Raw genomic sequence first — 230485 nt, forward strand, 5'->3', positions numbered from 1 at the left:
GATAAAATGACAGTTTGGTCCAGATAAAATGACAGTTTGTACTCGTATACCAGCCGTCAACAAAAATGGGCGTTCTAGGTCAATAATCGCAAGGCAAACACTTAAAACCACGTTTAGCGCACACCGCCAATGTACTACAAAAAAGGTATATGAAGTACGAAAATAGGACTTAATCACGCAAAGAGAAGCAGTAACAGTTTATATACATGTTGGAAAGACGCAAGGAATGTTCTAGACGAATGAGTTAAATCAAATCGTGTACCATGCTAGTATATAATATGTAAAATATGTACCTCTGATTTGATTACCGCCTTGATTGCAACTGTGCAAACATCTTATTTGTCGATCTAATTCAACAGGATAATGATACAGCCCCTAGCCCCGGGTTTAGCGGAATTAGACACAATCATGGAGCAGAGCGCCAGAGATTCTGGCCGCTCTGTCCATATTCACTTACAAGACAATTATACTTATTGTAAAACTTGGAGTGAAGGCGTTTGAAAGAACAACTTTCACACACTAGATTTTGCAGCAATAACTTATGGCGTTGATTGAATCGTCACATAACACACAGAATGTAAGAAATGGAACAAGGCCATACAAGGCAACAGATGCAGGACCTTTCGGTATATTGCTGTCCAAGTAAAGATAATTTACAACGTCAAATATGAAACTATCCCTCTTGCTGTAAAGACTAGAGAGAGGAAACCGCTTTGGACTTTGTACAAATATATGTTCAGATAAGATGTACCATCTGGAGAGTATGTAGTTTCCTTTAAATTCAGTGAAAATGCATGCATATGTTTAACAGCCTTTGCTGTATATGAATTGCATAAAGCTAGCAGACCAATACACCGTTTAGTGAATTAGAAAGACACTTGCACAGAGAAAGAACAGAACAGATTCATTATCGCTTGAATGAAGATGAAATTTGACCTGAATATGCGAAAAAAGACTCGCCTGAGATTCCTGAGGTGGCCGTATAAAAATTGAATAAAGCTAGCAGATCAATATACCGTTTAGTGAATTTGAATGAAACCGGCACAACAAAAAAACAGTACAAGTTTATTATTGTAGGAATGAAGATGGAATTTGGCTTTGAAAATGCGGACACAGGACTCGCCAGATATTCGAGGCTTCAAGGTGGCTGATCTCCATCACGTAGGCAACACAACACAACAGATTTCCTCCCACGCAATATCAGATCTTCCTGTGACCTAACTGGTCATCGTTCAGCCTACCTCAAGGAGTGTGTGACAGTACTTGGTGCACCCACTGCAGCCTGTATTCAATCTCATTAAACACAATACAGGTGAGGGATGTCGCACAGCTACGTCTGGTGACAAACTTGGAGCAAGTACCAAGAAAGAGAACCTTGGTGTGATGGTCATAATAGTAGTTTGAGATAGAGGCAGGCTTAAGCGTTGCCATCATCACACATACAATGCGCTGGGTGGTATGGGTGGTCATTGTCAACATTATCAGTCGTCAACGGAACAAATCCTGCAAACATGTACATTTTAGTTTTTTATATTGAGAACAGAGATGCATTTGCTCCTGTTTGTTTAGAATGGACAGATGAGAACCCATGGGGGAAGATGGGATTGTTGGAGTGTAATGTTTGACGGATTCACCACATTAGGGTCATAACCTGCAATGTGTCCCATTTAACGGATCTATGCGTTGAAACAGACATTCGTATACCAACCGTCAACCAATAAGGACGTTCCAGGTCAATAATCACAAGGTCAATTCCCAAAACGACGCATAACACAAAGCATACATGCACTGAAAAAGTAAATAATGTACGAAAACAGGACGGAATCATACAAGGAGACACCGATTGCATGACAATCACATTGTAGGAGAAGAAAGTGGTCCAAACAGGTTGAAGTGGTCACTCAGCATCTCGAAAGAATTCTTGCTAACTCGGCCTGTAGATCGGACAACCGTACTAATGTGAGCGGCAAAATTCACAACGAATTTGGATGACAGACCCGACAGTGTCATCGTTATGTTTGATGACTAGGCGAGGACTACAGGTGACACGCCCAACAGTGCCATGGTTATGTTTGATGACTAGGCGAGGACTACAGGCAACACACCCGACAGTGCCATGGTTATGTTTGATGACTAGGCGAGGATTACGGGTTGCACGCCCGAGAGAGTCATGGTTATGTTTGATGACTAGGAGAGGACTACGGGTGCTACACCCGACAGTGTCATGGTTATGTTTGATGACTAGGCGAGGACTACGGGTGCTACACCCGACAGTGTCATGGTTATGTTTGATGACTAGGAGAGGACTACGGGTGCTACACCCGACAGTGTCATGGTTATGTTTGATGACTAGGCGAGGACTACGGGTGCTACACCCGACAGTGTCATGGTTATGTTTGATGACTAGGCGAGGACTCCGGGTGGCACGACCGACAGTGTCATGGTTATTTATGATGACTAGGCGAGGACTACCGGTGCTACGCCCGACAGTGTCATGGATGTGTATGATGACTAGGCGAGGACTAAAGGGGACACGCCCGACAGCGTCATGGTTATGCATGATGACTAGGCGAGGATTACGGGTGGCAAACCCGACAGTGTCATGGTTATGTTTGATGACTAGGCGAGGATTACGGGTGGCACACCCGACAGTGTCATGGTTATGTTTGATGACTAGGCGAGGATTACGGGTGGCACACCCGACAGTGCCATGGTTATGTTTGATGACTAGGCGAGGATCACGGGTTGCACGCCCGACAGTGTCATGGTTATTTATGATGACTAAACGAGGACTGCGGGTGCTACAGCCGACAGTGTCATGGTTATTTATGATGACTAGACGAGGACTACGGGTGCTACACCCAACAGTGTCATGGTTATGTTTGATAACTAGGCGAGGATTATGGGTTGCACGCCCGGGAGTGTCATGAATGTGTATGATGACTAGGAGAGGACTACGGGTGGCACGCCTAAGAGTGTCATGGATGTGTATGATGACCAGACGAGGACTCCGGGTGACACGCCCCACAGTGTCATGGATGTGTATGATGACTAGGCGAGGATTACGGGTGACACGGCCGACAGTGTCATGGTTATGTTTGATGACTAGGCGAGGATTACGTGTGACACGCCCCACAGTGTCATGGATGTGTATGATGACTAGGCGAGGATTACGGGTGACACGCCCCAGAGTGTCATGAATGTGTATGATGACTAGGAGAGGACTACGGGTGGCACGCCCAAGAGTGTCATGGATGTGTATGATGACTAGGCGAGGACTCCGGGTGACACGCCCCAGAGTGTCATGGATGTGTATGATGACTAGGCGAGGATTACGGGTGACACGGCCGACAGTGTCATGGTTATGTTTGATGACTAGGCAAGGATTACGGGTGGCACGCCCAAGAGTGTCATGGATGTGTATGATGACTAGGCGAGGATTACGGGTTGCACGCCCAACAGTGTCATGGATGTGTGTGACAACACATCATTTTTATTTATTTTAGACCAGTGACGTCTAATACATTGCGATGAACATCACTACATTTTTATCTAATTTTTATTTAATTCTGCTTAAGCCATGATACTAAGGGCGTGTAAATTGCTACTATTTATGCATTTACATGAACAGTTAGAATAAAACCCTGACAGAGGTAAATTAACAAGAGGGTGTATTTCACCGGTTACGTGTGACCTTTTTCCAGTTATAACACTATCCTCACTTCTCTGGCATTACTCTCTATGTTGTCCGTCTGTAATTATATTGTATTCCTGCATAAACCAGGATTCTGCTGGAGGACTAAGCACCCCTTAGGCCTGATCCATTTGTATTGTTTTAATACTATTGTAAGTTAAATATGATTACAACACAGCATTTTGAGTAATTCTAGACAAGTGATACCTAATAAATTGCAATTAGCATCACTGTATTTTTTCACCTAATTCTGCTTAAGCCATGGTGTTTGGGACGTGTAAATTACTACTTTTTATACATTTACATGTTAGAGTAAACAGTTAGAATAAAACCATGACTGAGGCAAATTAACAAGAGGACGTATTTCACCGGCTACGTGTGACTATTTGCCAGTTATCACACTGTTGTCCCTGCTCAGGTTTTACTCTCTACGCTGCGCGTCTTTAATTATATTTTGAAGACTATACGAGGACTACGGATGGGAGGCCTGGCAGCAAAATGGATGTGCATGATGACTGGACGAGGACTAAAGGTGCCAGGCGCTCTGGACAGAACGTCATAGAGGAGGAGAGTGGAAGTGTGGGTCGCATGTAAATAGCTTCCCGCCTTAGGTAGGAAGGTTTCATCTCTTTATCCTGCTCTAAGAAATGTCAATATCAGCTTCGGTTGATTCGGTGAGAAACCTTGTCGTCTCTGTCGTAATCCGAAGTCGATGGCGGTAAGTTTCATAATGAAAAGGTGTGCCTGAGGCTCGCGTGTTCGTCGTGAAGGTGGTACCTCACAAACAACTCTGGTTTAGCTTGGCCAGGTCAGGTTTGGTAAAATCGTGAGATGAAAGATCAAATTACAGCCCAGCCGGGAATCCACAACGAAGCGAGCTTCCACTGACTGTGGTGAGAAGATCCTCCCAAAACTAGATTTTCTTTGTTTTATAAATAATAATAATCAACTTTTCACAATCCACGGTCTACCACCAGAACTAAAACTGGCAAGTATCGCACATGATTTTCTCATTTGCAAATTCAGAAAAAATGAATAATTGAATGAAGAATGTACCCCAGGTTCTCCCCTAAGACATCAACTCCCACTAAGGTAACCCAACGACTAAAACACCTCATTATAAAAGGGTAGCAACAGTCAATTCAATGATTGCCTAAACCCACAATAAATTTCAAACCAACTCACTTCGAAATTCTCCAATGGAATGCTCGTAGCATTCATAACAATGGAGACAATTTAAAAGTAATGACTTCTGCAATAAATTCCGACATTAATAGTATCCAAGAGACATTCCTCAAGCCGATGAACAAATCCAAAAGCAAATTCCAAACATCAAGTTATAACTCATACCGCTGTGACAGATTACAAACTTGGTTCTGGCGTTGGAAGATGTCATTGGGGCAGAATTTTCTAGATTCTAGATCACATTTTTTTCCGAGGGAACTGGTGCCGTAAAGAAAAGACTCCAGTCACAGAGCTTAACTCGTTCAGTAAAATGGATGAAGCCTGTCAACCTTTCTTCTCATATACACTTGTCGCAAGTGTGACGGGCAAATGTTTCCAGTACTCTGGTTTTTCATTGACGGCGTCCGGCATAAGTGACGCCACGTCAGTGACAGAGAAGGAAGTAAGGAACTTTCAACATTGCTCTTTCTGTTTCTGCACACATTTCATTGTTCCTTATCTCAATTGTTATTTCTGAATCACAAATGTCATAGTCAAAAAATTACGTTCTGGAATCTATTTGCATTCATAGAAATATAAATTTTCTAACATAAAACTAACGTAAATAGGCAAAGCGCATGGTAAATCAAAAACAAATTACCAGTAAAAAGTGTATTAATAGCAGCACTGGTTTGATGGGCCACGGCATCCGGAAGAGAAGATGCCCTAAAACCAGTATTTCGACAATTAATGCTTAAACAGTAGCAAGTTACACGCTCCTGACACCATGCAGAAAACATGCAGTGCACCGGTCTAGAATAATTCAGAGCTCCTAAATCACATGTGGGAAAGTTCGTCAGTAACTGGCCAGTGGTCGGTAGTTTTACCATGGAGCACTCTGGTTTTCTACACCCATAAAACTAACCGCCATCGCACCTGTGGAAAAGTTTTGAATATGGCAACAATAAAAAAAATTGATTTATAAATGTCGCAGTCAACATATGCTCCAACTGTCAAAAAGATTGTTCTATATTACATATGTCATAGTAATCAGTAAATTGCATGAAAAATGTGCCCACATGCATTATTAGAAATGGGCTGGAAAATGAACTCAAACAATATTTCTAGCCCAATATTTGACTTTCCAGAATCTCATATAAAAGGCAATACTCACTGAACACACTATTTTAGCAACAACAGTGCAAGAAAATATGCACAGTATAGTCACCAACAGTGACCTCGATTCCATTAACTGTCAAATTGATCAACTGTCACGTTTATGTCAGCTTTCAACCCTATCATCGAGGTTGATCAGAAATATACAGACCTCAGAGACGAGATCAAAGTAGGAAAACGACAAACGAAGCAGCTCTAGAATCAATGGCCAAACCACAAAACGCAATTATGTCGATCAACGATGTTATCTGGGAAGCCTTGGTATCATGGACATTCATATGTACAAATCCATAAATGACATTTAGATATACATATAAGATAAAAGTGTAAAATGTAGCAAATGCTCAAAGATAGGACATTTTATTAAATGTTGTATTTGATAGGGGGTTTTGCCTGCCTGTGGACAGTTTTCATTCTAGGTCGGGCATAAAAAAGGTAGAAATCTGTAACCAAGAGAAAGGTAAAAGACACACAAATGAAAACATGGAACAAGCAAATGTTGAAGCAACTGTGAACAAAAAACATCCATTAAACCAAAAGGAAAATCAAGCCAGGCTTTGGTAGATACAGGGGGTTCGATGTCGGTTCTTTCGGGGAAAAAGATATTGATATGGGCTTTAACCAAACTAACTACAAAAACTCTACCGTACAATGAAATAGCAGTTGTAGTTGGTCCAATAAAAATAATAATAATAACAATACCAATACCAATAATAATAATAATAATAACAATACCAATAACAATGCCGTGTTAATGTATTACTGTTATAACTTTAAATGATCAGTCAATTTACTAAATATATGTGGGAAGGTCTGTAGCAACCTGAGGATGGTCGTGGGTTTTCCATTCGGGGTCTGTCCGATTTTCTCCCATCATAAAGCTAGCCGCCGTCGTATCAGTGAAATATTGTTGAGTACGGCATAAAACACCAACCATTTAAATAAATTAACAATTCACTAAATAGAAAAAATTCTCACCATCGACTGATCAGGCCAACATAAAAGTGACCGAGACATTACATAATTCCTACATCAAATAGGATTATCTTTAATGTCACTTCATTTATGGAAAGGTTTTAAATATTTTTTCGCAGAATTATTTAACGTCATTTGGATCAACGTAGCATCCCACTCAGATTTTTTCAGATGTCAACCACAATGTTGTACTCGACCTTACTCGATCCCATAAACCTACTCTCAGGCAGGTATAAATCTGATATATCCACACTATAGAGTAAGCTGCAAACTGGTTGATATATTTATTTATTTGATTGGTACTCAACATTATTTCACATATACGATGCCGATCAGCTTTATGATGGTAGAAAACCGGGCACAGCCCGAAGGTTGATACAGGTCTTTCCCCCGTGTGATTGGAGAGGAAGCCAGCAGGAGCTAGACTTTACCTCGTGGCAACTGAATTGGTGAGAGGCTCTTATGTCCCTGGTCGATATAAATCTGGTGTACTCGCACCACAGAATAAGGCTATTCCATCACTGTTCATACCACCGCCTGTTCAAGGTATATATTGTTCTGCCATGGTTTTGCTTTCACCAATTCATGTACACTACCTGGGGCGCACCCGCCAAAAATGAGCAACATGCGTATTATCATTTTCCCTCTTTTATGGATTTGGGCCAAAGATTCTAAAAATGTACATCGAGTATAAATATAGGCTTCAAAACAAGACATTCGTATACCAGACGTCAATCAAAAGAGTCACAAACACCATTCCAAACACAGTGTTCAACACAAACCACCAAAGAACAAAGAAAGTATACTCAACAAAAATATAAACCCACAAACCAAAAATGTTATTTTAAAATGACATTTCATGCAACATGCCCTGAGATTTATTTATTTGTATGCTGATTGATTTGTTTTCCCCAAATCAAGTAGCCCAATTTCAAATAACACAGGATGGTGAGCGACATGAAGGATGACAATATGGTAGTCAGTCAGCCTGACCAGTACAAGGACACTCCTTACAGTTAGGACAACAGAAGGGCAACCAAAAATGGTCCATGTTACCAAAAGACTGGCAGCACTGTAAACCGTCCACATCGCCGACGACCACGTTTGACCATGCACCCTCAGGATCATCAAATGCAAGTCCAGCCCTCCGAGATATGCTCCAATGGATGACACGAAATGCTGATGCACAACATGCGGATTTCAGCACAGACAGCCCAGATCTCATCAGGTTGTGCTGATGGCAGACTCCGTGTATAGCGCCGTGTTGGGCATCGCTAAGCTAACGCCATTGTCCAGCGAGGGTGGCACACGGCGGTGCTTGTGTTATGGTGTGAACAGGGATATGCCATGGACAGCACACTCGTCTCCATTCCATCGATGGCAACTTAATTGGGCAATGGTGCAGAAACGAAATCCTATTGCCGTGCCCTTTGTGCGCCTCCATCATGTGACATTCCATCATGACAATGCTCACCCTAATATCGCCAGGTTCTCCTGGATGATATTTACTTTTTTTGAGTGAATATAAAGTAGGAAATTATGACGAATTCATGCAAAAAGCTGAAAGTTTTGTGAAAGTTTCAAAATCATATACCATGCTAGTTTACAAGTTGTCGATGATCAAAGTATGTATAGCAATTGCGCCTTGATTGTATATCCAGCCTGGTAATTCAACACGACGAACATACAGCCCGTGGTCCCAGATGAATTCGAATCAGACGGTTATGATTGAGTGAGTGCTTGGAGTTCAACAATTTTTCAGTCATATGACGACGAAGGAATCCTTAGGGTGTGTATGTAATATGCCTCCTTGTCGCAGGACGGATTTCCACCGCTCTTTTATCTAGTGCTGCTTCACTGAGACGCCTTACCGAAGGCAAGTAAGCCGCCCCGCCCGAGCCATTATACTGATACGAGTCAACCAGTAGTTGCACTATCCCCTTCATGCTGAACGCCAAGAGCAGCTTCCTCTTTTAAAGTCGTAGGTGTGACTCGATCCAGGATGACAGCTATGAAGTAGAGCGAGTCTCAACACTAGTGAGATTTATTTCGAAGAGCGAGGGAATGAGTGCTTGGGGTTTAACGTCGTACTCAACAATTTTTCTGTCATATGACGACGAAGGAATCCTTAGGGTGTGTATGTAATGTGCCTCCTTGTCGTAGGACGAATTTCCACCGCTCTTTTATCTAGTGCTGCTTCACTGATACGACTTACCGAAGGCAAGTAATTGCCCCGCCCATTATACTGATACGGGTCAACCAGTCGTTACACTATCCCCTTCATGCTGAACGCCAAGCGAAGAAGCTGGAGCGACCTCTTTTAAAATCTTAGGTGTGACTCGACCCAGGATGACAGTTATGAAGTTGAGCGAGTCCCAGCACTGGTCAGATTTATTTAGAAGAGAATTTTACTCATTGTAAAACTAAAGAAAGTTAGCGTGAAAGAATTTAACTCGAATACCTTTTGGCGTTTAATTGGAATACCTTTTTCCTCTTCTGAAATGGTTGTCATAGTCACAATGGATAGGATCTAATAAAATGCTATATATGCAGAACTCTCCGCGATACTGCCATCCACGTAAGAATAATTTACAATGTTAAAACTGAAACTGTCTCTCTGGTCGTTAAGTCGGCCTGATCTGACAAATTGCTGGCAGTTATGAGCAAATCACGGAGTATTTCTGACAGAAATGACATGTATGCAAAGTCATCGCCATAATAGTGTTTCAATTGCAACGTGGTACATTCGGGTTATTTTCTGCTTTGGAGGAGCAAGCGACCAATTGACAAAAACGAAATAATTAACTATATGCATACTGATCGCCTAAGAAAATGACAAAAGAGTTCGCATAATCATACATGAAACACATGCTCCTCGCATACAGATCTGCGCAGACCAGCACAAGAGACATATTCAAGGAGAGATATGGACAGATACAGTACAGGACCTACAGTATCCGTGTGAACAGATATGAAGGACGAGTATAAAGGCTACACATTAAGCCACAGCGACATGATAGAAAATAGTTTCAAACGAGGCTGTGGACGGGAGTGTATACCAACATAAAGACATTCTGCGATACACATTAAAACCAAATGTTTTCTTATATAATACTATGTTATATATAAGACATACATGTTGGGTCTGCTCCTCTGGACCTATAGTGATACTGAAAACCCGAGCAAACATAACCAGTGGTCAACTATCACTATCCATATCCTCTCCGCCCGTACACAGGAAGGTCTCTGAGCAACTTGCGGGCGGTCGTGGGTTTCCCGCCACCATAATGCTGGCCGTTGTCGTATCAGTGAAATATTTTAGAGTGCGGCGTAAAACACCAATCAAATAAATAAATCACTCCCCATCTTGCTGTTTAAGAGCAATAGGCCAAGTACTTGACAACTCGGTGGCATTATGATGTAACAGTGTGGGGCTGTCCGGTGTTGATATGTTTTTAATCTCATTTGCATAAAGAAGACAGATAATGTATTGGACTTGAGAGATATACCAAGAAGAGGTACAGGTAATTGACCACATTTTTGATGAGAGTTTTTAAAGGACTGGATTAGAAGTCGCTTCCCACTTTTGCAAGGTGAAATTAGTACTTTCAGGACATGATTTATTTATTTTTAGGAAGACCAGTATACTAGGTTTGGGTTGTAAAAGCATATCAACTGGGCTGTACAGACTATAAATCCCTTTGTTGCAAGTAATATCGAAATGTTTAGAACCACTGTTTATTCATCATCTGAGCGTCCGTTTCGGGAGCGGTAGATCCAAGGTCAATCCTGGGTCGAGTCACACCTAAGACCTTAAAACAGGAAGTTGTAACTTCCTTGCTTGGCGTTCAGCATGAAGGGGATAGTGCAACAACTGGTTGACCCGTATCGGTATAATGGCTCGGGCGGGGCGGCTTACTTGCCTTAGGTAAACCGTCTTATTGAAGCAGCACTAGATAAAAGAGTGGTGGAAGTCCATCCTACAAAAATGAGGCACATTACATGCACTCTAAGGATTCCTTCGTCGTCATATAACTGAAAAATTGTTAAGTACGACGTTAAACCTCAAACACTCACTCACTCGATCTTTATTCACGCTTTAGAAGGGTAAGATTAATTTTTATAGAACTGCCAAACCAGTGGAACACTGTTTTATGGATAAATGTATTACAATTCATCCACAGAATACAAACACCTGTTATACATTTGATATTTAAATGGATAGATTTTAAGGTGTTGAGTAAAAAAAGTTATATATGAAGCATTACAGCTCCGAAAATTTTATTCATTTGGAAATATATAAAATCACATTGAATAATACTAGTATCGTTCGATGACAATATCGGTAAGTCTCTAAAGTTTCGCGGAAAATATGTAGGAAATAGGACGTAGGTAGCTAACTTCAGTCCGGTCATTATCTACTTAGGAATGCAAGCGGACAAAACTGTAGGTTATCTTTATACAATTATCTCCTTTAGAACGTTAGAAGTGAATCCTGTCAGGCTCCTAACCTACCATCAGGTCTCTGCTTCCAAGCCATCAACTTCCGTCTCCCCCCGTGGGGTTTCCGGGGAGATAAGAATAGAACCTCAGCCCTCTAGGCAAGCTTGTCGTAAGAGTCGACTAACCTAGAGCTCTCCTGTGTGAGCCCGGTGATTATAATAGGCTCACATCTTCTCGGTTGTGTGAGAGGCAACCGGGGAGCGACCTGTTTGCCGTGGGTTGCGATCCGTAATCTCCGAGGACGGGATCCTGGTGGCTGAGGGCGGGTTGGTCTTGCGAGATCCTCACGCCCAACACGTCACTTTGGCCCTTACTTGGAGAGAGACGGGACGTCGGATGGGCCCGGTCCGATCAATCGGCTTGGTCATGTCTTGCCTCTGCGTTGTCCCAGAATTTCTCCATAACACCACTCAATAAAGAATAAATGTTATTTCTGAAATTTCGTTTGCGGGACTACGCTTTGAAGCGGTGGCTCATGGGTCAATCGAGTAGATTGAATTTAACCTTTGGTATAAATCAATCTGTTCAAGTATACCTCATATGGAATTCCTTGATGTCTTCCCTGCCGGGTATTCCAGGTTCAGGCATCGCCCTTGTTGGCACTCCGTGGTGGGTGGGGAACATATGGGGTGAATTTTTAATACATATATAATGAGTTCCATAAACAACTCTCTAATGGTTCAAATATATCTATCCGAACTTCCTCCCAGGACATTTCAGGTGCTGATAAAAAGAGGAAATTGGAAGTTTTATCTGATTCGCTTGATAATAAACAGGACAATTGGCCGGCTTTTATCGTTCTCTCCACTAGGAGTGAACAGAAGCCGGCCTTAAAAATTCATCCTTTTCTTCTAAAAAGGGCTTTAGAAGGCGCAGCAGGTACTTTAAAAACTGTGAAAAAACTACAATCCGGGGACATTCTCATCGAATGTTTCCGGAAACAACAATCCAAAAATTTGTTATCTCTGAAGAAAATCTCTGATATATCTGTTTATACATCCCCTCACAATTCCCTGAACAGCTGTCAGGGAATAATACGTGATAGGGATGGTGATATCATTGATTTATCCGAAGAAGAAATTTGTTCTGAATTGAAACCACAGGGTGTTGCCAGAGTGAAGCGTTTCACAACAAAAAAAGCTGGCAACATCATCAAATTAAATACATACCTTTTGACCTTCAACAGTACGTCTCTACCATCCTGTATCTACATTGGCCCGTATAGGGTTAATGTCGATTTATATATCCCTAACCCTACACGGTGTTTTACTTGCCACAAATTTGGCCACGGCAAGGGCCAATGCAAAAATAAACTTGTTTGTTTCAGATGTGGCAGCGAAGGTCATGATGGTTTCGACTGTAGCAGCACAGCAAAGTGCTGCAATTGCAGTGGAGATCACATGGCCTCCTCTAGAGACTGTCCGCTTTTCCTTAAGGAAAAACAAATAATAAATTTAAAAACAGAAAACAATATCTCTTATCAGGAGGCCCGCAAATTGGCCTCCCTTTCTAATAATTTCCCGCAGCCTTCGTTTGCCAATGTGGTCAAGCGGGTAGCATCTGTTGCTACCCAAACTTCACTGACTTGGCCCATTGGAAACGACAAACCTAGTTCTATAGTCTTAGAGCCTTCTGCTCAACCTGCCCGTAATTCCTGTTCAACCCAGACCAATACAGTAAATCAAAAAACCCCAGTAAATAACACACAACAAACTGATAGACCTGAACCTAATCAAACCAAAAACAAAGCTGCCAAAAGTAAATCTGAAAATCAATCTCATAATGAAAATCATAAACCTAGTGGTCCCACGGAACGTCCCTCTAAGGCCACTAGGGACCCTGTCCAAACTTTTAATAGGTTTGGATCGTTGGAGGACGTTGCTCCTTCAACATCAGATGCGGATGTGATGGATACATCACCCGCACCAGGGGGATCTTCCAGCCGATCTCCACGGAAGGGTCGTCCGCGGTCCAAACACAAAGACAAATCCCCCATACGCCTCCCTCCATAATGTCTTCTTTAGACAAAATTATACAGTGGAATTGTCGAGGCCTTAAGGTAAATTTTATTGAGAAAACACAACTTGTTCAGTCATTAAATCCTATTGCCCTTTGTCTTCAGGAAACTCACCTGAAGACATCTGACAAAGATAAATTTTCTCTTAAAAATTATTCATTATACAGCACTTACTCAAATGAAGAAGAGCGAGCTGCAGGCGGCTCTTCGATCTTCATAAATAACAACATTATACACAGCCCTGTTGCTCTGCATACAGAGCTTCAGGCTGTGGCCGTGCGTGTTTCATTGTCTGAAACAATCACGTTATGTTCAGTGTATATTCCTCCTAACATTTCTTTGTCAGCTTTACAGTTACATAATCTAATAGAACAATTGCCAAAACCGTTTATAATACTGGGTGATTTTAATTCCCATAACCCCCTATGGGGCAGTAATACCATAAATAATAAGGGCAAGATAGCCGAAGACTTCTTATCGAAGAAGGAACTGTGTTATTTCAATGATGGTTCTAATACCTATTTACATCTGGGTAATGGCACTTATTCTGCTATCGATCTCACTATCGCGGATCCATCACTTCTCCTGGATTTTTCTTGGAAGGTGTATGATGATCTTTGTGGTAGTGACCATTTTCCTATTATCCTAGAGCATCTCACGTCTAATTCTTTAGAACGTATAACTAGGTGGAAGTTCGATAAGGCAGACTGGATGGCATTTGAGATGTTCTGTGAGGCTGACATCACTCCAGAGAATCTCAATGCTGCAGAAGATCCTCTTTTAAAGTTTAATGAACTTATATTAACAGCAGCTGATAGAACCATACCTAAGACCTCAACAAATCCAAAATCCAAAAGAAAACCCTGGTACGACGATGACTGTCGCAAAGCCATAAAGGATCGCAAAAAGGCCGAGCGCAGATTTAATCATTGTCCCGATAATAATAATTTAAACCAGGTCCGTACATTCGGAGCTAAGGCTCGCCGATTAATTAAGTCTAAGAGACGTTCTTGTTGGCGGAACTTTGTTTCAGGCATGACGTCAAAAACACCCATGCGTAAGGTCTGGAACATGGTTCAGAAGCTTAAGGGCAAAAGCAACAAAGCCAAAATTCAGCATTTAAAAGATGGCGATACCCTATTAACATCGCCATCTGAAATAGCGAATAAACTAGCTGAAACAATATCTCAGAAATCTTCTTCTGAGAATTACACTTCTGAGTTTCGACGTATTAAAAAACATAAGGAGAAAACTAAATTACCTTTTTCTTCTAAGAATTTAGAAGATTATAATCGTCGTTTTTCAATTGAGGAACTTAAAACTTCTCTTAAAAAGGCACACGATACTGCGTGTGGCCCTGATAATATATATTATAAGCTTCTGAATCATTTACCATCTGAGCCACTTGAGACTCTCTTAGATTTACTTAATGACATTTGGAAAACTGGTAATTTTCCGCCGACTTGGAGGGAGGTGTGTATTATCCCAGTCCCTAAACCGGGTAAGGATCATACTGATCCAAATAATTACTGTCCCATAGCTCTTACCAGCTGCGTCTGTAAGACTATGGAACGGATGATAAATGATAGGCTATCTAATATACAATGTGTTTTCATCAAGGTCGATCTACTTTAGATCACCTTGTCCGTTTCGAAACTTTTATTCGTGACGGTTTTATTAATAATGAACATGTGGTGTCGATATTTTTTGACCTTGAAAAGGCCTACGACACCACATGGAAATATGGTATTTTAAAGGACCTTTCTGATATGGGTCTTAAAGGCCGCTTACCATCATTTATATCCGAATTTCTATCTGATCGTCAGTTTAAGGTACGGGTGGGGTCCACTCTTTCTGATTCGCATGAGCAGGAGATGGTTGTTCCCCAGGGCAGTATTCTTTCGCCAACACTGTTCAGCATAAAAATTAATAGCTTAGCTAAAACGTTGACATCTGGCACTGAGGGTTCTTTATACGTAGATGATTTTCTCATATGCTACCGTGCTAAAATATGAATAACATCGAGCGGCAACTGCAGCTTTGTCTCAACAAGATTGAGAAATGGGCAGTTGCCAACGGTTTTAGATTTTCTACATCTAAAACCGTCGGTATGCATTTCTGTAATAAACGGAAACTTCATCTAGACCCTGAGCTTAAATTTTGTGGAGAACCAGTGAAGATTGTTGGGGAAAATAAATTTTTAGGGGTTATATTTGATAAAAAATTATCCTTTATACCTCATATAAAAATGCTTAAAGCTAAATGTACAAAGGCTCTCGATATAATTAAGGTCGTGTCTAGTACCGATTGGGGTGCTGACCGATCAGTTTTACTTAATTTATATCGTTCTCTGGTGAGGTCTAAATTGGACTATGGGTCCATCATTTATGGTTCTCCAAGGAAATCCTATCTTAAAATGTTGGATCCCGTCCATCACCAAGGTTTGAGGCTCAGCCTTGGTGCATTTAGAACTTCACCAGTAGAAAGTTTATACGTCGAAGCTAATGAGCCTTCTTTACATCTCAGGCGTATAAAACTATGCCTTCAATATACTACAAAGCTTAAAGCACACCTAACAAACCCTGCTTATGACTGTGTTTTCAATCCGTTATATGTAGACAAATATAACAAATGTCCTAATAAGATTCCTTCGTTCGGTCTTCGTGTTCGGGACCATGTTGTGGAGAGCTGACATCGAGCTTGAGAATATAGCTCCGGTTTCTTTACCGGAGTCTCCTCCCTGGCTTCTCTCACAACCTAAATTGATATTTGATCTACGTAAACATAACGAAAGAAATACGAATCCTCTAATAATTCAGCAAAGTTTTTCTGAGATAAAGGCTAATTATCCAGATTATAAATTTATATATACTGACGGGTCGAAGGATGGGGAGAAGGTTGCGGCTGCGGCTGTCTTAGAACAGCGGGTCACTTCTCTTCGTCTTCCATCCTCATCTTCAATCTTTTCTGCAGAGGCCAGAGCTATACTTCTGGCTTTGTCATATGTTTCTGCTGGGCATGCCCAGAGGGCTGTGATCTGCACGGACTCGCTCTCTTGCCTTTTGGCAATTCAGAATAATAAATTTAAAAATCCTTCCATCCTTGAGATATTAGCCGTACATAAAAATCTAATTAAAAGAGGTAAAGATATTGTATTCTGTTGGATACCAAGTCACATTGGTATCCATGGAAACACAGTTGTGGACAGGGAGGCGAAAGCTGCCCTTAATAAACCCATATCGAAGATGAAAATTTGTTACACTGATTTTAGATCTCATATTCTTAAATATATTCGTCGCCTTTGGCAGGGTGAATGGGATTTGCAGATCCACAACAAACTGCATGCTATTCATCCTGTCATTGGCAATAATTCTTATACTCTTAATAGGTCTCGTAGGGACCAAGTAGTTCTAACAAGGTGCCGTATTGGGCATTCTAGTCTAACACACAATTTTATCCTAGATGGGAGCAGTGCTCCTGAGTGTGTTGGTTGTAATGCCCAGTACGGCATGAAACATATTCTCGTTGACTGTGTGGACTTTGCTCATATTAGGCAAAGATTCTACACAGTCAGCTCTATATTTGATTTATTTGACAGTGTCGCTGGCGATACTGTCATTAATTACTTAAAACATATTGGATTATATCATCAGATATAATGTCATTTTTATTTCACATAGATATTTCTAGTTCATATATACATATTAAAATTTCAAAAGCTTTGTGGTTTTCAAGTTTTTAAAGAGCTTTGATTGTTTTACCTAGTTTTAAACATGTCTGTCATTTTTCATTTGTTTTGTATGTTCATACTTCAGTCTTGAAAACCATATACTGATTCCTGGTTTTAAACATGTTCTCGCCACGATATGGCTGAAATATTGCCGATGTGGCGTAAAGCCATAATCATTCATTCATTCATTCAACTTCCGTCTCAAGGCGCCCTAAATGTTAAATGCCTATTTTTTTTTTGAAATGTTAACATTTTAGACAAAAAATTTAAGGGGTGATTATTTGGACACGGTGTTTATGTTGCGATATTGATGTGACCCTTTCTCGGGTAATTGAACAAATGCTTGGATGTATTTTATATATAGGAGTCTCTCACCAATGCGGTCGCTGTGAGTCCACCTCATGCTCGCTTCCTCACCGGCCGTAAGTGGGAAGGTCTGCAGCAACCTGCGGATAGTCGTGGGTTTCGCCCCATCATAATGCTGGCCGCTGTGGTATAAGTGAGATATTCTTGAGTACGACGCAGAAAACCAATCAATCAAATCCACCAGATCTAGTGTACTGTGAACGTTTAGACGGAGGAGTGGGGGGGGGGGGGGGATTTTTCCATTGACAGTTTCCCCCAATGTGACATTCAAATCAAAATGCATGGCTTAAGTGCAGTCTAAATAGACATGTGTATACAAGCCGTCAATAATGTATCGCCAGGACATAGCTGAAATGCTGCCGATGTGGCGTTAAGCTATAAACATTTATTCATTCCTAACAATGTATCGCCAGGACATGGCTGAAACGCTGCCGATGTGGCGTTAAGCTATAAACATTCTTTCATTCTTAATGTCTTACAAAAACCAAAGTAGTTTTATATGATAACGTAAAAACGCCTGCAAGGAATGTTCTAGATGGATGAATTGAATCAGTATCCTATTTGTGTACCATCCTATTTCACAAGTTGTCCTTAATTAAAATATGTATGCCATGCAGCAGAGCTTTGCAGCTGCTCGTATACCCAACGTGACGATCTGATTCAACACGATGAGGTGCGGCGAGTTTTGTATGAAGAAACAATCGGTCGTGTCTCGTGTACACCTAAAGATCCTCAGTTCTCCTTGTAGGTGCACTGAGTACACAAAGTAACCACAGCAAACTAATAAAGCGTATCAGTCATGTGGCAGTTCGTGTCTAATTTCGACATCATTACGTCACAACAAACCAGAAAGCAGGACTGGAGACACATTACGCCTAATGCTTAGATATTTTAGTACCTACCCTGCAGCTACACTTTTATCTCAAACCACAGTTATTCTCGTACATCTTTTACTTCATGCGTCATCAGCTGTCTCTAGGCTTTAGACATATCAGCGTTGTTGGTTATCATCACGCATACACTGTGGTCACACCGTCCCGCATGCATTGCAGTCACACCGTCACACATGAATTGCAGTCACATCGTCACGCATACACTGCAGTCACACCGTCACACATGCGTTGCAGTCACATCGTCACGCATACACTGCAGACACACCGTCACGCATACACTGAAGTCTCACCGTCACGTATACGTTGTACTCACTTATACATTGTAGTCAGAACGTCACGTATGTTGTCACAAGCGTATTGTCTTCACCACTGTGTTGAGGTCACCAGTGTATTGTCTTCAATACAACAATACAGTGAACACAGTGTATTGTCGTCACCAGCGTGTGTTGTCGTCATCAGTGTATTGTGAGGAGTTCACTGTCGTCACCAGTGTATTTTCGTCACCAGTGTGTATTGCCGTCACGAGAGCATTGTCAGGAGTTTATTGTCATCACCATTGTATTTTCGTCAGCAGTGTATTTTCGTCAGCAGTGTATTTTCGTCAGTGTATTGTCGTCAGCACTGTATTGTCGTCACCAATGTGTTGCCGTCAACATTGTACTGTGAGGAGTGCATTGCCGTCACCAGTGTATTGTCAGGGGTTCGTTGCCGTCACTACTATATTGTGGTGGCCAGTGTATTGTCTTTACCACTGTATTGTGGTCACCAGTGTATTATCACTAGCGTATTGCCGTCACCAGTGTGTTGTCATTAGTGCATTGTCGTCACAAGTGTATTGTTAGGAGTGCATTGCCGTCACCAGTGTATTGTCAGGAGTGCATTGCCGCCACCAGTATATTGTCATCACCAACGTATTTTCGTGCACCAGTGTATTGTCGTCACTACTGTATTGCCGTCACCACTGTATTGCCGTCAACATTGTATTGTTAGGAGTACATTGCCGTCAGCAGTGTATTGTCACTAACGTATAGCCATCACCAGTGTAGTGTCAGGAATTCATTGTCGTCACCAGTGTATTGTCACGAGTTCCTTGTCGTCACCAGTGTATTTTCTTCACCACTGTACTGTCGTCACCAGTGTTTTGTCAAAAGAGCATTGCCGTCACCAGTGTATTGTCATTAGTGCATTGTCGTCACCAGTGTATTGCCGCCATAAGTGTATTATCAGGAGTTCCTTGCCGTCACCAGTGTATTGTCGTCACCAGTGTATTGCCGTCACAAGTATATTGTCAGGAGTTTATTGCCGTCACCAATGTATTGTGAGGAGTGCATTGTCGGCAATAGCGTATTGTCGTCACCAGTGTATTTTCGTCACCAGAACATTATCTCAAAGTCATAAAGCTAAACAACAAATCATTTGTTACGTGATTGTGGGCGTTTATTTCAGAAAATGAAAACAGGTGCACTTACGCAGTTTTGTCCCTGACAATTTTTACGTTTAGGTTTGGCTGTTGACCACAATTCTTGGGAAGTGCATTATGGAATGTGCACTGATACACACAGAGCTATGTACATCAGAAATGCGTGGTTTATTGCAGAAATAAACACTGCTGATATGGTCCAAGAAAACAATACATGTAGCTACATGAATGGTAATGTTTGTCATGGTGTGTCCGATGACAGCTTCATTTCTTCTTTTTTTTCCTTTATGTAATCGACCTGTGAGTGAAAATCATCTGAATTCGTGGATATAGAAAAAATAAACAAGTTATCCTTACTTTGTCAATTAAAAAAAGTTTGATTTCCTCCAAGACCTTGGATTTAATATCAATGATAGACATTCGGTACGTTGTTCGGTACGCCACATTACAGTTCAGAACAAAATATTTACTTTATTCCTTTTTCGTTTAAGGATCACATTGTGTTCTGTCAAATATCACTTGTATAATACCGAATAAATGTTCAAGGATAAGGAAACATAAAAATCATGCCAAAGTCAGATGATTGAGCTTCAAACTTATTTCCAAATATGGTCTTCAATATTTTCTAGAATTTTTTCCTATAAGAGGGTATTTAAACATACTTTTGTATGGTGGGTATTTCGGATCACCTTTTGGTATTTATGGTTGTTGCATACCAGTGTTTTAAATAATAATGTGATGCATTTCTAGTAATTTTTTTTTAATGTATGTAAATTTGTTGTTTACATCCAAACATTTGAATTAAATCTAAATTATGATAATATTTATGAATATATCAAAACATAAATATGATTGAAATCCAGGCTGAACACATTTGTTTGCTGAAAAGACTAAACTCTAGTGCAAATATATTTATTAAACATGTGTTACATTCTTTTGTATAACATTATTACACAAAGACTATATACACCAAAAGGTGGTCCCAAACAGGCACCATGCAAACATTATTTTGAAGTGTTTTTCTCTTTAAAGAAAAATCGAAAGAAAAATATTAAAGAGCACACATATGAATATTTCGCGTTCTTTCATCTGAACTTTATGTATTCTTTTATTTCTCTACCTTTAAAGTCAGTCCAATGTGACAGAAGCACATCTGTAAAAATAACTGTGGTTAGTTTTGTAAAATGTCCCTTGTACAAAAATAAATGGTGTCAATTATATGAATCGTGGTTAGCTTTACATAATGTACAACCTGTGGTACAGACTGTGGTAACCAGTCAGGTCACATCTTTATCACCCCCTATAAATAATCCTAAGAGTAAGCAGAAGAACAATGTCCTGCACCAAATAGTATTTTGTCAGAAGCCAGCTCTATGGTACAGGGCAAAGCTTCCATGTAGATAACATTGTACCTATTTTTGTAATTTGAACAATTGGATGAATTGACATCATGTCCTGTGGCTGCTTAAAAATTATTTCCAGGCTTGATGTAATAGAGCATTTAATGTGAGTATAGCCATTGTATAGATATGCTATTTTTTATTTTCCTATTATTATATTTTTATCGGTTTTACTCCAGGAGTCGTCAGTTACATCAGTGAAAGTCCATCACAGAGGCGTGGTGACAATGGTGTTAGTTGGGAATATACAATACATTTCATATACACCTATCTACCGACCTTTCTATCAGCAATATCATTTTATACATACGCACAGATCTAGTTTAAAAATTTCAGATTTGTTGAATTTGGCCAATAATTTGAAAAAATGTTGTCCGTAATGCAAGTAAAAAGACTTGAGTAGTTAAAATATGGCTACGTCATGCTCGTCTAACAGTTATGGTACAGAAATATTTCCAGCCCAAATAGAACACGACAAAGAAAATCCATTTTGTCAAGCTTTTTTGATAGTGAAAGTGATTCAGACGTTACGAAAGATAAATTTCTGAACACATTACAAGTATGTTAAGAATACTTTTAAGAGAAACGTTACCAAGGCACAAATATAACACACAACACACTTGGACATCTGCATGCTATGGTAACAGTGCTCCAATTGAAATGTAGATATGAACTGTACTTAAAACAATCAAGGTATAAAACTATGTTTTTGTGGAATATTATGCTTACACTGAATTAGAAAAGAACTGTTACGTGAACACTGTAAAGTACGAGCACACCTGTAAATGAGTTACATCTCTCACCAGTACGATTTTTAAATACAGGACCTACCCTTACATCATTTTCGTAAAACGGGTTTCAAGGATAGAAACAAAACAATGAAGTGTCTTGTAACCAATTCTTAAAACAGTTTGAGCAGAAACCTTAACATTTGTGACAAGCGTATTTGTTGGTCGCAGTGCCACAGAGTAATCTGAATGGTCTACACTAGTAAAAACACCAAGATACCAAGTAACTCCAGGACACTCAGAGACAGCCTCAAAGGATTTTGTCCACTCGGGACAGGTTTTGCTTTGCAGTGGTCTTTATTTTCACCTACGCACGAGGCATAGGCCATCACGTGAGCTATATAATTCTGCTCCTGGACTCCGTGGAAAAGATGTGCCATTGGCCCCGTAGCATAGACAGCCACATCCTCCGCTCCATGGGTTTCCCATTTCATCGGCACGGCGCTCTGTTGTATGTAGTCAATGTCGTCTGCAACAAAAACATCGACACCTGAATGAGGATTTAGCGATATATAAGCACTTGGTATTGTATCCAATCAATTAGTGAACAGTTTTAGCCATTACATCGGAAGAAATCTGCTGTCAATTTGATTTATTTATTTGATCGGTGTTTTACGCCGTACTCAAGAAACCTGGCAGAGCCCGGGGGAAACCCACGACCACCCACAGGTTCTGGCAGACCTTCCCACTTACGGCCAAATCTGCTGTCAAAGAGACACAGCTATAATGTTCTGGATCTGGACAGACTTGACACTGGACACACATTATGCGTGGTGACTACTGAAAGCATAACTTTAACACAGATACGCAGAGTTCACTGTAAATTGCATAACAGTCAATTAGAAGCGGTAGCGGACTTGGACACTGCCACAACACGTCTGTGTTGTATCTAGTGATAAACTGAACTCAGATACAGAAAGCATTCATTATTAATACTGCTATAGTTGGTAGTAATAAACAGGTGACGATGATACGTTTCTTCAAAATTTTATTCCGTATGCCCTGCATGGGCTATAGTTTCCTCTCCTATAGTCTATTCAGTACCAAAGGAAACGCAATTTCGAAAGAATTGAATGTCATTATAGTTCATGCGTGTTGGTGACCGTACTAAACATTTACACAACGCGCATGCAAGTTATACTGAGAAGACTTTTCACGATGAAGGGTATCTCCTTTGACGGAATTTGGGCCACTGACGGCTCTTTTAATGTACGTATATTTGAAAAGCCACTTTTGTGCTCTCAAATTGACAGTTTCGTCGAATAAATAAGTGATTAAAGGAAAACTCATATTTTTTGATTTCATTTTGAAAACTGGGCAAGGTGGAGTGGCTTTTCATCTGCTGTTCTGTATATTTGACTATACACATGTACGTTATTCTTGTTTGTATATTGTTTTTTTGTGTTTTGTTGCTAATCTAAGAATCAGGCTGTGCCTAGCTAAGTACATTAACCTCGCGGGTCTTCCTCACGGATCTTTTACGTCGAGCTCATGAATAATCCTTTTGTAGGCCTATCGTTGCCTCCAGGTTAAAAAGTAAAGCTAACTTGAAACACAAACATACCTCACCACGTACCAAACACACCTCACCACGTACAAAACACACCTCACTAAGTACTAAACACACCTCACCACGTACCAAACACACCTCACCACGTACAAAAAAAAATCGCTTGATTTAAGGCCGCATCAAGCGACCTTACAGGGCAAAGGTCAGAGATCTGCACTGAAACCGTCTTGGTTTCTTAGTCAACGAATGCCTGGGATTTTCATGTCACAAATTATTCTATTAGATATTGAAACATAGAATTTAAAGAACTGGCATTACTGGATATTATTTAAAACTCCCCCACCCTCCCGTCTTCCACGCTGCACCTGCCAGATCAGTAAACCTGTCCCACACTTACGTATGTCGACTCCAGTCAGGTTCTCCCTGGGGTGGGTTGCATTGTGGCCGGGCCCATTGCCGTAGAGAAGGGTAGTAGCAGGTTTGTTATCACTTGGAGGTTCGTCAGGCTGATTCCCGAAGTAATCGGTTAGTCCTTTAAAGGTGAAGTCAGTTCATGTACACATTTACTTTGTTCCATATGTGTTCAATTTCATGCTTAATAAGGACAATTTCACTTTTCTTCACCAACGAACGTTACTCACCAATGCAACATACTGAACTGTCATTCTCTTAATGACAGCATATATCGGCACTCATACATGAAATTCTGTCGTTTCAGATCAGGTTATAGGAGCGGACTAAATGACCAGGGCGGAAACCTTCGGCCACCACTGAACACAGAGAGTATTTCTGATGGCATACTAACAATGCAAATAGCTGTATCAGTGGCTCCTGTGAACTCTCTGTTATATTTTGTCAGTGGGAATGAATGAGTATATGAGTTTTCTTAATGTCATATTAGTCAAATTTCAGCCATAGGGTAGTATGAATCTAGATTCCTGACAAATACTTTTTATTTATAGGTCTTTGGCCTAACTGATCTGCTACCAACATTTCTTCACTGGAATTTGGTTTAAACAGGTACTAAAGAACTTTTCACCTATGCATGAAGGAAACCACAACAGCCGAAGTAAATCATTGCCCTTCGCCTGGGACCTCACAAACTTTCCGACTATAAGCCGCGGCATAACGATCGAGAAATGGATTCGAACCTGCGATTTCATTGGCCTATCGGTTGCGATGAGATCTACCCTTTAGCTGACTGACCAATCAACTTAAGAGTATGATAAACTCACCTAATATGTCATTGCCACGTGATGGGTATCCACCAATCACAAACACGTGAGAGTGATCGGCCGTGACGACGATGAGGGTGTCTTTCTCATTGGTCATATTAAACGCGGTCTCCACAGTTGTGTCAAACGCCACCACTTCGTGAAGTGCTCGCTTCCCCTTGCTGTCATGGTGGGCGTGGTCGATTCTCCCACCTAATGATAGAGAATTGTCGCATAAGTTCAATCACTGTTTCTACTGGTGCGAAAAAAATTTTTCATTTCTAACTGCTCTTTAACGTTATACTAACACAACGTTTCGCTTTATGCGTTGTATTAAGCTAACGACCGTTAGCAAACTGACATGTGCCACATTGGCGGAAGGATAGTTGCCTCCACTGAACTTCATATCAGGTAACACGTGAGAGAATGGTCAATGGAAAACCAGGGAAATAGGCAAATCCTGGAAATTTCTTTTGGCCTTCATAATAAATGTAGCACAATTGTGATATTTCATACCGAGCATTCAACAAATAATCTGGAAGGTACGATCTCACCAGTTATTCATTTATCTGATTAGTGTTATACGTCCTACTCAGTGATATTTCACTTACACAACGGCAGCTACTATTATGCTAGGAAGAAACCGGACATAGCCCGGAGAAAACTCACGAACGTCCGCGGGTATACCTCACCGATAAGATCATTGGCATATAACAGACACTATTCACTGTGTATGGCAGGACTGTTTGTTTTACACACATTCTTGTACAAAGTATTTATTTACTTTGTTAACGCCATACTCAAGAATTTCCACTTATACGTTGGCGCTTAGTATTATGGCCGAAGAGAACCGGGGTACCCGGGGAAAACCAATGACCTTTGGTGAGTTTAATAACGAACTTCCCACGTGTGACGTGCTGACATGCGCACCATATTCGTGGAAGACAAATAATCTTCAACGAGTGCTACACTGCGCAAACGGCCACTTAAGCGTCGTCGACCGGTTAATGTCACCAAAGTCCCACAAACAGCGAGGGGTCACGTTTCTACAAAGGGTCCAAGGTCGGGTTCGAACCAGCACCTTGTGTGTCCTAGAGAACATTTAACCACGAGACCAACTCCCGCCTCGAAAGCAAGATGCCTATAAAATCTTCATATGTATGCTGGTGGTTATCTGTACCACCGGGGTTTCAAGAATCAGTGCCACAGGAATATACACCGTAGTGTAAAAAATTTATTTTCGCCAACCAAATAAAATTTTCTCGTACCTGTACTATTTGTAGTGTTAATGCGACTCTAAAGCTTAAAAGTTATGATGCTATCCCTTTTTTTATTTATTTAATATTTGATTTGTGCTTTACGCCGTCCTCAGGACTATTTCACTTATACATCGGCGGCCAGCAGGTTTGAGGAAACTGGACAGACCCTGAGGGAACACGTTTTATAAAGGAACTTTATTACCGACTTTGAGCGGTAACACAGACGATGCTTTTACTGAAAGGTGATTATATGAGCTATTCTAAAATATCTAAACAATTCTAATGGATATGAGATGATCGAATTCAGTGAGAAAACCTCCCCCCAGGCTTTCTAGGATACACATTTCCAGTTCCACTTTTCATTTTGCATTTTCCTGATATAACTTCATTATATATATTGATTTATTTATTTGGTGTTTTACGCCCTACTCAAGAATATTTCACTTATACGACGTATAAGCATTATGGTAGGTGGAAACCAGGCAGAGCCCGGGGGAAACCCACGACCGTACGTGGAAAGGTCTGTCAGTATCCTGCGGATGGTCGTGGGTTTCCCCACGAGAGGAAGCCAGCATGAGCTGGGAGAGGAAGCCAGCATGAGCTGGACTTGAACTCGGGCTAATCAACTGAGCCACTGCGGCCCCTATTTATAATGATATTTACGATACTAATAACGATTAGGTACACCCGTTGAACACATTTCCAAATGGTTTCCTCGTCAGTAAGAGTTTGGCGGCGGCAACATGTGCAGTACATTGCCTGTTAAACTGGTTGTTCATATACCATAGTGCCGATCGAGAAGTAGGAGTAGTCCACACGAACGTTTCTGAGATAGGCCTGTAAATGTCTTTGTTTTGTTCTGACATTAAGCAGACTACAGGTAAGAGCTACAAGGCTCAATGACCTTTCAAAGGAGAGCCAAATTATACAGTCCCAAGCACGTTGTAATCAAAACAGTTGCACCAAGATTGCACGGAAAACAGCAACAAGGTGAAATATCCAACGCTTCGTTAAGACTGCACCATGTTGCTGCATACGACACCAAGAGCTGAGGTCATAGTCTAAATACTGCCCACATGTTACAAAACAGTTATATTGTCACTTTGCACGCTTTTACCTTCAACTAGCAAAAAATAGCCTTTAGTGTTTTTCCGTAGGACTTTGATAGCCAGTTCTGTCATTTCCGCTAAAGAAGGTTGCCCGGAGTCACTCTTGTCTCTCTCGAGCTCATAAGGCATGTGACTCGTTGCAAATAACCCTAAAAAAGGAAGAAACCATTTAAATTATCAGTGCGCAGTTTCACAAACATGTCGTACATGTACGATAATCGCAAATACAGGACAATGGTACGGTAATAGTGACGTAAAAACAATCGTACGACAATGCGGATGGTCGTGGGTTTCCCCCGGGCTCTGCCCGGTTTCCTCCATCCATAATGCTGCAATAAGTGAAATATGCATAAGTACGGCGTAAAAACACCAACCAAATAAATAAATAAATATCGTACGACACATGTACGATTAAAATGCCGTACTCCTCTTTGTGAAAGAGGGCTCAAGGGCGGAGATCGGTAGTCCTTGAGCAAATGAGCGATACACGTGCGTTCCATGACAACGTTATGTCTTTACTGGTAGTCGCTGGAAGTTGTGCGCATCCTAATTCTACGTGGACGTCGTGCAACAGTTTCAGATCCCGATAAATGCGCCCGACACTTCGGTATTAAAGTGCTAATCCAGCAAATTTAGATGCAAATTTAGATCTCTTTAAAGAAAGAGAGTGAGATTTATGGTTCTCAACGTGAACAGGTTAAAAACTTGATTTTGTCTAATTTCCTCTATAATTTCCGTAGGTACTTGTGAATGACGTACAGGTAGCATGTAGACATCTGTCATCGTTAGGTTTATTATAAGCAGTGGAAACAATGTAAATTTTGTGCTGAAAAAAACGACCGTTTGCAGTAAATTTTTCAACGTTAAGACCAATTCTTGGGAAATGTGTTACCTACGATGGTTATCCGTCAAAAACCATATAATTAAAGACATACAGCATGGAGAGCAAGGCCAGAGCAAACGACGACAGTGTGGTAGCTGGCAAAAAGTCATACGTAACCGGTGAAATATTACAACTTGTCAATTTACCTCAGTGAGGGTTTTATTCTAACTGTTCATGTAAATGCATAAATAGTAGCAATTTACACGTCCTCTAGAAACATGGCGTAAGCAGAATTGCGTAAAAAATTGCAGTGATGTTAACTGCAATTCATTACACGTTACTGGTCTATAATTACTCAAAATGCTGTGTTGTCGTTACATTTAACATACAATAATACAAGGCCCATGCAAGCCTCAGAAAAAGAGGATATTATTCATAGATATTGCCCTAGTGAAGAAATCCAACTACAAAAAACATTGCCCACCTATATGATGAGAATGACCATAAAATTGACTTGACACTAAAGAGTTATGCGACGGTTGGCCTATACAACCCTATGTATGGCCTGAAAGACTATAGATATTTTTTTTATTAATATATACTTCTCACTAAGCTATTGCAGTATGTTTGAAAACGAAATGTAGGCTGACGAAATCTAAGCATGAACCGGTAGCTGTCTTTTTGCGCTGATTTAACTTGATCTTACTCACTGCTATATTAGCACGCAATCATTAAGTAAGCAAATGAAATAAACACATAAAAATGCGTCCATCAACGCGGAAAATAATACAGCTTCAGGCTTAGCATTAGGAGACTGTCCAGTAAAATAAGCACACGCGCACAAAATTTGCATCGGAATTTCCTTGTACCCAGCGTGCCTAAATAACTGATTTAACGAGAAATGGGCACGTGATGAGCACATGCTGAGCATGTACCGATCATGTGCTGAGGAGCAGACAACTTGCACCACTACCTCGCCATGTCCTCTTGTCTTTATTCTTTACTAGCGTGTTTTTTACTTTGTACAAATATTTGCAATAAATCTTAGCGGCTAACGGTATTGTTCTCTTCTACGTAAGCTGAAAACAAAGGAGACATTGCTGAATATACACACCTAATAAATACTGGACGTTTTGAATGTCTGTATTCAATACATCTGTTTTGTTGTAGAGCACTTTATGGTTAAGACTGCGGTTTTCTTTGTCTTGAATCCATTCCTGTAAAGAAACCATGAAGGGAGTCTGATATTAGCCATGACAAGTATATTAAAGAACTGATTCACCAGTGCTACAGTAACTCACCGATCATACATTTAACATGAACAGGTATTAAACCGTAAATAACATAAATACAAAATTGATATGAAAGAATTCATTTGAAAATGACAAACTAAACACAAAAATAGATAATAATACCATTTCATAGAGAGAAACTGCTTCGTGAGCAGAACAAAACATGTACCAGGTTAATGATTTCTATCACATGCATATGACAAACACATCTCAATCCTTTACCTAACGGCAAAATATACCTATCAACACAACATTACAGCCGGCCATAAGTGGGAAGGTCTGACAGGAACATCCGGATGGCTGTGGGTTTCCTCCCACCATAATCCTGGCCGTATAAGTGAAATATTCTTGAGTACGGCGTTAAACACCAATCAAATAAATAAATAAACAACATTACAACATGTGTACCAACAGAATATTTACGTGTTTGTTTGTATTCTTTAAACCCGACAAGCAATGTATGCGAAGCAACAAATCCACACTATAAAAACAAATGTCTCATAACTTAAATTATCTCGCTTTCCTCTTTAACACTCAACCTTGTTCCGCTTGATTTCCCCTCGCTCATCTTGTTCTGATGTACCATCATTACCTCATCCTGTTCAGCTCTCCTCTCACTACCCCACCTTATTCAGATGTACCCTCAGTACCCCCACTCTATTCACCTCTCCCCTCACTACCACCCCCCACCTTATTCAGCTGTAATCTCATTAATTCACCTTATTCAGATGTAACCTCATTACCCCACCTTATTCAGATGTACCCTCACTACCTCATCCTGTTCAGCTCTCCCATCATTACCCCCTTATTCAGATGTACCTTCACTACCCCCCTAATTTAAATGTACCCTCACTACCCCCTTATTCAGATGTACCCTCATTACCTCATCCTGTTCAGCTCTCCCTCACGCCCCTCTTATTCAGATGTACCCTCACTACCCCCTTATTCAGATGTACCCTCACTACCCCCTTATTCAGATGTACCCTCATTACTCCCCTTATTCAGATGTACCCTCACTACCCCCTTATTCAGATGTACCCTCATTACTCCCCTTATTCAGATGTACCCTCACTACCCCACCTTATTCAGTTTTACCCCACCCTAATCAACTCTCCCCTCACTACCCCACCCTGTTCAGTTGTACCCTCACTACACCACCTCATTCAGTTTTAACCTCACTACCCCACCCTAATCAACTCTCCCCTCACTACCCCACCCTGTTCAGATGTACCCTCACTAATCCACCTTATTCAGCTGTACTCTCACGTTGATGATCAGCTTCCTCCTCCTTTCCCAAACTACCTCACGTTGATCAGCTTTCTCTAAAGTTCCCAAATTACTGCACGTTGATCAGATCCTTCTGGTTTCTCCTTAGTAACCCACTTCTTTTCTGGCTTTCCCCTTACTAATTCACCTTGATCTTATCTATCTGGCTTTCCTCTTACTAACCCACCTTGATCATATTCACCTGGTTTTCCCCTTATTACTACACATTGATCATTACCTCTTTGCCTTCCCTTTACCTTTATTAGATTCCTTCCGTCCCTTCTATTCTTATCCTGGTCATTCGTCCCCGTTACTGGATCCGGTTCCGTCAGTGGGATGAACGTTCGCCTTCCACCTCCGAGTATAACCTGAGAAAAAGAGTTTGTAATGTTTATCAAATGTTACCAAAACAAAAACGTTTATCAGATGTTAACAAAACGGAAATTCGGATTTCTCGTGTAAGCTGAAGACACAGAAGAAAAACACAAATATGTTTTGAAAATAACCTGTACAGTTACTTAAGATCATATTCCAGAGTGAAAGAAACCTGATCTTTCATTTTGTATTACAGGAACAAAACAACATTTTTGCTTGAACAGATTCAATCATATACCTTGATCTAAATCGTTTATTTAATTCGCATGCTGCATAAATTTTATTTAAGACACGAGATATAATCTTAACAGGAAAATACATCTGGTTGGGCAAACTCAGGCCAGCTTGCCGGGTTTACATCTATCATAGGTACCTGCATGGGTTCTAGATACACTCTAATACTTATGTGGTAAATTCAGCAAGTGAGATATTAGAATAGATCATGTTATGGACAACATAGTAGTAATAACAGCATATTTTGTTAGAATAAGCCTGTCACGTATACCAAAATACTTTGTAACAATAATCTACTCAGTCTTCACACAGAAAACATAGTACTTTGTCAGTATAAAAAATTGGTTTTTGGAGATTGTTTATTGCCATGACTAAGGCCATGTTTTACGAGGCCTATATTGACCTCAAAAACAATGTATGTTCACCGTGTACAACCAAATTGTCCACCTATCACGTATTCGTTGTTTCGAGTAACAATACATCGTTCACGAACTCTCTCTGATCCTTGGGATGTGCGTGGACAATATTTAAACCAATATATACACGTAATACTTTAGACGATAATACATTCAACACTAGCAAGTTTATATATCCAAATGTCTCAGATCGAGTAAACAAGTGGGGTGTGATTTAACATGTTTTGTGCAATGATGTTAAATTTTATTACCCCAAACTCTCATAACTGTTCTCATAACTGTTCGAACCAAACCATTTCACGGTGGTATCTGAACAACACAGTACGGCACGTATGCTTGGGTGAGTAAGCGAGCGCTTGGGGTTTAACGCCGTACTTAACAATTTTTCAGTCATAAGGAGTCTTTAGAGTGTATGTAATGTGCCTCCTTGTTACAGGACGGATTTCCACCGCTCTTTTATCTGGTGCTGCTTAACTGAGACGACTTACCAAAGTCAAGTAAGCCGCCCCGCCAGAGGCCTTATACTGACACGGGTCAAACAGTCGTTGCACTCTCACTTCAATGCTGAACGCCAAGTTCACGTGCGCTTATAATTCAAAGTACAATGAGTTTAGAGTAATAAACTTGTCTCCACAGAACATAGTTCTAATATAAGGCTTTGATAATCGGGGGTAATAAGTAAACAGATCTCCATGTACCAATATTTAATGGTGGTGTAGGCCTATATAAAGCATATTGGGAAAGGTGAGGTACATGAAAGACGCTTTCAGAGCCTTTTTCATCGTGCCCCAGTCTACACAAAGCAAAACCCAAATAGCCGGTTTGCGCCTCTTGGAGTCGACTGATAGTAAAATGATACCACTTAAGGTAGCCACCCGACCGGACCAAAATGCTTGCCATCTGATATACAAACATTTTGTGAGTGCTACCGCACATGTTGATAGATGGCACCCATATCAAGATCACCTGAATCAGTCTGCATAGGCCTGAAGGTATCATTTTCACTAGGTAACAGACTTAATCATCTTAAGCTTCTGTCTTGCTCAAGCTGATCAGTGTGTAACGCCGTGCTCTAAAATATTTCACTTATACGACAGCGGCCAGCATTATGGTGGGTAGAGCCCGGGTAAACCCACGACCATCCGCAGGTTGCTTTAAGATCCTCCCACTTACGGCCGGACTGCAACAAAGTCTTGAGTATGCTATTAATCACCAATCAAATAAAAATATATTATTCAGTAATCACCTGGGCACATTCTAAAACTTGATAATATTTGTTATTGTCAGTGAATACCTGTATATCTTTGTTATCTGATATCAGCTGATCGGTGATATCCTTACACCCTCCCTGCACACCGTCCATGTCCGCATCTCCCTCCCAGTCTCTCTCCGAGCTGTGGGCGTAGGAAGCCGCCGGGGTGGCGTGGGACAGTCGGGTATTGGTCACAATACCCACTGATTTGCCTGAAATTTAAAAATGTTATACTTAGTTTGGGTTCTTAATAGGTGTTTATAACGCAGTTTCTCTTATGCAACATAGTTTGGTTTGGAAACCGTAGGGCTGGGAAGGAAACCACTGCAGGTAAATGAATGAATGTATGCATGTATGTATTATTTTATGTACAATGTATGCGAGCGTGTGTGTGTGTGTGTGTGTGTGTGTGTGCGTGTGTGTGCGTGTGTGTGGTGTGTATGTGCGGGTGTGTGTATGCATGTATGTATGTATATGTATATATGTATGTATGTATGTATGTATGTATGTATATATGCGGGAAGGTTCGTGTGTGCGTGCGGGTGTGTGGCTGGTCCATCGGTGTAAAAAGGGATGGTAGTTTACTAAAGGGCTGGATGGGTGCATGGTTTTCCTGGTTGGGTACAACTGATAATTGAATACATACAGTAAGCAGACATATGAGTTTCTCAAAAACGCCTGTCCTAAAGGCACGTTCCAGTTTATTAAATATCCAACCTTCCTTGAGCGACCATTTCAGTATGGAGTCCACTTCTTTCCCCTTCTGTTGGGCGCAGTTCGTTCTGCTGGCCCTGTAATCCACACCGACCGTTCCTGCATTAGCCTTTATTCCGCACAGGAAGGCGGTGGCCGTCCCAGCAGAGTCCGACGTCTGACGATCCACATTGTATGTCTACAACGATTACTGTTTATTTATTTATTTATTTATTTATTTATTTAGCTGGTGTTAAACACAGATGTTTTCTTTTTCAACTATACGACAGTTGTCATATAATTACGGGTGGATGAAACTGAAGTATTCAAAGTAAATAATGCCTGACAAGTACCTGACAACTCCCTGCTTTCAGGTCGCAGCCTGAACAGAAAGATCTGGACTTAGGCCTGCAGCTTCATTTGATCACGGTTAAAATGTGAGCCATTTTGACAAGTTCCTATATGAAAAAAAGCCATTCTGACAAATTCCTGTCTTACAACAAGCCATTCTGGCAAGTTCCCACAAGTTCTGACAAGGCCAGATACTGAAAGGAATCGCCAACTTAATTTCTTCACTAATGAAAAAAAGACAACATAAAATAAAGCTATTCTCAATAAGCAACTACCGGAACGGTTTACAAATTACCTTCACTTTTTACATTTACAAAAGACTTTTCTTGAACAGAATTATTAATAAATGTATTTAAATACTTTAATTTTGAGTTCAGCCTGTTAGTGATAGTAAAAATATATGATAGTCGACAAATGGTCGCACGTAATCGGCGAAACTCGGCCTCAATTTACATAATGCTGGCCACCGTCGTATAAGTAAAATATTCCTCAGTACCGCGTAAAACACCATTCAAATAAATAAACAAAATAAGTCAATTTACAAAATGCACTTTACAAGAATTTCCCGATGATAGATATGGTCAGTGTGACATCACCGACGCCCACAATATGGGAAGGGTCCATAAATACCATGTGATAATTTCAACATTTAAATACATTTAGTTTTCTGTTTCTAAAACGACTTTTTATTCGTACATGTTGATAGATGGCACTGATATCAAGGTCACTCGAATCAATCTGCACTGGCGTGTGTGCATCATAATCAATCAGTAAGAAACATTTGTAAACTTATTCTACTTAAGCCTTTTTCCCGCCCAAGTTGATTAGCCTGTAGAAATGAGATGCAACAGTTTGCATTCAGCTCTCACTGAACTCATCACCGACCTTTATCAGAGCACTGTGGGGAAACTTGTCGAAGGTTAAGTCTTCCTCCTCACCGGACATGCCCTTCAACTGCCCCTTGAGAATCCGCCCAGCGGTCACTGACGGCAGGCCCATTCCGTCACCCAGGAAAAATATGACGTTCTTAGCCACGTTCGTATTGGCACGCATATTTACAGCGGCTTTTAACCGTCTTTGTGCCCCTTCATTCCAGTACTGGGCATCTGAAAGTGAAATGTCAAAACAACTGATTTGACTGAATTACATTATTTTGTCAGTGCTTAACTAGATAATCATAAATGCCTTAATCAGACGTTCATGCTTGCTTTAAACTAATGTTAATGCTTGATTTAATCAAATGTTCATACTTGCTTTAACCATATGTTCAAGTTTACTTTAAGCTAATGTTCATGCTTACTTTAACTAAGTGCTCATCCTTGCTTTATCCAAATGTTTATGCTTGCCTTAACCAAATGTTTATTTTTACTTTAGCCAAATGTTCATGCTTGCCTTAACAAAATGTTCATCCATGTTTTAGCCAAATGTTCATGCTTGCTTTAACCAAATGTTCATCCATGTTTTAGCCAAATGTTCATGCTTGCTTTAACCAAATGTTTATCCTTGCTTGCTTTAACAAAATGTTTATGCTTGCTTTAAGCAAGGAGCCATCCATGATTTAGTCAAATGTTCATGCACACCGTGTTTGTTCCAAACGGTAAAATAACTTATTCTCAAATATGACTGAAGAAAACGCGTAATTTTCCAAAAGTGCACTACACTTCAGAGTATAATAGTTCAGATAAAAATTCAGGAGGTTTAGCATGCAAATTAACAGCCTGTGGCCCTCTTGAAAATGACGTAATTTTGGCCACTTTCACAGATTTAGATAAAACACTGATGTGTACCGGTTGGTATATTCCTTGTCTAGCACAGATAGTTTTCAACTAACGACCAAGACCTGTCAAAATTGTTTTATTTATTTACCACGAGAGCTTCGTTTATGTATTATAAGTAGATGAATTCCTCATCCACGAAGTAAGTTTAACCCATCGCAGCTTACTCATACACGACAAGGAAACTCTCCATTGAAGGAAAGGTATTTATTTTCCATTTCTGTTGCACTTTTCTGTCAAGTCGCCAAACTGGTTGCCCTGTGGTCCACACTGATACGTTAGCGTGTGGTATAACACGGGGTCGGAGGCACAAAGTGTCAGTGTAAACTCAATCCGGTGTTAATCTAGACCCTATATAAGAAACAACTTATCCATGAAAGAAACGATTTGCTATAGTAGGTCAGTAACTATTCTTGACATTTTGAATTGATATTTATTCAGTAAAGCACCATAAATGACCGAGTACTTCAAAAGTCTGCAGGTCAGCTTGTATAACATGAAACTAAATTTTGCTATTAGCTACATTCAACTAGTCACAGTCATACCCTCTTCAACGGAAGGAGCAATTTTTTCCATGAAGCTCTGAATGACTACCCCTAAAGGGTTACACTATATTTTATACATGCACATGTACACAGTACATAGATATTGCCTGACTATTTATTCCCCACGTACGGAATATTTCGCTTATACAACGGCACCACATTTATGGATGAAAGAAACCAAACTCCAGGAGTAAATCAGAGTCCAAATGGGGAACGGGTGATGCGGAGATGGTAGAAGAGGGGTAGAGAGTAGTTTGGTATAAACAGGGGCGGAGAAGACGTCAGGAACTGGAAGATGGAGATCGGAATGGTTGTAAGAGGGATGGGAAGGAGGTCGGGGTGGTTGCAAGAGGGATAGGAAGGAGTTCGGGCTGGTTGTAAGAGGGATGGGAAGGAGGTCAGAGTGGTTACAAGAGGGATAGAGAGGTCAGGCTGGTTGTAAGATGGATAGGAAGAAGTCCGGGTGGTTGTAAGAGGGTTGGGAAGGAGGTCAGGGGAGTTGTAAGAGGAATGGGAAGGAGGTTGGGGTGGGTGTAAGGGGGATGGGAATGAGGTCAGGGTGGTTGTGATGGGAAGTTCTGGGTGGGTGTAACAGGGATGGGGAGGAGGTAGGGGTGGTCGTAAGTTTGATAGGGAGAAGGTCGCGAAGGTGGTCATGGTGGTTGTAAGACGGATGGGGAGGAGGTCAGGGTGGTTGTAAGATGGAATGGAAGAAGGTCGGGGTGGTTATAAGATGGAATGGAAGAAGATCGGGGTGGTTGTAAGAGGGATGTGAAGGAGGTCAGGTTGTAAGTGCGATGGGATGGAGTTCGGCCTGGTTGTAAGAGAATAGGAAAGAAGGTCGGGGTGGCTGTAAGGGGTATGGGAAGAAAGTTGGGGTGGTTGTAAGAGGTATGGGAAGAAAGTTGGGGTGGTTATAAAAAGAATGGAAAGGATATCACGGGGTTGTAAGATGGATGGGAAGGAGGTCAGGGTGGTTGTAAGATGGATGGGGAGGAGGTCGGGGTGGTTGTAAGTGCGATGGGATGGAGTTCGGCCTGGTTGTAAGAGGATAGGAAAGAAGGTCGGGGTGGCTGTAAGAGGTATGGGAAGAAAGTTGGGGTGGCTGTAAGAGGTATGGGAAGAAAGTTGGGGTGGTTGTAAGAGGTATGGGAAGAAAGCTGGGGTGGTTGTAAAAAGGATGGAAAGGAGGTCAGGGGTTTGTAAGAGGTATGTGAAGGAGGTTGGGGTGGGTGTAAGGGGGATGGGAATGAGGTCAGGGTGGTTGTGATGGGAAGTTCTGGGTGGGTGTAACAGGGATGGGGAGGAGGTAGGGGTGGTCGTAAGTTTGATAGGGAGAAGGTCGCGAAGGTGGTCATGGTGGTTGTAAGACGGATGGGGAGGAGGTCAGGGTGGTTGTAAGAAGGTCGGGGTGGTTGGGAGAGGGGTGAGCAGGAGTTCGGCCTGGTTGTACGAGGAATGGGGAGGAGGTCGGGGGGTTGTAAGAGGGATAGAGAGGAGGTTGGGGTGGTTGTAAGATGGATAGGAAGAAGGTCGGGGTGGTTTTAAAAGGTATGGGAAGGAGGTCAGGGGGATGTAAGAAGAATAGGAGGGAGTTTGGGGTGGTTGTAAGAGGAGTTGGAAATAGGTCGGTGTGGCACAAAGAGGATAGGAGGTCTGTAGGAGGTGGACAGCGGAGGTGTGCAGATTGGATTTCCAGGAGGAGGTGAGTAAAGGCGGAAAGGAGACTACGGTTTTCATCTACATTTGACAGTGTACAAACGCATGTGAGTGAGCAACTCTGTCCCCTCTTACAATCAGCCATTCACTATGACAACGTCAGATGAAAGAATACTCAACTCATGCTTGACAACTCGTTTAAAGACTCTAGAAAAGATAAAGTAAATTCTATTACCTTCCTAAAGCCCTTTAAATACAAACTATGATCTATTCTTCGTGACCTGAGGAAAATTCGCTCAACTGCGTTCATGTCTCACGTGTATATATATACAAGAGCTATTTGACCTATATAACCGCTCAGATCTATTTCTGTGCGAATATGTGCAGTATCATGCTAGACACTGTAAAAATACTCCCTAAACCCGGCGTGAGTTAATTAATCTCCATAAACGGAAGAATATGCACACCGCAAGTAGTCACTATTGCAGTGTGGCCTAGAGAGCCGGGGAGAGGGGGGGGGGGGGGGGTTGGATTATGTCGGCCCTTGCACCCGGACCAGTGAAGGAAGGGGTGTATAAATAAATATAAATCACATTTTAAAAAAGACACAACACGTATTAATGAAATGCCCGTCGGACTTTCTTGGTATTTATCAGAATCGACTGTTACAACATTTTGTTTAGATATATAATCACACTGCTATTTCAATGGTCACAGATATTTTAATAACGATAAAAGCGTTACTGAAATTTGTTATCTGAAAGTTTTGTGATTTGGATCATTGTGCGATGTAACCCAACATAGATCTCAGTAAAAATCATGTATATGCCTACATCTTGAAGGCTCCCTAAACTTTTATATGTCAAAATTGATCCACCAACATAACTTAGTACATTGCCCGCTTTATGTCATTGCATGTTCTCAGCATAACAATACAACAAGCAAACAAATATTTTACGAACAGATCCAAGAATGCATGTTGTCTAGCACAAAGCACATTAGGATATCTAGTTTAGTCTGTATCATGCCGAATAAAATTTTTTGCTTTTTTTTTGACTGAAGAAAATGTGATGAAGAATTCAAATAAATGGATAAATTCTACCATATACTCTTTGCTATACCCACACATTCAGATATCGGTAGAATTGGCAGAAAAGCGGTTAAGCCTTTTAAAAGCGCTGTTCACCCACGTAATAATTTCTAGTATTTATTTATTTATTTGATTGGTGTTTTACGCCGTACTCAGGAATATTTCACTTATACGACGGCGGCCAGCATTATGGTGGGAGGAAAGCGGGCAGAGCCCGGGGAAAACCCACGACCATCCACAGGTTCCTGTCAGACCTTCCCACTTACGATAATTCCTAATAAATGCAATTATTTCGATCGCAAATGGCGATAAGTCACGTTATAGAAAACTGCTTATTCTGTAAAACCGCAAAATTACTGGAAATATAAGCCTGATTATGTATTGTCATACAGACAACTAAAAACTATGCGTAAAAATAATTTCACTTATTTTTTCACATTTTTTAAAGAGTGTATGAAGGCATTTAGATATTTAAAAACTCTGGTGGGCTCTATGAGCCATATTGATGGTATCTAGAAACTCTGAGGTCACATCACCTTTTTTCCAGATGTTCACCATAAGGAAAGAATTTTTAAGAACATTATTTCCGTAATATTTTACTCTTGGGTAAAAAGGGTTTTTCAAAGATTCAGTGTCGTGATTGAAAAATGTTCCTGTAACGTCATAGTTCATAACCTTTGATGATATGGTCCATAAAGCCCACCTCAGAATTCGCATAAGTGAAATATTCTTCAGTATGGCGTAAAACACCAATGACATAAATAAATATTAAGATATTAATACTTTATTATTTAATCTGGTCTTGCAGTGGAACTGTAGGCTTGGTGCCCACTTACTGTTTTAATCCACCGCAACGCTGCATATCAGGACCAGTCATGTACGTTATTGTTAGAATTGTATGTCTGTAAACCTTGTTAAAACTTGTTTGTTACTATGCTGTATGTTTTTGTATAAAAATGTACTGTCACTTGTCAAGTAAACCCAGAGCCCCGGAACCACCGACTCTACGATACAATTGTGCCATAGCTGAAGTTACACCAGCTAGTGTGAATCTGATTACAATTTGTGACCGGCATCACAATACATTGCCTGCGTTCATACATATCGGGTTAAGGGACATAATATAGTGTTTTTCAAAACAATAAACACACAAAATATCTGTTTAAAGTATAAAGACATTTGCCTTGTTGTTATGGACACGACATAGGCAGAACGAGTACAGCCTTGCACCAATAATAGTTACTTTGCGAAGCATTACTCATGCTTTTGACAGGTGTCTCCCTGTATTAATGTACACCCTCCCAAGTGTGTCGCGTACATAATCTTCATTAGATGAATGATACGATACAGTTGATGTTGTCGGTTTGCTTGGTTGCCAAAACACACATATCCTCATTTCATGGATCACCTGCGATTCTGATAGCAAATGGCCTATCAGTTTGCCTCTGTTTGGGTTTTGTTCTGTTTATGAAAAGCCTAAAGAAAAGCAACCTATACACACATGTAATTTATTACATGTACTCAAAATATTGTATTGTCAGTTAAATACTGACAATATACAGTGTATGTGAAGTTGTACATTGGTATTCTAAGGTAGTCAGAGGGCAAGTGTCCTCTGGTTAAGTCTTTTATTACATTTTTATCCAAGTAACATACTGACTAACTTCATAAGATCTTTAATCTCCCACGCGCTTTACCCGGCATTAGATTTTTATGTTACATTCTGTACATGATTATTAACGATTTGAAATTGTAATCCATTTGTAAACAGACCCACCTTTTGGATTTGCTGCTGAAAGTTTTAAATCAAGGCTTTACTTTCAAACGCCTTCACTGAAACTTTCTTAAATTTCGTCAAACATGCCAGCCATTATCAAATATCAAATAATCTTAGTGTGGAAGATCTAAGGTGCTGTGCTTTCTAAGTGTGTATCTAATTTCGCTAAACCCGGGGCTAGGGGCTGCATAAACAGCGCAGTTTTGATACCACCTCTTTCTATATATTCATTTATTTATTTATTTGAATGATGATGTACGCCGTACAATATTTCACTTATATGACGGCGGCCAGCATTATGGTGGCGGAAACCGGGCAGAACCCGGGGGAACCCACGACCATCGGCAGGTTGCTGTCTATATATGAACAGTTACAATAAAAACATGATGTGGAACGTGAGGAGAAGCTTGTGTTCTGCTTGGGCTATGGCAGTCAGGATGAAAAGGGTCAGAACGTGTGGAACGCGACAATAAAGGTAGTGGCCTGTCGGAGCTATGGGTGTAAGAAAGACATGGGTCAGAAAGTGTGGGACGTGACGAGAATGTTGTGGGCAGCTGGAGCAATGGGTGTGAGGAAGGCATGGATCAGAAGGTGTGGAACGTGAGGAAAGGCATGGATCAGAAGGTGTGGAACGTGAGGAGAAGGTTGTGGCCTGCCAGAGTAATGAGTGTGAGAAAGGCATGGGTCAGAAGGTGTTTAACATGACGAGAAGTGGCCTGCTGGAGCTATGGTTGTGAGAAAGGCAGGGGTCTGAAGGTGTGGAACTTGACGAGAAGGTAGTTGCCTGTCCGGTGTAAGGAAGGCATGGGTCAGAAAGTGTGGAACGTGACGAGCAGTTTATGGACTGTTGGAGCAATGAGTGTGGAGGAGGCAAGGGTCAGAAGGTGAGGAACGTGAGGAGAGGGCTGTGGCCTGTTGGAGCTATGGGTGTGAGGAAGGCAAGGGTCGGAAGGTGTGGAACGTGAGGAGAGGGTTGTGAACTCGCGGAGAAATACCGAACAGGATAGTTAACAGGTAAAACGGAGAAGTAGCACCTATGGTCATGATACAGAAGACGGACAGTTTGGAGCATCAGTTAAAAGCTATTCTTAAGCGACTGTTTACGACATCTTTGGAAGATGGTTTAATGTAGATTAGCTGATTAAGCCAATGAAATGCTGGTTCACCGTGGGAGTATTTTTGATTATTTACTAGATGCGGTTCGGTTGTGATTTGATCACTCTTATTTATCTACCAGTGCTAGGACTTGCATTGATTTAGAGGCAAAGGAAAAACTACCGATTAGTATGGTTAAGATGAAAGACACTCTGTCCATGAAAATATCTTTTATGATTTTTTTCTTTTTTCCGCCTAGTAATATGCATTTGAAAATTTAGATTCTATGGTGGCCTCTTCTACCCATCTTTGAACCAGTGATCTCACAGTTTTTGTCCCTCACACGCACTCAGACTGCTCGATTTCATCACTCAAAATACAGTATAGATCTATGACTGCATTCGCCGAATGTACTGACGAACTATTTTAAGCCAAAAATATGGACGTCACGCCATTGATACCCACTGGGTCACTACAGACCACTGAAAAATCTCGTCTTAAAACCGTTTCACTTGGTTGGGAAAATTTTTTTAAAAATCGAACTATATTTATGGCCAGTATTTAATGAACTGTAATCCGATATATTCTTGATTTTAGTGCTTTTTTTGCCTTTAAGATTAATTCTTGGCATCATCCAACAAAATAAAATAAAGATTGTGTTATTTGCCTTGATTCACATATGATCAGAGCATATTTGTTTGTGTCATTCTTCCAGTTGAATAGAACAATGAATTCTTCGGTCAAATTGGAGATATCAAATCTTTTTGATTGGTCAAATTTTTGACACCTTATCTTTAAAAATAGACCCGTTTGTGACAAGCTAACAAGGGATATTCGTTCAACAGGAGCGTTTGGCATAGCTATTACGAATTACTGCATATTTTTGTGTTAGGTTAAAATTCGATCTCTGTGTGAAAATATCAAGTGTTAGTGAAATGAGATAAGACAACAAAGGGTCAGTGGATGCCCAGCAGTACTTGAGGTACACAGTCAACTCAGTGTGCTAACATTTTCTTACTTAACTTACTGAATCGCATCCCACGGAGGTAAGGTTAGTGTCACCTTTGGTACCTAAGCATTGTTGAAGTACAGAAAGAGTCAACAAAAGAAGTACATACATCTTTCAAAGCCTGCGTTACAAAATACTATAACAATTTGTAAACAGTGTGGCGTAATGACTGATAAGACAGTCAGAGGTATATGAATCGTATGTCAAACTGCTGTCCACATTTCAACATACATGGGAATAAATTGTGGCATTTCTTCACGTTAGTTCTCGTCATTCACTGGCGAGACATAAAAAAGGATTGTGTAGTGGACAAAGGCAGTATATAGGGGTCAAGATACGCATGTAAAGAATCCCAGAGGCCAAGTTGTACTCTTGTACCAATCAAATGCTGATATGAATACTTAATGTGGGAACACGAATATTTCTACTGTCCTCTCTCCGTAACCCGGAAAGGAGAGTACAAAGGTGAATACGTACTACGATAAACTACATTATAAAACATGCCAGGTTGCAGTTAAAACCAGAATAAAGAGGTGGCTTATATAAATATCGGCACCATTCACAGACAGACATATATGCCATATTATAAGTAAGTGTAATGTTAAGTTTGTTGTGAACTGGCCGTCGTTATGCTGGATAAATTCTACGTCTTACATGAGAAGTCGAGAAGGCCCCCCGGGTTTAACGCATTCAGCTATTTCGTCGTGCTTACCGCAAATGGCTCCTTCATAGCGATTTACGCAAATGGCTCCTTTATAGTGTTTCACGCAAATGGTTCCTTCATAGTGCTTAACGCAAATAGCTCATTCATAGTGCTTAACGCAAATGGTCCCTTCATAGTGCTTAACGTAAAATAGCTCCTTCATAGTACTTAACTCAAATGGCTCTTTCATAGTGTTTAACGCAAATGGCCCCTTAATAGTGATAACGCAAAGGGCTCCTTCGTAGTATTTAACGCAAATGGCCCCTTAATAGTGATAACGTAAAGGGCTCCTTCGTAGTACTTAACGCAAATGGCTCCTTCATAGTGCTTAACGTAAATTGCTCCTTCATAGTGCTAACGCAAAGGACTCCTTCGTAGTACTTAACGCAAAGGGCTCCTTCACAGTGCTTAACTCAATTGGCTCCTTTACAGTACTTAACGCCAATAGGCATAGCGCTTGACGCAAATGGCTCCTTCAGGGCGCTTAGCGCAAATGGCTCCTTCATAGTGCTTCACGTAAATGATTCCTTCATAGTGCTTCACGGAAAAGTCTCCTTCATAGTGCATGTTGAGAAATCAAAAGTATCTCTCCATGTGCCAAACGCAGACTGACCCGAGATTCAGCATAAGATTGCACCAGTCACTATGGCCAACAAAATAAAACATGAAGCAGACACTTGCTCGCAATAAATTATGATATAGTATGAAAAGTACTGGACAACCTTTGCTCACCTTGTATATTTTGTCTTCACGGCGTTGAACACCGGATAAATGAACAAATACCTCAATTACAGATAAGACTGAACTTATATGCGACACCACTGGGCAGCCATAAATCACAAACATCAAACGGAGACCATAACTCATATGAAAGCGTATGACTATCATATCTTCTATAATCGACTATACTCTATAACACTCTGGGAGTTAGGAAAAAATCTATTTTGTTATTCAAACCCGACGATTCCAATGTTATTTTTATACATATGCTCTTGTGCACAGGTACTGCAAACTGATTATTCAAACTAACAGCATGGAGAGCAAAAACCAGATCAACGACGACGGTGTGATAGCTGGCAAATGATCACATGTAACCGGTGAAATACCGCCTCTTGTCAACTTACCTCAATTAAGGTGCTTAAGCAGTGGCAATAGAGACACTCACTGACATTACATGAGGTAGGACATACATCAAGCATGCATTACTGCCGTGAGTCGGGGAGATTTTGTTACAAATATCTTACCAAAAGATATTAAGGTTTGAAGGAAGCAATAGACTGACGAAGGCAAATGGATTTGATAGTCTTTACAGTTTATTAAGGCCAATTAAGATCTTTGTTAGAAATGTCCTGCCAGGGGATATTAAGGTTTGAAAGAAGCGAAATAGAGATCAAGCTGGCGATATCCAACATCATCTACCTTGATTTACTGAGCTATGTTAACTCATCAAGCCCTGAACTTTCCTTTATAAATATGCATAATCCATGGTCCAATCAGATTCCATCTTAGTTGTTGACACTGACAGGAGCTCAAAACAATATGGGGCGTGGCCGTAGTGAGAAGTATGTGGTGTATGGAATAAATTTATTTCATACTAAAGGTGGACGTGTTACCGCAAATAATAACCCCAGGCTAGGGTAACCCTGTTGTTATGAGCTCCTTCTCTGATGTTCATTGTAGAAAAATTGCTTCGTCATTGAAATTACCTCACTTTACCATGTGACACCACCATCAAGGTTAAATTTCCCGGGGACTGTCATTTTGAAGCAAACAGGCTTGACAGCAATTAGTGCAGAAACAACAACAACATAGGCTGCATCGATCGGTCTCTTTCGCTGTCACCGTTATAGCCTGATGGTGCAGTGACTTTCCGCTGCCTGTTCGTTTCAATAAAAGCACATCGATCACCGTTCTAGCACTGCTTATTGCTTGTTTTGTAATGAGTCAAGGAACAAATCGTATCCGAACGTACCTCGTGCATTTGCTTCGAAACAAGGAAATACACACTTAGAAGACACGATCAATGATTGGCTCAAAATGCCATGGCGGCAGTACGCGGGCCGCAATATCACTGGCCGTCGAATGAGTGCTTTTCTGAAGACTTTTATATGTACAGCAAAGCAAGGGTGATCAAAAAGCCTGTAACGAGTATCAACCTTGCTGACAGGAAAATGGATGGAGATAAACTTTGAAGTTTATTAAAGTCAGTTAAGCTTATCAACTTATCATCTTTCCTCGGGCGCCCAGTATCTATAGTATCCCTAGGCAGATTTTACCGGCTGTGACAGCGACATGTTCTCGCAGTATTACCTCTTGAAATGCTTTTTATATCTTCACATGAACCGCATGAACGTCTTACTTGTTTCGTAAGTGTTTGAACATTCGGGTGCATTAGTGTTAGCGTGTCAACGCGGTGCATTGGGCCCAATATTATTTATTGATCCGACTGGAATTTACAACATCCTATGTCCAATAACCAATGTCTAGTCCATTATATAAAAGTCCATTTACTGTGGGTCATCGTTGATAGAGGTTCGGCGGATATCGGAGCTAATAACCCCTACCGTGGAGGTGGTGGTGGCGGTGGGGGGGAGTTGATTTGCAGTGGCGTTTTTTTTCCAGGCCAAAGGGCCGATGCGCGCCAGTGTTATGTTTGTAATGTTTGTAATGGGTCATTACTTACTATGATAGCCATCACTTAATGTAGTCATATAATCCACGTATACAAGAGGGACAGGCATATGAATTAAAGAGATTGTCGGGAAAGGTGGGCGTAAGAACCTACAAGGCGTTATAACATATATGGAACACAGAATATAGTATAGAAAGAGCTGAACAGCTGATAAAGATAATACAGAGGCAAAACAGTAAAGGCGTCAGCTCATATCAGTTCCATATGGGTAAAAACAAGAACAACCACCATAGAGTAGATAGAGTAGTCCAAACATGATAACACTAATAAATGTACCTTCATATTATTATTAATACTTCGGCAAATGCATCTACACAATCATATGTTATATTCTGTATACTACTGATTATTAAAAGCGACGACATCTCCTAAGAAAATTGGCCAGAGCCTGGAAAGTCTTATTTCGGTTCGTTTTAGGATTTAAAACAGATGCTAAGGTAAAATGCCGAAGGCCAATGAAGCGTAAGTCCGGTAAAGAATACGACGAGCTTTAGAGTGCCGGCTACACGTAAATACAAAATATCATCGTTAACTAGGCATATATCACATAACCCAGATGGATGCAGATTCATTCTAAATAAATAGGCATTTGTAGGTGTCCATGTCCAGAAATAAGGCGAAAAACTAGTGTTTCATCTCGTCGAGAACGTAATGATAATGGCGAATTTAGCAAAACAGAACGATTATACTCATGAAAAAAAAACCCTTATCAGATTCGTTCCACTGCTGCTGCCAAATATCCACAAACTTAGGTGTAACATAACTCATAATTTCATTTATGTTTAAGGGCACATGAAAGGATATATACTATCCAAAAAAAGAAACGCATAACCCGGTTTTTTGCGGAAGTGATGCAGTCTTTTCAATTATGCATAACTAAATAAGAATTGCTATTCTGCAAATATTTTTTTACACAGATTAAGGAAGGGTCCATATCTAGACAACAAGGCCATCAACTTGAGGTAAGACACTCACAATGAGTCTCCCACTTGAGTGGAATGTCAGTATCTGTTGTGACCACCACGGGCACGAATAACAGTTCTGACACGCCTTGTCATGGACTGGATGAGACGCTGGATAGAGGCCTGGGGAATGTTCTGTCACTCCTCCTGCAAACATGCAACTTGCTCTTGAAGCGTTTGGGGTTGAGGTTGACGTTGGCGTAGACGTCGATCAAGTTCATCCCACAGATGCTCAATTGGGTTAAGATCCGGGGAACGGGACGGCCAGGGTAGCACATTTACATTGTTTTCGGCGAGGAAGCCCCTTGTGACACGTGCCGTGTGCGGTCTGGCGTTGTCCTGCTGGAACAACTCCCGCTGAACGTCAATGACAGGTAAGAGGTGTGGCTGCAGGATGGTGTCTCGGTAGCGTACGGCCGTAAGATTTCCCTGAACGTGGACAAGATTTGTACGACCAGTATACGATATTGCTGCCCACATAATCACACTCCCTCCATCAAATCTGTCCACTTGGCGTACGCAGTTAGGGGCATAACGTTCGTGAGCACGTCTGTAAGCCCGGTTTCTACCATCACGTCTCTGCAATAGGAATCTGGACTCATCACTGAACCAAATGCGTCGCCAGTTGCGTAGATTCCATGCAGTCACGTTGTTACACCATCGGAGGCGATTGGCGCGATGGTGAGGACGCAGCACGATCCCAACATAGGGCCTCCTGGCTCTCAGTCCATGTTCCCTCAGCCTGTTCCGCACTGTCTGACCTGATATCCTCCTCAGTCCCGGTATGCTGGCTGCTGTGCTTTCAGATGTAGCACAACGGTCACGTAAATGGAGGACCCTTATGTAGCGATCTTGGGCTGCTGTAGTGACACGTGGTCGACCTGAACGCCGACGGTCATTTGTTGTCCCAGTATTGTTGTAGCGGGCAGCAAGCCGTGAAATCGTGCTCTGGCTGACGTGTAGACGCCTAGAAATGGACGATTGGGACTCTCCAGCTTGAAGTCTTCCAATGGCAATATTTCTTGTGACAGTGTCAAGACGTGGCATGTTGAATCAGCTTGAAAACACCACTTGAAAGACGCCGATTTCCGGCCCGAAGTTGCGGTTTTATAGTCACACACTGCATGCTTTCCATGCGTAAGTTCGGCGTGTAAGACTGCACGTGATGCAGTGTGGTGCTGTATTTTTTACTTCTTCCAAAAACGGCCTCCAAACTCAACATTTTCAACCAAGAAATGTTTTGAGGAATAAAATGTGTGCTAACTGTGACTATTAACAATATTAAAACACATTTTGCTCATGAAATGAAGACAAAATCTATTTATTTCATTTTAAAATAAAACAAAACACCTATGCGTTTCTTTTTTTGGATAGTATATCAAAAAAGGATAAAGCTTTCTTCGCCAGGGAGTCTGCCATCTCGTTCCCAACAATACCGACATGAGCTGGCACCCAATCAAAACTACTGTGGAGTGGATGAACCTTTGGCTATAAATACGCCCCATCTTGATGCCTTGTGGGGTGCACGTGATGCCGAACGGCAGAAGGTAGGTTGACCATGGTTATAATTACCTCCTCCGTGTTTACCTTTATTAGTATGAGTAAACATAGAGGTTCTGAAGAAAGCCCCTGGGTCTTGAGAATAGAGAAGCTTTAACATCTGGATTCCGGTCGCCTATATACCTCATTAGTTCATTGGAGGGAATATATAGCTTGTACATATGGGACTGTTATACGCAAACCAAAAACTGATGTTAACTGTTTTGAAAGCGTTTTAGGTATCTTCCTGGCGTTTTGAATTCTTGACAATTAACGTACAATTCCAATGGCCTGTCTGTATAAAGAATAATGAAACGTACCATACTTTCTTCTAGTGTTTACTAGTTTTCTAGTGTTTTCTAAGGCTATCAAAGGAAGGGACATTCACTACTGACAAGCTGGTTATAAAACGCATCTTGTGTGTCACAAAAACTAAGGGCTGTATTAAATATCTGTAGACTTTCTAGAGAAACAATGATATGTTCTCCAGGAAGTTGCACGAGACATATTTAACTATGAATGGCATCTTAATCTGTTGATTTATAGAAATGAGAGATAAAATTCAGGAAATGAAGCAATATTTATTATTGGAGTTAAACGCTGTACACAACAGTTTTTTACTTCACGCATGTAGGAACAGCAATGCACTGAGTAATACTCATTCAGCTAAATATTAATCGTCAACTGTACTTCCATTCCAGAGACAGAAAAACAAAAGAAATTTTTCTAAATCTTGCTACATTGCAGTCTAGACACAACAGCCGAGAAATTTAATTACAACAAATAAAAACCAGCAATACCTTGAGCTGTTGCAATGTTAAAATGTAAACACCAAACAAATGCTAGCAAAGTTTTGAGAAGCCATAAGAGAATCTGGAGATATATATATATATATATATATATATATATATCTCCAGATTAAGGATATATATATATATATATATATATATATATATATATATATATATATATATATCCTTACTCCGGTATGCCCCAGCATGCATCAGGGTCAGTATATTTCTCATCTCAGTGCATGGTGCTGAGAAGCCTTTCCATCTCGTGTTAAAAACAACGTAGCAGAGAATAAAACTGTAACTTACTCTCCACCACTGGAGGGTTGCCGATTCTGGCTGCTAGCACAGTGGAGCAGCAGAGGACAAACAGGAACACCAAAGTCTTGAATGCCTTACATGTAGCAGAATCCATGACAACACATCCAAACTCCTCAGCTGGGTAGGTCTAGTGACTGACTCGTGCTTTTTCGCGTTTTCAGTTCGACTATCGAATTTAGGTCACCTCAGGTACGTAGCATTTCGCGATCCTTTATCCTCAAGTAAAAGTATGTCCACCTCTTTCATGCACTCTGCGTATGTCGAGATTTACATGTTCGTCTATCCTTGGTAAAGTGACGTGTGCAAAGGCAGGTCCACACGTTTTCATACCGGTACATCTAACAAGCAGTGTGTTACATACATGTAGGATGGACCAGTGCGGTCTTCACGACCGACACAGCGTGTACCACAGGATTGGTGTTAAATACACATTTCCGACTTATCAACAGACCCGTAAACACGAGCGGCATATGTACTAAGCACGCTTGATGAGCGAGTTGCATGCAGGTCACCGACTGAGAGCAGGTGTTTTATTTGTGTCGTAAATGCCTACCCAACAAACAACAGATATGTGTGCAATAGTAGGACTGTATACTATGTGATTTGTAACGCCATCCACATTGCTTCAACACGTTTTAGTGTTACATGCATGCCTGTATAATGCGGTTACCTTTATGTTGACTATATGGCAGCATAGTCTAAAGTTATGTCATGAGGTCAAATTCCTTATACGTCACCTGTCCTCTTCGCGGATCTATCAGGAACAGGTTTACAAACTCATCTACGCATTTTCTAACTAAACTGAAAAAAACACTGTAATTGAAATAGATAATTACTTTTTGTATTTTTTTACACTCGTATATACAAACGGCGCTTAAGTAGTACAATTGGGATGGAAAAAACCAGAGTGCCTGGTGTAAACCAACTACCTTTGGCAAGCTACATGTATACTGGCGAATTTGTCCACGTGTCAGATTGGTGGAAGGCAAGCGATCTCCTTCGTCAAGCGGTGTCGTCATCAAGCGCTGTGCTTCATAACTATGTTTAATTCCATTTAGCCCGGGCTACGAATGTATATTCATCATGTTGAAACAGATCGCCACGTTCGATATAAGAACAGATGCAATCAAAGCTCAACTGAGATAAATATTTTGTTATCGACAACTGATATTTTAGCATAATACACGATTTGAATAATGATTTCACTCAGACGCCTAGAACATACCTTGCGTCTTTCCAACGTGATTGAAAACTGTTGGCTGCTTCTCTTTGCTTGAGTCCGCCCTATTTTCGTACTTTATGTACTTTGTTAGATCTTTGGTGGACTTGGAACCTCCAGCTTTGTTGACGGCTGGTATACAAATGTCTGCTTCGACGCATAGGTTCAGAGAACTTCGCGTAAGACTTCACAGAATGACCGTCGACCGCTTATTGTCTCGAGGCCCCAAGAAACTGTCCTATATACACGCATACATATCTCGTGTGAGCTAGCCATTTAAAGGCAAGCACCTTAAATATGGCCACAGCCCGCCTTCGAATCTATGCGTCGAAACGGACATCAACAATCAGGTCAATAAACGCAAGGGCAACGTCCATAACGATATATAACACAAACCACCATAGAACTAAGAAAGTATATAAAGTACGAAAATAGGACGGAATCATGCGAAGAAAAGCAGTCAACAGTTTCAATGATGTTGGAAAGACGCAAGGTATGTTCTAGGCGACACCTTCGGTGTGATAAAAGTTCTGATTTAATACTCGCACAACCAGTTTCCAAACAGTTCAATACAAACCATCAAAGAACTAAGAAAGTATACATAAGGTTAAACATTACAAGATTGATTCATGCAGGCGGAAGCAGCCAACAATTTTCATTGATGACAGATCATCACGATGTATCTGAAATATTACCAATAATATGGCACTAACCATAATCATTCATTCATTCATTCAGTGAAAGACGTGAATAAAACACATATTTTTTCTTCTTTTCTTTTTCTTTTTCTTTTCTTTCTCCTTTCAGTGTAGTAATGTACATCATGCATAACAAGCAACCATTACAAGGATGATCGGGGATTGCCCCGGACTCTGCCCTGTTTCCTCCCACCACAATGCTGACCGCCGTCGTGTTAGTGTAATATCCTTACATACGGCGTAAAACACCTATCAAATAAATAAATAAATATATCATGCATTTCTGCTACTTTTAAAGCATGGCATTTTAGCAAAACAACTCATTCAAGTGTAATATTATGTAAATATCATAATCAGTATGCTACCATTTAATGCAGATACCTGACAGTTTTACATCATGAAGCAAGTCTTCATTTTACTGCCCAAGTCTCACGTGAAGACTGGTAGAATCCAGTCTAACCTTATATTACTATTCCTAAATATACTGTAGTAATACGGGGAAAGGTCTGTCAGCAACCTGCGGATGGTCGTGGGTTTCCGCCCAGCTCTGCCCGGTTTCCTCCCACTATAATGCTGGCCGTTGTCGAATAAGTAAAATATTCTTGAGTACGGCGTAAAAAAACACAAATTAAATAAATACATTTACTGTAGTACTTTTACAAGATTGTGAGGTTCGCAATTCTGTATAATCCTCAAGAGTATGAAACAAATTATTTCATGGATTAACTGGGTAAAACGTACTGCAAAACCCAACAATTTAAATTATTTATTTGTTTATTTATTTAATTGGTGTTTTACGCCGTACTCAAGAATATTTCACTTATGCGACGACGGCCAGCATTATGGAGGGAGGAAACCAGGCATAGCCCGGTGGAAATCCACGACCATTTGCAGGTTGCTGTAAGACCTTCGCACGTACCCAACACTTTCACGAAGATATAATTAGATCTACTATACGGTATAACTATAAATAGACATACAACTGTATATTTTATCACATAACTTGGTTACGTACATGTTAGAGGAATATTTCCAAAGGCGAAATAAATAGGTGAAACTTTTCACGGGGTTATTTCATTGGGGGAATTTTATAGGGGGAAATGTCCACAGGGGGGGAATGTATACTGAGGGAAATGCCCATAGAGGGAAATGTCTGTAGCTTTGCGGACGGGGGTGGGAGGTGGTGTGGGGGGTAGGAGTTATTGGGGGAATTGTCCGTAGGGAAAATGTTGTGAGTGAGTTAGAGCAAGAAATGTCCATGGGACGGGGTGGGGGGGGGGGGGGGCATGGGGGAATTTTATTGGCGCAATGGTCCATAGGGAAAATGTCGTGGAGAAATTATACATAAGAGGAAATATATATATATATATATAGAGGCAATATATAGAGGAAATGTCCTTAGGGAGAAATGTCTTAGGAAGGGACATGCCCATAGAGTAAATATCCATACAGAGGCGACTGTCCTATGGGGAAATGTCCATAGAGCAAATATCCATATAGAGGCGACTGTCCTATGGGGAAATATCCATAGAGTAAATATCCATACAGAGGCGACTGTCGTAGGGGGAAATGTCCGTAGAGGGAATGTCTAGTAGCGGGAATGTTCTAGAGGAATGTCCTGGGGGAACGTTAATAGCTGAAAATGTCACTTTGCTTTTATTGATTTATTTATTTATTTGATTGATTGCTGTTTTACGCCGTGATAAAGAATATTTCACTTACACGACGAAGGCAGGCAATATTATTTATTTATTCCAGAATAATTTACTTATACAGCGGTACAGTTGGATGAAAGAATCGTGCATACTTCTTCTCGATTCCAATAAACAAATATCGGAGAATACCAGCTTCCGTGTTTGGATAACAATCATAGGAGTGGCTTGGGACGTCCGTATGACTGGATACAAATGCTGCAAGAAAAAATGAATGAGTTCAAACCATGGTCACGGCAGTATTAAACACACGTATATAAAGTTGGGTCGACACTTTGATAATAGAATATATTGTCTTTTCTAGCTAACTATTTACAATAGCACGTGATGAAAGATTTTCGCCACTTTTTCAGAAAATATTCCCAAATAGATGCTGTCAAAGAGCTGCAACTAAAAAAAAACGATAACACTTCTTAAACTACGTACTTTTGTTGATATTTCTTGATAGATCATTCAAGCAAAAATAAAAAAAAAGATTCATTCATTCAAGCTTTCAGTCTTTCTTTGTTTCTTTTGCACAGTTCCATCAAGTGGAGTAGCTCCATTAACCTGTTGACCTCTGCAGTTCTGTTGAGGCATACTTTTGATATGAGACTGGATTATTCAAGGGAAGCTAGACCTCGCGACAGTCCACAGCACCCACTCATGGAGAGTTGTGTCCCTTGTACTGCTCCAATTTTATGAATTTCAGCTGGTTTGGCAACATAAAAATGCACTTTCAGAAGCGAATAAAGGCCTTCATATGATACTTTTCATGCAAACACTTACATAAGTCATAAATGGCCCTATTTACAGTTGAAACATGTGTCAGGTGAATAGCGCTGCACTTCTTGTGGAACACAGGTGCCTTTCAGTACGATATATTAGCGATGCACACACCAAAAATCGGATGCAGTTAAACAAAGCTTACGTAGGCCTGCAACTTGTTCGTACCTTAGTCATCTCATCGAGAACATTAGTGTTCCCGTCCTGTGTTTATTTTCTACAACTTTCCGCACTCTTTTTAAATTAACGGTCCATCCTATGGTATAGAAATTTGGTACATGTAAACCTGTTCTTCTTCATCATGACGAATTACAGCTTACATTCAAGTTTTCCCGTATAATCTCTACCAAGTCAAACAAGTCTATCAAATTTTGGACCATGACAGTTTTCAAAAGGGTTTGTCAAATGAATCCAAGTATGTGACTTCACCATGATCAAGTCAGCACAGATCAAGCTCGAGTTTCGCGATGTGTCGTTCATTTCTTGGCCTGTTTGTCCTGTTACACACTTGACAGTTTCCCGGAGTTTTTCAAAACATTAAAAAAAAAACATATTTTCAATTACTTGAAACGTGGAACATCGGCTTCACAGGGATAAGTTACAGTTCAGTTTCGAGTTTCATTCATTTTCAACCAAATTATGACCGTTCTTGTTTTTTCGTGTTTTTTTTTTTTTGTATTCATTTATTTATTTGATTGGTGTTTCACGCCGTGCGAATATTTCACGTATACGACAAGGCCCAGCACGTATTACCATAATCGATCTGCAACGTCCATTTTAGTTCATGGCTTGTACACTACCCTAATTCTTCTAATTTTTGGGACAGACAGGCCTATTAGTATAGCTGAAAGCAGAATATTACATTTCTTTCCCAGGGTTTTTGGAAAAGTAAAGATATGAGTATGTGTTCATTAGATGGTCTAACTGTGTGAGAGTAAAGAAACTAAGTATTCCTGTTACAGTTACGTGTATATACATTACAGGGTAATGCCTGTTTCGACGCATAGATTTATATCCATCACGTCCGGACCAAAAGAGCAGATCACGCATGTCAAACTTGGCACTATTAGCTACGATTAAGCAGCTCTCCAAGTCGTCCTGTGTGGGTCGGTCAAATTGGGAATATTTTACACGAGCAATTCACTTAGCGAGGGACCTGAGAATAAGACCACACAAACTCAGTATAGGCCCCTATAGGCGATGTCGACGCGAGGGCGAATGCGCTCTCCAGGGGAATTCCATATATGGGAAAAGAGCATGTCAATGTAATCTCTTCAGAGCGAAGCCAGAAGTCGATGCTATCATAGGGTGGTATATTTAACCATTTATTTGATTGGTGTTTTACGCCGTACTCAAGAATATTTCACTTATACGACGACGACCAGCATTATGGTCGATGGATATAGATGATGTAATGCAGGCTGTAGAAATACACATTCCGCAATACTCTGAATATGTAGCCAGACTAACATATGCACAAATTCGCGATCAGTGCGACGTACATGTACGCAAAAAACTCCATGTTGTCTTGCACTCAAACCTTTTATCTTAAGCGAATGACTCGAGTTAAAAATACAGTGTCTCAAATTTGCCTGACCGACAGACAGACGTGTGTGAATGACTTGAGCTGGTGCAGTCGCAGATAAAATATATATCCACTTAGCCCCTGCTTTATTATCTTTCTGTAACAAGTTTACAAACAGTTGCTAAGGCTTATCATTAACTGTCACAGAAGGTCTTTTCATACTCATTCATTAAGTACCATTTTTCAACCGAATAAATTCACTGACCAAGTATGATCCTTCATCGAAGACGTCGTTGTTACACTGTGTTTTAATTGTCATTGAGGGCGCCCTTTTAGGAGAGTCAGTGAAACCCTTTTTCATCTGAGTCACTGAGGGCCTGCATTAACTGCGCGCGAGGTCCTTTATTAACTGAGTTAATGAGGGCTTTTCCCAAATTCAGCTAGCATGAGCCTGAGTTAAAGTCTCTCTCTTGTGCCTTTTGTAATGTTATCAACAAATGCAAAATTGACAATTTCACTCAAAACTTTGTATGAATTGTTGACATATTTATTGCTCTAAGAAAATCGACAAAGATTGCGGGCGATTGTTAATGAGTTTATGTACATGGTTTGAAGAACATGGTTGTTTGCTATGAACCTAGAATTACTTACAAAATGTACATATTGACATGGATATAATTCATAAAATAATCAAAGTTACATAAACATAGGTTATTTCGTGCCAACATGTGAACACATAGGCTTAGAAGTTTGTGTAACAGAAAAATACTTGTTTTGACAACTCGCGGCATGAGCTTACAAAATTTAAAGGTAACTACGTGCAGCGTCAATAATAGTACATTCAAACTGAAACAAATTACCAATAAAACAGCATAGATTATCACAAACAACTTAATGTGATACTGTCCTTGTCCACATTATACAGAAATCCACAACCATGGATTATGTATTAACTAGTTATTAACTAGTTCTTAAAAAAAAAAAAAAACAATAAAATACTTTCTACAAAGTACTTATTTTCAGATATGTGAACAAATATCTGACAGCTGGAAGAACCAACAGAATCTGTTTCTATCAAGAACAAATGCTTCAAATGTAATGGGTTTCAGGGTAACACATTCCTTAGTATTTTGTGCAAACTATAGAGTTCTTCCTATTCTGACCATAATGAAACACCAGCAACAGTGGGCAAAACTAAACTGCACTCATAACAACTATAGAGCCTGGGGGCTGTTTCTCAAATCAGTCATAACATTACGCTGGTCGCAAGTGCCAAGGCAGTATACCTCGTTATGGTGATCAGGCCGGAGTAACGTTACGATCTCTTTAAGAAACAGCGCTGGATATTCCTAACTTGTCAAACTGGTATACTGAGTAATTTACACACTCCAAAAAAAAAAAAAAAAACAGACTACAAATTTTAATTCCTTGAAGATTTTATAAAGCAGACTATTTCTGGTCACTTTTTCGTATCAGAAACGATTGTTTCCCTCCAAATGTTTTTTCAGTAACTTTTGCAATCCTTGTTTCAGACATACATTTTACAAATCCTTAAGGTGGAGAAAGTGGATACCTGATCTTTCTGAGAGACCAAAATGGCCATAGATAATTGTTTGATTTCAACCAGTCAGGAATTCTGGCCAGCTAGATTGGTACCTGAATTTTGACTCGTCAGGTCACCAAACAGGTAAGAATAGTGCTGTATTCTGGATTATGATGTGAAACAGCCTGAGAGTTTCATGCTTTGTAAGGCTGTTTCAGTCTTGATAGCTCACAATATCATCAGCATTTCTGAGCAATCAGTACCTTGAAGGGATATTAAATTCTACCAGCACAGGTAACAATCATGCCCCGGGCAGCAGTGATACATGGGAGCAAAGAGGAAGGAGTCCGTGGGACATCATCATATCCTGTATAGCATGGTAAAATTTTTGATGTTAACACTGTGGCTGAGATAGCAGACAGGACCGACTGCATGTCTACAGCCATCTAAACTTTCTCTTACTTATATGTGGCTAAAGGTAAATGCTAAATTGTATTTATTGGTGCATTTAAAACCTCAAATCTACGAATAGCTTGCCTAGAATTCTTTAACATAAAAATTATGGACAGACCTTTTTTCTCCTCGTGAAATGATACGACAATGACTCACTAGATTCTAGAAGGGATAAGTTAAATAAGCACATTATAGAACACAATCAGAACATGAAAACTTCCAAAGCATCGACTTTATGTTAAAAATAAAACAAAAACAGTTTGCATTAAAATTTTTGTTTCCTTGCATAGCTTTTGAAAATCGGTAAAACTATATGTAAGTGACCGTGAACAAAAATTTCTAAAAAATATTCTGTAAAACCAGGGAGTTATTACAACTTGATGCATAAAGATCATATTTCTTTTGTACAAATAAGAACATATGTTTTAATGATGTTTTGTACACGGGATGAAAATGACTGATAACTGAGGATGAAGATGAAACTTGCCTTCCGTACATGAAGCATCTTCTTTACATATATTTCAGGTTCTAGTATGAGTAATTCACTCTTAAGGTTTTCAAAGTACAAACTGGAGAATAATATCAAACGCAAGAAAATTCACGGGCTGAGCACTATTCATTCACACTCAAGCCATCACAGTGAGAGAATGGTTAAAATACAGTACGAAAGAAACAAAGATAAAAGCCCATAAGCCATACAAACCATAGAAAACCATCATTAAAAGGTTTAAGCAAAACCACAGAATGTAAGAGTTATATTTTATCCTTACCCTCAGTTCAACAACGCTGCACAAGCTCTACTGCCATATACTCAGACAGGCTTAACCCTCTGGGACAAAGCCACTAGTTTATAACTAATATACACCTGAACAGATAGTATATTTCTCAACACCATTTATAACATGGAACCTACTGCTGTGCATTCGAAGCCGTATTTCCCTTGCCACAATAAATAGTCTCTATATACACTCTGTAGATTGGGCCTCAACTAGAAAGCTCCACGGACAAGATACGGAAAGATTCTCTCCTCACTGATCAGCCTGTATTTACAAATACTGTCCCATGTTGCCAGTCAGCACGGTCTAGGATTCAGACCACAACTTTAGCATATAACACAAACATATCGGTCATGTGACCAGTTTTCACACAATTCTATGGAATTACTGTCTGTAAAGTTTATTTTTTTTATATCACATTTCGAGTAGTTAATAGTCTTCCAACACACAGACAACACATCCTTTTGTAGCACTAGGTTTTCAGTCTGAGAACCTCTGCCCTTATGCCATTTTCTCACACAATGATTACATGTGTTCGTTCAGATTTTGTCCAATCACAAGTCAGTCACTGTCCAGCTGGCCAATCAGAACAGAGTACTGGATCAGTCAATCCATGACATTATGTTGCCTCACAACACAAAATGCCCACTGCTCGCGCCGAGATCAATGGCACATCTTGCTCTCCCGAGGTGAAGACTTTGCCCCACCCTGGTGCGATCATTCGTGATCTATGGACACAACATCAGGAGAGTTCTGACAATTTGATAAGAATTGCTAAAACACGGGACAAGACCCGGCTATACTAGGAATCCTTCTGACATTTGAACACCTCCCAGTTGTGCACGGAGAGTCTGAACACTGTTCATGATTTTCTTTTGATGTCCAACAAGTGTAATTCCTAGATTGATCAGTTCTTTGACAGTCATGCGCGAGATCTGTTCCATGTTGCAGTATCCTGCGTGGAGAAAGTTGTTACTGTAACGTTCCATCTTGATGGAGATCAACCAGTCCTCAATGCTGGTGAACTGTGTCATGTCAGGCATGTTAGGGTCGATGAAATTATGTGGCCTGGAATGAGAGATGAATGAATACACACATAGGTACAGGCAAAACAGATTTTTTCACAAAGCAAAGCCTCGCTCAAGACTTAATGTAGAGAAACTAGAAATTACATTCCATTAGGTATATGTAAAACATAAACAGATGTGACCCAAATCTTGATTTTGATCTGCGAAAGGGAATCTTTATTATTCAGAAATGCCTACAATAACCACACCAAATCGTATGAATGGTACACACTGTATTATATCTTAGTTCTGGATGAAGATGAGAAGTTCACCGAAAACAGAACTGACCTTTGTTTTGCGATTTTGCGGAGAAGCTCAGGAGCACGGATCAGTTTGTCCAATGTCTTCACAATGGCCAGGAATTTTGGACGATGAGATCTCTCTTTCTGCCAGCAGTCCAACATGAGCTGATGACAAGCCTCAGGGCAGTCCTGGGAAAGATCAAAGTAAAACACATCTGAGACTGGTGTCAGAAGTGAGATGACAGTAAACACTCACATATTAACACAAACTACTCTATCCTACATCCACCTACACATCTAGTTACTAGAATAGTGTACTGGAAGGAGGATAAGCTACAAAGTTCATGTAATGTGTGAAAGACGTAGAATACAGACACTTAAAATGTACAATTTTGACTAGAAAAGTAGCATACCATTGGAGGAGGAAGTCTGTAGCCCCTCTCCACAGCTTTGATCACATCCTGGTTAGACCAGTTCCAATACGGTCGCTCTCCATAGGACATCACTTCCCACATGACCACACCATAGCTCCACACATCCGATGCCGAAGTGAACTTTCTGAAGGCGATAGCCTCTGGGGCTGTCCATCGGACTGGTATCTTGCCACCCTGCAAATAGTTATGGTATTTGATTCAATGAATTTATCTCATCAAAACCTTTCACACAAGCACTGCGGTCTACTTCATCGATCTGGTTAACTTTTAACACTACCCAATTTGCAGTAAATTCTCACCTGTTAAATGTGCTCATGTGAGAATGCCATACAGGTGATATGCAAGTGATCCCCATTAAACTTTATTTAAGACCACCCAAATGGCCCAACCTGGACAGCTGAGGGATTGAAATCTTAAATCTTCAATAATCAACAAATAAACTGAAATCACATCTCACGTTTCACAGCAAAGGCTTCCATGTATCCAAAAAGTAAAGGGAATATCTCAACTAAGTTACGATACTAATAATTTCATAATTTGCAACTTATTAACTCCTTCTTTGGCAATATCAGGTACTGTGAATAATGAAATGATTCCACAAGCCTATTACACTGGGTTATCTCTGACTCACCTTTGTAGTGTATGCCCCATCAGTCGTATCACTTTCTATTTCCCGGGACAAACCAAAGTCAGCCACTTTACAAACCAGAGTCTCGTTGACAAGAATATTTCTTGCTGCTAAATCCTGTGAATCACAAATAAGATAAATATATTTCAACTCTGTCACACAAAGCATGTCTTCACATGTTCTCCATGCTGGCTCATGCTGACTGAAGTAATACAGGACTCTATTTCCAGATTTAAAAAAAAAACAAATCAACAGTTCTTTGGCAAAATGGAGTCGCGCACAGCGGATTTTGGCGCTGACTTTATTTATAATTTATCAACTTGAGGTACATATTAGAATTTTTTATGGCATGCACCTGTGAGGAAAAGTATACCCTTTTCAACACTATTTGATTGATATTTAAATTTTCTTCTATTTCAACACAGTAATTTGGCATATGGTAACATCAAACTGATTATTGCCAACAGTAAAATCACTGCAATATTACAGGAGAGAATGATATGTTTTACTGGGTTGAAACCTGTTCATGCAACCTGTCACTATCTCTGTTTTAAACCAGAACGTAATTAGCTACATGGAACTCTGAATAGCCAGTAATAAGGTGTTACCCTGTGAACGTAGCCCATCTCTGACAAGTACTTCATGCCCGAGGCGATCCCTCTCATCATTCCAACTAGCTGGATAACTGTAAACTTGCCGTCGTTGTTCTAAACCCAAATAAGAAATACATTGTTTTGATGACTGATAGCCATGAATGACAAAAAATCTACTGAAAAAGGAAACAGCAACCAAAATATTTTACTGTATGGCATTTAATATTTATACATGTATGTAACGAAAACCATTTTAAACTTTAGTCAGATTTTCTACTGATATGTGTTCATGTATTTCTGACCATTACGTAGCTCTATCTTACCCTCAGGTACGCATCCAGTGACCCATTTGCCATATACTCTGTCACAATCATGATTGGATTACCTGCAAGATGAATAAGACATCATGAATATATCGTGTTGTTCACCATATTTGGATGATCAGTAAAAGCAGGCATAATGAATAGTGCAAAAAATAAACAGAAAAGAAGTGATCAGTTATGAAAATTATCATCCTGAAGCTTTGTGTTTTCTTTCTTTAATCATAACTGCATAATATTTCCCGGGCCCTAAAGCTTGACAAACTGAACTCACTTTTTGTCACAACTCCCTCGAGAAAGATGACATTCTGGTCATCAAACTGTCCCATGATGCTGGCTTCTGTCAGAAAGTCCAGTCTGTTCTTGTCTGTGGCTCCTGGCTTCAGGGTTTTGATTGCAACAGACATCTCTGCACGATTTGGGATGCGCAGTTTGCCTTTGCACACGTCACCAAATTCACCTGGTTGGAGTAGAACCAAATAAAACTGAGCATGTGGTACAGACAGTTGTTGACATGTGGCGTATCAAAACAGCACATTGATTAATGTAAACAGTGGACGGGAAAATAACAATACTTTCTACATGTAGTTACCTCCGCCAATGACCGATTCGATGGTGATGTGAGAGGCGTCAATTTCCCGCGTGAATTCTCGCACAGCTTGGTTAGGGTCCTCATAGGTGTGAGGGTCGATGTAGGTCTTCACTACCCCCGGGGGTTGAAATAGAGGGACGGTCACTGAAATGTGAGCAAGGCAGTTGTAAAAACCTATGGACAGTAGTTAGGCACTGTTTTCAGTTTAAACAGGTACAAAGCAGCAAGCAAGATCAGGTGAAGCAATCAAACTAGAAGCGTAAAACACAGTGACAAAAGCTGGTAAAGTGCTTAAATACATTTCTGCAGGCTGCATATTAAAGCGAACGCATTACATTCAAGCAAGCTTGTCAGCATCATTATCATCAGGGTACAGTCCTATTCCAGCTTTCTATAGTATCAATAATGGTGACTTCTATGATTAGACTAACAAATGTCCTAAGCAACCATGGGTGAGAACATTTCTTAGCGTTTTAACCGAGTTAAGCTACTTGTCAGGAACTGTTTCTGTTTTTAATGTTAGTATCACCTCAGATCCCAGATTCAAACCAATAACCATCTCTTGAGCTAGGAGAATAACTAAATCTATTACTTACATCCACCGTTAAAATGGTGTTCCAATGGGGCACAATGCACTACTAACAAAGAAAAAGGAAAACAGCTGTAAGCATTTGGGGTTATTTAGAGATTTACTGCAGGCTTGGGAAGGAGAGCAGACATCTCCTTAGCTTACACAACCAGTTCAGGGGGATGATTTCACTACCTGCCACAAATCTACTGATATTTTGTTCTAAGTCGGTGTTTTTCGGAACAAAAAAAAACAATGCAGCATAGGAAAATTTTATGCTATTTTCACAGTCTCTATTTTCACAAAACACAACAGCATTTAACACCCCTCCCAAACCAAAGAGGAAATAATTAATTATTGATATTTCAATCATAATATTGATGACTATTTACATACTAAGACGTATCTCTTTTGCAACTAATGTTGTGAGGTAATTTTTTGGCCATGGAGTTTGTGATGATCAACATGTAACATCCTTGCATGGTTTAGAACCATTTGAGGTTTAGGTTTTGATGATGAAGGCCTATATTTGCACTACATCTAGAAGGAACCTAGAGATAATAAGTGTCATCCAATTGACAATATTCATCAACGGCGAGGCGTGCAAATGAAGTGAGACATTCAGAGAGATCACAGTGACGGACATTCCAGTGACAATGGTGCGCTTCAAGATGTGAATGGAACCATACCCCAAAAATAATGATGTGATTTTTGCGCTTGTGCCAAACTTTAAAACAGGTGAACATCAAATGCAATCAAAACAGTGATACAACATTAGGACATTTAGGGAACATTTTTACGCCTTTTCCTTGAACAGAGTCCAAATATGATATGATTAAACAAAAACCAGGTGACTCATGGTTTAAATCAGGAACACAGTCATTAGAATACAAAGTGAACACAGTCATTGGAATACAAAGTGAACACAGTTTGTGATAAAAAGTTGTAAGTGCAAAATACACATATACAGAGTTGTTGCAAAATAAGGTATGAAGCGATGAGTGCTACTGAGGGCAACAAAGCATTACATCATGAGAAATATGCCGTTCACAAAGCCAGCAACTTCAGAAGTGTTAGGATTTTTAAAAGGAATGTTAGAATCTGAAAAGGTCACAGTTGTTTTCTTCTAATAACTAAAAGACAAAGGCAAAGTTCGGCTAAATTCTCTGATAGAAAAGCATATAAAGAAGGGCAGAAAGTTAAAGCCAACTGAAATCTAAATCTTGGGGAAAGCCTTTTTGTAAGTGCAGTACTAATACAGCTTCACTTAAGTTAGGCAAAGAAAAAAACTTACAAATTTGTATAGTGAAATTCAAAGCACTTTCAAAGAACGAACAGTTTTCACTAATCAGGATAAAAATTTAAGTAATCAGTTAAATTTTTCAAACCCACTGAAAATTACAGTCACTTATTGCTTCATACGCAAATAAAACAACAAAGCATGCGTACCCTCACCGTTAGTGTACTGAAGGTTGTCACACTCGCTGACATTCTTCTCATTGCATCCATTACGATTTCTGAAAAGAAAAAGAAAACGAAAATAATAGTCTGCACTATTGCTTAAAGCACTGTTGGATACATGTGGACTGCTGTGAACACACTATGTTGTGACATACTCAATTTAGAATTTTTGTAACTTATTAGAGCACTTTATTAAAATTCGTCTTAGAAGAGTTTTCATGATGTTCTAAGCATTTCTTATTTAATACCGAGGAAATTACTAGCTTTTTTAAACAAAAAATTCACTTTGAAAATAAGAATGTGCCACATACCTCCTCAGTAAAATGAGTACCATGATAATAGCGATGGCCATGCAGAGAATGACAGCTACAATGGCTCCAGCGATGATTCCCACAGACATCCCTTGGCCTTGCTCAATCGTGCTTCTTGATACTGCCAAGGGAGAGAAACTTGTAAGTAAGCAAAATCGGGATGGAATTATCTCCCTTTACATGGGTATCTTAACTGACAAACACATACATGGAAATATAGGTAGCCTGTAAAATTGTGAGACATCTCATACAAAAAAATATCTTCAGTTTTAATTTTACTTTTGAGCATATATACAAAGCTAGTTATTCCCTACTGTAAGGGATCATGTTCACAAGAAGGCAACAAAGGGCACAGATCTAAACCATCCTATGATTCTCAACACTGTCATAAAATGCAGTCTTCAAGGTAACTTTATAACATGCATTATTGGCATGGCTAGCTACCAATTTTACACCACTGCCTCCATCAATCACATGCAACAAATAACTTGGGTATGATGTGGTTGATAGACATTTATGTGCATATATGTGCACACCTTCACATCATTATCATACCGCAATACGGAAAATAAAACAAAGCTCTTCATCGCTTATCCAAAGACAACCTGACTACTCTAAAACATTAGAGGTCGACTCGATCTGCCCTCTTCTTCTACAATATATCTTTTGTACATTTGGTTTGAGCTCTTCTGCTACCAGAACCATTTCCAAGCCTCCCAAACCCAGGCTAGAAGAGACTTACAAGATACTTTGATTTCAAAAGCTGCAGATCGAGTCAGCCTTGTTTCACATATCTGGCCCGTCAATCCCCAACCCCGACTCCCACAAGGACAACCTGACTACTGTACAGCACAGCTATCTGGCCAGCCATTCCCCAACCCCTACTCCCACAGAGATAACCTGACTAATGTACAGCACAGCTATCTGGCCAGCCATTCCCCAATCCCTACCCCAACAAGGACAACCTGACTACTGTACAGAACAGCTATCTGGCCAGCCATTCCCCAACCCCAACTTCCACAAAGACAACCTGACTAATGTACGGCACAGCTATCTGGCCAGCCATTCCCCAACCCCTACTCCCACAAAGATAACCTGACTAATGTACAGCACAGCTATCTGGCCAGCCATTCCCCAACCCCTACTCCCACAAAGATAACCTGACTAATGTACAACACAGCTATCTGGCCAGCCATTCCCCAACCCCTATTCCCACAAAGACAACCTGACTACTTTACAACACAGCTATTTGGCCCGTCATTCCCCAGCCCCAACTTCCACAAGGACAACCTGACTACTGTACAGCACAGCTATCTGGCCAGACATTCCCCAAGCCCTAATCCCACAAGGACAACCTGACTACTGTACAGCACAGCTATCTGGCCAGTCAATCCCCAACCCCCACTCTCACAAGGACAACCTGACTAATGTACAACACAGCTATCTGGCCAGCCATTCCCCAACCCCTATTCCCACAAAGACAACCTGACTACTGTACAACACAGCTATTTGGCCCGTCATTCCCCAACCCCAACTTCCACAAGGACAACCTGACTACTGTACAGCACAGCTATCTGGCCAGACATTCCCCAAGCCCTAATCCCACAAGGACAACCTGACTACTGTACAACACAGCTATCTGGCCAGTCAATCCCCAACCCTTACTCCCACAAGGACAGCCTGACTACTGTACAACACAGCTATCTGGCCAGTCAATCCCCAACCCCTACTCCCACAAGGACAACCTGACTACTGTACAACACAGCTATCTGGCCAGTGACTCCTTATTGACCTACCCAATGTACCTGTCTTCACGTAGATGATGTCACTGTATTGTCCCCAGCCTTTCTGTGTCTTCCCTCGTACCTGTAATCAGCAAAAGATCAAAGCCATGATGAGGTGAGAACAATTACATATTGGTGGATGACAAGTGGTTCTGAACGTAGGTAAGACTCTGAAAGTGGATGCACAACCACTTAAGGTCAGTAAGGCCCCACATGGGGGCAGGGGAATCTACATGTATAAATGTACTGGAATCTGGACGTTCAGAAAAATGGAACCATTCCATTATATGAAAGAGAGAGAGTTGTCTGTCTGAAGTAAACAATTTTAAATAGTGGTTATATCTGATTTGGGAGAAGCCTAATGCACAGAACATACTTGTAATCTTCCAGAACAAAAATCTCTGCTTTGTAAAAGTGATCAAGAACTCAGGAATCATTAAATTTCCTCACATGCAAGTCTGGGTTAAGCTGGTGAAAAGCTTGAATGTGCTCACGGTTAAACCAGTTCTTTATTTCAATCCAGACCATAGGAGGAGAATGCTACTCCAGGGGCATGCCCCATATTTATACAAGTTTTCTTTTAGGACTTTCAAACACCAGCTTCCTAAAGTACAGCAAGAGTTTAACAATCTTGGGAGTACATGTACAGTGTAATCATCAGTAATATTATTACCGTCGGCATTGTTTTGGCTAATGTGAAAAAGTGGCCTTGAATTTTGACTTTTGGGAGAAATATTACAGAAAACACTTAAAAACGTGCGAGATCAATTTCTACTTTCACGTATTGAAAGCGATTTTTGTACGAGCACTTGAAAATCTCAAGAATGATTATCAGGCTTTCTACTGTACAATTTGGCTGTAAAAATCATTCAACAGCTGCAAATAATTTCCGCTAGTTCCCAATTAAAATTGATTTTTTCGCTTTAATGATCGAAATTTGCTAATCTGCTAAGTCTGAGCATTGTTTGGGGGAAATATTGGTGCAAGCGATTAGTGACTACCACACAAAGGCGATCACATGATCCTTTGTTGTGGCTCAAGTTTGCTACAGTAATTAGCCGCTGTTTTCTTCGCGCACCTCAAATTTTTAATCTCAGGAGAAAAATGGGCTGGATAATCACGTGTCTGGTTTGAGAACAGAGAAAACATGGCTCCTGTTGAGTTGCGCCATCAGCTGTGGACATTTGAGATTTGCCACTAATTTTCTCCACGCCAAATGCCGCCGCGAAAAAAACGTCTTTTCCTGTTCGGCTTGTTTCACAGAGTTTTCCGCTATTCCCAGAGTCCACATTTATCATTTTTGCTGTAATTAGATTTTTGACACTTAATTGTTCAGCTGGCTCTTCCAGGCCTACTACTCAACAAATCACCCCACAAATATCAGAAAATACCAGCCACCAGATTAAGCTGGCATTTCCTCACTGTAACTATTCCATAGTTATGAATCTCAAAGCCTTTTCTCATTTCTTTTCTAATTAAGCATAATTTTCGAGACTTTGGGTCCCATTAGCGGTATGATTAACATAATGCAAATGACAAGTTCTACACAGTTTTCACTACGTTCACTTTTTATCCATCCTTGAAGGAGCCTACATGTATGAAATTCACAAAACCATTCAATTTCTCTACCACTGGTGGTCTTATGGTATCCCATACACAATGTTAACCTCCAAGATAGCCCGCTCAGGTTTCCCTCCAGACTCCACTGACATAATGATGGGCTTTAGTGGAACTTGAGACAACAGGTACAATATCATCAAATCTTTGTCAATGACAACTGACAACACCAATTCTGTGTAAAAACTTAGCCCCATCGGCCAATTTTTCATTTAAATTAAATTAACCTGGCCGTACATTATCGATAGAGCCCAATCCACATGGATTCAATTCCACACTAAGTTTTGCGGCTTTTTATACACTCTGGCTTTCACGCGTACAGAAATCTCACCAATGTATTTTTTCTCGCAAAACAAGGTGAGCCTGCTATCCATCAATGTGTTATTCCACGAATGTTTCAATCGTGTCACATTCTACATTTCTTGTTTCCCTTGGGAGTTTTCTACACCTCAATTTATCACTAAACACAATTGTTCTGCTTTACCGATGGTGGGGTGAAAAAAAAAAGCCATTTATTTCTCACTCGAATCCACTTGAGATAAACGTTTCTAACCTCTTTATCAGGAGCTATATCTTTATGCTTCATGCATTTATGATATATTATACACGGCCGTAGCACATATGCATATAAATTCATGTAAAATACTGTATCTTTTGTAATACTTTTTGATATTTTCTTCTGAACAATGGCTGAGAGCTGTTTAGAAAATACAAATGACAAACCTTAAATTCACTAAAAAAATTACCCAATAAAACATTAATCAAACAAATAAATAAGAAAATCAATACTTCTACCCTTGGTTATTAACCACCACAGGTAAATGCCGCCTCACCTGAAAGCCGTACTCTGTCTGCAGGGCCAGTCCACGGAACGTGTAATTCTTCTGTTTGGTATAGACGAGATCGCCACCTGACCTGTTGTTTTTGGGGAAATGTCTGAGCTGGTACCGCTCTATATCGCCCTGTGACCCCAGGGGCCTGTCCCAGCCCACAGTGATCCAGGTAGACCCCACACTGATCACCTGTACATCGTTTATCTTGGCAGGGACTGGAATATAAGACAAAACATGCATGCATAAAACACTTTATTACAAATGGCTAGCAAACACATGTACATCTATAGAATCAAATGAAACTTGTTCTTTTCCATTATCTTTTTAAATCTATTGCTCCGGTTTCCTGGTAAGACCATTCCGTTAAAGCACTAGTCTATCCACAGGCTATCGCCCTTTGATCAAACAGTTGCAGGTTCAAATCCACTTATGACTGCAAGCGTAATTCTGTCTGAAAATGACGTAATCAAACTTGACCAAAAACACTTACAAAGAAAGGAAGAATCAATGAGAATCAAACAAACTGCATCATCTGAAAAATGCTTACCTTTAGGTGACATACTGTATATTGTTAATTATGTCATTTTATGACTTCCATTCTCCAACAGCTTTGTGAGAATCTATGTTCATGTCAAAAACACTTGAATATCCTACTGTAAACCTCCAGCAGCAGTACTCCTGCAGATCTGGATCCAGAAACAAGTGTACAAACTAGTTGTTACTGCACTCACCTGCAGCTTCGGTTGTGAATTCTGTCTGAGCCACTGACACTCTCTTGCTCTTCTGTGTGACACCGTTCTCAGCATAAACCTTGATGTTGTAGTCTGTACTGGGCAACAGCCCTCGGACTGTCAAACTGGAGAACAACAACAGTTCTACATATAAGATTTATTTATTTGATTTATTCGATTCATGTTTTACACTGTATCCGTGAATATTTCGCTTATACAATGGAGGCCAGCATTATGGTGGGAGGAAACCAGGCAACCCACGACCATCCGCAGGTTGCTGTCAGACCTTCCCACATACAGCCAGTCTACATATAAGAAGCCTTGGATATATAAATCTGCAGTTCAGAAAAGTTCTGATATTTGTGAAGAAAAGAGATTAGACCACGATGTCTCATACTGGGTAGAAAATGCAAACAACATTTAAAGCTGTAAGTTTTTAACACTCATTTAGTTTAACACCAATCACAATGATATCACATACAAAAGCAGTTTATATGGAAAGTTCAAGTTCACTGACGGTACATCAACAGGCATGCACACTGCTAGTAGTACACTTACGAGGTTGTATTGAAGGCCTGTTGTTTAGGGTAGAACTCTACGCCTGAGCTACACTCCCTGCAGGGGGAACCACCTCCTGTACCACACTCCAGACACTCCACCCGATACGACAGGTCTGTCCTGCCTCCCAGGAACTGTGGCTGCGACCAGGTCATAGTCGCCGACATATGATCACTGGATTTCAGTTTCAGGTTTAGTGGGGCCGATGGGGGCTCTGGTAAAACAAACAAGATTTCACTGTTACTGGTACTCACTTGATACCACAGACCAAGTGTGTTTATATTTTTACTTACTTCAAGTTTACTTATACATACATATGTTCCAGCAACTAACAGTTCTAATCTATACCCTATGTGTCATTATCTACTACACAGTGATTTTAATATACATACTGAATATTAACACGTATTAATTTACTTATTTATCTGATTTGATTTGATTGGAGTTTCATGCCACACTCAAGACTATTTCACTAATACCACGCCAGCCAGCATTATGGTGAGAGGAAACCAAGCCAAGTCTAGGGGAATATAACTGAATGAACAAAAGACCTCTTTTTTTAATAATTACATGTGCATTTTGCGTAAAAAAACTTTGCATGAAAAAGCGGCATTTTTTGTTTTCTGGCAAAATCACAAGAAACTGAAAATGGGGGAGAAAAAGTGATGGGAGGTGGGTAATGCCAAAATAAATAAGGTGTGTTTTCTGGTCAAGGTCGCTGTAAATGTACATGTAAGCACTAACCCCGGAAACTATCCAAGACACAAGACAGCTGAAGCACTAGTAGACACTGGGGATCAGTTCTCATTCATCACCTCATAGCCAGTCTAGTGAAAACACAAGTTTGTCCAGGTTGTCACAGCTAAATACTGCCTCTTATTGACCGCTGATAGCTGGGATGAGTTGCTTTTGTTTGCTCAAGTCTTACTGACAGGCAGATAGTGGGGAATGTGGGCCTGGCTTAAGGCTTTCTGCCTTCCCTTTACGGACCCACCCTTATATTCTGATCTTCTAGCCCCATTGCCTACCAGCCTCAGTCCTAGTCTACATACCCCCCTTACCCCACTACCCCCTCCCCTCCCCTCCCCCCACAATCCAAAATCTCTTCTTCAGGCAACTTTCTAACCTTGATTATTGTGTTTTCGCTAGAGTTTAGGTGAACTGACTGCGTGGACAAGGTAAATCCTGCAAGAGCCAATGTACCTGCAGACGAGAACTCATTGCAGAGCTGGTCGAAATTCTTTCAGGTTCAAGCAAACATCCAACAACAGCCTGTAATGGCCGCTGATCATCAGAACAAAAACCATCTCTCTGGCTTTCTCAGTGACATTTTCTGTAGCACTTTCAATGACAGGTGGCATCTGGAAGTGATTTCTGACCTTATGAGTACACCAGTTTAACACACCATTATAACACTTATAGCTAGCAAGCAGGAAATGCAAAAACCTACATCAAGGAAGGAATGTAAAATATTGTAAGCACTCCAACCTCTTTACTTCAAGAAGTGAAGATTTACCACCTAATGTTTTCCTTAAGCAATTTTGACCAGTTTGCCATCAACAGGCATAAATCCAACAGAGAACTGCCAACTTCCTCACCAACAATGAAACATCTGAGCCATGTGAGTCCCCAAGAGGAAATCTAACAGACACTTAAAAATCCCTGAGATCAGATCTGCCCTTATGATACTATAAAAAAAAAATACCACAGCCACAACAAATGGGCGTCTCTCTACAGAGCAGCTGTCACCAAATCAGCTAATTCTTCCAATACAAGAGTTTTGACAACAGGACAGAGAGGCCATGTTGATTCAGGTATCAACAGTTAGACGGTGTGCTGCTGAAGGGAGGAGGTGGGATCAAGGGGCTTAGCGACAACCAATCCTCACAAATATCAGAAAATGTCAGAAATCATAAACTCCACCCAGGCAGAATATCATACATGATCCAAGTTTAGGAAGCACATGTAGGGAAAAAAAAACAGGTTTAATTAAATATTAATTCTGCATTTGAGAGAGACATTTGGGTGATGTCTGCAAGCTTTGCGCCTTTTGGCTGTCTAAATAATCTCAGGAAAGCAGCCATGTTGACTTGCCGAGTATTAAGCCCGTGAGGGACCTTGGAGAGCTCGGCGTTCGCTGGACAAATAGAATGTTTTTCCCTTGTCTTACCCAATAAAACTCTACGCCAAAATCTTTGAAGTTGAAATCAGAGAACAAAGAAAAGTCTGACTGACCAAAAGGCCAGCAGGCGTTTCAAAATCCACATCAGAAATAAATCAAATTTCAAACAAATTTGTCATGTTATCAGAGTCAGCTCATAAAAGTTTCTTGTCAAGAAAAAGTCGCCTGAAAATGTCAACACCGAAAGAGATTTGTCAACGCCGGGTTTTCATCACCATTTTCTTCCGTTCCCTGCCCTTCTGTGGATTAAGTCCAACGCTAATTCTTTGCTTCAAAACACACATGATTTATCTGTGTTCATTCCTTAGAAAAAAAACCTTGTATGTCATGAATCGCCATAACTTCACCTTGACCAACCTCTCCTTCCCAGAGTAAGCATGGCAATTCGGAAAAACTATCTGTACGCTCCCATCTTTATCTTGCACAGTATCAGTACTATTCATTTGCAACACATCTTCCAAAGTCTTCCAAGCTGCATTATACTATATAATATTACATAATTTATTCACACAAAGTTGAATTCATCTTTCATGACCGTTTTAATATGTGCTTTCTCTTCCAAACTGGATTGCAAGATCTTTGGGTCTTGTTTAATACGCCTTCATTAAGAAAAACCTGATTACAGGGAATTTAGTTGTGGCAAACTGCTGATTCTAAGCACTTATAAACCATATTCAATACTGTACTATCAATATCCTAAGATCTCTGATTTTGATGATAAATTTGGAATTCTGGCTGAACAGCAGGCAATTACAGTGCGCTTATGTAAGAGCAAAGTAAGAGTCTTACTTAACCTATCTCAACTGTATGTACTTACTTGTGCAAGGTGCAGACTTGAGGTCATCTGGGCTGCGGTAAAATCCTGACTCACATTCACACATGACCGAGTGACGGTGACTGGAAAAGCTGTGAGCGGGACAGTTCCTGCAAGGCTCATTGCTGGTGTGCCACTTGTACGTGCCCGCTGGACATCCTGTACAACAACAACAATAGTAGTCAGATCTTCATCAACTGTTATGTATAGGAAAGGCAGAAAAGGAGCAGTTTAAGAAAATACTAAAAAAAATCAGTAGGAGGTTGATTGGGTTAAAGAACTGCACTCATAGAGACAGAAGAGCTCTTGGCTAATGATCAAAGTCATGTTATCACATCTACCACTAGCCTCAGATCCTGAAGGTTGTAGTTTTATTGGTGAGATTTGCTAGCTTACACACCTGGGAGTGCCAGGCTTCTTCTAAATGGACACCTGTACATAACCACAAAGCCACAAGCGATCTAAAACTTGTGAGCTTACTTTTCGTACCTTTCACATAAAGCAGTAGCACAGTGATTTCATAAAAATGAATGAATGATTAGTTTTATTGCCACGTTGACGGTTTTTAAGCCGTATCGGGTTATGCATGTGGTATGTTCATGTAACCAAAATTTGTGGTTGACTAAAAACAGTCGAAGGTGTCAATTTTCCCCATAATGTGTTTGATCTATGAAGTATAACAGCAGACTACAGACTCTATTTGTGGTATATGTATGGTATGTGCATGTCATCCATCAGTACGGTTGACTACAGAGCGCATATGTCAGACAGACTGGCAGACAAACACACAGGTAATCACATACTTCCATATCCCAACTTCTTCTGCCCACTAGAAATTGTATGTTTTCAGTGTATACTTAGCCTTCATGTATAACGCATGATGGTGAATAGTACAGATTGCCGGCCACCGGAGCCGATTAAAAGTTTCTGGCCCACAAATAGTCTGTCTGACCTACAGCAACACTGAACCATCTATTGCCTCCCTGCCAGCCACCAGTTCAAAGCTTTTCGCCGGCGCTCCGCATGAAGTAGGCTATGGCGCGAGGATTGCGTATGGAAAAGTCCTACAGAGTCAGCATTGATTTTTCGCACATAATTTCATCTTTTGACAATGGGAGTGAATCGCCCTGCAGGTTCAATACTACAACCTGATTACCTTCGCTCAAAAGCCCTATCTTTCTGATAAACCTCCAGCTGGGGTAATATCAGGAGGGGGTGGGGGAGGAGTGGAGAACAGGGGGCGCAGCGACTGACAGTGGCTCTTACGGCCAGTTAGGCCTACGTCAGGTCTGGGGACCACCATCACCAAAAGTGCCTGTATGAGTCCATCTGACATACATGAATGATATAGTAACCTGACAATAACTCCCACAACCTCATTCTGAACAACCAAGCCAGGTCTGCAGTGACACAATTCCATTATTAACCCCTAGGCACTATTTTTCGAAACAATAAAAGATAATATAAACATTTCACCGGCTTTTTGTTTTTATTTTTTTGGTTAGCTATATTAATAAGCCTCTAAAGTGCTTCCACATGAACAAAAACTTGAACAAAAATTTACCTAGCAATTGCTTTAGTTACTCTACAAGTGTGGTGTATCGGTTACCTACATCTGTCTACACATGCATTGTATTCAACTTCCAGTCATATTGTACGCCTCACACTTTATCGCTAATGGCCTCTTATGTGCACAACCCTCCAAAAACAATACAAGAGGTGAACAAAATATGTCAAGTCCTTTGTTATTTTCCTTATGGATAGCTGATGGTTGCCATAGTGACCACATTTCATGGACACCTGTCTTGTTGTGGGTAGGAAAAAAGATCCTGACACAGTCTTGTGGAAATTAAGCACAGGACCTGTGCTTAGATCTGTAATATATATAATTTAAAATAAAGTAACTTTCTCTCCAATGTTATAATACTGCAGTAAAACTTGTACATGGTAGAAACTTTCTAATGAGGATATGACCATTACAACAGCCTGAAAGCTGTGATAACAACCAGAATAATTCAAACTTAATTTCATTTGCACAAAATGCATCATTAAGATTATAAATTTTGGAGAGCGTTTTTTTTTTCTTTTTTAACAACTTTCCCTGCACACTTCACACTGTCAAGTTAATAATTATGCCTAAAGCCAACCACTCTTATCCCCTTCGTGACAAGACGTTATTTTGTAGAGGGTACAGAAAAAAAAGGTGTCTTAATCAGATTCCATCCCAGAACAGATCAATAATTGATTGATATTAGATACGGCGACAGAACAGTCGCGCTAAATTAACCAAGGACACCAGTAACGGTAAAGCAGGGTATCGAGTTGATCACTGGGCGCTACAGGTAACCCCGGAAACTCTCTACTCCCCCCCACTCCCTCCCCGCCTGCCACGTCCTCATCAATTTCGGTAGATATATTCTTACTGGCAGAATGTAATCAACAGGAGCCATAGTCTTACAATCCAAATCCATGAGGAAACAGATTAATCATGGTGGCTTTAGACAAAGAGCCAGCCAGTAATCAACAGTTCCCATGTGTTCCTGCACAATAGCCAACAGCCAAGTACTGATATTAAGTCGCCCAGAATCTCCAGGGATATCCATTATTAAGACAAGCGCAGGAAATTACTTCACAGTTTTATACGCCAGCGATATTCCTGCACACCCATTCACCATTACCTTCATGTTCACCCATGATGCTGTCACTTAAAAAAATCTTTCGTCGGACATTGCCACTGAGAAAAAGCCAGCGTGCACTCACAGATCCAGTCTTATTAGGTTTACCCATACAATAACGTCTCATTGAAGAGGGCATTGATCCTATCTAGAACAAGCCAGCAAAAATATTTTCCAGATGATGAATTTTTGTATCAGATGGCTCTGAAATTCTGTTGCCCTGATATAAGCAAATGTCAGAGAGAGCACATGGCCTATCACACTGTCCGATGACTCACGCACACACACACACACACACACAGACACAGTTTGGGCCACACATCCAGCTTACAGCCAAATTCCCCCCCCCCCCCCCCACCCCCCACCCTGCAGTGTGCTGTACTCTGGAATATGAGTAATATTTGTCTCACCTAAAAATATTTCTCCAAAAAACAAATCTGCCTTACCGATAAAAAAATAGTAAAAAAAAAAACAAGCAAAATATTGGCAATGACAAGGCTAAAAAAGATCATGATCACATTATAATAGCATTATAGTAGGCCTATGGAAGTCAATTTATTAAATATTGAAAATCATATTTTACTTTCTCTACTTAAAGAGAGATAATAACTCATTAACAAATTCAAATTAAAATGCATGATCTTATTCTTTGCTAATTGAGAGGTTAGGCAGAATTTTACCTCTTACTGTGAACATTCCAAAAAGTTTTGATTGTATCAGAAGGTGTAAGGCAGATTGAATGAGACTTGCATTATCCTGTGGTAATTCAATCAGCAAGGGTGAAGGAAAGCCCACGGGTTATGAAGAAAAGACCCCCTGTAGCGCGATCCATGGCACTGAGCTGTTAATTATTTAGCGCAGCACTCCAGGTGTGGAGATGATGCTGCTGAGTAAGGAGAAATTATTTATGAAGACTGAAACGGGAAGCAAAGTAACTTGATTTCCACAGAAATATGCATACTGAAAACCAGACATGCAGATTATCTACCGTACAAAACTGTCAAATTTGACATGCTAATGTCAATCAGCTCTACATTTGTTTGTGCATTTCTCCTAAGTTTCATTGCTTAATTTTTTGTCCAGAAGTCCGTGCACACGCACTGATATTTAGTAACCTTGGTTTTAGGCCTCTCATTTGTTGACTTGCCAGCAAGGGAAACGTTCACATGTAATCACTGTATCTGTTGGAGGTAATTTTTTCCTCGAGTATTTTAATCTCAGCGGAGTCAAATGTTAGTCTGTTACCAAGAGTTGCTTCCCTTGCTGGACTCTCCCACCTTAAAGCTACTGAAAGGTAAATATGTTCACCCTGCAGGTAAATTTGCACAGATCCTTACTTTGATGCACATGGATTTGTAAGACTGATGACAAATGGCTGCATAGCTAAGACAATGGCCTTGGGGTTGTTAATTCGCAGCGAGGTTATGTTCCCCAAGACAAACTTCTCCCGTAGAAACTGTAAGCCTAAGTTACAGCTAATCCTCTCCACTGGAGTCAAGATTTTAGGGAAAGTCTTCCACAAATAATTACATCCAGATGATTACCTTGTGCTTGATTTTAGACATATATGAAGGGCAGTCCAGTGAATAAAAGCCCAGGTAATCAGATAAATTCTCATGCTGTAACAGGCTTTATAATACAATAGTTCTTAATTCACTAACGAGAAATTCAATACATTGCACCTTGCCGTAAGCTAAATTCACATAGAAATTTTAGCTGTATGTACCTCATTCCTGATACCACCAAAGTACAGATAATCATTATCTCATAAGGAAAGGTTTGGATAAAACCTAGAAGAAATAAATAGTGTACATTACATGCATATTGCTTTGTTTGATAAATGTTATCATAGTTATAAACAAATTATCATCCTATAAAAAGCATAACCTGCTAAAAAGCAGAAAAAAATTAATAAAGAGCTCAATTCCAAACAAAATTTGACACATAAATCTAGATACTCTGCAAAATAGATGAAGCTAGAATTATCTACACTGATCTAATGATAGCAGGAATGGAAAAAGAGCTGGAATCAGTGTTTTTATACAGCATTTCTCGGTCTGTTATCACCCAAACTCATCGGAACTGACCACTGTTATCAGAGGTCATCTCCCTTGTGGATATTATCTCGTATCCGTTCCCCAAAAAAGAAATCAAAGATCATTCATCTGCATGAACACTTTCAAATAATCGCTTTTTATCAGTTATAAATCGATAGCTAGGGATCATAAGCAAAGGACAAAATGGCTTAAGTGTAGTGATAAGGAGCAGTAGTTTGTCACGCCTGACAGTCAGGAAACAGCCCTCACATAGCATGTCACCTGGACCTTTACCTCTTCCCCTCCCTTCTTATACCCCCCCCCCCCCCCTTCAGGACACACCATTATCTTCATCGGTTTATCTCCAAGCTAGCCACAGAGAACCCTGCAGGCTATAACGCTGCATGCAGGCCTGCATACTTTCACACAGAAAGTATATCACTTTACCTTACATTGTATCCACAATGTTGCTTTAGATCTATAACTTCCACACCTGTATTACAGCAAATGTCGGCAAACCACATACACGCACAGTGTAATCTCCCCTTAATCAGCATGTTCACTAATTAAGATAGAAACATCCACGTACCACTACAGACCATTTCTTCACTGTAAGTGCAAAAATTGACCTGATTAGGCACTAATTGGAATTTAGAAATTTCCCCGATGTCAGACAAAAAGCAACTAGTTCGGTTTGAGGAACTCATGATGAAAAAAAACCTAGCAAATAATTAGGGATAACTCATTTTATAAATAACGAGCTCTGTTCGCATAAAAATGGTCTCATGGAATAAATTTCTCACGATGCTAATAGGTTGTCTATACAAAACCTCATGTAATGGACTCAAGTAGCATATATCACAAGAACAGTGCCCGGAGGATGAGTCTTATCTTTGTAACTAATCAATAGCATGGTTGCTACTATAAGACATAACATGGTCTCAATCAATAGGGTATTGGTAAAGACACTTGAAGTGCGCTTAAGGCCTGAACATCTTCCCTGTTTGAAAGAAGATGTGAATCAAAAAATTGCCCGGACTAGTAGTGTTTTTGTGATGCTACTTGGTATTGATCTCAAGACGTAAATTCAGTCTGAAGACTTAAAATCAGTCTGAGGACATTAAATTCCTCTAAATATCAAAGCAACAAGTTCGGCCTCTCCTGCTGAAAATAACACCCAATCGTCTATGATCCGCGTGTTTAATGATGGTCTCAATGGCTGATGTAACATTATTTTCCCAGTAATCAGTGAATAACCATCAAGGAAATCAAGCTCCATTCAAGTGAGCCCCAATACGCACAAGTTCTGTTGAAATCCACATGACAATTACAGCTGATGGAATTTCTACCAATCAGGAGTGTATTCAATCACCCCCTCTGTTTGCATTCACTTTCACCCACGTTTGCTGACAAGGAAAAGCAGCAAACTTCAAAGGAGCACTTCAAAACTGGCACACAGAATTGGTTTTTTATCAATCTCACTCCCTGTTAACTAGAATTCGTTGGCTGAAGAAGAACAAAAAATAAAGAAAAAAGGCACACATTCAGAATGTTCATGCCTGCTTTCCCTGTGTGGAAATGTTGTCAAACTCTGTCTACTCTGCCAGCCCAAAACGTGAGATCACCTTATTTAGAGCAACCCTCTTTATTTGTCTGTACCCAGAAATCCCCCTGTCAAACTCTAAACACGGACCTAAAGTCAATTTTTCAATACCAGTCCCGTCGCTGTATTAGCTCGGAGGTGGTTACATAAGAGAATCAGCCATTCTTAGAAAGGAATTTCTGGCAAAGTGAAAAAACATGGAGGCATACAGGCACACGACAAGTCACTGCTCTGGACTGGAAGGCAGGGTTCAGAAGTCTTTCTTGCTTTTCCTAAGAACTGTTGTAATCGCACTGTTAATTTCCCCCCATTAGGTGACGGCCTGAACCGCGCCCGATTCCGCCCGAACCTTTCAGCGGTTGTCTCCCCGATGTGCCTCAGCTCTTGTTACAAATTAACCCCGCCAATTCCTGCTGGAATCAATTTCCTCTAACAGCCACTGATTATTGGTATATACAACATGCAAACCTTTATAACCAAAGGGATTGGAGCTCCAGCGGACATAATCAATATGAGCCTATATGGTCTAATCGATGCGGAAGTCACAAAAGTAACTTGGCAGCGGCAACACTGGGTAGGGTCTTAACGAGTCAAAGCTCTTCAGTATGCAAGAAACATCGCCGTCAGTTCAAGAACATATCGGAAGCTTAGGCTGATACGTGCACTCAATCAATTCCCTGACGGATTCCTTTGCCCAAAATTTACAACTCAATAGGCATCAAGTAGATTGACCACTTAATTAGCCACTGTTTACAGCGCTTCGGGAAGCGAACTCGTCGTCAAAACGAGAAATGTTCGTTTCTTTCCCAGAACTCTGCCACAGCCAATAAATCAGTCGCGTATTGGTGCTATTACAAGCAATTCTCGACTACTTGGCAGTCGGGCCGTGGCCCACTTCCAACTCCAAACAACAGGCTCTCCAGCTGACAGTCAAATTAGACCAAACCTCTTACCAACAGTTATAAACATGAACTCTTTAGTGAAAGAGGTAGCAATCTCGCACAGTTACTAAAGCAGAGTGATGAAATCTCCTAAATGCTTCTGTAATAAAATGCAAGTGCTTTTGCAAGGGAATAACATTTGGATCGTTTCATAACGATTGTGAGTTAGCAAGTAACATTATCAGCTCTTTTTCTATTTTCAGTCCATCAAGTTTGCCAGCCAAAATCAAAATTTGCAGACGTCCCGATCATAATCAAATTTTAAATTCCATTTAATTAATTTTATTCATTTGATTGGTGTCTTGATTGTGTGATTCGGACAAATATGTCATGCACATTGTAACGATCATTTGAACCAAGCCACAACTGCTGAACAAGTACTTCCTGACTTTTAAGTTTCAACTGACCAATCAAACCTGGCCCTAGACTTGAATTTGAACCTTCAGCTACTGTCAGAGTCAGCATAGGTTATCCCAACCTAAGGAAAGGTGCTGAGTCGCACTAACCATTCACACATTCAAGATTAACTTTTCTTTTCTATTTCTCTACTCTGTCTAATCTGTATAATGTAAATCTACAGGTGTACTCAATATGACTGAAATATATAATATAATATAATACAATAAAATCATCCACTCTCTAATTTTTGACAATGCATTACTCTGTCTGATAATCTGATATTTCTGCTCACATGAACATGATCACTACAAAAGTTAACATGTGTGCAGGTGTGAATCAACCAAAATTAATGAGGTGTAGATATCAATCATAGGTAATCAATTGTCCAAGTGTGAACAGGTATTATAGGCAGTTTCCACACCTGTCTTCATCTACACCTCAGACTTAAAGCAGTTCACTTTACACATAGATTATGCATATTAATTTTCACTTACATCTTTTGTTAATCAGGCAATGTATATTAATTTAACCGTACCCACTATCATGTAAACCACTAACGACTGAGATTGTGGAGAAGTCCACAGCCTGTCACGCACACACAAAGGCGTGATGGGCTTCTTGTGTGCACAGATATATGCACAGGTGTGCATGTTTATGACATTACAATGCGAGCCGAGCTGACTTCACTGCCAAACGACATCAGATACCCTGTCAACCTATCACTGTCACCAGCACCTAGGGCTCTTTAGTTCCCTCTTCAGAGAGACTATCTGTTTGTCTAATTCATGCATTGTGTTTCTACAAATTCGTTTCACCTGTGAAGAGTAGGATTACAACTAGCAGTAAAGAAATAAACACAGAGAAGGATGAATAAGGTGTAAACTACAGATCAGTACAACCATAAACAGTCCTCCCCATATCAGGTCAGGCCATCAGTGTAGTAGGTTTGAAAACTTAATTTTTACTAACTGACTTTGTTGTCTCAGCCAGCCTTACCTAATTATATTCTCTCATTGCATCTTTTCTTTTTATTCGGATTTTAACAAGTTAAGAGCACTGACTGAACTTAGCTAGCACACTGAATGTTGTACAGCAGTGTGGGATTAAGACATCCTCAAGGCAATGTCAACTTCCTTAAGTTTTCTTCCCCTTGCTGAAGTTAAGACTAAGATGAGTCCAGGCTGAGCTAGCTGGTAACTGGTTAATCCCAGTTACCCTGGGTAACCTAAACCTTTACGTGTGGTCATTTGCCTAGGTCCTGGGATTGTATTTCAAGCTGATCCCCATTTGGGGGCGTGTCTATTGTGCTAGCTTGCAGCCTTTGTCCAGGACAAATAAAAAGTCTAGATTCTAATTACTGCTCCCCACTAACCCGCTGCATTAACTGTGAGCTGACAAGCCACCTGACCATAATACACTCTACACCTGAACAAGCTGAAGTAACACAGAAGCAAAGGGAGATCATCTGCTATATGATATAGACGGGGGTAGGGGGGGGATCTTACTGAATGACCCCTGAGGCATTCAAACTAACAGTGTCTCTCCATTCACCAGTTAAAGGCACCTTTTGGCGATCCCTGACCACCAGATTAATGCTGAACCAAAACCTGTTTTGTAACCTTTGTGAAACAGCCCTATCCAAGGAGAAAGAACTTTGATCAGCTAATACCTAATGCTGGGCACTATTCAACATTGTATATTTAGGAGAGTTCACTGGTCATGTTTAAGCCTTCAATCTCATAAGTCCACCCCCTCGGCTTTAAGAAGTTTGTAAGCTAACCGCCTTGAGTAACACATCCCACTAAAGATTATGATGTCAACAAGTAGAAAAGCTCTACAACACTGTTATACAACCCTCAGAAATATGATTATACCATTTTACATTGATCAATCTGCAGTTTTTTGCTCTAGCAGTACTGATTATCTCCCTTGCGAAGAACACAGCTGAATTGCACAGGGAATATATCTGAAGAGGACGTACATGTACATGCATGTCTCTTGCTGTGAGACAGTTTGAATATTTCCCAAGCAGTTAAATGAATTCTATAAAAGAAATGAACCAAAAATAAACCTGAAACACCCCGTCACACTTATTGCCATCAGAGCTGCCAAGAACATCCGCTCATTATTTAACCCCAAGCCAATTTTAATACCAGACAGAAGTCCATTGTGCCATTTAATAATGCATGGTCTAGACCAATATTCTCTTGGTGTCTTGTGTAGATTAGTTGACTAGCTAATGACTGATTCTGATACTCAAGTACCGTGAAGACTATATGACTACTCACCGACACATGTTTGACTCGGAGTGGCTTGGTATCCCGGCATGCACTTGCAGCCGCCATCCAACAACGCCCAAGTTCCTCCGCCTTTGCACAGATAGGTGGGTCGCTTTTCTTCAGCGGCATTTGCAACACATTGCCCTTGTTTCTGGACAACAGAGGTCAAATCGGGGCCAGTGGGCGTTTCCAAGAACAAGGCATAGTTCTGTGTGATATTGGGGCAGGTGATGTAATACACTTTGATGGAAATCAAAGATATACAAGCCCCAGTGTCCTGGATAGCAAAGTAGACGCCTTGCCTGGTGATGGGGATACTCTTTGTCTCCACATTGATTCGGATGTCGTTTTCATCCTCATACAAATAGTCTGCAGCAATCACATCCATTTTGAAATATGTCTCTGGGTCCCACGTTGGCATCATGGCGTTGGCAAAGTCAGACTCGGCTTCATAATAATACAGGACAAAAGTCTCCTTGCACTGTTGTAACCTTTGAGGGTCTTTGTGTCGTATACATTTTCGCATAGAAAACCGGATATCAATGTAAAGTCGATTTGCGTCCTTGCGATCGATAAAAGGAGTCCGCAACCAATTGTTCACATTTGTTTGTGTAACATAACACGATGTGTATATCCTCAGAGGATTTCCTTCATTGTCGTTGTAACTAGCTTCCACCCACTGTAACACAGGAGAAAACAAACTGTCAGCAAACTAGCAATATTAGAAATTGTACAAAAAACATTCAGAATTCAGAATGATCCATTTTTAATCAGTTTTCAAGAAATTTGGGCATAAATCATTATGTATTGAATGTCACATTCAAAAAAGTTAACTAAGCTGTCACCACAATGCTAGTACTGTGATCATTTACACTTACTTTCCCCATGGTTGAACTAAACAATCATGTTTTTAGGGAAACAGCATGATAGCAAAGTTAAGAAGTCGTTGACAGTTTTATCATCATTTTAAGGAACATAATATAAATCAGAGCCACATGTCATTGACTGTACAAAAAAGGAAAAAAAGGCACATTCTAAAATCACCACAGTAATGCCAGGCGTTTAGATATAAACGCATGTACAACTCTCTTCTATTGTTAATATTTCTATTTACATAACTTTTCAAAAGAAATTAGAGACAAAAAATACTTAAACAATTCTAGTGTAATCATTTTCTTAATTCCACCTGCAAAGGAATGACTTTTTGTTTCGGTTTATAATTGTTTTCATTTTTAATATAAATGACGGAATTTCATGTACATTGTGAATCAACATAGCCCTGATAATAAGTCTTTCAACTGACTTCCCCTTATACTGTCAGTTGCAATATGACAAGAAAATAAAAACAGGGCTTGGTTGTGTTAACATTTAATAAGGCTTCCATAATGAACTCTCTGCCTAATTTGTACATTATTAATGTCTGAAGTCTAAAAGCCTATATTCAACTGCCAGCTAATGAGTGGTGTTTTGCATAAAGACTGAGGGAAATCAGCGCATATGAACAGGGAGTGGAAGTCATCTTACCACAGCGGCATTCAAAAAACTTCTCCCCTCTCATAATTATACCGGTGTTGAAGTTTGCGGTGGCAATTTTCCCCAGATCTCATTGGTATTCTGAGGCACAAATGATCTGGCAATGATATCACATCCTGCTCAGCTTCTAAATGCTCGCTACTTTATTTGCATAAAAGCTGTTCCCTGTTATACCTAATGGTGTGAATATTCAGAGAGCTGTCTATTACCGTAGATAACTTTGTTCACAGCCGATTAAAGTCGATGGACAAGTGACGCTGACTCACCAGCAAAAATATAATGATGAATTTAGGCTGAAATACTCAACTACATGTAACAGTAAAAATTTATTTGAAGGCATATTTCCAGTACAAATTATTTTTTCCAAATAGAAAAAAAAGCAAAAAAGAAACGGCAGATTTACCTAAACCATGCATCAAGCAAATTTTCTTATTGGCCTGTTACATCGTGTTTACACACTTTCTGATTCATGACTAAAATCTTTGAAAAATGTTCCGAAATTTTTCATTAAATTTGATCGAATGTTAAGACTCAGACTTGTGATTATTGGCCTTACTGAAAATTACATCTGACTAAGATAAGTATTCAGAAACAACATTTAATCCTAATGATGTTTCACAACAAATCATGCTTATTAAATCATTAATTTATGCAACTACTTCTGATTGGTATCCACGACTGACTCTGACGACATCCTTGATAGATGTAGACCCACCTATAAGACTTACAACTATTAATTAATTTTACATTTGTCAGAGATAATAATCAAGACATAATTAAAATCAGCATTTATTAAATCTAAAAGTATAATTACTCACACTGTTTTAACCATGCTTAATTTAATTAAATTCATTAAGACATAGTTTGGCAGGTGTGAAAACAAATTTGAATTTTTAATGAACATATACATGTATGCTAATTTTGTCCTCTCAAAATACTGAATACTAATTAGGGTTTCTGCACCTCTTGCATCACGATTTTCATTTCATCTTCTTATCTCTTAAGCTTGAGAGGGTTATTTGGTCATTGTTGTGATAACCCTTAGTCATGGCCTGAATGAAACCTGCTACATGCCTTGTCTAAAATCTTGTGCACTTAAAACTGTTTTGTTTTTACATAAAAACCCAGTATGGTACATGGCAGAAACCTGTCAAACAAGGTAGGGAAAATATATTTGAAAAGAGAGTTTCGTCCAGTAATACCAGCTCACAGATGGGAATTCAGCTAAATATAAATTGTCATAAAGTTGTAGTTAAGTTAGGAAAGGATGTTTCAGATTTGATTTCGGGAATAGGAGAGGGCTATGTATATTTTCATACTCAGAGCTTTATCCATGCAGAAAAAAATTCAGCTGGAGTAAATTAGAATGCTTTAAAAAGAAAGATATTAGCTACATCAATCACAATCCTCACATATCAACCACCTTAAGTGAGCTCTGGGATTTTAATAAGGCTTATCCTCACATTCACATACATGTATCTCAGCAATTCTTTGTGTTTGATGTGACCCCAAACATATTGTTTATGTCATCAGATGTTTACTCATCCTTCAGAAGTGGGAAGCCATTATTTTGACTAATTTAAATCACTGAAGATCACTATCTGTTTAATGAACAAAAGCCATGACAGATCTCTTTCGTCAAAACTAAATGACTTTACCCCGAGGGTCAAAACACCACAAATAAGTACATTTTTTCTCTAATTACTTTTTTTACTGATACAGCTTATCCCCAGGCTACAAATCTACAAACAACATTACTCCCTCTCTCTCCTCTCCACATCACAAAATCTAATTCATTGCTACTGTGAAACAAAACAGCACAAAAACGTCAAGACATGTTTTCTAAGCCTGCACAAAATTGGTTATCACATTTTGGCCTACCAATACTTTACTATAAGCTTCTTTCAAATGTTTTGAGACCATTGGTCTGCAGATGTTTCAGAATAATGATAGGGCCAGCCCACCCAGGTGGTCTATTACTAAGGCCTTAAGCAGGGGGCCTTCTGCCTTATCTGGTAGTGACAGATCCCGCACTAGCCAATCCATCATCCAGGCATGGACACTGACAATCACCAACTCTCGCCTGACTGCCTCAAAAACCAAACCCAGTGTTTTCTGTAAAGGTTGACTTTTAATCCACTAATAAAGGAATTAGGCTAAAAGGGAAAAGAGAACAACACAAGGCTGGACACGCCACCGGAAATTTTCAACAATTTAATTTGGAAACTTGCACTTGATTAATCTTTTAGACTCCACAAATCAGATTTTTTGACTTTCCCAGACAAAAGCATAAGGCAAAGGACTCCCCCCTACAGTGTACCACTGTTGAACAATAGGGTCAATAGAGAAATCAATTAGTGATAAAAACTTAAGCCCTTGCAGATACTGACCCAAACAGAACGTTTTCAACAACAAACCCTCCAGCTGATGGACATGTTCTAATGAACAAGTGGCGCTTAATCAAACAAAGATGCACTGAGGTATTTTCAGACAAGTATCCTCATAATATAAGACAAGTAACCTCATAATACAAGATAACTTTTCCCCCTGTATATCGATCATTATGGGATATAGCCAAGGTAATATGAGTAAATGTTAGCTTGCCGACCCCTTGCTTGAGAAGATAAATAAGGGACGCTTTCAAAACACAGCTATGAAAACATAACAAGGTGGGGCCAAACACAAGGGGTGTCATGCCGGCCAACAGTCCTAGCCAGCGAACAGGCATGCCAGGAGGGGGAGTGTAAACATGCAGACGTCGCTGTGTAGTGTCTCGCACCCCGCACCAGCAGCGCGGGGTTACGCCAAGCACTTCCAGCAAATGTGACCTACACATGGCTTTCAGCTCGAAAAACATTCATTACTTCACCAAGAATTTCTGCCCTTTGTCTTAAAGCTGCTCTTAATCGATTCGTCTTAATTACTTGAATTATGTAATGTACATGTAGCTTAAAATCTTTAAAATGCACCAGTGTGTGTATGACTTTCAACTGATGCAATTCAAGTTAAAGGTAACTAATGGTAACGTGAAGTTTGTCCCAGCTGGACAATATCATTGAAGGGTCAATCATTATTTGACCAGAAAGTGGAGGGCTATTTGCTAAGCCCTGACCAGCCACAGCTGAGAAGGGGACAAACACCCAGAGTGGACAGTTTAACCACTTCTACCCCTAAACTAACGGACGGTTGGTCAGATTCAACGCTTCCATGTTTGTGAAGCGCAAATTTACGTTATTCTGACCTCGACAACAACACAGCAATGTGCGAAAATGGCTGATGAGCCAACAGTGAATGTTCCATGCACTTAGAACCTTCAAAATGTCATTGCCGTCTTGCTGCATGATTATTATACTCTGGAAAATGTCTGTGCAAGAAAACCACAAAGTTAGCGAAACATTTCAAATAGGTAACACACAGAAAAGGAAAAATACCAGTAAGAAAGTGAAGCTTTTTTACTTTCATTATTATCAATAGCCACTGTTCATAATCTTTGTCATACTGTTCCCTTAAAGACATTATGGAAACAAATACTATGAATCTAAATAAAGTGAGCACTCAGCATATGTGCTACTACAGCAAGAAACTCCATTCTTAGCTGCCTCTAAAACAAATGCGACTCCCAAGTGGTAGACATGAGAAACTTTCTATCATTTGGTATCTGCAGTCATCAGTAAGAGCTCCGGTCAGATAACAGCTAAGTTAAAGTTGTCCGTCTGACAGAGTTACATGGACTCTAATCTATGGCAGATGTAAATGTTCTAACAAACAGTTGGAAGTATATCTTCCACACTCTCTTTCTCATTTCATTTCTTCAATCCATATGCCATTTTACTACACCATCAAAACGATAGATGCATTTCCCAATGTTAAATTATTTTTCTTAGCAATAAACTAGTATCCTGAAAATGTTCCAATCAAAAGTACTACATTAAAGATCAATTTCAATATACTAAAGGTGGCTGTCAATCATATGCCATCGCTCCACAAAATGGGGCACAAAATGGGGTAAACAACTAAGCATGGCTGATAGTCAATTTGGGTGATTCTTAACCACTGGGACCACCAAACCAAACCTATGTGTTCACAGACAATCAGAATATCTATGGTATTCTGTATCTTTGGCATAGTTGTGATGTATTTCCTCTGTTTGCTTTGCATTTCTGTTGTAAAAACAGGCTGGTTTTAAACCTTGGGAGTTGGGAGGGCCAGCAGCGAAGACAAAAAGCAGGCAGAGTCTATCAGATAAAATGTCAAGAGTGATGAAAACCAGAACATCTCTCCCATAACTCTACAAGGAATCATTTCAAAGCACACCAAATGTATTATGCTACATACTAATGAACTGTTTTATGTCATGTGACACGCAACAACAAGTAACACACTGGTCTAATGGAAGCCTGCAATACATATAATTTTGCACAGTCATCCAGAAATATATCAAAAACCTGTTAAATGTTTAAAATACAGACAATGCATTTAATTCATGCAGTTATTTGTATTTGCTCATACATACAGCATGCTACAGTCTCATCAATCCAGGTGAATGTAATAATGAGTAGAAAAGTTTTATCTTTGTGATAGATTTGCTTCTTAATCCCAACTGAAGAAATAATACGCTAAATCGTGTTTTATATGGATGTACATGTACAAACAAAGGTATGACAACTAGTACAGAAGCCGTTTCCTTATAAATATGAATAAATATAAAAAAAAAGAATTTGTTTAAGTGCATGTTTGACAGATGTTTATTCTCAGCCTAAGTTTGCTAAAGGTCATCTTCTATCCCTAGCAGTTTGCTTCCAACAGAGTGCAGACACAAACGGGGAAGAAAACCTTCTCCTCTCAGAAGACCGGCAGCTAAATATTACATTCAGTTATAGCCTATATTGTGTTTCTGCTGGGGAGTTCAGCTGGGATGTTTTCTTGGCCCTCCACTATATACTATACAAACAACGTCCATGTGCTCTGCTGTCAGGACTGTTTTCAAACTGTACAGTTTGACTGGCAGAGCTATTTACGCACTCCTTCCTGCGATGAAGGATACTCAGGAATTACGATGAAGGATACTCAGGAATTACAAGTGCTCATGAAATGGTATACGGGAACCCTACCCCTTGCACAAAAAAATATTCATCACATGTGGCCACTGTACATGTGCACAGAAAACCATCTTGATACACCAATAGCCTGCCATGTATTCCTTGTCTCATTTTGGCAGAGTAAAAGGGTCAAATATTATCCAGTCTTTTAATATTCCTAAAGCCAAAGACAACAGGAGATCGCGAGACCGTCCCAGAAGCACTTAACCCACCTCTTTTGTGAAATGTAAGGATAGTGTAACTAGGGCATCTTTCCTTATCAAGAAAACAAAAATGTGGGATCAAGATTGCATGCCACAATACCTACTGTGAATTATTACAAGAATGATAGTGAAAGATGAAAGACAGCTGGGGTCACTACACCACAGGTACCTTTTCTTTATTATAACAGTAAACATTTAACCTCAAATATATGATGTGCTGGATGTTATTAACAGAAGAAAATAGAGATTTGCTGGCATTTTTTTCATCTTGAATACAGGAAATCACCAAACAAGTAGAAAAAGGTAAAAATTGTTAAGGGACAGAACTATACAAATTCTGTCACACTTTTGCTGGCTAATTCATGCAGTGAAATTCAAGTCCCGGGCAGCAAATATTTAAGTACTTTTCTCAAAACATGGTCACCAGTTGATTAAATCCCTGTAAACAATGGCGGTAAATGGGGTTGGGAGGAGACGGGCTCTGCGTACAACAGCTTCAGGTTTGCACATGGTAATTTTTGTGAGCTCAGTTAGATGGCCAGCGAGTGATCTTCAGCTGAATCTTAATTACTCTGGCCATCTCAAACTCTGTACCCTAAGACCTTAGGCCTAAGTCCCCTATCCCGGAACCCATGTGTCTTCACATCAGATACCCACCCGAACCATACCACTGACTGGCCACTGAGTGGATACTAGCCCGGGCCCCTGAGAGAGCACTGTGATAATAATCATGTGATTAAACAATTTTCAGTTTAGATAGTAAATGGCGGTGAATTATAGAACAACATCCACTGAATCCATGTTGATTGCTGGGAATACTTGAGGGACAAGGAAACTAGCTTCCTGAATTACAAGCAATTCCGAGTCCATCATGGGGGAGTCGCTGTTCGTACCAATTATACATTCATATCTTTACCTCCATCAGCAAAAATTGAATTGCATCTTCTCAGCCAGGAAATTTGGACTAGTTTGGGAACTCATCCATCTAGGCACAATTTGCAGGCTGTCCAATCCTCTGACATACCGACCCTAGACAATCCCAAAGACGCCATGGATGCCCAACAAAATAGTCCATTACATTTAGCCAAAATATACATAAAGTTATCATTTGTTTGGCAGACATGGCTGTTAAAAATTGCCACGCACAGTGTTTTCTGAACCACTAAACTAATCATCTGTAATTAATAAACATTCAGATGAAGGTAAATTGTCTGCAATTGGAATGTATTAAGACAATCGCTTTTAAGATGTATAAAAGCAATTGGTAAGAAATAACACGTCCTGCCAGGTCACAGGTAAATGTTTACCAGGACTGCAACTGTATCACTATGGGTTGGTATAGCCATGAATCAACAAAATACATCATTAACCTTAAACACTGTTGTTCCCATAAAAAGAATATCCTGGGATCACACAAAGAGAAGAATGTGTCAGTTCTCTGAATCCCATCTTTCTGGGCACACACAAGTATCATAAACCATAAAAATTGAAGGGCCAAATCTATTTGTATGTAAATATCCTCTAAGTGCTAGGACAAAAATGGATTCAATTTGCCCAGGAAAAAATTTACAAACTATTATCACTCAGAATAAGTAAAGTACTGATTACCTTATAACTCCAAATTATACATGTTTTGTACAAGGTATTTTCTGACAAAGTATACACTCTTAAACGCCCAAGTGGATTTAAACCCTGCTAAGACAAACAATATGTGTGCAGTATTCACACATATAGACTAAACTGCAACAAACTTCCACTCCCATCCCACCCACACCCCCACCATCACCACCACCCAAAAAAATGTTATTAAAAATCACTAGATCTATATAAAATCATGATACTGGTTGTGCTGTGGAAATGTACAACCTCCACCAAACAGGATAAAGCCACTGACTCCAGACATATGAAACAGCCAAAATTTCTATTATTGAGTACAAACACCCAAAAGAGCCTCATGTAGATGAGGCTCTGGAAGTGGGCAAGTCACTGAATTTGTACAAGTATATACATGCACATTGTAGTCATTTCTTGTAAAGGTTTAATAACAGTCATATTCTATTCAGCACAACATGGGTAATACATTACATTTCATAAGATCATATACTTCACCTCATGCTCAGCCCAACAAGAGCTACATGTAATTTAAGCACAAATGAGCAAAATAAGCCATACACCAGTGATCCCAGTCTGAGTCCCCCTAATCAACTCAGCTACCCCTAATTTGGTTAACTCCGCTCATTTTTTACGATATTGCCCAATTGTGTATGTATACATTGAACTGAGGAGATGGGGGGAAAAAACCAACCAATTAGCATTAACAGCGTACCCATTCAATTAATCAATGTCCACTAAAATCCTATTGGCAAATTGATATATCCAAATGCCAATTTTTTTTTTCCCAGGCCTGACACCAAAACACACCATGCATTAGTTTATTAAGTCTTAGCAAAAACTGGAGGGTAGGGAGATCCACTCCACACAGTCTACCAAGTACCCCTGGTTATATCCCAAAAGGTATTATTGACATAAAGTTCACTTGATCAAACACATTAGTGTTCAATGTGAGATCTTTACACGCCACTGGCAACAAAGGAGATCTTTACCTGTGGTACAGAGGAGTTGTTAGCCTGGGCTAACCCACATCTAAAGATTTTGGTCCAACTTTAAAAACTCTCCCACAAATCTCTTGACACGATAAAAGCAAAGAGTTGGTTGAATAAACCGAGAGCTGTGAACAGCAAACAACTCGCTTACATTTTGGCAGCCACATTGTCTGTCCCCAGGGATTACCCTAACACTGAGAAAAGAGGTAAAACATTCCTTTTCATGTTTATGAAATATGACCAAATACTGCACTGCTGAGACCTTTCTATCATCTGTACCTGATGAGACTTCATAAATGCTTGTAAGCAGCAAAAAGACTCCTGCAATCCTTATTTGTAGGCTATATTTAGTTCCTTTCTTTAGGCAAATATTTTCTTCTTCTCTCTTCAAAATAAACAAACTGAATGCAGAAGATGTGCATATATATCTATATATCCACAAACATTCACACCAGGTCATTGTGCTTTACAAAGACATGCCATACAGTGTGTGTGTGTGTGTGTGTGTGTGTGTGTGTGTGTGTGTAAAATATCAAGAAAATGATTCATTCAGTACAAAGACTTCTGTACTTTCATACATATACCACACACACAAGAATATATATCAACTGTTTTGACAACAACCAACCATCCCACACAGGATGGATAGGTTGACAAACATACTAACGTTCATTAAGCCCCAAAATGATTTCATGACACAAAAAAATAAATGGGCAGTCAATTTATAAGGTTATTGAAAAAGATTAGGCACACAGGTTAAATCTCTGCTGGAAATGTTCCGTGATCAGACTGTGGCTCAGGCGAAACAAACAGTAAAAGGTTTAACTTTCTTCCAACAAAGAGTTACATTTTCTGGGCTTTGCTCTGACACTAAGAGACATCGCTAGCAGCGAGGTTACAACTCCCCTGTGTTTGGAGTTCATTTCCTAACCATTGTCACTTCAGATTTCTTTCCTCCACGAGCAAACAGTGCTTCTGGGGTTGCCATTATCCCAAGTAAATCTACAGATCGCTGCAGTAACAAAGAACAAAATGTTAAAATGGGTGCTTTAAATCTGGCCTTCACAGACAACCAGACTTGGCTGCAGAAAGATATTCTCCATTCAGAAGGAAGGACAATAAATTAAGAGCAAATGAGATGACCTGACGGGAGAATTATATCCTCTGCCCTCTCCAAAATGTCAGAAGATTTTGAAGCTATTTACAAAGCAAGAGGTCCCCAGCTTTAGGGCACTTAAAAACCCAACTCTATCAGGACTACCACAGGCCAGTACTCTAAGAGTGGACAAGAAATCAATTCATGTCATAAACTGAGCTGGGACTCTGGTATCATAGCTACCTACATGTATCACAGAGTCTCCCCCTGGTAGAGCCTGCTTACACAGGCAGGCACCTATAATAACAAACATCTGTGGATTGACTATCAGGGATGCCTCCTAGTAAAAAGGTAGGCTTACACTGGGGTGTGACTAGGGGCTGAGCAGGCCGCATCACTGGATAATCGCCCCTAATGTCTGGCACTTGTGGAACCTGAAGGTCTGCAATCTCATACCCTGGGAAGAAAATTGGGCATGTTCATGTCTGATATTCAGTGGGGTTCAGTTCACGCTCCAGGGGATTTATACCCGGGTACTGAGGCGCCCTTCACCTTGTGCCGACATCCTAACAGAGCCACCCTGTAGTGGTGAAGCAGCCTAAACCAGTTACTCTTTCCCTATTTTTCCCTGCGGGCATTGCATGGGTTCCTACACCCATGGCTAGGAACAACACCCACAAGGACAGTCTCACTAGAAGCAAGACCACTGAACTTTCATCACAGCACATGATGACTTCCTTATGGGACTTCTTCTAAAGGTTGCTGCTGCCAGGTTATGTGCTGAACACCCTCCAATAACAAACTTCACAGACAATTGGCCAAGGAAACAATTTATCACCAAATTCCCTCATGGTCAAGAATTCCAGCCTTATTGAAACCTATGCCCCGGGTTATGGATAGCCCCTTCCACGAAATCCTAGATTCTGCAGCTAGTTACTTGATATTGGGGAAAAAACTGCTGTGGGACAATCAGGCGTGGATTTCAACATGTTCCCCAGGGAGAAAGCTGCTTGGAAACAGGGAAGGCCTGTTTAAAGTCAACAGGCACTGTTAGACAGCTTAGAAGGGGTGCAGAAAAAACTTGCCCCTTGGAAACATGGTGTGGAAATCCACTGACACTAGATGTATGGCCATGCTAACCCCCATCTGTGGCAGCTCTTTGCAGTGCTGTTCTATCCAGCCCGGCCCTTGAATACCTCTCCATTAACATATCTCTGGGAATTTAGCCCATGATTGAACCATGCTCTTCTTCATTTAAAATTATCAGACCTTCTGGGCCAAAATATGTCACAATTATTTTCTTTTAGGAGGGGTACATATATACGTCATGATCAACAAGGAAATTTTGTCATTATCAATGAAGCTTTAAGGCAACAGCTTCAATGTACATGTACATAAGAATCAAACTGGGTGGTATAAAAGTCAGGTCTTAAATTCTGTGTCTTATCAGATAGTCTGAGCATTATCTCCCCTATCTCCCACCAGAGGGAACTGTTGCCCTCACTCTAGAAATTGCCACTGATGGCTGTGTCTTGGTCTTCTAAACTGTTCTTTGATAAGAAACCAATTTGGCACGATCGTGTAAACAACTGTTGTAATTCCAGGCTTTTCTTATTAAAAAGGCCATCAATCTTATAACCCTAACTACTATTAAATTGATTCTTTAATCTACAGGCCCAATTTTCAAAATCACCAACTGTTTTAGCGATAGCAATTCAATTTTGCTAAATAAACACTGATGAATCAGAGAGATGTCAAATACAATTATTTCCTTTTTTCATCAAAAAACCATCACACAGGAAGTAAACTAGAAAACTGGAAGATATTTGGTTTAGGCCTCTTCATCACCATGTCAGTCAATATACACATGCTCAGGATGGTTAGAAAAAGTGTTAAAACAGTGTTAGAAAAAGCAAGTCACTTATGTAACATTATATTGTAGCCAATTTCTCTGGTGTGCTTAGTCTGGACAAAAAACATCACTGAGCTTCACATAATCTTTAAAATAATTTATTTCTGTGAAAAAGTCAGCGTCCTGTCTTTTCATTTAGAGTGTGCATAAATATTTCTTAAGTGATCACAGTTAAAGATGTAGTCAGAATGCAGTGATGAGGGATGGAGCCACGCCTCTCCACCCAAACAACCAACCAATAGCCAGCAAATTCTCAACAAGCTGTCAGTGTTGTTTCAGTATCCAATTAATCTTTATGACCCTCACAGCTTATGTGTGAACCCAGCACTTGATGGGATTTACCCTAAATCTGCCGGGCTCAAATAAACCCAGACTAAAACTAATCATAAGTGATGAAAACTCCCAAGTTCCTTCAACTCCTGGCAAAATGTAGTAACTTTCACATGAAACTTTTGCCTTAGTTCTAAGAAAAGAAACTACAGAATTTGTACAACCCATTCTACACATAAACTTCTAGCAAATGCCTGTTAAAAGTTTATAGCACAAAGTTTCTTGTACTTGACGTTCACTGCATTGGATCTAAAAGTTACTCATTCTACCCAATTCTGCGGCGGAGGGGGGGGTGGGGGGGGGGGGGGTGATGGTAGGAAGATAAGAGATCATCCCCGGATGTCCTACCTAGGTAATTAAAGTTCAAGTTATAACAAAGTATCACATAACCTTTTATTAGCCTATGAAAATGCAAGTTTTCATGTGTTTCCGTAAGAGCAAATTCAGGGCTTCTATAATAAACACAACGTGTGAAAGTTTCTCTAGAAACGGACAAAACTGACATTTGTATTCTAACATAGTCTGATGCACCAGAACAATGCTCTCCTTGCCTTATACACAAACAGGCCTGTCTGATATAATATTTCACCCTAAACATGATCACACCTGTTATTTAAAACTTCACTGTCATGTGATGCCAGTCTTAAGCTTTTGGCCTGACCTCTGAAGTGGACTTAAAGGGTCATATATTAGTTTTCTGACCCCACCACTGGTCAAGGGGTGTGAAGTGAGTGACCACTGGTTTACCCTTGACCACTACTTATCACAACTTCACAGATAGCCACTTAAGGGTCAGGCTATTGAAATGTAATCCAAGCTAAAAACATAATAGTATCTGCTGTGTGGGAGGGGACCGTCCATCATAGACCTTGTCCCTTTATCTATAAAGTTCAGGATGCCGACAGTTCAGGATGTGGACAGTTAAGGACAACTAACTAAAACTGTCTGGCACTTCAAAAATATACAATGATTAGGAATTTAAATAACTGATCTGTCATTAAGAACAACCATTTAGAACTCAAACAAAACTGAACACAGATGTATGTACATGTATGTGACATGATTAAAGATATCACTGTCTTAATATAAATGGGCTGATTGCATGGTAACATTAGGGGATGCAAACTGTGCAAGTTTTGCTTGAAATGCTACAATATGCCATTCATATTTCAGAGAAAGGTTTGCTTTAGAAAAACAAAAGTTGTTATGAATAATAAACCATATTGTTTTTGTAGGCCACTTTTCTCAAGTGTATGTCTGATGTTTGTTTTCGTCTTACTTCACTAAATGAAAACTGTCAGGTTATTATGAAAACATGTTTAAGTGGCTTTGCTTCAGAGAACTTTGGGCTTTAGAGGTAATCCTGATGTTTAGCTACGCTGGATGTACGGATAACACACAGCCTACAACACATCTACTGCCACCTTCAGTTGTAGAGAGTATGTACATGCAGAACACTGATGGCCGGTCCGTCTGCTTGAACTGCCAACACATCCCAGGCTATGGCAGACGTAATTATAAATCCTTTCTGACAGGAATACCCACGAATCAGCTCAACCTTTCAAAAGCAATCGGAGTTTCTTTTTCTGCCAAGGGAGAAAACAGGCTGCTGAGACATGGGTTAAGTTTTGGGGCTAGCTGTTCCTGTGTCTGTTAGGACATTTTAACTGCTCAATGGCATGTTTAAATGAAGGCTGACGTCTCCCCAAGACTAATGAAGCCTTGTGAGTAATGACCAGGCCCTGGGTGCTTCTGTTGTTTACTTATAACACATTATGCCAGTCTAATCCAATCAAAACGCTTCAGCATGACTTCTCGGAACAGCAGGCTATCTGACAACAACTACTCGATACACGTCACAAGGATTTGTCAGTTCATAAAATAGCATTTATACCTGTAAACCAGACCCAAATTCCCAGACTCACTGCACGAAACTGTATGTACACCATTTTTCAGATTTATCTGCACAATGACCATCAAACCCCGAAAGCACACATGTATAGCAAAAATTCATCACATATTGTTGTTTACATTTATTACTGGCTCCGAACGATAATGTTGCAAGCTCAAAACATAAAAGTACTCTATCAGAATTTCCCATCAATATTTGAGCAGCGCCACAAGCCAACATCAGGAAATAAAACAGAACCAGATATACACTCCGTCTGTGGCAGAATCTATGCATTAATGCACTGTTTTTATTCTCTCTGATGGAAAAACTCCCCAACATTAGTTATTCGTCAGATATTCAGACCGGCTGATAACAATAATGACAAACTATAACATGTGGATTCCAACATGGATGATAGCTTTCTGTTTTGATTCAGGTAGACATTCAATACACTGTATTCAAAATTCAAAAATTCCAAAAAATCCCATACTCTCATCTGAACTTCACATCTACCAGCCATCAGGGTATGAGAGCTAGTATGACATTACATGTACATGGTTTGGGGGGCTTTCTTTGTTATTGCCTTATGCTGATGTTATACTGGAATAGTCTTGGATGCAGAATTTTACCGTTGACAAAGCTGCTAGCACTACTAATTACAAACACAAGGAAAATGTTTAGAGCTGATACTGTTTATTTGATTGATGTTTAATTCAAAACCCGAGTATTTCCCATTTAGTTGTTGACAGTCTGGAAAAAAACCACTGATACAGCTATACAGTCAATGTTTAACTGTTTCAAACATGTTTAACACATTTGGCAAATGTTTAAAAGAACATGATAGAGCTGTCAGGGAGACATTACCTGCCTTTCAAAATGACTGCCACATTTTACAAACTACTTCGGAGTTACACAAGACTGACATAAACTTTACTGGAAAACTCGTAAATTTTCCAAAATGGAATCAAGGTGAAGAGCGATCCCCAGGTGATGTATCTACTCGTGACATTCTGAACTACTCATCAAATACCTGGGATACTTACATGCACTTAGTCTGCTGAGAGCCAGGTCTAATTTAATCCTAATGGACAGTGATGATGATGTAATAAATAGGGCTTAGTTCAAGGTCATGTCTCTTCACTGAATTTATTCTCCTGCTGTCTAATTTAACATGTACCACAGAAAGAATACCAACATGCTAAAAAAAAAAAAAAATGTGATGAGATTACGAAATTTTTTTCCATGAATTTTAGCAGGTTGTGTTTGTATGATGGAGAAAAGGAATCCGTCATTTACATCAACTCTGTAAACCAGTGAAGCATTTCCATCTGGAAGCCAAGGTAACAAACATACATGTACCTTTCTTCACAAGAAACAAAAGCTTGCAGCGATGCTTGTCACCTTGGACAGAATGCTGAAACTGTTTCCTTATTAAAGGAAGCGGGAAATGTCAATACAGATTCTAAATGCCACAGCATGAATATTGAGAGGAAAAATATAAAAAAAAGTCCTAAACATGGCAATGTGGAGATGACTTTAGGGAAAATGTCCTTTACCAATCAGAGGCGCTATTATTAATGGTAGCTGCTCCATTACCACCCACTTCAGTCACAAATCAATACCTGAATTTGTGGATGCCGCATTTTTGTACAACAACTGACACTTCCAACAACTGCTGCACCATGAATGGTTGGGATTTGAAGATGTCCCCTTGTCTGCTAAGCCTCCAAAGACAACAGCTGTTCGGCAGAACTCAATTGTCACATTTGCAGGATATTTAAGAGATTATTCCTATCAACTCCCCCCAGCCCCCAGCCCCACCCCAACAAAGCAATTCTCTAAGGTATACAGTTCCTGGGGCAATTTCAAGTAAGTAACGAACTGTTAAGAGTTCTGGTTGTGTTTAAAATATGCACAGCTAAATAGGCTAACTGGATTATCTGAGGCTCAAGGAATGATGCGGGCCAATACATTTTGTGTTTTGATGTTCTAAACACAAATCTGATCCCTGAAACAAGTACAACAACCATGTAATTGTCCTAAACCCATGCCCATTAACACTATGAAGCTGTCTGTCCACACGGTTTAAGGACGAGAGTTTTCCATTTTTTTCACTTGCATTTTATACAAGACCTCAAAAAAAGTAATCTTCGTTTGTCTGTTTAATATGCAGTAGAATTACAACACCGAAACAGTATGGCAGCATTACAACAAAAACGTACCGTGCTCCAGTACACTGTGTGTTGATGTACAATTGAAAACAACCCACTTCATGCATTGTCAGAATTAAGTACCTATATCATCCCCAACATCATGCACACACCCCCCCCCCCACCCCTCTCCAATCCCTTATGTCTGAACTCCTCCTAAACCATACATGCAATTAAACCTCAGAGGGCAAGGTAAATTGGTGAACAACATTTGCCTTCAATTTTTTTCTATAGTTATTCAATATACAACAGTTAAGCAAGCAGGTTAATTGGAGAGAAAAAAAAATCCAGGTAATTTAATTACTGCGGGCCATAAAAGCCATGTCCATCAGCCGGGCTCATAATCTTCCCTCCCAGCCTACATTTTCGGCTTTAATGCCTGCCTAGGCATCCGCAGATTGTCATTTTAAATCTGTGTAATCCACCCAATGAATTTCCATCATATAATTATATCCAGTTGACTTGAGCAATGGGAGTGCTTACACAGTTTTTATATTCTGCTGTTTTTATTTTCTATTTCTCGTTGCTCCGCGTTCAAGAGGGTAAATCACAATTACCTTCGGGCAATCCAAGACAATCTCCCGGCCGACTAACTGGAAGCAACTTCCTCGGCTTTAAGCCACTGAAATCCTCCGTTCTCGTTCAATGAGCCGGACAAATTTAATTTACCTAGCACATATTGCCCAACTCGCTGGGAATCAATTGGCTAATTTTCGTGGACTCTCTCGCAGAGGCATGATGGACCATTTATCAAGAGCCAGTATTTCCGAGAGAGGCGCTTTAGTGGCCAGCGAGTTCCAGTTATCATTTCCTGCACGTTCTGCCAAAAACCTCCTCCAACGGCATGGGGATATTTCCAGGGCCCTTCAGCCCTTGTCTATTTCATCTTCTTACCCTACTCCGGTGTAATCCCTACAAATACACTTCTGTACTTATACCGGATATATAAACTTCTATGGAGTCCATGGGGACCTGGGGGGTATCAATAAAACGTCCCTCCCCCCAGCCCTGTTAACAGCATATCCTACTTCTCTAGTATGGCAATGCATTCTAATGAGCAACATGGACCAGACCTATCACTGCTCAATTTACCACCGGGAAATGACTTATTACACTGACTTATTGCTTGGTGCAGCCTTGGAACAGTCTTTGTGAATGCAATAAAGAGTGGGGACAAGCAAAGATCCTTCAATGTGTTTTTGGCCACTGTTATTTCTTGTCGCATATACACTGCATGCATATAGGCAATTATGCTGGAGGAACAGTCTAATGACTTCATGTGGACCAATTTCCACGTGAAAATAACATCACATCATAGACCATACATGCACTGTGTATACATAACATATATTTGTTGTTGCCACAGTTGATGGTAGGACATTACCAAGAAGGTTGCAGACTTGTATCCAGGACTAACTAGTTTGACTCTCCCTTTAGGTCAGGAGGTTAGTCAGGCCAGTCATGCCTGGCAAAGTTCACTGGTTTACAGCAGACATTATTGTTTCAACCAACTGATAGACCTGGTAGTTTTCGTTCATGAGTGTTCGACACAATGCAAACAACCAAATAGCCTTAATGCAAAATGAGACTTACACTGAGCACAAATGCCTATCACTGTTTAATCATTACACGTAAATCTGTTCATTTATTGTTTTCTCAGGAATGTTCTTCAATTATAGATCTACTGTTTTGGGGGGGATAAAAACACTTCCAAATATACCAGACAGTGTGCTTCTGCACTTGATTCTCTAGCTTACCTTGCTTTGATGACACCTAGCCTAAATATAGCACCACCATGATCTGTCATAAGAGGCGTAAGAACGTCTTCTCTGCTTCAGGCTAAATTATTCAAACATTGTATCATTTGAGGATTCTGTCGCTTGACTAAATGTACTGACTCGTAGCTGTATTACCCGAAAGGCGGCCATCAATGCCCATTGAAAATCAAAGGCCCAAAAGGAGGAAAAAAATCCAGAAACAATGCAAGCTTTCACGTTAAAGATAAAAGCCAGCTAACGTATTTCTAGGTTATAGAGGAATGCAACCTAGCAACTTACAAACATTTACGGGATTAACAAAGTTAATTTTGTTAATGAACATTTCAGTCCGGCACAATCCTCAGGTTTGGGTGATATATGTACTGTTTATTTGTCAGCATTGGCTAAGAGTGTGTCTGGGGGTTACTGTAAACCAATACTAACACCATTATGCCTCAACACTTAGACAGGCCTATACCAGAAATCATAGGAAACCTCTCCATCCTGTGAAACTTCACAGTATAAACAGAAATTGTGGGATGCAGCTTTCGTATATTTAACTGTAGATTAGAAGGACATTATAACGGGTTTTCTTGATAAACTCATTAAAATGAATACTGGCTTCCTTTCAAATAGGATAGCTAAGCCTCTCACCAATGCGGTCGCTCTGAGTTCAAGTCCAGCTCATGCTGTCTTTCCTCATGTGGGAAGGTCTGCAAGCAACCTGCGTATGGTCGTGGGTTTGGCCGGACTCCGCCGGTTTCCTTCCACCTTAATGCTGGCCGCCATCATATAAGTGAAATATTCTTGAGTATGGCGTAAAACACCAATGAAATAAATAAATAAATAAATAAATAAAATAGTATAACTGTACTTTTTTCTAGTTCTACGTCCGTATCTTCACAAAAGCCTTAAAAACAAAAGTAGAAGTATAAATGAAATACTTCAGCAGATCAAATGTGTCACCACATTTGTATCTATACATGGATTGCATCTACACATCCAATCCACTTTAGAGGTTCATGGTAATGTGAAACCAAGTGGCATCAAAATGGCAACAAATTACAAGCCAAGATGAAACAGTTTAGGCTAATGAATTTCCCACCCCCAGTTTCTGTCACTCCACCCTTCCCTCTTGATTTGCCATCAACTCTAGTTCATCCCACTGTTACATCTGACATCTGACCTCTGACACCTGACCTCTGACCTGGCTATTTTATCCCTTGTACACCCAATCCTTCATCACTAATTGTCTACAAGCTAGCTGATTAGAAGGCTGTCAGATCTGTCAGGTTGGACAACCCTGTGGAGTCACATTTCAGCCTTGTACCCCCTACCCTCACCAGATTACATAGTTCTAAACCCTGAAGGCACCCCACCCCCACCCCCTCGCCGCCCTCGATCCCCACTCCCTTCCCCACCACCACACTTGGACAACACTCCAAGGGTCACAACTTATACCTTCTTGTTGTCAAGTAGTCTAAATGACTTCAATGTTTAAGGCTCAAAACGATACACTTTGGAAGCTATCTGAGAAGTTACGATCATACTAAGACTGATGTGTCAATTTTCTGTTACTCACAGTTTCATTTTCAGTACTTCAATGGGCCATACCCACCATTACCATTCTTAACTTTCCCCGGCATCTGTTTTTATTTCAGCCTTACATTCACACGACGCATTTGAACAAGATAGTCTTTAATATTCATGTGTACAGAATTTAACCCAATTTCTCAGAAAAAAGCAAATCATCACAACAGGACACAAAATAAATTTCTTACAATACTGACACATTGCACATTGTGTTAACCATCTTCATGACTTTACCAATCTGGAAAGTCATATGACAGCCCTATGTTTGCCAACCATTAAATTATAGGGGACTCTTTAATCCTAAGTCCTGCTGATGGATCGGAATACACTTCCACCCCACCCTATCCCCCAGCTCCATCAACCCACAGAGTGTACCTGAGGGACTAGAAACTCCTGTTAGAACCAGGGATAGAGGGGGAGGAAGTACCAGCTGCTGACAAGCAACTGGTTGTAAGCTATCACCCCCAGTGTTACTCCAGCTTTTCACCTCTTCTCAAGTAGTTTACAAGGAGATTCAATGAGCAACTGCTGGAAATGAGTTCTGACCATGGTTCATTACTCCTGGATAGGGTTACATAAAGTACTGACCCTGCTGGTGTTTAGCTCAAGTCTCTTGTTTTCCCAAGAAACAGTACTCCTAGGAGTGAACAGTGTGTTCTAACCAATACCCCCATGTTACCCCAAACAAAAACTCAACCTGCAGAAAAAAGATGAAAATCACAGACGTTGTTAAACACAGAAGTAAAGAATTCTTTCAGTGACAAATGGACATTATTTGTGCGTTCATTTAACAATAGGAGATAGCAACATTCACAAAGACTTCTTCTTAAAAATGACAATGTATCTGTTGAATGTCACCATGCATCTCACGGAAAGTTGCAAAAAAACTAATTCAAAAAATTCTATGCAAGTGGTCTGTTAATTTAGCCCAATTTCTTTTTGGATGCAACAGAACTCAATCATACAGGCTTTGTCTTGAAGCTTGATTGCTAAAGTAATGTTAAAGACATACATGCAGCACATTGTAAGTACAGGAACTGACCTTCTCTGATGTGGGGTCAAGGGGTTGTCAGCCCGCTGCCCAGCACCCTGACATACCAACACAAACAAATGGAGGATATCTCTTACTCTAATGGTCAGTTTGTAACAGAGAAATTGGACAGATGTTTATCTGAGGACTGGTCAGTGTGCCAGCTGCAGCTGTCTTAGGTCTCAAGTGGTCAGCGCTTTGTGACTAAACTGTGTTCAATTTCTATATGCATCAGAAAAATAACTGCTAGAGTCAGTCATCTGTGCGCAGTCATTAGCTCCTAACAGCCTAAGAAGACAAAGAGTGTACCAAAATAAAGTGTAAGGTTATATCCCAGACTGGGGATCTGTTTGATATTAACATCATCTTCATCAAAATGAGATCTTCTTCCATAATCTTACCAAGCGATTCTTGTAAAACTGAGCCAGCAGATTTGAACACAACAGCTAAAAGGTAGTGCCTTTTACCCTATTCACCTCTGTCACTTCACTAAAACACACCAAAATATATCCAAGTGTAGACACCAAAGATAAAACAAGAATGACTGGCAGTATTTATCAGGGCTAAGCACATACATCTGATTGTACTTTCAAAACCATATCAAATGCCACATACAAGATACCCCCTTCTCCCTAACTTCACTACTCTCCCCACCCACAAGTTTACCCCTTATTTACACTGACTGTAAAGGTGTCGCCTATCTTTGCCGAGTTTACAGGAAGTCTGTCAGTCAGAACATGGAAAGCAAAGAGAACCAACTGGTCATGTGTTTATGAGAAACTTCTAAACACATCAATCAAAGGAAATATTGGTGAAAACTAACTGTTAAATCTGCCCTTAAAAACACACATCAGTTATCCAGTTTCTTCTGACATCAACACATACATGGCCAATTATAGAAGTCAGATGTTCTTCTCAGCCTTTTTGTCTGTGTTTTCATCTAGCGGACGTGTAGATACTGACAAAGTACATGTTTATGTTGTCCATTACGTTAATGTCAAAAGCAACGTAAACTTATGGGCAGTAATGACCAATGGCCGTCAATGACATTAATTTAAATGCAGGCACACAAAATGCAAGCTGAGAAGAAGAGTGTGTGTGTTTACTGCAGAAACAAAATGAAATGTAGTGCAAATTAATGCTCTGAAGTCTACATGTTATTATCTCTTATCCCTAACAAGGTCCATGGGTTTGCATTTGACATAGAAAAAAGGTGTCAGTATGAATGGAGTCTGGGAGATCTGTCCTTGTGAAGGAAGAGACAACTACATGTAGATAGGTTGGTTAGTAACAGAGAGCAGCATGGTTATAAATCACAAACAAACACTACCCCTTCACCTAGAGGTCACAGGGTAAAAAAATCACTTAATCCACATGTCATCTGTCCTTTTAGCTGGACTGTCACTCTTTAGAAGATATATGGCCTGCTGGAATTCCAACACAAACAATGAATGCTAAATAAAGTGTATTTGCATCACACATGTCTTAATACGCTTTTAACTTGATGGTTAAAACTCCATTTATTTTGTAGGAATTAATCCCAAGTTTTGCAAAGAAAGTGTAAGAGCAAAGGTGGGGTGAATTAGTTAATGGCAGCCATGAATTATGTGACAACTCTTTTTTTGTTGACCTATTAATCTTTTCAGCGCTGGATATATGGCTTCAATTTTACCAGCTAAAAGAGAGCTAAAAATTTCCAACGGCCACAATGCTCGTCAGCCTTCCGTGATTTTCACCCACCAAAATTTCAAAATGAATCATCTATGCCAGGACAGTTATACACATTTGCACCATTGTAGAAAAACTCAGCCCCATCAGTCAAAGTCAAACCCTAAACCCAGGTGCCCTTCTGACATTCAGCTGGAGCCTGCTGGTCCCTAGGGGCACATGGTAACAGGGTTGATATTGCACATACTCTTCAGTTTGCATGGTGTGAATCACTGATTAGTACCCTACAGGGAGCCACCATTACTTCTTCCCTTGACCAATCATGACATTTTCAATTTCCATATGACATGTTAACTTAAAAATTAGACAATTGTTTAGTTAATTTATAGTCATTAAGTATCTAATGATTGCTTTATGGCTTAATGTTTGCTCCCAACGTTCCTTTTTCATGCTCTGAAGTCTACATGTTATTATCTCTTATCCCTAACAAGGTCCACTTATAGTTTACTGTATAGATAAATACATGTAGTAAATTGTATGGCACAGGATTCACTCATAGTCAGTGAACAATTCTTTCTGAATGCAAAACATAAACACTGTAGAAATTTTCTACTGAAACTGTGACTGTCCCACCCCCCCGACAAAAAAAAACCTCTAGGGTGTACAAAATTGTTTCTCTGAGAACAAATCCCTCTCATAAACAACAGACTCAGTCAAAATCCAACATAGTATATTTCCATCAAGACGGTCTTTACGGTAGGATTTTCTGTTTATCAAAGGATTATGCTAACAGGATTTTCTGGTGAGGCAAGAATCAAATTAGTAGGATCTGACAGGAGATTCCTCGTGACTACCTCGCCAGTGGACAAGTGCTTGTTCAATGTTGTAAGCTCAGCGACCAAGGTGAGGCGAGATTCAGCCTGATTAAGTCTCTATACCGAGCATTAATTCCTCCAATTGCACCATAACATTGGTCGGCTTGTGGGAAAACAGTTTACCGCAAATATTCCCATTAACAGGCTGTTCCCATGTCACAGAGTGCCCACACTTTTTGTTCCAGATTTAATTGGTGTGACGCTTGCGGAGATCCCATTGCAGAGTTAGGAGAAATCATCTAAATCCTGAGCGGTCATCGTAAACAGTTAACTACCATTATTTTGTCAGCTTTAGTGTGGCTAATTCAAACGCTGGCACCAGAAGTCCCTCAGAACCATGTTAAAATTGAAATTGTGTCTGGAACAGATTCCGTTCAGTGAAAATCCCCTTTATGCTGACAAACGGCAGATCTGCTCTGACCTTGAAGGAGTCTTCAAGAGCCAATGATTCCCTGATCTCGATAATTTAAGACACAGTATTGGAACAAATTCTGACGCTCTGACCAGAAATTTGATTACATGCAAGGGTTTAGGTTCAATCTATATTCAACAGTGACTACATGGAAGTGACTTGACATTAGGCAGGACACGCACAACGACTGAATGTTAGCCCTGAACACCAGCTGACCACTTCAGTTGCCCGCACTGCCCGCTTTTCCTCTCCCAAGGGCCTCTGATTGAAACAGGCAGTGCCCGCAGCAATAGCGACAAAGCACAGCAAATGATTGCACATTGATGCGATCTGGGTACATGGCTGGGAGGGCTGATGACTCCTGATAGCTCGCTGATGGACAACAGAATGCGTGCAATCGCTCCCTATTCTCAACAATATGGCAGTGCAGACCACCAAATCCCACACAGAACTTAACCAAATTTACCAAGTGCAAAAGCAACCTTTGGAAACACCTTGTCAGACATGCGGGTTGTGCGCAACTCAAGGCGATAACAAAAAAAGGATGCAATTAAGTTTGGCCATAACTTGAGATGGCCTTAGGCAGGAGGCTTTTATAACCAACTATTGAAATCACTGGCAATTTGTGCCTTAGATTCAGTAGAAATGAATTCCAATATCAATTCAGCTTACAGGATGGACAATTCTAAAACATGAGGAAAACACATCAGCTCAGTGTAGCATATGAGTAAACAGCCAAGGCCTCCAGCAACTGTTATATTTATGCATCCGAGCCAGAGACATTAGCTCAACTTGCAGAGATATTTATCCACCTGCATAAAGCTGCTGCACTGTATATATTAATGCATCAAATCAATACAGGTTTTGCCTAATATTTTAAGCTGTTTCTTTCACACCACAAAATCAATGTAACTATTTATACACGCATTCATTATCTGCATATAATCGGAGACACCCTGAGACAAGGGTGTATGACTGGCTGAAAATATTTACTGCTTTGTCAATATAGGACATATCAACTCCATTGTCCTATGGTATCTCAGTCTGACTTGGCCTTAATATTATTGCTCTGCTCTGCTCTCCTGAGGACTGTGTACATGCTGCTACCAGCACTAGTACCAGTGAATACATCACACACATCACTCTAATATGCAGGGATAACTGTACTGTATTTCAAGAATAGATCATTGCTGCTGAGACAATAATGACAACAGAGCATAGCTCAAGCGAATCCTCATATAACACATCAATAAACCCATGCAATAGAGTGATGTATGGAAGAAATTATCTGATCTGACAACAAAACATACGGTTCAATAACTGAGTTTCACAAAATATGAGAGACCTTCTGAAATGTGTCTAACACACTAATTTTCGATCAGTCTTAAAGCCTCTGCTTTTCATTATTATGCCATGACTTACATGTATTTTCAGTTTTTATCGGTTTTCTTTGTTTTTTGTAATAGCCAGGCCTGCTAGTCCTATAGCTTTGGGCATACCTGCTAGTCCTACAGCTTTGGGCACACCTGCTAGTCCTATAGCTTTGGGTGTGCCTGCTAGTTCTATAGCTTTGGGCACGCCTGCTAGTCCTATAGCTTTGGGTGCACCTGCTAGTCCTATAGCTTTGGGTAGTTCTATAGCTTTGGGTACGCCTGCTAGTCCTATAGCTTTGGGTACACCTGCTAGCTATGGGCACGCCTGCTGGTCCTATAGCTTTGGGTGTGCCTGCTAGTCCTACACTTTGGGTACGCCTGCTAGTCCTATAGCTTTGAGCACACCTGCTAGTTCTATAGCATTGGGTACGTCTGATAGTTCTATAGCTTTGGGTACGCCTGCTAGTCCTATAGCTTTGGTCTGCTCAAGAGTTTCAACCCCAAGAACAGTGGCAATAATGCATGTACACAGTGGAGAGGTGAGGTGTGATAGGTGAGGTGTGATAGCATGGTGCTAGGGGAAAGCACATCAGGTGAAACTTTGATTAACATGGCCATTCCAGGGGGCCTGTGGCAATTTAGATCAAGTTTATTGCAATCTCTGTCAAGAAACTCAGCACTTGGCAATAAAGATGGAAGTGCTGAGGAAATCGGCATGAACAAAAGTATTTTATAAACACACGTTCGCCAAAAAAAATATGAGAAAATTCATATTGGCTCCCAAGATGTACAAAGCAGATCTACATTAAGCATTTCCACACCTCAAAAAATCTGCCCCATTGCGATATAACAGATCTGGTGCAAGAAGTTAGATAGAAAGATTAGAGCAACAAGGAGCAGTAGGAGCAGCACCCCAGCAATCTCACTGTCCATCTGGTTAGTGCATGTAGCTTGATAACTCATCACATTCCCCATGCAACGCTGCTCTTCTGGACTAGCTGCTTTAGCAAAGCATCATTGCAGCTCATGGTTGGTTGAACAGGACAACAACCTGCTGCGTGAGAATCCAATTCAGCACAGATGTCTAAGTCTTACAAACAACCCTTGGGGCAGTCATGCAACTGGACATTAGTTATTAATGGTATGAAAGAAATTGTGGTGTTTGTTGAGCAAAGCTGCCATGTTTGAAGATGTGAACCATGGCATTGTACACTGGTTGTTAAGTTTGGTGCCATTACACAACAGGTATGCCCTCAAAGCTCTGGTACATGGTGGCGTACTGGATGCAGACATTCACATTAACTTTAATTTGGAGGAGCAGTGGAAATTCTGTACTCAGAGCAAACACACTATGCCATTGACTGCCACAGGTCACTTTCTTGGATTTGGATTGATTTCTGTCAAGTTCCTTAGCTACAGAACCAGCCTGAGCTTACCGGATGTTTATACTGAAACCCAAGAATCAGTTATCTTTACTAAACCTACCAGCTGGAGATGAAGTCCACTGAGTATTAGGGTGACTGGCATTGATCATGGTTCACTTACAGCTAGTGCTGGACTGCCTTTCACATCGGCCTGATGGATACAGTGCTTTATATATATTCTGGACTGTTGACTTAAACTGAGATTCTCCAGCAAATGCAAGAATTCCAAATCCACAATGGGCCCCCTGATAGTGGTCATGGCTAACCCGGGGATTGGTAAAAATACGTTCACAGAAAGTCGCCAGAATGCCGAAGCTCTAAATCTTGTCCACTTTTACTGCCCGCTGTGTGTGTCACAATAAGCAGTAAACTCATTGTACTGATGAACAAGACATTGTCAAAATTGGACACCTGGCCACAAATTGAACTGCTCGAGTCTACTCACAAAAGAGAAATTGTCATAACAACGGTTGGCATAAATATCATTCGTTAAGTACTTAGTCAAGATCACTGTAAGCTACATTTTCATGGCAAAGAGCTGTAAATTACTCAGATTAGCATCTTTCACACTGATAACCTTTTTGAGTTTAATACCTATGACTAAAACTGTAAAGCACTATTCAAGCTTAGAAATAACTTTTACTTGGGGCAAGGCATAATGCCAAATATTCCAACTATCAAAAAAGTCACAATGTTGTCAGTTTTGTCCTATAAAAAACATGGACCCAATCAAAATAGTATTTGGTGCAGGACATTGTTCTTGTCTCACTGCTTATTTCCAGGCTTGTTATTTGATGTGAAGTACAATGTAAGTAACACCGCTGAAGATCAAGGTACCTGAAGTTTTCAGTTCACAAGAAACTTTAGAATCTAAGAACAAAAACTACACAAGCACACTTCAACCCCTCGACTTTTTATCTCACAAAACGATGCGGCCAGTACAAATGTAAAGCAGTGCATTCTCTTAGGAGAGGAGATTTAGAGTTCTTTTGGTCCGTCATTTCTGCCAGAACATCGTCATATTCAACAAAGTGGTAACACTGTTTGATTTTCATCCAACAAAACATTGAGCCGCCATCTTCCCTGAGTGACCCGCTCGGCCATGTTTGCTCAGTCTACAGAGACGGGAGTTGGGAGGAAAGGCTGTTTCTCCAATCAATAACCTTACAGAGCCTGTGGACACCGAGGGGGGCCTTAGAGGGATACCATCAGCTCCACTTACAATGTCAAAGTTACTGTGTGCCACCAGGAGGCTTTAGCTAACCAATATAGTGCTGGAAGGCTTTTAGGATGTGTCCCTCGTAATGACATGTCATACATACATAAGAACAGCTGAAAAAGTCACTTAGACACTTCCAGTGAAGCTGACAGTCCAGGAGATCTGAAATATCATCTATCACGCATAATCGCAAAATGGATGGCCATTCACAACTAGCGACTCAATAAACACTGCTGACCCTTTCACAATTCGAGTGCCCAATCACAGCATTTGCTATCTGCCCTAACTACATGTAGGCTCACTGCCCGAGATATTGCACCTTCTTCTAAGTGCTATATCTCTAATAGCCATGGAGTTCTTATTATCAATACAGGAGGGTAGAAAATATGGACAAAAACTCAAGGTCAATGTGTCTGTAAATGCAGAGCATGCCCAATGGCAGGACGGGGAGAAAGCAAGTGTGAGCAGCGGGGCACTATTTGCTAACAGAGTTCACGTACATTAACCTGTCTCGTACTCCTGAAATCTGATCCTACCTAATGGAGTAAATTGCTGGTCGAAAAAAGTCACGCAAATAAGAAACTCACACCAGTTCTACTTCTGATCAGCATTGTGCTGGTTTTATTACCTTACTAAACACAGCTCTTGACCAAATCATGCCAACAGACCTGGTAATGGTCACCCATCATTAATCCAGGTCCTTCACTGTAATTTGATTTCCCCTCAGCATTTTTTCTACCCTTCCCGGTTACCAGTCACCTGTAGTTTCATAGCGTTGCTCCCACAAGTGCTAGCCATAGACCAGATCAGGAAATCCCCAGATACCGGAGCAGATACTACAGCAGCAATTTAGAAATCCCTATATCACATACATGTGGCTCTTCGCGCTTGACTTTTTTTTTTTTCAACATACCTGACTTTAATATTTTATGATGCTTTTGAATTACAGAAGGATTTATCTGCATATCACGCACTGTTCTAAAAGCTTTTTGCTTGGAACCAACTAATATCTTACTCCTTTACATAATAAAACCTATTCAAGAATACGCAAATGTGATTAGACTTTTATATCAAATTCAATGAAACAGACTGCGCGGCTTTGAGACGAGAGAATCTCATAAATATTTAGAAGTCTGGGAATATACGAATACAGATTTGCTTGGTATAAAAAATTGCCTACAGTATATACACGTCAATCCTAGTTAGTTAGTTGAAGTGGCAGGCTTTACACCAGTGTTTAAGAATTGACCCTGAGATTAAAAATGGGCCGAGAATTGTGATTTTCAATCATCCGCGTGTCAGTTATATTTGCAATAACTTTCATGGGAGTAGCTGGGATGAAATAACATCTAACCAGCATTAAAATTTTCATGTCAGCGCAAGCTCGCTTGTTTGAAGACTACTTCAGCAACCTATTTTAAGATTTCATCAGAATTTGTGCCCGATATGTTGAGTGAACACTGCTAACATAAAGAGTGTCACTGTACAGCAAGCTGCCACATCTAATGTCTTCAAGTGTACTTCTGTCTGCGGTATCAGTTGACTTCATTTTAATTTTGAATCCTGAGCTAATACTGGCTGGCCTCTGCCTCTGTCCCCTGCTGGGTCTGGAGTGACCATATTGACCAAGCTGTTACCTACTTAACACTGATTACTTGTCCCATTCAGTGGTCAAGTACAGGCTTTATTCCTGTGACAACTTGACCACGACATGTTTTCTCCCAAAATCAATGCCATATATTGACACACTGACTTCACATACCTTACTTGCATAAAATCCACAATCCTGCCTTAGCCACTGGTGAAGCATTTTAACTAACCCCTTCCAGAATCCACTGGTGCATACATTTCAAAATGTCAGCCATTCCAAGGCCATTTGTTATAATAATTTATGCAAATGAATGACCAATTCTTGTTCTTTTTAGTTTATAATACCACAATAACAGCAGAATATTCTGCTCTTATGAGGAACTTCTTAAACATTGCTATCAGCCTCCACATTCAATTTCAAGTTAACCAGCCTTTTGAGCTAGCGAAGCTATTTCAGGGCAATAGAGTTGAAGTCATTTTCAATTCTGAACAGCAAGGTGAATATAAAATTTGACAAGTTGAATGATGTGATGACAGTTTTTCCTGCTGGGACCAGTGAATTTCTAACACGCAACAAAATGAAGCAGGTTGGCAACATTTACAACAGACAGACAGAAAAAGAGGGAAAAAACTGTGAATGATTTCTGACAGCTTGCTGGTGGCACCTCTGAATCCCCACAGCACTGTGCTTTCAGCTAAGGCCTGAGGAAGAGCACTTTGACTCTGTCAATTCAGGTTCTGTCGTAATTTAGCTGGGTATGTACATGTACATGTAACACAGCAGTGTTTTTCCATTACAGCATACAGCTGTGCAAGACACCTTCAGTATAAAGTCTGTAGATCACTCATTTTGATGGCTGCGCCGACTCAAAATATAAGGTAATTTTCATCAGACATTTCAAATTAAACTGTAGATAACTGAACGGTAACAGCAATTTATAAATGTTGATTAGAAATTCTGATCTACATAAATGATATTTTGACGTAATTATTCATTATGTAAAAATAGAAAATAAAAATTATAACTTGGGAGCATTCTCAGGTAATCATGACAGTCTCTGCTAACATTTTCATGTTATATGTAAGTGGCCCATTTTAACAAGTCATTGTAATTACAAAAGATCAAAAGGACAATTTTTTTACACCTGGAGCTTTTCATAAGGAAGCGGAACAAGGCGTGTTGAGATGGCAATCCAGTCCACATGATAATAACTTCTACCTCATGGTGAAATCTCAACATTCTGATTCTGTTCTCATACCAATTGAGTTATATGATACCATCATTATCACCGTTTACTGATTTTAATATACACTATGCCACATTTTAAATCTAGTAAACAACAGTGGGCTACATTTAGCAAGTGAGGATGGCAACTCATTTTCAGCATTTTGAAACTATTACAGAGGTTTTTCAATAATAAAGACTTTTTCTCAACAACATTTTCAAATCTGACCTCTTGCTGCATGTCAAATGAATGCTTTTCAGCTCACGGTGAAAAAGTTCACACTAATCTTCAATTCTACCCACGTGTCAATAAATAGTGATGAGAGCGCCTTTCTGATCATATGCCGTACATTACAGCCCGTTCGTGTATTGTGTGGGATCAGTCATGTGTGATCACGCCCCACAATGCCCACAGAACAGCCGGAATATCTTGGTCAAACCCTAACCCTAGCTTTTCATCATAACGCAATTCTCAGGCAATAAAAACACATCACCTTTTCAAAGCAGCTCAGGGATTTGCCTTTGATCTTGTCAGTTCCCCAGGAAAAACAGGCCATTTCCTATGCATATATTTATCATTTATTTTGCTTCAATTACTGTTCTGAGCACAGAAATATTCACCCACTCCAGTGAAGAAGTTTTTTTTTTCACCTGCTCACTCATGAATACTTAATGAAATGATATATTTCATTACAGTGATAACCCGAGAGAAATCAGTCAGGCAGAAAGTCTCGCAAGATTGAGGAAGGAATTCTAATGTCTTGCATTATTTGAACCTGTAATTAGTATTGACGACTCACAACAGTCTGCTACATGTATGCATATAATTATAGGGCCAGTCTGCCGCATTTCATATTATACATTACTCAATGCATCTAATGAGTCACACCAGGGAGCAGTCATTTCTTACAATTCATAAAAGCCAAGTAGATCACAGAACTAAATCTGACTTTATCACATTTCTACACTGCACTTATTTCCACACATCACTTGAATGTTTTGTACATGTTGTTTATGGCTAAACATCTCTGCCATACTTCCCCCATACACATAGCTCAATTATGATACATGTATATCAGTAAGTCTTCATGAAGGTACATGTTTCCATCAACTTCACATGTAAACAATATTTCTACAAGCCATTCTATAAAAAAATTGAAGCTCAACTGCACTACGTCACAACCATTTCGGAAGGTCTTTTTTGGTCACATTTTGATGCAGGCATGGTTATCCCTGACTAACTCTGAAAAACAACAATCTAAGACAGATCTGATCCAAACCCCTGGCATTATCTAAATGATCAATATCACCAGATATACCGGTATACGAAACACAAGATGGCAGACACTAAAGATGGTTCAGGATTCTGAAGACAAACGGGTCGAATAACAAAGTAGTACTTACCCCCATATTGTTGGTGTTTTGTGTGTAAGATGTCCATCTCAGTCGGTCTGATGCTGTTGTTGTATCAAGTAAAACCACTGCAAAAGACAAAATTACATCCAGTAAGTTTTAAGCCATTTACCACACTGGGCACATGTTAAAACATTTGCAAGATCTAATACTGAATTAAGGAATACAACCTTGCAATGTGCATAACATGTATATGTAAATGTGTGTTATTTTTGACACATAAGCAACTCCTGTTAACTTCAGGATGTATCAGTTCTTAAAATTTTATAAAAAAAAGTCAGATACACATGCTGTATATATATATATATATATATACATATATGGTGATGTATACCAAATACATCACAGTGCTAAGTCCATATACATAACTATATGCAGACTATAATGTCAACTTCTTCAAAAAGAGTACACAGATTTAGATATCAACGGTGGAGTTTTAAACGCTGCTAGGCAATGCTACTGTTTGATTTGGCACAATATACCTATTTAACCACACTACGCAAAACTAAGGCTAAAAATGCGCTAACACATGTTAAAAGCAAAGACAAATTAAGATTTTTTCAATACTAGTGCCTATAAAGTTTGAGGATAGGTGATTATACTGCGGTGTGGGGTGTAAAGATTTGTGCGTACTGATTGAAAGTGACAAGTTGATAAGGGCAGTGGTTACAATCAGCTCATTCCTAACCAGTTAGAAGACTGTGTGTAATCTTCACACGGAAGCTGCCCAGAGGAATTACACGGAATTCCGTGTCAGACATTAATTGCGCTCCGCTGAACGGTGTAGAATTCTAAACAGTTCCTTAAAGGCTGTCCTCTGAGGTAGTGAAGGAATGCAGGTCTGAGAAGGGTTACAAACTGTGGCCAGTCGAGGAGACCATGTATGAAATGTTATGCACCCAGTGGAATGCTTCTCTGTGTGATTTTTGCGGCAACAAGGGAGCCACAGGTTTTTGCTTCTTTAGCACTGTTTCACACAAAATCTCAGTAAGAGTGAAGCTTTGCTGTGACTGTTCTAAAACTCATGCTTTTGGAATTTAATTCAACAAACCTTCACTGGTAAAGGAGAAAGGGTGTGTCATGTGACAATGGTGGCTACAACCTCAGGTTTTCTCTCTGCGCAAACGAGGCGCCCAGGTAGCCTGGCGTGGCACAGCGTTTTGCTGCGTGGTATGTCCCTTACAGACAAATGTTGGCTTTGTTTTCAGGGATTTTCGGATTAGGTGGCCGACAGAGGCAGATGAGAGCCATTCTTTCATCGGGGCACATCTAGCTCTGTAGCAGGCTGTCTGTACAGTGTTGAAGACACGCAGGGCAAGACAGAAGATCAACAAACTCCTCTCCCTCAGACAGGTCCAATGTGAGGAAAACAAGGGCCAAACTCTTAATCTCTTTTACCCAAGGTCTGTTTAAATCTCCCTTTCTTTCCATTTTATCTTTAAAGGGTAATACTCTGCCCTCTCACAGAAGACAGGTGAGGGAAAAACTTTACAGAGGTTTTTTTTTTAAAAGATTTCCATGAGGAACAAATTCAAACACAGGTTGAACAGGACATTTTAACAATTAGACATTTTTGTACAACAGATTCAAGTTCATCCATAGAGCAAGCATGCTTATCACAATGAGTTACAAATCTTGTACTACATGTGTATATCTATTACTTCCAACAACACAACCATTACTTTCAACTTGGAAATGTATAAGTTATTTATTTTTTGCTGAGTTTAACAAAGGGCTTCCATAAATTTCTTTAAGAACGCTTAGAAGACTGCCAAAAGGCACAAATCTAGTATTTCATTTGTTGTTCGATACACTCCTACATGTAACCCTATGACAAATAAAATATAAACTGAACTGTATCCAGATGACTGGGCAAAAAGGTTGAAAACCACTGTTACCATATTCAAAGAAAACATAGAAATGTACTGTTTTAATAAGCTTTATTCAGATATGTGCCCTTTTATGCTAGGTTGAAATATTTTCAAAATATTCATCCTCAAACATGGCCAACCAGTGAAATACAGAGAGGGAAGATCTATAGTGTAGGAGGTGAAGAATGAAGAAAGAGAATTGGCTGAAGTTAGTAAGGCCTTAAGCTTACACCTAAAAGTCTCTGTCAACAGACCACTTGTGATGTATATCTGACAGGTGGACATTTATCCTCAACATCACAAGCTACACACAAAAACCCTGACAAAAATGTGCACTTTGTTGCCTCAGACTGTCCAAGACCCAGCAAAGCCAGAGCCTAGAGCAGGAGAACATGGACATGCATGTTAGGACGTGGTAACTTCTCATCTTAATAGCCGTCAGCATCTTTCTCAAAACAGCTGCGTATTTCACACCGATATTTATATACAGATACTCACTCATATTTAGAAACCTTCATAAAGAACAAGTTTTGGTGTCGTAGTTTTTAATGTCTACACCACAAACCTCGCAAAATTGGACCAGTGGTATACCCTGTCTAGGGTATAGAGGTCACCTTATTATAGCTACGGAGTCTGTGTCAACAAATTATGCGTGCATTCACCGTCAACTAGGCAAATACAGAGGGGTTTCCTAATTACCTGGCTGACCTGAGCCCAGGGGCACAGTAGCCAGGTGAAGCAGTCAGATTCCAAATGTAAACAGTCTACATACTTAAACCTCAGACCAGCCTTTCCAAAATCTCCACCATTAAAAGGTGACTCGGCCTTCTCAGGTCAACAAATGTCATGTCCCAACAATAAACCTACGTTTTCACAGAGATTGAGTAAATATTGTAAGTTGTAGCAACTTTTTCATTTTTCATATCTGTGATCTGTCACCTCTCGGGCAAAACACCAGCTAACGCAATAACCACACATCCTAAAAATAAGACGATATATATATATCCCACAAGGATTTTTTTTAAATGCCAGTGTTTTCCCCAGAAAATAGTCAAACACACCTTTTCTTTATTGGAATACCACATATAATTGTTGAAAATTTAAATATTCCCAAAAGTAAAAGCATTGTAATGCTTATGACAAATCTACCAAAAACTGACTTGATCTTAAGTACACAAGAACAGAAAAATCAATCACTGATTCTGACCCCCAATTCCATGTAGTGTGTACTGTACAAATGTATGCGTGGACTAAACAAAAAGCACTTTATGTAAAGTACATGAATGTATTTGAACCATGTGATTATTGGAGGGCCAAGTTTGCTACACATGGCTAAGGTGTAAGAACATGTATATACATGACAAAAGTCTGTTCCAGGCTTCTAAAATTAGCTGTCCATGAAGCCAGGCGAGATTGTGAATCGGTTCTAAACTTGAAGAAGCTTGACGGGATTAGCCTGTTCATCACCGAGATCGAAGCTCACGGAAAATCAGCGAGCAGTCGACACATCCTGAAATTTGGCCTACACTGAGTAATTTTGTCGCTTTATCTCATTTCGACAAAATTTCCTCTTGCCCAGTTGCATTATGGCCTTAGGGCCACACTCAAGCCGTCCTGCATTGCCGCATTATCTGGCTGCAGCAGAGCCATTTGCAAAGGTTATCAGCGCTGATATTTAGTTATATGGCCCATGTCTGTGCAGCACTTTAGCAAACGAAAACTCCATGCTGATGTCAGACAGCCATCTTTTTTTACATGCAGCTTCTGTAAACAGTTATCACAATTTTTATCAAATGCTGAAATCTTGAACACCAAGACCTCAGTGCTTAAACAATGCAATTCTCTAACAAAACCCTTGCTGAAGTTTTGTTCAAAATAGATTTAGCTACATCTGCCACAATAACACCAAATGTTTATGGCATGTGGTTATGTGTGATAGCAACATGTACTTGATTGAGGGATTTTTTTTTATCTTACTTTACTGTTGTCTCATTTAGGTTTTTAATGTTCTTGAGGTATTTAATATTTACAAGAACCTTAAATATCTTTTTATTCCAATACAATGAAAACTTTTTTTTGCAGGCCTGTTAAAGATTTATACAGAAAGGAAAGGGCTGGTATACCTCTAAACTGGTGTGGCAAGATAATTAACTCCAAAACTATGGCTCTGATTCGAGACGCATTAAGATTGAGCAAAAAACTTAGTACATTTTGCCATGAAAAAAAAGGACACCAGTGCCAACAGCTAGGAAGATGAGCCTGTTTTTAATCCTTGTGCAAATGTCATAGCCTTGAAACAATCAGTAATTAGCCTGCATTACACCATCCTTTATTCACCGTGATCTAATGAAGGGCGCACATTCGAATGCGGCTTAACATAAACAGTTCTTCATTCAGGTCACATCCCTATCCTTTATACAGCATAACAGACTCCTCACAGTTCACAATTTCAAAAAAAAAAAATAATCTTCCTCAATTCAGTCCAATCTATTTGGAGCCTGTCCTTACCTGTATTTGTACAACAGTAAAGTTTCATGCACATATGTGTGAGTTTTTAAGACACTGCAAAAACAGGTAAGGAATACACCATAATGATACATACAAGTATTACAGTAATTTACTAAAGATATACAGTTATTCGAAAATCTGCATAAATGTGCACAAAACTCTGTACAACTGTCTTCTCTTCATATATGTGTACATAAACTGCTTTTAACCTAAAATATTTAAACTGCACATTAACATCTCTATTTTTCAATTCTATGCCACCTGTTTAGATGGAACAGATATTACAAATCCAGCTAATCATGAGGGTTCAATCTTCCCGGGGAGCAGCCGCTTAACATAAATCCAACACCTTCGTCTTTACGATTGGGCTCCGAAAGTGCTGTTAAAGTATTTGAAAACAGTTATGAGGCAGAAGCAATGACGTGTGCTGTCAAGCTATCTACTTGACGATACGATTTTCTGACACAAGTCACTGCAGCGATGGTGCAGACAACTGCTGCGTCTTACAAGCACAGATACTGCAAAGACCATTAATCATGTGTGAAACAAATCATTACAGGCAATTTCGTTACCCTCCTCGTCGTATCACTCTATAAAATTGCCCATCCTTGGTTGAAGAGAGTGTATAGCTCTATTGGAGGTTCATAAATCGAACTGTTCACCGATGGCATTGGTAAAAGGTTGTCCGCTTAGAAGAGTCATTGCAGGCGCCAGCAGCAGACCTTGGAGCTCGTGAATCAAATTTGATAGGCGATATTGGGAAGCCAAAGACCTGGCCAGGGTCCTTCCGTCATTGGTTCTGATTTCTATCACCGGCTGCCAACAGTTGGAGCTCATAAAGTAAGAAGTATGAGGAGTTTTCTGTTTTACCATATTTCATCTATTTTCCAAACCCAGCTACCAAAGCAATACTCACATATGCTAAGTTGACAGGAGAGAAAAAATGTGTTAGGCTCTCAACAGCCATTAGTTCAGCATCCAATTTCTCATGGTCACTTTTGTAATAGGGTAATAGATCAATTTCACAGCTAGCACAAGAAATGTATTTTCTAAATGAGATAGAAAATTTGTAAGACTTGACAAGATCCAAAATATCTCTGTCTAAATGGGTGTGCACCTGTGTATAAAGGCAAAGATGCTGTCATGTGCAGCTCCTGAAATATCACATTTCTGTGCAATCAAAACACACTGATCCATACACATATCTTGACCAGCTAATAACAGACAGGGAAGTGAACAGGAAGTTCTTCCACCTAAATTCCGGAAGTAGAAAGAAAGTTTTTTGGCTTGAGTTATCTCATATTACATTTTAATAATACATCTATATTAACTCTAAATCAAATCCAAAAATGAAAATGGGTTGGACCAAGTCAAAAAGCTGTGTTATAACATGGGTCTGCTTTATAAAAAAACTTCACACAGATGTCAAAAATGTGCATGTGGAAATACCACTGTGATAATGGCACTGATAAAGTATACCGGATCCAAATTCCAGCAAAACTTCAAATACAAGCTGTCATTTTGCATGTCAAGTCACCAACATTATCTGATATGATATCCGGGCAGTGGTGTTGCCAGGTTTGCCTCTAATCTCAATATAACAAACTGCTTGACATTATTAATCAAGAAATCAATACACTGACTAAGACTATGTGTTATCTTGGATGCTACTCTAAGCTACAAATGGTAAAGTCCATAAGCCCATAACCAGCATGGATTCTTTTTGAACTGAATGGTTGCTAGGCTATCATGAAGTGGAAGGAAAATCTGGGTCTTTCTGAATACAGGTGCTGATGTCGTGTTGAGATTTTCACCATATATTAAAGTGTACAGCTAGTTGACCATAATGAGCTTCTACCTGTATGTACCAGGCAGTAGCTAAAAGCTGTGCACATTTGACCCGGGGATATCTTACCCTGGATTCTCTAGCTTTTGTAAGGTGTCTCGTTATAAGACTCTTGACCCTGTTTGAAGATCTTAAATATTCCCCCTGAAACACAGCTGGAAATCATTAAGCATTTGTGATCTAAAACTTTGCTAATTTGCCTCCCTGGTAGATAAAGCACATACCAGAATCCACAGTGGATATATATACCTAAAAGTCAAAGTTTATTCCCTGCAGGTGTGATGAAAGGACTTCTCCTTCAGTCTAAATCCCCAAAACTATTCACATGCTTGATTTAATGTCTGCGTAAGGGACCTATTAAACCAAACCAGAGAGAGTTCTTGAGGCAAACTATACTGCTTATCCTCTGTTCAGAAACACTGTCAGCTCTCCAACATTGGCATGGTTCACAGAATTTCTTTTCCTCCAAGACTGTGGCAACGTTAAGATACTGCAGAAGTGTTCTTAAGGGTTCCACTTTATCCTCTATTGCCTTATCTAAAGAATGCAATCGTGCTGGTAAACAAAGCACTTTCCACACAGATGATTGGTAACACCGACGCTATCCTAGGGCTGAATGGGTGGAACACTGATACTTTATCATGACCAACCACTACTCCTTCCAAACATTCTACTTTGGAGACACTCTAGCAGAGCAGATCATCCACACACCCTATCACAGTAAGGCCCAGTAGATCTCCTCACTCTGCCACTTATAGGGAGACCACATATTGACGTATCAACCAATCCAGATTACAGAACTGTTTGATTGACTCGAGTGTTTATTTAAGTACTGTACAATTCACACACCTGATATACTTGCTGTAAATGCCCAAGACATAATGACAAGTTTCAAGCACAACTTACTTTTCATGTTATACTTTGTTATAATATTTGTATATTATAACACAGTTATGCACAGCACTTTTACAATACACAGAAATTACCAATAAACTTATGTACAAATCTAAGTACATGTAGATTTGCAAGCTATTAATAATCAGCTGTTTTTTAGCACCATTCCGTATTTCATTTAGAACTGTCAACTGTTTGATAGGAGACATACAGTGAACAAGGACAGATACAGACCTTCTTCTGTTTACACATCACCTGGACATTTCTTTAGGAACTGTTTTGAAGTCATATTACCAGTGTTTGAAGTCAAGGGTAGAAAAAGCACCAGCTGAGCCCCATGCTTCAAGAGGCAGAGATGTTTAAATGCTATCCGATTTCTCCAATGATCTCCCCAGCTGTTGATGTAATGAGGTAGGGGCAGTCAGGAGTCAAAACCTTTCAGGGGCCTGGGGCGCAGGGCTCACCCCTAATAGGTGGGTGCCCCCTGAATATCATCCTCTGTCTGGGAGGGCATGTTTTAACAACTGGCACACACATACATTATTAAAGTTTCTGGCCCATCTTTGACTTTTATTGCCAGTCCCGTCAGCTTTCTCTCAGACTTCCTACAGTTATATACTTCAGTGGGGAATGACTGAATTCCAGTTTGGCCTGACATTAGACAGTGTTGTAAATCTTTTTTTAAAAAATCACAAGTTTGTAGCTACTTAACTGCTGTGGGAATTATCCTTATACAAGTAGTATGGAGCAAACCTGAACCTTTTGGATTATATTGATTTTCCAAAATTATCTCAATTTTCACAAAAAAACCCTTACTTTTGAACTCAAAAAGAATGATTGATTGTGACACAGTCTACAGTTTTCATCCCTTTGTTGAGTTTTCTCTTGAGCTTTGTCAAGAAGACGCCACTTTTAAGTTACATATATAACATGGATGCCAAGGGGACATTCCACAGTATTTTAAGTACGGTAAACATAAATGTACCACATAATATTTTCTTAACGTGCTCACAGTGCTGACCTTTAACCTGCCATAAGTTGCTGAGAATGCCTGGCTGTCTCCATAATTGAACAGACATCCCCTTCGCTTTTACTCTGACAGCAAAGAAATTTTCTCATGTACTGTAATTCTGTTGAAGAATGTTGACTATGAGACATGGAAAGCCTTTGCTACAGGCAGGGCCAACTGTTCCATGCTATTAAGTCTGAAATTGAGCCAAATGCCACAAATATATCTTTCCCCTTGCTGGTAATTTACGAAACTACAGTTTCTTACAGTTACCCTCATATAAGCTGGAGTAATAATAAGAATTCTGAGCTGCCGCAAAGCCACACGGTTGGCAGCTACATTTTTTTTTGCTCCTCTCACCAACCCTCCCTAACAATTTCTCTCCGGCAGAAACCTAATCGTTCACAGTCAAGGCAATACTTGTTCTAGTGTTCAACGTTTTGTAACAAAATCGCCCACAAATCTTCCACCAGAACCCCTTTACTGCCTCCCAAACTGGTACTCAGCTACCCATACCGGTCAAAGCTACAGGCTACAGGAACAGTTTATCGCTGACAACAACAACATACCATATGCCTATAGTGTCTGGGGCCTACACGGCCCAGGTTTATGCAACCATGGCTGTGAAATCTGGCTTGTATCAAATAGCGTCAGGCTGTATCAAAAGTTCTTGCAGCAAAAATAATGCACTACCAACTCTGGTTAAACTACCTCTAAAATTTTGGAGCAATATTAGCCTAAAAGCTTTCATAAACATCTTCCTGCAGAAGTCAATTCCAATGAGAAATACCTATAACAAAATAAATAACTAAGACAGTGAAACAATAATTTCCACCATTTTTTTTCATTAGAACTGGATCAAAGGGACACTGAGATAAATTGCTGGGTTAAAGGAGTTTCCATAAAGCAGCACCTTCCTGGCCGATAAACTTTAAGAACTTTGCCATTTGTTTGCAGAAGTCTGAGTGGCCATTAATGCCTTAATTAAAGGGGGTCATAATTAGGAAAATGTGTTGCAAATGAGGAGATGTTTTTGATACAGAAGGTAACACGTCTTTCCCATTCACCCCAAGCAGTCTCCACCAGCTGAATGACTTAGCCTGCTTGGATTACCCTCTCATGGCCATAGCTATAGGGAACAGAGAATTCTACAGTGCCAGCTGACAAGCTGTATCATGTTGTGGAAATATTAAACAATGTCCTTATCTCGGGAACTCTGCGGGGTGCACCCAACACTTAAACAGGATCAGAGTAGCATCAAGCGAACCTTAACCCTTCAGGAGGTAACGCACCTGCAAGATCTGTCATTACCATCACAGGCACAAAGCGTTTAACTGGCACTTTCCAGGCGCCATGATCATAACAAGCTCTTCCCCCCACCTCTGACATCAAACCTGAACTCTATTCCAACGGATGTACTTATTAATCCAATATGACATCAAGTTCAAACAAGCAGCTGCAGTTAAACTTTTAGTTATTTTTCAAAAAGAGATGCACCACAGTTAATTTTTATGCAATGTGCCTCAAAAAATTCTTGTCTCTTTTAAATAAATGTCAAAATCACAGAAAGTTTTTCAAAAATAAGAAAGTGTGTTTTATTGATGCACACAATATTGTTAAGCCAGCTAGTCAGGCAAACAAAATGGTCCTGAAATAGACCTTTGTTGGGATGTGAGCCACTAAAGTAAGCCACAGGTGGTCGGATTTCTACTTTAACAGCTCTTCAGTCACAGAAACACAAAAGGTGTGAAACCAGCCCCGAGGGTACTTTCCTTCGAACGCCTTTTCGCTGCGCGCCACTGTCCATTTTTATTTTCACACCTGTCCAGAGGGCTGCAACGTTTGCTCTAATGAGGTTTGATAAAGCAATCAAACACTTGAATGTTCTGGTAGAATGAGGGCAAGGTAGCTTGATCATTACAGTGGGATATGCTGACTAAGGTAGCCATTGTGTTGACTGGGCTTTGTCCCCTAGAAACACACCCAGTTGACTTCTCTATCAACTTGTTCAGCCAGCCGTGAAATGTACTGCAGATCCTACCACCAATCTTTGTTCACTTCAGCCAAGCTGCATGCCAGAATCATCGCATAGCAATTCTATACCATTTCCTATGTCCAAGAAAGATTTTCTACCTAAATCCTGACCCGACTAGAGAAATAAAATTTTGCATTCTTCAATGAGAATAAACAAATCTGTGTGAAAAAATATAAGCATTAACAGTACATATGAAGCTATCCGCTACCTTCAAGGATTTAAGAAGGGAGAGGCACTCTAAGTGGTGGGCTGGGAACATCATGAAATTCTAAACCAAAATTACCACTCTAGTTTTCCTCATGGTCACTGGTGTAGAACAAGTTAAATACAGTGCTTCAATTGGGTTGTAATGTACCCAGTAGGGAGTACCCTGCCATTAGGAAGCCAGCATCAGACAGATTTCCAAGTAATGTTTCAGTGCCATGCAAAGAATTTAACACAGGCAGAAATCAGTGAGGATCACAGAACAGAGAGACATACCCCAATACCAAATGTGGCCGCTCAGCTTGACACCGCAGTGACCAACAACAAAAGATCTGTGTTAAAATTAGCCTGCAGAATTCAATTAATGACAAAGTACACCATAACATTACCCAATATTAGAGATATATCTGTGTGCCTTGTGTTCAGTGCCACAGCTCACAATGAGCAAATAAGTCAATACTGTCTATGAAAACCTGGGTGAGATAATGATCAGCTTTCATGGAAATACCAAGACACACCACAAAATCAATACCGTCTCTGCAATTCTGCTATATATTTCTGCAGGGCTACAAACTGAATACAATATTTTATAACCCTTACCTTTTCTTGACAATGAGCATTACCATTCCTCTGAAGACAAAACAAGTTCATCCTCAAAACGTTGTTTTAAAATTACAACAACTTTCACTGGTATCAACTCAGTGAAAGAGAGAGGTGTATCTTTACTGATTACTTTTAAAGTTATAAACAAAAATATATGCCTGTTCTCTCTCTTTGCATGCACTTAGTTTCAAGAGTTGTACAGTTTAATTTTTAACTTTAAATATGAAATCATATTAGGCAATATTATTTTTAAAATACTAGTAAGTAAACATTATGGTAATGTAGGTAAACACCATGGCCAGGCAAGCACAGAGCTCAGACCCTCGCTTTAGTATGTCTCAAAGTGTTAGGGTTAAGCATAATAGTATATTTAGAAACAATGAAACAAATATACAGTGAAAAAATTCTTTTTGGCTTCACATCAACCAAAAACTCAGAAAAGACTTCGGATATTCATTCCCATCCTCATTTCTACCCAAAGGCGGGACCACACAGGGCACAGCTAACAGGGACATCATAAGGCTTTGATGGAGCTTTTCCTTGACCACTGGTCAATTGAGGCCCAAGACATCAGAGAGAAATTTATCACACTGGTTGACAACTAACATCTGCTTGGAGCTTGCAGGTCAACTCCCCTAATGATAGGGTGATCCCACCTTGTGAGCTGACACTTCTGGAAATTCTGGGTCATTCCCTTTACCTTCCCATATCATTCCTTAGCTTGCTGTGGAGCCCAAAAGGCCCATGGGATTAACAATGGGGTGATCAAACCCACTTGGCCTCCAGGGGGTCATTTCTAAAGAATTGGGCTAGTTATCTATCCTTGTCTGCTGCCAGTGAGCAGACAAAGGCTAGCCAACCTCAACATCTAGACTAGGAAGTTTGAGGAAACACTGTGGTCAAAGAAAAAGCCCAGGAGCACTGCTTACCCTCTGTTAGCAATGTTTCAGTTGTTAGATATTTACGCACCAGTACACTGGACACCGGTTCACAATGCGTAGTAATCTGTGTTGTTGTTGCAATGATACTATCCAGGTGTAAATTTTACAACTAAAATATTGTTGAGAGCTAATGATAATGCTGGACTTAACAGGTCAAGGTGATGCCATCCATCAATTACAAATCGCACGTAAAAGACTTGAAAGTCAAAGCTTTCGCAAAAGCAAATTAGACATGTCACCTCCTCCAGGGAAATTCAGCTCTGAACGTAATTCCATTTCCATGTGTTTGATCCAACAAGATCACTTGCAGAACAATTCAAACAGAAAATTACAAGGTTTAATGCAAGTTGCTTGTGGCATAGAAAACAAAAGCGCAAGCTGGGCCTAAATCCCTTCACTTCAAATGCAAATGTTATTCTGATTCCTCAAATTTGATAACAAAAGCCCTATCTAATAAAAATGCTTGAAAATGCTGAAGTTGTCAGATAATTTAAATGATATCTGAAGATTTGCATTCTTGACAGAGCTAATTTTGATGACCAAATCAATTAATCTGACAGAGAAATACGGCACATTTCAGGAAAATTACCAGGTTTGGGAACAAAGGCGACTAAAATTAGACCATGTTGTTGTTGTCAATAGAACTCAATATGATGAACTGCAGGGCATCAATTGGGCAAACTGCCCATGAATACCCTTGCTGGCTAAAAAATTAGGGAATAGAATTTAGCCTCATTTCAGATCCGTTAATGTCGGTTCAGCTCTCTTGAAAAAGACAACGGCCATGGAAACAAACACATCCATTGTTTCCAATGTGTAATGAGGGACGATGCCGGCAAATGGGATTTTTCGGGGGATCGATTCGAGCTAATCGTACAATTATGCCATTATTTAACAACAATTGAGCTTCATTTGAAATGAAGACCGGGCGACAGTGATGTTTAATTCCTCACTCACTGGGGAACAGCATCCAGGTTAAGCCAGATGGCAGAAGTGGGGGGAAGGAAGTGGTAGAGCCAGGGGTGGTGGTGGAGTGCAGTAACAGCCTGAGCAGCTAGCCCCATGCTGGACTGGGTACATGTGTGGACAGTCTCCAGTCCGCTCACTTTGACAACAGATTCACAAGAGTACCAGTCTAAATTGCTGGACTGTCAGTCATTCTAATACCATTATGGCCAGATTTTCACTATAGCTTAACTCTAGAAACTGCCCAGACAAAAGCCAGCGGGGCCCAATACTATACACATTTCTATTCAGTTATTCACCACAGATGCCACAAGTAGCAACAGTAGATAAGCGTGTCATGTTTATTGTCTAGATATGAAAGACGTACAGACATCAAATGTCAGGGATTTCCTTGCCCCACATTTTACTGCTTTCTCCTCGCATGTCCTAAAAGCGTCAAGCTCTCCGTTTTGAATTGACTTACTCCCTGTAGGAACATAGTCAATATTAGGAAGAACCCAAAGCATGCCGGGAGCAAGAGGCTTGCATTCAAACAGACCTTTGATACAACGCTCCACGACCTATTATAAACGTAGATGGTCGCAGCCACAGATACCATATAGTGTTTATGAACAAGCTATCTAATGTTTCCTCACACTGACTGCCTCTTTCCCATTGATGACCCGCCTCAACCTCTGGTGTGCACCACAAAGGCACCCAACTGATGTCTCTATTACCATAGGAGAATAAATTTACAATACAAAGCTTCAAAGCCGGCCCTGGATTATCATCAAGCCCAAAATATTCAATAACCATGTCGAGGGGAAAAGTTAAAATTTTCCGCTTAACTTGCTATACAGAATAGGGTCATGATACGGGTGACATTAGACGCTGTCCGAGTTCAGGGCTTTTATTGACATCACCCAACGGGCCTCCCCTGTGAAGGTGTTAATCTGTGAGTTTGCGATTGTATACGTATTCAGCTTTCTGCAACACTGACTTCTCTCTGACTTAAACTTTATCCAGCTTAATGCACGATGTCAATTGTATATCAGATCAGAAGTCTTCAAAAAATAAATAAATAAAGTAAAAAAACCGACTAAATATGTACATGCAGATCAAACACAGATCTGATATTTCCTTCTGAAATAATTTTTTTTTCCAATAATCACCATAATCCTCTGATGAGTTTGAAATCTGCTCACCTGTGTCTGGGGGATAGCATGACAAACAGCCGCTGATTTTGTAAAGAATTGGCTGCAAACAAGCCTGATCACGTGTTAGTCACCATGAACAGCAGACAACTAGGTTTTCCTGTGTGTTATTCAACACAGTTTCGTTTGAGTTGCACATCATACTGTTCCAAAGGAGCATCAAATCTTGCCCTCAGCAAATTCTATTGAGAAAATCCTCTCAACGAAGGTTTGAGAGGCAAATGCTTCCTTTGTTAGAGCTGTCAACTGACAGCGGGAAAACAAAGTTTTCATTTGCCACACACAATCTTCAGACAGCAACGGAAAAAGACTGGCGGACATAACTGAAAGACGCCTGTGTTACCATGTTTACAACACTTCCCAGGAAGTAGGGCAACTTGAAAGGAAAGACCAATAAAGATTGAGCAAGTACACATGACAAATTAAAATCAGTTTATCCAAATACAAAGTTTGCATATTAAATACCACTGCTAGACAAGATGTTTCAGATGCGCCATTCAGAGCGCCATGTTTTATATACACGGTATACTTCATTTTGCCTCATTTAGAATCATGTACAACTTCTTTAGTTCTATTCAGAATACAAATCTATGAATTAAAGCAAATGGACTCGATCAACCTTTATCTTGTCTCTATGAGTGCATTATGACTTATACAATATCACATTTAATACAATTATCACATTTAATACCCTTATTCCTCAATATGTTTGCAAATGAAAAAGCTGCTTTCAGTGTGCTTCATGCACCACTGTTCATGTCAGTTGATTTTGGAAACAAAACTACATTGGTTGGCTTAAGTCAATTTCAAGGCTTCATAAAAAGCACAATTATAAGAGTCTACACAAAATAATACCCCCAGAATATGCTTGAATAAACATATTACTGTGATGTGAAAAGGCTGAAAATTTACAGTAAATTGCTCGCCATATTCTTCTTGCGCTGCAAAAGTGACTGTCTTTCACTTCGCTGAAAACTGTACATAGCCAACACTTCAAACATCTCCAAAGCCTGATGACGTGTTCTGGAGATGTTGATAAGAGCAGCCAAATATGCATGGAGGCCAAAACTTCCTGCCCAGTTTTGGAGACATCAGCCGCCGTTCGTGGCACCACTAAACACCTCAGCCTCCAACATGAAAAGGCTACAAAGAATATTTTTTAAATTCCATGCCTGTCCCTTATGGCTGAGGGACTATTTTTCATGCATCCACTAATCCAGGAAGTTTGATCTTTTTATCTGTTTGATACCTCATATCAAATCAACTCCAAATGATACTTGCTCTACGAACGGGCGTTTTTCAAATTTTCAACATTTGGAAAGAACATCCATAAATGTTTTGCAGAACTGAAAATCTCATGTCTGAACAAATATAATGGGATGTGGGGGGATGTTTAGCACTCACCACACCCTGAGGTTTTCTCATATGAGCGTGGAGCAGAAAACAAGTATGGAGGCTCACCCCAATACAAGGATAGCCAGGAGATTTACCTAATCCTCTGAGATAATCTACCGCCACTCCCTTCCTTAATCCTTGCACTGTTGATTAAACAGCCGATCTGTGATTACACACACAGGCTTGACAAACATTATACATTCATGTAAAATAAATTAGAAAACGAGTTCTGTAATAACTTTTCTCTTAACATCTTCTCTGACACTTCTCAGCACTTCTTTCATTTTAAGATTTATTTATAAGTATTTAATGGAACAGTGTCTTAACTGATTCCAGCAGTTTTTCTTCCATTCCTAAATTTAAACCACCTTAAAATAATACACATATACATATTTGTGCAGTGTAACTTACACATATCTATACCACAAAACACTGAACCCCACAAACACTAATAGCATTCTATTTTCCCAACTGATTTTCAGCACTTATTAAAAACTGCTAAAAAAAAACCCATAATAATGGCCTAATGTAGGTGCTGCATGCCACAGTTGTAACCAAAAAATTAAATAAAGAAAATGTTACCTGTGGCAATTGACAAAATGACAAGATCAATATAAATGTTTTCTCCCATCAGCAACCACTTTTTGTCTGAACGCCTTGTCACTATTCAGACTGGTTTTCAATAGTAAACTAAAAATAAACTTTGGGGAGCACATAGTATTGATTTCGGTAAGTCAATCACAGCAGTCCTGTGGCATGGCAAAATATGGTTGATAGATACCTGCAAATTCAATCTGCATCAGGAAAATCAGGGTTAATGTTTTACACTCTGCTTGTCCGAACGCACAGGCAGAGCTGTCGGTTTTTAGTTAGATCACGGTTCAATTCAACATGGCAACCTAACGTTTTGAGCACAATTTCCTAAAAAACACAAATTAATTGTTTCAATTAAATTATAACCTTTAAAATTATATGAATAACATTACCTAATAAACATGTCTTAAAGCTTTATAGAAGCAAAAAGTGTTATGATAAACATCCTTATTTCTAACGTTCTGTTCTTTATCAAAATTCTTTCACAACAAAACCCCACTAAGGTGTGGACTCATTTTCGATCTGAGTATTGCAGTTAGACATATCCTAAGTCAATGGACAGAGGGAAAAAAACATGCCGAAAACAAAAGGCATTAATCATGTTCGGTAAAATACAAAGAGTGTGAGTGGACATGTCCATTACTCATTTCCTGTCCGTCAAATCCCTCACGACTGTCAACCAAGCGCAGATGTCTCCAGTAAGTTTTGTCACATGGCGAACGCGCATCGGGCAAAGAAGCGCTGGAAGAGCACAGAAGACAAAACAAAGGGAGTGTTTCTGCATCGATCAGTAAACACGACTTTGCCCACAAACCGCATGTAGTTTGGTGAGCATTTCGGGGCTTTCTCAGCCGTCCGCAGAGGAAAAGTGCGAAAAGTCAATAGCCAAAGCGAGCCGGCAAAATGCACGGCAAAACATGGCGGCCTAACGAAGTTAAGCTTTCGTACGTGAGTTTAAAAAAGTTCGGGACGTCTGTCGGCTTGAAACTGCCATTATACCAATGAGAAAGATACCCTAAATAGTCTATTGACTAATTTTAGCCCTGCGCATAATTTAAAACTCTGAATTACAACTGGAAACTGAATTTCGATTTCATTACTGTCACGAGACGATTAAAAAAAAATTAAAAAAAAAATCACAATGGAGAGAAAAATGAAGGTCTTGTGTGACAAATCGGAAAACGTAGAACTGTACACTAACTGAGCATGTCTTAGTTATGTCCGTGATACAAAGATAACAAGATCTTTGATGTGACAGAAAATAACTGGACGAAGGTGTTTTTTTGTGACTAAACATCATCGTGTAGGAGATTCACATTCCGCAGTATATGACGATGATCTCGTGTTACGTGCGCGACGTCTCCGCGTTTTACCATCGGCCGAACAGCAAAGCTAATACACGCATTTATATTCCGATGACAACTGAAATAATATAGCCATATTGTTTATACAAATTACCCCAAGAGCTGTGACAACCTAAAATATCCTCGACATCCCGGAAGAGAGGACAGGGTGTTTTGGCCAGGAAGGACTCAATGCACACGTCAGTTAAAATGAAGAGCAATGTCCCCAGCTGACGTCTGGGGCCTTCTTCAGCAGGCGACACTTCAAAATCAGGCGAAGAAGGCCGCTGAAACATTGGCCTTTTGGTTCTTTTTAACCATATTGTTTTTGTTTCTACTTCGAAGTCGTGCACACGTGGTGTACTGGTGTTACTCCCTGGGTTATTGGTCGCTGAAGTCTCCTCTTTTCTGGACTTTATGCCTAGGCCCACGTGTGTCCGTACTTGTATACGTGTAAGTTATACACGGTCAGTTCGGTGCAGATAAAAAGCTATCTACCTGCACCTTAATTATTCTGGTGAAAGAGCCCATGTAGCCAGCAGAACAGCAGTGACTCCAAGGTACACTCGGTACGAGAGAAATTTTCAATCGTTCCATGCAAGATCGGCGGGATTAGGTCGTTCTGAGGACTATGTATAACAAAGTCTATAACCCCTTGTACATCCAGTGCACGAATTGCAAAAACTTGGACCGCTTGGACACATTCCGACCGTTCAAATTCCTTTTGAGGCCTCTTTTCTCCACTGAGAAATAATCTGACGTATACAGAGGCTCGATTTTTTCCCTAGCGAGAGAGGCAAACTGCAAGCCTAATTTGTAAAACTCTTTCTAAGAACAAAAAATACGCTACTAACGAACGCAAACACCGGGGAGATTGAATCAAATCAGTCCCAAATCTACCTGATCAGTTGAACACAGGTGAACTGACAATACTCATCTGTTCCCGGGAAGTTTTCGAGATATTCCAGACACTATAAACGACGGGTAGATTTATCACATATACATTGGGAAATGCGAAGAACAGCAAAACTTTCGTTGTCCGAAGTCGCTAAAGCGGCTAGATAAGTAAACAAGACCGCACAAATACGGCAATCTGATGTGAACACATCTATGCCACGTGCCAAATTCAGTATGCAAACATCAAATTAAATATCTAATGAAGGCCGAACATCAAATATATGCACCAATTCGGGCTAGTCATTTTCAGTATCAAAAAGACCTGCTCAGGACAAATAGGAGACCGACAAAACGCTTATTTTTAAAAGGTATGTCCGTTTTCTTTGGGAATTGTCCCTTTCCAAAATAAATATACATATTGCCTTTGTTGGGCTTGTTTGTCGCCGGGGATCTGTAAAGAGGCGTGGGGGAGCTGATGTAATCACCTGTAAGACTTGCTGATCGCCCCAAATCTGAAGACAAAGTTGAGAGAAAACAAAGCACAGCAGCGTCAACACAAGTACATAGCACCGCCCATGGCCCAAGCGCCAGCAGTCTCAACCAAACATTTTATTATAATATCATATATATACATATATCACAAAAGGATGCCGAGAAAACACACTGCGGACAGATGTCATCTGGGTTGACGAAAAGTGGGGCCAAACTTCGTCGATCGGTAAAATTTCAGCGCACCTCCCACCACGTAAAATGGCTACAGGCTTACCGAGTGAACTTGATCGAGACATTTATGTTTATAATGCGAGTTCTCCCGCCAGAGGCAATCTGCACTGATAGACTGTCCTGGCCAAATTAACTGGCCTCAACCATGTGACGTGGTTGCCTGGATTTTTTTTCCAACGAACATTTTTTCTGTTTTGTGTTTAATATATATTGTTGATCTAAACATGCGTGTCACCTTCGCGAATTTAGCAGCCACACCACGTCTGGTCTCGCTAGCATCGCTGATGACATTACAGATAGGGAAATTACTTTACGGCTGCTTATGACTAGGCGCTTATTGTCCATAAGTATGTAGACCCAGTCAAGTGTGACGGAGAGGTTCAACCTACCTGAGAAATGGCTGCCCGAGGGGGAACTACATTATAGTGGCATGTTAAGATATTCGCAAGGACGACGACGCGGTGCTGCGGCAACGAATAGGCCTGCATGTATATGTACATACACAAACGTACATGCATGTACTTAACGGGCATGGGAAAAAACGCAGGGAAAAAAGAGCGTTTACAAGACAGACAGAAAGAGCGACACGTAAGCTCTAGAATAAATACAAAACTTTATGTGTGTGTGTATATATATATATATATAGACCATACGAAATCTCGCCAACAATTTTTTGAAAGCATTTAAATTTCTGGAATAAAAACAACGAACTAAACCTTCGTCAATGTTACGTATATATTCACCCCCCCCCCCCCCAGAAAAAAATCATTACCATACTGAGTGTTTGTTAACGTATCGAATAAGAAGAATGTTGACCAAAGCATATTAATATCCAATGCTTTTTACATTTAGGCCATGCATATCTCGCATACTTTTAGAAAGATGTGCTTTCCTTCATTTAAAATTATGAACAGTTGTTTATTCGTGCAGAAGAAAAGTTCACAAAAAAACACAGGATGTAAGGTAACCTGACTGGAACGCCCCGTTACACACTGCTACCAGAATATGTATTACACACAAAACTCCCAACGGCATTTATTCCCTGGAATGTGTGTCAATTTTCTCCTGGCCTTTAGCGGCATCCTTCATAAAACCATTTTTTTTTTTTCGACACAAATAAGCGGAAAAGTACGAGAGTGCGATTTTAACGCCATCCAAAATTTCAATTAACTTTGCAAAAACACCTTTATACCTTCTCGTTTGTGTTCATTTTTGTCCTATTATACATGGGACAACACGGCACCCTGTCTTGTATACGAGTGTTAAGTGGTCACCGTAAGAAATTCGTCACGTGGGATAATTCTCTCGTACCCACACATTCATGCAGTACAAACCTCGGCTTAGGGAGCTGTTTTCAAAAACAAAGGAACAGCTAATCTTTACGACAATGTAATTCTCTTTGTGGCGTTTGATTGCGTAATAGTCTATACTGCTTAGGGGATGAGGATTTACAGTGGGCGCTTTTCCCTTTCAAATTTCCTAAATCCGGAAAAGCTTTGATCTCCAAGAAAGGAAACGGGAGGAAAAAGTTATGCAAACAAGAAAAACAACAAAAGTTTGAGTTAAATACATTCCATCGTCCAAGTAATGCATGCAAGTAAGAACGATTCTGGCAGATTGTGCAGCAGAGTCCACTCAATTTTCCTGCTCTTGCTGTTCTATACACATGTAATGTTACTTTCTATATCCATTATAAACATGTGTGACACGGATATCAAAATAAGCTGTGAGCGTCCCAAACTGTAAGTTATGAATCTCAACAGTGCGGCATAAATTAGTATAGGCTTAATGCATTCATGAATTTTATCTCGCGAATGTAAATATCTCCCCGAAATACACAAAGCGTGAGAAACCCTCTGTGACAGAATTAAAACACCTGTGTATATCCCATGCAGTCATATGCAGATCGTACTGGACGACTTACAATCAAACAGTCTAACGTAACTAGAATTCGCCAGATAATCACGCTACCTATACACAAAGGACATTTTTCCTAAATAACCCGGGAAATTTGGAGAGTAATTTGTTCTCGAAATGTAAACAAACTTTCCTCGTGTGGAATAAAAAAGATGATGATAGATTCATTCACTCGTCCAAGAAATGTCCACAAAATGAGCTCTGTGTGTACACAAACACGAATACATCTGCATATACAGGGGAATGTATTATCCTTCAGTTTTTCCAGCGGGCTGCAATAGAGCTGTGGTACTCATACATCCGGACTCCCACAACGAGATAACACAGGCCTAACGTCCAAAGTAGTAGATGTCTTCTTGTTATGTTCATTATTTGTATCAGACCAAAATAATGTGGTAAATGTTTGCCAAGTAAGAATATATTGTTTAAAGTTTAGCTTCTGAGCACAGTTAAATGACACCAATGATGCGACCAGGAGCTGCATGCAGGAGTTCGGTGCGATTTCTCGCTCTAAGGCACGTAACATGTACAAGCCGAGCATAGTCAGCGCCCAACCACTTCTCCACGGTAATGGGATCCTTAAAAAACAGTTGTCCGTGTTTTCCCTCCTTGACTATTTCCTGGCCAACTCAGGCCCGTGAAGTGAGCGCATTGCGGAGCGCCTATAATCCACTTTCCCCACTTTTCAATAGGACAATTAAAGCCAGTGCGCGGAAATCAGGGCTAATGCGGACTGTCCACGGCCGTGCACGGCCCGAGGCTTAGCGGCACAGCGCATCGCAGTCCACAGCAAATGTTTCTCTTGAATAACAAACTGTGTCCATCCAAGAATATGTACTAGCGAACTTTTTTGTACACAGATCCTCCTTCACGTTTTGCTTGTGGCGATAATCTCGGAAAAGCGATTATATCCTCAGCAAATATTCAGAGTGTATATGTAGTGGTTTTCCAGTCACTGTTCTCGGTATATTTATTTGGCTTCCACACTGCGAGAACAACGGTACATTGCATTATTAATAGATGTACATGCACTTGAAAACACACATACATTTTTTTTATTTCTATCCACTTGTCGGCCTTTTGTTTTTAATTCCAAAGCGTTGATAGAAAAACTCAATCCACGAAATAAAAATATCACAAATTATAGGCGAGGTGTACAGCGACGCTGTGTAAGTGATTTGTCCACACGGAGAAGCTGTCACATTTTGGTACGAAAATGTCTTGGTAAATTTGTCCATCCACCAATATAAATAGCACCAAAATTTAATTCCACACATTTTCTAGTGGCATTTGGCCTCGACTACACGTATGCCGGCACATAAACGTCATGTCAACAGAGCAGGCGCAAGGCGGTGTTGGGCTGGAGTACTTTCTCCTCAAATTTTACTAGCTTTGATGCCTCACCCATCGCTCCCAGCCACGTAAATCCATTGGGATACAACAAGAAACTTCTCAGACCTGACACTGACAGCAGTGAAAGAGTGAAATCCGTGGTGAAACGTCATAAAAGAAGCAACATTCTGGTACTTTCACGCGCCCCCTAGCTGTGTAGTTGTCACCGCGATCTCTTGAAGACTCACATGAAAGACGTTCAACACTAAATGAAACTTGGGCAAGAAAGGCACCACATAATCCACACCTCCTTTGAAGTTTCATAGCGGGTTTGGTTACAAGTACGGGAGCTAAATCAACTTCTTGCGTAAAGACAGCAGCAAACGTCAAAACGTGTTGACATCAAATCCAGATCTTACTATATTACTGTTTAGTAAAGCCAGACACAACCTGGAGGTTGTTGTCGTAGGTACGTATATATACCTTAGCTCTAAACCTATAGTGAAAACAACTGATTGTAACGAGAAATTACATATACTTTAATTACACTTATATAGGTATTAATAACAGCTTGGCGTTTGCGACCCCAAAAAATAAAGTAAAACAAATGTTAACCTTCATTTGTTACAAGCTGTTTATAATAATATATAATGACTTACTGTAAACTATATACAATGACTTATTGTAAAATACATAATCCATCGTGCATGTCCATATATATTATAATGGAAATCTTTTTTTTTTTCAAGATCAAAAAAAAAAAATGTTTTCAAGAACTAATGCAACACGAACCATATTCAAAGTTGTGTGTGTCAATATGGTGAGAGAAGTTTGCGTCCCAGCTAGCCTTGGGAAATTAAAACCACAAACTTTAAACACTATCCGATACTCTGTCAAACTGTAGACAGCTCAGCACACCGGTTAGCGGTTATTCCCGGCTAGGGGTTCATTACCACAAGGGAAATCGTGATTTTATCAAGGTCGGAGCAAAAGCCCCACAATCTCCCTAACGGTGCATCTCAAATCGGCTTTAGCTGCTTGTATGTAATAAGTAGTCTACTTAGCTTCACAACACAGTCTAGCCAGCTCAAGTTTGTAAGACCCTACACCCAGACGGGCAATCAACACCCCGCTTAAGTTTAACCTCTTCGTCTAAAACTGTAGGCCTAAAGACATATATCTATATAGATAAGTCTATATTACACTTCATGTAAAAATAATCAACCCTCATTTTTCATAATCTACTTATCTTCAAAAATAAATATATCTATATAGATAAGTCTATATTACACTTCATGTAAAAATAATCAACCCTCACTTTTCATAATCTACTTATCTTCAATAGAGGTCTTAACTAAAATTAAGTCACTTATTAAATCAACAAGGAGATTTCTGTCCATTTTCGAATCAGCAAGAATTTGAATAGTACGACCGTTAAGAGTCCACTTTGCTATTCATCACACACATTGCTAAACTTGCCCATATAGTTTGGATACATAGTGTAGGAGCGGGGCCTACACATTCTATATGCAAATTTGGTCATAAGCATTCTTTATTTAATTACGCCTGAACTAATTCTCACCGTACCACCTTCTATAACTATTTACTAATTAATTTTTATACCCACAGTAAAACTTATCAAGTGTGTAAGTCCTACAATCTACAATTCAGACCCCAATAAACATAGCGCTCCATCTATCTTCTGGCGGGACACTACGGCTGTGGGCCGTGTACAGCGCCCGGGCAGAGGAGCTTGTCAAGCGGGGCAACTCTACATCGATAGCAGTCCGTTCGCTGTCGGCCTAACCAACGACAGCTAGCTCAGTTAAAAGTTTTAACACACTCGATCGAGTGAATATTACTCATGATACTGGTGAAGCAATAGGACTGGAATACACTTACCTTCTCTGCTTTGAGCAATGTGTATATATGTTTGTAAAAGCAGGTATCCCAATAACAGCGGAGCGAAAATTCGTACACCCTCCGCGCCGCCATGTTTCTGTTACTGCTACTCGACTCACAGCTTGCACATGCTCACTGTGCTCATGGCTTATGAATATGCATGAGTCAATTTTGCGCTCCGCTGCATCCAATGAGTGCTGGGCTACCCCTGCTGCTTTTGTCTCTTGCTATGGGCACTGACATTGAAAGTTCCTCGGCTCGCGAACTGCTGTGTTTTCGTCACCACCATACATCAAATAATGGCCCACGGGAAAAATGCGATGCGAAGGAAGGGCCAAAGCGAGCTTGGGACGGATCAACACACAAAAGACTGGACTGTTTCTGACAAAGGCAAAAGACATACGAGCTTGTTGATCGAAACCAAGTTGTTGGACTGCGCGCCTGAACGACTGTAGTTGTAGAAATGCCGGAGTCATGGCTTGAGTCATACACTGATAAAGGCCTACCCTAAGTGAACTTAGTCTGCCACATGTAAGACTTCGTTCATGAAGAATAACATTCAGATTTTCATGTAAATCTGTACGTGTAGAAACATCTACTTTTAGAACGAATATACCCACAGTAAATGTATAACAATACGCAATGTATGTGTATGTGTAGTTGTTTGTTCCTTTATGTGTGTGGGGTTGTTGTTTTTTGTTGTTTTTTTTTGACTTTCGTTTTTTTATTTATTTATGCGTATTTTTTATTTTATGAATTTCAGAAAACTACAATGACAAGTTTAAAATTTGGAATTTGCTGATGCTTTAATTCTCTCTCAAAGTTATCTGAAAGATACATGTTTAGAATTGTAGGTTGAGGTTCTAATAAACTGACAACACGTGCTGCAGGCCTGCATTGTTTTTTAGTATTTGTCATGAATTGGTTTTAATTGTGTATAAGTTTAGAATTGATGCAAAAAGAACCTGAACAAGTGTTCAGTGGTAATTTCCCTTTATATACTAATGTATTGGAGGCAAACTTTGAGGTTTAAAAGCCGATGTCTGACAGCCTGCCATAAGGGAATCTACAAACAAAGCATATGACATCATATGAAAAAACACTCCAATATTAATTACAATTAATGGAAGCTGGAAAGAGACAGTATTATTTCTATCAGCCGTGCATGTTTTTTGTCACACACATTACAATAATTAAAGGTGATCTACACAGATCTGGCGTATCCGTGAAATTGTTTTAGCATGTGTATGAACAGGATTTATAAATACGTCGAGACAGTGTTCGGGATTCTGTCGACACACTATCTCCCCGCATCTTTTGGCAGAATGTAATTTGCGTGAAACTAACAGGTAAGATGTCATACGGAACTACTCACAAAGCACGCCGATTAACGAATTATGTGCCCTATTAAAGGAAATTAAAATGTACATTCATTTAATGAAATATTTTTTTTTTGCTTGTCATGAAAAGTGCAATTTGCCTCTTCTCTCAGTCGAAAACATCCTCCTAAGAAATAACATTCTAGAACATTTCCCCCAACATGATATTCGTATAACTGGGGGATTTTACGTGTTATGGTATAGGTATGCAAATGACTGTCAGGTGTTGATTTCGTGTGAATAGCAGATATTTTGATAAAAGACACCTGACTGACAGGGCCATAGGCGTGATGATCACTAAACATGCAGAATTAGACAGGTCTGATTCGGCTGGCGGCGTGCAGGGGGCGTGGTTTATTGGCATGCACGAGCAGTAGGCTCACAGGAGTATTTCGCAAGTTAAAATTTTTGCCAACATGTTTAAAAGATATCAATATTAAACAGTCGTTTATGCATTCGACTTTGTTATTAAAGGCTGAATAATATGAAAGGTTTTCTAATTACACATGCCCTGCGATATGATTTAACAAACATGCAAAATTTGAATGATGTATACAATGTCAAGCTCTTCAAGTGTTCATAAGTGTGAATATTTCGGATGTAGGCCTAATTTACTATATGTACGCCACCCTATCATAAAGGAATTTACCAGATGAAATGCTGAAAAAACGTATATAACCATACCTGAGGCCAGTATATCTGCTTTGTCTATGTGATGTGGACAGGCTGTGTATAACTATGCATCCTTGTTGCAACGACTATATAAAAAGATGAGAACAGATTATCTGACAAGGGATAAATGATTTAAAGAAAACGAAGGAAAAACGGAGTTTCAATGCCAACCGTGTGTGCTTCAGCGGGAAATTAAAATCCGTTTTAATCCCTTATATTACAAGTTGAAGACGGATCGCTGTGGCGACCTTGGCCAAGCTTGTTGGTTTCACCCGCTTGCCTTCGTCTGTGTTGACGCAGAGGGATCACGTGGTCGAGAAAACTCTCCACTTCAACCATTCTACTCCGGTTGTCTCAGAGGGAACATATTTAGAGACTATATGCTTGAAGCATGTCGGAGTTTTTTTCTCAAATTCTGCTCAATGCATTGCCGCGAGTATAGATGTTTGTTTTGTAACTGCCAGCTCAGGAATTTCGAAAACTCGACAAAGCAAACTGAATCGTATGTATTTGTCCATTACATATAAACAAGTCGCTTTAAACTGGAATAATACTGTAAGGTAATCGGTCCTTGCAATTTTGGATAAATAAACAAAAACAATTATAGGCTTTTCCGTATAATGTCAGACATGTATACGGTCCTGACATTTTTACGGAAGGCCTAATTGTTTCATTTATAACTCATAAAGCATATATTTGCATGATTTTATTTTCAGCAAAGACGACTGGATAAAGTATCGTGAATATTATGGCTTATCTATGTGCATATTAGAATTATTATTTCTATCATGTTGGATAGTATAGCACGTGATGACTACAGACAGATTTGCTGCTCTCATTTTTATCCACTGATAGCAAGTCAAGCACTGCAGATAGGCATTTCACACCACAAATATCTTTGTTTTAGAGACATAAGGACGTGTCTGGGTGGGGAAAACTATGAATGTCTCCCTCGAGGATGCATGTATGAATCATTCACACAGCTATTGTATTATAGTTTTATGTATGTACATCAAAAAACATGATCCCCCAGAAGTTTTAACCGTTTAATACATTTAGCTTGAGGCTTGCATGCATCGTATATTTTGTGGGGTTAACCCGGCATTCTTCATATAGGTATATTTTAAACTAATTTATATTAATTAACAAGCCAAAAAAGTTCGTTGAGGTAGGAAGTGAGATAATGTATTTGCTATATGGGATTGTGGTTAAGGTGTGTGCCAGGCTTGATCAAGGGAAACGCATGTCAGGTTATGAAAGGCTGTATATAGATAGACCTCTGGGCTCACATCATCGACATCGCCTTTACTTAGTTTTTTTAATCCATCCAGGAATTTTTATCAAACCGAACGGCCGACTTCTTTTCATAAACAGATTGTTATCATTTTTTTTTCTCAGTGTTATATATATTTAGCTGTCTTATGGTCTACCCTGACTTACCCTCGCCTCAGTTATAAAGTTCATTTGTTTGAATAAAACATTGCTTAAGAAAAGTTACTGGCATGCCGTGACAATGTCTTAATTGCGTTTGGAATACTAATTGTACAAATGATATATACATTTGGGGGAAAAAAGCAAAGGCTATGAAAAAGAATTGATTAAAATTTTCAACATGAGTGTTAATGGGCTTTCTTATTGACTGTGCAGAAACACAAACATAATACATATATTTTATGGGTTTTTTTTCATTATTCATAGAACGTCATCTGGCCGTTCTGCTACAAACAGCAGGTAAACGACAGCACAGAGCTTAGTGTACTCGTAAGCAGTGGATGTTGAGTGATTTTTTTTTTTTTTTATAAATTTTCCATCCCACCCCAAATGTTCTTGTTTTAGCACTTATAAGGGATCTGTTTCTCAACTTTCTTAGGCTTTAAGTTTTATAATTCAGACCGACACATGTTATACCGATACGTGGGACTCCGCAGCATAGCCTCCCTGGCAAAGAGTGGACCTGTTCAACAGATGGCAAAATAAATTAACTCTGTCACTGGGTTTGCAGAAATTAAGTGAATTGCAAATCGACTATGATATTTCTGTAATTTCGTTGGATTAATGTCCCTGGGAATGTCATGAGAAGGGTATGTAGACGGGATCTACCCCCAACTCCCCGCGTCGCTATCCCCACAAGGACTACACCGTATTATAAGAACTTTTGATAAGAATGGAGTCAAATACACGCGCGACTCAGGAAACCATATTAGAATATATCATATTTTTTATATCATTCGAAGTACGTCACTCTATTTAGCTCTATCGTATTTACTATACAACTTACAATACATTAACGTTGTCATTACTATACATGAATATAGATTTATAAGGGCATGTACATCTTGTAACATCAAGTTACGATGAAATGATGAAATTTCAGTTCAAAAGCCGTAACAGTGGAACCAGAACAAGTATGGTCTCTATCCAGTGTAAAGACCTACACATGTTGTATTGTGGAGAAAAAAACCCTTCACTAAAAGCCCCAGGGGAGCGGGTATCTGTTACAACTCGGCTTGATTGTTAGGGAAATAGCCGGCTCACTAGGGGGCCTTCTGATTAGCCGCACTCCCTCCCACGGTAATAGTACACTGACACAGAAGTTGGGGGTCCTGCAGGGCCACCGCCGGCGACTCGGGGATTATATCCACGTAATATATAAACCTATATTTGCACATTCACCTGCGACATCGTATTTAATCGGTCAGGTTCGAATAACAGACCACAACTCCATTTTAATCCGGGATTATCCGTAAATCCTTGGCACCCCGTCACGCAGAACCATTTTTACTTATGATAGGGCGTGGTTCCCACCTCTATACTCTCTAACTAGAGACTTCTACGTAACATGTGCTACTCTATTACTTCAACATTCACAGTTGTCATACATGGAAGCCGATCTAACGCCGCCCACCCCTTTCCGGCATCCCCATTCAAAACTGGAGCTTCGGTGCACATTTATACTGTTTACTGCATTAGTCTATTATCTTAAAGAAATGAAAAATGTTTACTAATTTTGTTTCCCCTTTCCTTTCTTTCTTTTTTTTTTTATTTTGCAAATAGACATACATTTTTTGTTGCGTGATGCAACTTGCCTTTTTTTTTAAGGTAGCCCAGGTATATGAAAAGTGCAAGCGACCGCAGTAATTAATTATATTTAATCCACAAAACTGAAAAATCTAAATTTATCTAACGCTTAATTTATTTTCTATAAAATAAATAATTATAGGTGAGCATATTTTCGTGTTTCGCTTTTTGTTATCTTTATGGCCATACTCAAATAATTATAACATTATAACAAGTGTCTTTCTGTGTCACCTAATATTGATACAGTAATGATTCTATACCCATGCATGCATTTCGAGGCTATTTCCTGTCTAAGTCCGACATATACAGCCTTTTCACTATACTATATACTTTAAGAGCTTAGGAGCCATTCGGATTTATTTCTTTTCCCCACATCGGCCGAAAGCAATGTGTTAAGCGAGAGTAGTCTGTGACTTTCGGCTCTCTCAGCTTATTTCCCAGCGTCTGTTGGAAAAAGCCGCGACAAACAGCGCTAACGAAGACACCATTTTGGAGACAAACATCAAAAGTATCGGGTGTGGCAAAAACCGCACGTTCGGATAACGATCACACAAAAAACGAAAGTGCCAAACTTGACCTAATTTTGACCCACATTCTCTGTTTTTGACCTGTATTCAGTGCTTCTTAACATTTGTTCTTTTTCTCGCCTTTTTTCACCTCGGTTAGAGCCTAAACAATCGAATTAATGGAGCAGCGGCGGAGGCCAGCCAATTGGAAGGCGAGCACTTCAGCTGACGGTCACGTAGAGATATGGAAGCGGGGATGATGTAGGTCTGAATGATTATTCAAAGTCCAGAAATAGATCTGTCAGAGGAATAAGTAAATGAAGTGAACCAACATCAAGCAAAGCTTGCAACATGTGGCTTTACTTTGTTATTTGTAATTTTTTTTAAGCATTTAAATTTGTTATTGTATTATGTATTATATATATTGTGTTTGCATTTAACATAATCTTTTACAAACCATAACACAGGTGCATTTAGTGAAGTGACGTTCACGCCTTAAGCATGTGCAAAGGAGTTAACCCTTTATGTTTTATTGGTACATTCTTTCATTTGCATCGAATAGTCTTTCTTCTGTGATAAATTTTATATTTCTATTTCCATATCCTATAGTGAATGTGCCTCCGTTGTTTCCCGCATATCATGTCCCTGTCCACTGAACGGACAATCGTGCTTAAACTTAAAAAAAGGAAACACTACCCACTATCTCCTGTGGACATATATATGCATGCATTTATGTCCAGGAAAGTTTTTAGACAGCTTTTTACACCATTCATTTACAACCCACAGTGCTAACTTATTACTCCGGCTTATCACATATTTGGGATTTTTTTGGGCGCCATGTGACACAAAAGATACACCTTGTTTGATGACAGTATCTCCACATAAAAACCGTTTCGTAATCTGTCATGCCCTCCCCCCTTCATCCCACAACAGTCCGAACTATGTGTTAAGTTAAGAAACACAATTAATGCACAACAATAAATAAATAAATATATAAATGTACACAATTTGATAAACTGGCATACGTGCAGTAATTAAGATAGTTTTCCATCATGATTCTGATTCGAACATGATTACACGTACACCTACATTACTTTTCAAAAAGTCGCATCGTCCTCACAAAATAACAAATGTTATCAATGTGGAAAATTATCATCAGGTAGGATGAAAATAGCCAGCTTTTTTGTTGGAAGTATGCGTTTCCTGAATGCCACATGGCGACCATATTTACTGTTGCGCGTGAAATGGTGAAGATGTTCCAGAGTATGGACACGGCCTATTTACGTATAACAAGATCTAAAATACGCAAGTTAGACAAGGCGTTTAAAAATTCTATGAGATACCGAACATGCAGACGTGGACATGAAAGATCAAAAGCAAACTGGACCTATTCTTGAGTAAGAACAATAAAGGGTAACGAATTAGAGGCGTAATGTTTGAGGGAAAGTGGATGTGTATATATACACAGAATCAACGACCATCTGGCGCTCACAGACTGATCGAGAAGAAATGACGCCCCGGCGCCACCGTCTGTCTGAAGCCACAATCAGTCGGTTCACATTAAATCGCGATAATTTTGGACGTGCTCAGAAGCGATGATTTGACCCCTTTTGTTGTCTCTGACAATTTGTATTTATTTTTAAATTGAACGCATTAACGGATGCTCGCGCGTGCATGGTCGCTTGTAATGGAACCGTGAAAAATGTGCTAAAGTTTTTTTATAAACGATCGGCACCGCTGACTAAGAAAAGTACGGATTAAAAAAGGGACAGGATTTACACATTCCTTTCTCCCGCGTGCTCGCCATGGTAATGTTCAATCCACGTGCGTTCACGCAAATATAATTGTAATCGTGTTAAGGGGACCGACTTTTCATGAAACTGACTTCTGTGGGCAAAGCTCGCCCGGCATGGATCTGTTCAAATGTCAAGTGGTAATACCTTTCTGTCTACTACCGGCAATGTCAATTGCTGACATGTGTAAATGTGTCTACGTGCCCTAGGTGTCTAGTTGTCTAAAGTGCATACTTCGGAAAGATAAAAATTAATTAACAATATATTTTTCATCCTATAGGCAGTTAAGCACAACCCTTTTGTTAACATTAAAACTATATTCTGTTCTGCTCAAGAATCACCTATAAATGTGTACTTGTGTAAAATAACATCAGCCACATAAATGCCAAGTGAAACATGAGAGCAAAACTAATTTGCTTTACCAACGAGTTCGCATATATATTTATCACTCCCATTGTCAGATTTTACGAATTTTTCCATGCATCCCTGTAAGACTAAGGATTAGTAATAAATTGTTCATTTATGTCGGCCTAACACATAAATCTGGATTTTTGAGAAGCACAGATTTTTATTCATTTGCAGCACCTTTTGTTGATATATACATGTACATGCGTCTTCGTATACATGGTTTCCAGACAAGTTACTCTTAAAAACTGACCGACGGCAACTGTTGTAATGTACGAGTTTAAATATTTATAGTGAAAACTATATAGCGTATACTGTTGTGACGGCGAATGTTAATATGTATACTGCCAGATTAAAGTTGATAAACATTGTGAGATTACATTCTGGAATTTAGAATCTAAATTCTCTCTTCTTGATTGTATCTTTATATGCACATGTTATACTCAGGAAGAATATCGCTTGGAAATGTGGAACAGTTTGTATTTGGCAGTTTGCTCAGACAGTTAAGATAAATTTAGCTGAACAGTATTCGAGAGAGATGCATGGCCTACAGTATCATCATTCCAGAAATTCAGTTCTAATCGAGATGTATGATTTCTGCGGGGGCTTTTGGTGGACATAACTGAACTCAATCGCCCACAATTGTTCACACAGGCTAAAAGTACACGCCCAGGATCCGCAGCTACGGCTTGAGCACGTGCTGTCACCATGGGTACCGCACAAATACCTAATCTGTAAATGATTTGGAATGGCCAGTAATTTTACCTGTATTTTTTTTATCGCACCGAGTATGTAACCACACGCCAGAAAAGCTTTGTGAGCGTGGAACCTGGGAGAATCGATGAAGATGATACAGAAAAGGTCACAGAACATTGGAGAGTCTCAGCATGTCTTTGCTCGCTATAAATGGAGAGCATGTAAATACGGATGTACATATGCGAATATATTGAGAGTGTACATATTTTTATGCATTCAGAGAAATATATTATCCATAATCCGGGCCACATGAGCGAGAATTCATGCTTTTATGTGGAGTAACGGGATTGGTTTATTATACATGTACTGCCTTAACCGTTATACAGGTGTAGGCTTATGTATTTATGATTATATTAATGTATTCTAACTTACATTGACAGCTTGGTTGATTAGAATTCAGAGCGTTTCTTACACAAAAGCAGACTAAATAGACAACAATCAAGCATATATCATAAAGTTCGATTCCTTTTTTCACACTGTAAAGGAACGCTATTTTTAAGAGAGTTTTTATATTACTAACATTTGGCGAGTGACATGTTGAGTTGCCATGTAAACTTCCAGTTAGAAGAAAAGGCATGAACAAACGTAACATAAAAAGGTGCAGTTCTCATATCGAAAAGTTGAATGTCGATCTTACTTGATGTGTATATGATTCAACTTGGATCGAGTTCAATAAGCTGAGGTAAAAAGCGTTAAATAGCATGCATGTGTATAACCATCTTCGCTCAATCGTTCCCATGAAATTGGTGGAAGGTCTGGTTTGACCATTTATACTGTCTAGCGAATGGTTCATGTTTGATTTATTTTAATGGTGCATCTATATACTACACAAGTTTGATTCATTTATTTATATTTTTGATAGTGTTGTACGCCTTACTCAAGAATTTTTCACTTATACGACAGCGGTCAGCGGAAACCAGACAGAGCCCAGGGCAAACCCACGATCAAACATACGTTTGCGAAGCACATGTATAAGTTGTCTTGGTGTTATCGCTGGCTAATTAAGCAAAAGTGTTATTCATCTTACAGCTGTTCGACCTTGACAAAGCCTCAAAACGAGGTCAAACGAGATCAAAACTGAGGTTCGTAAAGTGTAGAATATGTGAGTAAAAAATTTGCAGTACCACTTTAAGCAACAGTAAAAATAAATAAATAAATAAATTGGCAAATAAATTTTTTAAAAAAGGCAAGAAATTGAAAAGAACTTATCTTTAAATGCATGTAATCGACATATGCACTACTTGGATGGAAGTACAAACAGAGGTCGGATCTAATGCACACCGTTATGGACTCAGTGATGCTTGAGAATGCATGTTCGGCTGATGATTTAAAAAGGGCACCGGACTTATCCAGGTCATCAGTCCACAAAGAGCTCATTACAAACTACGACAAGAAACTAATGTAAAATGCAGTTATGTAATGCATGTATATGTATATAAGGAGATGAATATGTTCACTGTAGAGGGTGATAAATATTGTAAAGGCAGTTCGATACCGTTATTATTGGCGTATTCTTGGCACGGATATATGTTGCCGTGTACATTGCTGCCACTGCACTTGATGACACCTGACAGCTGTCCCCACCATATTAAATATAGATAATATAATGGTCTGTGGCCGAACCGATCGTGGCCCCGATGACCTCACGGTAACACCCATGGGCCGCCATTCTGGCGTCTGTGACACACTCCCTTCTTGTTAGGACAGTTGCAATGCACAATGGTTTCAGGTAAAACGTTGTAGTCGTACAGGTAATGTAAATGTACCATACATTAAAACCGATTCAAACCGAGTATCAGCGATTACTATCTATCTGTCTATATACATTCTGATGATTGTCATCAACACATATACAGTAATTGTCTAAGGTTAATTGAATACAAAAAGTACGATAATGTTTTTGATACGAATCAGGATGTATGCTTTTTCTTAATTAAATACCTATCAAAACCGGTAATATGTTATGAATGCAGTTCTGTTTTCAACTGTTTTTGTGAAAAGTCACTGAACGGAAAATTCTCCTTCCATAACTCTTCCCATATGCCTGAATTGCGTTTCGTATTAATTGAAGGTGTAAGGCTAATGTAGGTTTATCTGCTATGATTGATAGTGTTATATGGTACAAATACATATATCCCAGTGAGCAGTGTTCGCTGTGGACACTGAAGTTCGTCTGATATGATTGATACGGCTACATGGTACAAATGCATATATTCCAGTGAGCAATGTTCCCCATGGACACTGAGGTTCGTCTGGTATGATTGGTGCGTCTACTTGGTACAAATACATATATCCCAGTGAGCAGTGTTCGCTGTGGACACTGAAGTTCGTCTGATATGATTGATACGGCTACATGGTACAAATGCATATATTCCAGTGAGCAATGTTCCCCATGGACACTGAGGTTCGTCTGGTATGATTGGTGCGTCTACTTGGTACAAATACATATATCCCAGTGAGCAGTGTTCGCTGTGGACACTGAAGTTCGTCTGATATGATTGATACGGCTACATGGTACAAATGCATATATTCCAGTGAGCAATGTTCCCCATGGACACTGAGGTTCGTCTGGTATGATTGGTGCGTCTACTTGGTACAAATACATATATCCCAGTGAGCAGTGTTCGCTGTGGACACTGAAGTTCGTCTGATATGATTGATACGGCTACATGGTACAAATGCATATATTCCAGTGAGCAATGTTCCCCGTGGACACTGAGGTTCGTCTGGTGTGGTTGGTGTGGCTACATGGTACAAATGCATATATCCCACTGAGCAGTGTTCCCCATGGACACTGATGTTCGTCTGGTATGATTGGTGCGTCTACTTGGTACAAATACATATAGCCCAGTGAGCAGTTTTCGCTGTGGACACTAAGGTTGATCTGGTATGATTGGTTCGGCTAGGTGGTACAAATACATATATCCCAGTGAGCAATGTTCTTTGTGGACACTGAGGTTCGTCTCGTGTGGATGGTGCGGCTACATTGTACAAATACATATAGCTCAGTGAGCAATGATCTCTGTGGACACTGAGGTTCGTCTAATATGATTGGTGCGGCTACATGGTACAAATGCATATATCCCAGTGAGCAGTGTTCCCCGTGGACTCTGATGTTCGTCTGGTATGATTGGTGCGTCTACTTGGTACAAATACATATAGCCCAGTGAGCAGTTTTCGCTGTGGGCACTAAGGTTGATCTGATATGATTGGTTCGGCTAGGTGGTACAAATACATATATCCCAGTGAGCAATGTTCTTTGTGGACACTGAGGTTCGTCTGGTGTGGATGGTGCGGCTACATTGTATAAATACATATAGCCCAGTGAGTAATGTTCGCTGTGGACACTGAGGTGCATCTGGTACTGCTAACTTTGACATTGTGTTGTCGGTAAATCCCAACAAGCAATGTTCGTTGTAGATCTATGCGTCGAAACAAGCATTCGTATACCAGCCGTCAACCAATAAGGGCGTGCCAGATCAACAATCGCAGGGACAACGCGGCTCATCTGGTACTCCTAACCTTGGCATTAGGTTAATGGAACAATAAGCAATGTTCGTTGTGATGTGGGTAGAGCCTAATAAGCAATGTTCACTATGAGCACTCAGGTTCGACTGGTACTGCTAACCAGTGGCATTGTGTTGTTGGTACACCACAACAAGCAACGTTTGCTATGGACCCCGATGTTAATCTGGTACTGCTAACCTTTATATTGTGCTGTTGCTACAGCCCAATAAGCATTATTTGCTGAACAATCAGGTTCGTCTGGTAATGCTAAACTTGGCATTGTATTGTTGCTAAAGCCAAATAAGTAATATTTGCTTTAGACCCTGAGGATCATTTGATACTGCAAACATTGGCTTTGTGTAGTTGGTCCGGCTCAATAAGCAACTTTCGCTGTGGAGACTGAGGTTCATATGGTACTGCTAACAATTTAATTGCGTTGTTGGTACAGTCCAATAAGCAATGTTCGATGTGGACACTCAGGTTCATTTGGTACTGCAAACTTTGTCAATGTCTTGTTGGTACAGCCCAATGAGCAATGTTCGCTGTGGACACTCAGGTTCATTTGGTGTTGCTAACCATGGAATTGTCTTGGTACAGCCCAAAAAGAACTGTTCAGTGTGGACACAGTGGTTCGTCTGGTACTACTAAAGTTGGCATTGTGTTGTTTGTACAAGCCAATAAATTATGTTCGTTGTGGACACTGAGGTTCGTCTGGTAATGCTAAACTTGGCATTGTATTGTTGGTCCAGCCCAGTAAGGAATGTTCGCTTTAGGCCCTGAGGATCATTTGATACTGCAAACATTGGCTTTGTGTAGTTGGCCCAGCTCAATAAGCAACTTTCGCTGTGGAGACTGAGGTTCATATGGTACTGCTAACAATTTAATTGCGTTGTTGGTACAGTCCAATAAGCAATGTTCGCTATGGACACTGAGGTTCATTTGGTACTGCTAACCATGGAATTGTGTTGTTGGTACAGCCCAATAAGAACTGTTCAATGTGGACACAGTGGTTCGTCTGGCGCTACTAAAGTTGGCATTGTGTTGTTTGTACAAGCCAATAAATTATGTTCGTTGTGGACAATGAGGTTCGTTTGGTACGGCTAAACTTGGCATTGTATTGCTGGTCCAGCCCAGTAAGGAATGTTCGCTGTGGACACCGAGGTTCATCTGGCACTGATAACCTTGGCATTGTGTTGTTGGTACAGTCCATAAACAACGATCCCTTAGGACACCGAGGTTCATCTGGTACTTCTAACCTTGGCATTGTGTTGTTGGTACAGTCCAATAAGCAATGTTCGCTGTGGACACTGACGTTCATCTGGTGCTCCTAACCTTACCATTGTGTTGTTGGTACAGTCCAATAAGCAATGTTTGCTGTGGACACTGACGTTCATCTGGCACTGCTAAACCTGGCATTGTGTTGTTGGTACAGCCCAATAAGCTATGTTCGCTTTGGACACTGACGTTCATCTGGTGGTGCCTTTTGGTTGCCACTGAGTCGTTAATGCTGCAGACCCTTGGCATTGTGCCGTTAGCGCTGCTGAACCTAGAGAAGAGCTTCAGACTTGCTGTAATTTTAACTTCAAGTTACATTAATCCTAGCATTTGATTTATCAATTCTATGGATATGCATATAGAAACATTTCTAGGTCACATGAGATGTGGGTTCCTTGAAAGTATTCAAGGTTTCATGCTTCCGTTCTTCCTTGGTGACAATAAGTGATTGACGAGTGACGCTGAAAACCACCAATATGTTCCACTAGTATGACGTGTTAAAAGCGATATAGATCACCGGTATAACTTGCTAAAAATCGGTGGTTTACTCCAAGCACACCGGTTTCATCCACAGATGAAAACTCGGTCGTCATCGTAAAATTAAAAAATTCTTGAGTATATAAAACGTTAAGCAGCACTTTATGAAACGTACATCAAGACCAGCAGTATGTTGAAAGCTTGCGTTGACAGCGGAATCCAATCGACGAATCACAAATAAGAATATGAAACCACGAGGCCACAGGCCGCAAAATCAAAGTTTGATGAAAAAAAATTCTCGAATACAGGTGCCTGGCGAAGGGCTACGATTTTCTCCCGGGCAATCCGGTTTCCTTCACCCATAAACCTGACTATCGTAATTTAATTCAAAAACAAACCAATGGAATAAATTAGTATGGCAATTTTTTTGTACAAATCCCCAATGCATGTATGAGAACTCGCCCAAATGTGTAATACCTATAGAGCGCTATCAATGATATCTTTTTGTAATGATATCTAATTGGGGAGGCATGCGTCAGGTAACATGGATGCCCCAAACAGCCATAGCATACTTGTATGCCGGGGCAGTATAGCATGCATAGATTCCTTTATTTTAAGAACCAAATTGGACCAGGAACATTACCAGGAATACCATATTTAACTTTTATTTGACTGGTGGGTGTCCCGGCCAATCTCTTGCTGACAATGCGGCACTGCTATGTTACTTTCAATATACTGACGGGGTTGAGTGTTCAAATCCAGCTTCCGCTGGGTGAAGTTTGGTTTTCTTGGATAAGATTGTGATGTGTACACATGTACTTGTAAATTTGAAGGCTCTTACTCTAAACGCAGTCGTCCTCAGATAACGGTACAGGTCGTCAAGACGTTATGCTTCCATTGTCCTTTGGGGGTACTGGTAATAATAAGTGGTTGACGGTGCTCTTTCGTGTAGGTTCACGTGTAGTCTTCGCCGGAGACAACATGTCTTCCACCGATATAACATGCGTTAAACGTAGAAATAGTTCGTCAAACGTTGCTGGTTTCTTCTGGGTACCCCGATCTTGGTGGGCTACATACATTAAAGGAGAAAACACCTAAAAACAACGACACTATAGGCTGAAAATAGCACATTTCTTTCTATCTGGTGGTGCTTGCTGCATAATTTTGCCATTTTTCCTCGCCCTACACGTAAAGCATGAAAACATCAAAGCTGGCATAAATCGCCGAGTCCATCGCGTCCTCCATCTTTAACACCCTGTAATTTATGCTGGGGGTGTGTTGCCTCTCAGCCTATGTCCGACATTCCGGTTTCCCGATCGTCAAGCGGAAAACGAACTGTACTGTTCGCTACCTTCTGGGAAGCTCTACCGGAAATGTACGAACTGCACTTCGGCGATTTCCGACAGCAATTCTCCTCCTAACACAGAAGACTTCAGGACTAGTTCTTAGGCAAAATGGAGTCGCCCACAGCGGATTTTGGCCCTGACTTTATTTATAATTTGTCAACTTGAGGTACATATTAGAATTTTTAATGGCATGGACCTGCGAGGAAAAGCGTGCTCTTTTCAATGGTATTTAATTGATATTTAAATTTTCTTCTCCTTTAATAAAAAGACCGCTTCGGTGGCCTAATGGTTAAAGCGTCCGCCTCGACGTCGGGAGACCTCCGGATCAAACCCGGTCGAGTCATACCACATACTTTAAAAATGGTACATGCTGTTGCCACACTAGGCGTTCAGCTCTGAGAGGTTAGGGCAAGGAAACATGACTGTTTCAGAATAATGTGACTCGGTGAGCTGTCATGTCTGGTCTCTTCGGCTGGATACTTCAGTGGCGGCAGCGCAATGGCGGCATGTCAAAGGAACCACAATGTAGGTATACACACCTTATGACTCCTCGTCGTCATATGACTGAAAATCTGAAAAGTACGACGTTAAACCCCAAGCATACAAACAAGCATAGTTTCACGAAGCACTCTTAACGTTAGGTTTACTTAACAACCATGCGACCAGTTCTGTATACATTACGTCGTCATGGTAGTTGCAAGATCGTAACGTTAAGAAAGCTTCATGAAACTGGGCCCTGCCTTACATCTATACGTGCATGCCATAGTCATGTAGACATTAATAACGGTACATTGGACGCCCTCGTAACGCATGGTAATAACCACATATTGGGCTGTGCTTCACCGAGGCAACAAAGTGGCCCGAGGGGGGTAGTTCATGGCACGACGCACGCAGTATAAAGCAGCGACCCCCGAGAATCTGCCGGCACGGCTGGCTGCTCACGTCATATCTATTGTAAGGTAATTTGTACCTGTTGGGAGACCATTGTGTTGTTATTCTACTCGGAAACACGATATGTTGTACCCGAAATTCTCTTCCCTCTTGTGCCTCACAGTGGTAAGCGGCTATTATGTGTGTATAATAAACACAGAGCTATATAGCCCCGCTTCGAAGCCATATATGAATCGTTACCGTTCCTGAGTAAGGAGAGGCAGTGAGTGTAGGCTGTGAGTACTAGCCCCATAGGTTGTTAATTTGTTAATGGTTGTTCTCAAAATGCCGGCCCCGGCACTGTTGGTAGGGCGTCCGCTTCGGGAGAGGTAGATCCAGGGTCAATTCTGGGTCGAGTCACACCAAAGTACCACGTTAAACACTAAGCACTCACTCACTCAAAATGAGATTTAAAAATGGTGTTGCTTGTCAATGAAAGGCAGACAGCGCTGACAAATAGGGCAGTCTTTGTTGTCTTACATGAAGCTCTTGGAAGAAAAGCCGAGTTCAACAACTGAACTGTATATGTGCTGGCATATGTATACATGAATCTTTGGGAATGTTGCGATGTGCATCAGATGTTGGAAAGTTTGTCAGTTACTCAAGAAGGTTCACTCAAGCTTCCACGACCCATGTGAGTGACTTTAATTCTTGAGTACGGCAATAATCAACGCGTTTATAATAATCAACACCATGGGCCTTGGTTTGCGCAAGTGTTAAACCCTCCATGATTCGAATGGCGGCTGGTTATGTACCGGATGTCATGTTGGATTACACTATCCCAGTCTCAACCTAACGAACCGCTCTGTTGGTGACGCTCTTAAACAGCCGTGAAGTGATTTCCCACGGGCATAGTTACGTCTGTCCTCATAACTACAGAGCATTCCACTAGAGACCTATATTGTTTGATGACTACATCATTGCTAATGATACATAACAAATGAAGTATTTTAAAATTTTTAAACGTTCTTATGTGTCACCATTATTATTAAAATACAGAAAGTTGTCTACCAAACCCTAGCATAATGGCATTTACATGTATATTTGGATTAGTTATAAATGACAACGACATGTACATCAGTGACATTACACTATGTTATATTACATAGTCATGGATGAACAGTGACATGTTAAGTAAGTGGTATGCTATAGAGGCCGATACCTGCACGATGTGCTCTTGTACGACCGGTTCACTGAATCCACGATTATCTCAATGGTATATTCTCTATGTCTTGTACAATGTAACATGTTCGGCTACATATATCCGTCGATCTTCTCGATGTATTAGTTACGTGAACAGAGCGTGAAGCTTACCAATATATATAAAATTACATCCAAAAGCGTCAACGTTTAGGAGAAATGACTGATTTTGCATACATATATTTACATGAAACTGAGGTATAATTTGTGGCTAATATGCCATATTTCTGGTATCATGTGACGATAACGCTATAGAGTTGTACTGTTTGGGCGGTTACCTTGAACAGATTTGAAGCCTTTGGCCCTTTGATTCGTTGTTGACAAATTCATAAAAAAACCGCTTATTTAAAGATGGTGTAAAACGGGAAATACAGCGATAATAGAAAAAAAACTAAGATTCCTTTCATTGGATAAGGCGGTTATTGAATCTGATGTATTTAAATTTGAAAAAATAGAGCATTTGATATAATCGTTTACCAGGTCTCCCTATCTAAGACAATATGTCCCCTGTTAAAGGGCTGTTCTCTCAACTAAGCCTGCCTATAAGGTCGATCCTATAGGGTAACTAGAAGTTGGGCAGTCAATGTTATTATAACATATGTATCTTAAATTTGCAAGCCAGTGCATACCATCTGTTTCTGGACAGATTCTGAAAACGAACTGCAAGAGTTGACAGGAAATGGCGTGGAGCTGCTGTTATGTTCCAGTATTATTCCTGTGTGCAAATTTTAGAGCTGTTTTTCCAACATATTTGGATGTTTGTCTAAACCGATGGCACATTATCATTTCTACAATGGGCCGTATTACAGGTCCCGCCCCACTCGTTAGCAATAACCGGAAGTGAGAATGTTTGCTGTTCTATCGACCAGTCAGCATCTTGCTTTCTTCGCCTATCAAAATATTAACCGGTCTGCTTTTGCAATGTGAGACACAATCCACTGTGACATTTACCATAAATAATATTTGACATAATTACAAAGTGGAAATTAGATGCGGTTTCAAGAAGGGCGTTTCGTCTCAATAAACGCCGTCGAATTCAAATAATTTCACCCAATTTCCTGTCTGATGGAAACAGAGACAGACAAGAGAGAAACAAAGAACAAAGCTGATGTCGCACATTCTCAGGCTATTTTTCTTACTAAATAAGTCAACAAATTGCGAGCTGGTGTTTCGTATCGTGTTCCTTTGTTTGGAGCTACGCATTTTTCGTGTATATATGCATATACGTGTAGTTTATATGGCTGGAGCCAAACGTGTACAACGCATGACCTGCATATGCCGCTTAACTGCTTTGTTGAGTTCTTCGAAAGTATGAACCTATACTTAGCCTTCGTTTAAGACACATTTCTTTCATTGAAACACGGACTTCCAAATAAACCACAGTGATCTCCCCGGCTATTAATTGAGCGGGCACTCAAAGAAAGCCAGCACCGGCCATTGTCCTGGATTTGTATATTACCGAAAATCGCCTTGGCTCTGATGCACAGTCACGTGCTGGCTTATGTCCATCACACGTCGATTTCTGAAATATCAAACTGGAGGGACATCGAATCCGCGCCGCTTCTGAAAAGGTCCCTCGGAAGACATATATTTTCATTTTCCTCCGTCATGTTTTCTGTCCCCAGTGGGACAAAACATTGCAAACACACCGAATAAGGAATCAGACATTAAACAAACAAACTGGAAAGTTCTTTTACAATCGCCCGTGCCGGAAACAACTTAAGTCAGCCGATGGCTTATGTCTTTGAAACATCTGCCCATTTGTTACGATTCACCTGCTCTGTTACGCAGACAAAGTTCGTCTTTGATGTGCAATGCTAATGCCATTCTCATCTTATGTTTAGTGGGTTCGTGAATTTTGATAAAGTGAGGAAACCAAATATTTGACAAATTGTTTAATACAAAAACCAGAGATCATATCCGATAGTTGACCCCTCTCAGATACACCCCGGATCCCTACAACTATAAATAATAAACTATTACTAAGTATAAATGAATAAGCGTGTCAATATATTCATTGGGATACGATTAATCATAATCACAAATCCTTTAATACCACGACATTTCTGTCTGTTCCTGGGATTTACCTGAACACGGAATCTATATCTCTAGAGGGGTAAGTTCTTGTTATAGGCTTTACAAAAGGATTTTCCTTGACGTAAATTGTTTAGTGTACGCGGTATAGATCTACTAGATAAAACGTGTACAGTTGGATTTTAACGGTAGTCTTCAGATTGGAACTTTAGCAATATACAGTGTCTTTGTGTGGATTGCAAGTTGGCCATTATAGACCGTATTAATAACGTATGTCATCAATGTCGTCAAGCCTTTCTTGTTCAGGCCTGAGTAAGTTTCTTGTGTAATGAAATCACTTAATTGACAACTTACATTACCAGTATATGCTGCATAAAGCGCCCCTCACAATCCACGTATTTGGCCGTATTTAATTCAGTGCAAAAATTATCTGAATCTAATATAACTGAAGGATATTTTCAGACGCAGTTCTTAACTGTGTTTCTTCATGCTTACTTTATTTGTACTGTTTCTTTACCTTATAACATATAACATATGGTTACGATATTTGCTCTACCTCTATATATGTACGCGTGTTTGTTTAACTTGGAGAGTTGCTGGCTCGCCTACAGCTGGATTTATTATTAATCACAGCTCTCTGATTACCATTACGCTTTATCAGTTGCGTATACCGAGGTGTACACAATCGGCTACCCTACTTTCCGCCTCCTATAACATCATAATTTTGTACTACATATTCACCGGCACGAACGCTTTCCTAGTCCGGGACACCGGAAAGGGAAATATTTTACAATCCGCTGATTTGGTTAAATATTTGTGCCCTTCTAAAAGCTGGTCTTGTCAATCGGTTATGACAATTCATACAATATCAGTGGGAGAAGTAATTTAGGTTCCCGTTATGATTTGGCCGAGGAGAGTGCTTCTGAAAAGAGAACTGAAAGCTAAAACCTTATTTTCCAGTTCTTTGTACACAGTGGTCATCTTATATTACCGAATCTATATTTAGCAGGTGGTATAATGGGTGGGCATGTGCACATATTTCTCACACATGGGAATTTTTCATCCATGCTGAATTCGTGAACAGAAACTACCATTTTAAGGGATATAAAAATGTGTATATAAGACATCAAAATCGTCATTTGGCCCTATTTTCTGAAAGGCTATGACATACAGAGTGACATGTTCAACATATATGTATATCCTTCGAGGAAAGACAAAGTTGCATGGACATTTGACTTCGTCGATTTCATAGCACATTGATAGACATACTGATTCTAAATGCTTATACATGTCAATGCGGTCCAATCAGTCTAAAAGATTTTCCGTGTAGTTCTGTCCGGTGAAGCTGAACTCGGGATCTCGCGGGATTACATATGTCCCGTTCTGACACGGCCCACGAGACGTCGCATGTGCAGAATACGCCATATTGCCTACAGAGCATAACGATCATGATTTTGCTGAAGCAAATGTGATTAGGGGATTACTTCAAACCGCCGGAGGCAAATAACGATACATTCATACACAATAAGCATCATGAGGTAAAAAATGCTGCCGAATAGCTATGGTGGATGAAGCCGTGCGTGGTTGAGTGAGATCGTGCATGAAATGTCACCGGTCGCCGGCTGAGCAAATTGCTGCTATTTTAACGGGAAATTCATAGTTATTCTTTACAGTTAAAGACCTTGTATCATGCGATCGGGATTGGTCACGTGTAACAACCCTGCGTGGAGTAGATGTGAGTTCAAACCCTGGTTTAGTAGAAAATCCCAGCATGCGCATTTGAGGAGACGATTTAATAAAATGTCGACAGGTGGATCCAAACATGCATTTATCAGGTGTGAAAGCTTGTTGTTGTGTAATGAATATGAGTTACACAGTTACAACGCAGGTTTTGGCTAGGGCCTACCAGGTATGTATAGCGATCCACGAGCCCAGTATACATATAGGCCCACACGCATTTGTCCTATAGCTAGCTCATTTTTATCGGCATGAGATTGAGTTAGTGACGAATCTGAGCTTGACCAATCACACTTTTTTGTTTCTTTCATGGAGATGGCAGAAATTAGAGACAACCGAAAAAAGCTGACAACAATATACCCAGCTGTAATAAGAGCCTATGCAACAGACGCGTTAAAGCCAACTAAAAACAGCCTGCAACAAGAACCCGGATGTAATTAGAGCCAACAAAGACATTTACACTACCGGTACAGCAAGAAACCAACTGCTGAGCCAACATAAAATAATTCACTGAAAAATATTCGCCTCAGCGAAAACTGACTAGAAAAAATTTTAGACAAAAAGTTGGCGAACATAACGAAAAGATAGTTACCAAAAAACAGCTGACCCTTACTCGACCTGACCAGCTATTTATGTATATAGTTCACTACAAGAAGATAGCCCTAACTTTACAGAGCCGACCAACCTGCGGATGGTCGTGGATTTCCCCTGGGCTCTCCCCGGTTTCCACCCGCCAAATGCTGACCGCCGTCGTCTAAGTGAGATATTCTTGAGTACGGTGTAAAACACCAATCAAACAAACAAACAAACAATTTACAGAGCCGACCAACTATAATTTACACTAATTGGCTGGTTATAAGTTTATTCATTCTATCAAATGGTATCCAGGATCAAGGAAGTATATTGCCAAGTGGCAATGTCGCCAATATAATGTTATACATTGTTAATTCTAGTGAAACAGAAATTTTACACTGCTTTCTATATTGCAGTCACGAATCTAAGTTTTATTTATTGTATATATGTAATATAACTATGTAATATTATAAGTAAATGATCAAGGAGTTTGATTTATTTATTTATTTATTTATTTATCTGATTGGTGTTTTACGCCGTACTCAAGAATATTTCACTTATACGACGGCGGCCAGCATCATGGTGGAAGGAAACCGGCAGAGCCCGACGGAATCCCACGACCATCCGCAGGTTGCTGAAAGACCTTCCCACTTGAATGGACGTGAATTCACGGCGACCGCACTGGTGGGAGGCTTCTGGGTCATTGCGCCGTGATGGCGAGCTCTCCACCCTCGGCCGCGGAGGCCCCATCAATGAGTTTAAAACATATAACAGCATACCGTTAACACAAATGACAATCGACATGTTTAGTTACTAAATAATTATATGAGTCGATCGCAATTTTGTCCTAATAGTCGTGTGAACCTGATTTCCGTAGATCTGTGTAAGTATTTTTACGGTATGGTAAAGCATAAACGGTTTGCCGCCGACAATTTCTTGTAATCAAATAAAAGTTCAAACGTTTCTATAGTTGTAAATGTCTGTTTTGTACTTGCTTTCACCCAGCAAGTCATTTGATGCCATCTCGGGATACAACACTGCGGAAATGGGTCCTGAAAAACTACATCTACATAAAAGCTACCAGGAAACTTTAAGACAATTTCTAGAAGATATTTTGGGCAGACGAGAGAAGATTCTTTATTTTCTCACATGTTATTCATCCGGCGCATGGAAATAACTCGCAAATGTCAAGCGTTTGGCGTAAACGGTGCGAGACAAACTGTATATAGTGACTGTGTACAGATTTTGTTTTTTCTAGCCTGTTGTTTACCCGTTATACTTGAACAGACAGGAAGCTGGCATTGGTGCACATCTGCTGGCAAGTACCACACTATTTAAATACTATTAGGAATTGTTTACTTTACGTACAAACGCATTTATTCAATTCCAAAATATCTATCCCTCCAAATCAAGCAAAGAGAATTTAATGAAAAGCAAATGTGATTTTTGTCAGTTTGTATTTGTATTTTTTTATTATCGTGTACACTAACTTTGTGTATTTGTGCTGCTATTTTGACTTTTTGTGTAAATATTTTCTAGCATATGACAAATGGAATAACCCTTACCAATATCAAGTATTTGATATACATGTTAACCAAGACTCTTAACATAGAAAATGGACAAAAACTGAATTTGTCTATATTATGACACCCGTGTTAAATAACCCTGTTTCATCCCCGTGCATCTCCTTGCAGACTGCGTGAGGCAGAATAGTAAAACAACTTTCTGTTGACTCTGGACTAGTCTCTCTAAACCAGGCCGTCAAAACCTACCGGTGAGTAGACTTACGGCTACGGTCCTCTGCATAAGGAGAGCAACTCTGGACCTGTGAACATAGATTTTTTAACATGTGCGCGGCTCATACTTATTTGGCTTATACAGCGGTATACCAGAATATGCTCAAATCAAATGTAGGCCCCTGGATCGAGAAGTTGTCCTGGACATAAATCAGATTTAGTCTTAACTTCAAAACATGCAGTTTAGTGCGCTAAAAGAGTGACTTATAATGCAAAGGAGTTTGTGTTCGAATAATAAAAGTTTCATAGACTCTCTTGACAAAATCAAAAATTTAAATCTAAGTAATAATACCAAAAGCTAAGACTTCCTAGTGATCCTTCTCCCGGAATCACGAATCAATGTTATATTTAAGTCAAAATTTCAAATCACTTTAAAATTGTTATTTTCTTACGTAGCAAGGGCCAAATATTGCTTGACAGTATAAATTCTGGGCAAGGTATTGTACTATAAATGTCAGCTAAAATAAAATAAAGGAAAATACTAAATTTTATGATTGAAATTTTGACTTAAGTCGAAGATGGCTTCGTAATCCCGGGGCCTTGGGTACAAACACAAGACAAGCATATTTAACCAATATATCCTAAAAAAACCCAGCAGAATTTGACACTCAAATGAACAAAACTGGTTCTAAGTTCACATCATTTCTGTTCTTTTTACACTTGAAATATAGGATTTATCAATTCTTTTAAATGTTAAAATGGGAACAAACACTTCATTTATAATCTGCCAAAATAAATATTAGCCAATTCCTTCCTCCGGCTGACGATGCCAAAATCCCGCCCAGTTCTAGCTCGTAGACTCAAGTGTTAATCTCTCGGAATTTGGCTAATTTCCGGTTAGTGTATTTGTCGGCAGGTATTCCTATTTTACCAATTCGCTCAAGCACTCCCGGGTAATATGTAATAGCCGCGATTATCACATGCTTCCTTCTTTTGTTCACCCCTTCCCTGTTTTTTCGCTGAAGTGTTTTGAAGACTGTGAAACCCACACCAGCGCACCTGTCAACGCCCAAGTCTATTCAGTTCAGTTTTGGGAGGAATTGTCCCAAACGAAGCATAGCCGGTTAATTGTGTCTAATCGCACTTAAGCAAACCTTGACACATCTCCCACCTGCTGGTCTGCTTCCCTGAGGTGGTCACTCACTGACAGGTATGGATGGTCAACTCTTGACACGCGACAATTGGCGCAATTGGAAAAACTTGAGGGTTATCTTCTGCTATTCACTGACACGCTTTGTCCCATTTCTACTCCATTTGCCCGTGCAATGTTTTCTAACAAGACCTATTCATCACACAAACAATATGAACTTGGGATTTGGGAGCCAACACCTGTGAACTAATTTGGCGATATTTAGACCCTAACAGCTTAATGAGGGCTAGTTTGAGAGCGTGAAAAACATTGCAAAGGCCAGGAATCAGTTAATCGCTGCTCGCCATAAATCTAAAAACTACTGGTCCACAAATTTCAAGAGGAATTACATATACTAAGGTACTTTTTCTGTTAATAAAAACATTATTCTAAATACAAAATTAAGATTGTACTTTCTTATTTCTGTTAATTATGAGTAAGCCAACATACAATCTGATTACTTTATTTTCCTTTTCTTAAATTTGAATTTTGATGTTGAAAAGACCCTGAACATGTTTCGCGAAGTTCAGACCATAAAACACATACAACATTTTTGTCGTCATTTCTGGGATACGATGTGTTTAGCAAGATCACGTCAATGTGAAATAAATAAATCTAGTCTGATAGAGACACAAATTGACATGTTTAGCTATTTATTTTAGCGAAAATATAAGAAGTTTTATGATTCATTCAGTAATGTCGATTTTCATTTCATTATTTCATTCATTTAGAGACGTGTGTGGTTCCAAAAGGATAACCTTAAATCAAATTATAACTTCATTCCTTCATACTGTGTACATGTGGTAACCCGACCCATCAGAACGTGTTTTACTGATGTTCTGTTTTCCATATTACGCCTGACCAGGAGATGTTTATGTTGTTTTAATGCAATATTTTCTAATTGTCTCTGGAACTACAGATCAAACATATCTGAGAAACTGCATTGAAAATAACAGGCCCATCTAGAATGGAGTGGTCGGTCTATCAAAGGTTTGGAGAGGTGCGAAACCCTGCAAGTTGTCAACCTATAGCCGCTTAATTTTCTTTGCCCTTCTTTTCCGCAGCTATTATCAAAGACTAACTAACATGTTACATAAGACAGGTTATATAAAAAAAATCCTTCCAAAGTACATTAAAAAGAATTATCTTTCTTTCAATTCTCTTTTTCTTTATGTAATGAATTCTGTCAATGTTGTCACGACTACATGGTGATATGTTACTCCACGCAAAATGCACAAAGGTATGCCTGAACACAAAGATACGAAAAAAAGTTTTCCTTTCAAAAGTTATGTAGAATTGTTAAAGGATCAAACGGAGCAATCTCGTAAATACGATGTGCCCACAGAAAAGATCGGACACCAAGATTCCAATCTCGTCCAAGCAAACATTGTGTAGGCTATACGTAAAATATAGTATCTTGTTTTAGTACAGTTTTTTTGTTTCTATGGTTTCTATGACAACGTGGCGTTATGATAACATGACCTGTGTAATAGCGAGGCTTTTATGATAACCTGGCGTCCATGGTAGTGAGGAATTCATGTTATTCAGTGTTGTGAGAATGTAGTGTCTGATAACGTGGTGTCTGCATGCTCGATGCTGAACGCATTATGCGTGAGGCGCTGATCACACTATATGTCAACCATGACAAGCAGTGTAGTGAAAGAAGTTGAAAGGAGCAAAAATTAAGAAAATTTGTGAGAAAATAAACACGGACAAATAAAGAATAATCAGTTTAAGAAAACGGATATTCACCCATTAATGTATATGTTTAATAATTTGTTTGGAATTACTCCTGTCCATTTCCACATTGGGGTGGTAAGCAGAACAAAGCGTTTAGAACCTCTGGCGATATCTTAACTGCGTAGTTCCACTTAATTCAGCTTAGTTCCACTTAATTCTGGCTAGTTCCACTTATTTAAGCGTAGTTCCACCAAATTCTGCGTAATTCCACTTAACCCGGGACGAAGGGCCTGATAAGCATTCATGGTTATTACATTGCCATAATGCTTTTATAAATAGTTGCAATCAAGCGCTTGAAATGGAATTCACTGACCACAAGATTTGTGGTCAGTGGATTTCAAAGCATAGAAAATCGACTGTCTTCCCTGCATATTTGAAAATGATGACTGCGACCCTCTTGCATGCTGTCAGCTTTATTTGCTATTTATATTTAAATATATACTATTAGTACTCGTTATAAACTGTTGTTAGATATTTTTTTTTGAAAATGAGCCTTGCGATTATCGACTTGTGTGACCACTTGAAAATAACCCTTTATGGCATAAGAGTGGTATACTGATGTCAGACTTGATGTCGGCTACGGTTCTATAACAAGGTTGATTGTACTGCATGTGAAAATTGCCCGTTTTCGTGAACATTGGACTAGAGATGAAACATTCCAGTCGACACGGAAGACCGAAATCATAGCTCCTCTGTCGGAAATTGGTCCCGGACTGTATTAGTTAACAAGAGACGGCGTGCCGGAGCGCCCCTACTTAGCTAGCATCAGATTCAGGACAAGGTGTACCACTAAGACATCTGTCGGCTTACGCACATGACGTGTGTGAGTATCACTCATTGCCTGCCTGTACGATTAATGGTCGCAATCATTGACAACAGTCTGTGCCTAGTCTCTTCATCCAGGCCTGTCGTCTTTAGATTCAGCCCTTAGAATTACAGTCATGTATATGTATGTACAGCCTATATATTTGAGCCCATGTGTCCAGTTATAAAGCTGCACGGCATGATACCTTTCATTATACCGGAAAAGGCTGAAACAGGGTATTTAGCTTCTAAATGAATTTGTACTGTTAGAGTACTAATCTATACTGTTGTTGTACAGTCCACGAGTACTAAACTGTACCGTTGTTGTACAGTCCACGAGTACTAAACTGTACCGTTGTTGTACAGTCCACGAGTACTAAACTGTATTGTTGTTGTACAGTCCACGAGTACTAAACTGTATTGTTGTTGTACAGTCCACGAGTACTAAACTGTACCGTTGTTAGACAGTCCACGAGTACTAATCTGTACCGTTGTTAAACAGTCCACGAGTACTAAACTGTACCGTTGTTGTACAGTCCACGAGTACTAAACTGTATCGTTATTGTACAGTCCACGAGTACTAAACTGTACCGTTGTTGTACAGTCCACGAGTACTAAACTGTACCGTTGTTAGACAGTCCACGAGTGCTAAACTGTACCGTTGTTATACAGTCCACGAGTACTAAACTGTACCTTTGTTAGACAGTCCACGAGTACTAAACTGTACCGTTGTTTTACGGTCCACGAATATCAAACTGTACCGTTGTTGTACAGTCCACGAGTAATAAAGTGTACCGTTGTTGTACAGTCCACGAGTACCAAACTGTACCGTTTTTGTACAGTTCACGATATTTTGGCATGCGACATTCCAACGACATTTTAGCCAGCGACGAATTGGCAAAAACATAAAAGTGAGAAATTTCAACACGCAACTCCTGGACATTCCGATAACGTCTATTAACTTATGTAAGTTACAAATGTAAAGTAAGACCTTTCGCCGAAGCCATGCACTGGCATCCTAAATGTAGGAATACTTCCAAATATACTCTTCTCTTATAATTGATAACACTGACCAAGAGGTCCCGTCTCACTAAAGTACAAAATGAACATAACTGATTTCGTATTATACGTTTCTAAACATCTCCATACACATGATATAAATAAAGAAATGTCGAAGACTTGATTATTGTCATTGATTGATACATTGATTGATACATTAATTTATACATAATTGATACATTGATTGATACATTAATTGATACATTAACTGATACATTGATTGATACATTAATTGATACATAATTGACATGTGTAACAATTTACACCGATACATGTAAGTGAAAAATCATACTTGCAATTTGAGAACATTTGCATACTGCTTGAACTCCAAATAGATCCCAAACAACACTAGGGTGTAAAAATAATAACGGTAACTGTGGAATACATACATGAAAATTTGTCCAAAATGTTTTTTGTGAGCACAAAAATGCCGATCACAGCAAACCTAATAAGGAGACAGAGTCGGAAATTATATGAACTGGTAAAGGATCTTCTAACTATTAAAGAAATTTTGACCCAACTGCCACGTGTCGAAATGTCGGTAAGTAGAATGCCATGTGTTGAAATTTGATTAGAATAAAGGTTTTCAGGCATATAGGCAGACGTCTTTTCGTCCTGCCGCGAAGTCGCCTTGTTAATGCCAAAAGATTGTTAAGTTCTAGTATGAAAATCCAGTTGAAAATATTGAGCTTTAATTTGTCGAGTATTATAATTTCTAGTTTAAATGTCATAGGACAATGATCTTTAGATAATAATTTAACTTCAGTCCAGATCTGATCTTTGCTTTTGATTTCACAAACAATGTGTTCGCGTGGAATACAGATGTTAACCGTGAAAGCTGAATCTATGTAGAATTCGTTTCGTTTTTTCCCATGTAAAATATTCGTGATAATTTGGCTCAGAGCTTTTCACACACCGACGATATACTCTGAAGATCCGATGTTTGTGATTGACAAACACAAATCTCTGTTGTCATGTTAATTGAGAGAGATAGCTATCTGAAGCCGGCACTTCCGCGCTAAATGTCTCTGCACGCAAAGGTATAAACCCAACTAGCGTTGTACTTATAGTTTCAACATCAAAATGAAAGTCATTAACAACATTAATTCAGAGACAATGATTCTCCACGTACTACGTCAGCTAGTTTACAGTCTATTAATGTCTAGATCTGTGTCATTATTGGACCAGATTGCCCACTGTGCATTTGCGCAATGCCAGGAAATGTTCTTTTTTTCTAGTCATGAACCGAAATGAAACGCATGTAACCCATGTATATGGGACATGTTGCCAGATGATGATGGTTACTGTAGTCATTTCCTCTCTGCTTTTCCACATCGACGTGTTTCAATCTTTTGCGGTTTTTTGTCATGTTTGTTGAAGTCCGGTGTAAATGTATTTGTATGATAAAAACACGCATATATTTCAAGGCAACAGTTGTAATTTTGTCGCGTATATTTACCCCGCTTATGACTAATCGGTAAACCGTACAAGAAAACGTGATACATTTAGAAGATAAGAGAAGAACTCATCAGCGGACTACGTGTATGTGGTCGGCTGAAGCGGAGCGTGGCTTGGCGCTGTTATGTCCAGTGCGTGCAGGGCACTATGGTTAGGGAGTCGTCAGCTGGATTAAGCCTCGCGGAGGAGGATTAAGTAGGAAGAAAATCGGCTCCCGTTTGACTGAAACCTCTCGACTTAGGAGTCAGATGAAGAGAGAAAAAGCTGCGTGAAAAACTGTTACCGAATAATTCAACTTTGACCTCTCTTTGTAACTTTGAGGTCCACGAGTCAAGATGGCTCCGAGGCCTCGATCTGGGCATCTCAATGAGATTCTCGGATGACAATTTTTGTGAACGAACCGTGTCATTTCGTGATGTCATTTCCCAACTTCAAGCAATTTTCACGAGTGCGCGTCCTACTTTTTAATCTTCTCCATGAGTAATTCCTCGATTAAGTGAATGAGAGGTCAAGTATTTGAATCTCAAATGTTTTGCAGACGTACATTGCACGCTGTAGGTACATATATATACAAGTTTTCAAAGGCGTGTGTTTTTCACCGCCTTTGTTCCGGGATAACTCCAATCCAGATAGGCTTTATCTGGTTCAATTTGCCATGAAAGACAAAACAGACACAGAAAATTTCATGACAAGTGAATGAGCTCCAATTCAATAAAAATTACGTTAAGTGGTCGTAATTAAGCATAGCGTGTGGTTGTAAGCATTTACAATCACTGAGAATGCCGAGTTGTTGAACAACTGATATCATGCTAGTCAAATATGTGATGATGTAGAGTTAAGATCAACACATGGATGATGATTATCTACCCCTGCATCTAGGCCTAGTAAAACAAGCTAATGAATGAATCCATGGTGGACTAAATGAAGGAATAAGTGAATGATTGCAGTTATAAATATCTCTGTTAATTAAATAATCAAATAATGTCCCACAACATTTGATGCCTAACTGAAGGTAAGGTGACATCTGCTCTTGCCCACTGACCATAATAATACGTTGGCTATATGTGAAGGCCGTCGGTGGGTGTATCGACTGGGGAAAGTCCCTGTGCTGTATAGGTCACCAGCAAACACTGGGCTTGAGGGATTTACAAAGTCCTTCGAAATTCATTACATTACAGCGATCTAAGAATTTCACCGGTGTGTCACCGGTGGTATAACAGCTGCATTTGGGCGCCTAAGGATTCGTGTGTGAACTTACCTGATTCAGTTTCCATGCTTGGTACACGAGTTGTTTTATTTATACAATTCCGGAAAAGACGTATTAATAAAAAGATAGGTTGTATTTCATTATTTCGATTTATTTTATAACCCACTTTCAAGAGCCATGACGACTGGTTGTTAATCTGTTGGTAGGCTGAGGAATGGCATTACTGATTGGTATTAACAGAGCTACTGGGTACAAAATCACCCACACGTGGCTGCTCTGAACCTCTATTGGCTATACAGGATGTTATCTAATGGGGTTATTTCCCCTGTTATCCTTCATGAATTGATACTGGAACGCACGTTATATAATCAGTCGTCACGCACACTAATCGTTATAAATATTTACGCAGGCCTCCTAATCTTTTGACCAAGCATACTGATATGTTATGATTAATTCAACGCTACTTATGGCAAAACCAAACGCGGCCTAGTAATCGGTCCGCGGGATAGCACAGGATCAATGACATTTACCACAATGGGTCACGTGACCATATCTATTATCTCGCGATACGTTAGAACAGCGCTGTTATCTCAAGTGCGATTTGTCAAAATTCCTCTTTACCTCATCCGTGCAGGCGTTTGCAAACAGTCTCAAAAGTGATCGCATCCTGATAAAGACAAAGGAATATCGAACGAGTTTCTACTATAGACCCATGCTATATGTATTCGTTGATTTCAGGTATGATATCTCTCGTAGACTCGTAGACCCAAAGTCACATTGCATAAAAGAACCATCTATCCGCACCGCTTTGGTGGCCTAGTGCTAAAGGTGTGTAAATGTATTCGTGGATTTCAGGTATGATATCTCTCGTAGACTCGTAGACTCAAAGTCACATTGCATAAAAGAACCATCTATCCGCACCGCTTTGGTGGCCTAGTGCTAAAGGTGTGTAAATGTATTCGTGGATTTCAGGTATGATATCTCTCGTAGACTCGTAGACTCAAAGTCACATTGTACAAAAGAACCATCCATCCGCACCGTTTCGGTGGCCTAGTGCTAAAGGTGTCCTCCTCCGAACCAGGGGGCCTCTGATCAAACCCGGGACGGGTTATATCAAAGATTTTTAAAATAGCACTTGCTGTTGCCTTGTTTGGCGCTCAGTACTGAAGGCAGGGAAGCAGGACTAGTTGACCCGGAGTCAGTGTAATGTTGTTGAGTGGTGTGTCAAATCTGGTTTCTTTGGCATGATTTTTCAGTGGTGTCATGGACTCACTCCTATCACAGGAACTGATAGTAAATATACGCACATCGAATGACTCCTCGTGGTCATATCACTAAAAGATTGCAGTACCAGTAAAACCTAAAGCATGCATGCGTACATATGCACGTAGCTATTCTTTTCTAAGTGATTAACTAAAACATACTGCTTGTGTCTACCCTTTGGGTGTTATAGTTTAAAACATTTTCTCTCGGCTTCCAAGCTTTCTTGCCCATGGACGCTAGATAAATCAGTTAGTACTGAAAGCAGACTGAATCTTTTCGAAACCACACCCAACTTTTAAAACCACCTATCGCCCTCTAAGACATGCGCCTTTGTGCAATCTTATCATATACTGTAATCGATTCATCACACTTTTGAACACTTAAATAATTATAATTCAAGATAATTCCAGATAATTCAGGATAATATGATACAATATGTCATAGAGCTGATTTGGTAGGTTGGTAATTATATGTGCAATGTAGATATTCAATATAGATAGTCCATCCGAATACAGTTTACCCTGTTCCTCAGGTTTAGTGAGAAATCATTTGTTGAATTATTCGTCATTACAGTTCATAACGTCATTATCCGGGCAACGCACTGCGCCAGTTGATGTATGTGTGTAGACAGATGTATAGGCTCCTATATGAGCAAAATATATGGTTTTAAATTTTCTTTTGGAAGTGACCTCAAACTCCTGGTAAAATTGTTACGTATGGCCTGGAGAACTGAACGTATATGTATTTATCTGATTGGTGTTTAACCCCGTGCTGTACACGCACACGCGCAATATGCCTTATAGTCCCGGTGTTGCAGGCTTCTCCCCTTCCCACGCCCTTCTTCTTGCCCACTCAACCACAAGATATGGATGATGGTTCACAATATCATGAAAATGTTGTCGCTTGGAGGCCAGTTTACTTTTTCTCTATAACGATTCTCCAACGTTCTACACTGACGTGGAAAATGCTGAAAAAAAGAACCAGAACTATTTTGCTGGTTGAAAACAAATTTACTCTCATTTAATGGCAGTGCTAATATTGACCGAGCCAGTATTCTGCTAACTTGAACCTACAAACCGTGTATACTGTCACCGCATAGTTTTAAAAATTTGGTTAAGCCGTTGGCCAGAAAATCAATTTAAACTGACAGTAAGATGCCATCATCGGTTCAATTTGACCCGTGTAAACCTGCACACACAATGAGCTGTGTTTAAACAAAGCTCGATCTTTCAACGTAAAGTGTGAATGACAAACAGTCCAGTCAGAAGAACATTCTGTACGTCAGCGCCATGTTCTTGGGGGACCCTCAAGATAACACTCCACACGCGGTTACCACTGACGAGCACGAGGGGCTCCTAGACCACGTGATAGGCATAGACTAATGAGGGCTCATTTTGCGTAGAAACAAATATCACCACATACACGCACAACAAAATATGACTTGCTAAGAAAACGACGACAAGCTGGCCAAATTATTTGTTTCAACAATATTAAAGGCTCTGTTCAAAAGTATTTCACCTACATCAAGACATCAGCCTATGGAGGTCAGAGAAGGTCAGTGAGTTGCTTGCAGAAACAAATTCAGACATAGTGCTCCCAACCACCCCACGTGACAATATTCTTCCACGGGTAAATGACATGTGGCGTATCGTTGGATACAACCATATAGTAGCAGGGCAAATGATCTAGTGGTGTCATAAGTGACCTTTTCTGTACGCACGAATGTCGACCATCCCAGCATGGAAACGCCACCATGCCACGAGCCGAACAGCATGATGTAGTACAGCTCTCATAACGGCGATGCCTATCGAGATTACAAATTACCCTTTGTCCTTACGAAACGGACCTGAGCCCCTGGTCATCATATAGAGAGTTATTATATGAAACCAACGCGAGACATCCTAACCAATTTGTCAATTAATATATTTATTTGGTATAGAGCTCATCGTCTTGCGTATACCTGGCACAGCGTCTGATGTACTAATGATCTGAGGGCCCTTTATGTCGTCTGTTGTGTAGAGTTAGCCAACGAAAATGAGCCCACAGCGTTGACAGGTAACGCCTAGAATCACTTGGCCACAGCCCTTTCCCCGCCAATACATTAATAAACAAAAACAACCAATGGTTGTCCATGATTATGTAAAAGAGTCCTATCCACTTTGTGTTGATCTGTTGAAGTACTTGCTTGCAACAATAAGCCACATTCGCATTCCAACTGTCGCACTAGGTATTGAAAGGGTAGCAATGGTAAAGTATCACCTATGAAGTCGCGGACAGTTGCCGTTAAGGTTTAAGGCCACAGCTGCTTTCCACGGCCAGTAAAACGTCAGCACTTCAAATTAACACTTTCTTCATGACATTTTCAGTTTCTCCATTGTTTTTGTAAAAAGTTTCTTCCAATGGGGGCACGGTTTCCAAAGCCAAATTTCACTGGAATTTGCCAGATGAAACTGATACTTAATTTTGTAAGCATGCCACATCTAGGTTAAAGCATATCGGCCGTCGAGTGACAATTAGGGCCAAATTCCGCGTACAGAAAGGTCTCGCTATCTTTCGATTAAAAAACATGAAGCCTGTCTGAAATGTGGATGTACTTATATAGTTTGTTGTGGCATGCCTGTTGGTATTTTCACAATGCCCGTCGTTGACAGGTGATGCTAACAAGGCATGCATGTGAATCGGTCGGGTCATGTTAGGCCACAGCTCTTAGATCCATCCGCTCTGATAATTCCTTTGATGGGCATTAGACACGATGAGGCGTCGACGGCGATCGTTTGCAAAGTCTTGCCGTCATCTCAGAGAACTCATCTTCTACTATTATAACGCAGAAGTCTATGCACCACAGTGCAGGTGGGAAATTTCATCAGCATCTTGCCATAGGCTGGAGGTTAAAACCTGATGCTTTGCTTTCTAAAAAACATTGACCGCCACAATTTTATAGTGTTAAACAACGATCAAATAAGGAAACAAAGAAAGTATAATGAACTTTCCTAAAACGCAGTGTTGAACATATATAGCTTTGAAAAGTACCAGGGGGTTTTAGTATAAGGTGCCCTCTTTTTGTTGTTTATGTTCAATGCTCCATTGACCATGCCTTCAAATTGATTTGAGGGAAGTAAAACTGACACCGTGGATAATGAGCATGCACCAAGATTGATCGCCCAGCCTCGACATGGCTTCCGGAAATGCTGCAATATTTCTATGGGGACTGGCGATGTATGGCAATGCCAAATTGCAAACAGTAAAAAAAAAAAATGATAGTTCGTAAAAAAGAGAGAGATTTTATTGCCTTTGCCTGGAAATAGCTATCTGACATTTTGACAAAGCGGGAAATTTGCCATATTTGCTCGCTGTATCAAACAACAAATCATATTCTCGTTTTTCCCAGACGTTTCCGAGACGCAATCGAGCATTGCGATGCCTAACATTACGAAAAATGAAACAGAGTTTTGGAGAACGAGTCGGCAGTAATGAAAAACTTCCAGTTAAATCAATAAAACATAAATAGCATGTGCAATAAAACAGGCAGAGTGAGACGGCAAAATGTGACGTCACCATGTACCCTTATTCTACGCCTTTCTAATTAGGCTCAGAGTGCAGCATTTATATCACATATATTTCCTGAAATATTTGCAGGATGCTCGGGACTGAAAGTATTTTAAAGACTGAAAATAAAAGAAAAGATTTAAGCACATAGGCATATGACATAGAATGACATAGAATTAGTGCGCATGCGTCACTATCCCTATAAAATTATAGTTTTTCTTTCTGCTGATAATAACATTTGTCGAATGACCATGGCATTGATTTGTGAAGGTGTATATTATAAAGGAACACAGCTGTTGTAGTTCACATTGCCATGCAGTTATATCAGTCTGCTATAATGTCTACAGATTGTAATAAACGTTGTATAGTTAGGGCTTAGGGCAGGGGCCAGGGGTCATCCGTTCGGCGTTGCACCCGGGACCGCTAGCCCCGTCATTGTCCAGACTCCCTCCCTGAATACCATGATACCTATCATTACAGGTGCCTGTCACAGGTGACTCCTCGCCGAGGATCCCTGTAATTTTTATGGCTTCAGTTCCCATAAATTACACGTTGCTGTCGATAGCGATCTGGCTTTGCCAGTCGCTAAGGCGATCGCAGATAAAAAGGTATACTTTCATCTGAAGACCCTCTGCGATTTGCATTGTCCTGGACGTCTTATTTAATGGTTAGTGGCCGTAAAGCATGCCGTTTATATTCCCTGAGGTAACCCCAGGCCAAATAGACCAGACGTTAAACATGATGAAAATGCCACTATTTAGCTCTAATGAGTATCCCTCGGGGAATTGGGCTATATATTTTTTCTATTATGTAATTATTTTTGTCTGTTGCAGTTCAATTGTTCATGAAAGAATAAAACCATAGCGATCACTGGAGACGACCCCGTAGACCGCCAGCACACGATTATAAAGACGCAGTACATTAAAGTCGACTAAATAGGCTTCGTTATTCGACAGTAAATCCATCTTTGCCCAAGGCAAGGTTAGAAAAGGACAGCTTGCATTTATTTAATCCTAAGAGTGTCAGTGCTGTTGTATAATATAGAATCCTGTTGACGTCTAGAGCCTATTTGAAAATGAAACGTATTTCTTCTGAATAGCCAGAGAAGCATTTGAATGAAAGGTAGATGTTTTAACGGCTAAAACTAAATCAAAATATTAATAGACACCTTGGGTATTTACGGTATAACCCAAGTAATTTGTCTGTAACAAGCCATGTACTCAGGTAGACCTCAATACATACCGATATGTCCCAAGCCTGATCATGTTCATATTGGCGTTTATTTTGTACCTCAGAGGCTCCGGATATAAGATGTAAATCAGATGTATTTTAGCATTATCTGCAGCTATACTCCAGGGCAAGGCAAAGCAAAATTTTTCCATTTCAAGGGTAAACACAAACTTTTCTCTTAGGCCCGATTTCCTCCCGTCATAACACTGGCTGCCGTCGTACATGTATACTAAAGAGAAATATTCTTAAGTACACCATTTTTAAAACGTAAAACACCAATGAAAAAAATAAATAAATTTTTTCGTAGGCTTTTATGAAGAAAAAGATTGAGATAAACGTGAAACGACTTTGAGCTTTCAAAAGGGTTAAAGACCTGTACAAGGTTAGGTTATATTATTCTGTGTAAGTTATATTCTTAATAAAGTTATCCATATCAGTGATTGTTGTTCATGAAAGCGATTTAGATGCAAAGTTTTGACAGCTGCGGAATAACAGACGATGGAACACAGTGGTGACATTTCGTCTGAAATGGAGTCCCAAGGGAAAGGCGGGCTGTTTTCCAATGGAATAGCCAGGCCTGTGATATACAGGCGAGAAAGCCGGTGCCTGAGCATAGGGCAATGGTTTCGTGAAGCGGAAATGAGCGATCGGTCAGAAGTTATCACCTAACCATGGTCGGCTGGTCAGCTCTGGATACCGCATTCATGCCTTCCAGGCAGTGAAGGACAATCCGACATGTAACAGATGGTTTGTTCAAATCGCAGCAGGCTGCTCCCTTAGTCTAGATTAGCATACGGGCCAGTGAAATCCCCACAAGGCCGTGCCGGTGAAAATCAACGTTGAAAAGGATCGTGAATCGTGCACCCACCCACCTTCCCACCCTGGGCTACACCAGCACCTGCTGAATGCGACATCACTGGGGTGTAACATCCCCAGTGCAATTCGTATCGCTGCCAGTAAACGGCTCAAATTGCTACCTATACACCTCTCGATTACTGTTAATTCATGCCTTCTCTACCAGATAGTTCCAAGAAGGTATGCCCTCTGTAATCATCCGTTAATTGAGTAATTGACACCAAGTCACGCTGCAGAGTTATTGATTTCAGATGGCCTTTTTACAACCATTGAATCATCAGAGCTGCCCGTACCTTTGCCTCTGCTTGAGGAAACAACGCATAATATCTCATACATTTATTCATTCGCATAGTAAGACAGATTTCACAGTGGGAATAATATGAATTCTTACTTTAAAAATTAACGTGCCACGAACAGCGTGTGGTCAAGAAACAGACTTCGCTGTGTCTACCCAGTACACTGAACCACATAAATTTTTCCTGAAATCCCAAATTCAGGGACTCTCCATACATCCCTCACCTCACCATGCAACAGTGTAAGAAGTGTAAATCCGGTTTCCCTACATTTACTTTAATATTATTCTAAGTCCTTAAAAAAGACAAATACAGATTTTAGGATAAACCTGCTTTTTCAAGGTCAAAGCAATAGTTGCTGCGAATGTCGACCTGTCCGCTCTGCTCCTTTCCCTTTTTTCCTTTTTATATGTCAGTGTATATTTTTGCATCGACCGCTAACATTCCTTCGTAAATCAAGTTCAAACACAGCCCCTACGCCCAGACGTCCCCATGCTGAACCCGACATTAGCCTAGGGTCCGTTGACACCAAACGTTTCCAAACACTCACACTGAGAGATCATAAAGGCGTTTGGAATAAAAACGTTGTCACTTGAATAGGAAGTCAGACAATAGCAATAGTGATGAGTTGTCAAAAGTTGTCTCACGGGTTCCTGTTGTTTTCACGTGGTCTGTTTATCATTTTGTTTTTGTTTAGTCCGTCTCACTATAGCACATAATAAATGACAAGGTGTTGAACATATTCACCTTGCTATCACATAAATTTCCAGGTTCTTTACATTTTATTTATGTAACCGGATTCTTTGCGGTAGCAGTCAGTAATGAAACATATCTGAGAATCAGTTAACTACATGCGCTGGTCTCGGGAGTCTTTTCCATGCATTTGTTAAAAACACGTGTGATAATGAGCATATCTGTCCATGGTTGTTCTTCCACAAATATCATCAGTTCACAATTGTTCAGCACAAATGGACACTTACTGTCGCTGGAAACATAATCCGAAAATCATCTACGTCATGATATTTTGATGCGATCAACAAATATTATTTTTTCCAGGAAAAACACGTTTGAAGACGCTTACATTTATTGAAAATAGTACAGTTTAGAATTGTAACAGTTTATAATTTGTAATTTTTAATAAGTATAAGGTTCATTGTTCCATTCACATTCTTTGCTGCTGTTTCAGTTTGGTGAATGAGCAACATAAATAAAGCCATTCATTTGCAATGATCATTACCTGACATGTAAAACACACCTGTAAATTCCGTGTAATAAACGACAAATTTCGGATACGAACATCTATTCGGGTGTAGCAATTTACTACAGTCAGTGTATCTTGAGAATTTTCTAATAAAAAGAGTGGACGTAAAGATAATTTAGTAAACAAATTGGATACAAGTTGCAGTTATATTTGGCACATTGAGATGTCAACCATATTTGCTTTTAATTAGTACTAGCTGTTTGATAAGAATTGGAAACTGACTTGGCGCTTGGCTAATATTCATGAAGAAAGTTCCAATTTCTTAAATCCGTGCTGCACCGGAAATCGTTTGACGACCTTCAGAGTGTGAAACTGCGTGCTTCCTCATTGAAGAATAACGTAGTTTTAAATCTGGTTAACCATATATTAAACAAAGTCAACACATTGTTCATTCCCATCTATTTACTCTAGACATAGCATAAAATGACATCCGACGATCAAGAGACCTTGTGTGCTGACTGCCCATGCGCAGTGATGGTGTGCGTGACTTATCAGCATGCGCAATCAGGATCAAGGCACAGGTCTGTCTACCGCAGAGACCAAACAAAAATGGCGGCCAGCCTCTGGATAATCCATGGCCAAATAGCGAAAGCTGCGCTGTAGTTTGTTATTCTCGCTGGCATATCGCCTCGCGCCGATCGGAGCAGGGAGAGACAATGTTAAAACGTGAGCGGGAGAAAATGATTGAAATTGCGGAGGCCTCTCCAGAGACGACAGGCAAACATCATACAGGGTTCTATTCTCTACATGCAATATTTTGGCGTTTGTCTGCCACTTCCGTAGATCGTATAAAATTCTGAACACTTCCTACCCCCTGATGCATAATTTAATTCAAAATCTCTCCACGTATTCCCTTCACTTTGTAATTTGGGTTTTATAGCTCTCGGGAATCCAGTCTTTCTTCTTATAGCGACAAAGTATCGCCAATGTTATTACGCGGCTACATGTCTGAAATGATCAGAAACTATCCGAAAATATGAGTAGTCTGAGTACATATACATTGATTTTTGTTCCAATTTGAAGCCGATAATTGCTCAGTTAGATGTCCTTAGACAAGCAATGGTTTTGCGTAATAATCAGCCGTCATAATGAAGACTTTATCTTTTTTTAGCGATAAACGCTATTTCATGCACCATATCCTTTTCCTCTCGCGCAATAATAATCCAGCACCAATCAACCAGCTATGATATCGATAGGAGTGTGCAGGTGAGACTACAAACTTAGGACTTGATGGATGGCGGTCAAAGTGACCACTACCCAACGACATCAGACGTCATTAGCGGTTGTCTAGTATTTCTAAACCTAGGGTCGATTCCGATGCTCTCCATGGCTTGTCTGTACTCCAACATTGTGAATGACAGTCCGTTTCCGCAACCTAAAAAGGTAGTCCCATTGCTGGATAACGTCAGACACGCATAGTTCCTTAATCGAATCTCAAAAATACGGCATTGAGATAGTTGACAAGGTTGTTTTTTTTTCATTTTTTTATTGCTTGTAATTAAATATTTACCTTTTATTAAGCATGCCAATTTTACTTTTAAGGTTGATTTTGAATATACATGTAAAACGTTCTTACTTCTCATAGCACTTCGGGGTGACTGTGGTACCAAAACATCCAATGCACACAAACGTAGATTTAGACGTTCCGATCGCCACCTGGGCGAAAAAGAAGCGTGTGGAGAAGTGCTTCGCCTCCTCCTGTAGTGTCCATGCGTTGGGAAACAAACTACGAAAATTACAGGTTGTTCAGTTTTTTGTATACGTTCTCTTCCATTAAACCCCTTAATTCCATGACTATAATCCCACCGTTCCGTCTTTCTTTTCAGACTTCACCCCATGTTTAAATGATCCCAATCATTCAAGTCAAAAGTGATTCGAACCTCGCCCATTACACAACTCCTTCGCTAAGCATCAATTCATATCGATTATTTGCTTTGCATTAGGTACAATGTTACATGGTGAGATTTTATATTCTTCGCACCTAAAGTCGTTATGTCAATATTCTTGCCTTCCACATAGCTCAAGGCACAGTGTCATTGGTAAGATTCTTTCGAAAGAACAAATCGTAGCTGAAATTATTGTTTTCGTAAATCACATCATCAAATTTAAATGCTTTCAATCGAATATTACTAAACTAGTGTTTTTTCTTCATGGATTCTGTCACAGGACAGTCCGAGCCGTTTGCGAAACTCACTACCTGAGTTAAGCATTGTCTCTCGTCGATCAAGCACACTGTCTGTCCACATGCTGCTGGGAAGCTTGGGTTTCCTTAAAACGTTCAAGATCTATTGTTTAAGTTCGCAGCATATCCTGAGCGTCCTCACCCCCACCTCCGCCTAGCTGGCCATTGATCTCCGACCAAGTGAAGCCGAATCGAGGTGCTGACGACACGGCCTCAAAGTCGCGTAGACAGCAACACAAGTGATTGGATTATTGGCAAATTCGAGCTAAGTACCACCTCGCCTTCTTCAACTGGCCTGTTTTCCGACAGCTTCAAGTCTGTCAACTGAAACAAGCCACTAGGACGTAATTCAAAGGAGTATCGGTTTCCAATACCTGCTGGGCAAAGCGCCGTCCGCCAGGCGCCGGGGCTTTCTACGAGTTGAAGAAAAACATGTATCCCATGATGTCAATGGCATAGAGAAACGAGCAGACTCAAGTCACTTGACGACATTGCTGGTTCCGTGTCTGGGACAATGTTACATATCGATTTAATTACAGGAGACATTTCTAAATGCTTCCACTCTCCCTCCATGGCTAATTCGATAATTATGTTCCGCACGGTCGCTCGCTTTGCTAAATGAAACATGCGCAGGATTTACATCCGGTGCAAACCGGAAGTACCACAATGGAATTGTTTGATAGCAAAGACCAGTCCATTATGAGCGGGTCTGTTATCAACATTTGGTACAGCCTTTATTTCTCTGTTTTAACCAGCCACACTTTGCCGGGAAATTGATCAATTATGGCGGGAGAGAAAATATGAGATCTTTTTTAAGAATTTGACATTTTGGCCGGGGACAGCTCGAGAACCGGACAAAAATACTTTTAGTAACAGACTATGATTTTATATTTACAATTTCCAAGCCCAAAAAACAGTTGGCTTTTCTTCTAAAACTCTCTCTGAATGAAGGATTTAAATTATGTCAAAGATGCCTTAGGACCTCAGCCATCACGCCATTCAGACTTGCTGTGCGGAAGAATGGGCGTAGATGATGTGTTCACAACTCATATACCACAACCAGATACCAAGGACATACCTGTATTTATCTATACATTCCGCGTGGGAAGGTCTGCCAGCAACTTGCTGATGGTCGTGTGTTTCCCCCAGGCTCTGCCCGGTTTCCTCCCACCATAATGCTGGCTGCCGTCGTATAAGTGAAATATTCTTGAGTACGGCGTAAAACACCAATCAAATAAATAAATAAATACATTCCGTAAATTTCCCTTGCTCTCAGTTTTGAAATCATAATTCCCAGCCATTTTGGTGAGCTGATATTCACATTAACAGGTTCACTTATTCAAATACGTATACCAGCTCATGCTGGCTTCCTCTCCGGCCGTACATGGGAAGGTCCGGTTGTGCGTTTCCCCCGGGCTCTGCCCGGTTTCCTCCTTCTATAATGCTGGCCGCCTTCGTGTCAGTGAACTATTCTTGAGTACGGCGTAAAACACCAATCAAATAAATAAATGAAATAAATAAATAAATACGTTTACAATGGTTACGTTACGTTGTGGGTCACGGTATACATCGGACACAGATTCGATCTCTGTGTTTGAACGCATATCAGCAGACGGCCTTTTAGTGGGGTAGGTGTAGGGGGTATCCGTTTCAGGGACTCTAGCGAGGCTACTCGACTGGTCACCACTCCTAATACGCTGTGTCACTTGGTGTTTGGGTTTGGTGATGCACGCTCTCTTTAACACTCAAATTACATCAAGAGCGAAATATTTTACTTATACCTGAAGAGATTAAATTAACATCATTATTCATTATTCCCTACAAATAAAGCAAATGACCCATGCTGTATCCGGGATACGGTGTACAGGCCCGATAATGTGTGGTATTATCGTGCCTAGGATGAAGTGTTGCGCACAACCAGGCCCCACATAGACAAATGACTGGTGACAAGACCTTACGGCTATGAAGGGTGGAATGTATTTGGAACAATTCTTGCACATATTGCGTCCGTTTCAATAAACGGTTCTAATGTTACACAGCATAATTTTAGCTGAAATTCCATGACATGTATTTAAAGCCACCTCACTGACCATAACAAGATGCAATCGTTCGGACGCAACTCGACATATAAAGTTTTCAAGTAGTACTTATGTGATATTAAATGTTATTTTTGTAAAATATTTGCACACTTTTACAATTGAGAGAATTAAGATATTTTATTAACCAATAATATAAGATTGCTTCTTGTTTTCATTGTGGTTTTGTTTCGCATTCAACAAAATGTCGATCATACCACGATGATGTTTGAAAGTTTGGGTGGCCTAAAGATTAGAGCGTTCGTCTCGAAGTAGGGAGACCTGGGTTTAAACCGCGTGGAGTCATACCAAAGACTAAAGTGATACTTGCTGCTGCTGAGCGCCAAGAGCAAAGGAAACAGGATGAATTGGTGGAGAGTCAGTATAGTGTGACCGGTTGTGGTGTCATGACTGGTGTCTTTGGTATGATACTTCAGTGGGGCAGCACTTGGGCGTCATGTACACACTCCTCGTTGTCCTATGACGAAAACTTGTTAAGTACGACCTAAAACTCAAAGTCCATACATACACACGATGGTGTTTTCTTTAAGAAAGCGAACATCTTTACAGCGCTGCTTCAAAACAACGTCATGGCCAAGACATCAGTCCCCCCCCCCTTCCCCAGTCACATTAGACTGACACCGTGGTGACAGGTACTTGGTCAATTCCTTTTACACTGTGTCATTTTAAAGTCTGGTATGGATTTAACCTCGGGTGAGCAACGTGCGATACAAACGCTCTAACCTCTCTGCCGCCATGATAGCTGTGATAGCAATGACACTAAAAGGCTGCAGCATAGAGAGTAAAACCAGATCACTGGCGAAAGTGTGAGTCAGCAAATGGTCACATGTAACTGGTGAAATACCGCATCTTGTCGGTTTATCGTCAGATGATTTGAACTGATCATGTACCGATAAATGCTCACACATTCAGCAAATAACACGCCGTCAAACACCATGGCTTAGTCAGAATTATGTAGCGAAAAAGCTTCAACTTCTACATATGAGAGAGGCTATCACCTGCCGCTGTTGTGGAAGTATCGGCTGTAAATCTGTCAGAAAAAGAAACAAGGCATCGCTAAATAAGGAATTTGCCTCGTTTAGAAATCGTTATGAATAGTAGCCTTCCGCAAGAGTTTTGTCATAGGTTCATTTTGGTCCGTAAATAACTGAATAATGTTGGAGTAGCTCTTGTCTGCTCTTTGTTACTTTCGACCTAAAGAATGTGCACAACGCTTAACGCCATGTGGAAGGCCTTCTCGAGACAGACCCAGTCTGAGACTGGCCAGAACTATTGATGGAATCTGAGAAGGTGAATTTAAAATGGACATTAGCGGTTTAAAAAAAGATTCCCACATCCGTCGTCCAAAATTGAAACATCGCACGTGAACGCAGAAGAACCTCGGAATTCAGAAAGCATGTCCCGAGACAAAGCTGTGTTCTAGCGGCGCCTTTATATCATCGCGTGTGCGCGACATTGCGGTGCGTTTTTCACGCCTTTCACACGTGCTTGAAACACTTGGAAAATGATACAGGCACATTTGGAGATCTGAGCGAGCCAAAACATCCGGACGTTTCACGGATCACCGAGGGATTCGTCACTTGTGCCGAGAAATATAAAGGAACCATTATGGCCTGACATCTGACATGTTGTGCAAATGAAAGAAAGCTGTCGGAAATCAAATCGGATGCTTAGTGACATTTGGTCAAAGTTGCCCCTTTTCATAGATATATGAAAGAAAGTACTTCGGAAGCATGATAAATGGCTATGCCTGTTCTGAGAAACCCTTATGACAGGGGCAAGAACCAGATTGAGACACAGGAAGTTCAGCTGAGGACAGAACAGAGATAAATTTTATGATATCCATGCTTGAATAAAAGAATACGACTTGTGTTTCACAAGTTCCTGATAAATAAACCTTCGTCCTTTTAAAATGATATTTAAAACAGCAAAATGACTTTACGGAAGTGACTATCAAAGCATGATATATTTCGTAGGTACATCATTATACATTATACTAGCATAAGAAGCGCTCATGCGGCAGAAATGGCCCTATTCTTACAGAACAGCAGGTCGATGAGTGCCAATCGCTAACCAAGTACATCGGTTTGCATTACAAATTAACACGTCTATTGGGCATTTGGGAACCAAAAGTGTCAGGTCGAGGAGTGAAATCCCAAGTGATTCCGAAAACGTGAATGGTCTTGATTACACATCCAGTGTGTGAGAGGGCTGCTAAGGGGTGTGCGGAGAACTGGAAACACATGCTCATGGTGGCTTTTGTTGAAATCGACGGAGAGTTTCAAACCAGCTCCAGATATCCTGCTGTGACACGAGAAAGCTGACCAAATACCCTTGAACTTGTGCCGAGTTTGTGTTGGTCTGGTGTTACATTCCACTACAGGCTCATGTCCTGTGGTGTAAGGGGGCTCTTCAACACAACTCGACCGAGGGGCATTTCCTTGCCGACCCACTATTGAGGGGATTCGCTGTGAGACTGCGGTACCCGAGCCGTGCACGAAGAGGCCTCTGGAGGTGTCTCCAGATTGCGGGCATCGATGAGATCAAATTAAAGAAATAGTTTTCTGTTGCCTTTGACTCACAAACGACCACCATCATCGTTTCGGTTTTTTCGTGGAAACGTCACTAGTTCTTGCTATTTCTACAGCGGGTATAAGTCATGAGGATTGCCCCGTACCCGGGCAGTGGCTTACTCCTGTGGACTTTCTCCACCTATAAAACAGATCACCCTCGTACAAGCGCAGATTTCTTAAAATGTTTAAAACAACTAAATACATCGTGAAACAACACATCCATTGATTCTCTCTCATATCATTATCTTTCAAGACATAAGGAAAGTTAATGCCATCAACATATCTGGACCTGTTTCAGTGACATTTAAAGGGTGGGTTATTAGAAAACTGCGCAAGTCTTTCTTATGGATGTACAACTTTTTGGTTTATTAACACGTCGTTTCGATGTAGTTACTAACATCTATCACTCGATAACTATGTTAGTAACCACATCAAAACGTCGTGTTAAGAGCCTGCTATCAGTGGAATAAAATAAACACATGACTCCCTCTAAATATACACTTACTTCTCGTCATGGCTGCAGAGGTAAAGCTTTCTTGGACCCGTGTGTACCTAAATCATCATGTACATAAAACTTTAATGTAATGAGGCTTTCGATCCATGAATGAATTCAACTGCGTTGATGTACAACATAGCCGTGTACATATAGTGTCATCCGCATAGGGATGTCCACAGGCATCCAGTTTCATTTCATTAAAAGTGGTTTTCCTTACAAAAATGGCGATTCAGAGTTCACCTTGTCCATTTGTCCAAATACCTAAGTGACAAAAGCATTGTTAATCCTTCCGTATTTATGTGCTTCGTGTACCATGGTCCACAATTTTTGATGAACTGTCTTAGTGTGTGAATTACACTGCATACGGACTTGCAAATTCTTCATTCACGAAGAACAAAAGATATATTACATTTTTACACATTTTCGCTGCTCAGACTGTGTAATAAGGTGTAGAAAAGATGCCATTACAGAGACTTCTCTGTAGAATATTGTCAAGCTCTGCTTATCTTGTAACTTGTATGGCTGTTGTCAAACATATAGACTAGTATAGTTAATATCAAAGATACTTCTGTGAGGTGCAAGAAAATTAGATTACCTCCATCAAAAGTTGATGTATCGGATGTGTACGCGCAATAAAGCCTGACCTTTGACCAGGGAAATGTACGAGGCCACACGTGCTGCGTCCACAGAGCATTGTCTCACCGATAAATTGTCTGTGTTGTCAGGGGACTCTTCCAGCGCTGACAGGAGGAACTCTCGGGAAACAGGCCGGAATTAAATGATACGGCCCTTGTCACTAACTCTTGAAAAGTTCCCAGGGCTAAATCACTTCATACTCAAGCAAAGTTTACCCTCCACGCCTGACCATAGCTGAGACTGTTGACAACTTTCAAGGAGTTTCACTTTTATTTATGCGGTCGAACTCATGAAATTTGCCATGATATCATTGTTTATATATTACCATTGTGGCCGCCGGGTCGCCTGTAAACTATACCTAGCGATAACTGTAACCCATACCACACGTTCAATTGTTTGCCTAATAAAACACATGCGCTGTTGAGACAAACACCACCATCAAAAGTTCACCCAGAATCCCCAGACTGATCGTCGCCAATATCTAAGAGTCACTTTACCTTTGACTGATTATTATGTACTAGTTGTATGTAATCAGGAACCGAAAGCCGTTTTTAATTTAAATCAAAACTTAAAACCACATTAGGTTAAAATATCATTATATTTCTTATAGCATAACATGTGTTAGGCGTTCCGAAGTTTAATACATACAGTCAACGAATAAGTTTAATTCGCATTTCACGTTTTACAGATTATGTAATGATTGAGAACAATGACATTAGAAATAATATTGAATACACCAAAAATTCCAATCTTCATCGTCGCAATTATATTCAATGTAATTCATTTGAGCAAAATCTGTTTCACAAATACAGTGAATATATAACACATGCAAAAAGAAAACAGAATATGTCTACATTGCCAGCAGAGCCATTCGGTTTTAGGAACTGGAAGTATCATGAATATGAAGAAATGCATGGAGTGTATTCATTAAAAATAAATGCATTTTTAAACATTTAAAATTAAGACAAAGCACATTGAACACATGTGAAAAGCACTAGTTATTTCTGCAAACCTTTACCTATTTTTATAAAACAAAATTTATGTACGCTCTCAGATATGATGTTGAATTGTCTGATGTAAACATCTAGGTGATACATACTGGTGTAACCTGGTATACCTAGGCCATTGTCAGATGGTTTACAGGGGCGTACATATTATAATCAGAGTCTGTCACACTTAACGCAAAGTTTTGGCACATGAAAACGGCTCCGGTTTACAGCACAATCATGCTGAGAGAACGTGTTGACAAAACATGCCGCTCTTCCAGTTTGTTTATTTGACCACCACCGTGGGTGTGACAATAAACAGGCTGTGATCCATTCCCCTCCCGGGCAGCCGACTTCCGTCTGGACAAACGCTTCATTGTCAGGAATAAGAGTGGATTAGAGAGATAACCCCAAGCTTTTAGCGGTCATGAAAAGTATTTCATAATCAACTCGCCTAGCCCTGGGGGCGGAAGATATTTGTCACCTAGGTGAACAATGTGGTGTTTTTTTTCTGCAACAGAATGCATGTGCGGTGTGATGCAGTGCTTTTGTCTGTCACTGTTATCTCGTGGCTAGCGCCACGCCCACCTCATTATAAACGCCTCTACCGTGACTGATACACCCCGCACAGGTACACACCTGTCTTCATTAGTCAGACCAGCTCAGGTAACGTCACCAGGTAATCACAGCGTGATAGTTTGCCAGTGTGTTTTGAACTTTGCACTTCTGTCTACCTCTGTTAGTGCTGACTATTTTGTAGTCTGTTACTTTTGTGTCAGTCTGCGTTTCGGCTTTTTTTTTCAACGGGAATGCGACACGACATCCATTCAGTGCTACCGCATATTTCAGAAGATTAAAGGCAACATGTAGCGTGCTCAACATATTTGCCGATTGTCAACAGATGGCATGGGACTAAAATTGAGATTCCTATGAAGAACAAGTAACAGTAACAGATATGGCCTGGCGATACAGCAATCCCTGAGAACCCACAAATGCACAGAATCACTGGTATACCCCTATGCTGCTCAAAATAAAATACTGTTGTGTGACAAAGCCTTAGTAGAAAATAACAAAAGCAAAAGAGGTCGGCGATATCCTGTAGAGAAAATACGTAATACGATAAATACATAAACCCATTTACGACCAATTTTGAAAAGATCTATACCGTAAACCACAAAAGATGTACACGCATATATTCCAGGAAAGTACTAGGTCATTCTAAATCTCCTTCAGACATGTCGACAAGTAGTTTCTGATTTAATTTCAAGAATGATATCTATATATAATAGCTGAATATTAGTGTTTTAATGCCTTGAAGTCATTATTCTGGATGTGTCATGTTCAAAAATTAAAATACTCCCTTGAATGTTCTCATCTATAAAGTTCTGTAAACGAAGACTCACCTCTCCGACTGTATCCGTAAACCACTTTTTTCATATTCCCGTAAGGGTGGCAAATGTTGATACCTGATTTTTGGTGCTATTAGTCAGGCCATGCGTGAGTTTTATTCCCATTCGAATTCGTGTCAAGTGCGACATTTTACATCGACTCGGTTAAAGATGTCTGGGTGACAATGACATGAAATAACACAATGGCGTTCATGGCCTAAATACTTCACAGAGACAACCAACTGAGAAACGAGTGCTAGCAACATTTTACAGTCTGCCCTTTTGTGAAGCCTCGCGGTGCGGTGTTCTCGCCAAAATGCAGTACCTGTGTGACGGAGCGGAGAAAACCGGAGAGCGGAGAGTTCAAATCCAGCCAACGGCGAATTTGTGCTAACATTGACAGAAGGTATGAAAAGACAAGCGTCTCTGAGCAAGTGTAATGTCTTTAATGTGGTAAAGAATTATGTTTTTGTGATATAGTGTACTGTATTAAAGAAAGCCATATATCCCCGAGAAGATACTGAGCTTATCTGATTAGAACCTAATGACATAGAGGCTTTTTTTCTTATACTTGAGGTATATATCTCAGATTGCCCAGCACAATATGACCGACAAACGACAGAGTTTGCCAAGACGTACAGGTCACTCATTTTATTTCTATCTTTTAAAAATAAGCGACAAAGGTCCTATTTTGCAATCTGTGAGAATACGCAGGAGTAAGGTCCCCCTTTCTCCCTGAACTTGTTAGCCAAGTTCTTCCCCACATATACACTTACATCACACAGTTACTGAGCAATAATTGAATGACCTGTGATGGTCATACGCAATATACTTATTATCCCGGCATGGATGGTATGGGCATTGCGATCGTTGCCAGTTTGTCTTTATATGTCCATCCATCCGTCCTTCATGAGTGGAAATTCTTGTCAGAGCTCAATTTTTTCTGGACTATGCTGTGAATACAATCCTCTCACGCACATTTCAACTGATTAAAGATACACTCCATTGGTGTTACGAATACCGTCTCTAGATACGCATGTGATTTTTAAATGGCAGTGCACCAGTTGTTTATATATTTTACGGTTTAACATTGAACTTTGGAGACAGTCGTAGTAGAACAGCTGATCAGAGCACGGAATAAACCAAACAGATCAGCACGAGACGTGCATGGCAAACCTTATGGCGCAAGACTGCAGAACAAACGTGTGCTCTTTCCAGTAAAGGTCTGGTGTCATATTTGAAAAAGTTTATCTTTTGTTGAAAGAAATGGGCACAAGATGTGTTGGATGTTGTACACAATATGCTGCAAACTACACAAGTTTTTGTTTTACCATCATAGTTAGGGTCATATATTCCATATGACCTTATAGCCAAGTGCGGAGTACTAGAAATTATTCTTGAAACTGCATTCAGAAAATTAAGAAAGCCTTGAAACGTCTGTCAATCTCCTGTGCACTGTGGCTTAATTTCAATGCGGACGCCATTGACGTTGTCACAGCGTGACGCCGGCATGTCACAGTTGAACTTCAAGTCCCCCTGACCTTAGCATGGATCTTCAAAATGCAGGTATTGGCTGGTGACAGAGGCCTGTGAACGCCAGCCACAGATTTTCTTGTTGTTACGTGGAATCGGAATGTTTAGCCAGATACAGGTGGATTTGGGGCCCAGATTTGTTGCTCCGGAGATACCGCAAATATATGACCCGTCACACATGTGCAGCCATGGCTGAACCAAGCCCGTGTTAGCGTAATTTCCACACAATCAGATTGACCAGATGGAAAATGCTACTCTGGCTAAGACACATTTTCCTGTTCCATCACAGTTGCAACTGTTTTTCTTGGCGACTGGCATATATGTGTGCAAAGCTTTATTTTCCCTGCATATATTAGGCTCTGGCCAGTCAGATCGACGGTTCGAATCAAGCTCGGTACTTTAGATTTAAGCCAGCAGGTTTGCCTGGTAAATACCAATCGACAGCGGCAATTTACTCATGGTTTGCTTCGGTTTTTCTCTGACCTTAAAACTGAGAGCGACCATAAACACCAGTCAATTATTTATTTGATTGGTGTTTTACGCCGTACTCAAGAATATTTCACTTATACGACAGCATTATGGTGGGAGGAATCCGGGCAGAGCCCGGGGGAAAACCACGACCATCTGCTGGTTGCTGCAGACCTTCCAACTTCCGGCCGGAAAGGAAGCCAGCATGAACTGGACTAGAACTCACAGCGACCGCATTGGTGAGACGCTCCTGGGTCATTACGCTGCGCTAGCGCGCTACCCAACTGAGCCACGGAGGCCCCCAAGTCAATTAAAAAAAAAAAAAAAAAAAAAAAAAATATATATATATATATATATATAGCCAACTGAGCCACGAGGCCCCCCAAAAAAAAAAAAAAATATATATATATATATATATATATATATATATATATATATATATATATATATATAGCCAACTGAGCCACGAGGCCCCCAAGTCAATTAAAATATAGTCAATTAAAGTCAATTAAAATATATATATATATATATATTTTAATTGACTAGGGGGCCTCCATGGCTCAGTTGGCTAGCGCGCTACCGCAGCGTAATGACCCTTTTCTTTTTCTCATGGGAGCGGATGTCTACCGTGACGCGTGCATCACGATAGTCCCAAGATTAATAAGTTTGCCATGAAAGTGATCAGTTTCGATCAATAATTAAATGACTGAGAAGCGTATTATACATGGAGTTCTGTGTGAGAAAGGAAGCACGTCTTCATGGACCAATGTAAGGGAGACGTGCGAACTACAGGTGCCAGCCAGTTAAAAATATGTGGCAGAATGACCAGATTCAGTTTTGATCTCAATTTAGTTGAGGGAAATATCTTTGTAAATGAAATGATAGATAGATATGCAGATCATCGTATTAAGGATGTTAGCGCAGGCCTAACTAATTAACGTAACTCATTTAACAAAGCAGAAGTAATATTTTTTGTGTTACAGGCGATACAGCATATTAGTTGTATTTTAGTCTGTGAAAGGGGTTAAGCCAGTCTAGTCCCAGGGTGATATGAATGTGTGTCCCCACCTCTCACCCCACCATTAACCTGGTGCGGCAGTGTTGAAAAGAACAGATCTTGTTCAGCAGAGATGTAAATGGAATAGCTCCTGTACTTCCTGACTTAGCACATGAAGTGACTAAGAGAATAGACAAATTGTTAATTGGCTCAATTTCAGTGGGTCTACATTATTGATTTGGTACGGTGCCATGCTTGGTGTTTTCACAATGGTATTTAAGTTACACGGTCCTACACATACATCGGCTATGGAACTGTCTTGCTAGTACGAGATGCCATCCCAAAATGATCGAGGTTAAACAGAGAAACAAATGATAATGATGCGATAGACTGATGGTTATTAGCTGACAATATCAAAAGTTATGTCAGTGTGGCTATTTTTAAGTCGATCGTGTCCGTGGCATACGTGAGGATTTTGGAATATAGCATCAGTTTGTAAATGCTGTAAATGCGGACTTGCTACTGGAGGTGGATCAGTGGTGATTTGGAACAGCGCATTTAAATCGATAAATGAACCGCATGCTACATAAATACTTATTTACATGAATGTTCCACTTAATCGTGTAAAGTTCCTTTATAAGGCGTTATTCAGGCTACAGAAATGCTATCTAAGCACAAAGCTAACCCTGTTTAGGCCTATGTATGCATTTTATACAACACCTTATATGTCTAGCATGCAATGTCATAAGCATATACCACTCTTAAATATAACTTGGGGTTCAAGGTTGCCTTACGACCATCTCAGGATAGACAACTGACTTATCGCTCAGTTCTCCTTGTTTTAACATTTTCATTTTATACTCACATTCAAAAGCACACCTTAACGACTATATTTTCACGAAGCGATGCTTCGCTTCTAATCTGTTGGCGCGAGGCAATGTATTTGTATCGGCCGTGTGAAAACCCTGAAGGTTTTATTGCACCAGTGTATATCAGAGTCATTTAAGACATTTTTAAAGTACGAAAGTTATAACAACACAGAAAGTACATTTTGACAAACTGTAGAAATACACCATCGAGTCCACCGAGTTCTCATTTGCATTTCCCTGACGTCAAAGACACGCTTTCATACCCATGAGATATAACCCATGGCATCATAGCAGCTGTAGTCTCTTGGGAGACTTTCAATAGCTGTCCAGTATATAGGTTGAATCAGGCTGTGTTTTGCTATTTGAGCCACTGAATATGAAGAAAAGACAGGGTATAAAGGCGGGTGGGTGAGACGACGGGAGGGGCAGGGTGAGTTTTTGAGCAGAAGAGAAACAACCATCAAATTGATGAGTCTTGTTTGAAGGCCGAACAATTTTCATGGTCGACGTAATAATATGTACGATGGCCGTTTAAATAGTGGGAAAGCTTAAAGATGCAAGCCACATCCTTAAAACAAATTGACTAATGGTTTAGACTTCCTGTTTCGCCTCCGCGACACAGATCTTGTCAGCTTCCTTTTGCTACTGTTGGTTTTGGCAAACGTTTCTCGGCTGTCTGCGCAACGGTTCCTGGCAGCTTCAAATCACCCGCAAACAACACAGGCGTTTCTGTCTGCCGCTAGCTTATCCGATAAATAAAACCGCATTCTTATGTCACTTAAAACAACTGTTGATTCTGTAGTAATTGATAATCTGCAAAAAATATTGGACCCATGGTAGACACAAAAGGCCATACGAACGTGATCATACATACGAAACAGCGGCTTGGCAAACACAGATGTCACTTTTAGAACACGCAGCAAGCCTCCAGCCGACTGACGGTACATATTTGTTCTGATATTTGACGTTGTGTTCTACCATGCAGAAATCAAGTATGAATATTAATTTCTGCAAAATATCTTCCATACTTCGAAAATATTTTCTCAAGCACGTACTGAGGGAAAGCCTTCTGGCTTATATTTGAACTTTTATGAAAATCCACGCCGATATAAAAGAATCTTAACATTTACCGTATATAGCTGTTGTGGAATGAGCATCAGGATGACGGCTATTAGGAATAAAGTAAAAGAAGCATTGTCACATCATCTGTCGAATTTTGCATTTATCAGTCTACAGTGGATAATTTTCTGAAGCTTACAAAAAGCCCAAGTAACATTTTCTAAAAAGCGTAAAAGTTATTTAATAGCCTGTCACGGAATCATTTCAACTGACCAGCTCATGAACACGTGCACATGTGCAGATCTGGGAGATTGATGATTCGCCAAGAGGCATTCAGGTGCAGCAACCGGAAGTGGCCAGTCACACGCAGAACGTGTGTGGGAGGAATTGCATGTGTAAAATTAACTTATTTATAAAATTTATTTACCTGGTTTAATGTAGTCTATATATGAACATCATTTGCATTTGATTTCCTGCGTGGTTGAGTATGCGGTATGGCTTAAAGATAAGCGTTTAATTTAATGATAGGAGCACTGAATGAGTAACTCTTTAGGTGTTCACACTCAGGTTTTACTGAGGAAAAATGTTTCAATAATGCATTTATTTATCTGCTATTCTACCGGCACAATACACATAACACATGCATTACTGAAATGGACGAGCCCGTTTGACAAATGCCCTACCTATTCCAAGTTTTAAATAGCACAGATTTAGTCCTTGTTTATGTAGATTCGTTGGTTATAGGATGGTATTACAAAAGATGTTATGTCAGTATCATTTTAAGACGAGTGTGTTGTGGTTCTTTAAGACATACCGTGCAGTTTCCTCCTCAAATCCACTTTATACGCAATTTATTTTTTTGTATTTTTTTCTCGACACAGTCAGCCCTGTTGGAACTTACTTTTACTTATTTTTTTACTGTTTTCTTGTTGATGCAAGTATAACCATTTTTTTGCACAAATTTCATATTCCATTTATTTCACCAAAATCAGATAAACACAATTAATTTACAAGATGCAGAATCCTTAAAAAATTCAGCAAAATTAATTCTTTATAGACAACATGCAGGGAGATATTTGCAGGTATGGTTGTGACACAACTTTATAATCCATGGTATACTGCTAATAATACACGTATACTGGAGCTGGCCGCGGTCTAGTTGTTAAATATATTTGACTTTCAATCGCTGAGACGCTGAGAGGCGCAGGTTCAAAACCGGTCTTGAGAAGGGAATTTGTAGATTCCCCGGCTCTCTCTGCTTGTAGGCTCTCGTTGACAATAAGTGGTGTACAACGCTCGTGTGGCCGTTTGTGCAATCTAACGCTCGTTGAAGACAATTTGTGTTCCACCAATAGGGGGTGGTTCGCTGGAAACACTGAAAACTACATATGGTCATCGAAAGTTTACTTTATAAATAATCATGTTCACAATCAGACGTATTATAAGACGTGGTTTTAATACTTTTCCATCTTGTGTTTGAATGGAATATATACATGTATAAGGAATCGTAGACAGCCACTGGTGTTGACTCTCGTGTTCGGAACTTGAGTCCGCGCAGAACATCATAAATTAAATAGTTAGGCCCAGATATGAAGCATCACTTGCTAACACTTTGACTATATCTAGATATTATTGTTGTATGTATAATATGAACAACAAAGGGACGTCATAAAATAATATATATGAGAAGCAGATTAAAAGTATAACAAAATTACAACAGCAGGGACTTGTGGATTGTTCTTGCCAGAAAATTGACCTAATCTCATCAGGTGCTATTAGGTCACAAAAATTATTGCTCCTTAAAGTTAATACATCACAAGTGCATTGTGAAATTATTTTTTATTTTTCCAGATATTTTTAAAGTATTGAAACGATTAAACTCATTATCGATGGTAACAGTATATAAATAATGAACCTTGTACATCTACATTTGTTGTGAGTTAAACTGTCGTTTTCCGTCAAATGACGCGCCATATAATCTCTGTAACGTTACTATTTTCCTTGTTATAGGCTAAACATTACGCATTCTGTTTGATTTAATGGCGTAATGGGCATAATGATTTATAATTTACACATACCATTGTACGTTCAAGGTTTCATGGTTCATGTATATGCGACATTTCGGCGCTTTGCTGATTGTTTAGGGCAAAATTTTACTGCGCAGCAATGTTTAAGATGGCGTCAGTTGGAAGCTGATTCTCGGTATGAAATAGAGCTCTGCCCCAGGGCTCGATGGGCGCACCTCATGGGCATATAGAACGCCTGCCACTTGCAAACCGATTAGCATATTTTATCACCCAACCGATATATCAACCTATCGCCGCCGGCCATTGTATTCACCGCTGAACACAGGAAGGCTTATCAACCGGTGATATTTTGGCAAAACATCACGCGTTATAAAAATTGCTTGTGTTTTACAGTGATTTTGTCGCCAAACATTGCCTAAGGGAAGGCAAGTGACTGGCTTTAAAGAAAGGCTAGTCCTGCCATTATCGCATGGAAAAACGTCTTGAGTAGGTACTAAACCAGGAATGCGTAAACATGGGGGAATTATTAAGTGACAGATTTGATCAATGCGTTCTAAGCTTCGGTTTAGACTATGTGGGCAGATATAAGTCAACCTTAACAATCACCTGCGATTTGAAACATGTACAAATATTTAGCGGTCATACCTGTCAACAGTGGCGCTTAATTCCAGCTTTAACCACAAATATTTATTATCCCAAATCTCGCCACGCATGGCTGGTCATTCGTGAATCCAGCGTAGGTCAGCTGGTATTCTCTACATGTTTATTTCAATACTTGTTTATTTTAAATTAATAACATGATTTCGACATAACTGGCTGAGTTAAGAAACATAGGCGACAAAATACTGTTGTTTTTCCAAAAAAGAGATTATGGTTTGTACAAATTAGACAACGATTTTATTCTTATTGAGGTCATGACAAAGTGTACATGAACACTACATGAAATGAACGATTCACTCGCTGTTTGCAGCTAAATATGAATACGATGTATTTGTTTATTTATTTATTAGATTGTTTTACGCCGTACTCAAGAATATTTCCTATTTCACGACGGCGGCCAGCATTATGGTGGGAGGAAACCGGACAGAGCCCAGGGAAACCCATGACCATCCCCGGGTTGCTGACAGACCTCATATAACACGTTCTTCATCGTTTGTCTGTTCCCTGACAAATTTCCCTCCATCCAAGTCAAAAGTTTTCTTGAGTGTGAATTAAACTCCAATGAAATAAATTAAATGAAATCATTTGTGTCACTATAGTTACTCCCATGTGTGCCTATAAATGTGGCAATGGTGGAGCAGGGCATGTCTGCATAAGCTATATCTATGACCTATGTGTGCCTGTAACTTCCAGATGTCTGCCATTAACTTTATAGCAAATAAGCTACCTATTCCACAAATTCGACTTTACATATATGTCCTATTCAAAGTGAAACCAAACAGTGTCTTGATTTTTCTTTCCGCACTCCTCGTGCTCTCGTGCTCGTGTGTATATAGCTGTTGACCATGTCAATATTTAAGCTATCGAGTAGGTCAGTTTCGTGGTCAATACGCTGTTTGCTTGGCTTGTCTCATCTTCGATGACCAGTGGTCAGCGCAAAGGTTAAGTTTGTGGACAGGAGCTTTTCGGCGATATTGGTTTTGTCTCTTTCACAAAACATGGGATTCCATACCCGGTGCAAATTCTTCTTGGTGCAGCTGTCGGCCAATTAGACGGCGTCCTGAAAAAAGAGCGAACACTGTGTGTGTGGTATGCTGAGTGAGAAGTGACGGAAATAATAGAGTTGAAGGCTGTGCGTAAGAGTCCAGCGACCAAGCCTGTTATTTCACGTGTGTATAATATACACACACACACAAATACGTATCACTGACAATAGTATATACAAGGTTAGGAGCGATATGCACAAACTGTCATGCGCGGCTCAGTAATTTTTGAGAGCCATCCTTCATGGTCTTCAACACAAGTTTTTTTTTTTGTTTTGTGCTGCTGTTGAAACTCTCAACTGAGGCACATGTATACCCCTCCCTACCAATGCTTAAAAAGTAAGCATAATTTTACAATGATCATGAGTATTGGCGCCAATTTTATATAAGTGTAAATTAACTGGAACATAAAATTATGATTTTAGAAGCAATCAAAGCCCTCACAAGAGTTAGGGATTTAAAATGTGCCATGACCGTTTAAGTTACTCCAATCATATTGAATATGTTATGGTTGAAATATTGCGAGAGCGACATTAAACTCTATCAAACCATATTCATCCATTCTACTGCATCATTCTCTGGGTTAATGTGTATGATTGTGGCTTTAGGTCAGTCAACTTGTCGGGTGTCTGACAAAAGACGGTGGTTTCTTCCACCCATAAACTTGACTTCCCTTGGCTAAGTGAAAAAATCTCAGAGTTAAGCTGAAACATCGATTAAATGAATATATAAATACCAACCTAATTACAGTCCTCATGACATGCGATCAGTTTACGATGGTGTAACGGTGCAATAGACTTTGCACAGAGGGTTAGATTCCGGGTATTACGGTATGGCGCGGTTATTACAAACGGGTATACATTGCGGATACTGATAGCGAGAGGAAATACCCAACTCTTCACTGGTAACAATACAACTTTTTGTTAACAGGAACTAACATTGTCACGAGTTTCGCACAGAAAACAGTCTAATCATACAGCGAACAATGATAACGCTGATAATGAGGTAAATGAGTGATATAGGTATATGCCATGCCTGCGTGTGTCTGGATGTTTGTGTAGCGTGTGTAACTGGCCAGTGACATTTATACATGTACCTTACAAGTCATGCTGAGACAAAGTAGTTCCGGTACAAAAGTTCATGATAAACTGACAAAGAAGCGAAGTAATCTCTCAACGCCTCAAAATAATAGGACACACTTTATCAAGATTGTACATCGTAGCTATCTTGACATGTCCAGCTGTTCGAGTGGACAAATATATGCGTATTTATAGCTGACACCTGTAGTATTTAGTGAATTTCCCTCACATTTTTTTCACTATATAATTCCGCGTTATACAGTTTAAATGGCGGTGTTGTAGCACCCCTTGAAAACAAATTACTCGTTTGATGCGAGTTGTAGACCTGAACGATATCATATAACTGACCCAAATCACATATAAGTATTGCATATCACATGATTGTGCCACGTCATGCAATTAACTGAGCAATGTCAAATACATTTACTGGAACATATCACATAACTTCACCAAAATCATGCGCAAAACGGCACCTCATCAATTAAGTGTATGACTTCACACAAGTGTTTTATATCACACAGCTATATCAAATCACATAGCATGTGCCATATATAGCGTACCATAGTGAAACACAAAACAGATATATCACATCACATAACTGCACCGTAAATAACGTACCATACAGCGCAACATAACACGGATATATCATATAACATAACTGTACCTAATATGCCGTACCACGCCGCATGATGACACTGATACATCATATCACATAACTGTACCATATATACCGTACCTCAGTACAGCATCACAGGCCGTATCATGCACGTAACATAACACGTTAAGTTGCATGGGTGGCATAGAGTGCCACAGTTAAGCCGGGAGGGCGTATATAAATATTTCGCCATACAGGCTGTGTACATTTATGGAATGTCGTAAGTGTGTTCGTTGTTCCAGTGGTATTTCCCGCAGACCAAAGCAGTGTATAGAAGTTAGAGATTTCAAAAGTAAGACTTGAATAGTGAAATGACTGAAAACACAGGCGTTCTGAATATTAGTCCATTGTCTCATGCAACAGAACTCATCGCTGATATGTGCGTACTATTCGAACCGGGACAACGTTTTTATTCGAACTCATGGCATGGTGAGTTTTTCAAGCACTGAGATGAACTTTTACAGCTGGTCAAACAAAATTACTACATGATGGGGTCAGTTTACATGAGGTATTAAAATAATTCAAAGACCATTGTTTTGATAAAAAAAATAAGCTTACCCTGAAATAAAATTTCAGAGCATTTTGTGTTACGTATTATCGATCGTAATAGCATAAATCATCGCTACAGACAATGGCTCTGTATATAGCCACTGAACGATTTTAACAAGTTGTGTAAAGGTCTAACTTGAGTGCTAGAGGGCTTCACAAAACCCGAATTTCAAGTTCAAACCATTGATATATTTTAAGGATCCATTATTTATTAAAATTATTCTCACAGCTTCTTGAAACGTGCAATACGAAAGATGCATCTTAATTAAGCCTGAGGCTGATATATATACGTATATAGCCCTTTAGATGATTTGTCAACTCATATTATATGTTGTTATGGTGATGGCTAGTGGGCACTGGTAAAAACTTGTCTCGGCATGCCGAGTTACATGGTATAACAATTTTTTTTCCATCTTTAATTTCCTGTGTTGTATTTAATGCCTGCCTAACACCTACCGCATAAGGCAATGTTAGCGATGGATGCGATGCACTGTGGGGTCAGCTTTACATTGAAGTTATCTCTGTCTTTTTCTGCAGTTTTTGTCTTTGAGGAAATGAGAAATTGCGTGACTGAGCTGCTAATAACAAACTAAACAATGTGAATAAAGTGAGAATTAAAATGTAAGTCTCATCAATCAATTCAGAAAAGATGTAGACAAAGAGACGAAACCAGCTCTCACTTGCATGCTCTATTATAACATGTACATATTTATGGTTTTTCACAGCCTCGGTATTTATATTTACCACAAGCAGATGCTTCTACAACCCCGATTTTTCTCCCTCAGGTGAGACAGGTTACGCTCAGCAGCCTGCGGATGATCGTGGATTTTCCTCGGGCGCTGCCCACTTTCTCTCCACCACCACGCTGGCCGCCGTTGCATATGTGAATATTCTTGAGCAGGGCGTAAAACATCAATCAATTAAGTAAACAAATAAATAAAATAATCTGGCTCTCTAGAGGAAATTGGTGTTTGGGTGGAAAGAGCTTTGATTCGTAAACATACAGAGCAGTTAACAATTTAGTATGATTACATGTAAATAATATATCGTAATTCATGGCCTGTCTGATGGTTCATGAGGTCACATGCACCTGGCTAACGGCACCGGGTTCAGTTAGTGCAGGTCACCTGGTGTTACACTGAAACTGACCTGGCTGTGTCAAGTACAGGTGTTCCCAAAGTTATGTAAGTGACCAGGTGGATCATCGACAGTCAGTCGCACTCGTCATTTTCCATCAATTGTTGTATTCACATACTAAACACTATGGCCGCCAATTCTGACTTGCATAATATTGGTGATGGCGGGTTGGTATGGGAGATGGGGCGACAGGGTATAAATGATCGAATGCCAGTTTATGGCTCAGGGTTTGCGTACATCACTCCAAAAATTCCATTAAAATGCTAGAAATGTTAAAAACAGAGTGCACTTTAGCACATAGTAAACATAACTTCTGCTCACCGCACAAATACTTTTGGTTTCCTCCTTAGGCAGATTAATAATCACGCGTGACATGACCTCAGATATAAAAGCACGTGGTTACATAATATAACTATCATAACTAACATGCGCTGCACGTTGGTGAATATAATTCGGTTTTATCAAACCGTTAGCCATAATACAGTTCTAAACTTGTGCTATATTATACATTGATGTCATTTAATACATTATCTCCTTACAGTAAAAATAAAATTCCGTTCATGTAGGAAAAGCGTATCTCATGCATAAATAAACCTTTTTATTTTTATTTTTTCATCAGGGGACAAATGTGACCCTTTATAAACACACTGGGCAAATCTTTCTTGGAATCTTTCTTGGAATCCTAATTTATAGCCTGATCGCAGATTTAGCCACATGAATAACCTGCTGTATATACCCACTGATCAAAACAGGAGAAATCAAACCAACAACAAACAACAACAAATGTTTGATACAGTAAAGTGAACAGGTCGGCGGATATATCACGGCGAAGCGTCGCCGGAAAAATAACTCCAACGAAATCAGGCGTTAATTCGACATTCTGTCATCATATACGTGGTTAGGTATAGATTCCTTCATTTCAGAAAGAAGCCCTTCCTTCATTTTCAGAACAGGAACGTGTTCAGTTTAATTCCAGTTTACCTTTTCGTTCTCTGACAGCTATGACATATTTGATATTGAGACAATGTACAGATTTAGAGATGTGGTATGCTGTATATAAATGCGCCTCAAAAAGGGTTTCACTTTTGTGGGAGATGCATTACTGTGACGTCACTGCTGTGTTATAAGTGTGGGTGAGGTTCGTGTTTAAGGTGGCAGCACACCCTTCAGACGACACTGGTTTAATTACAAACTTCAAAGGTTTATTTACCTGAGCCGCGCTTTGTAGAATAACCGGTAGATTACCTGAGACGTGACGGGTCACTCGTTTGGGGGGCATAAGGGCGACTCCCACCCCAACATAGATTATCTCAGACTAAGTTTTTTTGATTGACGTGTGAATTCTGTTGTCCGAAGTGTTCCAAAGTTTTTTCTCATGCATTTACAATCTTCAGAGAAATGGATATATTTGGTAGGTTCTAAGGTCGGTTAATATTTTTATTCATACCAGTTATCTGGCAGTCTATTCAATGGAAAAGTTTAATGCCAGCAATAATCCACTTCTAAATGGCTATAAGTATTAACATATTCCAATGAAATATATAACACACATGTGCATGCTTAACCTGCTGTGATTTACATATATCAAGATCTGATGCTTCAAGAAATTCGTGCGACCCATCAAGGATCGATGATGCCTTTCATACACTTGTTTTTTTCGAGAAGCTCAACTGTTTCAAATGAACTAAAACGTGTATGTATGTGTTGAAGGGGGAGCATTTTAAGAAGAAAAAGCAGACATCGCCAGTATAATTAGGGCCGGTAGGGAGTATTTCATTTATAGTCTTATTTTCAGTTTAGTTTTTGTTTATTTTTCAAATTTTCCGTATCATTAAGTCGCCAGCCAACGAGCGGGATTTGAACATGCGCCCTCATTGGTGAAGGGCCTGACGGCAGCAAGCCAATGCTTTACAGCCGTCTGGGACGAGTGCCCTACGTTGTGGCCTGTTAAATGATTGTGTGTGGCACAGTGTGACTGTCGGGGAGACGTTGATCGTCAAAAGCTTACACATTGTACGTACACATGCAGCCTGCTCTTGAGGCGGGCGAAGTACGAGTGATGTGACACGAAGCAGGTAGAACGTGTATGGTGTCTTGTTTATTTCTGCTCGTCATATCCGCTGTGTTTCTCGTGGCCTACTGGCCCGCCACAAAAAACACATGAGTAATCTTGGCAAGTAAAAATAACCAGCTTATGAAGAAATAAACAGATGGTAAGACTTGCATCGGGCTCAAGCTGAGAAAATAAACAATAAGCGACGACCGACCACGAAATAATTCGAAACAGTGTCTATACAAATGAAATTGGAATGTGGGTAAATTCGGTCAGCATGCGGGCAAACGTGTATTAAATAGCGACACAAATAAACTGGTTGTCGCTTTACCCCGGTATTTTAAAAAAAAATCTTCATATTTAAAGTTCATTGAAAACGTGATGAAAAGTATGTAAATGCTATTGAAGATAAAAGTATTTTAAATTCTCCAGTTATGTTTGACAGAATAAACGGCTCCAACGCCAATGCTTTGTTCTGCAGTTAACATGACTTCGCTGCCTGTGACACGGGGATGTTGTGTTGGTCTTCGTATATCTTCATATATATCTCATGTCTTCTTATGTAAATATACAGACTTTTTAGGTAAGGTTCTTTTGTTACTGTTACAACATAAGATGCAACAAAGAGAAACGCTCTAACCGAACGCAGTCTCATTCATGTCCCTGATTGGTATGTCATCCAAAACATCATGGTAGATTGTGTAGACTTTGATAATGTTCGGCAGTGGTTCTACACCGTCGACCCTGTGACAGATATTATTTTAGAGTTTTTATAACGACGTTGTCATTGATTATTTACAGGCTATTTGCATAAATAATATAAAATATAATTCTTATAAATTTCTGCATACTTTTAGATTATATATTTTAAACACATGAATTAGTGTTCGTCTATTATCTGGAGTTTGTTTTAGTTTATTTTAGTTTTGTTTTTTGATTGATTTCTTGTGTTATGGTCATCGCACCGACAACCATAGGCTGTTTCCTGGTTTAAGCAAATTCTCGTCGCAATAGATAGCTAAAATGTTGTCAAAGTGGCACTAAGCCGCATTCATTCATTCATACATTCAAACATTCATGCATTGACCCGCGATGTCATTCTTCTTCCTAGAAAACCTCAAGAAAGCAACTAGATCCAGTGATCGCTCAAAATGTAGTCCGCAATTAATCAGAAAATATTGAATGATTCCTACCGCATGCTTCTTGTTTGATTTCGGAAAATAATTTTATACGGATGTTTTATAAATTCATGTGTTCTACAAAACTTTTGGAGTCTTTTTTTAATTGCATGGCTTTGATCTGGCTTTGAAGTCACAAAGTGCCAAGGAATATGTATAACTACTTCGCTGTCAACACAGTCTGGGGAATCTGACACCGATAGTACAGTTTAATGTCAACAAAAAGCAAAAAAGCAGCTTTGATCTAATGGGGATGTGTTCGCGAGTGTCAGTTTTAAGTCGTCCACAGATTTGTTTATATCCGTAGCTGTTGGCCATATGCAGCTTGACTATGGGGAGCTTCAGCCACGGCTGTTGTCCATTCGTAAAAAAAAATGGAGAAAACTGAAGAGTTGACCGTTTGTGAACTTAAGAAGTTCATGAGGAAAGGGGTGTCCTATATGTTTCCGCGGGTCCAGGTGAGACAGGTGATAGATTCATGTCAACAAATGTTGCCTAACATTTTTGACAAATGGTGACTGGGAAGCTATCTGTAAAGAAGCAGTTCCAAGCTGTGCGCCAGTATGTTCCTTTTCCTCCAATATGTCATTCTTCTGAATCAATTAGCTTATCAATTTTACCTGATTAAGTTACCACAGCCGGTTTCAAAGAAATCAGGAATGTGACCAGAAACTAATTATCTCATTTCGTGAATGTCTTTCACTTTAACTCACATTGACCTAAGTTTTTGCTTTAACTTGATTTCTGATTCGAGACATGCATGTATATACGGACATTTTTTTACCAATCTATGTTAATCTATGTTATTCTGCTATTGTATACCTTACTGAGTCTGGCACTGTAGGGCAGAAATACCGAAATATTTAATTACCAAGTTGCTGAGCAATAGATACGAGGACTCGCGTCTCCAGAGCCGAAGATTACCTGCACCCAAATCAGGAGACTAATGGGTAACGAATCAGCAACATTTGTACAGAGTGGTCTGTTGAGGGATACGGCACTAAATGCACTCATTTGTTTGACAAACGCATGTTCCCGGGCGAGAGGACCAAACTACATGGAACAAAAACATGCCATTTATCATCTCATGCCAGGGTCATACAGTTATCATGACAACAGAGTAAACAATCAACAACAAGGTTCCAGGAATATGGTGTTGTTTCAACCTATCAGCCGTGGTTTAACTTAGACCACGGTCATGTTTGACGGCCAACCAAATAGACATGCATGCGGACTGGTACCTTTTCTTAACATATACCTTAACACTCGTGCATTTCAGTCATATTTTTCTCGGTGAACACAAAACATCACTTTGCATTGGAGTCGGTATATTAAAAATGTATTATTTTCTATATATATCTATATCGTGTCAGAAAACTGAGATGTTCCTCATGTAGTGGTGTACTTATTATTGATTGCATTATTAACAGGGCGGATTATCTTTTTAAAACTTATACATTCTCAGTTATTTCCATTATACTCACAGCATGGGGTCGTAGATAAACAAGAGCCATTGTTGTGGCCCGAAATTCCAACATGCATTGTACCGTGGTTTGGCAGAGATGCAATGGATTAAAAACTTCCCGCAGGCATACCTTAAGATTAACTGGTGTTAGTTCAGCTGTATTGTTTACCTCTTAGCAGTATGATCTAAAAAATGGTTGTTAATTTTTCAATCTATTTCAATTCTATATTCCACCAAGTGCATGCGACTGCTGCTATATACAGCCTAAGTATAAGCGTCAAGTCCAACATTCATATACCATTCGTAGTCCGTAAAAGGCGTTCCAAGTCGATAATCGCAAGATCCATTTCCAAAATCACGTTTAACACTAGCTCCCAAAGACTAAGGTATGTAAGAAATTATACAAATAAGAAATAAAGCCGGTAACACACAAGAGAGAAGCGGTCAGTCCATGGGTTAGCCATGTAAAGGGTGCGGTGATGTTCCCCGGACACTCCCGTTTAAAAACAAATGAATGTATAAATAAAATAAATAAATGAATGTATAAATAAATAAAATAAATAAATAAGCAGGAGAAATATTTTTTTATTTTCAAACAATGCATAACCCAGACAAAATTTTTACGTCAGTTAAAATTCTTTTCATACACGTTTCAGGTTAGTTGCCTTTCTTTAAAGCTAATTATGTTTTTCGTGTTAAATTAACTTTTACATGCCAATTTACTACGAAGCAATCCGAAAGTAATTTGTCACAGTTAAGTCGTCGACAGTCATTTAACATATATAGGCATGACTGTGGAGACATTTTGCTACATTTTGGTCAAATAGATGCGGGCATGGGGAGGCTTCACTAAACTAGGGAGAAATAATGCGACAAAGGAAAAAAAACGTCGTACACCATGATTGTATGTTACTAGCTTTAGGAGAATACTTCCCCATCATCAGGTAAAGTGGCATCTGCAATTGGGTAGACTACAATGAGGGTATATATACATATCAGGTGAGTGCACCTCATAAACACAAGCTGAAGAAACATAGAAACTGACGAAATCTAGTGATATAGGATCGCTTTATTTCTTACTAGTTTGATCAACTATGTATGGAGTTTATAAGCGGTTTTTTGTTTTACAGAGAGCTGAAAATGTTGACGATAAACTGATACTATACCTGACTTAACTGGCCGACATCTCTCCATACAAGTGTTGGTACGGAAAACAGAATGGTTCATTTGAGGATATAATAATGTGCTTATTATGGTTTGAGGAATTTGTTTCCCCACTGGTTGTCCGCTACGAACAAGTTACAAACAGAGTGGAAGAGACTTACGCGACAGCCAGCGGGCGTGCATACAACAAATGCCACTGTCACAAAACGGCGTACGACATTTATTTATCGTACATATGTCGTGCAATATTTTGTACATACTACTAACGTACCATTGTCCTATAGGTTCTATATCGTAGGACATCTTTGTGAAAGTGGCCCCCGTTATTTATGGTAAGTGTCCCAAAGTCTGTAAAATCTGTAAACAACAGTGATGTATGGACTGAGTAGAAGCGATGGTGAACATGGGCGGCGGTTATGCGGAGTGTATAGACGCCTCCCCAGCTACACAGCGGTGTTCTCGGCTCAGACATCCGAGAAATCTCTCGGCAATGGGGTATATGTTAGCCATCTGATTTATAACAGACGGCCAATTACAAAGTGTACCGGGACGCCTGTAGATGAGACCAGCGCCAGTAAAACGCCAAAGAAAAACTACTGCTGTCTAATAAGACTAGCATTTGATGGATATCCAACAACTGCTCACTCGCCTGTACATCTCTAGGAATTGAGAGGTAAAAAAATAAGAAATTTGCGCGTGATGTCCACAGGCTTGTGTGAAAGTGCTCCCTCTTTTAGCCTGAAAAAAGTTAAAACATCATATATCTTGTCAAATCAAAATTACATCATGCAACTGCTTCAACAGAATATGATAATCTATGAAATTGGGTAGGCATGAAGATATACGCGTAGTGCGTTAATGATTTATTAATGCAGCACAAAACAACAAAAATATATTGTGACACACAATAATGCATATAATTATTGAAGGAATTTTAATAGATGTTTTGAACGTTTTTTCTGTATGTGATTACGATATAAACTTTATTTACAAAGGTTCACTTTTATTGGTTAATATAAATCTGCATGGTTGACAGAATTTTAGATCACGGTAATTTTCAGCTCTCATGTACTGACTGCTTAAGTTACTTCGTTGTGAAGGAAAATGACGGCGCCATATTTCAGACGACTTTATTTAACTAATTGAAGCCGCGAATCGGAGGAGTTTGTTAATGTTTAAACGATCACGTTATGTGCTTGGCTTAGTTTGATTTCCAATATATGTCTGCCTACATCATCGGCGTAGTGAGAGCAGTCGGCCAGTCGGCCATATCGTGAGAACTCTCGTCCAAACACGACGATCTCGGCCGAATCACGTCTTCGCCAGGACTAGCATCACTCTTTATTTGCCACCGACGATATTTCCAAATGCTTTCCACGCAAAGTATCTCTCTATATTACAGACCTGCAACGTGCGCTATGTCAACGGAAAAAGGAAAAAGGAGATATTGCATATTATTTCAAACTGAGCAAATATAGATGTTTTAATATGATATATACACGTATTTGGCCACTGACATATGCTTGATCATTCCGAAGCTGTACGAGCGGTACATAAAGCCAAGATGAGTTACATGTAGGCCCATATTATAGCAAGACGAACTATAGTCAGACCTGTTTATGTAATGAAAGGTAAAATGAAAAGTTTAAAATTTTGCTCCATTTGAAGACAAACGTACACTTTATATCAAATTACGCATGCTAAGGACCAGTATGGTTAGCTAACATAATTCAATCCAAAATGCTGTCTGTAATAGTTAATTTGGGTAATTTTAAGTAAATATACAGTGTACATACTATTACTTGAAACCACACCGTAAGGTAATATCTACATTTTGCCATCATGCATAAATTAAAATAATTTAAAGTAAGAAAAAATCCAGTGCTGAAGAAGCCTGAAAACAAAACCAGTCTGAATACTTTGATTTTATTTCCTGAAAAGGCAGTAAACATACATGGCAGTGTCGAAGCCGTCTTTGAGTCAATGTATAAACACGTGACGGTAACCTCTCCAAACATACGTGACAAATGGCATTTAGGGCACAAAATGCTGACAAACTAACAGCCTCTGGGATCATCAGCATATTAAAATGATTTTCAGAACTTCAAATACAGCTTTTTTTGTTATTAAATATTATTTGTCAACAGCCTGGTTTACCGCTGTGCTTAATATCCGGGCGTAACGTTGAGAGTCCCCTCACGTTCTTACGTTCAACAAGATTCATGTGTGCCAGCCGGATAACTTTTGGACATAAGGCAAGGAACGGGATATACTCACAATTTTTGTGTTTGTTTGTAAGCTTGTTCGCTGACATTTTTTCAATAGTTTGGTAATTGTCACGAAGGAGTCAGACACTACCTCATTTCGTCCACATTCGGGGTTGATGGGTTAAGGTTGCATGGTATCCTTCATCCATCAGCTTGAGCGTTTTCCTTCATGTCGCTTGTCATCAACATTATGTCAGTCTGTAGGACGAAGAAATTTCCACATGAAATGCAGCTGTTAAAATAATCTGTTAAGGGTGAGTGAGAGAAAACACTTCAGTCGTTTGGGTTACAACAGGCTCCACTTGACTATCACAGAACTGTACTTAATCTATTGGTATACACTCAAACAATTTTACACCATGCTTGTTTTATGTATTTGATTTTTGTTCCATCTTCATACCTTGAATACTGTGGTAGGTAAACGTAAATGGTCGAGGCCAACTCCCCCATCCTTTACTTCGGCGATCGGTTTCTCCTTTTTCTATTTGTTTTTCATCGAATTTTTCTGACTGGTGTTGATGTCTCGAAACACCTTGTGATACAATCGTCCGTCACTCCTATAGAGGGCATGTTTGGTATAGTCGAGAAGCAGTAAGGACAAAAACTCAGAGAATATGTGTGCGAACAGAAAGTAAACTAATTTAGAAATAGTGTTGAGAGACACGTCCGGCTGCTATCTAATTTGTGATTTTACCAGCAGCCGACACGGCGGGCGGGAAGATGGTGTGTGTTTGTTCCGTCGGAGGCTGCGTTTATATGAAACTTTTAGGCCTATTATAAAAAGAGAAAGGCCGAGAATAACATGAGAACATGTTTGGTTATAGGTATTAGATAAAGTCTACCACTCTATACACAGTGCTTGAACGCAGCGGAAGTACAAGTTGATTGATTAGGTCAGGTTGGAGATGTGTTTATAACGATGTAACAGAAGAAAACGTGTCGTAAGACAGATGTCACGCGCGCAGTCTCTGTATATTTGACTCAGAGGGGAGTGGGTCTTGGTCGAGTGTATCTTTTACTCGCTAAGACGCACAAGGTAAGGGTTCAATCCGGCTCTCGTAAAAAGGGTCTTCACGTCGGCGTTAAACAATAAGAGTATCCTCGTCAAGGCACTCAGATTTACATCCCATTACTGATACCCTTCATGTATTCTATGCTTTGTTACCTTAGCATGTCTCGCGATAAATGATAATTTACTGAGGGACCTGTGAAATCTTTTCGTATCAAGACATGCGGAATATAAGGTGAATTGGGAGTGTCAATCATTAATTCTGTCAATAATACGTACGTTTCGCTGAAACACTAGTCACCAGGAAGTCTGCAGGCGTCCTTGCCTTTCTGCACGAGACCATACATTTAATTTGGTCCCGGTATTTCTGTCATGTCCACAGTCTTTTCAAGTGTTCATTCGATACATGTTAGAAAATCTACTCAGTCGCGACTTCCGAAAGATACTGTAACAAAGTGCCAACAGACAGTGTATGGAAGAGCAGCAGGGGCAAATGTCTATTCCCTTCCTGAAGCTGTCACATTATAACAAGTCGAGTATATTAGGCGTATACGAATCCGTGTACATCAAGATACCAGTGTGATTTCCTTTACGTAACGTCGACAGCTGCTATGTGACAATATTGATAGGTGGATATATTAAAAGATCATTCTGTATGGTCAACCAGTACATTGGTTTCTATAACGATAAGAAGGAATTGTGAGAAGTGGCTGCCATGGGGAAGTTATACACTACATACTGTACAATAATGGGTATCCATTGGCATGAGGAAAATAAATCTCAGCTCCTATGGTGATTCCATACACGAGACAATTAATGTACACGATCGAGCGTTTATAAGAGGTAATTCAATGAGGCACACTGACTTCATGTAATACGTCACCGTTTATCCGCAACTAAAGAAGTTCAAACCTCAGAACCACGCTAAACTGTTTGAAATCACCGTAGATCACGCAATGATCCGAATATTTCATCAACAAGTGCGTTAACTGACACGATTCTCTACAAATAAATAATGCTATAACAAAGAAACAGTAGAATTTGTGAGATAGTAACTGTGAAAAAAGAGGTCTTGAGTTACGTGAATTGTGATTTACAAACAATGACTTTCCAGGCATGTTAGTTATTGTTTGTTGGGTGATTATTTTCTTCAATACATCCACTTAGCGACTGGCGAGCCCAGGCCTTCATTCCATTTAAAGGAATAAGAGCTTAACACTGGTTTCGGTAGAAAAGGAACGAAAATACAATTCGAAATCTCGTGAACCAATTTTTTGATGTGAGCAATGTTACCGGGTTACATATTCAAGTATTTATTTCATTCTGTTGGGCACCAAAGATGTAGTGACGGGAGATAATTCTGTGCTTAATGACCAAGCAGAGAACTTATTGCCCAATCTTTAAACTGACCACTTTCATCTGTGATATATTACACGTCAGCTTTGCGTTGATGCAAATGGACAGCATACACAATTAAGCACATGGACAACTGTCAAATGTAACAGTCATGAAAAAGCTGTTCTAAAATGATGATTTCCAACAAACGAGTTTAAACTAAACACACCTGTAATCTCCCACTACACGCAGACGGCTATCGTCACTTAGTAATCCTACCTCCAAATCGAAAGAGCCAGTGTTTCGATTACAAATATAATAGTGTTATATAATTCAGTAACTTTAGTCAGGTATGAGTGACACACGCCAATGCCCGGATGGTGTAATGGCTTAACGCACGATTTGGCACTGATGCGTAGTGATACTTGAAACTGCAGGAAAGGCCTATCAGAATATTACAGCTTTTATAATATCATTTGTTCTTTTGTCTTCGGTAACTGTGAATAAACTATATTTTAAACGCGTTGTTTATTTCATTCTTATTTTATGTGATGTCTGATGTCATATATATAAATATTTCATTTATGTGACGTTACTCGGCCGTAAGAATGGCGGAATCTTTGGAATCGCGCGAGATATTGTAAACTTCTTAAACCGTCGACACGTAAAAAATAAAATGAAGTATATACCAGAAGAAAGACCATTAAAAACTGTACAGGAAAATAGTTTTATTTGTTTTTGTTTTTGTCTTAATTTTTCTAAGCAGTAAAGTGTTGAAAGGTTTTAAGACACCAAATTCTACATTGGCCTATAGAGATCCAGAGAGTATCAATGATGTTGCCTCAGTATTGTATGCTTGAAATAGTTCGGCAAATACATTCATAAATCTATACGTATATGCATTTAGAATGATGAAATCTAGTAATCTACGTGCGTTGAGTGGCAAAAACCTGATGTGACGTCACTGGTCCAATATAGCCAAGAAAAGGCCCCCGTGGCATCCAAAATTTCAAATGCATTACTGGATTTAAAAAAAAAAATCGAAAAAAGTAAATCTATTTTTGTGGACAGTGTTAATTTACATGAGCTAATAACAGTATTAAGTCGTATCACACTTCGGTTCAAAAGTGTATGAGCTAATAACAGTATTAAGCAAAACCTGGCAATCAATGCCGTAGTACAGAGACCAAATGGAACAGCTGCAGAAGATTTAGTTTAAGTCTAATATACTTTTAGAGAATTGCTTTGGGGCTAAGCATGAAACTGACGACTTGGTTTAAAGTTAAATCTGGTATTATGTCTTAAGACACTTTTGAACTACCCGGCCCTAAAGAGAATCGTCACAATGAACTTAAGTTCCAGGTTAATGTGGAGGTTTTCGTGCAGACGCTCTAGCTAACATGATGGAGTACAGGCTAATTTAAAAGATTCCAGAAGGATTCTCAAGCTAACATGAAGGGCTTACGCCATCGCATCCATTAAGTCCTGCTATTAAAAACAAAGTCAGCCTCTGTGGTAAGCCATTTCGTACGTTCATACGTTCATAGTCCGTAAACTTCAGTGTCTGGTTGTCGTGATTTTTTAAACAATGGACTACCATGAGTATGTGTATATAAATGCCAAGATGTTATCCTGTATAATTTGAAATGGACAGACAGGCAATCGAGGGAGAACCAGGCCGCTTACTGATATAGCCATCTACATTTATATCAGCCAGTAGCAGAACGTCCATGTCTTCTCATTGTCATTCCCGACACGAGAAGCATCATTTGCTGAAACCTAGTACATAATTGGAGTAAATTGGCTTGCTCATGACCTAAAGTTGTACGGAGTTGCTTCAGCTGAAGTAGCGGTCTGACAGCGGTCGATTCAGCACTGACAAACCCACTTCAAATTACATGGCGCGCTTAAAGAACAACTATAAAATTCGTCACTTGCACGCAAAGCCTCACTTGACAATGAAAAAAGCGGCCACGGACTGGAGGTCTAGATGATTACATCTGGCGTGCGCAGTCACTCGGAAGCAATAGAGCTGTTTACAAACACAAAGCCCAGACGTCAAGAGGTACTCAGTAACATATATCATGGCCATAAATAAGAAGGTAATGATTGGGTAACTTATGGGTACGTACAAAAGGCGGACTTATCTTACCATTGAATCTTCAGAGGGGACAAAAGATTGGCCAGACAAGCATTTTGTGATCACAAAGTTTTCATTAGAAATGAGAACAAGAAATAAGACAGGAGGGCGTCGAAAAAGGTGAGCAATATAGTCATCAGAGTATCGAATTATTTCAATCATCCCAGAGAGAAACACGATTCTACTAGTAATACTGAGACATGAATGGGATTTGACGGCACACCAAAATAACCAGGTAACACCAGATGAATGACTGTGAAACACACCTCTGTGAATTTGCACGATAACAGAGATCTAACCTCCTCTCTCAGAATGAGTACAGGTATGTGGAAAAGTCAGCAATATTTATATGTCAACAGACACAAAGTCACGAGAGACAAATAGGAATGACACAGATTGATACACAGATCAATTTCGTCCCATGCATATGCTTCTGGCATTATTGCAACATCTACTCATGTCGTCTGATGCAATTTCGTCACTCATTTCTTCACCGATAGCTTTTGGCCTAAATTGAATCCTGAAAACATGCACACGACTAAATAATGTCAGGCGTTATGGGCTTTCTTTATATGTAGGTTACTAGGCATGGCATGCATTATCCAGGTTATTCGCATGGCATACATTATCCAGGTTATTCGGCATGGCATACATTATCCAGGTTACTCGGGATGGCATACATTATCCAGGTTACTCGGGATGGCATACATTATCCAGGTTATTCAGCATGGCATACATTATCCAGGTTACTCGGGATGGCGTACATTATCCAGGTTACTCGGGATGGCATACATTATCCAGGTTACTCAGCATGGCATACATTATCCAGGTTACTCGGGATGGCGTACATTATCCAGGTTACTCGGGATGGCATACATTATCCAGGTTACTCGGGATGGCGTACATTATCCAGGTTACTCGGGATGGCATACATTATCCAGGTTACTCGGGATGGCATACATTATCCAGGTTACTCGGGATGGCATACATTATCCAGGTTACTCGGGATGGCATACATTATCCAGGTTACTCGGGATGGCATACATTATCCAGGTTACTCGGGATGGCATACATTATCCAGGTTACTCAGCATGGCATACATTATCCAGGTTACTCGGGATGGCATACATTATCCAGGTTATTCGACATGGCGTACATTATCCAGGTTACTCAGCATGGCATACATTTGACAAAATGACAGTGTCGATATTATTAACCGCTGCTTTATTTATGTTCCCATGAACGGAATCCAGACCACATGCATTATTCGGGTTATATCAGTTACAGAATAATATTTATTTATCTGATTGTTGCTTCACGACATACTCAGGAATTTTTTACTTAAACGATGGTGGTCAGTTTCACTGGTAGGGAAAACCAAATTGGACGAGGTAACCCACCAATCTTTCCGAGATGTGACATACATATATGCACGCCATTTTGGTGGAGGGCAAGTGCCGTCAACCAACGTTAAACTGCATAATCTCCTAAGCAAGAGAGGACGGTGTCATTCTTTTGGGGATTCAGGTAAGAGAAAACGGTGTCATTCTTTAGGGATACAGGTAAGAGAGGACGGCGTGATTCTTTGGGATTCAGGTAAGAGAGGGCGGTGTCGTTCTTTGGGGATTCAGGTAAGAGAGGGCGGTGTCGTTCTTTGGGGATTCAGGTAAGAGAGGGCGGCGTGATTCTTTGGTGATTCAGGTAAGAGAGGACGGCGTGATTCTTTGGGGATTCAGGTAAGAGAGGACGGTGTCGTTCTTTGGGGATTCAGGTAAGAGAGGACGGTGTCATTCTTTTGGGGATTCAGGTAAGAGAAAACGGTGTCATTCTTTGGGGATACAGGTAAGAGAGGACGGCGTGATTCTTTGGGATTCAGGTAAGAGAGGGCGGTGTCGTTCTTTGGGGATTCAGGTAAGAGAGGGCGGTGTCGTTCTTTGGGGATTCAGGTAAGAGAGGGCGGCGTGATTCTTTGGTGATTCAGGTAAGAGAGGACGGCGTGATTCTTTGGGGATTCAGGTAAGAGAGGACGGTGTCGTTCTTTGGGGATTCAGGTAAGAGAGGGCGGTGTCGTTCTTTGGGGATTCAGGTAAGAGAGGGCGGTGTCGTTCTTTGGGGATTCAGGTAAGAGAAAACGGTGTCATTCTTTGGGGATTCAGGTAAGAGAGGACGGCGTGATTCTTTGGGGATTCAGGTAAGAGAGGGCGGTGTCGTTCTTTCGGGATTCAGGTAAGAGAGGACGGCGTGATTCTTTGGGGAATAAGGTAAGAGAGTACGGTACCATTCTTTGGGGAATAACGTAAGAGAGGACAGTGCCATTCTTTGGGGAGTAAGGTAAGAGAGGGCGGTGTCATTCTTTGAGGAATAAGGCGAGACAGGACGGTGTCATTCTTTGGGGATTACTTGGGGATTCAGGTAAGGTAGAGTGGTGTCATTCTTTCGGGATTCAGGTATCAGCTGACAATGTCTTTCTTGAAGTATCAAGTGGACAGTAACTATGTTGTCGTTGAGGGATTAATATCAAGCGCCAAGTGCATTCCTTTGTAAAATCAAATTTAAACTTATCTAGAAAAAGTTTTCCAAAATGTCATCAGGTATCGAAGGATAAAGGGGTCGTTAGGGCGAAAGTCAAATAAAACTGCAGCAAAATACCCTGACCTTTAACTGCTCAAATGAGATCAACAGAAACTTTAGCGAAATGCATAATATGTCAGAAAATATCAGCCGACTGTATTATGGAGAATGGAATAAAAACACACATAACATCGACATCTAGAGATAAAGGTATCAGCCGATAATATCATTCTTTAGAGAACTAAAAACAAACTAGGTCTTTGTCATCATTAGAGGATTCTGGTACGACAAGCTAGTGTCTTCCTGGAAAATTGAGCATAAACGAAAATGTGCCATGATTTGGTGATTCGGCTATTTTTTGCTGTTTGTATTTTGTTGTTGTTTGTAAGGGCGTTGAATCTCACCATGAATCTCATTGTCGTGTAACTTGGTATACAGATTTGTCGCAAGGTACACGCGTCGTATTGTAAATGGCTATTGTCCTCCACTTTGTACCGAATTCTTGCCCTTCCCTTTGTTCTTTTTTGTATTACCCCTCTTTCACCAAACAACTCTCGGCTTCACTTTAGTACAACCACTTGTATATACAATCAGTGCAATTTCTACTGAACAATGAAATTCCTTTCAATACAACAGTATATCTACATCTATAACAGATTCGTACTGCAATCCTCGGACACTCTCGGGCTAACTTGTATGGTAAAACCAGTCTACTTAGTGCACCGTTCACCTAATAACTTTGGAACTCACGTCAGTATAATTTAATATATGCAGCTCACTGTACCTACAAATTTCGGAAACACTCCTGTTTGATTGTCCAATATAAAATTGAGCGCCATTTGTTAGCTGTACACATATAGCACACCTCTGGTCCACAACATCAAAATGCCTTGACATTTAACTGCTCAAATGAGATCGACAGACACATTAGCGAAATGCAAAATCTGGATCTGTAATATGCAAATGAATGTGTCTGTGTCTCCAGATAGATAGGTCAAGTTATCAGGGAACTTACACCGCAAAATGGACTCTTTCTTCCTCCATGACGGAAAAGGTGTATGGGTAAGAAGTACATTTTTTTGGCCTGTGGATACCAAATGGAATAAAATCTTGTGATTACATAGTAATTTTTCAGTGAGGGCAGAGAAAAAAATAAGAACAGGATTTGATAAATTTGCGATTTTGGTGGAATAAGCTCCATTTTTTTGAGAGCCGTTTCGTAAAGTTCGACCAGATTTCTAGCTGGAAAGTCAATAGTGCGAGCATAATAATGCATGTTGTCTGTATTTGGTGATTTTTTATACTTTGTGTGCTTTTTGAGAATATAGCTAACGGTGATTAGGCATGCAGTGTCTGGCAAATTCCAGGCAAAAAACGCGCGAATTGCAAAATCGAAATTACGGTGCGAGCAAATAGAGCGCGAGACATGATAAGTTGTTTTTTTAAGGGGTACATGGTGATCTGTGCAGTTAAGAGACGAGGGCCATATCATGGAAACCATAGGCAATATCAGCGGGAAAAGATTTGCAAATCTCCTCTCAACCTTTAGCCCGCGAACACATCAATTTATTTGCGAAGTAAAGCTGTAAATATGCCTCTATCGACGATGCCTTAATGGAGGATAGCATGTTGTGATATTACGGCTGTTTGACCAGGTTTGGAAATTTCCTTGCCGTTCAGTTATACATCATGTCCCTTACTGTCATCCAGGCCACTGATAAGTTTGATTCATTTCCAATCATTCTTACGTTTATTCCACTGCCTATCTCGACCAGAAAGGATGCACAGATTAGCAACAATTGCATGATACTGAAGCAATGCTGCATGAACGCATTCCTTCACTTTGCCCGTTTGACAGGCGCAGTACACAGTGGAGTGTCAGCCACTGGGAATGTGATTATGCAAGTAATGCGCCCATAGCACCATCTTAATGGGTACATATCACACCATACCAGTGTTATTGCTATTCAACACAGAAACAAGAGATAAATTCAATCCACTCTGGCTTAAATTAGTCCGACTTCTTCTCTTTCTGCTCGCCAGCGATTTCTCCTTTTACGAATCCCGAATAATGGGTCCAATTTGTTGATAACGGTATCTTTATGGACCCGGGAGAGTGGCTTCAAACGCTAATAATCCTATCACAGACGTTAAGAGAAGCATAAATTCCCTGGGCTCAGACGTGCGGTCAAAAGTTAGAAGAAAAACAGCATTCAACAAACTCCGTGTTACGGCTGGAATGCTAATCTAGCACCTACCAAGCCTGTGTCAGTATCTATACCCAGGGACAAAGCTGCACACACGAAACAAATGTGTGCCATAATCAATTAGGTGATTTAGTGTTGGTTTGCATGTGAGTGATTGTGAACTGTGCAATCAAGGAGTGTGTAAGTTACATGTGAGTGATTGTGAACTGTGCAATCAAGGTGTGTGTAAAGAGTTTGGCCGATGGACTGATTGATTGATTGACGTTCAAGGTCATACACAAAGATTTTTCACTTTATTATACAATGTGGAAACCAGAATGACCGAGGAAAACCACCCACTTTTGGAGGCAAGTTATGCAGGAGACTTTTCTGCCTGTGACATACACGTGTGTCATATTGACCAAAGGCAAGCGATTTCCAGGAAGCTTCATGTAAGACAATACGATACAGCCCTTTCCACAGCTTATTGTCATCCAAGAGAACAATGAAATACTGAAAATGTCCTGTCCGATAGTGGTATTGAGAGGAAAGAATGTCCTAATATAAGAACGTCCCTATGTACGAACTTCCTAAAAATGGATGTCCCTATATAAGAATAGTGACGTCAGACGGTGACAACATAAGATTATTCTCAAACTGACGGTTGCAGACTTGCACATTTACAATGATATGTGTTTCCGTGGCACACAAATTGTGTACCATTAATACACGTGTCATTTTGGACATGTTATACCAATTACAGTAGTTATGTACTGCTGCATGGTACGCATATGTATGTGGGTGTGCATTTTGGCCACAGTTCTGCGTTCCACTACTACACAGTAGTTTCTGAGAGTATATGGCAACAGCGTCCAGTAAACTAGGCCTGCTAGAACTGTTAAGTTTGCTAGTTTGAATTCAAGTGTATCCAACAGAAAAGAGCTGCATGTTTGTGACGTCACAACTTCTCAGGAAGTTTCTGAAATCTATCCTTCCGTGGCGGGGAGAAAATCAAGAACGCCAGATAACCAACTGTCAGGATAAAGCGGACGGAAGGAACACAGCTATGAGACTGTAACCACTGCTAGATGACTCAACTACAGAGAAAAACTGTCCGGCTTTATAGACCAGTGGAATTCTCATCGACCATCTTCGTGGTAAAGCAAACATGCTGAAATGGACAATATTGGAGCTTTGGAAGAAATATCCATTTCTGCGAAACCAAAACCAGTAGTACTGAGCGGTTGAAATGGACATGGGTGAGGCGGTAAGATCTTGCACTGACATCAGATCGAGCTCTCCTCGCGGACAGCCCAGTTTCTACCCTAATTTCATTCCCATACATTCTGAGGTAATGCAATTTCCACCGATACATATACACTCGACAAAGGCGTTTAGGAATTCTATTGAATTAATTTAAGCCCAGACACTAGCGGGCTAGATTCGGGTCTTAGTTTCGGTCAAAGCCCACAGGCTGTGTTTCTATGTTCTTTTGGTATACTAAATGCAACTCCAGCTAAAAACCTTAAATCTGATATAAATTAAGCCAGATTTGAGAGAATATCATTACAATGATAGACAAGAATGGTGATGTGTCACGGTTTGTTTAATGGCTGATTTACTTACATGGAGTAATAAACATGTTGATTTCATAATGGAAAGGACGCAGAACTTAGACATCATTTCACGAATAAATCTGAAGTCCTAAGTCTAATCGCAAGTCAGAACTCGCCAGTTTTACCAGTCGGTATGCAATAAGTGATAGGTAGTATTGCTTTGTAAAACGGTCGTATAGCATAAGATTTAACTTAGGATCAAAGTTGCGACTTACGACTTTTAGTGAAATAGTGGTCATACAATAGCGTATCTTTCAATATCTCGAGGATTCAAACAGATCATTTGTACATACATGTAAATTCCCAAGCTATCTACGCGTGGAGTCCTAGAAAGAACAAGTGATTTGTGAAGCTCGTGTGACCGTTTGCAAAGTCTAAAGTTTGCCCAGGACTACTTGTCTTCCATTAACATTGTGTGCATATCTGTAGGTCAAATAACTCGAGTAAAGGTCGGTGATTGCATGATCTCGGGTCGGTGGTCGCATGATCTCGGGGTTGGTGGTTGCATGATTTCGAGTCGGTAATTGCATTATCTCGGGTCGGTGGTTGCATTATCTCGGGTCGGTGGTTGCATTATCTCGGGTCGGTGGTTGCATGATCTGGGCTCGAAGGTTGCATGGTCTCAGCTTGGTGGTTGCATGGTCTCGGTCCGGTGGTTGCATTGTCACGGGAACTCTGGACGCGTCCCCAATACATCACCAAGCTTTACCATAGTTGATGACCAATGTTTTTCAAATACGCCCGCAATCAATCAATACCAAATCCATACAAAACAGTTCTTTTAATTATTATTTGATTGTTATTTCACGCCATACGCGAGGAATTTTTCACTTGTACGATGGCGGTCAGTTTAAGTGTTGCAGCAAACAGGAGCTCCTGAGGAAAAATCCAAGCTTTTGGAAATTTTACTGACAAACTTTCCCACGTGTGACGTACATGTACTTGCATATATACATATTACATCCGAGGAAGTTATCTTCACAGAACATTAGAGTGCGTAAACAGGCACATGAGTATCGTCGTCAGCTTATTGTCACCAAGGCTCCATGAAGAATGAGGCCAGGTGAATTTACAAATTCAAAACTCCAAAAAAAGTGCATGGTGGTGGCAACGTGGCAACCTAACGTCCCCGGATAAATGACTTGACCGACAGGCAGACGCACAGGCAAAGAGCTTCATCCACAATTTGTGTAATATACAAGCCGGCAAGTTTTATATGTGGATATTTTGATCTCACAATGTAAACTCTAACGGTATTTATTTATTTACGAAAACGACGTGTTTTCATCAGTCAAAATGTAAAAATTGTCGATTTTTTACGCACATTTCCAATTCTTTCCCATAGTAATTGGCGCTACACGAACAAGTGTTTTACTGCCCGAATGGGGTCATCTATAAAAGCTTCGTTAGTCATCCGCGGGCAGCAAAATGCTGTGCGGTATTCACTGAGACAATGCAGGAAGACAGAATGGACGATCTGTCTTTGTCCCCAGCACCTCTTAAATGTTGATCAGATTTCTAGCCACTCGGCTGTGATTGTCGCCGGCGCGGAGGGATTTGAATGTGATTAGTGGACACTGTCGCCAGATGCGCGACTGCTAAAGCTTCTTAAGGACTGTGTTTTACGTGCAACGAACGAGCCCTAGATAATTTTCATAATCACTTTTTTGCGCATTCTGTGACTCTAAATAGCCCTTTTGCTGACAATGAGAAACTAAAGCTTTTCACCAATCGAAGGTCGACATTCGTGGGGCGCGTTCTATGGATCTTATTTTCACGGTCAATAAAATTATACATCCGCGTTAACTGATGCTAAATATGGGCGACAATTTTTTCTTTTGTTAAGACAGAGATGTGTACGGTCCAGCTGGGTTTTCTGGCCATTTTCCTTTTTATCCTAAATTGCTCCTTGTTTGCACAGATTTCTTCCCTTCGTAATTTACCTAATCGTTTTGACGATCCATAAGCGCCGCGTTGTTGTAGTAGTGATGATCATTTCTGTTGCTGCCGCCAGATGTCGAGACGTAATCTGGTTATAGACACGAGAGATTTGGTCTGCTTCGACCTTCAAGGTTTGACTACATGTTTTGTATTATACAGTAAGCTGGATGAGCAGATGAGTAATCGTATATCAGAATTACTAAATTAAACTGTCAACTTTGAGTTTTCACAACAAAATGTTCAGGATTATAATTGGGCACCTTCAATACAAGAGGCATGCTTGCATGTATAATCAGTATGGGAGACAAGCCAGCAGGCGCTCATGTTTTCCTTATTATAGTTTTCACTGTTTAAAAGTATTTTCTGTTATGACGTACAAGGGAATATAAGGGAATGGTTTGAACCGATGAATACGTTTTATCAAGTCTCCATATCAATCTATTTTAAACAATATTTTGCTGTACAGAGAACATTAATAAACATGTTCGTCCTGCATAAATTCGGTTATCTGATATTCCATGTTTTTAAAAGTATGACGTGAACGTGAATTACATTACTACGAAAGCCGACGTGACCACGTGACTTGTGGTGTTGATTACGTACTGGATTTCATATGGGATATTATACACTAATGTCTTTCCGGCATCATTGACTACTTTTACCTTCAAGTAACTATATTCGGTTAAGTCTAAGGTGTAAATTTGTATTTTATTTATTTATGCGCTTTCATGGTGTTTTTCGCCGTACTCGAGAATATTTTCACTTATACGACGGCGGCCAGCATTATGGTGGGAGGAAACCGGGCAGAGCCTGGGGGGAACCGATCATGTCAATTCGTAACAGGTAGTGAAGCTAATGTTATTAATGAATCTGGCTTTGGAAATTAGACATTGAATATTATTTGATTGACGGCCTGAACTTTGGATACACTTCACTTACTGTTTAGATACAAGAGACAGTGGTTACTATTGCGTGTTGCTGTAAGTGAGCATGTAGTTTGCATTTGTACGCAGAACGGGTACAACATGCACTAAAGCCGTCTGGAAAATCCCGTCTGAACTGCAAATTTAAGCGACTGTATTAAATGGTCGCTGTCCAAATTGAGTCGTTTCAGCGAGTAACTACAGAATCATATCGCAGGCTTAAATGACATCAAATCTAATTATGCAGCATCATTAATCCTGAAACACTAGCCGGCCGCTTTGGTTGTGAATGGATGGACGGGTCGACCCTAGTGGAGAATGGACACGGTAACAACTATCACGTGCTGACAGAATCGATCGCCGATTGGTCAAAAGGGCATAGCGTGGCCCATCCTCCACTTCATTTACAAGGACAATACAGTGACATTTCCAGCGAGCGATAAAGTGAACGTTTAATCCAGGACGATAATTTGTGGGACACTTATTTATCTTGACAGTGATTGTGACAAACCATATTGCTGCCGATGAATGATGGTTTCTATGGGGATATGATAAAATGGAAACGGGTCAAGGTATCCTTGAATCCTCAGTCCCATCTCTTGAAGACTTGTCAAAGATGCTTGGAATGGGTACTTCTTAAATGGACAGTGAATTACAAGTTTTGTTCACATAGTATAGCGATTTCCTGACCATACAAGAGATGAAAACTTCCCGACATTTTATAATCTAACTAGTCCTTACCAAGCTTAACTGTTACAAATGAACTGATTACGGTACCTTTTAAACACGTTGTCAGTGCACGAGATTCATACTTGTTAGTGCAATACGAACAGTCGATTTGAAGGCTATACACCAATGAAGATCTGGCTAATATAGGGCGGCATAGCTGGCAGAAATTGTAGATATAAACGAATTAACGAACTGGTAGGTATACGAACTCACGACGTGGTAGCCATATGCATTTAGGAAATGGTCTGTGGCCACTTGATACACGAATTGAATTAAGACATTTTCCATAATAACTAAATCATAAGTGAATCGTCACTTCCTGTCTTACTACCTACACATATCTTTGAAGTAGTTGATTGCTTAAAACGGGCAACGATGATAATGTAGGTGAGATGGAATTATTATCATTTGGCGATAAGACATGCATCATATAAACGAATTTTAAGCAAATTGTGCAGTCGATGAAACAGTTAGAATAAAATTCAGCGACAGGCATATCCTAAATGACGTGTGTTTTTTCGCCTCGCTGCAATCTCTTAGAGGATACCCACGTAGCGTAAATTGGGATTTGCCAGGTAATTGAAATCTTGTTATATGGTTAATCCTCAAATAAATGAAACTTTCTGCAGCAAATATCTTCGTCTAAATGCCATTTCGATTCACAGAGAATTGAATGTAATGACTGCATACCCCATGTACTTTCACTACTGAGAGGTGATTTAGCCCGCTACAAACAAATGAAAAGGTAATGGCATGAATGATGGCTGGAATGGCTAGTGAAATGAAGCTTAACTGGTTGCGTCAGATTCTTCGATTTGGGATTTGAGTCATTGACCCAGGTCAGTTTATCAGGGACGTCCCGTCGGTAATTGGCTAGGCGACATCTGATCAGGACTTATTTTGGCGAATGGCAATTTAGAGGTACGAACTACCAGGAGGTCACGTGACTCACTGCCAGGTACAAAATTTTGAATTTTACTTATCGTTAGTACCGGTAGGTAATATTGCTGTACGTAATAAAATAAATAGTACGTAAGCTGTTTAAATGTGTGCGCAGGATTTTGTCTTCAGCAAACTCTGTTGCAAGAATTGTTCTGAACGTTGAAATTGGGTGCTGTTCAGACTTAACATGATAATCTTTTCTTCTTCGTCAAAGTTACGTGCAACTTTTGTAAGTATATGTGTACTGTATGCAGACTTATTTGTTTGACTGGAGTTCGAATATTTAATTTTTCATTTATTGAATTATTGCATATTTCGAATGAAAATGGACTCGATAATATTTCACTTCTACTGCGGCGTCCGGCTTAATGGTGAGAGGAAATCACCCAAGGTCCTAGGGAAACCAACGACCATCTGCAGGTTGCCGGCAGAACTTCCCACGTACGGACTGGAGAGAAAGCATGAGATGGACTTGAACTCATTGGTTCGAGGCTTCCAGATTATTGTGCGGCTAGCACGCTAACCACTTGGCCTCAGAGGGCCCTACTAAGGTATAGAGCGGGTGTGTTTCTTCCATATATGTGGTTATGGACATCACGCCTGACCCAAATTGCGACGGCTTCGTACAACGGACCCCTCCCCCACCCCCCAAATATACATGTACTATCATATTGTTCATTGTTAGTTTAGACAGGGCGTCGTTGTATGTCTAAAAGTAGATACCTAGAAAAACTAGAAACCATGGGTTTAAAAGCGGTCCTAGTTATTTGTGCAGTACAGTTGCTGGATTATAAGGCTTTAGCTGCACGAATGTGGGACAACGCTGCACGGACTTATCGAACAGTACTGAGCCAACTGATTAGTGGTACTAAAAAGAAGGTCCAAACAGATCTGGACTGTAGACTGTAAAACAGTAGGTTTTAAACGATGCGATTGTTAGATTTTTCCTACATTGATTGTGTGAAGATGAATGTGCTGTGACGATGGTGAGTTTTCTGACAAGTCCATCGAGACCAAACCTGGAATACTGAACCTAGTTTCGATAATTCGGACCAGTGCTGTGGTTTGTGATCGGCAATGTTTGTCTCCCGAAGAATGAAATTTTCACATTTCCCCACCCCCCCCCCCCCCAAAAAAAATGTGTCGGCCCGAATTTCACATTTTTTTAAAAATCATGGCCTGGCCGAAAAACTGGAAATGCGACCATTTTGATATCATGTAGCTAAAGAGTGCAAACAGACAACACTAAAAATGTGTTGTAAAAAAATAATAATTTGACCGGTGTTCTAGGAAATGAGTATTGTGTTTCACAACAACGATGATCTTGGCCCGTTTACATATATCCAAATGGAAGACAACTAGCGGAGATGCTAAACCACAAAAACCTCTCTAAAACCGGAACTACTTCGATAAGTCGGTATCAATTTTCCCCACCTCAGAAATGCTCAGCTTCCAGACTCTAAAAAGGAACTGCCATGACGACAGAAAGTTGGAAGAACCGTTGTATCGGTATTTATTTTACCACACAGAATCCCAAGATGTCCAGTTAAATGGGCATTATCATGACCATCGGCCCAAAACATTTGGTGGTGTCAGACGAATGGTAGCATTCCTTAACGAAACACCTGATTTAAATCTGGTGACTAATTCTGCTTCTTGGAGTTCCCCTGGGGGCCGTGAGCCCATGCCAGGGCAGGTACCCGGAAATGAGTCCGACCCCGACGGTTCTTTGTTTTCCCTGGATCATTAACATGGCCTTCACCAGAAATTAAAATCAAATAGACTGTCGTTTCCGTCGTAGTTAGCTTTTCATCAAATTCCAACACATTTCAAATCAAAATAATGTTCATCAGATGGAACTATAATTAAACGTTCATTAGGTATTGGCGTCTCTATAAATATGTATTCTGGTGACACATTCTCCAAAATTACCCAATTTGAACGTTCTTGGAGATGGTTATCTGCTATTCGCGATGAATCACCATGGGTGGAGAGTGTTTGCCTTCACTGTTATGTCATTATTACTCGAGGAGACCTTTCACTTCAGCCACACTCTCCACATTCGGGTTTTAAACAGCCGGCCTGTTGGTAAACAAAGTTGAACGGACAATGTTAACCAGGAAATCAGTCGAATCATTCTTCGTTGTGCCGTTGCTATAGAAACTCCAAAAATGCGACTTGGACGAATAGTTCTAGATAATGCGTGTCAGGTTTTTCTGTGCCATTGGTGTTTGTCTCCTTTTTCTTGCTCAATATTGCTGAGAGTTAATTTTGCCTGGATGTTGAATGTTCTCGAATCACGCTAACGGAGGATCAAATCATAGGACGCTTTAATAAACCGGTGCCGCATGAGTGCCGATTTTATGATTCTGCCGAATCGATTGATTCTGACAAAGTCCATTGTTTTAATCGCTGTGTTCGCCAAATGGAGGCGAATGACATTCCGATGGTCCAACACTACGCCGTGGAAATAGCGGATATGCTGAGCGACAACGGGCAAGTGGAACTCGTCACGCAAGGAAAGATCTCCGGGAAAATGGCATTGGACGAGACGCTATGCCGCAATTAAATATTGTTAGGGGGGTCAGAAAGAGTAACCCTGAAATTTGGGGCGTTCGGCAACTCGGCTCACGGCGTTAACAAGATGAAAAAAGTGGTGGCCGTTTCTCTTTTTTCCCCCTTTCTAATAGAGACGCTGAAATGCCTGGAATAGGCGGTCTGGTGCAGCATTTAACTTGGATGGTGTACAACTAGCCCCGCAACGAAGAAGGTAAACTAGTTATCCTGGCCTGTTCTTCATCCATAACCGTACTCATGATGTAATAAAAAAATAATAAACAAAACAGGAATGTTACCTCTGCAATGTTAACTACAGAACTCGTCAACAACGGGATGCATAAGTAAACCATTGTTTGTGTTGTATATGTCATATGAAAATGCACAGATCTCGTAAGTGCTTCAAATATGCACCAGGAATTCTACAATGTAATTCGATTTATTTATGTGATTATTGCCAATCGATCTGTTGTACATGTATTATTTCACCGAACTTAATTGGTACCAATAGTTTCACCACATAATGTATACCACACATGGTTCGGACCTCGCTGGCCAGAGCGCTTGTTCGTTTTAACTGCCGGGTTCTAAGCAAAATGAGGTCGTGTGTTCGAATCCGGTTCCCGCTCTAGCGGAGGATTGTCAGTAAAAGGAGCGTTCATCGTGCATCGCTCTAGGAGCTCTTGTACACGTACAAGTCCATCATTCTGTGACAGTTGTACTCGTTCTCTCCGTTCGCAAGGTTTTCCCCGGGTTCTGCCCGATTTCCTCCCACCATAATGCTGGACGCCGTCGTATTAGTGAAATATTCTTGAGTACAGTGTCAACACCAATCAAATAAATAAATTATGCTTGTACATGGAAGATCATCATTAATATTTCTGTATGGCTTGTCACACATATCTCAAGTTCCACACAAACCACGTGCTTTGCCGCAGACGATTCTAATGGTGCATCTCATCTTCTCCATTCATCACATTTCTGGATGAATAAAGGACTGATAACTGCTCACCGTCCAGTGTTATGTATACAGTACGTGGAACGTATCAAATCCCTTTATCTGACCAATGAGGATGCAAGTTCAGCTCTCGCAGGTTTCGGTATGGGTCGCTGGATTAAAGCCAGAGTGAGTGCTTAGGGTTTAACGTCAGTTTAATGTCTCAGTCAGCTGTCCTGAGGAAGGAGTCATTAGAGTGCATGCACGTGTAATGTGCTTCCTTGTTGCAGGACGAATTTCCACCGCTCTTTTATCAAGTGCTGCTTCACTCAGACGACTTACAAAAGGCAAGGAAGGCGCCCCACCCGAGCCAAGATACTGCTTCGGGTCAACCAGTCGTTGGCTATAATGCCAAACCAGGAAGCTAAAACTTCCTCTTTTAAGGTCTTAGGTGTAACCCGACCATGCATTGAACCTGGATCTACCACGATTTAAGTCAGCTGGTCTTTCAGTGTTTACCTGTCGAAGAGTGCTTCTTTCCTTCAGTGTCTGCCAGCATTCGTGGTTTACGCCATGCACGCGTGTTTCCTTCACCTATAAAAATGATCGCCTTCTTACAAGGTAAACTCTTCAGGACGACGTTTAATGACATTGATAAATAACACAGAGAGTAGTACAACAAAGCTTTAATTCCATCCGATAATACTAAAATGACGCTTATAACGCAAGCTGGTCTAATACAGTACACATATTCATAGAATATACACAAAAAATTATTAAAATACTTCCAGGGAAAAAAAAGTACATTTATCATTGGACCTTCTTTTCCAATACTTGTGTTACAGAAATCTGGGAGATAATACTGAGTTTTGTCCAGTTTATATAAGAGCAGGACGTTGTCTCGGTAGTTACATCAGGTCGTAGGTGTAGGAACAACATGTGGTGTATATTTGCAGCTATCCACTGCTCCATGGTCTATGTTGGGATACAACTAATGCATTCATTTACAACCACATCTATCTCCACGTCCTTCCATGGTCTTCCAAAGGACGGTATGTAATTACCTATTCAGTGAGTGAGTGAGTGAGTGCTTGGGAGTTTAACGTCGTACTTAACAATTTCCCATTCAGTGTTATTTCAAGGATTGTAACATATCAACCCATGTTCCTTCAAATCTTAATGCACGCCCATCCACTCTCGCACAAACTAATTAAGTGTTATTCTCAACCTAAGGTCATCTTTTACGATTGAACACAATATCCGTGTACAATTTTATAAAATCTAACAAACTTAACGATTCTGCTTTGAAGACATAAAGGTATGCTATAAAACAGCATGACCTACCAGGTTTTGTCTTCTTTGCACCATAGCCATGGTCACTTACCATGTGTTACAATTAAGATAGCACTATCCTTTGAAATAACAGTATATTATTATAACAATTATTAATACAATGCTGTCTTTTAATACTTAACGCTGAAAATAAAGATGGATAAAGCCATATGGCATCACTTCAAAGGTTTCCAAACTTTTACAAATCAACACACACAGCCTATGGCATCAGCAATAAACTTGCTGAACTGTCACAGGCACAAGGTTTTTCAAATGACTAAATTATGAAATATTTCCATCACAAAGTTTCATTGGAAGAGGTTCAACCAGACACTTTCAAAATACTGGCTGTTCTTTTCAGCAGTTTTTCTCTACCGGGATCCGCATACCTGATGAAAACTCGACGAAAACTGGCACTGTGGTAAGGCCTACACCTTCAGCACAATGTCCCTCACAACTTATGAATTCTAACACAAGATATACCTTCACGTCACAAGCACAGTGAAGTTTCCTTACATCAGCAAAAACTTAAA

The 230485-nt window shown here is 40.0% G+C and overlaps 2 protein-coding genes across 5 annotated transcripts; both read right to left on the minus strand.

Moving 5' to 3' along the window:
* Nucleotides 1-22005: 22005 nt before the first annotated feature.
* On the minus strand, nt 22006-50157 carry LOC135465388 (alkaline phosphatase-like). Its single transcript, XM_064742611.1, has 10 exons — nt 49867-50157; nt 34806-35026; nt 33594-33768; nt 32919-33088; nt 30857-30967; nt 29156-29258; nt 27227-27367; nt 24872-25063; nt 24034-24168; nt 22006-22595 (listed from the first exon to the last, which is right to left on the minus strand). The coding sequence occupies exons 1-10, from the start codon at nt 49970-49972 to the stop codon at nt 22321-22323; spliced, it is 1629 nt and encodes a 542-aa protein (XP_064598681.1). The 5' UTR covers nt 49973-50157; the 3' UTR covers nt 22006-22320.
* A 7238-nt stretch (nt 50158-57395) lies between these two features.
* Nucleotides 57396-139958, minus strand: LOC135465565 (ephrin type-A receptor 4-like). Of its 4 annotated transcripts, none has more exons than XM_064742813.1 (19): nt 139867-139958; nt 115685-115761; nt 83247-83916; nt 73308-73463; nt 70309-70522; nt 69751-69875; nt 69020-69234; nt 66591-66651; nt 64786-64906; nt 64469-64530; nt 63042-63083; nt 62446-62589; nt 62128-62313; nt 61857-61918; nt 61549-61647; nt 60944-61057; nt 60292-60486; nt 59925-60067; nt 57396-59637 (listed from the first exon to the last, which is right to left on the minus strand). In XM_064742813.1, exons 2-19 carry the CDS (start codon nt 115688-115690, stop codon nt 59367-59369), a joined length of 2886 nt encoding a protein of 961 aa, XP_064598883.1. In that variant the 5' UTR covers nt 115691-115761; nt 139867-139958; the 3' UTR covers nt 57396-59366. The 4 variants fall into 4 exon arrangements, with proteins under 4 accessions (XP_064598883.1, XP_064598882.1, XP_064598885.1 ...); XM_064742812.1 differs by having other exon boundaries at nt 66582-66651; XM_064742815.1 differs by lacking the exon at nt 63042-63083 and having other exon boundaries at nt 66582-66651.
* Between the last annotated feature and the right edge of the window lie 90527 nt (nt 139959-230485).

The sequence above is a fragment of the Liolophura sinensis genome, chromosome 5 (genome assembly GCF_032854445.1).
Source record: "Liolophura sinensis isolate JHLJ2023 chromosome 5, CUHK_Ljap_v2, whole genome shotgun sequence".
NCBI classification, from domain to species: Eukaryota; Metazoa; Mollusca; class Polyplacophora; order Chitonida; family Chitonidae; genus Liolophura; species Liolophura sinensis.

Bases quoted from the DNA above. Each gene is read 5' to 3' on its own strand.
- LOC135465388 (XM_064742611.1), bottom strand. From the start codon at position 49,972: ATGGATTCTGCTACATGTAAGGCATTCAAGACTTTGGTGTTCCTGTTT. The intron at 33,769-34,805 runs GTCGGTGATGAG...TAATCGTTGTAG, and splicing joins CCCACAGTGCTCTGATAAAG to ACATACAATGTGGATCGTCA. The intron at 30,968-32,918 runs GTATTCACTGAC...TCTTTTTCTCAG, and splicing joins CAGATAACAAAGATATACAG to GTTATACTCGGAGGTGGAAG.
- LOC135465565 (XM_064742812.1), bottom strand. The intron at 60,487-60,943 runs GTGAGTCAGAGA...AACTATTTGCAG, and splicing joins ATGGGGCATACACTACAAAG to GGTGGCAAGATACCAGTCCG. The intron at 59,638-59,924 runs GTCAGTTCTGTT...CTCTCATTCCAG, and splicing joins CGCAAAATCGCAAAACAAAG to GCCACATAATTTCATCGACC.